The sequence below is a fragment of the Aulonocara sp. 'chitande type north' Nkhata Bay genome, linkage group LG6, assembly GCF_057382095.1.
Source record: "Aulonocara sp. 'chitande type north' Nkhata Bay isolate Kocher_YH1m ecotype deep benthic linkage group LG6, A_spYH_male_GT1.1, whole genome shotgun sequence".
Taxonomy (NCBI): Eukaryota; Metazoa; Chordata; class Actinopteri; order Cichliformes; family Cichlidae; genus Aulonocara; species Aulonocara sp. 'chitande type north' Nkhata Bay.
The window spans coordinates 14,859,487-15,105,054 of record NC_141349.1 but is presented as its reverse complement, the minus strand read 5'-3'; the positions used below and the strand labels follow the sequence as shown (position 1 = coordinate 15,105,054).

Below are 245,568 nucleotides of genomic sequence, written 5' to 3'. Positions count from 1 at the left end.
GTTAGCAGGCCGGGGCTCTACTAGGACTGGCTGTCATAAGCCTAGTTACCCTTTGAGGCAAGAAGCAGCGCAGCATAAGCAGATCAGAGGGCTTATTATTAAGGAACAGTTCACTACCCTTTTCTTCCTCCTCCACCTCCTCCGCTTATATCCCTAGCAGAACGAAAAAAGGAAAGAAAGGAAGAAAAATCTCCACCTGTTGAGGTCCTCTATCCTCCTCCGTCAGAGCTCGAGCCTCCCAGGCTTGGAATAAAAGAAATACATGATTGCATAACACGGGTATGGGGGGGAAAAGAAGGGAGAAGACCACACAAAAGTAGATAATGGTCTTACTTTTTTCTTTTTCTTTTGAGGAATAATAAATCCCGGTTTCGAATATAATAGGTCTGCTTTCAGACTCTCCTACCCACCACCAGCTCCCACTGCTATTTACCCATTAGAGGCATCCTGGTGGGACAGGCCAGACTCAGACACTGCCTTGGGAGATGTACGTTGTGTGATGCCATTAACAATGACTTTCATTCTTAGTATCTTAAACAAAATAAAAAAAGACAAAAAATAGCCCCAATGGAGTACGATTGTCTCATTCTATATTTAAACACCAGGCTGTTGCCAAGGAAATAAACTCATGCGTTTGTTATTTTTTCTCTCCTGACCACATAAATAAGCTTTTAAAAGCCGTATTTTCCTTAATCTCATTCAAGGGAATTTATGCCTGAAAGACCTCCCTGTTGTAATTTCGGGGACGCGACCATTCTTCATGCGCACAGGCTTGAGGATGGCTGTGATTTAGACTATGGACTGCACAGTGTCCTGTGTGCAGTCTGGGTATTTAAGCAGCTGATGGGAAACCAATAGAGTTACAACAGCGTGAACACGCACCCCTGCTGATGTAATAGATTTATAACTGCCGGTCTCAGTCATCATGCATCTTTCATTGGCCAGCAGCACGCTAAATAGAAGTTACCCAGGCATGTCGTGCCGCCCAGACAGTGCCGGACACACACACACACACACACACACACACACACACACACACACACACACACAGCTCAAGTTCAGATCTGGCTCCCAGCATTCAAACAATGAGCCGCCTTTTGCTTCTTCATCTGTGCCCTCTGATTAAATTTCACAGGGGTGTTGCTAATAGCTCATAGCACGAGTGCGATTATAAAATATTTGAAAAACAAGGAAGAACCCATTATCACTGTGCAGTGCGTCAACAGCGTGCTAACTCTTTTGTTATCACTGTGTATAATTATTCAAGACAAAAGCTCATTTCACTAATGTTGTTTGGCTAATAGTCAAAGCCCCGCACTCTAATATTCCTGGAATGAATCAGAGGAAACGGGAAAAGGAGTCCAATTAAAGCAGCTCCAGCTAAGAAACCAGCACGCGGGCACACAAACAAACAAATAAATACATTAAAAAATAAAATTAAAAAATAAATAAAATAAAATAAAATAAATTACAGGGAAAGGAAAGGGATTATACAAGGCCTCTGACAAAAAATGATGTGGGCAATTTTTGTATCCATGGTAACTGACTTTTTCAATGTCACCACTTTTGCTATGGCAGACACGCCCAACACAGATATATAAAGGTTTGTGCTTTGTCACTACGAAGTCCCCATTCACAAACACCTGTGCCTGGTGCAGGACACCAGGCAGCCGCTCATTCAGACCGACAGACGTCAGCACCACTGATCGCACCTACCCGGCACGCGCAGCCCCTCTGCAGCTGCGCACCGGTGACGCAATATGGAAACTTTTTGAAGCGCGTGCTGCTGATTAGCTGCACAGCTAGCTGGCTGGTCTATTATAACCTGTAACTGTCAACTGTAAACTTGAATTTTTTTGTGTGTTTTAAATTTTAAAAAAAAAACTGCATTGTTTCCATGACAACAAGTAATAATGGCACACTTTGGGTTGTAATTTTTATCTTTTTTTTTTTTTTACTGTTAATGTGTATGTGCTTTCAACAAAAGCATTATGAATTTGCTTTCTTGTCTTCTTTTCTGATTGTCACACATGGTCATCTACCATAGTTCCAGCAGCCACACATGCTTGCCCAGCTTTTTGTAAATTTAATTTAATTTAAATTTACTGGCAACTTCTTCCGAGCACAAACTAGACATTATCTGACACTCATCAACACTTTGATTGTCAGGCAAACAATATAGAAATTCCACAAAAGCATGATTCACGTGTACACTTGAAGACAAATGGATGTAAGCTGGTTGGTAAAGAAAGTAGGTGGGCTGCGTTCAGCTTAATTGGCTGCACGATGAGCTCAAGGGAGAGGCAAGCATACAGGACGAATTTGTCTTTTATACAATGACTGTTCATTTTCTTCTCAGACGAGGCGCTGCCACAGCAAAGACACTTCATTGTAGCTACAGTACATGGCTTTATATAGGCTCAGGAAATGAATCACTCTGTCAATAAATGGCAACAAAATAAACTGAAATGTATTCAAGGCTCTCTATCTGGAACACAGCGATGTGATATCTGGCACTTACTGAGCTATAGATATTCCCTTTCTCTCTGGTCTGCCTTTTTTTTTTAACTTTGTCTCCCTCCCTCTCTTGCACTCTCCACCCTCTCTCGCTCTCTCGCCCACAGAGAGTGGGTGACCTGGAATGAGCTCTCCCACAGACGGCTCTGCTTCCAGCCAGAGAGGGGCAGTATGTGGAGCTCGGTTATGCCCGATTCTCAGCATAATCAAGCATTCGGATTTCATAGACACCTTAGAGAACCGCTCATCTCAAAAACTGATGGGTGATTACTCGCTGTCACACTGCTGATGTCAGTGAAAAGTTCATGAGCGCAGCGGCCAAATCAATTAGCCAGGAGTGATGCACTGCTGTGTCTTCTCCACTTGGCTACATCAGCAATTATCCTCAACTTGAAAAGGTCAGTCAATAATTTAACAATTAATTGCAGGTAAGAAATTAGAAAGTGCTGGAGTGCTCCAGCTATACCTGTGTTCATGAAAATAGCCCATCTTCATTTTCGCAACAAAAACTCAACCACTTCAGAAACAGTCGAACCGAATAAGCATTAATCAGGCGAGCAATTTAGACTTTTTAAACTGAAGTAAGTTCAGCCAAAGTAATTGGCACAAGTTAAGCTTGGGGATTTGAATAATTCATATTGTGAATATCATTAGAAAAGAGTAAAATATACTGTAAATGAGAAACATCTGAGCTTCCTTAACAAGAGGTTCAAAATGTATAAATTCCATGCGAAAAATCTCTGCAAGTGAGGGTCTCAGCTCACTTGCAGGGAAAAAAAATACACTCACAGCGGGAAAATTAAATAATTATTTGATTCACTGCTGAATTTGCAGTTAGCAAGACATGAAAGGTCCATTCAAATGAAACTAATATAAAAATAAGATACTGTTCATTTCTTTGTAAGTGAGCAAACTTACAAATTCAGCAGGGGATCAAGATATGGTCTCCCCTCCCCACTGCTAAAGACACTAGTTTGGGAAATATGCGTATACGTTTTCTTTACTTAGTATCTATACTCGTGAATATGAAGCTACTTACTAAAAGTGCAGTGAAAAATGTGTCGCAGCATGCAGCATTATTATTAAGTCATTTTAAAAAGTTATTTACCTGCATCAACTTAGAAGCACCCTACAGTTTGCATTGAAATAATCCAATAAAAGGGTAATTACTGACCAACATCACTGCTTTAACGTTCCCCATAAATACTGAATTTGCCTGAGTGCTTTTGCCTAAGTTTCCATCAGTGGAGCTTCTGCTGCAATGCTACAATCAGGCAAAGCCATCCGTATACAGAAGGGTGTACACTGACTTAGGGCTTGTCTGTCCAGCCATACCTACACCAGTCAGCCACAATATTAAAATAACCAGCCTAAAAACAGCCTTGAGGTGTGAGGAATAGATTTATTTTAGTTGACAAAGGTCACATTTTCAGTGTGACGTTTGGGTCATAGTTCAAGAATTCACATGCTAATGATCACAGAAGTGAACACAAATTATTAATAAGAAAAAATGACAAAGTGATGACATTTTCCAAAAGGTCAAAGGCCAACATAATATATTAATGTTTTGCAAAAACACTTTTCTTGCCATTACTCAACCCTGTATCTCAGGAACAGAAGGGAATATTGTGATCACTGAACTGGTGAGACTAATCTTTAGTGCTGATCTATTAAATTGAAGTCTTCATGAAGTCTTCACCACATGCAGTACATTATATAAATCTGTTTCCAACATACATGCAACTGAACTGGTTCGCAGTGGTGTAAAAAGTAAAAAAGATATTCTAGTTCCTCAAAAGCCGGGCTAAGTGCTATAGATTTAGTGCTTAGTACCAAAATACCATAGAATGTAAATAAAGGATGGCTGTTAGGCGCATACAGTTTAGTTGCATTGACTTCAGTTGCTAGTTTGCAGTCACAAATACAACATGATGTTCATTTTGTAAATCCTTCTTACACGTCAATGAAAAACATTATCGGATTTCATGTATTTTGACTTCCAACATCTAAAAAAACAGAGTAGCTGGTAAAACGATTGTCATGACAAGAAGATGTATTTTTGCCATGAAGTTAGTCTTTAAATCAAAACACACCTCTTGCTCCCTCACATACTTGCTGTTTAGTTCAGTTCCAGCCAAGATTACTAAAAGAGAGACCTTGTTCAACAGGATCTATACACCCGATTCCAAAAAAGGTCAGTCACTGTGTAAAATGTAAATAGAAATAGAATGCAATGATCTCATCAACCTCACAAACCCATATTTTATAACATAGAAAATATATGAAATGTTTAAACTGAGACATGTCACTATTTCATTAAAATATAACTCAGAATTTAATATAAATGTAATGGGTTTTGTCTTGTATTAAACTATGAAGCTGTGGGAGCACTACTGGGAACTTTGCAGAAATTGTGCAGCACATTTAGTTAGCAGCCTTTGGGAATGCTGGTCATTAGGCTGAGAAAACCTTTGGATACAGTATCTGTCTGAAACTATCCCTAAAACTGTTATTTGAATACATAAAGAATAATTTCCAGGTTTCATAAAGCAACCAGCAAGTTGCATCTGACAGTCAGGGGAGTCGTATAGAGGTCACAGCCTTCCTGTTCTGCAGTGTTATGGCACACAAACAGAGGAGCAGGGAATACACCGACTCCTCAACATGGCCCACTCGAGTAACAGCCTTGAACACCTGCAAAAACATGCAGAAATTATGCAATCTAGTATATCTGGGGAAGTACATATTTAGACTGTGCTGGCTAATTTGCACTTAAAGCACCAGGGCACACTCTCTGGTACTCGGTTTGACAGCTTGGAAATCTACAAAGCTACAGGAAATCCCATTTGTATATTGCGTGTGTATCGAGCGTTCAATTCTCCGGGTGCTCGGAGTGTACGTTGGGTACTCAGGGCACTGCAGCCAAGAAGTTGGTGCAATAGAGCATTTCAATGTTGGAGACTGTAGCCAAATCAAACTAATTGGTCCAGTCCACAGAACAATTTAAAATAGCTCATCTTGAGGCTGTAACTTTTTATGACCTTTCTATTATCAGCGTAGCCAGAGGGTGCATTAAATCTCTTACTGGCAATAACAAAAGCCTGACCGTGAGATTGAAGCATTATTAATTTTCAGATTACCACAGATCTCCTGATGAGGACAGACAGTATGTCCTCTAAATACGAGATTTACTAAAATGCTAAAAGGTTTGTCAGAACTTATTAGCTTTTGGGAAAAAATGGAACTGGGCTGTTTTTCACTAAAGTGTTTGAGGGGCTGTTTGTGTTAGCACACGGGACTGCAAAGGACTCAGTGAGACGCTGGATAGAACTGATAATGAACATGTGAACCAGCAAATATTTACAGATGAACTATAGCACTCCAGTGATGTATTTTTAGATCCCCTTTGAACGCTTAAAAGCCACGAGAGTACTTGTTTCGCTTGTTTTCCATTAACTTTGACAAGTAAAAAAGATACATGCGATGATGTCAGTCAGGAGAGCAGCTTATCAGTTTAGTGTTGTTGATTAAGCTTCGACTAGATTGGCATAAGTTTATCTGGGGATAACTCTCTGATTATGGGGATGAATCCAATAACCAGATAATAACATAAAACCCTCAGCCCGGCCATCAGCCAACTGCTGATCCTGAGTTCTTGGTGGTGGTGGGGAATGTTAAGGTTGAATGCCGGCATCAGCAAATCGGGTTAATAGGGAGAAAATGATCGGTTACTGGCTTCTCTAGGGATAAGAAAAGATTGTGGGCTTATTTGTTTGGATGCTGTGAAGAAGAGCGAGTAAAATATTCAATTTTCAAAGTCTTAGAGGGAGCAATTATTGAAATATTAAAAAGGAAAGGATTCCTGAGGCACTGGCAGCGGGATAGACTGAACAATTACCTGAACTGCTGTCAGGAGATTTAACCACTGATCAAGTCACTTTGTGAAAGTTCAGCTTGGGCTGCATTCCCTCGTCGTGGGTTTACTGTTCCAATCGATATTCCTTGATCACAAGTGTGACAAATCACTGAGCAAGTGATTAAGTAATTTTCTGCCATTAATCGCTTGCATTAAATCTTGAACATGATGATTTAAAAGGTTTAAACAACCGAACTAATAAAGGGATACAAAAACGGTTTTATAAAGTTAGTGCTTATAATTTTTTGTTGAATTTTTAAGTTGATCAATCAATCAGTTTGTTCAGACAAGTGCCCACTCAGTGTGCTGGCAAATGACTGTTTTAATCCCCGTTTGTGTCTCAGCTTGGTTATTGTGTAATTTCATGCAGATTGGTTTTTGAGACATTTTTCTCCTGAATGAGAAACTGCGGCTCTGTGAGGATATCGTCCATCTGTTGCATCTCCTGAAGGACCACAGAGGGATTGTGGGGTGGCGACATTATGCAGTCACACTTGCACACACACACTCTTGCACACAGACACCTACCTCTTTGTAAGGTAATGCTGTAGCACTTTCTTGCACATATGGTGTGGTCGATGTGATCAGTGAAGGCCACATTATTATGGCTCCAGTGGGATCATTTGTCCCCCGTCGGTGTCGTCGGTGTTTTCCACCTACTGTGCAATCTTCTACGATGCTTTGTACTTGGGTACCAGATGGCCACTTTTATTTGTGATACCCTGCATCCATGAGAATGTCATAAACATGCTGTTATGGACTGACATACAGTTAGTGTCGCTATTACTTATTAACTGGCTGCTTCATTAACTTAACCTTGCTATTGGCGGGTTGGACCACCTGCCAGAACTGCAATAATTTTTCATGGCATAGATTCAACAAGTTGCTGGAAACACACCTCAGAGATTCATGATCCATGTTGATGACATGGTAGCGTCAAATAGGTGCTGCAGATTTGTCGGTGCCACATCCATGATGTGAAACTCCCGTTCCACCACATCCCAAAGGTCTTCTGCTCAATCGAGATCTCTTGACTGTGGAGACTTTTCACATTAGAGAGCTTTGTGACATGGTGTGGGTGTGTTATCCTGCTGGAAGCAGTCATCAGGCAGGTTGTGGTGCTTAAACAATGCTCAGTTAGTACTAAGGGGCTCAAAGTTAGTAAAGTCTGCACCACCATCCACCGCCACCACTAACTGTTGATGCAAGACCGGATGGAACCATGCTTTCATATCGTTTACACCACCTAACCCTGACGTTGAAATGTCACAGCAGAAATTGAGATTTGTCACAACAGGCAATGTTTTTCCAAGCTTCTGTTGTGCAATTGTTGGGAGTCCATGTGAAATCCTGCTTTTAGGGGACATGAGTAGCATCATGCTGGGGCCAAACCAGAGTTTAGAACTTGGTTAGGTGCAGAGATTTTTCTCTTAATGTACCATATTTTAAGTGCAGCACCTGGGCTCCAACAACCAGTAGAAAAGGATGGCCTACTAAAGACACCAGGTCTTAGAATTGCAAGCAAAAGCAGCAATAGTAAAAACTGTAAAGGAGAAACTGCAGGAGAAACAGTGTGTAAAGAAATATGGAAGAAGAGAGTTATGTGTTTAAAACAATTAAATACAATAACAACAACAAATACATCTTCACATTTAATCAAAAGCACAAGATGAACGGATGCTTACGCAGGGGCTCTGACCATATTGAGATGCTTGTCTGCGTACCTTGACAGCAACAAGTAGTATGTGAGTTACTGTTGGCTTGTTACAAGCTCAAAGCAGTCTGGCGATTCTCTTCTGACCCTTGACCTCAACACTCACTGGATATTTTCTCTCTTTCAGACCATTCTCTGTGAGCTCTGGCAATGGTTGTGTGGAGAAATCTCAGTAGATTATCAGTTACTGGAATACTCAGACCAGCCTGTCTGGCACCTGTCAGTAATTCAGGTGTACTTAATGAAATGACAGTAACGTCAGTGTCTGGTCACACCAGCAAATCATTAAATGTAACCGACTCCAGCTTGATGTGCCTTTTGAAATTTCATTGCAGCAGTTCACAGAGCAGTCAGTGGTATAAATCCTTTTTTTTTTTTGTAGAATTACATACTTTTGATTTATTTCCACAAATATTCAATGTCTCATCATATATTTCTTACTAAAAGTGTTAGCAGGTGCCCCTTCAGCACTTTTTAGAAATCCGTCCTCCTCAGAAGTGCCAGGCTTAAAAGCGGGCACTCCCCCAAACTGGAGAAAACTGGGACAGCTGTGATGTTACTCCGAAAAAATGTTTTGTGTGAGAAACCCCAAACTGTATCCATTACAATGAGATTATGTGGATTTTTTTTTCCCCCACTTTGGCAAGCTGTTTGGATTGTAAGCACATACACTACTGTGTGTAAAAGAAGAATGGATATCATTTGCTAGAATCAGCATCCTGTCAGTGGATTCCTGCTGGTATACTTCCCTGTTAAACATGCAGATATGTACACACAAACACGGCATATGTACCAATTAGGTAATTAGTTTGGTTGGATTCACGTGACACAGCAATGTATGCGGAGACGTCTGTATATGAGTCATAAGTAAACAAGTGAGTGTGTCATGCCTTAAATGAGGTGAACTTGCTCCAGCTGTTTCTTGACATTATCGCCGACTTTCTCCAGCTGCTACTGGAGGCTACGCCATGCATTTACTCTTCCCCACAGAGGGGGGTGCGACAGACAGAGACACAGAAAGCGTAAACAGCTTTGGCAAAATCTCGATGCTAATTAGTCACGTGTGAGAGGGTTTGTGTGAGTCTATGTGGAATGGAGAATTTGCTCAAGAAATACCTTTGATGGCTCTCCTCTCCCATGCATCCTGATTACAATTGTTGCTGCCTGTGCTTTTTCTGCAACTGGCAAAAACACTGTGGCGTAGGTGGACTGACCATCATGAGTGGCCAACTGGGACCAGCAGCGAGCTGAGAGAGCCCTGTGCCTTCCCCATGCACAGAGAGGGAGGGAGAGAGAGCACAGCGTGGGATGAGGGGGCTGGGGGGTTGTTGAGGGCATCACTTGATCACTTGTCCGTGGCTCTACTTTTAGGCTCTTGTTTAATTTCTGTAAATAGAAAAAGAGCATGCAACTAATGAACATAAAGATCTGGTGAACTATAAACATTTACAGGCATCCTGTAAAAATCAGAGGGGGAAGGGGTCATTTGAAAAGGATGCAATGTAAGGATAACTGCCTGCTAACCAGCCGCTGTTGTTCTACTGGGTGACTGCTTTTTCTAAGGAGTGGGGGTCCCTAAAGGCAATAGCAGGGGTTAATTTACAAATGGTTGGCAGGTGTGTTAACCTGCATATGCTTTTCTTTCATATTATTGGGTTTCAAATGTATCTTAACAAGTCATTTTGCCTTTTCACATTAGGACATGGTTACTAGTAAAATGAACAATGGTTCTCTCAGTGTGAGAAAGCGTGAATGACACCAGGACCCTGAAATCGAGGCAGCCAAACAGAATTCATCCACAAAGTGCAACTCAGCACACAAAAGGTCAGCCTTCTCTTAAATGTTTGACCTTCACTGTACTCCATGCAGGGCTTGACATGGGCTTTTGGGTTGTTTTTTTGTTTTTGCTTTTAGATTTCAACACTTTAAAAGTATTGAAATCCAGCTGACGGGTTACGTCGCCAGTGTTACCCCTCTGCCTCTTAGCAGATGCACTGATGATATAAACTTGAAAATTCTCTGTGATTTTCATAAAAAGTTGACTTTGACCTCGAGTTCAAAGTCACTGAGATTTGAACTTTTGTGAGATTTTTAGTAGCTGCACATATGGTATCAATTTCAAAATCCTGCATCGCCTCATTCTCGAGTTATTGCATTCAAAAACTTGGGTGTCCCACCTGCCCAACGGCATGATAACAATACCCCATCAGCCTTGTATGCATGATGGGGTAAAAAAAACAAACTATAAAGCTTATTTTTTCAAAGCTTTTTTACCTGTAACCACAATTTGTGAAATTGCAACTAGTTTGGGAGCCAAGCCTGGTCCAAAATAAGCCAAGTGCATTGTGGAAACTTGAAGCTTTTACTAGAGAAACTCTTCAAAATGTGTCTTTCTGTGATGCAGTCAGACACTATGAATCCAGATCCAGTGGTGGAACTTTGGAAATTAAAACTGTCGCTTCCTTAATGTAGTTTCAGTGATCTTTTATTTTATCCTATTAACTTTTTGTATTTATTTCTGCTGCTACTCACCAACCTGCCAGTTTCTCACATAGCCACTGCTTTTTCCAGTTAATGCCAGTGCACACTGCAAGACTTTTGCATGGATTTTCCACTCCTAAGCAAACCTGATTCTACACCTGCACAGCCAAACCTTATTACTCCAGCTGCACGGTATGTGTATATACCAGCCCACTAATATTGCAGGTTCAGTCTCATGCTTTCAATATTTACTTACATGTTCCCCCTCTCTCTCTCTCTGAATTCATCACATCTGCTTACTGAAAGCATTCTCCCCTCTGTTAAATCAATCGGATCTTGCCATGACCTATGAAACTGCTGCCGGGAGCTGTCATTTTAGTGTCAGATCAATCCTCATCCGCCAACATTCAGCTCCAGTTTCAGAACCAGCAGCCAACGCTCGCTGGATTGAGCTCATCAGCAGCCCCGCTCCATATCTTCAGATCATTCTTCACCTCTGCTCCACCACCACGGCCTAGACGCCATTCAAAGTGCAAACAGCTTGTCACAAACTAAGCTTGTATAATAACGACGCTTCTAATCAAATAAATGTAATTCGTTTGGAAGCTTTTCCCTCCCTCGGCTCCATTCTGTTTGTAAAAGCTAGTCACTTCTCTGTTTTCTGCAGAATCCTCCCACTACCGGCTCAGTAGACAGTTTGACTTGTCATGTTGTCTGCACAGGTTCAGTTAATACAATTAAAAATGGCTGCACTGTGCATGCTGGCCTCTTTGGGACACTTGATGGAACCAAACTTAATGAAATTAGTTTCACCTGTGCTTTTTCTCATTTGCCAAGTTAAAATGTGCAGCGTTGAAAAGGTCTGCTGCAGCCTGCTGTCTTCAGAGACAGAGACCATTACCCCAACTAGTTTTTCTTTGGACTTTTGCCTGACTGCCTGATCCCTCCTGGCCTTGTTTGCCTCTGATGGCCGGCTACCTGTTACTGACCTAAATGCTGTCTTTTTGACAAGTAAAAGCCTATTTTTGTCCCACTACCTGCTGTGTTTGCTTGCAGGTCTCATTTCAAGTCTGCTATAGATACAACCTAATTTTTGAGGCTCCACATTTAATATGTTTTTATGAGCAGAGCACAGAAACCCTGCTGACATTAGTAGGAGTAGCACAGTTAAGTATATGAATGCACTGTATTGATTTTTAGCCACTGCCTCTTAGGATATTTCCACCTTCACTACTTAACCGAACCTGTCGACAAACCTGGACCTCATTACCCCATTAGACCCACGCTATATGTAGCTTCCTAGTAGTTCAACTTTCTTCTCCAAATTGTCTATTGCAGCCTTTTTCTCTGCATCTACCCACCTGCCAGTGTGCCTGCTTGCATTGGTAACTTTGAACCCAGCTAGTTTTTGGACTTTTGGCTGCCTGCCCGAACGCTTCTGGTCCTGTTTGCCTCTGCTGACTGCCTACCTGTTTCTGACCTACATCTTGCCTTATGCCTAGTAAAGCTTCTTTTCTCATACTTACTCCTACCCGCTGATACTGCCTCTGAGTCTGACACCTGTTACAGTGCTAACCTAAATTTCGAGCATCCTAAATGTAGGGGCAGAGAACACGAAAACCATTCCAACAACGGCAAGAGCAATGGAGCACAGTCATAAAAACCAAACACAGTGAAAGGTTTTGTCTGAAGTATTTGTCCCAGCTAGTGAACCACGAGCTAATGAAGGGCACTGGAGGATGAAACTGTATTCTTCTTTTAATGCTCACCTGAATGTTTGATTTCACATTAAATTTCATTACATGTTATGAGTGTTTAAAATGCCAAGTCCATTTTAAAGGCTCTCTTGAAAAAAATGATTATACTGTCTCTTTGTAGGCCATGCAGTACTTTAATGTCTTCTCTGTGGGCTGTGGTGTTATTGCCGATCTGTTGAAGTTAGCCCTTCTGAATATAAATTTATGGAACCTGCCTGGTCCCGAACATCAGTACACAAAGGGGAAGAGAAAAAAATTTGATAAATCACAGCTGCACATCTTCCACATATTAGGCGTAATATGAATAAATGTCTCAGATTGCAGTACAATTAGTCAAAGCAAGCAGCAAGTCTGCCAAGTCTAAGGCCACAGCTATCCCTTCTGCTAGGTGTCTCTGCTCGATGTCTAAATAAAAAAGAAAATCAACTATGGGTGGACTGCCTACTTTCCTCTACTTAAAAAGATCAGAAATTGTAATTTGGCTTCATATAACAAGCTTACAAGATGCGTCAGCTTTCATATAAATTCCAATTCTGTGCTTCCGAGTGCCAACACAGGTGTTATCTCTGTTCCACAGTACCATCCCAACATGAAAACCGAATCTCAGAACCGAGTGGCTCCCGATGATCAAATAATCACCTGCTGTGCAGAAAACAACATGATAATTTTATCTCTGTTGCCCCTTTGCTCTCATGTTCTCAATAGTGGAGTAGATCTAAAGCTACACCAAGCGAACTTACAATGTTGTGTTTTCAAAACACCCAGAGGGGAGAGATGCTGAAGCTGAATCATGTTTTAATAGCCCTTTTCAAGAAATACAGCTAAGTGGGTTTGTTGTAATAAATGTTGTGAATGTAGATAAATACCAGAGATTTGTTCTAGTAAATGAAAGCTCATTCCCGGAAGCTGTAGAGGAGACAAATAACGTTACTTTCCATTATCTGTCAGAGATAACCAATCAGTCAGATATCACCCTGTGACGGGAGGTTGCTAGTCATTAAAATCAAAGCCAAGATTTCTCATAATAAAGCCTTAATTCATTAGGTCCACTTTCAGTAAATCCTGCTCTTTCCTCATTTATTACACTAAAACGTTCAAATAAAAACTCTAAAATGTTCAACTGTTTTGTTTTGTTTTCAAAATATTCTGAGCCGCAGAATTTATTTGTAAAATATTAACTTTTGGTGATAACAAACCATACAAAAAACAAAATAATAACAATAATCAGAGTACGACATGCAACTGAGAAAATCCACAGATGATGTGGTTACATGGAATCCGTCATGCACAATCATTTATCATGTCCCCATACAGGTATATTGTCACAAACTGATATTATCTGGGACATGATTGGCTGTTACTTTGAGTTTGTTTTGTTGTACATGTACAAAGACAACAAAGGGCGATAAATATACATATGCTTTAGGGATAATAAATGCATTTCTGAGTTTTCTTGATTGCTACTTGGCGTACATGCTATTCTGTGCTGTATCTATGACCTATTAGTCCATTTATAGTGGACATGCTTTTTACTAAACTAACTGATATATTCCCATGGGTCCACACCAGTCATTTGTTTCTTTTGTGATAATTTCATTCCTTGACTTTCTTTTGTTCATCTTTCACACACATTTGATTTTTTGTAATTTTTGTAAATCTTTCCCCACACACCACAAAACAAAACTACTGCAGTAACTGTGGAGGAATTAAATAGATTTTTATGTTTTCAGAGGCTTCAGACAGACAAGCAGTTTCATGGCCAGGTGAGAGCTGCTCCATTGTTATTTCATGACAAATTAAGTGGATAAAATATCTGGAATTGATTCCAGCTGTTGAAGTTGCATTGGGTAGTTTTTTGTTTGAAGTCTCAATAAATATGAGGTCCAAACAGATGTTGATGACACTAAACTTTGGGAATAGCAACATTTAAAATGTGGTACATTCTTAAAGAAAAAGGAATGCAGTTGCCCACTCACCAACACCAACAAAAAAGATAAATAAAGTGGGTGATCACAGAATTCTTTCCATGGTTAAGAAAAACAACTTCACATCACATTAAGACATTTTTCAGGAAGAAGGTGTTTTCCTGTCGCATCAATCAAGAAACATCCTTGTGGGAGGAAATGTAGGAAGTTTACAGCAAGATGCAAACCGCTGGTTACACTCAAAAACAGGAAAGCCACATAATACTTTACCAGAACACATCTGGTAAAACACCAGAATAATGGCAGGAGTAAAGTATGGATCCAAACCATACCACATCAGTGCTCACTGTATTACTGCCAGTGGAACTGGGTCACTGGTGTTTACTGATGATGAGTAAAAACAGCCAGGAGAGTCAATTCCCACCTTAATTCTTTGCACTATTTTCCCTCTCTCTTTGAGAAACCTAACATTGACCCTGAACACCATGTCTGCTCTGTACAAGTCCAACATGAAGTTTACCACTTTAGCCTGCATCACAGTATACCAACTGCAAACTAATTTCCAACCGAGCATGCTATTATTTTCTTATTATTGAGGAAGTATCTTGATGTTGTCACCAGAGGCAATACCAAGCTGCAGCACACAAAAAGATGAACTCATTCAGCAGCAATATGCAATAACCTGCCAATCAGATTTAATGGCTCATTAATTGAAGGTGCTAGGATGCTGTTCCGGCCTGTTCCAGCCCATTTAAACCCCCCCTGGTGACTGCTGACAGAAGTAGCAGAAAGAATTCTTAAGTGTGCAGGGTTATACTCTGTGCTCAGCCAAACATTGCAAAACTGACTAGAAAGCTCTTCTTTCAACCTAACTCTTCAGTGAGCAAGTCAGCCACCTCATCTCAACCCAATAAAGCATGTCTTTCAATTACTGAAGACAAAAATGAATACAGAGAGACCCACAAACAAGCGACAGCTGAAGGTGGCTGCTGAAGGCTTGGCAGAGCATCTCAAGGAGGAAGCACAGCATTTAGCGATTTCCACTGGGCCTCTAAAAATGTTGATGATATCTTGAATTAAAGCTTCAATCACATCTTGATTGTCTGATTTAAAATGCGCTATATAAAAATGTGCCATTGTTCAAATAGTCATGGACCTAACTATTATAACTTATATATAACTTAATGTCCTTCTTTTTTTTAATTTTGTTTTACAGAAAATCATGTTCTCCCTCATAAAAGATTTTCAAGTTTCTCCACAGCAGGTCTTCTTCATTATGTAAGTCAATAAGTAACTGTCATACGTCCTTTCTTAACCTCTCAGATGTTTTAAGACAATTTGTCATCATTAACTAACCCTCGCGTGCACACACACACACACACACACACACACACACACACACACACACACACACACACACACACACACACACACACACACACACAAACTCACACTTCATTGAAGAAGGCGTTTGATTGGATACATTGCCTGCGAGTCTCCAATCTGGCCTGTGGATGCACAAAAACAGCAGTTTTATGTGAGTGGCAGGAACAAATTCACTGCGGTTTGGAGTTCAACAGCAGGAAAGTGCGTCTCTGAACAGGAAGGGATTCAACATGTGACTCAAGGACACTTTAGCAGAAGCAGCAGGGTTTATTTGAAACTGATGGACACACAGCAGGGCCCTCGCTACTCCGACAGCCTCGCTGTCCTCCACGATCCAGCCTATCCAGGTGGAGCCTCTGTTAAGTGGATATGAACGTATGAGCCCTGCTGCTTTCCTCTCTTGCCAGCTCTCTGCTCCTCTCCGTCTCAGTCTATAGATTTGTCTCTCCTGCATGCACACACACACATACACAATCCTTCTGTCCCAGTGGGACTTCTCTACACTCATCCTCTGACCTGCTACAGAGACTGCTTGTCTCAGAACAGCTGTTCCAGCTCGAGACTCTGCCGACTCCTTCAGCAGGAAAACGAATGCTGGCGATCCACTCACTGCTCTTCTGCCTGTCTGCCGTTCACCCAGCAAAGCCTGGTAAGCAAGAATGGTCACGACCACATCCGTTTCAGACTCGAAAGGTAAGTAAGCAAGGGAGGGCTTTTTGTGGGGAGCTTTTGCTTTTCATTAAGAAGCCATGCATTTAGTTTCTTCCTTAAAAAAAAGTTTATCTCTTATATTCTTCTGCACTAATATTTCTCCACTCAAATAACAGTATATCTTTATCTTCTGATACCACTCCTGTAACTTGATGCATGACCTTCGAGTAACTGGGTTTTGCTCTATATGTTGTTCCGGAAAGGCAGCTCCAGCGTGTGGGGTGACACTGTAACTTTCCTTGACTGATTCACTCCGGAGGTGCCCAGGAACATGTCAAGCATGATTGATATTTACTGTTTTCGGGCCCAGAGCAAGCTGTTGTTGGGGAGCAACAATTTCTCGCAGCAACTTCTGGATGTAACAGCTCCAAAACAGCCAAATAATTCAAGCAAAGTTTTAATCCAAAGAGAAAAAAATAGCACAAATGCTCGAAGCTGTTGCCACCCTGTAGCTCTGTAAAAATCACTAAAGAAGCATGCAAAGAGAAAGAGACAGAGAGAGAGAGTCATACCCTCTGCTATCATTTACCAAATACAGTGGTTCCCAGTGTTTTTCTTTTTTCTTTTTTTATTCTAAAATGAGGCAACGTCTGCTTGAAATCAATCCTCACAGGTTACAGATCAAATTAACCTTTTTCAAATTAACCAAAATTTGAAATAGATTCCTTCCCATTTAATTCCCAAATAATTTTTGGAGTCCTGAAATTATCCACCACTTTAAAAATGCAATTTATTTGAGGAAAGCCTTAAGACATTAAAACTACCCATTTTTCTTTTTCTCCTGGCTGCTCCCTTCAGTGGTCAGCACAGTGGATCATCCGTCTCCATTTCATCCTATCCATTCATTCCCATCACCAGCATCCTCCTCTGTCACATCAACCCTCTGCATGTCCTCCTACATTATATTTATGAATCTTCTCAGTGGTCTTCCTACATGTTCAACATCCTTTGTCCAATATAGCCATTTCCAAGCCCACTCAGCCTGGTATCTCCACTTTTTCTCAGAAACACTCAACTTGGGCTGTCCCTCTGATGTACTCACATTCACCCTTTACACTCACCTCCAAATACTCCACCCTGCCTGCACTCTCCTCTTCACTTCTCTTGTGCACCACCTGTTGCTTTGGATGGTTAACCCCAGGTATTTAAACTATGTTCGCTACCTCTGCTCCTTACGCCTTTCCACACATACTTCTCTGCCACTCCTGACTTCCTTATGCAATACCAAAGTTCCACTTTTGGCACACTATCAAATTGTTCCTCTGAGCAAAACATTTTTCACTCTTTTTATATTTTACTGGTTATTTTACATCCATCATTCAGTTCAGTTCAATTTCATTTACATAGTGCCAAATCAACAAAACGGTTGCTTGAAGCGCCTTTATATTGTAAGGTAAAGACCCTACAAAAATGGAGAGAAAATCGAGAAAACCCAGCAATTACACGACCTGCTATGAGCAAGCGCTTTGGCCACAGTGGGAAGGAAAAACACCCTTTTAACAGGAAGAAAACCAGGCTCAGGGAGAAGCGGGCATCTGCCGTAACAAGTTGGAGGTAATTCAAGACAAAAGACGTGGAAGAGAGCCAGAGATGAATAATAACTAATGATTAAATGCATAGTGAGTGAGAAGGTGAGTGAAGAAGAAACAGGGTGCATCATGGGAGGACCCCAGCAGCCAAGACTTATTTCAGCGCAACTAAGGAAGGGTTCAGGGTCACCTGATTCAGCCCGTCATCTATGTAACACTAAATATGACATACGTCTACGAAGAGTTTAGTGCACATTAGCTGTTCACACTGAGAGCTCTGAATATGGTTTTTAAAAAACGAGCTGAGACAGCCGACTTCGCATTACCTGCGCTACCTGTTGTGTCTGGAAGCAACAACTATGAAAGATATCAACCAAAAACCGAACAAATCCGCTGACTGGCCGAACCCTATAGCATGTAAGTCACTGTTTCCTTAACAGTGCCAAAAATAGCTCCGATGTAGCCAAAGGCTTGTGTGTGTGTGTGTGTGTGTGTGTGTGTGTGTGTGTGTGTGTGTGTGTGTGTGTGTGTGTGTGTGTGTATTTTTTTCCTTAAACACCAGCGAGGTGTTCTTGCTACGCGTCTCGCCACAGTGGGTTTTATATCAAAGCCAAGACCTGTTTTGATACAGCCGGGCCAGCCGGTCATATGTGTGTGTGTGTGTGGGGGGGGGGGGGGGGGGGAGACGGCAAGGTCGTCTGGGTTATGGAGTGAATCCAGTGGAGATGCAGCAGTTTGTGGCTCTCTGCAGTTTGTTTGTTGTCAGGCGGGTCCATCTGGCGGGCAGCAGAAGGATTGCTCGTGTGGAGACGTTAATGGCACATTGTGTGTGTGTGTGTGTGTGTGTGTGTGTGTGTGTGTGTGTGTGTGTGTGTGTGTGTGTGTGTGTGTGTGTTGTTGTTGTTGTTGTTGTGGTAACTCTCACCTTCATCTGTTATGCTCCATTTCCCCCTTGAGCCATCTCATGACAGACTTTCCCACCGTTGCTGAGTCCGGATGAGAGGAAGTGTTTAATGCAACAATAAAAAAAAACCCGCGCACTGTAGCAAAGCTCCGACCAGCAGGCAGGTACACTGCAGAGGAAATGAACTTTTACCCACTTAATGGTGCTCCATCTTTTGAAATAAGCGGGGGAGTTTATTAATTAGGTTCACGTCTTATTCACGTTTTATTAAGAATGAATGTCACGTGCTTTCCTTGTTTATTTTTTACACTGCATACATCAGCGTGCATCGCCGTACATATGACTGCTGTTGCCCATCCGGGGGACCTTATCTCTTCACACCGGAGTGTGTGGAACTCAAGCCCCCGGCCGGCCGCTGAAGAATAGCGGTCGTTAAATATTCATCCTCCGTTCCCGGTGGCACACTTTTCTTCCCTGCAGACCGACCCTTACTGCTTCGAGACCCGCTAGAGCAGCAGCAAAGGCGTAAAGCTGTGTGAGTAATTAAGATTTTTTTTAATTAAAAAGGGGATTGTTTTTATTTTATTTTGATTTTAGTCTTTCGCTCTATTTTGACCCGTAGGAGGATGGTGAAACGTGAATATGGAGCTCCAGTAACGTGAGGATGCCCGTTCCCGAGGTCTGGTGTGTGCCAGGGAAAGGTTGGTTATAGGTGCATAAATCCACACCCATTCCCCCTCCCTCCATGCCTCCCACATACAGTGCACATCTATCTGTTTGCCTGCATGCTTTGGCTTTGGTGGGTCTTATTCTCTCCTGCAGTATAATGTTTTTCCTGGAGCTGGATTGCCCGGTGTTTCTCCCAGCCCGTTATTATAAGACTAAACTAAATCATGTAAGGAAATGCAGAATTGTTAGGTAACTGCTGTGTGTTGTGCAAGCTTTTTGCCACAGGCCTGTAAACTTACCTGATATCCGACCAACTCCTGACTACAAGAAGTGCTGCAGGTGTAATGCTGCTCCACTAGATAGCAGCAGATTACTGTGTGTGTATGTGTGTGTGCATGTGTGCGTGGATGTATGTGTGCAAAGTGACAAAGATGGTCTACAGCTTCCCCTTGGGACCTGAATGCGTTTGATGAGCCTCATCAAGTCCACCTCTGTCATAACTCTGCTTTTTTTATCCCAGTTTCTCTATGTTGTCTCTTCTCCGCAAATTCTATCAAAAGATGGAGGACCACCTGCCAGCAGCGATTGCTTTGGGAAAAGGGAGACTGGCTGCAGCTCAGAGCTTTTCACATTTGATAAGGGCTTTTCATTCTCCTTCAAAGGCGGATGTACAGTTTGAAACAAATTGTGGGAAAGCCAGGGGAAGAAAAAAAAACACTCTTTCATCACACTCTCCATCTATTTAATACACACGTGCACCCACTCAAAGGCATCTTTATGAGCAACCCTGTGCACACATGCACTGCTTGTGCCCGTTCCTGGTGTGTAATGATCAGATAGACTTACATCCAGAGACCAAAAGATCAGGATCTGGCAACCCAACACCTATACTCTGTAACAGGACTGATCCAGCAATCCGACCCCTTCCCTCTCGAAGAGGAATAATTTGGTTGATGGCACTAATAATCACAGCCCTGTTACTGATCCTTCACTGGTTCTCTGTGTATGTGTGCGTGTGTGTGTGAGAGTCATTCCTCTGTCATTGATACCTAGAGGGAAGACGTCATATCTCTAGCAAGTGGGTGCTTCTCCTGCCTCTGCTCCTTCTTCTGCTGTTACGTATGTGGAAGTAGGTTGGTGGTGGCTGCATTGCTCATTTTGAAGCTGTTTAAATTTAATATTTATTGAAAAGAAGCCTGTGTGAGCAGGACACACACACACATGCACACAGCTGACAGAGTTCAGGAAACAGAGTTAGAGAATATTTAAGGTTAGAGCATAAATGTGTGTCTGGGTGCTCAGGTCAGGGTTGTTATTACATCTTTGTGGGGATGATGACATTTTACTGCCAATCAGGCTTATCTTATGCATCCCATGTCTGTCTATCTCTCTTTATCCTTCTCTGTCTCTCTCTCTCTCTCTCACTATCTCAACCTTTTGTATTATTTATGCCCCGCCCCCTCAGCCGCCCAGAGATCTCAAGTTTCACCAGTAGAGCCAGATGACAAATTAAGACTCCTTCTACGAGCTGCCAAAAGGAACTCTTTAAACCTACACATATACACACATACACGCGCATTGGTTGTCACACACAGGAGGGCTTGGTGAACAGAGTGGCGTGTTGAGTGAGAGAATGTGTTGTAGTGAGCAACAGAGGACAGAGTAGGTCAGAGGAAGAAGCTCGGTGTGACCCAAAGACATTTGCCCAGAGTTTTTTGCTGAAGAAGAAACTTGCAAACAGGACGCGTCAGATTTGAAGACTGCAGACACCAGCCAAGAGCGCAGCACTTCCTCTTTTGTGACGTTATTTTTGTCAGTGAAGTAGAGGTGACTATGACCGGAAAGGTTTGGATGAATGATTGCGGCTTTAACTTCAAGTCTACAGATGAAGCACTGACTGGACCGTAGAGGGAGTAGAGCTGGAGCTGGTGTAACAGCTCCATATGTTGTTTGTGTGTTTTCAGTGCTTGCATTTGCACGAACGCAAACACCGTAGGGATCAAACTGTGTGGAAATGAGTAAAATCAACACAGTAACAATCTCCTTTCAAAGAGTTTGCAGTGAGGTTTACAGTCAACACCTTGCATACTAATGTAGAATTGCAATTTACAGAAGGCTTTTAGAGCTGACCTTAAAGCCTATAGTACAGCTGGACATTGATAGATGATGGCTCTTTTCACTGAGGTTGTGTATCGCTAAGAGATTTCTGTATGGAAACTGGACATTTCTAGATGATGTCTTCATATTGTAATATAGAGATAGGAGCTCTAATCACTTTGTAAAGGATATGATATTACGACAGTATTCGTGCTAAGACAAGAACACTGACTTATCTAACTAAATGCATTTTACTGCTGTTTCTGAATGTGATAGCAATATTAATGTTAGTCTTATTTGTATGTGTGAGATTGCAGACATTCATCTATCTATCTGTCTATCTATCTATCTACCTGCACAGAAGCCTTCATGGGGACCCGATCTGGGCAGTGTCAAACTGCTTTGGCCAGGTGGACCTGTCCTTACACAGATACAGAACCCGCATATAGCTCTGGCACAAAGTCAAACAGGCACATATAAGGCAAGGAGTCTTTTAAAGGTCAGACTTTTTGGAACACAACATGCCTTTTATTGAACTTGAGACATTCTCACAGTGGTGCCTTCCAAACTCTACACATGTCATGTCTTTCTATTTTTCTTTTGAAGGTCAGCTCCATTGCATCTCGTAGAGAGGGCATGGTGTGCCCTTAGCCAAAATGCCTGGCAAGAAAGACCCCAAAAAGGACGCAAAGAAGGGTGGAAAACCTGAACCAGAGAAAAAGAAGGAGGAGGAAAAGAAAGGCAAGGATGACAAAAAGGGAGGGAAGGACGACAAGAAAGCCAGCAAGGATGATAAGAAAGGTGGAAAGGATGATAAAAAGGGTGGTAAGAAGGGAAAAGAGGAACCGCCCAAGGGGAAAGATGATGGAAAGAAAGGAAAAGACAAAGGGAAAGGCAAGAAAGTGGAGTCTGAGGAGGAAGAGGAGGAGCTCCTGAGCGATGAAGAGGATGAAGAGTTCAGTGATGAAGAGGATGAGGAAGACTCAGAGGATGATAGGAGAGGGAAGGGGCGAGGAGGCAGGGGAGCTAAAGGAAAGACAGTGGGGAAGTCTAGACGGGGTGAAGACTCAGAGGAGGATGATGATGAGGATGAAGATGACGAGGAAGACGAGGATGATGAGGATTATGGGAAATCCCAAAAAAAATCCAAGGACGATCGCCACCATAAAGGAGGGAAATCCGATGCTGACGCAAAGAAGAAAAAGGGCAAAAAGAAAGAGGAAACGCCACAGATTCCAGTGAAAGAAATCCCGAGGAAAGGTCTGAAGAACATGTCCAGGATGTTCATGAAGTTTTCAGGCTTCAAGCGACGCAGGAACAGCAGGAAGAAGCTTAAAAGTACTTCACGTTTATTCCTGGGTTTGGGGAAGAGAAAGACGCGAATTGCTAAGAAGAAACGTCGCAAGTCCAAGCTGAAGAACACCTCTCGTTTCATGATGAGATTCAATGCCAGCAAAAAGAGGAAAAAGGAGAAAGAGGCCAAAGAGAAGGCAAATGGTGGGAAGAAGCCAACCTATATGCTGCTTCGCCTGGGAGGGAACAACTCCAATGAGAAGAAAGGGGGCTTCTTCAAAGGCTTATTTGGGAAAAAGGACGGTGATGGGGCTGTTGACGACTTCAAGAACAGAAGTCTACTGTTGGGGAAGGTTGCAGCGGCAACTAACTGGCTGACGAAACGCTTCCTGTCCACCAAAATGCGGGAAAATTCAGAACAGCATGGCTGGCAAGGGCATAGAGCTCACAGTCGGCAAGCCAGCTCCCGACGTTATCTCCAGGGTTACCAAAACAATGGTTATGAGCATGATGAAGATGTGTACGGATACCAGAAAGTATATGAAGGGTATGATGACGGTTATGGAGATGAGGCAGCATATGGAAATCATGGTCATTATGGTTACTATGACAATGACAATGGGGCAGGGGGAGCAGGATATCAAGACCTTGGTTACTATGAGGATGAAGGATTCAATGATCCAAATGCAGAATATTATCCTGGTGTTCTTTATGATGAGAGCACGGGGGAATATTATAACCCTTATTCCTCTGCTGATTACTATGCTTACGAGCAGCAGCAGGCAATGTATGGTGATGAGGATCTGGACTACTATGCAGTAATGGGTGATGACCATATGTATGGAGGAGAGGTGGATGGGTTCCTTGACCCTCAGACTCAGGGCTATTATGATGAAAATAATCAGGGAGTTTACTATGGTGGCGAACAAGTGGGCTATTATGACATTGGACAGGCAGGTTATTATGAGAACCCTTATGTATCATCTATGGGAATGCAAGGTGGATTTGCGCAGGACTATCAACTTAGCTATACTGATGTTGGCATGCCATACCAAGACTTCAGCTCCCAGCAGGCAATTGGATTCCCTCCAGGAGGCCAACAGGTGTTTGGGTTTGGAGACCAAGTTGTAGGTCAAGGACAGTACCTTTATGGAAACCAGAATGTTGGCCAGATGGATCAGTATGGAGATGATAGCAGTTTAGTTCAAGGGGGGGAGATGACGTTTAGAGTTCCCAGACCTCAAGTGCGCCTTTTTGGGAAAGAACGTCTAGATGTTACCTTGCCTCCTCCACCAACTTTGCCGCCTGATCCAGAATTTGAAGACATGTCAGAAATCCAGTACGAAGACCAGATTCCTCTCGTGCCAGGTCAGCCTGGTGGCATGATGTCATTACAGCAACAGATGGCAATGTCACCACAACAACAAATAATGATGTCTTCGCAGCAAAATCTGTTGCCCCCTCAAGAACCAATAATGATGTCCCCTCAAATGATATCACCTCAGCAGCAAGTCATGTCACCGCAGCAGCAGATGATGTTACAACAAGACCAGAGTATGTCCCCCCAAATGATGTCATCGCCAATTATGTCACCACAGCAACAAATGATGTTAACGCAGCAGCAGCCGATGTTGCCACAACAACAGATGATGTCCCAGCAAATGATGTTGCCACAGCAGCAGACGATGCCCCAGCAAATGATGTTGCCACAGCAGCAGATGTCACAAGAGATGATGTTCCCACAACAGCAAATGATGTCACAGCAAATCATGTCACCACAAGAGCAAATGATGCCACAGCAAATCATGTCACCACAAGAGCAAATGATGCCACAGCAAATGATGCTGCCACAACAACAGATGATTTCACCACAGGTAATTCAAGCTGTGCAGTGTCATTGAACCTGACAATGTTCTTAAAGCTAGAGAGTCACAGGAGGGTGACTTTGCTGACTTTCAGTGTGATTCATATTGCACTGTAAATATAAAAAAGAAAAAAATAGGAAATTCAAAAGAGTACACATGCACTGCCCTTTCAAGTTACACAGTTCTCTTGTTTTAAATAATCCCACCACACGGAGAAATGTGGCAGTAACATATTCAATAAATAAAGAAAATATTGCTCAACATTGTTCAATTCAGTTTTTCTATATAGTGCCTAATCACGATAACAATTGCCTCAAGGTGGTTTATATTGCAAGGTAAAGACCCTACAATTGTATAGGGAACAATCAGACCACCACGACAGCGGTAAGGAAAAACTCACTTTTAACAGGAAGATACCGACAGAAGCAGGTTCAGGGAGGGACGGCCATTGGTTGGGGGCGAGGGGAGGGAGACAAAATAAAAACACACTGTGCAGAGAGCCAGAGATTAGTAATAACTAAGAGAGTGAATAGCGCTGAGTGAAGAAGAAACATTCATCATCGGAAGCCTCCAGAAGCCTAAGCATTGTACAATTTAACTAAGGGAGGGTTTGGGGTCGTATGATCCAGTCTGATCCAATCTTAAAAGTAGAGCAGGTGTCTGTCTCCCAAGTTCAAACTGGGAGCTGGTTCCATAAAAGAGTGGCTTGAAAGTGTCTGCCTCCCATTCTACTTTTAAATACTCTGGGAGCCACAAGTAAACCAGCAGTATGAGAGAGAAGTTGGGGTAATATGGTAAATTTAATTCTAGATTTAATATGGAGCCAATAAAGTGAAGCCAGTATGGGAAAAATATGCTCTCTCTTTCCCTCCAGTCCCTGTCAGTACTCTTACCAACTGAAGGCTTTTCTTTTTTTTTTGGGGGGGGGGGGGGGGGGGGGGGGTTAGGACAGCCTGATAATAATGAATTACAATAGTCCAGTTTAGAAGTATGCATGAACTACTTTTTGAGATGAGATGGGATGTTTCTATTTTTAGATTCTCAGTACTAAGTACGATTAGTGATAGCAGCATTAATTTCATTTCATTTCATTTGAACTGGAAATAGCGATAGATAATCAATAAGCCAATGTTAGATAGGTGTAGCTGCTTTTTTTTGCTTATGACCAACAATGTGATAAATAGTTCTTTGAAATAATTAGTGTAACATTTTCTTGATGAAAAATAATATTCCAGGCAAAATCAGCTTGCAAATCTGATAACTGCTTTTCACAGCCTGTAAATTACTGGGCTAAAGTCCATGTTTCCATTTTGAACATAAAGCTTTGTGCTCTTTCAGCAGCAGATGATGACTGACCCAATGATGATGCCACAGCAGCAGGGTTATGGGCCACCATCCATCCCTACTCCAACTGCAATGATCATTAAGCAAGCAAACATGTCCCCTCTTCCGGGACGCCGTATTCAACCCTCTCCGACACCATCCCGCCGTTCTGTCATTATGCCCTCCCCACAAATGCAACGTCATCCTCCTGCTATGGCTTCCCCAGTACCCTCTCCTATGTTTGCACAAAGACGCAGTCCCTCTCCACAGCCATCCATGAGGAGTGGTTTAATTAATGCCCAAAGACCGCCCTCTATTATGTCTAGGCAACTCTCACCTCCTTCCTCGCCTATGGCCTCCCCGCTTGCTCGTCGTAGAATGCAACCTCAGAGATCACCCTCTCCCCTGGCTCGAGGTCCTTCAGCCCCCCACTCTCCCCGTGCCTCAATGATCCGGCATAGTCCCCCACCGTCACCAAGACCATCAATGAGGCGACGATCTCCACCTTCTTCACCTCGTGCTTCCATGAGAAGGCGAAGTCCTCCACCAGCACCCAGTCCTGCCCGCAGCCCATTTGAAGCTAGAAAGATTCATAGGTCACCATCTCCTACCCTCTCTCCTGCTCATGTATCTCCCCCCCTCTCTCCACAGCTCAGCAGAAGACCATCTCCTTCCCCATCTCATCGTAGCTTATCTCCTGCTGGGCCCCGGCCTCACCTATCATCCCCTACTCTTTCTCGCCGCTCAACTCGACTGCTTAGGGATCCAACACCAGTGGCCCGGCCTAGGATGGGTGGAAATGTTCCTTTAGGTACTGTCAGACCCTCCCCTATGGGTCTCCGAGGACGTCCAGTGCCCCCACCAACCCAGAATGTGCGTCCTTTTCGTGCCTCCTCTATAAGAAGCAATAGGTCTTCTGTTCTCACAGTGGACTCCTCGCTTCACTCCTCTCCTTTCCACTCCCCTCACATGGTCCACCGTGCTCCCTTGAGGAGAAGAGAATCTGGAAGATTACCTCCTCGTCCCATTGCTCGAGGACGTCCACTCATGGCCCCGCGGTCAGTAAGAAGTATGCCACCCCCTTCCCCACAGTTGTCCATTAAACACATACCGCACTCCGCGTCCCCGCACCTCTCTCCTCGAGTCTCCCGTCAGCCCTCCCCCCTCCTGCCCCCACGTGCTGTCCACTCGCCTACTTACACACCAGAAATGATGCCCTATGCTGATCCTTACACTCAACAGTCACATCAATTTGTAGCTCCATCTTCTCCCATGCTTTCTGGTGCTTTGCAGAACCAGTCTCTCCGACAAGCCTCCTTCTCATCCCCCCTTGGACCTCAGGTAGCCCAAATGGTAGTGATGGAGGATATGGTTCCTGAAGTAGACCCTTATGTTCCCTTGTCCCCTACTTTGTCTGGTGCAATGCAAAACCAGGCTATTCGTGATGCCTCCTATGTCCCCTCACTCCAGAGACCAGTGTCACCTTATGGTCAGCCTATGGCACCCTCATCTCCTATGCTGTATGGGGCTCTGCAAAATCAAGCTCTACGAGATGCATCTTATGTTTCCCCTTTACAAAGGCCAGTGTCACCTCTTGAACCTTCTCTGTCCCCTTCTTCTCCATTACTATCTGGAGCTCTGCAAAACCAGGCAGTGAGAGAAGCGTCCTATGTATCTCCTATTTATAGACCTCAATCCCCTTATCCCCCATCTGTACCTCCATCTCCAGTGCTCCCTGAAGCCATGAGACATGGACAGGCACTAAGAGGCGTAGCTTCCTATCAGACACAGTTCAGTTTGCCATATGGACCAACTGTTGTTACACCATATGATTATATCTCTGAGCCTGCCCCTGCACCGCTGCTCCATGATGCACTGCAAAACCGATCTGGTTTGCAGAGTGTCTCAACTATGAGATCCCCTATGATGCAGCGTCGTAACCCTTATGCACCAGCTGGGCCTCAGCTCCACAGTGCTCTTCAGCAGAACCCAAACCTTCGTCAAGCTTCTTATCACACTCCTGTGCAACTCAGACGATCTCCATATGGACCCAAACCACCCTCTTCCCCAGCATTAGGAAGTGCCCTGCAAAACCCACAGTTGATGCAAGCGTCTTACCGTCTGCCAGATGGAACTTTGGTTTCGCCATATGCAGATCCACGTTCCTCCCCATTGCTTGGCCATGCCCTGCAAAATCAGCAAGTTCGTGGAGCTTCGTATGTTTTGCCCGATGGATCGATCAGGGTACGTAAATGGAATATGTCAGTTATGTAGGCTACAACAACAGCTGCCTCATTACATTATACTCTTCTAATTCACACTCTGCCTCTACCCACATAGGACCCTCGTATGCCTCAGAAGCCAATGTCTCCTAACCTCTCGAGAGCTCTTCAGAATCAGAACCTTAAGACTGCTTCATATATTCTTCCGGATGGGACCATTATCGATCCTAGACAGCAAGTAATCCATGTCTTATGTTCCTTTCTTAACTCATTCTTTTCATCATCTGTTTGTTCAAAATAAGGAATCTTTTAATACATTTTTCTCTATTTGTTTTTGCTCATTCAGCAACCCATTTCCCCAAACTTGGCTAAGGCCCTAAGCAACCCAGTTTTGCGTGAGGCCTCCTACTCTCTCCCCGATGGGACCATTGTGATTGACCCCAAGAAACAAAAGTCCCCCAATCTCGCAGCAGCACTTCAGAACCCTTACCTCAAAAGTGCATCCTACACCTTGCCAGATGGCACCATCATCATTGATCCACGCAAACCTGTCTCTCCAAACCTTTCCGGTGCCCTCCAAAACAGCGCCTTGCAGAGTGCCTCATTCAAATTACCAGAAGGGTTTCAAGACCCCAATATACCCATATCACCAAACTTGACCAAGGTTAGTTATTGATATGTTATGTGCTATGAATTTCTCTTTCAACTCACCCTCTCTTCCCCACATAGCAGGACTTGTGTAAAAGTTAACAAGTATAAGTATCATGTCTTCAAAAGTTCTCGTGGCTCCAGTTTGTCTAATAATCACTGTTGACCTGAGGTGCCTCTTTAATTCACTGATGACTAAATCATTTGTCTCTGTTTTAAAACTTAGGCTCTCCAAAACCCAGCCTTGAAAGGAGCTTCATACACGCTCCCAGATGGAACTATTATCATTGACCCAAGAAAACCAAAGAGCCCCAACCTGGCAGCTGCCTTGCAGAATCCTTATTTAAAGGGTGTGTCCTACACCCTGCCCGATGGAACCATCATCATTGACCCACGGAAGCCAGTTGGCCCTGATCTCTCTAAAGTGCATACCTGTTAAAAATAGTATATCATTTAGCTTTGCTACAGTAATCTATTACTATTTATCACTATTTACTATTACTATTTATACTATTCAATAAAGTATAAAGTAAACATTATTTGTATTGCTTTTATTTATGTTTTTATTGCTGTTTTAGTTGCATTTTTTTTGCTTCTAAAGTTAAGCATAACATTCTAGCTATTACAGACTATTGAAATGAAGTGTAATATTGGGGACATTTTAGTGACCTAAACTGCACTCTTGAGTAACTTCTCTGCTTTTCCTCTGCCTCCTTCAGGCTCTCACGAATGCAAACCTTCGAAGTGCATCATATCGTCTTCCTGATGGGACCCTGGTAATCCCTGGTCAGCCTCCAAACCTTTCATCTGCTCTGAGGCAAAACCGGGCTCTTCGTTCTACAGGTCTCTATCATCTGTCAGAAAACTCTGTGCTGACAGGCGTGCCCAAACCTACACCTCCCAACCTATACACTGCGCTGCAGAAGGAAGATATGCGTGGCGCCAGTTTCAGGTAGGAAACTATTCTGTTACTGGAAACTATCACAAGTGACCTGATTAGGTTTTTCCAGGTAAATGACCTATTAGGAAATCAATCTGCAAGCTGGGGATTCATTTAAACTAACTAACAGACAAACCCAAATCATCTCCAGTTGACTTTATACAATCTGCATATGTTGATGGTTCTTTCATACTTTGATTCTGACCATTTTGCAGCATTTAGTCTTGTATACTCCACATACTAGAGAGTAAGCCCACTTAATGTTCGTGTTCACATTTTGCCAGTGTTCCACAGTTACATGCTATTCATCAATTTTCTTGTCCATTAGGCTTCCAGATAAATCACTTCTCACACGGCGGTTCCACAATCCAAGCCTGTCTGATGCCATTCAAAACCAGCAGCTTCGTTATGCTTCATACGCGGTGCCAACAGGACTGCAGGGTGAGGACAATCGCTATGCTGTGATTCCTCCGTATGGGCCACGCTCAGGCCACTGGGCCAGAAATGCCCAAGGAGGAGGGGATGGAGGTGAGGACGTTTGGGCAGCTGAGAGGGTTTTACCACATGGCACTGTGCAGAATTTATCTAAGTGGTCGATGTACAAAGAAGATGGGGTGTTAGAAGGATATTCACCCGCACCTCGATTTGTGGATGGAAAGGCTCAGGACCCAGACTGGGCTCCGGAGAGAGAGAGAGCCAGGCCGAAAGTACCAGGTCAAAGCTGGTATGACAAGGTACCTGAATGCAAGATCAACCCATTTTTAGGAGGATTTAAGTTTCTATAATTTTTTACAATTGGTGGAGAATAGATTGGCATAGGAACAAGCGTAATGTACAGATTATTCAAGCAATAACTGAGAAGCTTTAAAGCTAAATGGCCCTAGCAGCATTTCCTCATAGAGTTCACAAACATCTGAATTTCTGCATGTTTTGCATCAGCTATGCATTGAGCCGTGACTGTACACCCCAGGCTTTGTTATTTGTGAGTCCTTGACTAACTATGTACATTTCATGTGTGTGTCCAGATCTATTCTATCCTAAGCATGCCCACAACAAGCCACAGGGTTAAACGCTGGGCGGAGGGAATGGAGGACTTGACACAGCTCCCGTAAGCACAAACCATTATTAGCAGCCTCACTTCTTATTTACTTATATCACACTCTTACAAGCAGTTTATTCCCTGAGCACAGTGTAACACAGTTTATTCTATGACTTGTTTGTTCCCAGTGTCCCTGTAAGCTCTGAAAAGCTTTGAAACACTATAATTATGTAAATTATATGTTAAGTATGTGAGTGTTATTAAAAACACATCCAGAGCAAAAACCCCACATTAGATATTTGTTTTGTTTTTAACTACAAGTCTTCGGAAATCAGAGAGCTCTTGAGTGTCTTTGAAAACGAATTAATGCTGGATGTCAAAGTGAGAGTGGGAGTGCTGCTTCAGCAGGACAATATGTGCTCAGGACATGAATTTTAATTTTCTGTGTTTAATTTCAGTGAGCTGAATGAGACCATTGTTCTGATGAACCTGAAGAAACGCTACGACCAGGATCTTGTCTATGTATGCTAAATCACTCATTTGCAGATTAAATAACGTAATATCATAAAATGTCACGGACACTGCCAGCTGCCTCAGTTCGTTTACCCTCCCTTTTGTCCTTTTGTCCTTCTGTCATCTCTGTCTTCCACTCAGACCTACATAGGCAGCATCCTTGTGTCTGTGAATCCATACAAGTTGCTCAACATTTACGGGACAGACATGGTGCTCCTTTATGAAGGTCATGGACTGAGTGATAACCCCCCGTAAGATCTGTGTTTGTGTGTGTGTGTGTGTGTGTTTGGGCTTTTGCATGTGTTGGACCTGTTAGAGTTTCTGCAAAGAGGTAATGCAAGATAGGCCATTTTTGAGTATTTTACTATTAATAAACTGCACAAGATTATTAGGCTCGAAATGATTTAATTCTAACTTTGTCTCAGAAGTGTGACAAAGGTCAGGCATTTTCCTATGAATTTAGCAAGAAGTCACCTTTTCTAGACTATTTATTTATTTATTTATTTTTGTAGACTACCCGTTTTTGGATTTATCAGATGTGAAGATGTCTGCCTTGTTTAGAATATAATGAATTAGATGACACTAGCCCTGTAGTTCTAAACTGAAAAAGTCGACAGGAGCTTTTCTTTTTGTTTATAAAGCAAAAAAAGCAGGTAGCTAGCTAGCATTATAGTTCAGCTTAAAGGATGCTGTTATTTTTTACATTCGGTCAGGCTGCCACAAGCAAAGTGATACACTGAGCTGACATAGTTCAGAATAAAGAAAATAGTTCCTTCATGAAACGTTTTTGGGGGAATAAACGGGTTGTAATTCATTGCAAGAGACATTGCTAATGACTTTTTCAAATGCAGTTTTTGGCAGTTTAATACACTTTATTCTAGAGAAAGGCAGACGTCTACACAGCTAATTTCTCCTGGTGACCTTAACCCCAAAATCTAGATGCATAAATAAAACTAAAGGCCAGAGAATGGTTCATGGTTCAGAAAAAGTTGGAACCACAATTGTTTGAAAATGGAGTGCTTATTGAAACAATTTTTTGAAAAAACAAAAATATTAATTTGCATCTACATGAGTTTTAAAAAATGTATTGTGTAATTCATTTTGGTTTTTGTGGGTGAAAAAATTCACACTGATGACGCAAAAGTCTCAAAAACTCACAAAACACCACGTATCAAATGTGATACACTAGCCGTTAAAAGGTTAAACCTTTAAGTGAAACCTTTACAGCTGTGTTTGTGTGGGCATACGCTGTCCCACTACATCTGTCTACATGTGTCGTAAGCTGTGCTCTGAGATCCTGTACGGCGGTAAATAAAGGCGTTAAAGGCCAGCACTCTCAGGTGTTAGTAACAGGCTCGCCTTACACTGTTAATGGTCTGTTGCCAAGGGAGAGTTTGGTTATGGATTTCACTGCCACTTCTACACACACCAAGCTGACATGCACACAGCTGGTGTGTGTGTGTGTGATTTTATTCTAATTCGACATCTTTTGTTGTGTTGCAGTCATCTCTTTGCCATTGCTAATCTCTCATATACCACCATGATGGATGCCAAAAAAGATCAGTGTATAGTGATCAGGTATGAACTGCTGATTAAAGTCTGATTAAAGGCATCATAAAACGAGCGCTATAAATCATTCATATTGGTGGTTTTTGTTATTCCAGTGGAGAAAGTGGGTCAGGGAAGACTGAGGCCACTAAATTGATCCTGCGTTACCTGACAGCCATACACCACAAACGCAATGTCACACAGCAGGTATATGTCCAGTGTCCAATTCTTTTGTATGAGTGGACAGACACAGAATGAAGCTCATATTCAGTTTAAACTAACTTTTTTTTCTCTCACATCGTGGTCTTTAAATCTATCTTCTGCCTTCAGATAGAGGTAAAGTATTCTCATCGCTTCCCCCATATTTTGCTCTCTTTACCGTCATACTGAAAGTGCTCATAGTAATTTTCCCTCTGTGCTGACTGGGCAGATCCTTGAGGCCATGCCCCTGTTGGAGTCTTTTGGGAATGCCAAAACAGTGCGCAACGACAACTCTTCACGCTTTGGCAAATACACGCAGATCTACATGAACGAGTGAGTAGTAACAACATTCTTCTTCTTTCAGCTGCTTCCTTTTGGTGTTGGTGTTACGCCAAAAAGGGATTTCCGATGTTTCAGTGTGTTTTTTTATTTGTAATAATTTTGCTTTTATTGTTAGGTAGACTGTAATCTATAGCATTTATGAAGAGGCTATATATAAAATAAAGAAACGGCCTATTTTGTGACTCTACTCTGTGTTATACATTATCTCGCCCGTTTTGGTCACTTGAAATGTCTTTATAGATCTGTAATGTTATCCCTGTATCATAACACACACACAGAAACACACACACATGCACACACACAGAGAATTGGTGACACTGGGTTTACTGGGGAATATGCTAATATGCCCCACTGGCACAGTTAGATAAGGAGTTGATTTTCTGTTAGAACTGTGACAGAGAGCACATTACACATGCATGACTTGTTACTTAACTCAGCCTTACTCTGTGTTTGCATGTGTGTGTGTGTGTGTGTGTGTGTGTACCTGACTGTGTAATTTTACCAGGGGTGTAATCAGCGGTGCCATAACGTCTCAGTACCTGCTGGAGAAGTCACGCATTGTCTTTCAGGTGAAAAACTCTCAAACACACGTATTCACACAACAGCTCAGGTGGAGTCTTTTTACCACTGAGTCATGAGCCCCATTCAGACATGCACTCCTTTCCATTAATCTAATGCCATCTGAACCTAGCGCTACATATCCTAGTAGGCACCCTGTTCACTTTTCCTGTAAAACCTGCAACAGCAACCTTTCTTGGTACTAGGCCACTTACACGTCACCGAACGGCATTTGCGTTGAAGAACAGGCAAGCACAAAGTCGTAGCAGTGTCTTACCTGTGTAATTAAGTTCACTGTTAAGAAAAGTTCAAGTAAAATTTAAACATTGCTCTGTGATGTGCTTTTGCCATCCACAGTCCAGATATACCTCTAAGCCTGGTCTAAGGGAGAATTAAATATTCACATACTGTGGCTCTAATAACAGTGACGTATATCTGAATGGCTTTGAATGACAGACAGCTGTGTCTTACAGACAGATGTAGAGATGTAGCCCGAGACTTTCTTCGTGGTCGCTTTCATCTGGTCACACATCCTTTGAGTATCCCTCAAATATGTGTTTCTCTGTCAACGGCATTATGTGTGTCCGTTTCAGTCATAAGAGATTTAAACTGCTAAGCAGTCCTAGTGTGTGTGCGCATGTGTCAGGGTGACTTTTTTCTGTATGTGTGTCTATTCACAGGCCAAATCAGAGAGGAACTATCACATCTTCTATGAGATGTTGGCAGGCCTTCCTCCTCATGAGAAGCACTCGCTGTACCTGCAGGAAGCTGAGACTTACTACTATCTCAATCAGGTGCTCAGATTCAAACACGCAGACATCCATCAGATATCAAAGAAAATCACAAGGACATTAATCTCCTGTAGAGTTACCATTAGTATAACTGCTACTTCAGTAAGCCTTAAGCCATTAAGTCTTGGGACTAAAATTCAATAAGAACCATACTGCAAAAGCAGCCCAAGAGTTTCTTGAGGCAAAGAAATGGTATAATCTGTAATGACCAAGACAGTCACCCGATCTCAGCCCAATAGAGCATGCTTTTCAGTTACTGAAGCCTAAACTGGATGGAGAGAGACCCACAAACAAACAGCAACTGAAGGCAGCTACAGTAAAGCCCTGGAAGAGCATCTGTGTCACGTTATCTATAATATATATATTTGAATTCCTAAAAAGTTAATGGAATTTTTTTGTGAAACCCATTTAATTAAAGCTGAAAGTCTGCACTTGGATTACATGTTGATTGTTTTATTTAAAATCTACTGTGGTGGCGTGCAGTGTGATCCAAAATCAGCCATTGTTAAACCAGTCCTGAACAATGAAAGAGATCAGACTAATGTCACAGTATTAATACAGCACAGAAATGGCCATTTCATTGCTCACAGATTTAAAACCATGAAACCACAGCCTATCCTGGTGAATAGGATTAACATTATACTTGTTGAACGTCCACTTTTCAACATTTATATTGAAACACAGGTGTGCGTAACTGCAGCCTAGCAAAGCTGCAGGCACAGCTGTAGTCTTGTTTCTTCTTTGTCAGCTGTCCTGCCAACACCAGGTTTTTTTTTTTCCACACAAAAAGAATTAATTAGGGCCATTTGTTCATAATTATGACATTTTCTGTTTGTTTTTTCACCTCTGGGCTTTATTTCCAAGCTGATTTGCGCTGTTGTATTTCTTTATGAGGTAGTGTTCATCTTGGACTATTTCCCACCCAGTTAGCGGTGTGTTTGTGGTAATTACAACAACATTTTTTGAAGAGTAACTTAGCACCGAGCTGAGAGATAGCGTGTCATTGCTCTCCCTGACTGAAAGTGTGCTGACAAGTGAGCCCTTTTGCACTCGTAACTGCAATCGCCAGTGAGGTCACGGTGCTCTGATACACCCTGAAGTGGATCCTCCCCATCACTGCACCAAGAGACTCAAATCACTGATAAGTTGCTCTTAAATTAGACCTAAAGAGGGTAAAATGTCTTTTTCCTAACGGTGCACGTGTGTGTCCATGCATGCAGGGAGGGAACTGTACCATAAAGGGAAAGGATGACGGGGAGGACTTCAGGCGTTTGCTGAGTGCCATGGACATCCTGTGTTTCACCCCAGAGGAGCAAAATGGCATCTACAGACTTCTTTCCTCTGTCCTTCATCTGGGGAACATCTACTTCCAGCCACACCTGGTCTGTCTTTCAAACACAAACATGTATTTAGTTTCACGACCTAATGGTGAGGATGACGTTGGCAGTAATAATGACAGTGACTCCATATGTATGTGTCTGCGACTGTGTCCCGCAGGCTGAGGGTCAGGAGGTCGCGTCAGTGGTGAGCACGCAGGAGATAAGGGTGGTGGCTGAGCTGCTGCTGGTCTCACCCGAGGGCCTAGAGAAATCTGTCACCTTCAAGCTGACAGTAAGTGGTGCACACTTTTGCAGAAACAGCCCCGTGCACACACCACAGATATGATTATTTCTGTAACAAAATATAGATGTTAGATATCAGAGATGTGTTTGATCCCCCAGGATACGGTGCGGGAGAAGATCTATACTCCGCTGACAGTGGAGAGTGCTGTGGATGCCAGGTGAGTGAGTGACTGAAAGTCTCAATCTGTTAAATTAAACATGATGCACCTTGCTCTGCTTGGGGGAAAAAAACTGAAAATCTTAGGGCTTTTTAATGTCCTCATGTTTTTTTCACCCCCTGCTTTAAAATCATACCAGGAGACTGCTGAGAGGGAGCCAAGAGTCTGTGATATTCTCTTCCAATCTTTGGTAGAGGCATGTGAGGACAAAGGACGTCAGGGCTTGAAGTGGGGGGGGGTTCAGATGTCCTCTGTTTCCATAGGAACCGGGTTTTCTGTTTCCATAGAAACCTTATTGTGCGTTTTTCATAGAGATGCTGTTGCCAAGATCCTGTATTCGCTGCTGTTTAGTTGGCTGACGGAGCGCATCAACGGACGCGTCTACCCTCGCAACGAAGCCCTCTCCATCTCCGTGCTGGACATTTATGGATTTGAGGTCAAACTGAAGAGCACTCGCAGTAACGTCACATCTGTGTTTGTGTCTGAGCTGACCCGTGTGCTAAGTGTCACATAACCCCCGGTTGTCTCTTCTGTGTGTCCTCCAGGAGCTACAGGTGAACAGTTTTGAGCAGCTGTGCATCAACTACGCCAATGAAACTTTGCAGTTCTACTTTAACAGGGTCATTTTCCAGGAGGAGCAGGTCAGAGAACCACAAGTTAATGTGTTCATTTCCCATTTAGTTCACATCAGTGACATCACTGACCAGTTTGTTAGGTACACCTGTTCAACTTTTCATTAATGCAAGTATCTAATTGCCCAATCACATGTCAGCAACTCTATGCATTTAGACATGTAGATGTGGTCAAGACCACCTGCTGAAGTTCAAATTGATTTAAGTGATTCTGAACATGGCATAGTTGTTGGTATGAGATGTGTCCGAATGGTTTAGAAACTGCTGATCTGATGGGATTTTCCCAAACAACCATCTCAAGGATTTACAAAGAACAGTCTGAAAAAGAGAAAATATCAAATAACCGGCAGTTTCTCTGTGAAAATGTTGTTTTGATGTCAGAGTTCAGAGCAGAATGGCCAGACTTCTTTAAGCTGATAGGAAAGCAACAACCAATGTATCCAAAAGAATGAATGCACAATGCCTTGAAACCTGAAGCAGATGGGCCACAGCAGCAGAAGTCCACACTGGGTGCTGCTACTGTCAGCTAAACACTGAAACTGAGGCTATAATTGACACGGGCTCACCAAAACTGGACAAAAGATTAGAAAAATGTTGCCTGGTCCACTGAGTTTCAATTTCTGCTGCAACATTCAGATGGTAGAATCCAAATTTGGCATAAACATCATGAAAGAATGGATCCATCCTGCCTTGTATCAATGCTTCAGGGTGCTGTTGGTGTAATGGTGTAATGGTGTGGGGATATTTTCTCGGCACACATTGGGCCTCCTTAGTGCCAAATGAGCATTGTTTAAACACCACAGCCTACCTGAGTATTGCTGCTTACTATGTCCATCCCTTTATGACAACAATGTACCCATCGTCTGATGGTTGCTTCCAGCAGAATAATACACCATGTCACAAAGCTCAAACCCTCCCAGACTGGTTTCTTGAACATAATGGGTTTCACTGTACTGAATGGCTTTCACAGTCACCAGATCTCAATCCAGTACAGCACATTTGGGATGTTGTGGAACAGAAGGTTCACATCATTGATTTGCAGCCAACAAATCTGCAGTATCTGTGTGATGCTATCATGTCACAAAGGACAAAAATCTCTGAAGAATGTTTCTGAGCAGCTTGTTCAATCTATACCATAAAGAATTAAATCAGTTCTGAATGTCAAACATGAGCACAAACTAGCAAGGTGTTCCCAATAAAGTTTTCAGTGACTGTATGTATGCAAGGCTGCCTGCAAACTATCACAATAGTTTACAGGCAGTCACAAAGCAAAAAAAAACCCAACAACAGAAAAAACCCCCGCATAGTTCACCACTGAAGCCAACAAGATAATTTAATGTAGCAACAAAAAAAGTTAAAATGACACCAGAGAAGCTTAAAGAGTTTTGTGTTAATGATACAGAAGCACAACTATGAAACCTATATTCCCGTTTCACAGTTGTAGCTCCATGTCACCCGTCTAAAAAAGGAGGTATTTCCAGAGGCACATTTAAACTCAGGCTATCAAATCTTTCACAAATCATAGCAGAAAGCAAGAAACAATTAGCAGCGAGTTAGTCGAGTTTTACACACACCAGCCTGACGAATCTTGCGCTTGTTTTGTGCTGAATTATGCTGCGTAGGAGGAGTACATGCGGGAGCAGATCAAATGGCAGCAGCAGCCCTTCGGCCACAACGAGGCATGCCTCGACCTTATTGCTGCTAAGCCCCATGGGATACTGCGCATACTGGACGACCAGTGCGGTTTCCCTCAGGTAAGCCCATTACTGTTAAACTAATAACCGTTTTCTCCAGAGTTATTGGAATTCGCTTAAATTGAATCAAAAACACATACAATATGAAAGTGAATACAATAATGGTAAACACAAGCAGTTTTTAATTAAGACAAAGGTGTTTAATGACTTATAACTCCACGGAGAGAGAAGCCCCAAGTGCGCGAAGAACAAGTGATTGAGACAGACTCAGTATGTGGAAAGCGAGCGCACTTATAATAAGCTTATATTAGATTACAGGAAACTTTGGAAGAGTTGCACTCTTTAAGCGTGCTGTTAAAAAAACACAAGCCAACAACAGCTCTAACTTCATATTTCATATCTCAGTTTTAAAAAAAATTGAGTTAAAAAAGAAAAAAAAACCCTGCACTATTGGATTTCTCATTAACCAGGAGACTGTATTGTAGCCAGCTTCAATCAATACAAAACTATCCCACATGCTCACTTAATTGCCTACCTGCTGCTATCATTATTCCCGGGGCTCCCAGTGTAAGAAGCTGTCTGAGCTCATAGTGAGATAAATGTATTATGAGTCTCTGATGCTCGGAGTGAAATATGAACACGCCGTTACATGAAAAACCCACTGAGGCGATCTGCCAAACACTCACACGCAGACACGCACAGGAAACATGTGTTTGTGCTGTAGAGGTTTAGTTTCCATGGCTCAACAACCATTAACCATCTCCAATCATTGCTAGGCAACAGACCACACCTTCCTTCAGAAGTGCCACTATCACCATGGAAACAATCCGCTCTATGCCAGGCCAAAGATGCCACAGCCAGAGTTTACCCTGAAACACTATGCAGGGAAGGTCACCTACCAGGTACTTCCTGCCTTCCCTGTTTTCTTTCTTTCCTGCTTCTCTGTGTTTTGCTTTTTAACATTTTCAACTTTTCATTTCTCAACATTTCAATCTCTTTTATAGCCTTTTTTTTCCCAGTGTTCTTCCTCTGATCATTTCCTTTTTTCCCCTCTTTTTTTGCATTCTCATATAAAGTGCATCTGGAAAGTATTCACAGCTCTTTGCTTGTCCTACATTCTGTCATATTACAGCATTATTTCAAATCACTGATTAAATTCATTTTCCACTTTTTATTCTACAAACAGTACAAAAAAAGTTTGCTTGAAATTCTTGAAAATTTATTAAAATAAAAAGCTAAAATATAACATGCACATAAATAAGAATTCACACCCTTTGCCAGTGATCATCTGTCAGATGTCTGTACAACGTGATTGGAGTCCACATGTGGTAAATTCAGACATACAAGGGCCGCAGGTCGGCCTCAAACTGGGGCTTTTGCATTTCAGCCGTATAGCATATGTGCACCTGCTCAAACACTGAGTTAAACAGGTGCCCATCAGATCCAAAGTCCACATTGTTCTTGGATGTAAGGATTTTAAACAATTTAAAATGAATACACACCAAAATCCACACATCTGACAGACTAAGAGCCACAGGTGCTGTTGAAATGACATTTTTAATTGAAAATTTGAGTGAGTGATTTTTCTTTTAGTTGACTAATTGCTTAACAGCTCTAGAATTGTGTGTCCATCCATCTCTTTTTTTCCATCCATTCTTGTTCAGGTTCACATGGCTTCTATTGTGAATAAATCATTGTGAAGTAGTACACGGGAGTACTGAAAAACTGTGTTATAATATTGAATGAATGTGATATAGTATTGAAGGTTATTAGGTTTTTCATCAAAATGTCTTGCTTTGGACAGTATGATTGTGAAACAGGTAGTCGCTTGCATACTGTGTGGTATGTTTTAAACATATTCTAATGTAATCTGTCAAAACCAGACTCCAGAGATATTTCCGTTCCATAAAAATCTCCCTGTCGTTCATGCATGTGGCTGTAAATTTCTGGTTTGAATCAATTTGCAATAGTTTTGAATGATTTGTGATGCAGGTCTACAAATTCTTGGATAAGAACTTTGATATGGTGCGCCAGGATGTTTTGGACCTCTTCACCCAGAGCAAGAACAGAGTGAGAAGTCGAAATGTTAAAAAGAAAATTGATTCAGATACTAAAGTATGGTGAAGCATGATATTGTAACGTGGATATTATCTGTGTCTTTCTGTGTGTGCAGATGGTTTCGAGCCTCTTCTGGAAGCACTCAGAGTCTTTGTCTCAGCAGCGGTCTAACGTGCGGCGCAGCAGCGCGGCTCGCCGTTATCAGGCCAACACGGTCAGCGCAAAGTTTCAAAGCAGCCTGCAAGAGCTGCTGGAAAAGATGGAAAGGTTTTAGGCCCATTTATCTTTTTAAAACAAGAAGACTGCATCACAGCTTTCTTTGAAATCTCTCCCTCTTTGACACTCACTCGAGTTCCCACAATACACTGAGCCTGTCATCAGTTCAGGTGAACCACAAAGTCAAGCTCAGCTACAACTGCGATGAATCAGCTGAATGTTCAGCTGACAGTCTTCTATGCATCCAGCTGACAAATCGCATAATGGGTGGGCAGTTTAAGTAGCTTTATCCTAAAGTCACACAAGGAAAAACAGTGGACCACAGTGCAGCCGTGTGCAGTAAAATTAAATGCTTGCTTTGAAGATGAGAATCGGGTCAGCTACTGTCTTTAAAGCGGTTTTGGCGGATCAACATGCTGATAAAATAACAATACAACTGAGCCAGTGTGCAGCTGAATAGGGTCAATCTGGCAATTATGTGAAATCTGTTTGTGATAATCTGGTGTTTAACTGTGACTAATTAGATTAAATCACAAATCTGTTGGCATCAAATTCACATTAACGACTTTCATTCAGACTCCAGACACAACCTCTTAGATTTGAAACAAATATTCAGAAATTACTTGCAAACTGACCATATTACCAGCAAACCTGCTTTTATATAGACATGTAACCAGATTACAATCAAACTGAGAGATGAGTCCCCCGTTGCAAAAAGACACCTGCATACCTGTTAACCTTGACTCAGAATATAAATTAAAAAGTTACTTGCCAACTTTTACCAGTCTGTATGTGAGTGGTTGCAGAGAGTCAAGCCAGACTGCAGTTGTTTGGAGACAGGTTGCCAACCACCAGGCAACTGGTGCAGTCACCTTCCAATCAAAAGTGGTCACTCAGAGGTCCGGTTTTTCCTAGTTGCCATGAGGTTGCCATCCTGTTTTTGCTGTAGTGTGACTGAGCCATGACTCTGCTTGCAGTTAAGAATCATCTGCAAGTCCCTTTGTACCAAGCCCCCCCCCCCCATCTCCTCCTTTTATGGTGTGTCTGACTTAATCAGTATCATGTCTGCTGTCAGTTCTGTACAGACAGTCTCGTTGGTCCTCTCCCTGCTGCCTCTAGCTTTGCACGTGTGCACATGGAAGGACGGGGAGGTGAGCAGCGCCACACCACCAAATATGAATCGCAGTCGTGGGAAATATTAATCTCCTTTAGACTAAAGTGGTCCTGACTATCACTGGTGAAAAAAGATAATGATGCTTCATAAATGTATGAAATTGTCTGTGATGAGAGTGTCTGATGTGGGCAATGAGCAAAAGAAGGAGTGGTTTCTTTCACAGCTCTCATCAAACAACGCACACTCTATCATGGCCTTGTTCCTAAAGGCGGATTGAACAATTTGTTTTGCCGTGGTGTACCATTAGACTAAAGTGATTATCTCTGACAGCCTTATTAGCCTCAATCATGTCTCAAATAGATGAAAACTGAGGCCTCAGGAGGTCTGTCAGTCTGAAATTGTTAATAATGTAGCTCCAGCTATAAAAGTACATGCCATGCATTCTCATTTTCAGCTGGAAAGTAGACTTCCCCGCACAGTTTATCAGGTTTCATCAGCTCATGCATTTGTTTATTCACTCATCCATCCATTCATTCTCATCTATCTGTGACAGGTGTAACCCTTATTTTGTGCGATGCATCAAGCCAAACCATCTTAAGGTATATTTGCAAGTTGGATGATGTGTGCAGGCTTGCAGTGCTTTCTTGTTTAGATTTTTATTAATTTCTGTTTTTAAAAAAAAAAGCATATATATATATATATGTGTGTGTGTGTGTGTGTGTGCATGTACATTGTGTACTGTTATAGGAGCCAGGAATGTTTGACATGGAGCTGGTCAAAACTCAGCTGCATTACTCCGGCATCATGGAGACCATCCACATCAGGAAGGAGGGTTATCCAATCAGACTGCACTTTCACAGCTTCCTATCGAGGTTGGCCACCTACTTATCTCCAAGCTGATTGTGTTTGAATCATCATTCTCAGCTTCCTTTCCTCAAATAAATTGTTTCTGCTGCCCTCTCCACTCGCTGCTTTCAGTTTTCAAAAATTGCTCAGATGATTGGTCTTTTTTTTCTGGGTAGAATACGTTTCACACACAGATTTCTTCACGCTGAAGTAGCCATCTGGCTTTTGTCACCTCCTGCAGTAGGAGAGCAGCTGAAATCAATTGATCTCACAGCGCCGTTCACTGCCAAAGTAGTCTGAGAAAAGAAAACAATGTCAGCACAGTCCAGCGTTTACAATAAGATTCACAGATAGAAGTTACCGAAGCTGTGAATGCCCAGATTCCCAATAAGCTCTCAGATTCACCACAAGTAATAAGCAAAGATGCACAAGATTTAGGTGTTTTCACAGAATTCAGATTGAACTGTCACATGTCGATGCAGGTATAAAGCCCTGCTCTGCCTGAAGGATACTCCACCTGCAGACGGAGAAAACTGCGTTGCCATGCTCCAAAGACTCGGCCCAGTGAAGACCGACTCGTATCAGCTGGGTGTCAGTAAGGTGAGCGTTCTCAGAAATCTGCACACAAGTACAAATCATGAGGTCAGCTATGTCGTGCTGTAGATTTAAAAACAGATGAGTTTTTATTTGTGTGTGTGTGTTAGATTTTTCTGAAAGAGGAGTTGTATCAGCTGCTGGAGGGCAAGCGTGACCGTGTGCTGAACCTCGCTGCCATGACGCTGCAGAGATACACGCGCACGTGCTTCATCCGAAAGAACTTCATCAAATTCAAGCGCTTTCTGACTGTGTTTGAAGCTCGTAGCAGAGGCTACCTAGCCAGGTAACATGCCCATCGTGTTGCCTTCATCTAATGCTTCAAAGCATCATCACTTCACATTTCAAATGTCCTTTTATATATATATATATATATATATATATATATATATATATATATATATATATATATATATATATATATATATAGATATAGATATATATTTCCTCCTCAAAAAATACAGAAAACAGAGAAAAACTCCAAATAGTCACAATCTTATTTCTCTATTCTAAAAATCTTAAAGCCGAACACTATCAGTATCATCGGTCTTTTCCTGGAAGTCGACTGAGCCTCGGCTTTCTTCAGCAGCCAACATGTTGCCCTGTTTAGTCTGGAGTTTCAGTCCTGCACTTGGCAATTTAGGCTTTAGGGTTTGGTTTCACAGAGTCAAACAGGTCAAACCTTATCTCAGACAACCTGCTTCTCTGTCCTTGATGTGAGGAGACAAGGCCAGAGGATTCAGGCTGTACTTATCCATCAAAGGTGATAGATGTCTGATTCGCTGCCGGCCCACCAAAGTCCATAGATGTTCCAATTTACATTTTGTTCTACTGTGTAAAAAAATCAATAAAAAAGCACTAAAACTCAAGGTCAGACATTTCAAGACATTAATTATAGTTCAGCAGCGGCCGGTCTCCCTCTGATGAATTTGGGGAAATGATACATTAAATCTTGTTACACTGGTTGCAGCATTAATTCTTGTTAGAGTAAGATGTCAGACTTTTGAACAAAAACATGGCAATTTTATTCATTTCTTTATTTACATACAGTCATGATAAAAAGAAAGGACATAATAAAAATGATATCAACTACTTAGCAGGTTTTAAAATTAGGTAAATGCAACCTGACATCAACAAAAGTGGATTACATATTAAACTTTGTCATTGTTTTCCTTTTTTTTTTAACAAAAATTAAAGCAAAATGCAGAAGCAGTGTGTGAGAAACTAAGTGCAGCCCATGACTTAATAGTGTCTAAAACCACATTTAGACATTTACATACAGTAATCATTTTCTGTATGACTTTATCAATCTCTCACACCTGAGTGCATTCGCTGATGATCAATTTGATTAACAGCACCCAGCTGCTACTTACCCTCTCAATTCCTATGGAAGCAGTAAGGGTGATCTTAGTTTTACACACACTGCTGCTGCATTTTGCTTTAGTTTTTGTCAAATAAACGCACGACAGTGTAATATGTCACATTTGTTTGCTCATCTGAGATCATATTTTTGTCATTTTAACACCTGCTGATGACGTGATTGTTTTTATAACGTCCTAAAACATAAAACTTCCAAATTTTAAAATCTGATATGTCAGTGATTTTACCATGACTCTATGTACTGAACATTAAATCAGTGTTTTCTCTGCTCTCTGTTTGCTTCTTTTCAAATCCTTCATGGTTAATCCTTTCCCTGAACAGGAAAAACTTTGCTCTGAGGAGGAAGTACCTAATCAGGTTACGCTCCGTCCTGCTGCTCATCGTCAATCGCCAGCGTTACATGAGGGTAGGCGCACACGGTTTGAATAAACTGCTGGACACTTTTACATATTTCTAAAAACAAGCGAACAAATAAAAAATGAACCAGCGTGTCAAGTATGATGCTGTTGTGTTTCTGTCAGACAGTGGTGGAGCCTGCAAGGAAGGCGGAGGAGGTGAGACAGGGAGGACGTAGGGAGAATACGTCAAAGGGAGGAGGGCCACATTTTGAGTAAAAGAAGAAGATTTCGTGTACGTGTATAAATGTTTGAGTGTGTGTGTGTGTGTGTTTGCAACGTGTGCAGGATCGCATCAATCGAGAAGTGGTGAATGTGACAACATTGCCCATTCCCGCTGAGCTGGCCGCCCTGCTACAGGCTGCTTCAGGTACACACACACACACTCATATATAACACTTGCTGATATGAAGACAGTGCTATAAAAAACCTCCATCAGAAGATGTGTTCCATCTTGTTTGCAGGTGGCCTCGAGAATATTTGCTGTCGTATTTCTGTGCTCACACACGGCCTGCTGCTTTTGTTTGTATGCGTGTGTCGTGCAGGTGGTGAGGAGCTGCATTCTGACTGCTTGGCTGTCGTTCAGGCTCCAAAGGTTCAGGTTGACCCCCAGTTGACCCTGCCCCTGGACATCAACAACTACCTCATGACACACTACAGCCGGGCTATGTTTAGGGTAATAATGAAGATACACGCACAGTTATGTTCAGATCGTGTTAGAGGACATTACACTGACTTACATTTATCGCATGTAGACTTTCTGTAACCCTAAACATGCTACTGCTGCCACTTGCTGAACCATAAACCTTTTACTGTAACATTAAACCAAGTGGTTGTCATAAAATGTAATTATTTACATCAAGAGGACTTGCTTTTTGTCACCACAGAGGAAGCAGGTCTGCACAACATCACTGTCTAAACAGCTTCATGTCCCTTACAACAGGAAAAGTACAAGCACTCAGGAAATGCATGTAAATTTTTGTGACTGGTTTAAATAAATGGGAAGCGTCACAGGACTCATTTATATGAGGGTTGTAAATGGTAACTGGATATATTATTTCTCAGGCTGAGTGTGTGTGTGTTTATAGGAGCCGTTGTTTGGGATGGTGACTGCCCCGCTGGAGAATTCCCTGATTCGAATGGATGAGGAGCTAAAACACGGAGCCCTCAACGTTTTCCTTCTGGTATAGTTGCATTCAGTTGTTGCTGGGTAACTCTGGTATCTACAGTGTAAATGAAAACCTTGCGGTGCTGAAAGGTCAAATCTAATGTCAGGAAATGAAAAGCAATCAAATGAATGTGTCCTCCAGTTTTTGGCACTTTAAAAATCCCTCAGCTACAGTTAAGTCCACAGGTCTTTGGAAAATGATACTTTTTTTTTCTTGTAATGTCGCCTCTGCATGACACTTCGGTGGATTATAAATCAAACATTCAAACAAGCAGGTGACCAGGTGAAGCCGGGTCTCTTGTTATTTCATTAAAGCTTAGGCAGATAAAAGATCTGTGGCTGAAGGTGCATTTGCTGGCTCTTCAGCTCTCAATACGAGGTCCCAAGACATGCAAGGGAAGGAAGCTGTCAGAGAGGTAGCAAAAACTTTAGGAGTGGCCAAATCAACCCGCACCAGAGTGATGGGAAGAGAAAAGTATGGAGAAGGAGAGAGACAGCTCACCATCCAAAGCATATCACATTATCTGTCAAACATGGGGGGACAATGTTACAGCATGGGCATGTATGTATGGCTGCCAGCTGAACTGGGTCACTGGTATTTATTGATGTTGTGACTGCGGATAGAAGCAGCAGGATGAATATTGAAGTGTGCAGGGCTACACTCTCTGCTCAGACTCAGCCAAAAGCTGCAAAACTGATTGGACAGTGCTTCACAGTGAAAAAGGATAGTGACCTAAAGGAACCCAAGAGTTTGTCCAGGCGAAGAAAGTAGAAAATATTATTCAGTGACCAAAGTCAGTCACCCGATCTCAACCCAGCTGAGTATGCTTTGCAGTTAGTGAAGGCAAAACTGAATGCAAAGGGACGCACAAACAAGCAAGCATCAAGCAGCTGCTGAAGCTTTCCTTTTTTATGGAGCTTATAGTTGGGGCTGGATCAGGTGACCTTAAATCCGCCCTTAGTTATGCAGCAATAGGTCTAGGCTCCTTCATGGCTTCCCATCAAGTACTGACTGTTTCTTCTTCACTTACCTCTTTTCACTCACAGTGTGTTTTCACACCACTCTGTTATTATTAATTAGTTATTATTAATCTCTAGCTCTCTTCCAAAGTGTCTCTTTTGTCCTGTCTTCCTCCCCTCACCCCAAACCGGTCATGGTATTCTGCTGGAGGTTTCTTTCTGTTAAAAGCGAGTTTTTCCTTCCCGCTGTCACCAAGTGCTTGCTTATAGGGCGTCGTTTGATTGCAGGTGTTTTCTCTCTATTATTGTAGTGTCTTTACCTTACAATGTAAAGCACCTTGAGGTGCTTTACATTCAGTTTTTGGTGTTTTAAAAATAAAACTATATAAATTGAGGGAAATATGCATAAACATAGCTGTAGTTCCTAAATAGTTCATTTAATATTTATATGAAACCACTTAATTAAAGCTCAAAGTCTGCACTTCCATCACATCTTAGTTGCTTGATTTAGTATCTGTCCTGGTCCAAACACTTGTGGTTCTAACTGTATCTGTGTTGATTTAACCATCAGTTTAATTGGACATCAACTGTTCAAAATCAGTAAAACCTTTTTTGACCAAACCTATAAATTTGGGGGCTTGAGTTTTACTTATGCATGTCTTAACTACCAACTACCCGTGCCTTTAATAGATACTTAGGTTCATGGGTGACCCAAACTTGAACGGGGCTCAGGAGAATCTGTTTGGGAACTACATCATCCAAAGAGGACTGGCCAATCCCAGCCTCAGAGATGAGATTCTGGTTCAGGTGGCAAATCAAGTAAGAACCACTTTTTGTGTCTACTAATAAACTATATTACTAATTAAATATTTTCTTAATTTACTTCATTGCTGTCTTTTGTACCACTAGGTGTGGAGGAATCCTAACATCCTAAATTCAGAGCGCGGCTGGCTCCTGCTTTCTTCCTGCCTTTCTGCCTTCCTGCCCTCTCAGAGGCTTGCAAAGTACCTGCTGAAGTAAGACGTGAGCCTGCAACATATAAACCATCCATCACTATTAGCAACAGTTTATTGATCTTTATGCTCTAAATTAATATGTTCTTTTGAAGTATTTTGCTCCTTGGTATATTTTTGCTGTGGTTGTGCTGATACTTGTGTTTGTTCATGCTTGTTGTTGTTTTGCAGGTTTGTGTCTGACTATGGGCCGGAGGGCTATGACTGTGTGTGCCAGCACCGTCTGCTTCAGGCCCTGCAGAGGCTCAGTGTCGGGCCAGAGTATGTCAGGACGTACCCACCCTGCCTACTGGAGTGGACCGCCAATCGCAAGAAAGCTCACACGGTTCTGCACGTGCACTGTTTCGATGGTGAGAAAATGAACAACACACAATGAAAACCTTTATGAAAGAGAATGCAAGCATATATATATATATATATATATATATATATATATATATATATATATATATATATATAATTTTTTTTTTTTTTTTTTTTTTTGCTTTGTTTGTTTATATTTTTAGAGATGTGTCAAAGTGCCCCTGAGCCGGAGCCTGGGTCTACCAGCTATATTTGTAGTCAGCATATTCACTTTCTTTGAATTTAGTTAAGCTCAATCCTATTTTCAAATCATTTGTCGTTTTGTAAAACTTGCTAAGAAGCAAAAAGGGAGATGATAAAAAGGATGTTGAAAAAATTGCATTTATAAATTTTTTTAACTACCCTTTGCCTTTTTGACTGAATGCTCTTAATCTGGTGCAGCAACACTGTGCAACATGTACACACATAATAACTATGAGAGCCAATCAAAGGTTACCTTACCTGATATAAAGTTGGAGGATCTCCATTTTCAGGATCACCTCCTTGTGTACCTCTGGTTCACTTTCAGTGAGGATGCTGCTCTTCTATTGCTCTTTGGAAGCGGGTTTGTTTTTTTTACCTATTTGTAAAAGAAGATGGGAAAAGGGCAAAAACCAGGTTAAAATGACTCATGTCTCAGTCTTTACTGAGACTAGATGGTGTCAAGTATCATGTCAGGAGCATGATGTAGGAGAATGGTCCTATTTTTTTCCCACATTCAGCAGGCATTGCACTGTGAATTTATTACCCAGGATCGGTCTGTGAAAACTAAATCTTTCTGTAATGTCCTGAGATGTCCAAGGGAGATTATTCACTGCCATTATTCACACCGACACAATCATCGCTCACCACCCACAGTGTTTGACAAACGATTTTGTCCTTTTCTCCAAAGATAAATTAAAGTTGAAGCCTCGGAGTAATCTAAAATTAGCGGGAGACCATCTAAAATGTGAGATTGGCCACATTTATATCTGTATGGGAGGAGTTGTGGTCTTATTATTGAACCTATTGAACTGGTCATTTGGTACAATTTGACTCCCTGTAGCTCGACTGTCTTTATTTCCCCCTGAGCCCTGTCAATGTGTGCACTCTCCAGCATGACAGCGGTAGCTGTCTCTCTCTCTCATTTCCACCTGTCATTCAGCCAATCTGTCCTCGAGCCTCGTGGCAAGTCCGCTGAGGATTAGACAACACCTGATACTCGCTCTGGTTCACTGGTCTTGTTTGTGCCTGTTTGCTGTACTGGTGTCTGTGGGAATCTTCCCAAACACACCAGTGAGGGCGCTGAGAAGTTTGTTTAAGCAATACAGAAGGGAGAATGAAGACAAACACAGCATGTAGCAGTTCATTTTATTCACTCTGGGACATTTGTTCTTCAGGTGTGTCCTTTCTGTGTCCACTGCACTCATGGACAACAGGAGAAGAGATGGCCAAAGACATCTTACAACACAGGTAGCATCTTTGCACAAAATTCACTGGGTAATGTAGAAATGCTGAAAAGAGAAAAGCTGATGACAAGTGAACAGATTACAGTCTTGTATTGTGTGCCTCTGTGTGTGTATGTGTGTCTAGGGGTGTGGTGGAGGGCCGTCGAGGATGGTCGGTGCTGCTGAAAGAGCCAGCTCAGTGGGTGGAGCTAGAGGGCTCAGACTACGTTCTGGACCTGATGTCAGATCTGGAACTTCCTGCTGACTTCCCCAAACACAGCAGCTACTTCATCATCTCTGCACAGGAACCAGCCAGAGTGCGGGCCAATGCCAGCATGTAAGACACACACACACCCACACACACACACACACACACACACACACACACACATTGCATTTTCTCTGGTGCTGTACTTACTCATAACCTTGAGATACTTTTGAGATACAACTTCAGGCCTGCTGGAAATATTCAACTTTCCACTGGTAGCACAAATTCCATTTAAAAATGTACCAAGGCTCTTTGGATCCATTGTTGCAGGATTTTAAATAATTTCCCACTGGAATTTTCTTTAAATATTTCACAAAAGGCTAACATTAAGGGACACATCAACAAGGTTAATATAGATTTATTTACTGCAAATTTAGATTTTCTTCATTCTTGCCCTGTTATTGATGTCACAACCCCAGATATTTATCATTTAACAACCACTAAACCCAAATACCTAAGCATACATGATGATTTAAAAACAACTCCACCTTGACCTGATACATCTCTGAAATGTCAGTATGATGAAATAATATACAAAAAGTTTCCAGCCTCATAGGTATTTTAACTTAAGATGCTTAAGGTTAGTATAGTTATAAATTATGCTTTCCTTTGTCTGTACCTGCAAACTGAGTGATTCAGTTAGAAACAACAGTAAATATTGTTTGTAGCTGTTCTCAGCAAAAAAAAAAAGAAGTAAAAAAACAAACAAACAACAAACTCCTTAAGCTGCAGACTGTATATAAAAGATGGAAGTTGCCAGGATGAGGACATCAGGGATTCATTTGTGAAGCCACGTTTTAAAAGTTAGATTTTAGCATTTTGTCTGTCGCTGTCTTACTTTTATTTAAGCTGGAAGTGGGACACTTGAGTGATTAGAATGCTGCATAATCAGCTAATGTTTGCAAGCTTGGCTAGCAAAGTGCATCTGAAAAACACAGATATTTGCTAATTAATACTGTGTAGCATACAAATAAAATGCTAAATCTCACCCAGACTTCAAAGTGTATTCTTTGTCAGATCGTTGTCAGAGAAGCTTAGCAGGTAGCTATTGGTTATGGCTCTCTGGGTTGGTATCCACCTATCATTAATGCAATTAAATAGATGAATAAGAAGACTGAACATTTGTCACGAACTGAGAAATTTGCTATGGAGACCAGAACAGGTTTTTGTTCCAGGGTGAAACATGTCGATTTCTGCTGTGAATTTGGATATTCTGGCATGTGAGTCTCTGGGGACTGACTTTCACTTTTGAATCCAGCCTCAAACACCAATTCTTTGGCTTCATTTTCCAATCGCAGAGGTTGCCCCCTGCTTAAAAGCAACTGCACACTCCCTGCTCGGCACCAGATAAAAATGCAGTAGCACAAATAGTGACTCATTGGTTAACAAAGCTGAGCTTTTATTAGCTGAAGACAGTTGGTAAAGACCAAAAATGGAGCTTCCCAGAAAAACACAGACATGAAAGTTGCTTGGAACTGTTGGATGTGTACATAACTAATTGTTTGCATGTTAGTAAACCTTTAAACAACTTTAAAGGACATTTTAAAAGTCTGTAAAGGTGTCGCCACCAGTTTTAAACAGCCTTTTCTTTCTTATTGTGCCACAGAAGCCTGTTGGGGGGTGGCTTTAACACGAACGATGATGTCATATCTACAGCCATGTCTAGCTCGGATGCAATCAGCCAAGGTACGTCACTACACCAAACATATGTGTGCACATATTGATTGTGACTGGAGCAGACTTCAAAGTCCTCTCCCCTCTCTCAGACCTGGAGCCTCACAGAGGGATGGATCGTTATCTTGACAGCCTGTTTGACCCTGTGCTGTCTGACGGAGCTGGAGTAAGTTACATAATTCATTCACTCTGAAACACTTGCGCATGCGAGCAGACTCCTCCATCAACCACTTACTGTCAGTCACTGTAAATCTCTGTAGAGCTCTATTTTTAGAAAGTGGGCATGGAGTGTGCCTTCAAGGAATGAGCTGTATACTGGGTAAAAGTCAGTTAGATGTACAATGCATATAGAGAGCACTTTTGCCACTAGCATACAGACAGTTGTGAATATACCTCTGAGAGCAATTTCCAATAGAAGCACCCAATTTCAGGTCTGTCCTATGGACGTGCAGGTCTGAGATGTTCAGAAAGTCTAGTGTTTGATCCAATAAACCTTTTTGTAATTTTGCAGCCATTTTTTCCACAGTTTTTCCACCAATAATAGTAAAAATATAATACAAAACATAACTGGATGGTGCATAAAATGAGAGTAAGGACAAAAGTCATTAAAGAGAGCAAAGTCTAATTAAAGAAGAACAATAATTGTTTTACATCACCTTCTCAACAGGCGTCATCGAGAGACTGAGAACATTTAAAAGGACACGAGACTCAGTGGGAGTTTGGTAGAGAGTGAATATCATAATGTGAGGCCCTAATAGCAAAAGCCTGAGCGTCTTTGTCACAAACTGTGAGCTCCAAGTTAATTACAGCAAAACTGTGACTGGGAATTAGGGCATGTTTCTAGAAAGGAGGATATTTAGTAAAGTGTGTCTGGTGATTTATGTTTTTTAGCCTGGTTGTGCCAGATAAAAGCTTTTTTCACTTGAAAATTGTTTTCTTACAGCAGTAAAAACACTTATTCTTCATCTAAAATGTGTGATTGCAGAGAATATCTGAAGACTGAGTTAAAGCCTTTTGTCAGGGCAGTGTTGCAGTGAATGCGTGACTTTGTCGGCCGGCCAGTCCTCTGGACGCCGATGTGGTGAATGTTAGTCGTGCTATCGGATGTGGCTGACAGGAATTAGCATGTATCAGATGTGTTCTACAGACCTCTCCCGGCCAGCAACCTATTCCGTTACCCAGTTACCGTAACTGTCACAGCCACCAGATCGCCACGATGATTTCCCACCCAGGGGATCTGCTTACGAGGGACTGACACTCTGGCAAATGAAGGGCTTATTTTTTAATGAGACATGGCCTACAAACGCACACACTTTATGGGTCAGTGGCTGATTTCTGATGGAACGGTTGCACACTGAAGAGGGAGATTCCTCTGATCACACAGCAGACAGTCACTCGCTCTAAGATACTGTAAGCACAAATGCTGTTTCAACAAGCAGACACACAGATACATACATATATTGTATATATATTTAAATATATACACACATACAAATATACATAGAGAGTTCTGTGCAAAAGTTTTGAGCTATCCCTCTTTTCTCTACATTTGCTTACAAGCAGCCTGACCTTCTTGTGATTTTTAAAATGGACAGTTCTCCAGGCTTTCTGAAGGCCTTTCAGAGTTTTTCTTTGAAGATTGGCTGCTTTAAAAAAAGAAAAAAAAATCAGTTTCGACCTTGAACCTGACATTTTCAGAGGAATTATTTTTTTGTTAAGCTACTTTTAAATTGTACCTTTAGGCACTTGTTCCATTTTCTTATTTTGTATCTATGAAAAATGACAAATATAAGAGTTTGAATGGGATCAAATGGTATTTGTGCATCAGCTGTTAGCTGAAAATCTTTACCTCAGCACTGTGTGCAGTGTGTCCTTAAAAAATTTGAGGAAGCTGAACTTTGCTGAAACCTCATTAGAAATGGTCTGAGTGGAAGTATGGCTGTGGAAAAAGCCATGGAAGCAGAGAAAATGCCTTTGGTTTGCCAAATTATACAAATTACACAAGAGCTGGACCGAAAATCAGTGACAACAGGTGTGATTGAGCGATTAATCCAAATTCGAAGTATTTCAAGTGTTTCTTAATACATTTAGAGCAAAAATGACTTTGACTCTTTGGTGCTTGACCTCACGGTGATTATATTCATCTTTTATATACAGCCTGTGGTTTTAAAGTCTGCTTGTGTATCCTCACAGGAAGTAGAATCAGCTGGAGGACTATCCAGCCGGATGAAGGGAGCTGGGGGAGTTGGTGGTGGTTGGCATCAACAAGGAGCATCCACGGGCCCACCGCCTCCACCTGGAGGTCAGTCACAGACATGGACACACATGCTAAATATTTACTCCTTCGCACTCCACAGTCCTGACAGATGATTAGCGTGTGAAATAAAACAAACACACTTAACATCTGACAGAAACTGGATGGCTGTGTGTGTTTGTGTTCACAGCTGTGCGAGTACTTCCTGTGGGAGGTGTGATGTCGCCTCCTGTTGCTGCAGTGGCACCTGTAACACCTGGTTTGTATAACGAATGATGATGATGGGGGGGAATCATCAAACATGATTTTCCATCCTGTTTACTGTGTTTTTCCTCCAGATGCCCAGCAGGCTGTTTTGTCCCAGCAGCAGCAGGCGATTGTGAACCAGCAGGCCGTCATCATGGTGCGCCTCGGTTTTGGATCCGCGTCTGTTTATCTATCCCACTGCTCTCTGCTACCAATGTAATGTGTCATGTTCTTGTTTCTCAGGCCCAACAGATGACTATGCAAGCCATGGCTATGGTCGGCAGCCCGGTGTCGAGTCCGCCCACCTCCCCGATCACGAGCCCTCCCATGAGTCCTCTGTTCCATCACCCTCTGAGCCCTTATGCCCCCACGAGCCCGTATGCTGCCATACCGCCAAGCCCGTATGCAAACATGCCACCGAGCCCCTACGCCAACTTCACCCCAACTCCCTTTGCTGCAGCAGACATCCCGCCTCGCCCCCATCCTCTCTCTGCTCAGGCTCCGTCACAGCCTCAGGCTCGGCCTCCTGCCGGTCCCCAGACTCAGCCTCAGGCCTCCCCTGCCAACCCTAACCCTGAGCCAGCCTCCACAAAAACTGACAAAGCTAACCCAGCAGCACAGGTCAGTAACTCCGAGACATGTGAGGAAACAGTTCGCACTGACACGTTGCGTAATATTCCAGCACTGCGAGTGTATAAAAGAGGCTGCCGTGAACTTAAAGCAACAGGAGACATTATCCAGGAGAAGCAGTTTATTTGAAATACAAAGAAGATATGTGTTGTCAGGATAATAAGCAGCAGCTGGTTCAAAAAAAACAACAAATATAAAAACCAAAACACATAAATGCATCAACCAAAGATCTGCAATAGTAAACATACTAATTTCTATGCCTAATCAGCCAATCGAAATCAAGCGCATCTGAAAGTGACTCTCAAATGTTCAGACAAATGAGGGTGAAGCAGTTGTGCGACTACAGCTGCTGCGGAGGCGGCTGCAACTTTTCTTTGGTTCTGATATCTTAGTTTTACTCGTGGAGGTTACTCTGGGTCTGCAATCCTCCGTAACTCTCAGCTAAAAACTCACTAATTCATTAAAGAGATAAACAGATTCACAAACACAATGCACAGCACCCTGAAAACACAGATCTCTTTATAAGGTGAGAACAATCAGCTGTGACTGAACTTGGATGAGTGACGAAACGTTTCTTCCTTATTCGTTTCTTTATGCACAGACGCAGACGTATTATATGGTATAAAAGACAAAATAAGGTGAAATTCGGTGTCCGCCTTGGTTACTGTTTTGGTTTTGTTTTTTTGGTTGCAAATTACAAATTTAGTTGCCAGTCTCATCTTCCCTTTGATGTGATGCCCAGAATCCCTACCTCCAAACATTTACTCTCACAGTTTGCCCATCTTTATTTCCCTGGCACACGTTGCTGAGTAAAGTGGCGTGTATTAAGTATTCTGAGGAGAAAATTTCAGACAGGTTATGGGCGAAGCAGTTAAATTGGATTGAGGCACATTCCATCAGTGCGAAATTTCAGCTCACTAGTTAAGAGCCATCCATCAGCGGCATTCAAAGACCAAACTGAATAGAATATCTCCCTCTGTCTCCGCTACATTCGCTAAGTTCATGTCAAGTGATGAGATCCTCGGGTCATCCCTTTTTTTTTCCTCCGAGCTCATAAATTTCTGGGATGGCAGCTTTGATTTGTACAGTGAGATATGTAAAGTTGTTTCAGCGTCTATATGACTTTTCCTCTTACATTATTATAAATCCTCATGTTTGTAGTGGTCAAAGGGAAAATAGTTATCTGAGAGGGAAAAATGTCACCCTGTGCATTGACTGTATTGTCCTTTGATCCACCAGTTTTATACCTTTCATTTTAGACCTTCCTTCATGTCAGAACTCTGGCATGTCTATCTTTTAATGTTACAAATCAACAACAAAAACGTCCCCCAAAAACATTATGCACAGGTGCAGACTATCCACAGGTTTATCTGCACCAAAAACACTGTCAGCTTCTTTTTTCTTTGCTCCCAAACTGACTTCTCCGGCAAAATTGCAGATGACTACATTGAACATCTGCAGAATCTTGAGTGCAAACTCTCTGTTTTCTCTCTGTGTGTGTGTCTATGTGGCTTTTTCAGGCTCAGTCAGCCAAGGACAGCGTCCCTCTGAGAAAAGCTCCGGGCATCCCCGTGAACAAGGACAAACCAGTCAGGAAATTTGGTAAGAGAGTGAGAGAGAAGTTCGCTTCTCACAGAACTCTCATTTAAGAGAGCAGAGGAAATCTAATCTGTTTTTGCGGATGCCTCAGCCCCGGTTGTGACGTCTCCTCTGCCCCCTGCTGGAGAAGTGGTGAAGTATTCAGCTCAGACTTCAGATCATGTCGTCCCCAGCCAAGATATCCAAGGTAACTGCAATTTTTGACAGGTTCACACACACATGTGAATAAGCGAGTCTTTTTCTTGACATTCTTGAAATATTGTATAAAACTTTGAAACCACCCTTTGTTGACATGTTTTATTTCATTAAAAAGAAATCATTAAAAGATACAACTCTCCACCACCACCGCCGGACCCACTGCCACCTGGCAAGAGGTGAGGCTACACAAACATGCACACGCGCAAACACGTGTTCTGTGTTGAGGAATCAGCTCTCAGCTCGGTGATCAGATTTTCCTACAATAAACTTTGCTTGTAAATCCAGCACAGCAGTTGATGCTGTCTGCAGACACAGAAATAACTGCGCACGCTGTAAACAAAGCACCGACAGACACCGGCTCCGATGTTAACGCCTGCATTAAGCACGCAGCACCAGAACGATCGTGTTTACACTCAGTAAACATAAACGCAGATTATACAATTTGATGTATTTGTAGTAGAAAAACCCTGCGCACCGTAATGTGTGATGTTGACACTGTGTGGTTGTACTTAGGAGACCAGAAGGGAAGTTTAAGAAGGCGCAAACACCTCGCGATGAAGCTTTACAGATCCTCAAACCACAGATGGAGAACCCTCCTGCTCCACAGGTGAACACACACACACACACACACGTTAATGCAAGCAGCATATACAGTTGTGGTCAAAAGCTTAAATCCACTCGTCATGGTAATTCAAGGTTTTTAATTTTTTTAAATTTATTTTGTTCTTTTTACAAGGTGGAATGATTGTACAGATGCAGCTTTAATGACTTAAAAAACTACAACTGGTTTAATTTAGTTTGAATTTATTTTTTTATTTTCTATAATCCACACAAGGCAAACCAGTCCCACTGGCAACAAAACTGGTCCAGAGCGTGACGCTTCCACCACCGTACTTAACAGCTTTTGTTCTTAGGTCTGAGCATCACCTGCCCCTGTGTGGATGCAAACTTTTGACCACAGCTGTAAAAGGTCACATAACAAAATGTTTTTGTGTCTCTCCAGCCCAAACGTCCTGCTGCTGCTTCACCCTCTGCGTCTGCAGTGAAAGAGGCAGGGTTTAAACCCACCAAGAGCACAAAGACCAGAGCGCCTGCCCGTCCCCTCCCCATACCTCCTCCAGGTATACACTGATTTGTGTACAGATGAAGCTAAATCACTTTCCCTTGTTAGAAAAATCTCAGCTTTAACCAAACAACAGTAGTCATCTCAGGACCCTATAATCCTCAGGCTCAAAGAGGATCGACCATGACCAACTGGGATGAGAGGAAAGAGGAGAGGGAGCAGTTCTGTTTTGTTTAGATCAAATAGACCTTACAAGAAGAAATTACGTGCTGAAGATATTGTCTGGCTCACAGAAAACCTGCAGAACCTGATTTTAGTTCAAAACTGTGTTTCAAGGCTTATAAATGATGAATAAAAAAGAAAAACCCACATGAGCCCTGTTTTAGCTTCCCTTCACTTGGGAAATTAATTTTAAGATTTTATTATTCACATTTTAAGCGCTTTATTGCTTGGTTATGAGCATTATTACTGCTGCCCAACCAGCCAGATTCTCAGCAAGGACTCGGATGACTAGATCAAGTCTAAAGCTGAGTGTTTTTTATTTTCACCAGGGGACTCTAAGCTGTAAAACTGGTTCAGTCAGTGACAAATTTGCCTTTATAAAGTAACTCATAATGTATTTGGAAAAGTGCTTTATGAATAAAGTGGTTGAAATTCCCAAGCTTTTATTTCTCCTCCAAACCTCTATGCCACGTGTTTAGTTAATGTTTTAAAAAAATAACATATATGCTTATTGTTACATAAAGTTAAGGCCAAGCACCCAGAAAAGAGTCTCTTAACAGTTTTCAGGTACTACTGGGTCATTATGTTGCCTCCTTGCCTCTTTTTATCTACTTCTCTGTCCTCCTGACCTCATCTAGGAAATGTCACTTTAATGGTTCCAGGCTTCTCTGAGAATTTGAAATAGATTTCTAGTAATTTGATATCTGGTTATTATAAAGTTTTGGCCTACTCACTGGATAGTTAATGTCCTTGCATTTGGATTCATTTTGTTCTTTAAGTTGGTTATTTGTGTTCTTAGTTTCCTCAGTGTTTGCCAGTCTGCTCCTCCATCTTTCTTGTTTCTGTCTTAATGTCATGGTTCCACCTGAGTAATTTCTTTTGTTTAATGCAGAGTCTGCATTAATTCTCTTTCCACTTTTACTTAACACTTGGGTTTCTTTCCTGCCCTGCATTAGCGTTTTTCCTGCTTCCTGAATGTTTTCACCTGTGTCTAATTTCCCCTCCTGTTCCTTGTTCTCAGTTAACCCAGTGTGTATAAATAGTCTTGACTCCTCTTAATCCCTCTCAGATCATTGGTCTCCTCCCCCTGTTTTTCTGTGATCTGTATGTTCTTTTAGACTTTTAGTATTCTTCACTTTGCCATTTAACAGCTTGCTTTTGTATCTTGACTGTCAGTTGTAATTTTCCTGACATCCCACACTACCTGCTTGTAAACACTAAGTAATAGCTGAGACAACTGTAATAGCTCTCTAAAGGTCAGGATATTGACAGCTGTGAAATGGGACTGTCACAGCAAGCCAGCAGTGAGACCCCACATGACCCTGACGGCACATAGATTCTGAACTATTAGAAACGTTTGACTTTCTGTTAAAAAAAAAGGTTTACAAAATGTTGGAATGAGTTTTCCCTATTTTCTGTAGTGAACTAATAGCAGACATAAAGATTCACTTCAATGCCTTCACATTAGCCTCCCCTATACTGTGGAGTGCTAACTAGCACAGGTTAGGGTGCTAAACAGAAATGGGGAGCATAAACACCCTTGTCTGGTTTCCCCTCCTATTCCTTGTTCCCAGTTAGCCCAATGTGTATAAATAGTCCTGTCAGATCATTTGCTTGCCTCACTCTGTGTTTCTGTGATCCACACATGATCTTTTAGATTTTAAGGTGTCTTAACATTGCAAGCAGTTGTTAAACTGCTTTCTTTTGTGTCATGCTTGCATTTTGTAACGTCAAAATAGATAACTATAATAAATTACTCTGGACGTCAGGGAAAGGAGGGCAGTGAAATGCAAAGTTTCTTTGCGTAGCTTAAAGCACAGGTTTGCCTGAGCACAGTCTCATCTCTATCCTCATGTATAAATAAGAGTGTTGACTGGAGGTAACACAGACATAATCTGACCTGTTTTATGCAGTCTCTCGAGAACTTCCAGTAGAGACACAAACTATCCAGACGCAGCTTCATCAGAGGACCAATGAAGAGCACTACACCTACACCAATGTTCCCTGGAGGCTGTATCTGAGGAAGGAAGTGAGCACATATACAAATATAAATCCTAAAAATTCCACTTATTCTGACCTGTATCTCCTCACTATTAAACCACGTTTCCTACCGCATTTCCTTTCCTTCACAGGTATTTTATCCCAAAGACAGCTTCAACAGTCCCCTGGTGCTGGATCTAATTTTCAAACAGGTAACTTTTCTTTTCTTTTCTTTCTTTTTTAAATTTCCAACCCATTTGAGCTCAATAAGTTTAACTAATAACGCAAAGATCATAGAAAGATTCGTCTTAATAATTTCTAACAATTCCTCTTCTCTGCTCTCCTCTGTCCTCCAGATAGTAAATGACACCTTGTCAGAGGCGTGTGTTCGCGTCACCCGGGATGAAAGGCAGAAAATGAAAGCTCTTTTTGGTAGTCTGTGTTCTTCCGGGAGACATTTTTTAAGATCGTATGCTTGAATCTCTTTGACATTCATGAGTTTGTGTGTGTCTTTTTGTGCAAATGGCAGCTAAGCACGGCGTCAGACAGAATATGGATCCAGTGGAGGAGCACGTAAAGAAAACTGTTGTCACAGCAGCCAGGGAAACCTGGGAAATATACTTCTCCCGACTCTTCCCAGCCTCGGTGAGCCTGGCGGTGAATCCTTAGGGCAGTATGATTTCTGAGTCGGTGGGGAATTTTCATTTTTAATAACACTTTTTTATATTTTTTCTGTCTACATTTCTGCAGGGTAGTGTAGGAACGGGGGTGCAGGTATTGTCAGTGTCCCACAGTGGAATCAAACTGCTAAAGACTGTAAAAAGCAGTGCTACAGCTCCAGACTACTTCCGAGTCCTAAGACCGTACACGTATGTGCTTGTTTGTCTCTGTGTAGATTTATGTCACAGACAAATACACCAAACATACACGGAAATACAGCACATAATGCAACAAGCAACATTTGCACAATTCTAACAAACTTGACAGTCAGTATTTGGTGTGAACACCTTTAGTTGTTAACACAGCCTGAACTCTCTTAGGAAACCTTTCTCATCTTGTCTTTAAGAAGTATTCAGGAATAGTTCTCCAGGCTCCTTGAAGGACATTCAGAGCTCTTCTTAGGATGTTGGTTGCCTTCTGTTCTCTGCTGATATGATCCCACACTGCTTAAAAGAGGTCTGTTGAGGTCTGGGCCTTGGGGAAGCCAATCCGTGACTGATAGTTTTTCACTTTTCTGTCCAGTTATGCCTTTACTTTACAGATGGCTATAGGCACTCACTGTTGTACCTCTCATTTGATCTCCTCTATACATACTGATGACCAAAAACTTTCAAATTTGGTGCTAACCCATCTCAAACGAATTAGCACTGTTGCCTCACAGCAAGAGGGCTCTTTGTGGAGTTTGCATGTTCCCTCTGTGTTTGTGTGGGTTCTCCCAGAGTCCCGGTACTCTTGCTTCCTCCTGCAGTCCAAAGATATGCAGTTACTGGGGTTAGGTTAATTAGTAACTCTAAACTGCATAGTTGTGAATGTGAGTGTGAATGGTTGTCTGTCTCTGTGTGTTAGCACTGCGACAGACTGGTGACCTGTCCAGGGTGTATCCTGCCTCTTGCCCTAAGTTAGCTGGGATAGGCTCCAGCAGCCCTGCAACCCTAACAAGGGTAAGCGGAAGAGAATGGATGGACTCCATTAGACCTGTTGCTGCTGCTGCTGATTTTCAGTCCATGCCTCAGCCTTTTCTCCCTGTTTTCCTTCTTCTTTCCACTGTCACCATTTCCATTGTCAGTGAATAGTTTTTCCTATTTATTAGGACATGACTTTCTGCTATCGATAGTTTCTTACCTGACACTTCTTTTATTCTTTGGCTTCTTTTTTTGTATATGAAACTGAAGAAATCAATTATGTCTTTATATATCAGGCCGCAAAAAAACATTCCTCTGAAAAGGACTGAAAATGAGGGGAAAAACCAGCCAATGTTCAAAGGAAAACTTTGAATGGTCTTCAGAAAGCCTGGAGAACCAGACCACCTAAAAAAATTGAGAAGAAATGACGGTTGCCTCGAGACTTTTAGACAGTCCTGTATCTCCAAGCTCTCACCAATCTGTTGTCTGATAGTGTGTTTTATTTTGTTTTGTTTTTGTTGTTTGTTGTTAAAATATTTACTCCGCTTTTTTTCCAGCTATGCCGACATCCTGTTTGTGACCATCCCATCTGAGAACATGCTGGAGTTCAATCTGACCAATGAGAAGCTCATACTGTTCTCAACCAAGGCACCACAAGTCAAACACCTCATAGACATGTTCATCAATGAGATCAAAAAGGTACAAAGCACACACACACACACACAATTCACCTGAAACATTCAGCTTAAGTAGGTTATACCAACGTCCAGATACACAAAGATAAACAACAATTACACATATAAAACATACGCAGGTATTTGAGCTGTTTAAAAAAAAAGAAAGAAAAACCAAAAATAAGCTCTTTTTTCTGTGTTTTTCCCCTTTTCCCCCTCAAGGACTCAGACTACGTGATTGCAGAGCGTAACTTTGTTACAGATGAACGCTCGATGCTCAGTTTCCATAAAGGTGACATCATCAGGCTCCAGGTTATGGATGGGCTGGAGAAAGGTGAGGCACTGGTGTGGAAGTCACGCTGTATTCTGTGTGAATCTGCGGCAGACTCATGAGCTCATATTTGCCTTTGCTCATTCTCCAGGGTACAGCTATGGCTGCGTGGTGAGGAAGAAGGTTGTGTTTTTGGAGGAGCTCAAAAGAGACACTCAGGACTTTGGTATTTATGAAATCCTGTTATTTTAATAACAAAAAACAATCAGTTTTGCACAGAGTTCCCAGATGTTGGACGAGGCCCAAATATAAACAAAGCGACAATTCAAAATGACGGTTTTAAAGGATTTACTAACCTATGCTGCGCTGTGTACCCTGGGGATGTGAGGGTATTTTTAAAGCCAGGGAAGAATAGCTGCAGTCGTGTTGACGGCGCCTGCGGCACTCTTTAAATACAATATTGTATCAGAAAATTATTTTCCAGATGGATGACTGCAATGCAGTTCCAAAACTATTGATTTATGTGTTTTCTTGAGGACATAAAAGATGAAATGGGATCACAAATGTCACGTCAAGCAGTCAGTGGATAAGACAAACTACAGCAGAAGTTTGCGCACATATTTCTAAATTAATCTGATGTATTGGTTTTGTTTTTCGGGGTCTTAAATTCAGAACTTATAAATTGCTCATATAGCACTCCATGCTCATGTTTTATTCATGTGAATTCTGCCTGCGCCATTGAGACCGCTCTCATTCAACCACAGTCTTTAAATGGTAGCATAAAAAGCTATATTTTTACATAAATTAACCTTTAATGTTAAGTTGATTTATGGGCTGCATAAAACATTTTTCATCAACTACGTGCCTGAAATGTGTGTTTGTTTTTTCTTTTTTAAGATTCATTGCGTGTGTTCTTATGAAACACAAAAAGGGACTTACTGCTGACCTTGTGGCAAAGTGCTGGTCCCTATAAGCCGACGTTTCTTTTACTTCTGCCTGAAACAAGATGATCTCCAAAGTTGAGACACAACGGTTTTCTTATCCAGTTACTTCTGTCACTTCTCTTTGAGTTGGTCCCCGGCCCTGTTTACTGCTTGAGGATGTTAAACTTGACCTTATAGCCACATGAAAAGCTAAAACAGTTTTATTTATTTTTAGAAAGGAAAGCAACATTGTTTTTGAGCACTATATCAAAATTGGAAGATTAACAATTCAGGTTTTTTTCAGTCATATTGCCACAGGAGTATAAAATCATGCACCTAGCTATGCAGTCTGGCCATACAAAAATATGTGAAAGAATGGGTCAGTCTACAGAAGGGATATCCAACTCATTTTATGTAATAGGCCACATACTGCTTACTTTCATCTAAGAGTAAACCTCCCTTTTTGTCACTGTAAAGAAGTTTAACTGCACATTAAATCTGTCAAATATCGTAATATAAGCAAAAAAAGAAGGAAAGTTCAACAGTTCAACTCATTTCTTTCCTGCATGATAAAGAAATTAAGTAAATAAAAGACATCTGTCAGCACGATAATCCCCAGACTGACCTGTAATTACAAAAAAAATTTTTCATTAATTCACAGGAAATTCTGTTTCTTTTTATCTTACTGTTGGTCTATTGCAAAAATCAGACTGAGATTTCTATTGTAGATAGTGGAAAAAATGGGTTTTCTCTCATTTTTTTGTTTATCTTTTACATAATTACTTTGGTGTAGTAAGAATGGCCACAGGGAGGTCTTTATCAGTGGAATGCTGTATTTTAAAGTACACAATTTAAACCCTCCTTCACATTTCCAAAGCCATCAGGTGGGCGAGATTGGAGTCCTTGTTGATTTCTTCCTCCGGGTCTTAAGTTTGACACTCCTGTTCTAAAGGGTTTCCTAAATTTGGGTGTGGAGCTGTCATAGGATGGTAGCTTTGCTACAAGTCAGTTGGTGACATTTCTTCACTCATAGATATTTCCCAATCAACTGCAACATGTACTGTTGCAAAGTGGAAGCATTTAGGAACCACAGAAACTTGGTGTAAACTTACAGAGCAGGTTGATGGGTTGAGCTCCAAACCTCCTCTGGCATTATCATAAATACGAAATCTGTATTTATGGAGCCATGGAAACTGTGGCATAGGTTTCCATGGCTGTCCAGCTGCATGCAAGCTTTACATCACTGAGCAAAATGCCAGCTGTCAGATGAAGTGTCTCAGGACTCTAGAGCAGTCAAAACATATTCTGTGGATTGATTAATTTTATTTCTCTATCTGGTAGTCTGATGGATGAATCTTGGTTTGACAAATGACAACTGCATGCTTCTAACTTTGCTTCTTCTCCTCAGAAAACTGAACCAGTTTTCACATAAGTCTGAAAAAGAAAAAAACAAACGGCGTCTCTGGAAACTATGAGCCAGCTGACAGGTTAAACTATTGAATATTGCAGCATTAATTTCATCACTCGCTTAGCTTCGAGGATTGCTGCAGCACCATGTCATGTTTGGGATCAGGGTTGGAGGTTGCCCCATATCAGATAAGTTAGCCTTATGTCTCTACAATTATAGAGGAGACTGCCTTTTGTGCCAGGTTATCAGTGTGGCAGCAGAGAGGTGGGAGGGGGATCACATCTTGTAAATGAATGCAAAGCCTGCAGATAAAGATCCGACCACTTTAATTGAAAAGCTGACCTGCTGGTAGAGGAAAGGCCGATAGCGATCAGGATTTGCAGTAAAGCAAAAGCTTGTTTAGGCACAGTGAACAATCAGCTGTTTGCCCTGCATCACCTGCACCTTGTTACCCCTCTGCTCTGTCTGCGCATCAGGCTGGAAGTTTGGCGCCGTGTTCGGCCGCTCCGGCGCATTCCCCGCCGAGTGCGTCCATCCCGTCGCTCCTCCTGACTTCCTGTCACTTCCACTGGACCGAAAGTCGGAGCCTCGAGGTGGAGCAGGACAGTTCGCTGTGTCATCAGCTGTCGCTGTCGCCGTAGCATCCACCATGGCCGCGCATGAGATAGATCAAACAATTGAGGTTCACAGACACTCACACACGCATACAGATTGCTTGTTTTTCTGTCAAACTGAATTCAGGTTGTTTTTCACTGTCACTCTTTGCCTTTCAGAAGGTCTCTGTTGATGGCTTTGCTGATGGAGATCTGGATGAAAGCGCCCTGCAGGACACGAAATATGACATGCTGGAGTTTGCCAAGAAGTACTTCAGACAGGCGCCCAGCGGGAAAGGGTGAGGGAAAACACAGAATGAGTTTACCGTGCTCTAACAGCAGAACAGGAAAAAGATGTGTTAGTTATCTTTTGTTCTTAGTAATCAGCAGGGAATAGACAAAGCCACCAGACTTCCTAACAATAACACTGTATTTTCATGTAAAATTATCACTGAGTGAGAACATTAGAAGCAACAGAATGTCTCCTTAATTTTAGTGCACAGTCTTCAAGTGGATGCAGCTGCTGAGCAGCAGGAACAGCGAACCTGTTGCTGTTAGAAATTTCACTAGGCAAAGATAAAAGAGTGAAATGAGGAGGTACGGCCCGAGAAGGAGCATCAGAAAGGGGCATCGAAAGTAATCAAAAATACTTGAGTTACTTTGAAAATCATTTAGGAGCTAGGCGCTCCTGTGTTCACAAGTTCTGCATTGAAATACAATTTACGATGCTAAGTCCTGCTCCAATGATAGAATATTAAAATGATGTAACACTGAGAGGTACTAATCTGCATCATAGGTACACTGAAATCAGTTGTGTCGAAAGGGCTTGCGTACTCTTGTTTAGATACATATTTGAAGGTTGCTAATTTTCAGGCAATTCAAATAAATGCTGTTTTATTGGAACTAAAAGGCAACATGAGGCATGACTGACTGTGTTCACAGAGCTTCCCTGAAGAGCAAAAGCAAGAACAGAGACTCCCGGGAGCCCATTGAAATGATCAAGTTTTCCAAGGTGCCTTCTTCTTTGCTCTCAGTTTTGCTGTCGTAACACTACGGCCGCACCGCGTCGTTCGCGTAACTTTTCTTGTACTGTGTTCACCTTTGCAGACGCCTCTGACTGAATCTCTGATAGAGTTCACAGACCCGGCCATGAACAGAGTGGCAGCCGATCTCTTCCTGTGTAAGTTCTCACCTTCTGTCGTCTTCAGTTACATTAATAATTTTCTGATTTTTTTTACAACCCGGCTTCAAGTGATCTTCTGTTCAGAGGAGATGTTCTCATATCCTGTGCCATCTACTGCATATCTGTTCATCTCGGCAAAGCAAGAGCTGAGGTTCCTGCTTTTTCCCCGTAAAAAGGATTTGAGGGGAATTTTTCATTATGTGATTTGACCATCTGAAGTTCAGGTTTAAATGTTGGTGTGCGTGTGTGTGTGTGTCCTGGTTATGTATTTTATGTAGCCATGATGCGTTTCATGGGCGACTCTCCATTAAGGGGGCTAACAGAACAGGAAGTGGTCAGCACTTTCCTCAAGGTAAACATACAGATCATTTTTCGCCTTGTCTACTCTGCTGTTTTCTCTTTGACAGCTGGCTAATCTTTTTATGCTGTTCTATGTATTTTTGTGTGTATGTGTGTGCGTCCATCCACCGCTCAGCTCATAAGAGAGTTCTCCTTGATGAGGGATGAGGCTTACTGCCAGCTCCTCAAACAGCTTACCACTAACACCAGCTCCAAACCGTAAGTCCGCACACCGACACACACGGTACAAGCCTCTTTCATCACTGAGCCTGTGATTCCGAGCGTGCACTCCTGTGCTCCACAGCGACAGTTGCCAGCGAGGCTGGCGGCTGCTGTACATCCTGACTGCTTTCCACTGCTGCTCTGAAGTCCTCAAGCCCTTCCTCCTCAAATACCTGCAGCAGGCCTCTCGCAGCGCAGGAGTGCAGTATCAGGGTAACGAGCGCGCACAAACACACAGCTTTTACTGTCCCGTGAGTGTAAATGTGTAACGTTGCCTATAAAATTGGCAGGCATAGCTAAAGCGTGCGAGCAGAATCTGAAGAAGACGTTCCAGTTTGGCGGCCGCATTGTTCCACCCAACAGCATGGAGCTGAAGGCTATGATGGTCAGTGTCTCTCTTTAATTTATGTCCCAAAGTTTCCACTCACAGTTTATCACGTTTGCTGATTTGTGCATAAAATGAATAAAAAGCAAAACTATTTGCTGTAAATTGTACTAAAATAATGGTGTCAGGTTTAGGGAGCATTCAAAGCTGAAGCTACCCCAGCGCTTCAGTAGTGCTGTGCTCCTGTCTGCATTGTTTCGTTGCACCTCTGTGGGTGTGTACACTCTTTGTTCACTATATTTTTTTTGTTACAAACTGAATAAGGACAGACACAATTTCCAAACCCAGTCTGCCTTGAATTAGAATGAAGTTTACTCCTATTATGTTATGTTACAGTACTGTTATTGATGTAAGCAGTAAGTTAATGAGGTAGCTGGCTGAACTGAATTGGCTTTTGAAAGATGAAAAGTTATATTCTATTTTATTGTAATAGGCAACAAATTGAATGAAAGACCAAACCAAGCAATGGTCGGATCCCACCAGCAGGCATTGTCTGAATAATCAAAGCTTTTTTTTCTCCCCTCCCTCTTTGCCAGGGAACTCGATTGTTGTCCAAAATCTATTACACATCAGAAAGCCACAGTGTTGCAGTGGCTGACACGCTTCTGGGGATTCTAGTGTGAGACTAATTCCCAACAAATGCACAATTTTCTCCTGTTTCAGCAATACTTGGCAAAAAGTGCAGCGTCCAGCTTTTTTAGCAAATAACTAAAGGATGCAACTTGGAAGCCACTTTAAAAGATTTATTGAGGAACCAGCAGGCTTGGGGGGCTGAATGCTACAAACAGGAGAGCCTAATGAGAGAAAAACATGCTGTTAATTTAAAAAAAAAAACAGGTTTCATTGGGTGTAGGATCTTGTGAAGTAGCCCCACTTATACAGTGTGTGTAGTTTAATCTCTAGCAGTGTATTACATGTGTATGTGTTCGTGCCTCCTCAGGCGGGACGGAGTTCAAAACGTCAGCTGTTCCTCTTCCCCGGGGGTATCGAACGTCATGTGAAAATCAAAACTTGCTCTGTAAGTGCTCAGCTGCCACTTTCACCATCACTGGTGTGCATCATGAGAGCGAGTGCATCCATGTGTCTGCACTGACACTGTTGTGTTTGGGTTTTGGTTTTTTTAGGTTGCCCTGGAGGTGATCGAGGAGCTGTGTTATGAGATGGGTCTGCACAAGCTGGAGGCTATGGAAGAATATGCCATATTTTTAGTGACCAATAGAGGTATGCTCATGGGCAGCTTGTCTCAAACACATACAAACACATACATATTAAACTTTGTATTTATGCTCTTTGAGAATCTCTGTTAGTTGCTCTCTGAGGTTTAGCTGTAAGAGAAAGTCAGGGAATGGTAAAACTCATCATCTAATCCTTTGCAGGTCTTAAAATGAGGTAAATACAGCCCGCAGTGAACATAACACACGACGTATTGCATTTTTAATTTACCCAAAATTACACTAAAATGCAGAAGCAGCGTGCGGAAAAATTTATTACAACTGTCATGGTTTCTATCTGACTTAACAGGGTAAGAAGCAGCCAGCTGCTGCTAATCAGATCCACTCGATTAAAGCAGAAGTTTCGGCAGGTTGCTCATCTGCAGCATTTTGGTGTGAGTTAACTCTGGAAGGGCTTAAATTTCCAAACTATTTGACATCCACCATTCAACAGTGAGAAAGATTATTCACAAGTGGAAAACATTCAACGCAGTGCCATAGCCAATCAAGGAAACTCAGTTTCCTGGACTCAAACACAACCTGGAGACCGACAGCTTTGCAATTTCAAAAGGTTTATTAACGAGTATGCTCAGGATTTTAACTCAGGAAGACTGGTCTGCCAGAGAAGGCAGGTAAATTAGCCAAAGTGTAATATGTTATATTTTTTATTTTTATGTCGTGATCTGTAAAACCTTATCATTTGAGGAAGGGGCACCTTCTTTCACATGACTGTACCTCTAAAAGTAAACATTTTTTTGTGTGTATTTAAAAACACAAGTGATGAAGAACGGCCCTATGGCTCGTTTCCTTCTGCTTTATCAATAATTTAATGTTTAAGCCCCTTGAAATGCTCTCACAGTACATATACTTTATACACAAACACCATTGTTGTCTTTTTTCTTCCCTGAGCATTAAATATCTCCACATGATAACAGCTGGCAGCTGCTCTGACTCCTGCGCTTTTCCGAAGCACAGCAGGTCACGCAGCATGGGGCTGCACAGCACATTTCAGAACACGAGTATCAATAGTTTTAACTCCTTTTTGGGGGCTAAGCAGTGGCCAGTGTGAAAATATGCACGTCCACTGTGTAAAAACTTTGCATATTTGCATGTTCAGGTCAGAATGTGCGTCCTTTGATCAAGCATGAGTACATCCTGGATGTGGCGACAGAGGCCGAGTTAGTCGACACCGGCTACAGCTTCTGGTTCAGGCGAGTCGTCTGGACTCAGCCGCTCAAGTTTGACAATGAGCTCTGTGTGGCCATGCACTATAACCAGGTACAACATTTGCTGCACATACTCGGTAGCTGCTGTTTACCTGTGTGTATGCATGTGTGCATAACCCTGTTTTTGTGATTATTTAGATCCTTCCAGACTACTGTAAGGGTCTGCTGAATGTTCTTCCACATGGAAAAGTGAGCGATCAACAGTTTCACCAGATCTCCAAACTGGCAGCTTTGCAGCACCGAGCCAAAGACAACATCTTCATTCCCAGCATGTGAGGAAACAGCAGCACTGAGAAAGTGGTTATAGTTTAATTCTAATGAGCCCCAAAGAGGACTTTAAATTTAACCTGGAGTTCAATTTTACTTAATTTTACATACTTACTTTGTTCTGAACAATTTACTTTAGTGATAATCATTGTCCTGAAAACACAAACTTATTGTACTTTAACAATCCTGATGTCAAACAAATCCCAATTAAAAGAAAATATTAGCAACTAGCAATTAGCTCCAACTCTGTGCATTTAGGCAGATAAACATGGTTGAAGAAAGTTAATTTAAATGACTGAATGTGGCATGGTTGTTCATGCCCGATGAGCTAAACTGAGTATTTCAGAAACTGCTAATCTGCTGATCTCTAGCGTTTTCAGAGAATGGTCTACAGAAGAGAAAATATTCTGCGAGCAACAGTTCTGGTTCAGATTGGCCAGACTGTTCTGTTCTGAGAAGAGCATCTCTGAATGCATAGCACACTGAACCTTGAAACAGAGAAGCTCCAGGCAGCAGATGACAACACTGGGTGGCACTCTTGTTAGCTAAGAACAGGAAACTACATTTTTTTTTTGCACAATTTGCCCATTATCGGCAAAATCTGGTCTGGTAAAACCTGATTTCTGTTATAACATTCAGAATTTGGCATACACTTTGTACAAGTATGGATCCATCCTGTCAACAATTTATCCTGCAGGTGTAATGGCTTATTTTCTTCAAGCATCCCAGCCCACCTGAATGTTATTCCTGATCGCGTCTATCCCTTTATGGCCACAGTGTACCCATCTTCTGATGGCTGCTTCCAGCAGGATAACGCACCATGCCTAAAAGCTCAGAACATCGTAAACTGGTTTCATGAACATGACAATGAGTTCACTGTACACCTTTGGGATGTGGTAGATTGAGAAATTCTCATATTGTATTTGCAGCTGACAAATGTGCAGCACCTCTTTGATACTGTCATGTTAATATGAACCAAAATCTTTGTGGAATGGTTCCAGCAGCTTGTTGGATCTTTGCCACAAACAATGAAGGCAGTCCTGAAGGCAAAAGAGATCCAGCCTGGTATTAATAAGATGTACCTAATAAAGTGTTCAGTGACTGTAGATGGAAGTCATTCATGATGTAAAAACAGTGTCAGCATGTTTCTATACATTCTTTATGTTTGTCTAACTTCGGTTTTGTTTTTGCCTTTAAATATTATAACTTGTTAACTAAGTTATTCTTGATATTTGAACGTTGAATGAACACTTTCCCCAGGATTTCTGGATGGGTTAGACTTTAAAATGAAATAATTCTGTTCCCATCAAAAACTTTGGTAATACACCCTACAATGACCAAATTTGTTGTGGTCTTTTATATCTATAATGTAGTATTAATGCTCATTTTAGTGGTGAGAAATTACAGCAATTAAAGTGTGAAATAAAGGAACGAGAATTTAGTGTCAAGCTGAAAAATTAAGAGTAAAGACCTCATAAAATGGCCTGCATAAAAGAAAACAGAGTAAAATCTTGTATAATGTTAATGTTTAAGTGGAGGATTCTGACTCGACTTGCAGCAGTTTAGTAAATGCAGGCACAGACTGTGGTGCAGTCACCAGTTATTGTGTTTAAAAGGCATGACTGCTTTTCTACTTTCTCAACTGTAAAAACTCTTATATGACTTCTTGCTCTAACCGCTGTTATCCTCGATCCTTCCTCCCCCATACACAGACACACACACAGACACACACAGACACACACACACAGCCTAAAGCGGAGAAGAGCAGCTCACTGAGTTGTAAAACTCTTCTGGAGAAATGTGGGAAATCACAGAGTGAAACAGACTGCTGTTTATCTGATACTCTGTTTCTGTTCTCCCTCTCCTGCAGACACGAATTATCGGAGTACATCGCCACACCTCTCTTCAAAAAGCAGCCACCCCAGCAGTGGGTTACCATGGCGACACAGCATATGCAGCAAGTACAGGCACTGAACCCGCACCAGGCCCGAGCACAGTTTCTGGGTAAGATTGCTGTGGACATTAAGAAGCGCTGCAGGAACACCTGGTGGTCTACAGTAATGTGTTAAACTAAAACTCAACTGCTTCACCCCAAGATTGAAAATTTACTCAAATTTTTCTTGTGCGCTTTCAGGCCTGGTCAGTGCATTCCCCATGTTCGGCTCTTCGTTCTTCTACATCCACAGCAGCAGCTCCACCACCTTTTACGCTCCCAGTATCGTTGCTGTCAATCAACACGGTCTCCACTTCCTCCACAAAAATACCCATGTAAGGAGCGCGCACACACACACACCTTTGGTCGGCTTATGACTCAGCGCATCGTGACGAGAAGATGAACTCATATGCAGATCTGTAATTTCAGCAGACAGCTGTAAAAGTTTAGTCTCTGTCATGCAGGAGATGATGGCACTGGTCCCCCTGGCGGATATACAGTCCACCCGCACCCAGAGACCCACTGCTGGGACCAGTTACCCTTATGTAGACCTCACCTTAGGGGATATGAATGCACAACGTGTCATTCAGCTACAGCTGGAGCAGGTATTATGCAAACCACACATCTAAAGAATCTTGATCATCTTTAGCCAGTCAGCTTTCGGGCTCTGATCCACTCTTTCTTCATCCTCAGGGCCTGGAACTGTGTCGAGTCGTCGCCATGCAGGTGGAAAACATGATGTCAGTGCGGGAGAAGAGGCTCACTCTGCCACCCAGTGAAATCACCATGCTGTAACGCACAAACTTTCACGAGTGCACATGCTCTCGCTAATGTACATGAGACCTTCATAAATAGCCTACCTCTTCTCAGCTTAAGGTGTTTGCTATATGTATCTCGCACACACAAATGTGAGGTCACTTTCTATGAGTGCAGAACAAGAATGGATCTCAATACTGGACGAATTTCCTGTTTTTCTATCTGTGTGACTCATTAATAATTGCACTTAACTGTTTTATGTGTACAGAAGCTGTAAATGAAATGTGGGGAGGCTTTGCAGGGCCGGTGTCGTGTCTTCACAAAGTTTTATAACTGATAGGCTACATGTTTTATATTTTTTTATAAGTACAGTTGACTGTACTCTTTATTGTTATATTCAGCCCTTGATAATGCCCATTTTGTTAAAAAAAATCAAAACAAGAAACATTATATATAAATCACAATAAATCAGGGTTTTTAAAAACAATTGTGAACTTCTTCAGTGATTATTATATTACGTGCATAACTATACACTGCTGGGGAAAAAGTGAAATATTTAATCAGCAACCTTTCTCCTAATCAGGTATTTACTGACTTCATTGTTTACACACATAATATTAAAAATATACATTGTTTCAGTGTGCGAGAGTTAAGCCGAATACTGCTTGCTTCCAAACTCTATAGCGGCCGGTAAGTAGTTATTTTTACTGTATAACAACACTTTTTTTTATTCCACTATATTCACTCTTTTATTCTTCTTCGTGATATGTAATGAAATAAAAAGTTTGCATAAAACTTTAAAAACTATTTTTTAGTCGCACAGTTTTCTTTCTTTGTATATCTGCTATATAAACTGAGAACCAGCGGAATTAATAAAAAAAAAAAAACAGAGCTATCTGGATGTAAAGTGTGGACTCAGTGGAGGTAAATAAGAGGTAAGTGGGACAGAATTAGCAGCAGAGGACTAAAATGTGTCCTCGGGGTTCCCAAAATGGATTTAGCCCCGCCCCACACTGTCAAATCGTCACCGAGCATGCGCAGACTTCTGGCAGGTTACACGAGTTTATTTTCAGCCTTTTTCTTGGAGACGGTTTATGCTGGTGTAAACTAAGAGGAGGTCAAGATTCGTGCGCATATAGCAATGCGTTTCCCAGGCTATTGGAGTTAAAACCTGACTCGTCTGCGGAGCTCTGAGGTCTGGAGTTTAACGGCGACATGTGAAATGTTGCTGCGTGGTTTGTCTGTTTTTCCAGGCGGCGACGGACAGACCCAGCCAGGCTAGTGGAGCTAACTAACTTACTAGCTTGCTCGCTAGCTGGTAGCCAGGCCGCTCAGATAATATTTTTTCGCGTTTCTGCTGGCCGAGCGTGCTGCATTTGCCACGGCTCTGTTTTCCTGAGAGAGTCCGGTAAGGTAATCTCCAGACTGTCAACTGCCACACCACATCGTTACTTCAATGCAGACGCGGAGTGGCCCACCAGCTTAGCTAATGTTAGCTACTTTATGCGCTGCGAGAAAGTAACTGGACCCTTTAAAGCAAGTGATATTCATCTGTTAGACGTCTAGTCCGCTCACGCTAACAAGACCCCGAGTAATTGTTGCTGAAATGCAGCGCTGATGCGTGCTATCTGTTAGCTAGCAGCCCTCGTCGCAGCACGCCGGTCATCTTGTTTTGGCTGATATGGCAGCCAGTGGATACTCCGACCTGAGGGAGAAGCTCAAATCCATGACTCCGCACAGAGACGACTACGAAAACAAGTGCGTGGACGAAACGAGCAACGGGAAACACCGAAAACGCAAGCACCGGGAATCCGATGACGACGAGTACGAGCACAGCGATGACAGCACGGACCTCCGGGAGCAGGAGGCCCGCCGGGTGAGGAGCAGCATCCAGCAGAAGACCATCTTCACGCCGGAGGAGTGCGCCCTCATCGAGAAGAAGATCGACGAGGTGGTTGCACAGGCAGAGGCCGGACATTACCGCGAGCACACCGTGGATAGAGCGCCCCTTCGGAATAAGTACTTCTTCGGGGAGGGCTACACGTATGGAGCCCAGCTGGAGAAGCGTGGTCCGGGTCAGGAGCGGCTGTACCGCAAAGGAGAAGTGGACGAGATCCCGAGTTGGGTGCACGAGCTGGTGATCAATCGGCTGGTGACAAACGGAGTCGTCCCAGAGGGGTTTGTTAACAGTGCAGTCATCAATGACTATCAGCCAGGTGGCTGCATCGTGTCACACGTGGATCCTTTGCACATCTTTGACCGGCCCATCGTGTCCGTGTCCTTCTTCAGTGACAGCGCTCTCTGCTTCGGCTGCCGCTTCCAGTTCAAACCGATTCGGGTGTCTGAGCCCGTGTTTGTCTTGCCTGTGAGAAGAGGAAGTGTCACCGTGCTTAGGTGAGTATAGCTGTGTTTGCTGTCATGTTTTGTGTTTTTGTGTAGTTCCCACGGGCTGTAGAGAGCAGTCACTAAAAGCCTCTTTTCCCCTCTCTCAGTGGCTATGCAGCAGATGACATTACCCACTGCATCCGACCACAGGACATAAAAGAAAGGCGTGCAGTAATCATCCTCAGAAAGTGAGTCAACACACTGTGATTTTGAAAAATTGACAATCCTAATTTAAACCTCTCTCAACCCCAGTCTTTCTTATTCTGCTTCTTCTTCTTTTTGGCAGGACTAGACCTGACGCTCCTCGACTGGGCTCTGACAGCTCGTTAAGAGCTTCTTTGGCACAGAAACCAGGTCGCCTGAAAGCCAAACGTTCTCATCGCAAAGCAGACCCTGATGCTGCTCACAGGTATCCACCCGCACGTGCTAACACACCAGAGGTCTTCATGGTACAAACTAAACTGAGAAAAGTCAGACAGCGCACGAGTATTTCATCTGATGAGAAACTGGTCAAAATGTAATTGGAAAACATAGAGGCTGCAATCAGTGAGTGCTAGGAAGGGGTACCAGAGTTTGGCATTAAATTCATACTGATTCCAGTCTCCTCTAAACTGAAACATTGATAAGTGTCTGGACAAGTGGTGCCACTCTCAGTATTTATGTAACGTTAATTCATTCTAACAAAGCCGGTGTTTAGAAATTCACAGCTGCCCCCTGAAAATGAGGCTGCTAGTCTCAAGCAGATTGTCTGCCCCTCAAGTCACAGTAACTAGGGCTATTAATGAGTCTTTTATGAAATGCACAGTTGGCATCGGTGTGAGTACTTCTTTAAGTGGCTCTAATTAATTCTCAGGCAAACAGCACAACAAACACTTTCTCAATCAATAAATGAGGCAGAAAGCCTTGGCCAAAGATATTGTAAGGCTAAGTTTGTTGACATGACAGTACAAGCAATGCTTGTTTTTGCCAGCATAATTAGATGTGTGGAAAGTGTGATGTGTACAAACAAAAACATTTACCTATTTCTGCCAAAGAAAAAAAAAGATTCCTGTCAGGATGACAGGCTGCGGAGCGGAGTAGGTGATCCCATGTTGGGTCAAGATGATGTGTGTAAACACCAGTGAGTGGTATTCATCATACAGTCTGTTCAAGTTTAAACATGTAGAAAAGATATAGAGGGTGTCATATCTTGGTTTTTAAGTTGCTGTGACAGAAAAGCGTCTTCCACTGAGGTCAGGGACGATACTAGCCTCTGGTCTCGCTACTCACGTGGAAAACTGGGCAGCACTTAAGCAGAGCTCTAAGCTGTAATATTTTGTCATGGCTCAGAGGTGGTGAATCTGCAAGAATAAACGTGAGGTGTGTTAGTAAGATAACTCTGTGCGATGAAAGGGTTTGTGATGAATGACCCAAATGTGACTCCACCAGGCCGAGGGTTCTGGAGATGGATAAAGAGGAGAACAGACGTCCTTCACTGTCCCGTCATCGTCACAGCATCACCTCAGAGAACTACAGGAGACGCGGCCAAGACTACGACAAAGAGCAGGAGAGTTCAGGGCGCAAAGTCAAAATGAGGCGCCACTGAGGACTCCTTTCACATGTGAATATCTGGTTGTTGTTGTTTTTTTTTTTTAATGTAAGCCCATCAGCCACAACATGAAAACTACTGACAGGTGAACAGGATGATCTCATTACAGAACAGCGTCGTTTGAATCCTCGGGGCCCTGGCGTTCATGTCAAAGTTACTCTGGCCAGCTAAACACTGGAGCACAGCAGGACAAACAGCAATGAGGAAAACATCTTAGCAGGACACACAGGCAGCCAAAGAATCTGCTGCTAGCATCACAGCGCCATCAGAGACACCCCTACCCCTATGGCATGATAGGTCAAATCTGTTTTGGCAACACTGAGTGCGGCCTGCACCGTTTTGAGCAGGTGGTTTTAATGTTATGGCTGATTATTATATTTCAGTATTATATTATTTGTTCATTCAAACTTGCTCCTTTTGTTTCAGTTTGGCACAGGGAGGGCAGTTATCATACTGTTGCTTTTTGATTTGAGTGGATTAGTTTTTGGCAGACAAAGCTTACATCTCTGCTACTTATTACAGCACTTGGAGTTATTCACTACAGTTAGGCTCTGTTGATAAACTGTTCAGTTAAATGAAACTTTTTGTTTGTATGTTCATAGATACCTAAAACTGGCATGTTTTGTTTTTTTTTGTAACCAAGATGTACAGACCTTGAGAGCTGAAAGGAGTATGGACTTGTAAAAAGGAAACCCTGGGCTGTAATCTAACTTGTTATAATGTACAATATGTTTATATAGTGTTTGATTGGAGGACTTTTATGGAGCGTTTGAGTTTTAGCACCTACGTTTCTGACCTGTAACTTCACTCAGTTCACTTTAGCCTCCATTTTGCAGTTTTAAGTTGCAGCAGACGTGAAACCGGATTTCTGTTTTACGATTCAACTTGGCCGCATGGCTTCTGTTGCTGGTCTGTCAGCTGGAGTGATGCACCATTTCAGGAGCAATGGAAAAACTCAGGTCTTGTTTTACACTCCTGTTTCATTCTGACATTGTTGCTGTCCTGTGCTAGATCTAAATTTTTTTTCTTTTAAATAAGGTGAAATTGGGGTCAGTCAGAACTTTAATTTGAGCAGAATGACCTCCATTAAGTCCTGTTTAGTTTGGGTCTGAGCAGAAACAATTTCCTTGCGGTTTGCTGTGTAAACATAAATTTGTTGCTTGCTTCCAGTCAACCATGTTTGGCAGAGGTACTCATTAGATGACTGCTTAGTATGGAGTTACATATGAGCAAAAATAACCTTGGTTCAGAGGAGAAATTGCTTTCTAAAAACAGGACGTGGGGTGTTCATGGCTCTGTGTAGCTCGGCTAAAGTTGAAATGATTGTGTGGACAGTGAAGGAGCATAAAATGGTTTCATGGGTTTTTAGTTGTCATTTGTTTTGACTGACAAAGGTCCTCGCTAAATGAAATAAAGCTGAATTTGCCTCTCCCGAGTCTATTTATTCTGCCTGCCATACTGACAAATATGTATTTGTTACATTTTTAAGTGCAGAATTTGAGATTAAATGATCTATTGAGAAATCTTATTTTATATCTAATATCAGTAAGAATAGAATAGAATTCAACTTTATTGTCATTGCACAGGTACAGGGCAACGAAATGCAGTTTGCATCCATCCAGAAGTGCTTTAGCCATGATCGAGAAGCTGAAACATATAGCACTACAATTTACTGCAAACTTTCCAGCCACTGCAAACTGCTAAACAAATGCAGTTATGAACTTTTTTTTTTAATGGTCTGATTCTGTGGTATCAGAAATACAATTTCTTCTGGAAACTTCAATCTAGAGTACTCCCATTTTATCATTTCAAAGCAGAAAGCTGACGTAAGCAGTTTCCTCACAAGCTCCACCTCATGAACTAAGTCAGGGTATTCATCTAAAGTTTCCTCTACAAACTGCTGCTGAATTTAACATCTGATCCAAATGAGCTGTTTATGTTTTTACACTATGTTGAACTGATGAAATTTAACTTCAGTGAAGGCTTGCTGAAAAGCCTAAAAACCTTCTTTCTTGTCAGCCACTTTGAGTAGGAGAGAACTTTCATCTTCACTGAAATCTCATCTTATAGCTTTGGAATAGTTAATTATTAAGTGATGATTTAACTTAAAGGGAGAACCACAAAAAGGAAAAAAGCTGCCCACATATATATATATGTATGTGTGTATATATGTATTTGTTACATTATTTTTGGAAATTCAGATAAATGTATAGAAATAACCCGATTAGTTAGAACAACTGTACAGAAGAGAGCCGGACAGTTATTGAAGGTCTGTTGTGCCAGAGCGTCACCAGGGGGCGCTAATGCACCTTTAACGATGATTATCATCCGAAATTTAAAAAAAAGACGAAGAAGCCACCAGCTGTTAGCTACTGTTTATGGCATACTTATGGCAGCAAACGACAGTCGACAGGCTTTTTTTATTTGCCAAAAAAGCATCAAAAGACGTGTTCTGTCAAACTCCAATGGTTCTGAACCTGAATATCACATTTTCTTCGCACTGAGTGGTAAGCATATTTATCAGGAGGGTGGAGAGATAACTTATATAATGGACTGCTAACAAGGCTAACCAGCTGGCTAGCTGCTAACAATGAGAAACGCTTTGTTTTTGTCTGCGTTGTTATTCGGACAGCTGTGTAACTTTACTGTCTGTCAGTATGTTACTCGTTTCCGTCGACGTATTTTTCGACTGTTTTTGTAAGGCTAGAGATGAGAGGGGAGGTCGGCGCTAAAATACTGTCACAACTCGTTAGTAGTGAGACCTTCAAAAGTTTGAGTGATTCTAGATGTTTCACAGAAACACTTAATTGAAGTCTTCTCTCTTAAATTTCCAAGTCTCCCTTTGGAAAAATGCCTCAGCAATGTATTTGGAGGCTGTTAAAGGACCAGTTATGCAAGCAATTAGTTCGTTTGGATATAACCCAGAGCATGACTAAAGCAGTAACCGCAATAATATAATATTATTTGGAGGTAAAAACAGAAACAAGATAACAAAACAGATAAAACTAGGTGAGTGATTAGCAGACTCTAAAAGTTGTTTCTGAAGAGGAGAGTTAAAGAGGAGTAAGAAAAGTTGAAACAACACCATATGCTTCTGTCATGACCTGCTTTCCACACTCTTTCTCAAAAGCACCAAGAGACAGATAAAAGAAACGGACTAAACAGGGGGTTAATCAAACCTTAAGCATGGTTAAGGTTCCTCAAAGTCTGGAGCCACATTCTGCAAACTTGACTAATTTGGTCCAAACACATTGTCAGTGAAATGCTGAGAACGCATTGCACTGTTCTGCATCGTGATATCACATGAAAACAGGCAAAGAACTCTCTTTAGCAAGCAGCAGAATCAGAGCATCTTGGATTCATGTAAAGACAGTTGACTCTGAGAGAAATTAAACATTCAGAAGAATTCTCCAAAATGCCAAATATCTTGAAGGCTTGTTTTAAGGGCAAAAGATCAGCACACCAAGATTTTTTCTTTTCAGTTTACTACTCTTATTATGAAGTCAATTAACATTAGAAACTTTTCCACAGTACTCTTACGGTGAACATACTGGCAGTCCAGTCAGCAGGATAAACTGCAAATCCTTTAATCCTGTGGGAGAAGTCTAACTTTGCCCTTTCTACATTTGCCATGTGATATGTTTAGTATTTGGTCAGTAATCTATCACACAGATGGAAAAGAAGAAAATTGCATTTTATTTGTATAATGTCTTTGTTAGTGTCATATATAATGGCAATGGCAGGTTTATATATATATTAAGATAAAAACCTAAGAATCTGTGCAGGTTTGCAGTGCTTTAAAGTGAAAATGGCAAAAATAAAACTTTACAACCTCCCATTCACACACACTCACAGCTATTAAATGTAGAGTTTGTTTTTGTTTTTGAATGTCGGCAAAGACGGAGCGCTGCCTGTCCTCTGTCAGTTGAAGTCTAGTAGGATATCCTGCTGCTGCTGATGGTGGTGCTAATGTGTCTGTAATAAATATATATATATATATATATATATATATATATATATATATATATATATATAAAATAAATAAAAAAAAATTTTCACGCTTAAATTAGCAGTTTGAATGCGGTGGTATAATTAAGCACTATTGTGACAGCAATCAGGATATTGATGTAAGTATTGACCTGATGGTAACAGAACAGTGACCTCTGTTCTGATAGTCAAAGTGACACCTCCATGCTGTAACTAGATGACTCAGGGATGCACCGGGTCTATAAATAGAGCGCTCCTTTGGTTTTGGGACCCTGTGCCTCTTGCAGGAAGCGAGGACACAGAGTTGTTTGAAATGGTTTTGAGTAATATCTTATAGCTATTTGTGGATATCAGGCATCTGGAGCTAAACGCGATAAGCTCAACAAACTTTCGGCTTTGTACAAACTAAAAATACATTTCTATCACTGTCATGTTCAGTTATAGAAGCTTACAATCAGCTTAAACAAGCTCCTTAACTGAAGTTTTGCAGTGCACTGGATCATAGACCTCATAGTGGGAGGGATGTTTTACCAACAGACTGATGTGTCACAACAGGAAAATCCCAGGTGTCATCAGTAAGGGCTGGTGTACTGTAATGAGCTTAGGAGCGCAATTAATGGGATTGATTACACCTGTGGAAAAAGACCATGACACAAAAGTCTGCTTTAAATTAGCTTGCCTTTCTATAACACCTAGCTATGAAAGAAAAAAGAAAGGAATATCGTTGTATCAAGCCCAGTTAGGCGAATGCATGTCAGACATTGATCCTTACTTTTTTTTTTAAACAGAACCTTTATTGTGGCTGTTTCAGGTCTAAAATATGACCTTAGTTGCACCATATTCAAGGCAACCGTTGCAGACATATTTAGTTCCTGATACTAAAGCAGTGAGCAGAGCCCTGAATGGTGTAGTCAGCTACACCAGTCTGTGAAGCTCTCTTCATGTAACTACATCACTATTAACTCAGTGACAATTCTGAAGCATGTCAAAACTGAGCTGTCAGGATTCCCGCTAACAATAATAGCCATGTTTGTTTATGTAACACTGTTTCTGCCAGCACTTTCTGACATGTTTAGTTATTCTTTAACTGGGAAGGGATGCTGCTTTAAGAAAGATGAGAGCAGGTTTTGTCATTCTAAGAAATACTCTGTGGCTCGTAGAAGTATTGACATAAAGAGTGCTGAAAGATTAAGAACCAAGCCCTTCATTCAAGGTATAAAAGCTTCAGTTTATTTCTTTAATGTGTCCACACATCTTTGAAGAATACTCTGCTCGATGTGTGTGAAGTTATTCATCATATTAAATAGAAATGTTGCTGTGCACACTATTCCACTTTCATGAATTATTCAGACTTCAACACTTTAGAGTGCTGTTGCATACAATTATTTCTAAACGAAGAGAAACCCCCAAAATGTTGTTTTCCATCTGACAGTCAGTCATATCTTGTGTTGCCTTCTGCTCTTCCAAATGCATGCCGTCTCCTTTTCCAAAGGCTGACCACGAAAAAGGAGAAGATGAACTTCCAGAGCAGTCGGAGGCGAGGAGAGGAAGGCATCGCTGTAGTGATTGACTTTCTGCTGTCTAATGCCCGGCTGGTTCTGGGAGTTGGAGGTGCGGCTCTGCTGGGGATCGCTACACTGGCAGTGAAACGGGTGAGTGCTTTTTGAGTTTGTTAGTACCACATCACAACATCTTTCCCAAGCCCAGTGAGTATGGAAATATTGTGTATCTAAAGGGATGAATGACAGATTCCTCATCATTTGTTCATCATTTTTGCCTTTTCTCACCTTTATACATCACTCTTGTAGCTGCCAGTAACAATAATTTTAAATTCTGATCTAATAATATAATATAATGTATGTGATTCTGAAAAAGATCATTATGCACAATGAGTACTTTTACTTAATGTACTTTAACTGTGTTGCAAAAGGGATGAAACAAGTAAAAGTAATAGTGCAAAATCTGAATTTTGCACTATTACACATGGATCTAAAAATCATGCCTTATGGCATCTCTCCCCATTTTCTTTGCTGTTTTTACGTCAGTGTTAAATATTATAATCTCTTATGATTCTTTCGCCCTCATCTATGCTAAACCATTTAAAAAAAAAAAAAAAAATCTTACATGCACTTTGGACTGCACAGGTCCTGAGGATGGTTCTGTCTATCAACGTTTATTTGCCTGTGGGTTGTGATGGTGTATGTAATTGTATTTGTGGAGTGTACTCATGGCTGCACGTCTGTGACAATGAGTGTTTTCATTCAGCTGATAGAGCGCGCAGGCCGCGCAGCAGATGACGAAAAGGTGGAGCAGAAGATGGCTGAGAGCTGGGAGGAGTTGAGTTTGGTCTCTGCTTCCCCAACACTCATCAGGAAGGGCATAGAGGGTGTGGTGATGAAGCATGTCACCAAGGCAACCAAACAGCAGAAAGGTATTTGAGCGACTGAAAGTGGGCACACAAATACACAGAACGTATCCTGCGTGACACCTTCTGTTATTATATCACAGCTGTTCTCTTTTCACTCAGCTGATCTCTGCCAGCAGCCTCAGATGCTGGACGTGCAGACTAAACCGGAGTCAAAGTCCAAGAGGCTCCAGCTGTGCGCCCTGACTTTGCAGGTACACTCTGACACTTCACCTCTGAGCCCTTGAAGAGAGAGAATATGAAGTCTCAGCAACTGCTCTGTAGTTCCTCTGCTGCTGTTGGCTCATTTATGTATGCGCGTCCAGCATGTTTTGTTAAGTGCAGTGCTTAGGGGATACATATTTATTATGCACTATTAGGCTGACAGAGCCCCAAGAGCCCTGCCAATTCAAAAAACAGTGTGTGCTGGGCAAGCAGAAGATACAGAAGAAGTCAGACAAGCATGACATTGCTCTGAGGTATTGTGCATAACATCCACATAAGCAGAGAAATTAGTATAAGATAATAATTTCTTCAGTAAATGTTAGCAGTGCTTTTAAATGGTCAAATCAAGAGTTGCAGTATGAACTTTGGGAGTTTCCTTGCATGATGACTATAAATAGCAATAGATGTGTTAGAACAAAGTAGGGAGTATTAAAACTGATTTTAAATTATGTGAACTGTTCAGGAGCGTCTGCAGCAGTACTACCACACAAGGGCGGCGCTCTCTCCCCAGGAGGTGCAGAGGGCTCAGTCTGTGGCTCTGGACATCTGCACTGAGATCCAAGGTTTTCTGCACAGCCGTCACCCAGACATGCCTCTGGGTGATATGACACTCGGCGGTTCTCTGCTGGATGATTTGCAGGTATACACAACAGAAATATATTTCCCGCTGATGGGGAAACGAGCCTCTGATTTTGTCTAGCAACATCTTGGAATTGTTTTGTTATGTGCTGGTCTTTAGGTGGTCAGTGCAGACCATGCGTGCCTGCTGGTGCCTCTACAGCTGGAGTCTTCTCTGTGGCGTCTCATCCCAGGAGAGGAAACGTTGCTCACACATCCTCTGCACTGGATGGTCCGACGGATCAATCTAGAATATTTTCCCAAAGGACGCAGCTACTGGGACAGGTGATCACCACACATTTTTTTTATGTCTGTATTAAATCAAACACATGTCGAATTTCCCAGAGGAACCCACCCGAGGGATTAATAAAGTTCTATCTTATCTTATGTGTAGCATATTAATATAGTGTATTGGCCTCCACTTTCCATTTTAGAAGCAAAATTAATAGAATTTGGGGGTTTTTGAGACGCTGTTAAATGGATGAAACAAGGGTCTCTACTTGTGTCTTGCAGGTATTTGGTGGGCGGCTATCTGTCTGCAGAAGCTGTTGTGAACATGTTCAGTAAGGCTGTCATGGAAACTGTGAACTGGCCGTCAATCAGCAGCACTTTGGACTGTGTCGTCAGACCTGTACTAGGAGGACCTGACCTGAGATTGGAGATCCGGTGTGTGCCCATGCTTAACTGCTGATTTGTTGAAAATTGTGTTGTTGTTTTTTTAAATAGTAACATGTTGTATTTAATAGTTCACTGCTGACATTACTTAATTAATACAGTTTGATATTGTATGACGAAGCGCACACACCATTCTTGAAATGAGTCTCTGGATCTAGAAAGATGTATTAGTCCAGATTAGTTTGTGATATACGCTCAAAAGGTATAAATATTTATAAATATTTATATTTGATGCAAGATAGACCTAGCTTCACCCTCAGTATAATTTTCATTCAAACCTGAGTTTATGAGTAATCTAACCAACAAACATACTAACAAACTGAGTGATGGGTATAACTAAGAAAATAATAAACTCTACAGAAATGTCTGTTTGCATTGAACTGACACTCCTCTGTTGTCATGCTGCAGGCCTGGAAATGCAGTCGAAGGAGCAGAGAGCGACTATCAGCCCTTGTTTGTCTCTATGTTGCCTCTGTTGAGCGAGGGCGATGTGGTTTTGACCGCCCAGCCAGAGTTTACGTCTCCTTGGGTGAACGCCTGGCATCTCTCTCTCTACCCGTGGGAAACTCAACGTCTGGCTCAGCTTGATGCAGCCGACAACGGCTACCGCAAACACACCCTTAAAATACTCAAAGCGGTGTGCAGACAGAACCCTGCCCTGCGACCGCTCAAAGCCACCCCGCTGGCCAATCTCATCCTGCACCTTAGCGACTCCGAGAGCGACTGGTCCGAGACCAGCTTGGATGTAAGATTCCAACAATGTATCACAGAGCTAATTGGCTACCTCGAGCAAGGGGCGCTGCACAGTTACTTTAAACCAGCCGTCAATCTGCTGAGCGGCTTGTCAGAGGACCAGGTGGACCAGATGGGCTTCATGTTCTACTGTGCTGTGTCAGAGCCGGAAATACTGCTTATTTAACGCTGCACACCCACAGCATGTCAGTTCTCTCAAGCTCTGACATGCAGAGATCAAAGGAATAATCTTATCTGTGATGTCTGGTTCAAGGCTCCTTGTCTAGCGCCTCCATATTTGACACAAATGAAAAGGGCACAGTTGCTGTGGCATAATGGCAGGCACCATGGTTTGATGTCTACGCTGGTGGAGGAGACGTTACAAGGAGGCTGCAGATTTGCCAATCAGGCTAAACAAGGCACTCTGAGGAAAAGAGACAGGCAAAGAGTTGAAAAAATATTTGTCAGAATGTCTGAAATGGTGTGTCAGACCTTTAGATTTGTGTGGTATCTTTCCCAATTACACAGCTCAATATATCAACAGCAGAAGAGGAGAATGGCTTGTTCCTTTATCCTCTGATTAACGGTGTGTGCCCCGAATCATCTTCTTAGATCACTGAAATGTTTTCTATGCAGATCAATAATAACATGATGAAAACCACCAGCTGTTGCTGCACTATCCAGTGTATCTGAGTTGGGCTTATTTAACTCATTGTGAACATTTAAATATAATGATGGTTTGAAGTGCTGAGCATTTTTCTTTGTCTTGTTTAGTCATCTGTCTGTTGTGAGTCGTTTCTGGGTATAATAACCCTTTAAATTATGCTTTGAACCTTCCTAATGATTTTATGCAGTTTTTTTTTTTTTTTTAAATACAGAGTGAATGTGGTGGGAATATTTTAATTGTGTGCTTTGATGGTCGTAAGAGAAATAGTTTTTCTGTGAGTGAACAGCAAAACTGCAAATAAAAATGAAAAGCTTTTATTTAGATTCCTGTAACTTTGTTACATTAAAAAGTGTTTTACGTTTATGAACCTATAAGGTGGCATGTATTGTGAATTTCAAATGAGTCATGGGGGTACCTCAAACCATTGCTTGTTAGGCCTCTTACAATATATTCATTCAGCGAGCTGTGAGCACTGAAGCCCACTCACCTGTGGTTCAAACCCTATGTTTGTGAGGAGCAGCCTCAGAAGAAAGTTGGTTTAAGAGAAAGGTGGATTTAAAGGATAAGGGACTAAAGAGGGATGAACTTGGAGGCGGCACCAGTGCCCAGAAAAAATTAAATAAAGATAATTTTGACCTGTGTGTTATGCAAAGCTGCTCCAGTAAAACAATAAAAATATGGAGCTGGAAATAAACATAACAGGTGTCCTTTGAAATAATTTGACATGCTCTTATGTATTAACCTGTCTTTTATTTCATTCGTTTCTTTGTTAAATCCAGAAACGAATTGAACATCCTTTTCCACATATAAAATAATCAGGTCCCATCATGCCTTAAAGACCTCATAGTACCATATCACCCCAACACAGCACTTTGCTTTCAAACTACAGACTTATTTCAGGTTCATATGGTCTTTTTGATAAAATTGAGAAACAACTCTCCATTAGTTATGCAGCATAAAGCTATGCTGTGTTTTTAACTGCAACTTCCTTTTAAAAGGCAGGTTTTCTTTTCCACTGTTGCCAAGTACTTGTTCATAAGGGGTCATCTGATTGTTAGGGTTTTCCTGTGGTAGGAACTGTTTCTAAGATTTGGTGCCAAAAGAACCTGAACTTAATAGGATTAAAAAACAAATATATTCTAACAGGGTTTCTGTAGGCTGAACTACTTCAGTCAAATTAAGTGTCGATCCTCTGTTTTTAAGGTAGTATTTCTAATATGAGCAAGCTGACTTCTATTTTAATTTCTACGTATACTTTTCTAAACCTAATGCAATGTCTTAGTTTTATTGTTCAGATTCAGCCGTGTTTTGTGTTGGGTGTAGTGTGATGCAATTAACTAGAGTAATAATAGTGATAAACATTATTTATGTAAGACCTTTAAGTCCTTTGACAAATACACAAAATTAGAAAACAAAATTTGGCTAAAACCAGCCAAATATCAAAGACACACAAAAAACGCAGTAGACAGTACAACAAAAGACACTGCATTATTGTGTAGACATGTTAAGTAAAAAAAGTGTGCTTCCATTAAAATAAACTCAACAGATAAATAAAATGACTGGTTAGTATAATATAATTCAGGCTTTAAAACAATCAGAGCGTTAAATCAACACTGTACCACACACCGATAATGACAAGCTTCATGAACACGTGAGTTTATTTTGCAGCTTGTATTTGTCTGTAAGTGCCCTCTTGAGTTGAAACCAGTGACCGGAAGTGTTCATTATCGAGTCTTGCTGCAGTGCGGACCTCCCGCGGGGCTTCACATTAAAAGCACCCACTTTGACGTCTCAAGGAACGGGAGCGTCTCGGCGTCTCTCCCTGCGGCTGCCCGTCACAAGGTTAAATATTTGCAAAGAGGCACAGGTCAGATATGTGACAGCGAGGCACATGTTTTAGACTCAAAGTTAGCTTGCTAATTGCGAGAAAAAGAGGAACACGTATCCCGGGAGAAGGTCAGCAAACCGTGTGACTTGAGCCCGCAGGGAACTTTCGCTTCTCCGTCGACTTTTCTGTGCTGCGTGTTTGTGGAAACGCCGCTTGTTTGCGCTGAAACGCAGTGGTTAGGAGGACCCACATTGAAGTTTCAATCTGGTTAACTTTCAATAACATTATAGTTTTGTTGCAACAAAAAATTGCGCAACTGTTTTTATTCATTTTTTGCCTCCTTGGTAGCGGTTGTTGTTGTTGGGTCCCGTGTGAACAGCTGACTCACGGACTGTAGGCTGGGCGGCACCGCGACATGGCGGTGTTTGAGCCCGTAGCCTACTCTTCCTCCCCTGCGGAGTAGATCAAAGGTACTCGCTGATACCCTCCTGGGGGCTGACCCTTCACCGAGTCAAGATGATCGGGTCACCGGACCTGCTGGCCTTCACCAGCACGGAAGGCTTTGGGGGAGAGGAAGACGAGCAGGAGGCTCAGGGTCTACCTGAAGAGCTCTCTGTCCCTCGCTTCCCCTCTTCTCATCCCTGGAGCACAGCAGCACAGTTTCACAGAGACTTCATATTGGTGGCTGAGTTCTCAGAGCAGGTGTGTTTGCTTCATTCAAACAAAAACTGCTGGTTTCTTACTGTGATCGCACTTGTTTTAAACGGGATCCCATGTTTTTGGGGGGTTATTTTCTGTCTATATAGTTTTAACAGGGTGGATTCTCATAAACACAAAAAAAGCTTCGAATAATGGGGTCAGTACACCTGCAGGTAATCCCCGTGTGCTTGATATAAAGGTGTATGAGGCATTGGAGAAGGGGTAGCTTTAATATGGTCATCTTATGCACAATCAGTCAATCATGGTATGAGCTGAGGGACTACATCAAGTGTAGGATAATGAAAGATTATTTTGAACTGTTATGTGAAGCTATTTTACAGTTAAATAATACAAATATGGAGCTTGTAAAGTGTCAAATGGGATACGCCAAAGTTGGACCCCCATATTTACTGATTCTCCTTCAGAAACAATAGGTGTTGAAGTATTGCAAACCCATCTGCTAAAGATTATTTTGTAAAAAAAAAAAAAAAAGTTTAAGTAGGGGAGACCGGGGATAGTTGTAACATTTTTGACATTTCTGTCTGTAAATTGAAGCTCTTCTAAGGTAGTGGATTCAAAATGTAATGCAAAGTATTTACATGTCTCTGCTATTAAATAGTGCAGCTATTTTCTCTGCAGCACAATTACCCATTGCATGGTATGGTCTCAAACACAAAGAGTGAAATGTTACAATTAACCCCATAGTCTGGGTTAGTTGTAACACATCCTGGGGTAAAATGTAACACAATGAAATAAGGGTACTAACAAAACATTAACATGTAATCTTTGTTTATTCAACACATGAATGCACTTACATCCATTTATGTAGTTATGTGTGTGTGTGACAGAATGCAGAAATCTAGCTTTTGAACATATTCCAACCCCCCAAAAAAGACATAATATGGAATTTTCTGCAACTGAATATTTCATTAATTTTGGTTGGTCTTCCTTGAGTTTGGCCTCATTGGCTCAGTGGGCATTGTAACCTACAACTCTTGCACCAATTTTGAACATAACAATGAAGCTGAAAAAATGTAGTTGTTCACCAGCATCGCAATTCCATTACTTTTATCATGGCTTACCTTGGTGTGGTTTGCAAAGTGCTTCAGAAAGATGAGGAAATCTGTTTCGTGCACCCATCCTGATTTATTTCCACAACCAATACTTCCTACTGGCCCATCTCTGACACAGTGGCCTGCATAATGTATGTGTGGGAACACAAACAGTGGAGGAATTGTGTTGTCAATGGCATTAACCGCATATACAAATGCAACCAGTGAACCTCTCTCTGCTGATGTCGTTGCCCCAACTTGTTTAATATAAGTTAAAGTAATAGTGTGGTAAGTTGTAACATCTGCATTATTGTTACAACTAACCCAGACTGTTGCTGTTACAACTGACCCAGACTCCTATAGCCATGAACTAGCTAACATTACAGCCAACGGCTAAAACATTAGCACTAAAGACTTACACAGAATATATCCCCATAGACATACAAATAACATAATTTAAGTTTGATGAGTTTAACTGCAAAGCAGATAATGCTATCACAAATTGAAAAAGTAGAAAAACTTACTTTTTGACAAATTACTTTTTTTCATGTTAAATTGTCTGTGTTTGACAAAATGTGCTGATTTTTCACGTGTGATAGCAGAACTGAATTGGGCATGCACAGGATGAGTCACATCATTTGAAACTTAGCCCTGATTGGAGAAATTGGAAGTGTTACAACTAGAGATGGACCGATCCGATATTACGTATCGGTATCGGTCCGATACTGACCTAAATTACTGGATCGGATATCGGAGAAAAATAAAAAATGTAATCCGATCCATTAAATATCACGAAAGCACCTCGCAAAACTTGCAACACGCCGTAACTCACCTCAGAACGTTAGCAGTCGGAGCAGTATGCATCACGTGATAGAGCAGCTGTGGCATGCCGGACCTGTCGGTGGTCTGGATAGCATTTGGAGCTTCACTAGCAACCTGGCATTTCATCTCCGACAAAGTTATCCCCGAGAGAAGTAAAGCAAGTGTGTAAGTCCATCTCTGAATGTTTGTAAAGCATTCCCACGTTAAGCTTAACAAGCGACTGCCTCTCGCTCTCCGGCTGCTACTTCAATCGTGAAACTGCTTAAATGATCAGCTGATCTGCTTTTCTGTCGCGAGTCCGTGTCTCTTGTTTGTTTTTGGCCCACTTTGCACCAGAAAGAGGAAACCAGCGGCTGAACAACAGCAGCACGTTTAAGCTTGATCAGCTGTTGTTAGAATTTATTTATTATTACTTTCTACACCAGGATCTTTTTCTACGTAGCTGACGGCTGGTAACTGTGCAGGGGCGGATCTAGCAAAGTTTAGCCAGGGGGGTCGATAGGGCATGAACAGGGAAAAGGGGGCACAAAGACATACTTTTCTTTCTTATTCTCATTTAAAATGTCGAGCTTTTAATAAATAATTATCTGACACCCAAAGTTTTAATTTGATGTAAAATGAATAGAAGTCAATTACTGTATATAGTGACTATTAAGTCTACTATATACCCTAGTAAGCTATAGTACTTTTTACTTTGGGAAGGTACCATCTGTGCAGTCTGCAATTTTGTTGAAGAAAGATGTTGAATCTATTTAATATTTCTTGAAAAATAATTGATTTCTGTGCATTTTTTTTCACACTGCATCAAATTAAGGTTGATTACGTCGATTAAGCATCATGAGGTGGCGCGTGAGGGGTGGTTCCTTATTTTTTATTTATTTATTTTTGTTGTTGCTGGGAGTTGGAACCGTATTAGTTAGGTTGCTTAATATTTACGCTAAGTACTCTTTAAAATACCAGAATAGGGAGGATGGTGTAGGTCTAAGTTTATTAGATTGATCAGTATTGCTGAAATATGAAATATTTTTTTTGTATACAGGTATAACAGAATAGCTTTAGTGTAGTTGTTGTTTTAAACTTGAGTATGAACTTGCAGACTTGCAAAATGCAGCAAGATATTTTAAAAAACAGTTTTGTTGATTAAAAAACACTATATCGGATTCATATCGGTATCGGCAGATATCCAAATTTATGATATCGGTATCGGTATCGGACATAAAAAAGTGGTATCGTGCCATCTCTAGTTACAACTGACCCACGTTACAACTATCCCCGGTCTCCCCTACATTTATAAATTCCCAGAAGAAAGCTAAAGACAATCCAGGCCTAGGTTTATAACCCTGCTTTATCTGCATTAAGGTGCATAGGTATTATAATAGCACGGCATCACTTGTTACACACATATAATCAGGCTGCATTCTCTACAGTGCAACCATGTTTAATCCAATACAAACAATATATTTCCTGCTGTTTTCTAGATACTTATGCATCACTGTGTTGCAGCAGATAGTGAGTTGACGTTTATTCATTCAGGAAGTCTCTTTAAGATTAAGATCTTTTTGTCAAGACAGAACTACTGAATGATTAACAGGAAATACTCTCCAAGTCAATCACACAAACGAGCCACCTCTCACATAGAGGGACGCCGAATCAAAAAGTTACAAATAATAAATCAGCAAGTGCAACTTCCCACATTGTTACGTATCTGTAACCGGAAGGTCGCTGGTTCGATCCCCGGGCTCTCTGTCCTGGTCGTTGTGTCCTTGGGCAAGACACTTTACCCTACCGCCTACTGGTGTTGGCCAGAGGTTCTGTCAGTCTGCCCCAGGGCAGCTGTGGCTACAACCATAGCTTACCTCCACCAGTGTGTGAATGCACGAATGGATGAATAGTGGCATTGTAAAGCGCTTTGGGTGCCTTGAAAAGCACTATATAAATCCAATCCATTATTATTGCTGGGGTTCAGTGATGAAGGATGAATAAAACACATGGCATGACATGAATACACAAAGGCAAGTAAAGACATAATATTAAAACAAAAACAACAAATGAGAAACCAGGTTTAAGCATTTATGGTAATATTAGTCTTAATTTTGTCATCATTCTTTATTTCTGAAAAAGCATAAAAATCATCTGAAAACAGCTTTCTTCTGTTTATAAGGACGCCCCTTGTAAACAAGTACATTTTAGGATGTCTGCTCCCAGCGGTATCATACAGATACACGTTCGGCAGTTTGCACCTCAGGCATGTTAAAAGTTCACGACAGTAAAATTAGAAAAAGACTCAACAAGTATTGCTTGTTTGGAAGCTTTGCCAGGAGAAAGGCTATTCTCTCTAAAGAGAACATGGCAGCAGAGCTTGTTAAGTTTGTTAGCGTTAATCTGAACAAAACGCAAGACTTCTGGGACATTTGAACAGATGAGATCAGGATGGTGATGTTTGACCATAATGCACAGCGCCATCTTTGGAGAAAACCAAACACAGGGCACCTCATACTAACTGTTAAGCACGGTGGTAGAGGGGTGGTGATTTAGGTTTGTTTCACAGCCACAGGACCTGGACTCCTTACAGTCATTGAGATGCCCATGAACTCTTCTGTATATCAAGGAATTCTAGAGTCAAATGTGAGGCTGTGTGTCTAAAAGCTAAAGCTTTGTGCAAACTGGATCGTGCAACAGGCCGATAATCCCAAGCACAGCTGCAAATCTACAACAGAACGAATAAAAAACAGAAAAAAATCAAGCTGTTTCAATGGCTCAGTCAAAGTGTGCACATCAATCGAAATCTGTGATGGGACCTTACCATAGCTATGCAGAAACAAATGCCTGAAATTCTCAATGAACTGAAGTAATGCTGCTAAGAGTGGAACAAAATTCCTGCATAATGGTGTGAGGGACTGATAAAGTCATAGAGGAAATAATTACTTCATGTTATTGCTGCTAAAGACGGTTCTACAAGCTATTAAGTCATGGGGTGTGTTGAGTTTTTCTCATGACTGTGAATGGCTTTTCTGTAGACATTTTCTTCATCTTATTTAAGGCTCTAAGAACAGAGGGTGTGGTATGCTCCATATGTGGTAAAAAGCCCCTGAATCAAGTTTGTGATTTTTGGACTACCTAAATAAATCCACAAATCTAAAATTAAAGCCAGATGATTAGTGACTGATTTGATTACATCTCTACAAACCCCCTGCTCTGTGTCTCCAGGTGGGTCCATCTCCTGTGCTGACAATACCGGAGGACTCCAGAGTCCTCGGGTCATTTGACCTCAACCACTTCTCTGTTCGCATCATGTCTGTGGATTACCAAGCGTCTGGCCCCGGCCACACCCCTCCATCCTCTCCCGGCCCCCGACTCAACTTCAGCGAGGACTCCAAAGTAATCCTGGGAGATTCAGCAGAGAATGCGTTTGCATATGTTCATCACCTGACGCTGTACGACTTGGAGGCTCGGGGGATGGTGCGCCCTTTCTGCATGGCCTACGTGTGCTCGGACCAGGTGAAGCTGATGGACAACTTTTCTGAGCTATCGACACGCTTCGCTGAGGCAGCTGAAAGCCTCAAGACGGGAAACAGACAAGCATTTTCTATTGAGCTGCAGAGAAAACTACAGGAGCTCGAGTAAGAGCAGCACTTTTTACTTTGATTAAATTGGACGGTTCTGTGCAAAACTGTTTGTACTAAAATATCCAAGCCACTTACTTCTAAATATCTTTAATTTGAGCAGATTAAGAGCGTAAATTGGAAGGAATAATGAAGACGGCCTGAAGAGAGTGAAAATGCTTCAATTTCTATCTCAGTGGTGAAAAGGGGAAGCTGTTAAAGAGGAAGCAGTCACAAGCTCAAGCATCACTTCATTTATCAAAAAGGATGCTTCTTATTTTTCAGATCCTCCTGTGTGGCCTCTTGTTTATTTGGCACAGCTGCATTTAGTGATAATTTCACTGTAACTTTGAATTTCTAGCCTCAAGCCTAAGCCTAACCTGAAAGAGGAAGGAGCTGGATACCACCTTCCACTAGTAATGACTTGTAATGTGCAGGGTTGGTTAGCAGGTCTAACATTAGGCCCCGCCTTCCTTGATAACCTTTTGCTAACTTTAACCTTCTTTTTGTTAAAAGAACTGCATGCCCCAGCTAAAAATCAAATGGATTTTTAATGTAGGATCTTTTACTTTTACACAAATCCACTCACTTGCTTATAACACAGCTCTTCAGTCATCAAATCTCAGGGATGCTTTTATGTTTTAAAAAACATGTATAAACCCACATAAGTGTGTATTCAGAAATGTAGACTCAGAAGTATCTTGGGCATGGTTGTCATGGTAATTTTGAACTTTTAATGGTTTCTTTGAACTGTTCTTTTTTTCAGGGTGGACGATTGTACAGCAAAAATATCTAATGACTTTAAAAAACAAAATTCAGCTGCGCAAACTTGAATTTATTTTGGACTTTTGATAATCTCTGATACAAACAGATTCAAGCACCCCACTTGAAAGCCAGTGGGGTGCTTGAAACAGAAGATTATTTTGGCTAAGATTGTGGCTCGTCTTCTCAAGAAATTTAGCTTTTCCCAGAAGTTTGTAGTTCATGGCAGCCTTGAAACTGTGACACCACTGTTAGTTAATTAAGGGCTGCTCACCACATGTTACTGCCTGTGTTTCAGGTACAGACGGCTGACCCTTCGTAAGGACGCAGAACGTCAGACAACGGTAAATGTGTTGACAGAATCTGAAGGAGAAAGTGAAGAGCTCGAAGCTGTGGAGCGTTCAGTCTTAAATCACAGAGAGCTCCTTCGTCAGGTCGCATCTTACCCAAACAGGAAGCTCAAACAGCCTGACTTCTTGCCCTATGACCCAGCCACCTCTCTCACGGATCCATTGCTGTTGCCACCTTTTGAGCCATGCTTCTCGTTCTCCACCCCCTCCTGCAAGTCAGAGCACCACCTGAAGCCACTGGAGGAGCTTTGCAACGAATACTACCTGTCTCTTACGAAGGACCGGCTCAAAGACACAGAGCGACGTCTCCGTGGTGACAGAAGTGTCCTGCGAACTACTTATGCCACACAATCATTGTCCAGGAGACTAACACTCACCAACTTCCTGTTTGAGCTATGGAGCCCGGACGATGCTGATGAAGAGGGCACTGAGGTGGAGCTGCCGAAGGACATGGGGAGTAAGAGGACTGGCGGGGCGTTTCAGCCAGAACCACCAAGCATGGAGTCGTTCTTCTCCTGTGTGGAGGAGATCCCAATCAAACTGGAGGCAGCAGAAGCACATACACTGACCCCTGGTCCTGGTCCTGGCACAGAGATGACGGGGAGTGTAAGCAGCAGTGACAGCATCGAAGTGCTCGGAACTGAGAAGTCGTACATGACGCAGCATGTCGCCGACAGCAGAGGTACGGCAGTGCGGAAACATTTCTCAAATAAATGTTTGGCGGATTGGGTATTTTTGTTAGTCAATTCATATAAGAACAAAAATAACAAATAGTGTCTGGTTGTTGATCAAGAGTGCCAAATATATCAGAACCGGCCCACCCAAAGGTCTAATCGGGTCCACTGGGTGGCTTTCAATAAACTCTGACATGTTTGATTTTGTCTTATATTAATTAAATACCACAGGGACTCAGTTTGAACATTTGATCCTCTGCTCCTGTGTGGATGTCTGGGATTTAAGCAACAAATGATGGTTTAAAGAAATATCAATGAAAAAAAGTCTTTCGGCTTTTCATTACATATCTAGTGAGATTAAATGCTTATTTTAAAATAAAAAAATGAAACAAAAACCTTTCTCTTCCACAGACACACCAGTCGGAATGACAGAGAGTTGCAGCAGGCGTGCAGCAGTAGACACTGGCATCAGACACCCGCGAGCTTATGCAAAGCGTGCCAACAGCGAGGACAGCATTGAAGTGCTCAGCACCACAGAATCCATCCTTACCGAAGACCTCACCGCCATCACAGAGGAGGAAGCAGAGCTGCAGCCTCTTAGCAACGGCTTTGAGAATGAAGAAGAACTACAGATGGTGGATAAGTCTTACAAAGTCCTCCAAGAGGAAGAGACACTGAATGCACCTGCTGCAGTAGGCGAGGATGAAAATGATGGGCCTGATGAGGAAGATCAGTGTTGCGTTGAAAGTGAAGAGCCTTTGGAGCAAACAATGGTTACTGATGACATCATGATCAAAGAGCAGCCAGGCGCCATAAAGATGAATCAGTTTCGCAAAGACAACAGTGAAGAGAAGACCTCCAAACTACTGCAAGGTAACACGTTGTGCAACTATTCATTTCTCAAGCTCTCGTTATTACATCCATGCTATAAAACTATGAAAAACATATATTCACTTTGTCGGTATGGTTTTTATCCGTTTTAAATAAAATCTGCAGCAACACAGAAATTAATGAGAAGCTATTTTAAAAATGTGGAAAATATGCATTTGTAATCGTGGCTTAGTGCAAATTTAGTTGGGTTTTTTTTTTTCTTCTGACATAATTTAAAATTATAACAGCTGATCATTTAATAAAGCGCTTAACTGCTAGGGAAAGTAGCTGATTACTGTAGTTTTTTTAAAACATATAAAATATTGTTATTACTCCACAGCTGACGAAGCGATGAAGCCCTCACCTGAGGTTCACCAGAAGGTGCGGCTGATGCCCCAGGACAATGCGAACTTTGCACCTGGTTCCTACATGGCCGAGGTGGATCGTTGGTCTTCCCCCCGCCCTCCCCTGAGGCTGCTGAGTGTTGATGAGGAGTCAACACTCAGCAGCATCAGTTTCACTGAATCTTCAGAGCCCCCATCCCCCATTCAAAATATCCACAGCAACATCTGCTGGGATAAGAGGAGGAGGAGAAAGGCTGGACTCAGAGCCCTCAGGTTTATCAAGCACAACTCGTTCTCCCAGCATGCAGTGTTCTGTCTCCTGAGTGGCCGGCCACTGGTTGTCATCGGAGGAGATGAGAACCTAGTCAGGAAGACGGTGGATGCTCTGACCCTCTTCCTGCCTGCTCCGGGTCCTCATAGAAGTGCTGTGAAGATGTGTTTGACCACGCCCCTTCAGCTGACTGACCTGCTCACCTGGAGACTGATGGGAGTGTACAGGTGAGGGCTATCTGCCATCCTGCTGTTTTGTTTGTTTATTTTTATGCATTTATTTTTGAGTTGGCAGTAAATATTTCGGTAACAGGGTGGCTAGTGGCTAATGCTAGGTTACTGGTCAGCACTAACCAGATACCTGCTAACGTATAAATAAAATAATATTTCACTCGCCAAAACCAGAGTACAGACTTGTTAAAATACATTACAAGTCCTGCTTTTTTTGTTTCGTAACTTCATTAAGGTAATTAAAAGTCAGCAACCTCATACCGATGAGATGTCCAGTTCATTGAGCTAAGGTTAGAGCTAGCAGGCAGCTATGGCTTATATCCACTAGCCCTCAAATTGGCCAAACCATTAATAATGCATGACTTTAAACCAAATACAGTTTAACTGGAGATCTTATAGAGAAATTTAAAAAGTATGACCCTCCCTACAGTTGTAATGAGCGAGGAGGGGACATTAGCCAAAAAGTTTTTGTCCCAGACTGTAAACATGTTTGTCTGCTGTCAAGTTGGGTGCTTTAACTGTATATAAACGCTTTTAATCAGGTGGCCATTTAAGGCGAATGACTGCAGTTATTGGTCAGACCTGGAAACATTAAGTTCTGTCACCACCTTTACAAACTGAGCAGCTGAGGTTTATGCTTTTCATTGTTTACTTGCTAAGTTTATGGGTCTAGGTAGCTTCAAGTTGATCCGAAATGACAGTAAACTGACATGTGTAGAAGGCTACAGCTTATTTCTTTTTCTTTTTTTCTTCAGCTTCAGGTCATAAATGAAATTTATTAATGTCACATCCATGTCATGGTTTCTTGCACCAGATCATCCTCAGCTTCTTTTTCCACCATCCTTCCTTCTCTGAGTCGCTACAGTCGTTATGTGGCTCTGCTGGACCTCGACCAGAGGACGCTGCGGTGCCCGTCTTACTCTGGTTCTCTTCTCAGCAGACTGGCCAATCCTCACACTGGTATCACCCGGGGCATCACCTACCTGCAGCATCTGGAGAGCTGCCTTGCTGCGCTGGTCAATCACGTACTGGTGCACACTTTTATACCTCTTTTTAAAAATCTATGCGTTGCTAAAGAGAAGGGTAACACAGAAGAGGATTCCTGGTGTGAACGAGGTGTGAGCGAATGTGATTTGAGAGTGATGAGCTATCTGTCTCATCTCATTAAACAGCGGTATGCGGGACGTGGACCTCCAGTGTTAAGATTTGCTTACAGCTCAGTGCAAATGCACAGAAACACAATGACATCATAGGCATCCAGACGGAGAAAAAGAAACCCTGAATGTTTAGATGTTTCTCTAATTTTTAGGTTTGATCAACTGCTGCTGTGAACATTTCGGTACAAAAAAAATGTTTTTATGTGCAGTGTTAAATATAGATTTAGGTCACATCGTTGCACTAGTGCCTCACTTGGCACCAAAACCCTTCCACATGCTGGCAGCCTTATCACTTAATGACACATGAACTTGTAATTTAAGAAAACTGAGCCTTATCTGAACACTGTGCAATGTAAGCAAGCCTGTAACCTCTATAGAGTACTGTTTACTATAGAGTACAGCACGACATCCACATGACATGTAGGTCCATTACATCATTACTTTGTAAAAACCTGTCACCCTGCCTTTAGCATGTCTGATAGTCACAAATAACTGGCAGCCTATAATTATTCTACGACTATTAATGACAATGCGGCCCATGCAGTAAACCTGCAGGTCTGTTGGATGTCAATGGGTTCTTGCTAAAGGTTAAACAGAAAGATCAGTACCATTTTGTTTGAACAGACAGGTAGTGCATTACATTGAATCACCCATCACCAAAATCTCAAGTGAAGCATTGGTGGAGAAGTGTGCACTGTTTTGTAAAAGCTGTGTGTGGTGTAAAGGTATGTGTACTTTTAAAGCACTTTACAACTGAGTACTCGGGTGCTTTTTACTGCAAGCCTCATTCAAACAAGCGCATTTTTCTATACTGGAGCCTTGTCACACAATTGCACAAACACTGAGGGATGCAGCAGGGGCAAATGTTTAGTATCTTGCCCAAGGATATTTGATGTGCAGGCTGGAGAAGCCAGGGAGTGAACTGATCACTAATGTTTCTTGGCTGAATTGATAATGGATTTATAGTGTTGGCATTATTATGCCAAAATGGTTAGCTTGCATGAACACCAGATAATTACCTGTTTTTATCCCTCGATTATGAATTTGTAGGATTTTTTTTTTCCTTTTTCAAATTAAGCAGAAACAGTCCATAGCACTTACAAATTTGTTTTGGTTTTTTTGTTTGTTTTTTTTAAATTGATATGGTTCAGGTACCTCTTTTCCACTGTGGGCGCAGATTCAATTCTGCACCAGGAACCACGGATTTCCTTAGAATTAAAAAATTATAACGTTTTTGTAAAAAAATCCTTACTTTTGTCTATAAAAGTACACATTACATCATCAGTTACTGTGGTAACTAGAACTCCATAAAAGCCCGTTAATCCAACCGGGATTTTTTTTTTTTTTTTTTTTTTGTATACAGCACACGATTTGAAACAATAAAGTGCCTTTATAAAATGACAGAGCAACAACTGTTGTTTATCTTGCTGTGGAGACAATAAAATCATTTTGTATTCAAGCAGCGATTCAGCAATCTAATGCATAAAACTGTCTTTTTATTTATAACTGTAACATTAACATTTACGAACATTAAAAAGGTGAATCAATATCAAGTCTCTTGTCATCAGATGGTGAGAGTAGTAGTGCCAGTGTGGGCGCAGCTGCACCAGGAACCACGGATTTCCTTAGAATTAAAAAATTATAACGTTTTTGTAAAAAAAATCCTTACTTTTGTCTATAAAAGTACACATTACACCATCAGTTACTGTGGTAACTAGAACTCCATAAAAGCCCGTTAATCCAACAGTTTTTTTTTTTGTATACAGCACACGATTTGAAACAAAGTGCCGTTATAAAATGACAGAGCAACAACATCCTTCTCTCTGACACTTGTACTGTTGTTTATCTTGCTGTGGAGACAATAAAATCATTTTGTATTCAAGCAGCGATTCAGCAATCTAATGCATAAAACTGTCTTTTTATTTATAACTGTAACATTAACATTTATGAACATTAAAAAGGTGAATCAATATCAAGTCTCTTGTCATCAGATGGTGAATAACAGAAGTATGTGCATTGTACCAACATGAGCTGGTGTGAGGACGCAGGTACAGTCGGGCATCTGTAAGACGCTGGCGACTCTCCGCAGTATTTAAACCTTTGTGGAAGGCAACAGTGCTGTAAACAGTGTTTAAGACTTCTGTAGCTCTGCAGGGGGTAAGTATGTGCAATCAGGATGCACTGGAACAAGAAGAAAAGTAATGACAATGAGATTCAGTCAGACACACGTGCAGTGCTGAAATTATCACATGGCTGTTAGAATTTAAAAAAAAAAAAAAAAAAAAAATCCTTTATCAGACAATATTTCATAGTTAAAAAGTCCTTGCTTGTCCCACTTGTGCTGAGGTAATGTATGAGTCGGCATAAATATGTAGCTCTAACGCTTTTAGAGCCTCTCTTCCCTCCGTCGCAGACACTTAACGCACCTGCTGCATCCACAAAGCAACTTGCATTGTGGAGGAACCGCACACACACTCTTCACCCTGCTGCCTTCTGGCAAGAGGTACTGGAGTATTCAGGCCCTCACTGCCAGACTGTGAGACAGTTTCTTCCCAAGCTGTTAGACTCCTGAACACTCAGTAACTGGACTGACACACATGCATACCTTCATACACGTCAATACCAAGCACTTATCTGCAGAATCACACACATTCATACACCAAGTTACTTTTTGCACATTTCTATTGCACTGTTGTGTCTGTATCGTGCTGTCTCTTGTTGCACTGTCTTTGTTTTTGCACACTGCACTTTATGTAGTCCTGTGTTGATTATCTGTTCTATGTCATATGTAGCACCACGGTCTTGGAGGAACGTTGTCTCGTCTCATTGAGTACTGCACATGGTTGGAATGACAATAAAGCCACTTGACATCACACTCCATTTTTATATTTACATTTAACGCACACAAACTTTTTTGGGGAACTGGGATTGTATTAAATCAAAGCTTTTCTGTTTCTGGAAGTTAATTTGATTAGCTAAAGGATGCTGAGATTTGTAGTGGTTTATCTCAAGACTTGTTCACATACCTGCTGTTTTCCCTCTCCTGTGCAATCGCCTGAAAGAATCTTTTCAGATGTTCTTCACTGGAGGAAAAACTTTCACAAAGCCACCTAAAGGCCCATGAATTCTCCTGCAACACAAGAAAGCTGATTAAACAACAAACAACAGCACAACCCCCGAGAATTCAAAGTGTGAAATTATAGAATCTTTTCAGTCAATAGTGACCCCAAACAAACAGACAAAGCATACAATTTTAAAGTTGTGGTGTCATATGTTTAACTGCGAGTAACACTCTCACCTAAGAGAAAGCATCCTGCATCCTAAGTGTGAAAATGTCAGAAGAAAGACTTCTGTGAACAGCTGGAAACTACACACTAAACTCCAGCTGCTTTTATTAATTTGGAGAGTTATTTATCCATTACTGGTGTGTTAATCTGACCTGTCACAGGTGGTTTCCATCACAGATGAGACTTGAGTGAAGAGCTGGATCTTAAACATTTCTTTAGAGAGCAGCTACAAAATTGTAGATCAAAGTAAGAGTACTGACAGGGACTAGAAAGAGAGAGCATATTTCTCCTGTTTTGGCTTCCCTTCATTGGCTTCCTGTTAAATCCAGAATTGAATTCAAAATCCTGCTCCTCACATACAAGGTCTTAAATAATCAGGCCCCATCTTAACTTAATGACCTTGCAGTACCATATCACCCTATTAGAGCACTTCACTCTCGCTCTGCAGGCCTACTTGTTGTTCCTAGAGTATTTAAAAGTAGAATGGGAGGGAGAGCCTTCAGTTTTCAGGCCCCTCTTCTGTGGAACCAGCTTCCAGTTTGGATTCGGGAGACAGAATTAACTGAGGGAAAACAGTGTGTGGTTCCAATAGCCGAAGACGTGGATTTTATGACTCTTCCACAGTGTGTCTTTTGTTTTGTTCCCCCCCCCCCCCCCCCAAGTCTTAAAAGGTAGGTTTTCCTCCCCACTGTTACCAGTTGGTTGGGTCATCTGTATTACCTTCCAATAAATCATAGCAGGAGGTGACTATTCCTGTGATTTGGTGCTATATAAATAAAAAATGACCTGTAATCAATTTGAGAAGAGTGAGGCTGAGAGTGATTCTCTAAAACAAGCTTTTCCATGTTTCTTTATACTGTACTTGTCTTATTTGTTATGCACGTCTGTTGTTTTGTAATTTGAGGGAGGGGGGAAGGAAAAAAAGGAAGGCCATCCAGTGCCAAATGAAAAGATGCAGATCCATCCGCTGTGGCGACGCCTTGGGAAATAAGGGAGCCGCGAAAAGTACCTTTAATTATTTCTTTAGCGAGACAAAGATGCAAGAGACACTCAAACTGTCATAGTTACACAAAATTATAGCACCGTTATTGTTGCGTGTGCCAATAGAGCCCTTTACATGATATAGCTTAAGTATGTGAAAGCACAAACAGTGGCGTGGCGTCTATGGAAGGAAAGCAAGAGTTGGCTACCTGAAAGGTGTTGAGCACAGGTAGGATCGGATACAAAACGGAATCGAGGATTCTTTGGCTCAAAGCTTCCGTCACCAACAGGAGCAAGGCCTGATCTGGATACACCTGCGAACACATTGGACTGTTTAGTTCTCGCAAATTCTAAACACTGAAGTGTAAGTGTTAATGCACTGACCTCATGCAAGGATCGTGGGATCTGCATATTGGAGCCCTTCTGATCAAGCAATATCCCTTTCACAACATCCCGCGCTTCCTTCATCATTCAGACATCGAGGAGACAAAATACAGAATGAAACAAAGCAGAGAAACATGGAGAAAGCTGCAAGTCTAACTCTAACAATCAAGAAGTACACACCTGCAGAAACTGCATACTGGGCATGGGTAAAGCAGTGAGTGAACCGCAAGGCTTGTTGACAATCGAGAGCAAACTGGTCCAACACCGAGACTGGATCAGAGGAGTATTAGACATGCAGTCAGACATGGGACATACTAGTCAAGGTTTTAACAAGTATAAAATGTACCTAAACCAAGAAATAAAGATGGCAGATATCTAGAGACAAAAACATTTTTCAGACTTGAATGAGGAGCTTTTAACTTACATCAGCATATACAGCACTGCAGCATCCCTGAGCCCTGAGAGCAAACCTCACCAGCTCATGACGTTTCAGCGGCACAGCATCTACACACAGAGGAATCAGATTTATTATCAATCCTTGTTTTATACTAAATCTTATCCTGAAGCTACGTTTACACTGCAAACCTCATTGCTTCATTTGGATATTTTGCGTTGATTTTTTTTGTTGAACTGTTCATATTAATGATGCAATTGTGTGGCCAAAATCAGATTCCCATGTGACCTGATTCATATGCTCTTGTTACTGTTCTTACAGCAACAAAGACTTCTCACACAGGAGGCGGTCATACAGAAGCAAGCACAGAGGTCACAGTTAGTATAACTTTAAAGGGCTGTAGCTGCAATCACATGACATTATTGTGCATGTGACACCTCTATTGAGGTGTATGTGGATGCACAGTTGAAGCGGGAATGTGGTGGAGTGATGACATGAATGGCTTCAGTAATGCACTTTCAACTGAAAATTTCGTGATAATTACAGTAACACTAAGAAAAATCAGACACAAGCACAAACTGACTTGGGTCACTTCTGAACTTGGTACAAACCCCCCCCCCAAAAAAACAAAACAAAACATCTCTGCTGGACCTTCAATAGACTCCCACGCTGCACCAGCACAGCAGAGCTCTCCCGGTTTACTGACTGGTGTCAGCTTTGGTGCAGTCGCTGTTTCAAAGACTTTGAGATAAAAGAGGAAGAGGTCCGGAGTAAAGTGGGAAGCGGGAGCATTCACCGAGGGGAACAAACTTGTGAGAGCTGATGAAAAGTCTCCAGCCATGCACATGAAGTAGGGGATGAGGTCTTGTATCTGCTGAAACCTGACAGAGAAACAAATCCAATGCAGCAAGTCAGCAACATGTCACTGCTGGTGTCTAAATATTTAAACGTTTGATTTGAGATTTTAGTTTCTCTATAGATGGTAACTGCAGATTGACAGTCATTTCTGAACCTATATTTAACGAATTAATGAACTCCAGATGGGGTTTTAAACTATGAAATATGGAAGAGCTACAGTTTTCCCCTTTTTCAATTAAAAATGTATTATCCATCCTAGACTGGAAGAAGAAGATTGAAAATGTGAAGCAAGTGCAGAAGCGCCTCAAACCTCCCCTCTTCCTAATGGCCGTGGCGTGGGGGTGATCGGCTTATAGTTTTTACTTTGTAAATGTAGAACAAAACACGTTACACCTACGACACTGATATCCTGATCCAGGAAACTGTCTCACTCTCGCCTGCACCTGGATCAAGGATTTTCTTACAAAGTGCCGACAAATAGTCAAGCCTGGTCCTCACCTCACCCCCAAAACACCACTCAGTGCTGGTTATGTTTTTAAATCATGTACTGACATGACAATAACACAAAATGCACTTTGCTGGAAAGAAAAACAGAGGAACCTGTGCATGTACTCACTGTGCAGTGTTGTCTGTCTGGACGACTCGTAGATATCGACACAGCTCTCTGTACCTGCAGACAGAAACAACACAGTTAGACAGCTGTCTACACACAGCAAAGTGGATAAGTTCACGTATACAAACCTGCGCTGATGCTGCAGTAGCTCCGTCCTCAGCAGAATCACAGAAATCTGTTCAGCCAGGACGTCTTTCTTGCCTTTGTCCTTACGCACGCCTGACACGTTCTGTCCCTTCATCACAGACACGAGCAGGACGTCGTTCCAGGGGCGAACACACAGGCTGGAGCACACAAACATCAAGTTATAGCAACAACATATACATGTAACAGGTAACCCTGGAGGTTAAAGGGCGAGCATACCTGTTTCTCATGTTCCTCAGCTCAGCTGGGAAATGCAGTTTCTTGCAAAACTCCTGTAGTTTGTTAATGAAGTCTGGAGTAAAATTAGCCATCACCATCTGTCTCTGTACCAATGCTATTACCCTGGTAAGCACACACAAACACAAGTAGAAGATGAATATCCAGGTGAATGAGCTACAGGTATAACACAAGAAGTCAACGTGCATGCATTTACCTCTGCAGTAACATCGTTTTAGCTGTATCAACATTAGCCATTGGAGAAGCAAAGATGAAACCCCTGTAAATGGAATAAAAAAATATTGAAAAACATTTGAAAATTAAGAAAAAAAGGAATGTGTGTAGAAGCGGAAATGCTGCAGTGAGTACCCTGAGAAATGGAAATGTCTAATAAAGTCCTCAGCAGCCCCCAGACTCATGATGACTGCCGCTCTGCTGTCCTGTTGATCTGCCTGGTTCAGGAACGAGGACACAAACTCAAACACCGGTGAGTAACTGGAATAAACACAACAAAAAACAAAGGAAAGTTAAAGAGACGTCTTAATATACAAGTGTGTGGACTCGTTCCAGCACTGCACTCCTAAAATTAACAGCTGACCTCACTGAAACGTTACGTCAGACTTTTTCAACTCGGTTTTCCTGGGTCTTTTCACGTGTGTTATGAATAAATCTTCTTTTTTACAGTACCGGTACTAGTTTTATTTTGTTGCATTTATCCGCGACACCTTAAAGGCCGGTCCGTGAAAATATTGTTGGGCATGAACCGGTCCGTGGCGGAAAAAAGGTTGGGGACCGCTGGTTTAAAGGAGAAGTCAGTAATGCATCAACAGAACAAGCAATAAATAAAGAAATACTTTTAAAACAAATAATTAAATCAAAAATATAAAATCGCAGATTTACAACCAGGCAGTCCTATGAAAAAAAACTGAAGCTTTTATAACACTATCTCCAAATACGTCACTAAAAGCAAAGAAAAGTGTGCACCCTTTCTCCAAGAATGGCTGATGTTAAGGCATCAGCTGTGTTAAACAATATTGGTCACCAGGACTCAGGGAACCAAAATGACCTCAGATGGTCTAAAGGGACATGTTTTTGAGGTGAGCCTTGGTGATCTGTAGGATGAATAGCTGGTCTTTCCACAGGTTTAAGCTCATTACTGGGAATGTTCAAGACAAAAATTGTCACAGCAACTTCCATGGACCTGATCCGTAACAAGATATGGCAGACTTGCCCCCCCCAGACTTGCCCCCTTCCTGAGCTCTGTTTTGCTGCAGGTTTCTCCTGCAGTGTGAGTTTTTCCCTTCACACTGTCACCAAGTACTTGGCTCGAGAGGGGTCGGCTAACTGTAGGATCTTCACCTTACAATCCAAATCACTGTGAGGCACTTGTTGATGTAATTTCACACTATATAACTAAAGTTTATTGAATTGACCACAATTCAAGCCCAAGTGAATATAAAGACCACTGATGGCTACTTTCTTCTTCTTTTTTGTGTGGGTTTCACAAAAAACTGTACCAACCAGATTAGAAAGACCTCCTACACCTGATGGAGCTCATGACATGTGATGCTCTGACCAATGACCAGAAGGAAGTGCTGAACAAGGTGATCCACGACAGTGGTTCACACTTCAATGTTGGCCTTCTGTCAAATGTCTAAATAATTATACAAAGTTATTGTGAACTGGACTGTACATCAAAGCAGAGCATTAAGTGATTTACGAGCCAGCTGCTTGATGTATACCTGCAAGCTCAAGAAGCTTAAAAAGCCTTAAAAAGTCTGACTTGGGGAAAGTGATGAAGTTCCATGTTGAAGGTGGTGGCGGCAGTGCAGCAAAGGCAGAGGGTGGAGACAGCGGACAGCTATGACCGTGCCCATCCCGTAGACAGTGTAAAAACACTGACCTGAATAATCAATGTAAATGCTCCACATATTTATAGACATATTGGGAATCTCTTACAGCTATGGATTTATAATTGGTCCAGATGTGGCTCCTAATCATTGCAATATAGAAATCAAAATCTGAGTGTTATGAAACATACTTGTAGATGAAGCCTTGTTGGGTCTCTTGGCTCAGACCATAGTCCTTTAGTGCCTCGCCTTTCATGTAGGACGAGTAGAGCGCAGAGAGCTCTTGTCTGAACTGCTGCAGCAACGTCGCTGGACATGAAGTGAAAATAAATAAATACATTAGTAAGATATATTTAAGTACAAGAGGTTCATCTCGGGTGTCTCCTCGCATGAATTTGTTGTTTGCACCTGCTTGTCGGAGGTGCGAGTCCATTTCTGACAGGGTGAGGTTGAAAGCAGTCAGTCCTCCCAGCAGCTTATGGTTTCTGAGGTTGCTCCAGAAGGCGCTCCTCTTGTGGCTGTTGCAGTGACAAATGCCGCTCACGCACCACATTTCACACTGAAAAACCAGCGAGAAAAGCACATCAATCACTATTTTGTAAGAGACCTCCCCATGACTTCAAGGACCTGCTGGGGACATAGGGATGTAAAACTTCACTGACATAAGCTGGTGCTTGTTCATGAAGAGCTCTAAAAATCAAAACCTGAATTTTTTTAATCGACTCTGAATTTAATCTGGAGTCAGTGCAGCTGGGTCAGCAACAGCGTGCCATGAGAGCTCTTGGAAGACTTAGCACTCTGACCAACCTTCAGACATTCCAGGAAGTTGTGTTTACTTAGACAACAATGAATTACAGCAATCCAGGGGTAAAGAAATAAATGCATAAATAACAATCTCCAGGTCAGAGTGTGACACAATGGGACTTGACAATATGTCTTTAGTGATAAAAACAAGTGTGAACCACAGATCAGACATGAACACTCAAAGTGATGTTCATGTCAAATCCTGATAGAAATTTAGCAAACAAGGCAAGGCGACCAAGAGCTTCTATTTCCTTAGGCAAAAATAAGTCAGGGGCATAAACAAGGACTTCCTCATTAAATTGGAGAAAGCTGTTTGCCATCCAACTCTTCATAGACCTATTCAGGATCTGTAGCTTAAAAAGAGAGATGTATAACTGAAGGTCATCAGCATAGCAGATAGCAGCGATGACAGTCATGTTGTTAAAGGTCCCCAAAATGTGCTGAAGAGGGAGCAGATACAACGGAAACAATAAGAGCCCAGTACAGAACCTTATGGCACACCACAAGTAAGAGAAGTGGAAGAGGACCTGTATTCAAAATTAGCTTAAAATGAGCTGATAACACTACAAAAAAATCTTTAATTCTTTATTTCCCCCCATACTGTTTCTTGATACAGTGTTATTAAAAAACAAAACAAAAAACAAAGTATGCATTTATTTAATTTTTGAGTAGGCAAGAGCAAAAACAAGCAAAAAAAACAGATGAATACAGTTTAGTGAACCCTCCAAACTGCTGGTCAGAAACATTTTGTCCTGTTAACATTAACACCTACCAATGATGCCAGCTTATCGCAGATGTAGCAGAAGCACTGATCACAAATGAGCTGGTTACTGTCTACTGGCATGTTAGTCTCCAACTCTGTAGGCCTGAGCGTGCCAAAGAAAAGCAGTGTGAGCACCTGACACAGTAAGACGGGGGTAAAGAGCACTGATGGTCATTTCAAAGTGTATCTCACGTAAAAGGGTGTATGGGACAGTCGTAGCGAGCATGAGGTAGCACATCAGCGTGGCGGGAGAAGGTCACGACCAGGTCTTCCTCCAGAGTGCTGGGAGAGGACACGCAGTCTGGAACACAGAGGCTGTTAGTGATTAGTCATAAGATCATCCACAAACACATGGAGCAAACAAAATAAAACCGCTGTCACCTTTTTCCTTCACATCCACCACCTCCACGATGAGGCAGGACATGTCTCTGTCATCCTTATGATCATCGTCATCATCACTACTCAGGATGATTATATCTCCACTGTCTGCTGGCGTGCACATCAGAAATGCCTGGTTAAAAAAAGAAGAAGAAAGAAACAGAAAAAGGAAAACCAACCATCAGTTAGTTCACAGATGCAGACCTGCAGTATGAAATGCGTGCATGAATGTAGACTTAACCCTGCAGTCATGCACCAAGGCTGCTAGCCCACAGGCTCAGCTGTGTGCTTTGTTGTGAATTTCTAAACTTTAGAGGTCATACTTTCTCAACAACACTGTGTTATTCTGCAGCATGAACTGTTCCAGCCAGGCCTAACAAAGGGACAGTACGGTTTTCTTACTTTTAAGAGGACAGTTATTTATTTTTACAACTTTAGAAACGCGTAGAAAAAAAAGTCGACCTCGCGCTTTATTAGCTGCAGGCGAACGTGTAACGTAAACCACATAAATGACCGCGTCGGTACCGTAAACCATAGTTTTCTTACCTTGTTCTGTTTTACTGTTTGTGTCTAAACCGAAGTACGCGTTCCTTCGCGCCTGGCGACTGAAATTTCTGCGTCACCGGATGTGATGGCGTCGCTTCCTCTGCTGCTGTTTCTTTCTTCTGTTTTTTGCGGCTGTGTAACAGCTTCGAGTTGCATTACCGCCGCCTCCCGCATAGAAGAGAGAAAACAGTCTAATTAAGGTGAAAATCATCATCTTGTTAATACATTGCTCCTAAAAATGAAGGGAACACTTGGTCACTCGGTCGAGTCTCTTCAACTTTGTCAGTTAGGAAGTAGAAAGCATGTAAGCCACTTCTTCAGGTTAACATCAGTGTTAAGCCTGGGTTTGAGGTATGAGCTCACCACCTTCTGACCAATCAAATGTTCGTCTTCCCTCCTGTCCGACCTCCATGCTCGGACGGGACCATGTTTAGATCCAGTTTTTCTATGTATTCTTTACTTCCTCTCTGACAGTCAAACATCACTGAAGATAACATGTATTAAATTAAATACTCAATAATAATCTGTCAGATTTTTACCAGAATTGTGATATTGGTAAATCTGTTTACTAACACTTTCCTTCCTGGGATCAAATAGACCTTAATGATATATTCAAAACACATTCATTAAACACTTTTAATACACAGCTACTGCACTCTGTCCTCTCATGGCAGGTTACTTTCAGTATGCATAAATTATGTGATTTATCAGATGCTGCCAGCATCAATACAGGGAGTGCAGAATTATTAGGCAAGTTGTATTTTTGAGGAATAATGTTATTATTGAACAACAACCATGTTCTCAATGAACCCAAAAAACTCATTAATATCAAAGCTGAATGTTTTTGGAAGTAGTTTTTAGTTTGTTCTTAGTTTTAGCTATTTTAGGGGGATATCTGTGTGTGCAGGTGACTATTACTGTGCATAATTATTAGGCAACTCAACAAAAAACAAATATATACCCATTTCAATTATTTATTTTTACCAGTGAAACCAATATAACATCTCCACATTCACAAATATACATTTCTGACATTCAAAAACAAAACAAAAACAAATCAGCGACCAATATAGCCACCTTTCTTTGCAAGGACACTCAAAAGCCTGCCATCCATGGATTCTGTCAGTGTTTTGATCTGTTCACCATCAACATTGCGTGCAGCAATGTGTCTGGGGGTGGGCGTCCAGGTACACACCGGCTCACTCCTTGGCGGCCGCTTGTCGGGGCCTGGGGCCTGGGGCTCGCTCGGGCCCCTTTGGAGGTGGGGTGCCCCCGGCCTCTCGGCCTAGGGCTCGGTCACTCAGGCGCAGCTGGGGGCCGGCGGAGCTCACGGGCGCGTCACTGCAACTCCCCCTGACTTCTGCTCCGCGGCTGCTGGGCGAGCCCTCATCTGGGACTCTCCTCAGCTCTTACTGGGACAGTGGCGCGGCTGCCCCTCTGTTGGTCTTCCATGGTCTCTTGTGTTCTGGGGGCCTCTGGATGTCTGGAGTTTTGATCTCCTCCATACCCGCTTCACACCCTGGAGGACGGGGCTGTGGCCCCCCCACACTCCCTAGCAGATCATTACATGGAGAAACCTTTGGAATGCAAGCATGCTGATCCACACAGGTATGCACACATGGGTATTCACAGACGCGGACTAAAGCTTTCTTGGCTGCTGCCTCAAAGCACACTGTGCGCTGTCTATCTTGCGTGCTGCACAATATCGTTTATTACTTAGTAAATACTGATATCTATGACTAGCTAGTTTATTGTGATGGTGCTTTGTTTTCTCTATTATTATGTTGCTCTTTGTTGTTTGCTGTCTCCTCTGTTTGTTTTTTTTGTTTGTTTGTTTATTTTTCTCCATACAGGTGACCCAGGAGTTCTTTTTTTTCTCTCTCTCTTCCCCCCCCTTCTCACCATCTCTTCTCCCCTTTGGTTTTCTTTCTTTCTCTCCCCCTCTCTCTCTCATTCATTCCCCCTGTCCTATTTATTAAAAAAAAAAAAAAAAAATGACAAAGGATGAACTGAAGCTCTGCCATCACATAATGTCGCATACTGCTGTTTCTGATGTCATTTAGAAAAAAAAAAAAACAAAAAAAAAAACATTGCGTGCAGCAGCAACCACAGCCTCCCAGACACTGTTCAGAGAGGTGTACTGTTTTCCCTCCTTGTAAATCTCACATTTGATGATGGACCACAGGTTCTCAATGGGGTTCAGATCAGGTGAACAAGGTGGCCATGTCATTAGTTTTTCTTCTTTTATACCCTTTCTTGCCAGCCACGCTGTGGAGTACTTGGACGCGTGTGATGGAGCATTGTCCTGCATGAAAATCATGTTTTTCTTGAAGGATGCAGACTTCTTCCTGTACCACTGCTTGAAGAAGGTGTCTTCCAGAAACTGGCAGTAGGACTGGGAGTTGAGCTTGACTCCATCCTCAACCCGAAAAGGCCCCACAAGCTCATCTTTGATGATACCAGCCCAAACCAGTACTCCACCTCCACCTTGCTGGCGTCTGAGTCGGACTGGAGCTCTCTGCCCTTTACCAATCCAGCCACAGGCCCATCCATCTGGCCCATCAAGACTCACTCTCATTTCATCAGTCCATAAAACCTTAGAAAAACCAGTCTTGAGATATTTCTTGGCCCAGTCTTGACGTTTCAGCTTGTGTGTCTTGTTCAGTGGTGGTCGTCTTTCAGCCTTTCTTACCTTGGCCATGTCTCTGAGTATTGCACACCTTGTGCTTTTGGGCACTCCAGTGATGTTGCAGCTCTGAAATATGGCCAAACTGGTGGCAAGTGGCATCTTGGCAGCTGCACGCTTGACTTTTCTCAGTTCATGGGCAGTTATTTGGCACCTTGGTTTTTCCACACGCTTCTTGAGACCCTGTTGACTATTTTGAATGAAACGCTTGATTGTTCGATGATCACGCTTCAGAAGCTTTGCAATTTTGAGACTGCTGCATCCCTCTGCAAGATATCTCACTATTTTTGACTTTTCTGAGCCTGTCAAGTCCTTCTTTTGACCCATTTTGCCAAAGGAAAGGACGTTGCCTAATAATTATGCACACCTGATATAGGGTGTTGATGTCATTAGACCACAACCCTTCTCATTACAGAGATGCACATCACCTAATATGCTTAATTGGTAGTAGGCTTTCGAGCCTATACAGCTTGGAGTAAGACAACATGCATGAAGAGGATGATGTGGACAAAATACTCATTTGCCTAATAATTCTGCACTCCCCGTATACAGCCCACACACTGAGCCAGACACCTCTCCTCCTCTGTGCTTCGGTCTTGTCCAGCAGTCAGCACGGGAGGAAGGTTGAAACTGAACGGAAATATAAGCCATTTCTGCAGAATCAGTCTCAAGCAAATCCACAGGAGATCAAACTGAATCCATTAAAACACAAAGTAGTACAGTCCTGTACTGATTAAAGGTTTGAGTGGGCTGAAGCAGCGAGTCTGGGAACAGCTGCTTTAGAAATCAGAAATGCGTTTGCCTCTTATTGCAAGATGATTTATCTTCAGCTCTGGGTCATCAGGTTCACGCTTACTGTTCGTTTGGATAAAAGTTGACTTTGAAAATGAACTGAGCAAACCTGACATTTAACAAAGGCCCTCAACTTGCTTACAAATGCAGGTAATCCTCACACCAAACAACGTTATGAAACTGCTGTTTGTTTATTGAAACGCTGATCAATATTAATACTCAGTTAACCCGAAATCCACAAATTTTATGACCAGTGTGGGTCACTGAAAGCCAATGGGTTGGTTGGGTACCTTTAAAATGACAGTATAACTGAAAAGATGGAGATGAAGAAGTTTTATTTTTCAATAAACAAGCCCAAAAACTTGAAACTGGAACATAAATTACAATGACATCACTGTTTTTCAAGAATAACGCAACCACATGAGCCACTATTTTGATCCAAGTCCATCCAGGGTTATAAAGTTTATTACAGAACAAGCAGCAGGTAAAAGAGTGGTCGTGATGATCTCCTGGAGTTCAGTCATACAGTGGACGTGCTGCTGCTCTTCCTGTCCCTGTTGCGAGTATGACACCTCCTGGCTGCTGCTCTGTGGTTCCTCTGGGCCTCCGTCAGCCCATCTGCAGCCTCTGTTCTCAGCTCTGCAGCATCTGTCTGGGACTGCAGCGCTCCCTGCTCCTCCTCAGCGCTCTGAGCAGGCATGTGCTTGAGCCACTGCTGGTAGTAACCACGGAAACCGTCAATTTGGACCAGATAGTTGTTTCTGGATTTGTACTGGGATAGAGAGAGGGGAGAGGGTGCCAAAAAGTGAGGGGACCAGAGTGAAAGGAGAAATGTGAGTCATACAGTCACCTTCCAAGTTGGATCTTTGTTGTGCCACGAAATGAGAAGAAGTTGTCTGTTTACAGACTGCACTGAAGTCAGTAAACAGAGAGGCATTAAGATTGACAGCATACACACTTCAATTAGAGCCAAATAGTTTACAGTGTTTTTTATTCCCGTGTTTCCAATTTAGATTTTACTTGACTGGTCTGCCTGTGTATTTTAACATTGGCTGGACTTGCAACTTGCCTGCTTTGGACTGCAGCCAGTAATAATTGTTCTGCTCTGCAGCCTCAGTGAGCTTGGCACCAGCTGAAGTCTGTGATAAGAGACTCACTGGAGAGGCAGCTAATTATATCAAATCAAATCAAATCAAATCACTTTTATTGTCACATCACATGTGCAGGTACATTGGTACAGCACATGTGAGTGAAATTCTTGTGTGCGAGCTTCACAAGCAACAGAGTTGTGCACTCTGTGTTATATGGCACTTATTTGTGAATTAGAAAAAAAAAACTTATAAAGGAATATCCTAGCAATTATTTGAAAAGAGCATATGCCTTCTCTAAATATGTGGGAAACACTCATGTACCAATCATTACAGATGTGCTCAGTATAGATGGGTGCATGCTGACCTGGTTATAGTTGGGAGGATATTGTGCAGCAAACTCCAGCTGTCTGATGATGACCTCATTAGGCCAGACTTTCATGTCACTCATGGTTTTAAGGATTGTTCTTAGGTAGACGTAATCCAGTTTGCGACTCGCTCGGCCAATCAGAGCAGAGAACACGTGGACGTTAGGCCTCAGTCCTGCTTCCTGAGAAAAAACGCATAGAGCAAAGTTAACTAAGATGCACAAGCACCTAAACCCTGCATTCCTTCTACCGACCAGCAGGGGGCGAGTTCTGCACTAACAATGCCAGAGACAGAATTCAGGTCAATAAACAGCCAAATTTAGTGTAATAACATATGCTTTGTCACCTCTATGCCTTTCAGCAACTGAAGGCCGTCTTTCTGCTGGTCACAGGCTAATGCAAGGCACCCAAATGTCTGCAGATCCACATTTACATTGCGCTGTCTCATTACACTCAGCACAGCCTGAAAAGTGAAAGAAGTGTGTGAAAAACAGCACGCACAGTTTAAACATTTCTAACTCCAATTTTGTTAACGTTTACCCAAGTTTAAAATTTGTGTTCCTTCCTCCTCCAGATTTACAGATACCAGATAGACAACAGTTTTTCTGAGGACTATTTCTCCTAAGAAGTTGCTCCAGGATGGGCGTCACAAACAACACACACACACACACACACACACACACACACACACACACACACACACACACACACACACACACACACACACACACACACACACACACACACACACCCCTACCTTTGCCTCGTCCAAGTCCCCGGCTCGCGCTGATCTGTGAATCACAGAGTTGAAGAACGCGACATCAAGCTTCACTTGATGCCGTTTGGCGACCTTCAACAACACCTGCAGAGACTGGTAGCCTGGCTCCATCGTGTCGGCCAGTAGGGTCAGAGTCCTGAGGTTTGGACTGAGTCCGTTAGCTTCCATCCTCTCTAGAAAACCTTTAGCTCCACCGATGAGGGCGAGCCTGTCTGACATTTTATCTACAGTGCCAAGGGAGACCACAGCACCTCTTTTACCCTCAAAAAGTTCTAGTAGGTTAGGAGCAGAGGAGTTGGCGACTAACTCTCCGGGTAATCGGGCATTTACTGTTTGCCTGACCGGTATCAGATGGGCCGAGTCATGTCTGAGTCGCGTCTCACTGCTGTCTTCCTTCTGCTCAGGCTGGATAAATAACCGTCTCTCAAGTAGGTCGATGTCTATCACAGCCTTGCACCTGGACTCCGACACATCCTTGCTCCCTTTCTGACCCTCACAGTCAGTCCCCAGCAGAAGAGCAGTGGCCAAGGCAGGATCGCCAAGTCCACAATCTCTGGCAGTTCTCAGGAGCAGGGTATAGTTGTGCGAGTCAGGACGAATCCCTGACTGCAGCATCTGGCGCCACACCTGAAATGAACATTACGAAGGAGCTCATTTGTGTATCAAGTATCAATATTGTTTAATGACCACCTGATGTATCATTATCAGATTTTTAAGATCAACGAGAGCTGGCATTGGTTGGGCTATTTTAAAGTTTACTCCTAAAAACATCCCACACTTAAGTATTACGTACCTGTAACGCCAGCCTGAATCCTGCCTCTTTGTCCTTCAAGCAGCCCATCAGCAGGTAGTGAAATGTCTCCTGAGTTACAGCATGACCATTCTCCAGCATCTCCTACAAAATGCACACAAACCCAGAATAAGACACAATTTGGTGACAATGGATGAGCTTTCTCCCTTATAAACATGCAGCTGTGTGTCCTACCCTGAGCGTATAAATGCAGGCCTGAAGGTGGTTGGTGACGGCGTGCGCCTTCAGAAGAGCGTGGTACGTGATTGTGCTGAGAGGGTAGTTTTTGCGACGGAGCTCTTGCTCTAGCTTCAGCGCTTGCTGCAGGCCAGCTTGTTTTGAAGGCGACTCGGCGCAGGCGTTGAAGAGCGCCGTGTAGGTTGCATCGTTAGCAGTGAGACCACGCTTCTTCATCTAGGAGAGAAAATAAATAAACAAATAATTACAGAGAGGGTTTCTGACTGTGTATAACGATCTGTCAGAATAAAGGACAAGAATGAATAACACACTTAAATATTAAAAAAAACAAACATCTACAATGAAACTAAACTGATTGTGAAAGCTGGCTCTTCTATGGCATTAGTGGACTAAAGCAGTCCCCAAGCTTTTAACCCCTCTGAATTTGAAATAAGACTTATATTTATTTTAACACACAAACACATAGGAGTCTCGCATCAGTGTCTGAAGCTTTAAAAATACTAGAATCTGTTCTTTGATTATAGCCAATCTCCACAGTTTTCCTGACACAAATCTGGAGGGTGGAGGGATTGGCAGCCTGCAGCATTTAAAGTAATGTTTCTCATTAAATCTTGACTGCCATACAAATAAATTTATAGTAACTTTGATGGCTGTAGTAGCTGGTATGTGGGGCAGTTCAATTGTACAAATCATTTGTATTAATCTTAGTCTCTTCTTGTGGATATTAAAAGCGAGGTCCATATTCATGCATCTTCTCTGTGGTCTTCCTTGTTTCCCGCTGGCAGCTCCATCTTCAACATCCTTTGTTCACTACATCCACCATCTCTCCTCTGCACATGTCCAAACCATTTCAGCCTTGCCTCTCTAACTTTGTCTCCAAATTGCTTCACCTGAGCTGTCCCTGTGATAAACTACATTTAGAATTTTGTCCATCCTGGTCACTACTGATGAAAATCAGAGCATCTTCAACTCTGCCACCTTGAACTACTCCTATCTTTAGTCAGAGCCACCGTCTCCCAACCATACACCATCGAAGCTCTTCTAGACCTTCCCTTTAAATCTTTCACCCTGCCTGTTGCTTCGGATTGTTGACCCCAGGCATTCACCTTCTCTACTCCTTGCACATCTCCCGTCTTGCTTCCACCTGCTCCTTAGCCTCACTACATATCACAATGTCATCTGCAAACATCACAATTCAGCAACTGGAAACTGCAGCACCTGAATCAACACCACTCTAAAACTGTCAAACATGAATATTTTAACTTAGTTAGAGTGTACCTTGCACACTGACATCTCATTTCAATTGGTCAAATTAAATATGCTTACATCATTGTAGAGTTTGAAGGCTTTTTTCAGTTGTCCAGCTCGTCCACAGCCTCCTATCAGGACCGTGTAGTTGTACTCCTCCGGCTGCAGCCTCTCTCCCTGCAGCATGTCCCTGCTGAACACATCCAGAGCCTCCTGTAGCTGTGAGAGCACAGAGGAGGGTTATAAACACATCAGCAGGGAAGAGAAAGAACAGAATGCTCCTTTACGTTGGTTGCCAAGTTAAACACAAAGAAGAAGAAGAAGAAGAAAAAGAACAGCAGTTAACATAAAACTGCTCAGCCACACTAACCTTGTTCTCTTTGATGAGCTTTTTGCATTGTAAGAAGTACCAGTACGGTGTATTTCTCCTCACGGGCCTCCTCTGAGGTTTACCGGCGTCTTCTCGCTCTTCTTCGTTCCCGGTTCCGTCTTCCCGGTACTGCAGGTCCCAGAGGCCTGGGCTGCTTTTCCTGAACGTCCTCCTGGAGGCCATGTCGGTAGACAGAGAGCCGAAGTTTTCCCAGTCAAGTGGTTCAGAGGGGGAGTCCAGTGGGTCCGCGTCTCCTCGGGAGAGGGCTGACAGACACACGGGCCTAGGATGCCAGGGAGTGTGTGTGAGAAGCCTGGATAAAGGGTGCTGTGACACATCCCGTCTGCCTGTTAGAGTTAGCGGTTCTGGTGACTTCCTAAAGGTTGAAAATGTGCACAGCCTGGCAGCAGGAAGCGATATTTTCCTCCCGTTTCGCGCACACGAACGGACAACGGACGTCAGCATGTTTGTTAGTGTTAGCGAGCTGGTTAAAAGCTAACGGATCATGTCGGGTTTCTTCCTTTTGTCAGAAAACTACAAAATGTGTTACACTTACAAGGCTAGCTAAAGGTGCACTAACTAGCTGCTGACAAGCTGAGTACAACCACGATGTTTCAATGACACAAACTTGCCCAGACCTTAATAGTAGATATACAAATATAATTATGAGCGTCTTTTTGGGGGATTATTTTTTAGATCGTTGGAGTAAATTAACTAATTTAATTTAATTTAATTAAAAGTATATTTCTATTAACGGTTTACATAAATTGTTGAAAAATACCAGTCTAGTTAATTAAGGATGGCGTACTTCGATCGACTACATCGACAATATGTTAGTACGCCTGTGTGGTGTTTAGGCTTCACATAATCTTTAGATAGATTGATATCGCCCCCTGCTGGCTATGAAAGTACATTTTCCGTCTTTTGAATGGGGTGAAATGAGGTGAAGGCTAAAGCCACATCTTTCTATTTACTAAACATCCAGGAAAATGTTCTAGTTAATATCTAAGTGGCGGGTCAGGTGGGGTCAAGCAAGGCTTAAATGAAACAGGTAATAAACCCTCAAGTGAATAGGCAGGATAGTTTAGTCAGCATTATTACCCTTGCAAGGAAAGCTACAGCAGCATGTCACACTATGGTATTATTTCAGCAGAGGGCTCCAAGTTCAGTTCAATAGGCTAAAGCTTGTTAACGCATATACTTAACCAGCCAATCACATGACAGGAACTCAGTGCATTTAGGGATGTAGACGTGGTCAAGATGACCAGCTGATGGTCAAACCGAGCATTACATGACTTCCAGTGTGGCAGGTGGGATAGTTTGAGTGTTTCAGAAACTGTTGATTAACTTGGCTTTTCCCACACGATCATCTCTTTTTATTACACTGAATGGTCTGAAAAAGAGAAAATATTCTGTGAGCGGCAGAGGAGAATGAAGCTGATACAAAGGCAACAGTGATTCAAATAACCAGTCGTTACAACCAAGGTATGCAGAATCACACCAGGTGCTACTTCTGTGCGCTAAGAACAGGAAACCGAGGCTACAGTTCGCACAGGCTCACCAACACTGCACGAGAGAAGATTACAAAAACATTTTCCGAGCGGAGGAGTCTTGATTTCTGCTGTGACATTCAGATTGTAGGTTCACAATTTGGCATAAACAGATATGTTTAGTTATAACAGTTCGGACTGGTAGTGATGGTGTAAAAGTGTGGGTGAGTATTTTTTGGCAAACTTAGGGCCCCTTAGCATCAACTGAGCATCACTTTAACACAGCCTATCTGAGTATTGTGGCTGACATTGTTTTTCCCTTTGGGACTAGGCTTTACCCATCTTTTTATGGCTGCTTCCAGTAGGATAACACACCATGTAACAAAGCTCAGGTCATGAAAGTGATTTCTTGAAGATTTAGAGTTAAGTTAAAGGTGAGTTGGACTTAAAATGAGTCCACAGTCACCAGATAGCAATCAAGTACAGCACCTTTAGCATGGTGGTAAAACGGGAGAGTCACATCATGGATGTGCAGCTGAATAATCTGCAGCAACTGTATGATGCTGTCATGTCCACATGGACCAAAATCTCTGAGGAATGTTTCCATCACTGTGAACTCTTTATTGTCATTGCACAGTCATAGTTAGTACAATAGCACAACAAAGTTTGAAAAGTGTCCCACGTCGACACTAAGCACAGTAAACTTTAAAGTGGATAAAAAGTGCAAAAAATGTATGAATAATCAATGCTAGCTTTTATTTGAAATTAAGGAACTAAGTATTTTGGGTTTTTTTCTAAGTTCTGCATTTTGCTGTTATTTTGAGACAAAGCACTGAATTGTGATGTGGAAAGAAGTGCACCTGTTTCCTGTTACAATCCCTGTAGATACATATATTTGGATCTTAATTTTTAATCATGCAAATTACCCAAAACCAACAAAAGTCAAGTACTCTTGGTGAAAATAATCTGCCTTTATGGCACCCTGAAGCTGCCTTTGAAGAAAATAAAAATTCTCTCTCTTCTTCAAGTCTTTATCATTAAAAGGCCAGCATGGCACTCGCTGCTGTGGCTGATCAGAAAAATCAGAAATCTACAACCCCAGTGTACGAGAGACAGCTTCGGCAGTGTTCGGAGTGTTTTTGAGACTGCGACTGAAATCACAGACAGCAAGAAGTTTGGAAAGATTTTGCAGCTGCTGGAGTTTACAGATATGTAAATGTGGACAGATCTTCATTTTTTCAGTTGAATTCAGTTTTATTTCTATTTTGCCAAATTAGAACAACAGTCCCCTAAAGGTGCTGTATATCATGGTCCCATGTACCCTACAATAATACAGAGAAAACCCCAACAATCACAACCCTCCATGAGCAAGCATTTTTCAACAGTGAAAAGGAAAAACTCCCTTTTAACAGGAAGAAACCTGAAAACGTAACCGAGGAGAGGTGGCAACCGGTCTTTTCCTTCTCATCTAGCCTACCTACAGTACATTTTAGTGTGTCACAGTTCCTGACCAAGTCACACAGACTGATGGGTATCCATGGCTACTCACTCACTTCCTGTGTGCATTGTTTGAGTCAGACTGACGGTGAAGGACATGATTCATATTCATGCAGCTCAAACAGCTTGTCAGGGTGATGACATTATGTTCTCTGAGGTCATCACTGCTGTAGGCGAGCCCAATATCACACAGGAAGCTCCATCTTTAAGTGGCTTTAATAAAGGTCTGAGTAGAGCTCCTGCTGATGGCTCTGTAGGTCAAAGACTACAGGCAGTAATTAACTGTAAATGGGGTTCCATGAACATTAAATGATTCATTTTGACTTTCTGCTTCTTTCCAATTCATTTTGAACTTTGTACATTGTGTTAAAAGTCTGGATCCCAAATATACTTTATAAAAAGGTAATTGAGTATGAATATGATAACTTATCAAATAAATCAAATCTCCACCCAATTTTATGTTCTCAGAGAATATTGAAATGAAAGAGATGTCAATATATTATTTTGTCTCAAACTGAGTACACTGAAACACACACACAAAAAAAAAAAAGTTACCTCCAGTGCTATTCCACTATAGTTACTTCAAAAAATAAAATAAATAAATAAAAATAACAGCCTGCCATGAATGGAAGAGCAGCACACAAGGGAAGGATTAAAAATTATTTACACAGACTTTATTATGATATTTGGTACAAAGTTTAAAATACAAATGCATCCTAAAATCCATTTTGGCACTTCATTTTAAAGGAACTGTAATGATTTGTGATAGAGAAGCCACAACCGTCACAGAGCCGCAGTACATCTGAAACATCCTGGAACGAACCGTGAGCCTGAGTGAGTCTATTTCCCTTGGAAAGATGATCACCGGTGTAAATGTAAACAATCGTGGAGCACACAAACAGAAATGATGGTGCTGATGACATTCAGTCTCAGCATCATTTGTGGATTTTATTTCGTGCAAGAGGAGGGGGGAAAAAAAAAAAAAAAAAAAAAAAAAAAAAAAAAAAATGATGAGCACCTCAACTGCTGAGCACCAATCACACTAAAGCATCCTGATGAGGTCACAATGGTGATAAATGTGGTGGTTGAGCCACGTGGCTCTGAAACAAAGTGATCCGGTCCAGCAGTGTTAATGGGATATCTCTGATGACTGAGGGTAGGTCTTCGTGTTGTAACGGATAGATGACCACACTGAGTGCCGGGCGCTCTGCTGAGAACCTTAAGAAGGAAAAAAAAAGCCAGAAAATACACAAAACGAGTGAAAAGACCCCACAGGTAAAACTTTCGACAGAATATGCCCCCTAGCTTTAAATACATGAACACAGTCACCAACCTGTCCAGCAGAGCTTTCTGCAGCGTGCGACACATCACTAAGGTGCCACCCATGAACATGTGGCACATGACGACATGGCAGCACCGCTCCATGAAAGTTTCTGTGGCTGATGGGTCAAAAGTGCCACAGCGTGAAATAAGGCAGACGCGCTGCAGTCGGGAGCAGCAGGACAAAGCCTCGAAGAACGACGCATTCGCATTCAGGTAGGGCTGCTCCAACCTAAGAAACAGATGCACGTGGTTAGTTATGCATCCATCCATCTTCATCCGCTTTATCCGGGGCCGGGTCGCAGGGGAAGCAGCCTAAGCAAAGACAAAAATCTGAACAGACATGTCTTCAGTCAGAATTAAAAGTAGAAACAGTCTGAGATTTGTCCCAGTTCAGAGTAAAATAAAGAGCAGGAGTGGGGAACTCCAGGCCTTGAGGGCCAGTGTCCTGCAGATTTTAGATCTCACCCTGGGTCAACACACCTGAATCAAATGATTAGTTCATTACCAGACCTCTGGAGAAATTCAACACATGTTAAGGAGGCAAGTTAGCCATTTGAATCAGCTGTTTTGGATCAAGGACACATCTAAAACCTGCAGGACGCTGGCCCTTGAGGCCTGGAGTTGCCCACCCCTGATATAGACCAATTGGACAACTGGAAAGTGAAAATCCTATTTGTTTAAAAGCCTCTCAAAACCAAAACATAATTCACAAATTACACTTTACAGGTAATTAACATTAAATGCTTTGATTGAAGAGAGTCAAGGGCAGGTCAATTTGGTCAACTTTAAAATGTTGGGCAAATTTTATTTCCTTAATGTTTTTTTTCTCCAAATTAACAGAAAAAACTGAGCCAACTGTCTGCTGGACAGTCATACAGGCTAGTGCTTCTTAGATGAGATCCTCTCATTTGCATATATGAACCTAACAGTCTATAGGGGGCAAAAAGAAAGATAAATACGAATAATATTTAAGTGATGTTAATGTTCTTGCTTCAGGTGTATGAAATCAGACAGTTTTAAAGCACATTTTCATACTATGAGCATACTTCATACTATTATATAAACAAAGCGAACACAAAGTCATCTTCTTACCTGAGCTCCTGTAGCTGCGTGCACTGTTTAAGTGTGTCCAGCAAGGCAGCGGTGTAGTTCATGGTTTTCAGCGAACCCAGATTGGCGAGGGATAATACTCGCAGGTCTCTGCACTGCTTTGCCAGCTGTACCAGTCCCGTTCCCCTAAGAACTCCAGGAAGACCAGCCAGAGTCAGGCGACGCAATTGAGGCAAAGCCTCAAGCACCGCCAAATGTGCGTCTCCAATTCCTCGTGCCCAAGCGCACATGCCACGAGGCTCCACGCTTGCACGAGTGCACGGCTCAAGCCGAGGCAGTGTGGAAGCAAAGCCTGGACCGATAAGCTCAAAGGTCTCTAAAAAAAGGCAGCCAGCTAACAGCAAAGCGAGCCCCGATGTGCTGTCCCCTGACACAGAGGACTCTGAGGCAGGCTTGTAATTCTGGAGGCCCACACGAGGAACCTTCTTCAATCCCTGGAAAAGTGGAGAGAGATGAGTGTTCTGCATTTGCGTGTGATTTGTATTTAAACCGTCTGACAGGGCGCAGGCAGGGAGAGTGAGAGACAGCAGGTGTCTGAATTTGGCCAAGCTGGCACACAGGTGGGTTTCCCCTTCCAGCCCAGGTGAGTTTTCATGATGATAATGTGTGTGCATCAAGTTTAGGTATTTAATGTTGGAACAGCTGTCTGCCAGCTGGCTCATTGTCCCAGCAGCCAGCTGATCTTCCACAATCCTGCACTCCGAGTAAGGAACGTGGTTGATCCCGCTCAGATTCAGACTAACCAGCTGCGTGGCGTCTCTTACACCACTGTTCAACAGCGACTGGAACACCTGTGGCCACAATGCCGGGCATCGGCTGAAGCTAAGGTGTTTGGGGCTGTTTCCTTCCAGAGCTTGCTTGAGCGATGCAGAGTCCAGCCATGACCGAGGGAGCTGCAGGGCAACCAGGTCGCCCCGCTCACCCAAGCTCTGAGCCACTGAGGGAGCAGCAGGCCAGGGAGCCGGGTTTGGGCCGGGGATGGACACAAGGAAAACTCTGAGATGCTTCGGAACGTTAACGCTGAACACTGCCAGGTATAGGAGGAGCAGGGTCTGGTTTACCTAAGAACATGACAACACAAGCGCGTTAATTAAAGCCCATATAGGAACAGGTTTCATGGACATAAGCCCCAACACACTCACCTCTCCTGGAGCCAGCCTGGCAGTGAACTCCTCAAGCTGTTTGTAATGTGGCACGCTGCTCTGACCGACCATTAACTGACAGCAAACGCCGACACCCTCTTTGGTCACATCTGGGATGTCAAACTGCAACATCAGCCTACGGTGCAACGACAAGCAAATGCACACAACACTGTATCATTTAAATATCATACATTTTTGTTTTTTAAGCCAAAGACACAGCTGTCACATAATTTACAAATGACAGCCATTTTATAGGTTATTTATAGATTTTTTTAATTAGACATGTTCCCTCGTTATGTCATGAAAATTAAGCAAATCAAAGAAAAATCAAAGTAAACCTATCAGAGAGTGGCTGGATTAAAGGACTGGCAGAAAACCTCAAGGAAACGCAGTATGGTGGTCCAGAGAGCCAAAACCTATAAAAACTGACATTGTCCAAATATTTCTAGACTTTGAAGAGGGCCGCTCCTAAGCATTTGAAAGGGGTTTAGGGAGGGAAGGGATCAAAAAACACAGTTGGGTCAGGGCCAACATCCTTACTTGCGGAGTTGGGCACAGCATGGCACTACACCGTAGCTTGGTGTCAACAGCATCTGCCTAAGCTCTGACAGGCGGCTCAGTGCATCCACTGCCTCTGAGCTGAGCTGAGCAGAGTTGAAACCTGGTGCCACGTCAAAAGCGAGGGATTTGAGGAAAGCGAGGGAGGAGAGGAGACGGGACAGGCGAAGTGAAGTGATGCGACAACCGGTGACATCTAGGTGCGTCACTCCTCTGCAGCGTGCGATGTGCTCCATGGTGGAGCCAGATAGCCAGTAGCAGCCATTCAGGCTCAGAGACTGCACATGATTGGCCAGCTGCTTTAGTATGCGTCGAACCAATGCGTCATCAGCCTGGAGAGAAATAAAGAACAGAGTCTATTTAATGTTTCATTAGAATACAACTTGCTGTTACAGAGGCATTTTCTTTTTTTAAATACATGGAAAGTTGTACACATACATGAACTTGAATATTGCAGTAAGTTACCCAATAATCCTCAGACAGGCTGACATGTGTGAGCAGGGTCTTGTCATGGCACAGCGTGTTAAGCTTCTGGCAGACATTTGCCACATTCAGCAGCAGGTCACACACTGGAATATGGCGCAGGATGCATAGCAGGATTTCATCAGACAAATCTGACATCCCCACGGACGAAGAAGACAAGGTATCCTCATCGCACACAGCCTGAACCAGACAGCACACAGTGTCAGTGACAGGCGCTTTTAGGCCATTTGGAGAATATTAGAAAATTAGTCAATTAAATTCCTCTAGAAGAAATTTAATTGACAATATAATTTATACCATGACAGTATTATTTTATGTAGCTGTTGTACAGCTCTCCTTTTAATGTGTCCTGTTTTATTGTCATTTTTGTACGTTTTTTTTTTTTAAACATTAATATCAGGTATGTGTTAAGTATTCAATTTACTCGATCAGAAACAATCATTTCTCCATGGTTTATCTTTATTCATGAAGTATGACCCCCACTATAGCTGAAGCATTATTTAGCAGAAACAAAATAAAAATGAAACATTTTAATAGAAAATGGCAATAGTGGTCCCTGTGCTCCAGGTTATTTTTTTATTTGATAATACCACTTCGGGACAATACAACCTTTTAATGGTTTTAGTACCAGGGCGTTTGAGCTTAGCAGGTTTTCTCGATAAAACAAAACAAACAACCCCACACGCGCACACACCAAAACGCACTTATTTCCAACACACTGCCGACGCCGGTAAACCAAACTCGGGATTAAAAAAATAATTGTGTAAAGTGTTTGGAGCATAACCTTACCTGACCGGCGTTAACATTTTGTCGCTAACGTTACTTTGAGCTGACCTGCTCAGCAGCACCGCTAACTAACTGTGAATGCCGTCTTCACCAACCTGTAAAATCTGGTAATCCATGCCGTCTGAAACTCCGCACACATCCCCACTCATGTTTTTAAAAAAGGCTCATCCACCCAGCTGGAGCTTCATGTTCCGTGAATCTGCTGCGTGAAACCACAGGCGGCTGAACGTTTGTGTTACCGTTAGCTGCACGGACGATATATGCTGTCGCACGTGTCGGACATCTTTTTGCGACGGACACACTTCCTGCTGGTTCAATTTACACAATAAAATACAAATTATTTTGTAAAAGTTATTAAATAAAGTTTTGTATTTTTTTTATAGATGCTATTAGATAGATATAAAAAAAAATATACAGGGCGATAACAGAGCTGTCTTCTTTTGCTGGCTGCTCCCTTTAGGGGTCACTACAGTGAATCAGGGCCAGTGTCCTTCAGGTTTTAGATGTGTCCTTGATCCAACACAGCTGATTTAAATGGCTAAATGACCTCCTCAACATGTCATGAAGTTCTCCAGAGGCCTGGTAATGAACTAATCATTTGATTCAGGTGTGTTGACCCAGGGTGAGATCTAAAACCTGCAGGACACCGGACCTCAAGGCCTGGAGTTGCCCACCACTGCCCTAGAGGTAACATATACCAGACGAGACAGCAGGATCTTGCTGTCCACAGTATCAAAGGCAGCAAACAGGTTTAGAAGAACTAAAATGGCAGGGCTGCCAGAGTCAGCAGTTAAAAGCAGATCATTAAGAACTCTCAAAAAAGCCATCTCTGTAATGTGACCTGACACTGACTGAAACTTTCCCCACATACTCTGTTTGCTTAAAAACATTTTTTTCCAAGGACCTTAGACAGAAATGGTAATTTAGAAATAGGTCTGTAGTTAGAAAAAACAGCAGGGTCCAGGTTCTTCTTTTTAATAAGAGGCTGCACAACAGCATGTTTAAAGGCAGCTGGAATACAACCAGATGTAAGGGAACTGTTTATGAGAGGAATAGCTGGTTCCACTGAATCAAAAGCCTCTCGAGAAGACAGTCTGAGGGAGAATTCAAAAGTCTCATATGCTAAACCAGTCACAAATCACAAGTCACCAGTCCTGCTGTTTTCATACATGCCCCACCCTCACATATTACTTCTCCTGCACTCCTGACTTTGGCATGCAGACTGATAAGAGAGTTATGCAGGATTTATTGAATATTCACAAATCTAAAGTATTGGTAAGACAAATGTATGCCAGCTTTAGTGTTAAACAGAAAGATAGTAAAGTTTCAGTGCAGCAGTCTTTATATTTCCTAATGTATAGAACTATATAACATCTTATATATTTTCTAAAGTCATTAATGTAAAAAAAGCTGATTGTTTCCCATAATCAGTTATTCACATGATGGCACTATAAAGAAAATTTTTGTAGTAAAGTTATACTCCTCAAAATCCATCTTCAGTATTTAGCCTGCCATGAAGGCTGATGACTAAAATTTGCTGTTTAACTCTTGACAGCAGTCAGACTGAAATGTGTGTTAAATTCTTTTTTTTTTTTTTTTTTTAAACTGATTAAAGAAAAATCTTGAGAAAAGAATCTACAGAATTCACATAATACAGTGTTTGGATGGAGGCTTTGATGCATCAGTGTTTGTTGCATGTGCAGCACCTTATACTGACATGCAAACAGTAGCTAAATGGGCTCCAGCCATCAGTGCCATTCACGCCAAATGCTTATCCCATTTCTTAATTTAGACATCCTTGATTCCTTTCCTCACATGACCCCCCAAGTCCTTCCTACGAGCTGCAAGCTGAAGTGTTGTTAAGACAAAAGCAGGCTTTGGTTCTTGGATTTGTCATTTAAGACACTATTGTTTCAGTCATATTTTTGCCAAGATTAACATGAGACAGGTGTAGCTTATTGTTATAGCACACAACTACATTTATGACACTGAAGTCACAAGTGTTGCCCCTGAAATTAAGGGTGCAGAGTTCATCTTTTATTAAATTTTAATGTGCAAACTGAACCTACTATCCACTATGGTTTAACTTCCAGGTGTCACACTTCTTGACTTTTGCCATTTATACCAGCAAAGCCTCTGTCTCTTCCAGATGCATTTTACTAAGTCTTACATAAGCTGAAACAACTTTCCCAGAGTGCAGTTTGAGGCCAAATGATGAATAGGTTACTTTGATGCATTCAACATAAAGACAAAATCAGACTTGAGTCAGACATGTGCGCTTTATTGGGTTGTTGCGTACACCAGAGGCTTAAAGCCCTATGCACAAACCTTCATACACCTCAATACAAGGTACAAGCCTTGTCTTTTGCATGATGACAAAAACAAACTGGACCAAGTATCATTTAAGGCTGAAAGTACAAAAACAAAACAAGTTTCAGATTACATAATTTACATATTAAGCAATACTACAGTTCTGATGGGCAGCGAGCCCACCAGAGAATAAACCTTCATAGAGGCAAATAAGGTGGTGAACAAAGACAACTGGAATGACCTACACAAACACGACAATGGATATCATGTTTCTCACACATTCACACCGCCTGGGATGCTCCGTACTTCCTGCAGAGTTTCTCCCCATCAGGGGGCATGGTGCCGTAGCCAGAGTGATGAGGGAAAATGGAAGAGGTGTAGGCTCAGCATACACCAGTGTGGTGGTGTAGGCATGTATGCTGAGCTAGTTTGGGTTTGTAGCAGTGTGTTTTGGTGGGGGTGGGGACAGTCTGTTTAGAAGCACTTTCTGTGGACGATGCTGGGGCCGGACTCATCGTACTCCTGCTTGCTGATCCACATCTGCTGGAAGGTGGACAGAGAAGCCAGGATGGAGCCTCCAATCCATACAGAGTACTTCCTCTCTGGGGGAGCAATAATCTGCAAGGGCAGAAGTAGAGTTGTCAGCAATGAATACAGTCCATTTATTATAAACTTATAATAAAACAGACAGAACAAGAATTTTACCTTGATCTTCATGGTGGTGGGTGCCAGTGAAGTGATCTCCTTCTGCATGCGGTCAGCAATGCCAGGGTACATGGTGGTACCTCCAGACAGCACAGTGTTGGCGTACAGGTCCTTACGGATGTCAACGTCACACTTCATGATGCTGTTAAAGGTAGTTTCATGGATACCACAAGACTCCATACCTGTGGAGAGTTGGAAAATTAGGGGTTAAGGTTAGCCTTGCAAAGGACTACTTTTTACAAATCACAGAAGTCTGTCTTAAAGCTGATGCTGCTTACCAAGGAATGAGGGCTGGAAGAGAGCCTCTGGGCAACGGAACCTCTCATTCCCAATAGTGATGACCTGTCCATCAGGCAGCTCATAGCTCTTCTCCAGGGATGAAGAGGAGGCAGCAGTTCCCATCTCCTGCTCAAAGTCCAGGGCAACATAGCACAGCTTCTCCTTGATGTCACGCACAATCTCACGCTCAGCTGTGAGACAAGAAAACATTACAGTTAAGATAAGAAAACCCTGAAAGCCTCACATCATGTCTCAAAAACCATCCTCATGCTCACCTGTGGTAGTGAAGCTGTAGCCCCTCTCAGTCAGGATTTTCATGAGGTAGTCTGTGAGGTCCCTGCCAGCCAGGTCCAACCTGAGGATGGCATGGGGCAGAGCGTAGCCTTCATAGATGGGCACAGTGTGGGTCACACCATCACCGGAGTCCATGACAATACCAGTGGTACGACCAGAGGCGTACAGGGACAGCACTGCCTGGATGGCCACATACATGGCAGGAGTGTTGAAGGTCTCAAACATGATCTGCAAGAACAGCAGGAGAAAAGAGATGATCAGTGAAACTAAGAGTCAGAGTAATCTGAAATAAGTTTCTATGTGTTAGTTCAATTGTACAGAAAGAACAGCACACTGGGTTGAGTATTATGCCAACTACAATAGAAAACTGCTTTGTTACACTGACTCTAAAAGTTAAAGTGCAGAAAACTGCTCTATTATCATCCATTGCTTCATGCAGACACCCGTGTAGTTAAACACAAGTCTCAGTCTAATTTATAAACAGCAGTGCCCATGCTGCAGCTCATTCCTGATGCATCACAGTGCAGAGATAGAAACCTGAAGCATCTGCAGAGCTGAAAAGATCAGTCGAGGGCAGAGGAAACCTGGAGGGTTGAAGGAGGATGAGGAAAGACAGATTGAGCAGGGGAAGAAACACCCGAGTGGCAACATAGTTTCCTGTTGTTGGGCACTGCAGCTCAACAGTTTCCTGACTTAGGGGGAAGTTCGTCAAGGTGTCAGCTCTTGTTACCTGCGTCATCTTTTCCCTGTTGGCCTTGGGGTTCAGGGGGGCCTCTGTGAGCAAGACTGGATGCTCCTCAGGGGCAACTCTCAGCTCATTGTAGAAGGTGTGATGCCAGATCTTCTCCATGTCATCCCAGTTGGTGACAATTCCGTGCTCAATGGGGTACTTGAGGGTCAGGATTCCTCTTTTGCTCTGTGCCTCGTCACCAACATAGCTGTCTTTCTGGCCCATACCAACCATTACACCCTAGGAATGCAAAGAGCAGTGCGATTATGAAAAGGTCAGCAGTTATGAAAAGGTTACAAGGTATGTGAGGTTTATTAAGGAATATGTACCTGATGCCTGGGGCGTCCAACAATGGAGGGGAACACAGCACGTGGAGCATCATCTCCTGCAAAGCCAGCTTTGCACATTCCAGATCCGTTGTCAACAACGAGGGCGGCAATTTCGTCTTCCATTTTCTGTATGAAGTAGTAACAGGAGGAAAGGATTTTTAATCCTAATGTTCAGCAGCAGTGTGCGATACATCTGGCAGACAGCCTGGATGAAGTCTTGCAGTTATTGAGAACGGACGCTGGATGTCGCAGTGGCGCAAGGTTGAGTCCTAATCCAGAGCTGAGAAACAAAGGCAGTTTCTCACTCGGGCTGGCCATGGCCATATAAGGCAAAAGTGAATGCAGCTTAGAGACTGCTGTAGACCGGCCCGGAAGCCGCCCCGCGTGTCGCTAAACCTCAAATGACACCGACAGGCGACCACTCCCTTCACCGAGCTCACCACAACCGTTAACCACACAGAAAACCCTTTAGCAGCTGAACGAACTTCTACAAATCACAGTTAAATCTGATATATCTGAACGTCGTGACTGACGCATTTGCAAGGTTACACGAACAAAAAGCCAACTTCGCACATTTATTTGAAGCAGACGCACCAGGATTTGCACATTAACTGATAGCTGCAGTGACACAGCAAAAACCTTTAAGTTCAGAAGCTCTACTTACAAAATTAGTAAAGTCTCTATAAGCCTAATCCATCTAATCTGCATTTGCCTGGTCTGGTGTTTGAATGTTTGAAACCGGAGACACCAGAGCTGCAGACCTGCCACAGTGGATGCTTACATGTAAGCGAGAAGGTCAAGCTTTTTTCCTTTAACACGTAGTCTTGATTTGTCGGACTACAAAGTGATGACAGCATCGAGTGGCAAGGTTATTTCACACCCACTTAAACATAAGCGGCAACATGTCACCACATTTCTAAACCGAACCGTTACATGGTTAAGACTGTGGCGGTCAAAATAATAGGAACACTGTAAAGCCTAGCAAGTGGCTTCAGCTTGAAATGAGAAAACGACTTGGTTCGTAAGCTAAGGAGTGATATATATATAAAAAAGAAAACACTCGCTGTTCAAAATGTTACATTAAAGCGTTAAAATGTGAGGAAGAAACTTCCACCGACATTCCGCAGTTGTCTTACCTGTGTGAGGGAGGGTTTTCGGTGTATGAGAACTGTGACTGAGCGCTACACTCCGGTAGGATGTAGTGTCTGAACTTGACTGCAATGAAGGCCAATAAAGTGGAGGATTTTTATGAGGGCTCGTGCTGCAGCCCCTCTCCATAAAAGGAGAACTTTCCGCACGGCGCCCGCTGATTGGTTCGGCTCCATCCACTGGGTGTGGCGCATGCAGATCATGGTTTGTGCGCTCTGACATAGCAGTGGGGGGACAAGTTCCACTAAACTAACCCATATACCTCCCTAAAAGTTATCAATCCGGGGTCGTTCAGTGTTCAGTAAACCTGCTGATTTTTTAAAACTGTCTGCCATAATGTGATAATAATACATAAGTGGGATACAGACTAGTGGATGACAAATCCCACAACCCCTGCTGCAAAGCACTGAATGGTCCCTGAGCATGTATTAGTTATTACTTTAATAGACTGAATTAATCCAGCCTATAGTTACGTCGTTTTTACATCCTCTACATTGTGACGGTGCCAGGATCATCCTGATTATAGCCTCAGTGATATAATATACCCATGAATGAGTGCTCTTAATTTTATTCACGGGGTCAGGGAGTGCTTCAGAAGAGGATTTCACCATTCCATTTCCCATTTGTTTGCAGGATGCTTGTTTGTGGTGACAGGACTGGGGATGGTGTTTAATCTCAGGGTCACTGACAGCACGGTTAACCCTCTATCTGGCTCTTCTGCCCCGGCACACCAGCGTCACACAAACACAAACGCACACAGTGCAGACTGACAGTAATGCATGTATCCAGGCTGAATTGCGGTAATGTTTAGGGCATGACTGTAACGAGACTATATATATATATATATATATATATATATAGTCTGTTAACTGTTAAATCTTTTTTCTTTTACTATATTTTATTAATATTTTGCTCTTTACTATTTTTTACTGTACCAGTCTGCTGAGTGACTGTCTTCTGCTCGTCAAATACATTTCATTGCAATGTTGACCCTGTGCTAACTTGCATATGACAAATAAAACTGAAAACTGAGACTGTAAATGTCTTACCTTTTCATCACCTCGCAGGAATTGTGCAATTGAGTTTACGGGGCTAATCTTGTGAATGACGTGTGATAAACAGGCGTGTTATTTTCAGAACATACTTATATTAGGTGTCAAAATAAAAACAATTAGGCCTGGATTGATTACTCAGGAACATGATTCACTTCTGGTATGCATACAGCCTACACACAGGCAGGTATTTCACACACCATTGTTTGCCTCTGGCCTGAAACTATTTCAATTCTTTGTTGATTTTTTTTTTTAAATTTTTATAATGAAAATCCTCCTCCAAGGCTCATTTTATAAGTTGACCAGAGATTAGGTGGCTGGATGGGCTTTAACTCAATAAGGGCACCGGACAAAGCCTCATAAACTTACACTCGGAATTCTCACAGGCCCTGTGTGTTCCTAATAAGGATATATGGGAGCTGGATCACCAAAAGGCACAGGAAGCAAGCTTTTAAAGTGCCTCACTTCTACAGATGGAGGAAGTGACCACACACACACACACACACACACACACACACACACACACACACACACACACACACACACACCTAGGTGTAGGTAGGCAATCAGGTGATCAGAGAACTGGCTTTTCCGCTCAGCATTATCCTGCTTTGAATTGACGCTAAACACACACACACACACACACACACACACACACACACACACACACACACACACACACACACACACACACACACACCAAGTATAGACCCAGGGCACCACCATCCCTTTAAGAGTTCCTTTGGATGACGTCCATATAAGGAGATATTGGAGAGAGTCACATGGGGGGAAGAATGCGCTGCTCCGGTCATGTGACCACTCTGAGGAAATGAATGAATCTCCCTTTTTAAGGCCATGTTTGTCTGTTACCGCTCACATTTTCTTCTGTATTCTTTATCCGATTTATGTTTCAATCACAGTTTTAAATGATTAAATGTATCTTACAAAATAATCTTTTAAACTTTGTTCTCTATCCAGACAGTAGTTTCTCAATCTCACGCCTTTGCTTGAGCAATTTCAAAACTAGGCAGCGTGCATGACTCATGCACGCATTACAACACACAAATGTAGGCACTCCCTCCCTGCATTGCTCACTCACACAGTCAGAGAAACTCACAGTCCTGGGTAAGGCCAGCTCTGACTAAGACCGTATATGGAAGAAGCTGGCAGGTAGCTTCTGTCCACTTCTCACTCATCCCCTTCTCTCCCCACCCTCTTCCTTTAAACTCCCATTAAGTCTCCAATTCAGCCACTCTCTTTTTCTGTATGTGAGCACCATGTGTGCTCAGTATGCATACTATACCTGTTTCAATCTTCACCGTGTTTCCAGTCGTTTAATGGTCACATTTCAGCAGAGTTTCATACACAGCATTGAGGGGGCAGGGCTCGTGTATGTGTGGTATGAGAGAAACCGCATTTAGTAAATAATAGCACATTTATTACTGTGAAACAACAATGCATCTCATGTGTATAATGTAAGGCATTAGCACGAAGTCTTCTGTCAACCTTTAAGCTTACTGAATTTTTAATTCTAAAATATTATGTCCTATCTTAGAGTCACAGGGACACACAACCTTTCTTTTAGGCCCCTAACAGATGAGATACAGGGCTACAAGATTAGGAACAATAATGATATGCAGTATTATGCTTGCGTCACCTCATTTCTTTATATTTTGTTTAGGCAAAAACAGAGTTTGTACAATTCTAAGGAACTCGAAAGTCAATACTTTGTATGACAATCCTTACTCTCCAACATAGTCTGAACTCTTAGGCAAGCTTTCTCATACTTTAAGTAGTCTTCAGGAATAGTTCTGGAGGCTTTCTAAAGGACATTCAAAGCTTTCTTGTTTCTCTGTTATACTGCTTTTTGTTCTGTTCTCTGTAAAGATGATCCCACACTGCTTCAGTAATGTTGAGGTCCAGCCTCTGGGGAGGCCGATTCATAATCTTTCATTGTGTGTTTTTCTACCCAGGTATGCATTTACTGTATTAGGTGTGTTTGGATCACTGTCATGCTGAAAAATAAACTTGTTGCCAATTAGATGCTTTTCAGATGGTATTGCATGGTGGATCTAAATTTGACAGCACTTCTTCTGTGTTCATAATTCCATCAATTCTGACAAGATCTCCAACACCACTGGCTGACAGAGCCTCCAATGTGTTTTACAGATTAATGTAGACACTCACTGTGGTAGCGCTCTCCCTACCTCCTTCATAAAAAGACAATGATGTGAACCAAAAAAAATACATAAATTCCAGTTTGGATTTACCCCTTCATCAGACCTTCTGCCACTGATTTTCAGTACACTTCTTATGAAATTAGGCACACTTCACCCTTTTCTCCCAGTTTCCTTTCCTTAACTATGACTTCTTGACCTTTCCACTGATGGATCAACTGGATCAGGTGAAGATCCTGATGAATCTCTCCTGTCAGGAAGCAGCCAGTGTCCAAATAGGAACTTTGAAGAAAGCCTGGAGCACTATTGTTCAGGACCACTTGGAAAAATTACAAAAAAAAGTCCTGCTCCTTGGAAGCAGGGGTGGTAACTAAAAATATTTCAGCTAGTACTTAAATCAATTAGCCTGTACTAAAATGTGAGAACATCTTTGTGTTTTTATCTTATTATTGTATTCGTAAGTGTAAAGTCTTCAGTTGTTATTGAAAGTAAGTAGAGTATAAATATCCTTTGATGGCTTTAATTCCAAAAGTAAATACAATATATTGATGCCCTGAGTAACAGTAGAACATTTTCCAAGACCTTGTACCACACATGACAGACATGCAGTTAACATCTCAGCATCAGAAACAGATTTAATCTTTCAAAGAAAGGTGTACACATTTATACATTTACTGCCTTACTTTTTTATTATTATTATCAAAACACAAATATTTTAACTTTACAATGCATTAATAAACTGTAAAAACCAGTGTCAGAACAGATTGAATCCTCCATATGCAAGTCAAGCAGTCCAGCTCTTCCCCATGTCTACAAGCTCCATGCCTTCACAGTAGGACCGTGGTCGTGACACCCTGACCTGGTTTCATAGAGAAACATCGCATCATTCAAACTGTGAAACCACGCAGACATTTGTATCTTACCGAAACTCTCATGGAAACCACATGTACAGTCACACACTCACTGTGGGTGTCCTGTGAGAAGCCAGTTGCTGCAGAAGTGGAAATGGAGTCCAGTGAATGGGTTCCACTGGCCAGCTACACACTGAAAGGTCACTGGCCTTACCCGAGTCCAGCACACCATCCCCCATGCTCATCTCACTCCCCCTCCATCCATACTGGGAACTACAGGATGCAAAAGGATTATTTACATTATTTAATCACTTCAAGCTCAAATTAGTAGCTATTTTAAGCAACAGTTAGGGAAGTGAGTAGTGAAATCTTTGAATGAGTGGGTTTTTAGAGAGATTACTTATTAACATTTAAACTAGACTCAAGTGTATTTTGCATTTATGTACAAATTATTATGTTGTGTTAAGTCCTGCAGTTAATTATGGATAGTTCATTTCATTTCCTATCCAGTTCAACTTATTCCAAACTATATGAAGTGAGTTTAGTTTGGATTATTTTGGAGGCCCAGTCCACTGATGCCCTAACATCCTACTTCTTGGAGAAACCTCTGCTGCACATGATACATTCATTAGCGTTAGCTGCTGTGGGCACTGGCAATTAAAAGCACCTCACACACATTTAGAGCTCACGCTAATGCCTCAGAGTTTAATTAGAAACTCCATTTCAACATTAACTCTCCAGGAACTGACTAGAAATTTGGACTCTGTGCTTATGAATCAAAATCTGACATTTTATTGAAACTACCATGTATTAGTGAGATGCAGAGGTGGCGAACAGAAGGTATTTGCGACTTCTGCTGAAGTGCCAAATACTGCATGCTCTCTAATGGCAACTTGAGGCTGGCTCCAAAAGCGAGTCAATGTCCACAGACTCCCATCCATGTTAAAATGGCCAGCTTTACAGCCTTAAAAAACAACAACATGTCCACTACAAAAATAGATTGTCCCCTCTCCAAAACATCTATACGGTGGGTGATTTATTAGTTTCAATTTCTTCTTCTTATTTTAATAATTGATTTATCGGGCTACTAGAGTCTGATATTCCCCACCTGACCTGGATATATGCTGTTGATGCCATTCTGGAGCATTTGGAGAGTGACTGGGACATGAATAACTTGAGCCGATTATATAATATTTTATTACAGTGCATTTCTTACTAGGCAGCTCATTCTCTTGACAACGATTTCTTTAAAGCTATAACACATTTTGGGGTAAGACTGAAAGAAAGGCAGATTTGAAATGTAAAAGGGAAGTCAGAGGTCAAATGTTACATGATATTTGGATGCAAGCTATGATGTGAGATTTACAATCCCCATGTACCAGGACCATTTCCTAAATGCTGCCAATGCAAACACCGGCAGAAGAATTTTAAGCAGTTTTAAGATAAAATACATTTTATGAAAGTTTGACCTTAGGGTCCAAAGTAACATGGGATTTAGAATCCGAATATAGAATTCCTTATATTCCATATGCTGTCAATACAAAAAAAAAAAAAAAATGTCAGTAAGAAACAGTTTTAGCTTTACTGGCTTTAAAACATGTAAATATTCCAAGGTGACCACAGTGACCATCACTGATAACTGTGAACCAAGCTTGTTTTTAAGCTTCAAGAGTGGCATTGGTGAGAACAGAGAAGCTTTTCACTGAAAACTCTCCCACATTTTGGAACACACAACTCACTGTCAGACAATGAACACTGTGTGTGTGTGTGTGTGTGTGTGTGTGTGTGTGTGTGTGTGTGTGTGTGTGTGTGTGTGTGTGTGTGTGTGTGTGTGTGTGTGTGTGTGTGTTGTATATACCTGTGGGGGTAGATTGTGTTGATTCGTGTTCCGTGGCTGGGGCAGGTGGAAGCCAGTGACAGCGTGTCGTCGTGGTAACAGCAGGGGCGGTCAAGCGCTCGCAGATGCAGCAACTCATCGGAGCGTGTGAAGGCAGGATTGTCCAATGAGTCTGCTGATCCCGCCCACGAGCGCAACCAGAAGCGACCTGACAGCTCATCAAAGTGGTTGAATCTGCGATAGCTGCGCAAACAAAATCGTGAGAGGTCACAGGGTACAATGCTTGTTGTTGTTGCTTCTCTTTGCAATCTGGGTTTTCCTCTTTTTTTTTTTTTTTTTTTAACAATTGTGTGCCAGCTTTAAACGTTTCACATGAACAAAATTTCAAGAAGGAAAAAAAAAAAAAAAAAAAAAAAAAAAAAAAAAAAAAAAAAAATCAACCTAGTCGATGGGAGACAGCCCTTTTACAATGTGGGGTCATAACTTGAACCTTATCTCTGTGGCATTCATAGAAGCTCTCATTTTACCCCTAAAAAGAGTTTCTTCTTAAAAGCTCTTCACAAAGCTGCTCAGTTTCACCAAGGAACAAAGAACTCCTATGACAACAGAAAGGTCGGAGATGACCCCGCTCATACAGATGATGTTATGTTTCATGAATGAACTGATGTGTCACAGTGACACATGACTGCCCCTTGCCAGTGAATAACTTTCCATTTACCAGAAATAGATCAACAGGTAAGAAGAAACATTAACAGATTTGTTTAAAACATTGCAGATCAAGAACAATATAAAACTATACCGCTTAATCCCCATTTAATGGGCACAGGTGATTTTTCCAAGTTATTTTAATAGCATAAGTTCCACTTATAAACACCTTTAAAACCCAGCCATTGCCCTGAAACCAGTAGTTGTCAGCAGTTTTGTAATGAACTCTAGTTTACAACCAGGGTTTGTGTATACTGGCAGGAGATTACTGCTCTAAGATGTATAAAGTTATAAAAGGTAAATCCTCCCCATTATTTGTATAAAAATCCTCTGGAATAACTTATTTTAGGCTAATTTTAAAATATTTTCCTGTGCTAAATTATATGCTTTGCAAAGTTTCTCTAAACTCGGGCAATCATCAGCTACTTGGGATGTTTAAAAAGATGACTCCAAAGAGGCCCCAATTTCCTGGAAAACACACATTTCCTACTCTAGACATACTGGACTTAAGGCTTAGCTTCAGACTTATTACTTCCTGTCTGATCTTTGTCTTTGTACATGCTCAATATTCAGTCAAACAAACAGTATCTTGATTAAGATCAATATGCTTTTGCCTCTTGCAGTCTCAGTTTGTTATTAAGGTTCAAATGAAAAGTGCTTCGACACAAGAATCCTTGTAGGTAGACTTTCATGAAGCTGAATCCAAGTCTCTGCACGCCATCATATTAGAACCATCCAAAACCACAAGGTCATTTTTTCCAGACTACACTTGGAGGAACACCCGAGGTTTAAAAACAAACATTAATATGAAAAGAAAGTACACAGAATTGAGATTGCATTTATGCTGGATTTACTAATATTACCATGCATACACCTCTAATATTAGTTGTGTAGGAGGCATTTCCATTCAGGAACAACTAATAGGTTTCCTCATCTCCTGGCCCAGCACCCTAATGAAACATGTCACAGTATCAATGACTGTGTCTGTGTGCTCAGCTGTCAGCATATGTGGAGGTTAGACATTCAGATTGAGCCAGCAATCCAGTTCCACCTTCATCCTTAGTATGTGCGTTGTCAGCTAGACTGTGCCACCTAGTGGCAATGAGTGTTTACAGTTACTGAAGAGCATGTGCGTTTATGTCAGTCTCTGGTTTTTCTCTCATGGATCACAACAGAATACTTTCACCTATTGTGACTACTGCGATTTACTGTACGTCACAAATATGCACGTTTTTACTATAAATTTTAAGGTTTATGGAAGTACTTATCGTCCAAAAAAAATGTAACCTTTGCAGTAAAAACCACAATGGATCTAAAAGCAAACAAGATGTGACTGAAGAGCAATCTTTCAGTTTTAATTAATATATAATATATAAATATAATAATAAAAAAAATCCACTGTTGTGGTGCAGAAAGGCAAAATTAGAAAAATTGTATAATTAACAAAATATGCATACGCCTGAACTATAGGTGCGTCTTAATAAAAGCCTTTTCCTACCTGCTGCGAGTCTGGTCTACTTTGGCCTGAATCAGAATTGCTCGATAGCGTCGCACTGCCACAAACGCCAAAATGATGATCACTGTCACTATGATGAGTAAGATGGCAAGGCACGCACCAATGAGACGTGCGCGGGTCATCCTGACATCGCACCTCTCACCCATGAACCAGAAATCGTCACCTGCAAGGCAGCTAATGCCCAAATACAAGTCATTTACACATGCAAACAAAATATGCCTGGGTGAACAAAAAGATTTGCTTTTCCTTTTAACGTTCTTACCGGCAAACTGGAAGCTGGTGTGGATGGTGTGTGCAGATGCCGTGATGGTGGCAGTAGTCAAAGTGGCAGACTGAGGAACAGCTGTAGTTGGCAGTGCCAGGCTGGGAAACACACTTATATCCTGCAGAGCACTGCAGCAACCAGTCACAGATGTCGCCCTGCAGACCTGAGGGGAAGGCATGTTTAAAAAGAATTAAAGAAAATAATAAAGGTGGTGCCATTTTTTTTAAATTTTCTTATCATAAAGTGATCTCATTGTAATGATATATGCATCCAAAAATCAGACAGGCACTGAAGTTTTTAGTAGTCACGTGAATATCATGCAATTACACATTAAGCTAATGTGTCACAAGGCTGAATTTTCAGTTGTACTTGAGATACTTGAGACTTAACTTAACAATTGTTGATTAGGTTCTCCATTAACCAGCTGATAATGTTTCTTATTTGGTCTAAACAGTAATCCGTATTTCAAAAATTGTTACAAGTATGTGCACTGTATGGACAAAAGGTTACATCGCTTGATCTTTGAGCTCAGGTGTTTTCAGTCCTGTGACCACAGGTGTGGCCCTGGACTGAGTTGTGAAAAAAAATGTGTCTTTCTAAAGAGTTAACTGAATTCAAGTGTTGGACTGTTATTGCAAGGATGGTTTCATTGCAATAATTCAATTTGTCAAATCTCTTCCTTCCAAGATTTCCACCATTTAAAAGGGATCTCCACACCAGGTAGTTGTAACAGTCACCAAAGTAACCGATCACATAAAGTCACAAAGTGGTGAGGTACATAGTGTGTAAAAGTCACCAACACTCCGACTCCAAACTTCCTCTGGCATTAACATCAGCACAAGAAATGCGCATCAAGTGCTTCATGACATGAGTTTCGATGGCTGAGCATCCCCTGAAAATGGAAATGAACCGGCCACATTTTCAGTATCTTAAAGGTTTTACTTTATCACCTGGAGAAATATAAAAAATTTATTAGAAAGTTTCCCCATTTTTAGAATAATTCTCATCTTAAAGCTACATGACATCACTCTTGCTTTTCTGGTGAAGATGTCTGTAGCATGTGCTCTCCTCACATGTTATGCCTCTAACAAGCTTGCAGTACAAAAATGAATCACTGAACCTACTGCGTTTTTTACCAAATGACTATTTAAACTACACTGCAGCACTTCTGCATTTTAGATTTTTTCTGATGCCAAACATTAAAATGGAAACAAATAAAATGACTCCACGCTATAGTAAAGAAGAAAAAGTTTGTTAGACCAAGCCAGGTAGAATAATTAGATTTTTCATAATTAGATTTTGAGCTTAACTGAGTCAGGCTAACTGAGTTACGATGTTTACATCAGTTTTCCTGTATCTGGGTTAATTGAATTAAGACGTTAAAAAAAAAAAAAAAAAAAAAAAGGAACTTTCTCTCAGGTTAATGAAGAAACTCAGGACATCTTGGTGTCAATTTTTGACATTGATGACAAACACAAACACCCAGTCTTCTGCAGAAAGATGACAGGAAATGAACGGAAAGATATTAAGAACAATGTGCATGAAAAGGCAACCAGACTCCTCCCAAACTGCTCAGCCACCAGGGCTTCAGTCAGCTGCCTGCAGACCGGCACCTGAACACGGGCTTACCTCCGACTGTGATGTTGGTGATCCTGGAAGTCCTGAATGTCCTCTTGTTGCGAACAGCCTGGGCTAGTCCAGTACGCTCCAGCAGTGATGTGGGTTCTGTTATGCTGAGCCACTCCAAAGCTCTGCTGGTTTTGAACTCCAGCAGGCTCTGCACTGCACGGCCACTGGAACAAAAACAGAACTGGAGATTTACCTCCTTTTACGCAACTTTCTGTGACCGATCCCAAAGCATAACCCAATTACAATTTCCACTGTGCTTTAGTTAGATCAAAACATTCCAGTTGGGAAATTATCTGAGCCCTGTTGACAAACTGAGGGATGGCTAATAAAATTAATGTCGGGAAAGCAACATAGAGGTTAGAGACCATTACATAATTTAATGGACACTGACTTTAGTTTCCAAAGTCCCATTAGCTGCATGGGTAAAAAAAAAAAAAAAAAAAAAAAAAAAAAAGTTAATACTTAAGAAAGGGGAGAAAAATGCAGAAGGATGATGAAGAATTTATTATGTTTTTTTCACATTTTTTCCCCTAATGATGTTTAACTCTGGTGGATTTTTGTGGTGTTTTAATTGTGTTTACTTATGTCTGAGAGTTTATATCTTCCCCTAGCAGAAATGATGTATTTAACGTCCCATAACCTGGGATAGGAAACACACACAACTGAGAAATGGACAGTGCATATTGAGAGACAAGGTGGAGCTAATTGAAATCTAGAAAGAGCCTGGAGGTGCCTTTCATTTTCAGCTTGTCTGCACCACCTCACCTGCTCCAGACTCCCAGCAGCCGGCTGAACCCCGGGGCTTTCTGTAGGTATGGCTTCATCTGAAAGAAACCTTAATTGAGAACTCTGTAAAAACTACTCAGCTGAAGTCAAAAATACTTAATTATTTGATTATTTCTGCTTTTTTGTGCCAGTGTGTGTTACTGTACAATCCCTCACCCAGGTAGTAGTGTCGTTCTCCAAATTGACATTTGAAGCCAACATGGGCTCTTCTACAACTATCTGCAGCAGCAGCTCAACTGACTCCACTGGACAGAACAAGTAAATAAACTAATTTCAGGACTTCTGGATATATAATCAGGATATTTACCTAAACGTAAAACACTTCAGTGGTGTTTGGGAAGTACCTCTGATGGCAGCAGGCTGATCTGGCACGATGTAGAACTTGGGACTGTTTGTGGAGCTTCGAGCAGGTGTGGAGGTTAAAGCAGAAGAGGGCTCCTGGCTGGGATGCATGGTTGTCTGCTGTGGAGGTTGCTGTGGTAGTCCAGATGTGGGAGTGCGTGTGGTCGTGCTGCTGGAAGACCACTGCCAGAACTTATACTTTTCTACTTGTTCTTCTCCAGCTCCATGTCCATAATCTAATGTTACAGTAGAAAGGAGAGGAGTATGTGCAGTAGTAGTAATAATTAGGGGTTGGGATTGGTTACGTGTTGGTGACATATTAGTAGAAGTCTGAGGAGGCGGGTGATTGTGTGTAGGAGGTGACATTTGTGGAGGTGAAGGCGTGGCTTTGCTGACTGTGTGGTCCGTGGTCTGAGACACAGACGAGGTTAAAGCAGGGTGTGAACTATCAGGAAATGTACTGTGTGTGTGGAGTGTGTACAAAGCTGTAGAGGACTCTGTGGATGTGGTGGAAGATGAAACAGCAACAGCAGTAGAATCTGTGGGCGAGTCATCACGTAGGAGTGTGTGAGCAGGATGCAGAGTGTATGTCACTCCAGTGGTTCCTGTGATGGCTGAGTTTTGGGTTACACCTCCCACGGTCAGCGCTGCCCCGGGTGTAGAAGAAGAATCGGTGAACCCTGAAGTCCAACTGTAAGCCTTGGTAATACCAGGTGGGGAAGGGATAGTGTTTCTAGTCGGGTGCGCATCAATGATATTTCCGCGTGCACTTTCTACTGCCGTTTGTGTCTCTTTGTCTGTCTGTGTAAATAAAGATGACGTGTAAGCAGAATGTGTGGGGCTCTCTGTGCTTTGAGGAGAGTCTGTTAGACTCCTTGAGGAAGATGGGAGCGTCATCTCAGTTTGTTCAAACTTATCAGGCAACTCAGATGTGTCAGTCTGAGCAGCAGCAACAGATACAAATGAGTTAATTTGACTTATGTTTGGATGAACTGGATCAGCCTCCACAGTGCTAACAACGTTGTTGAGCTCTGTGAAGTGGGTGTTGAATGAATGAGTGCCGCTGTAAACTTCTGAAGATGATGATGATGCAGTGGGTTCAGTGTGGGTTTGTGCACTGAAGTCATCCTGCAGTGTTTTGATGGAGGATTTTAAAGGGTCAGAAGTGACAGCAAAGGTCAGGTCAGAATTATGTCTGTCTGTGCTTCTCTGGCTCCTCCAGGAATGAGGCTGTTCATCTCCAGATGTCCCACTAACACCCACACCATGTGCGGTTATGCCTGTATGACCTGTCCTGGAGGAAGATAGCTCAGCTGGAGCAGAAGTACGGAGAGGAACGCTGGCGCTGGACACTCTTTGATCCATTTGTGTGGCAACATCTTTGCCTGTGTTTTTAGATGTCTGAACGGATGTATCTTGTATAGCTTTGTCAAGCATGAGAGCTGAACTACTGGCTGTTTCCTCTGTCAATGCCATCAGAGTTTGAAGGCTTTTTTCAGTCGGGTTTGAGGGTGTGCTTGTATTGGGGCCTGCACTGAGTCCATGCTGAAAATATGGGTGTGTTGTATTTCTGGCAGCCATGGGCCCATTGGTGAGGTGAGCAGCTCCAGATGTTTCCGCTCCATTGTTTGGTTTTTCCTCAGGAAAAGGGAGAGTTTCCCTATCACTTCTCCCAGCGACAGGGAGTCCCTGCTGGGGTGAGGTGGGGTTCAGCAGTCCTTGATCCAGAGAGGAGGCACTAGACACAGACAGAGGTGCAAAACTCCTCTCCAGACCATCGTAGGTGTGATCTCTGCCCTCCTTCATGCCTCTCGTCACTTCTTGATCAACAGGAGGACTATTTGTAAAGCTGGTTCCTGTTGGAAACCATTGAGTGGGGTCTAGGTCTGGATGTTGGGTTGAGTGGTCCTCCGAGGAATTCCTCTCATCTTCCTGGACTGGAAAACCAGGAACAAACACAATAACAGAGAGAGAGAGACAGGGTGAGAAGAGACAGAGTGGAAATCACAACAACATAACATTGCTCTGTGTAACACCACAGAGGGAGATAAGATCTTTCCGACAGATTCCCAGCTCACGGCACAGTTGGAACAACACATTTTCACAGCATGTTAAGTTATATACTGCTCAACCTGACTCCTACTGTAAATCATGAATATATTTCATGTATTCACTGAGAACATCAGGAGGCAGAAACAGCTCTAAAAATACCAGAAATAAATGTCATTATGATTCTCGTGATAGGACTAAGCAGTGGCTGGTTATTGTAGGAATGTTTTCTCACCATAATAAGCCAGCTGAACTGCATTTAAAGAACGTCCTGCTCCTGTCCAAGTGAGGGCGGCTTTGTTCTTGTCACAACCAGACAGCAGAGCCTCGCCCCCGCTGACCAAGGCTCGATCTTCTTCCTTCCAGACACAGCGCACCGATATACTTGAACCATTTTCCAACCATACTAACTTTAAGAGTACCTGCCTTCCCAAAGGGATATCTATCACCCAAGTGCAAACTGAAACCTGTGAGGTTTTGTTAGACTGCAGAATCATGAGGTCGAGACTGCTGCTGTTAGTAAACAGTCCAGCCAAAGTGAGATTGATGTGACCAGAAGACTTTTGGTCCAAGCTGACATTTCCACCACAGTGATGATATGAAGAGGCCAGCGCTTTATCTGAGAAGAGAAAGAGAAAAACCTTGTTAGACTTTTACATCTCAAACTGCATTTGTGGGAATAAGCTGAGGGAAGTACAACCAAAAGGATAATTTAAACAGAGAATTTCAGAGCTTACAGAACATCTTATTTCCATTGACTAACCCCAATAATATTGAGGTTGATCCGAGAACAAAACGCTATTCCATACCGACAGTGTGCATATCACTTTGATTTAGCCTAATTTAAAGACAAAAGAATAGCAAATAGCACAATAACATCTAACATGTCAGCGGCGGGCGGGCGTTCTTACCTGTTGTGACGATAAAAAGCAACAGACAGGCGTGGAGCTGCATTTCCAATGGTGAGACATTTCAGTGTAGGACACCCTTTTAATCCAAAACACATGCAGTTTTTTTTACACTGACAACATGTACATGTTACGAGGAGGACGAGCAAACTGCGCAAATGATTAATGAGCTCCAGTCTTTCCTGTGGACTGTCCCTGAGAGAGAGAGAGAGAGAGAGCAGAGAGGCGTCAGAAACTTTCCTCCTCCATCATTTCCTTGTAACGGAAACCGCTGCGCTGTCAGGGGCACAGCGCCGTACACTCACCTAAATTAAACACACGTGTGTGTGAGAGGCAGCCTGTCCTGTACTGCAGAATGGACAGAGGCTTGCGGATGGGAAGGTTTTACGCCGCCTCCAGGCTGTTCCACACGACATTTCAGAGATGAGAGGAAGGAATCCAGTGCGTAAAGTCTACACAGGAAAATTACCGCAGGCGGCATGGAGGCATGAGAGGGAGCAGTTCATTAGAGCTTTTATACTTACGCCCCACTAGGAGTGCTCGAAAGACTAAAAATGAATGCTACGAACACGTAAACAGGTTTTAAGTCTATAGGTTCAAAAAAAGTTTAGGAAATGCAGAACAAATGAAAATATACCGGGAAAGCGGATGACATCATTTCTTAAACATGTGGGAGAAAATGAACTTTGGAGGTGTCTTTGTAATCAGAACGTGTAAGATCTGTAAACACATTAGCTTCCTCCCCTATTTTATAACACCATGACACCCCCATGGACTGACTTGTGAAGAAACGGTTGCTTTCTACAAGATGGTGACCCGAAAATCAGAACCACATTGTACAGGAGAAATTTCCACACATTTAAAAACAAACAATCAAAAACAATAACAATCACACAGGACACAGTTTTGTTTTATTCATATAATGCCAACAACAATAACCACGTCAAAGCACTTTAAAGTGTAAGGTAAAGAAATACAGTTTCATAGAGAGAATCCCAGTAAGCACGTGATGTCACTGGAGAGAAATAATAAAAACAAACAAAAAAGAGAAACATCTCGTTTAAATCAGTCAGACCATCTGAATGAAAGTCTGCAAGGCTGTGATTGCTGCCAATAAAGGATTGTTTGATGAAGCAAATTTCAAATTAATATGAAAATACATTTTCAATCTTGGTACTATCATTATCCTTCTTTCATATTCACACATTTTATAAATGACAGTATATGTTTTCCAGGGAGACCTTAAACAAGCAAATATATATCCTGGGAGCTTGAGGGTCCTGCGCAGTATCTTTGCTGTTCCTAGGACTGCATTCTTCTGGACAGAGAACTCGGATGTTGTTCCTGGGATCTGCTGGAGCCACTCGCCTAGCTTGGGAGTCACTGCAGCTAGTGTTCCGATTACCACGGGGACCACCGTTACCTTCACCCTGCACATCTTCTCAAGCTTCTTCTCTGAGCCCTTGGTACTTCTCTAACTTCTTGTGTTCCTTATTCCTGATATTACTTTCATTCGGTATCGCTACATCTATCACTACGGCCGTCTTCTTCTGTTTGTCTACCACTATGTCCAGTTGGTTAGCCACCACTATTTTGTCTGTATCTGGAAATCCCAGAGGATCTTAGCTCGGCCATTCTTAACCACCCTAGGAGGAGTCTCCTATTTTGACCTTGGGACTTCAGGTCCATACTCGGCACAGATGTTTGTGTATACTATGCCAGCTACTTAGTTGTTGCGTTCCATGTATGCATGCGTGATAGACCCCAGCCTCGATTAATCTTGTGCTCAGAGCTTGTTCCTGTGCTGCTATGATTAGTGCCTCTGTGCTGTCTTTCAGTCCAGCTTTGTCCAGCCACTGGTAGGACTTCTGGATGTCAGACACTTCCTCTATCTGCCGGTGGTACCATGCCTGTCCTTCCATGATGGTTCCTCCTCTTCCTCCTCTTTCTTGGGTTTCTGCCGGCTGAGGTAATCACTGAGCACGCGGTCGGTTGGGGCCATCTTCCTGATGTATTCGTGGATTTTCGTTGTCTCACCCTGGACTGTGGTACTGAGACTCACCAGTCCCCGGCCTCCCTCCTTCTGCTTAGCATACAGCCTCAGGTTGCCCGACTTGGGGGGAAACCCTCTATGCGTGGTAAGGAACTTCCTTGGCTTAAGTGGCTTCTATCTGCTCCTTTGACCAGCTTATTATCCCAGCACGGTACCTGATCACAGGCAGGGTGTAGATATTCATAGCCTGGATCTTGTTCTTACCGTTCAACTGACTCCTCAGGACTTGCCTAATCCTCTGCAGGTACTTGGTGGTTGCAGCCTTTCTAGCGGCCTCTTCATGGTTCCCATTTGCCTGTGGGATCCCCAGGTACTTGTAACTGTGCTCTATGTCTTAAATGTTGCCTTCTGGTAATTATATCCCCTCAGTTCTGACTACCTTCCTTCACTTGGTTACCCGACTACACTTCTCCAGTCCGAACGACATTCCAGTGTCATTGCTGTATATCCTGGTGGTGTGGATCAGTGAATCGATGTCTCGTTCACTCTTGGCATACAGCTTGATGTCATCCATGTACAGGAGGTGGCTATGGACCGCTCATGTTTCCCACTTTGAGAGCAAAGGAGGCATCTTCAAAAGCCTTCTGCATCTGAGTTAAAGCAGAAACATACTCTAAGCCATTATCCAAATAAAACTCATACATCATCAGCACATGTGACATGCATCTACAGAAAGTGAAATCAAAAATATTTAATTAATTCCATTTTTTAGAAAGCTTGTTAGTGCTTAGTTATAGCTTGGCTGTATGTGCATATTTTCTGCTGCAGATTTAAACACACCAGTTTAGGGAGACATGGGTGCATAGAATCGGGTCGGGTGCACAGGAGAGGTGAAGAGGAGAGTGTCAGGGGAGATGTGCAACAGAACGAGAGAAAACATTTTTATAAGATGGTAAATTGGGACACTGGAAAGTTAATTACAATGACCATTGTGGCCTCTGGCAGCGGACTCTGTGCTTGTGCTGCTAGACCTCAGTGCAGCAGTCGATGCTGTTGACCATAATATTTTATTACAGTTATTAATATTTATTAAATGGAGAGTTATCTTTACACACTGAGTTTAATTATGGAGTTCCACAGGGTTCTGTGCTAGGACCAGTTCTATTTACCTCATACATGCTTCCTTTATCATTAGAAAGGATAGAAAATATGGACCAAATATGGTTGTTTCATGGGTACCTGCTCTATCATGCTGTGTTTTTTGAACACTGTGACACAAATGTGAGATCAAATTTTTTTTATGTGAGTACACAATCCCATTGCATAACAGCAGCATTTTTTATATACACTATCAGTTAAATGTTTGAACATACCTTCTCATTTAATAGTTTCTTTTTTTCATGACTATTTACATTGTAGATTCTCACCAAAGCTTCAGAACTATGAATGAACACATTGGAATTGAATGTAGTAAACAAAAAATATATATTTTAGAATCTACAGAATACACACTGTCAGGGCTCTGTGTGCAGGCAGGTGGAGAGGAGGATCCAAGCGCAGGACTCAGACACTGAACTGTAACTCAAACCTCAGCTTTATTGCTGGCATAAAACAAAACATAAACTGAGCAATGGCAATGACCGTGAACCACTGCCACAAAAACCACACAGGCATAATCTGAGAATCTGAGAAAACACAGGGCTTATATACACAGGGTAGTAACGAGGGAATCGGCAACAGGAGGGCGACACAGCTGGGAGAGATCAGGGCTAATGAGACAGGGGGAACAAAGCTGCACACACTAACATAAGACAAAGACTTTCACAATAAAACAGGAAACATGAATCACAACTCAGAGACACGGACTCAACACAGAGAGACAGACAGAAAATGACACATGGAACTGAACTGTAAGTGAAACCACAATTCCTAAAACATGGATAACAGAAACATGAAACTCTAATAATCATCATCATCATCATCATCATCATCATCATCATCATCATCATCATAACAAGAGAATGAGAAAACAATCCAAAACACCAAGATAACTGAAACACAAAGTACCAGAGAAACATAAAGAATAATCCATGATGCAAAATTAAACCAAAACATAATAAACTCAAAATACTGGGTCCAATGGACCCAGAACCGTGACACACACACTTTGCTTTGATCACTGCTTTGGACACTGTTGACATTCTCTTTTTTGGAGAGAGGTAGTCAGTCTGTAGATGAGGTAGGCACCAGAAATGGTTTTCCAACAAGTTCCCACTCCATCAGTCCTTCTTGGTCAAACAGCCCTTACACAGTCTGGAGGTGTATTTGGGTGTTGAAAAATAAATGATGGTTCAACTAAACGTAAACCGAATGGGATGGTATGTCACTGCAGGATGCTGTGGTACCCATGCTGGTTCAGTGTGCTACTGTTCAACTCCCCAACAGTGTCACCAGGAAAGCACACAAAGACAAGGGGTGGAACCAAAGATCTCAGATTTGGACTCAGAAGAACAAAGCACAGTTTTCCAGTGGTTTTAATGTCCATTCCTTGTATTTCTTGGCCCAAACAAATCTCTTCTACTTGTTGCTTTTCCTTAGTAGTAGTTTCTTAGCAACTATTTGACCATAACACCTGATTCGTGCAGTCTCCTCTGAACAGTTGATGTAGAGATGTGTCTGTTACTGGAACCCTGTGTGGCATTTATCTGGGCCCTAATCTGAGGTGTTACTAACTACAATCTCTGAGACTCACATGAATTTATCCTGTGCAGCAGAGGTGACTCTTGGTCATCCTTTCCTTGGGTGGTACTTATGTGACCCAGTTTTGTCATAGCACTTGATGGGTTTTGCGACTGCACTTGGGGACACACTGAAAATTTTACCAATTCTCCAGATTGACTGACCTTTAGTTCTTCAAGAAATGATGGACTGTCACTTTTATTCACTTAGCTGATTGGTTCTTGCCATAATATTAAGTCTAACACTTTTCATAGGGCTGTCAGCTGTATACTGCCAGGCACACCTGTGAAAGTGAAAACCAGTTCAGGTGGCTACATCATAATGCTCATTGACAAAAGACCAAGGGTTTGCAGCGCTGTCAACAAAGCAAAGTGTGGCTACTTTGAGGAATCTAAAATATAAGACATATTTAGAGTTATTTATCTTTTTTCTCTTTGCTACATAATTCCTCATATCTTGCTTAACATATTTGATGTTTTTAGTATAATGTAGAAAGCAGTTAAAAAAAAGAAAAATAATTCAATTCGAGTCTAAAAAGAAAAATGTTTTTACTTACCTGAGAGAGCAGAGTCAGGTGGAAAGCTAAGGAGTCTCGAAAACACTGGTGCCAAACTGAAATCCTTGTGTGCTTTGAATAAAGCACTCAAAAAATAAAATTGGGTGGTTGTTACATTTATAACTTGTAATTTAAACAAAACAACTGTTTATATGGTGAACATCATTATATTGTGTAGGATCTGCATGAAATTCAGCCACTTTAATATGAGATGATATAATCTAGAAAGAGTGGTTAGTAGCCTGGACTTGCAAAATTCACGAGATCACACAAGATTTCAAACCACAGGAAAATCACTCGTGTTATAAGAGGCAGAAAAAGAAAAAAAGTATTGCTATTTATATTAGTTTAACATGTCAAGGACAAAAATATAAATAAAAATCTGTATCAAGCCTTGTAATCAGTTATTATGTTAACCAGACTAGACTTTGTTTACTGACTCCAAAAAATATCATTTTAAACTTATTTTAAAAAAATCACGGAAAGGATTTCCATGTTAATAAATGCCTTTCTAGGATTAAATATTTTTGTTGGACTAAAATAATTTGAATGGGTTGGATCAACTCAATTAAATACAGTTGGACTTAACTGCAAAAAATAGGGTTATTCATCATTAAATAATTAACTTGGTGCATAATGCTAAAACAAAGCAATGTAATCATGCTGGAATTCTATAAACTCTACAAAAGAAACCAAATTCCAAGAAATCCAAACACAGAAATGTTTGCACAAATATGTGATTATGCAAAGAGGTCCCTACCAACCAACCTCAGATCTCCACGCATGCAAACATGAATACACATGACTTTGCACACAACCAGAAATGAACTCCACCAAAGGAACCAAAATTACGAAATCCAAACACAAAAATGTTTGCACACACATGTGATTATGCACAGAGGTCCACTCTACTGACCAACCTCAGATCTCCACACATGCACACATGAACGAAAATACATTTGAACACAAACAGAGACAAAACTCAACCAAAGGAATCAAATTCCAAGAAATCGAAACAGACAAATGTTTGCACAAATATGTGATTATGCACAGAGGTCCAACCCGACCAACCAACGTCAGATCTCCACGCATGCAGACATGAATGTTCTAACATTTGCACACAACCAGAAATGAAGTCCACCAAAGGAACCAAATCCTAAGAAATCCAAACACAGAAATGTTTGCACACACATGCGATTATGTGCAGAGGTCCACCCTACCAACCAACCTCAGATCTCCACGCATGCACACATAAATGAAAATACATTTGCACACAACCAGAAATGAACTCCACTAAAAAAACAAATTCGAAGAAATCCAAAGCCCCAAATCTGTTTCAAGATGTCGCCACGGGAGAGGCTGCCAGTTACAGGAGCTCTGACCAACTTCCATTCTTTTAAATTATTTAATAATAAAAAGTAGACAACAACATACAGAGCAAGAAAAGAGCGTATGGAAAAGGATGTAACTATTGCAGTGTTTACATTGTATTAGATGGAGGAGTTGTACAGGGAGATGGCCACAGGCAGGAATGATTTCCTGTGTCGTTCAGTGGTGCTTTTTGGTAATCTCAGTCTCTCACTGAACGTGTTCCTGTGACTGACCAACATGTCATGGAGTGGGTGGGAGGTATTGTCCAACATTGTCTTTATCTTGGACAGCATTCGCCTCTCCGGCACCACCTTGAGGGAGTCCAGCTCCATACTCACAACACTACTGGCCTTGCGGATCAGTTTATTGAGTCTGTTGGCATCAGCAACCCTCAACCTGCTGCCCCAGCATGCAACAGCATAGAGGATAGCACTGACCACAACAGACTCACAGAAAATCCTGAGCATTGTCTGACAGATGTTGAAGGACCTCAGCCGCCTCAGAAAATACAGATGACTCTGGCCCTTCCTGTAAAGTGCAGTAGTGTTTTTTAACCAGTTCAGTTTATCGTCTATGTATACTCCAAGGTATTTATAGTCCTCCACAAAGTCCACGTTGACCCCGTGGATTGAAACAGGGGTCAAGGGTTTCCTGGGTCCTAAACTCCACAATCAATTCCTTGGTTTTTTCCACGTTGAGCTGTGGATGATTGTGCTCGCACCACGTGACAAAGGAGTCGACCACAGCCCAGTACTCTGACTCGTCACCCCTGCTGATGCATCCAACCACCACAGAGTCATCAGAAAACTTCTAAAGACGGCAGGTCTCTGTGCAGTGGCTAAAGTCTGTGGCGTAGAGGGTGAAGGGCTACATATCTCAGACCATGAAGATTTATACCAGGGTGACATGAGCTACCTATGTGAACTATGCGGGGAACCATCAACTGGAACTAGGTGGAAAAACTCAGGGAGAGGGTCATGACTCAGCAGGGAAGATCAGTGGTACTGGAATACAGAGAGAAGAGTGTCAGTCATGGCGGCGGTTGGTCTGGTAAGAGGAGTAATTAAACTGAGAGTGTCTTGCAGGTTTTGCAGGTGGAGGCTGGCGTGAGGGAAAGGCAGTCAAAGTGGTCTGGGTGAGTGTACAGAAGTCTAATTTAACAAATTTGCACTCAGCTTTGCAGTCTCAGATTTTGTAGCTGTCCTACGTATTTGTTTAATATGCACTTTGAAGCTCATAGATGACTTCAATGACTTCAAGATTACAGGAGCTATAATTAGCTCTATGCACTGACCTCTTTCTCTCTTTTATATATACATGCTTGATTATTTGGCTCACTGCTGCTGCAAGACCGGGGGTGGTCTGCTTGTCTCCACCCCAGAGCAAAGGGAAACATCTACTGGGTCCGGGGGCAGATTGCCCCTCTGATACCTGGACCAGGGGGTATAGAGTATGTTTGGGGAGTGTGAGTGTGTGTACAGTGTTCATTTCTGTTTGTCTCCATGTTGGGCGAGTGCTGAATATTTTTATATGTGTGCATGATGGTGGGAATGCATGTTTGTGTCTCTGTGTGCCTGTTTGTCTGTTATGTGTCAAGTCGCGTCTTAGACTCCACCGCTCTGGAAACATCTTAGGCCCCCCCATGATGTGGGGGCCAATCTTCCCTTACCACACGCCCTGCCAGTGGCTGATGCCCTCACCTGTTAGTAAAAAACGAGTAGATCTTGCTTGCTTTATTGTCTTTGTTTTTGCCTGTCCCGTTCGGCACTGTAGCAATCACAATTATTGTCTGAGGGCCAAGAAAAATGCCCAAAAGATTTATTTTCCCAAATGCCCAAATGGATCATTACATCTTTGCCATACTGGTCCACTTGATTGATCTTTATAATGTGTGTGTGTGTGTGTGTGTGCTCTATGTGTGTGTGTGTGTGTGTGTGTGTGTGTGTGTGTGTGTGTGTGTGTGTATTTATGTATGTATTTATTTATAACTTTTAAGTTATTACAATCAGACATGACCGGGGATAGGAACGGGAAAGACATAGACAAGAGAAGTTCAAGAAAAGGAGAGGGAAAGAAAAACAGGGGGAGAGGGACAGTGAGAAAAGACACAAAAAATCTGCTACATCACTTGCCATGCAACACTCTGCAGCATGGCGCTGCAGCAACATGCCAGCTACGCCAGAGTGGACCGCCCCTGGGCCCAGAGCCCCGAGGTCCTAAGCTGGGTGCTTCTGCCGGCTGCTTGGTAGGGCCTGGCGCCCGTGGCTCTGTCAGGCCCTGCCACGCAGCCTCAGGGAGTCAGCCAGTACACATCCGAGCACCCAGCCTCAGACACTGAGTGGAAGATCTACTTGATTTTTTACTGTGAGCCGAATGGTGAATTTTACTGTTAGAAGCAGCTTTGATGGATTTGTGTTTAACTTGGTAAATAAAACAAACAAAAAACATGGAAACCCCGGGGCCCGCTGGGGAACTGGGAGAGTACTATTGCCATTAGCACCAATGTACATCTACCTCTGCATGTCATGACTACTCTATTACTTTGCAAGCTTCTATCGATAGTGTCAGCTTTGACTGGAGGCTTTAGCTGAACTAAAAGCTACTTTGCTGCTATTTTGAATGATTTTTTTTTTTTTTTTTTTTTTGCCTGTCCCGTTTGGCTCTTTTGCCATCAGAATTGTTGTCTAAAGGCAAAGAAAGATGCCCAACGGATTTACTTTACCAAATTGACCATCCCAGCCTTGCCGTAATGGTCCATTTGATTCACCTTTTATTGTTTATTTTATTTTCACTTACTGAATACGGGACAGACTTGACTGGGGGAAAGAAGGGGAGAAAGAAAGAGGGAAAGAGAAACAGCTGAGAAGAGGGACGGGGGAGAAGGGCAAAAGACAAAAACCAACAGAACGGGCAGAGAAAAAAAAATGCATATATCAATCACCTGGATCACCTGCTGAGAAAGAAAAAAGAAAGCAAGCAGAAGAGAACAAGAGTAATAGAATAAACAACATCACAATGATATATGGGAATATGACAGTAAATACTAAATGTTAAACATTATTGTGCAGCACATAAGATCAACAGAACACAGTGTGCTTTGAGGTAGGAGCCAAAAAGGGTGTAGTTTGTGGGTGTGATCACCCGTGTGTACACCTGTGAGCATGGACGCGCTTGTTTTTTGTTTTTTTAAAAGGTTCCTTCATGTAATAATCTGCTAGAGGGTGTGGGGGGGGGGCCACAGCCCCGTCCTCCAGGGCATGAAGCAGGTGTGGAGGAGATCAAAACTCCAGACATCCAGAGGCCCCCAGAACACAAGAGACCAAGGAAGACCAACAGAGGGGCAGCTGCGCCACTGTCCCGGAAAGAGCTGAGGAGAGTCCCAGATGAGGGCTCACTCAGCAGCCGCGGAGCAGAAGCCAGGGGGAGTTGCAGTGACGCGCCCGTGAGCTCCGCCGGCAGCCAGCTGCGCCTGAGTGACCGAGCCCCAGGCCGAGAGGCCGGGGGCACCCTGCCTCCGAAGTGGCCCGAGCGAGCCCCAGGCTCCAGGCCCCGATAAGCGGCCGCCAAGGAGTGAGTCGGTGTGTACCTGGACGCCCATCCCCGGACACAAAGAACCACCAACGCACCGATGTCTGAGGGGGTCCGCCACTGGCAGGGGAAGTGGTGGTAGGGGGAGATAGGCCTCCAAACCTTGGAGGGCCTGAGATGTCCCCAGATACTTCCTTCTCATCAATGTGCCTCACCAGCAGTGTTGTAGAGCTACATATGCTTCTTCAAATTGTAACTTGGAGACAATTATTGTCAGTCACTATAATATATATATATTTTTATAGTAAAAAAATAATGCAGCTGGGATGCAGATACACACACATACACTCACACAACATGGATTCCCTTATAATTAGGTTTATCTGAAAATTAGTTACAGTAAAACAGCAACAGTACACGTATCTTTTATTTATTTATTTTTAGTTTGTGGCAATGATTTTTTTAAACATTTTAAGAGTAATAAAAATCAAAAACATTATCAAATCCTTTTCTTGATTTGCAAATGAATTAAGCTATTTTAAGCTGTATAAAAAAGGTAGTGGGTTCATAGTGTAATATTTTACAGTTTGAGAATGGGAGGAGACACAAATTCCTCAGGGGTGCATCAGCTCTTTGTGAGTAAGGGAGCAGCCACAAGAAGCTACTAGGTGTAAAAACGTATTCTGAGTACTTCTTGTAAGAAATTACCATCAAAACCTGTCGTTACTCACCACGTTATAATTTTGAGGGTATATAACTTCATTCATACACATTTTAAAATCACCAGATGCTGAATTTAAAAATAATTTCCCCAGAAATTCCTACTTTTTAAAATCTGTATATCCAGACAAATGCACTTGTGTTTGACCTGCCCACACTGTGACATGAAGTATAATAGTCTTTTGTTTAACAAATATTATGTGATATTTTCTTGTTGTGTTATCACGTTTCTTTCTTTCTTTTTTTAATTTAACATTACCGTGCTTTTTTCATTTGTTTGAGAAGGTAAAAAAAAGGGTTACATGTATTTGACAAACTGAAATCAAGTATAATCTGAAAAAAATGAAACTACATATGTATATAAAATATAAAAAATAACTGAATGACAAATGAAAAGAAGATCAAATTTAAAAAAATGGATATGTACGATATATATATGAGGAAAATGAAAGAAAAAACCCATCAGTCATGTGACTCTTATGTGATCAACAGATTTATCCCAATTGATTATAGGAGAAAGACATGCAGCCCCAAAATGCATTTCTCATTATGGAGATGGTGTATACTGGTGACACCAGGCTCCTGTGAGATGTGAGTCGCAGGTCAGAGTGGTCTTGAACTCATAGCCGCCACTGTCAGCTGAACAGGAAAATATACGTGTCCCCTGAGTTGGATGCCGGGAACATGATCCCAGAAGATCATCATAGAACAGATCCTTATCCCATAATTCAACATACACATCACTGTGTGTGTCCACCTTCATGAGAAAAAAAGCATTAAAAATAGGATTTAATATACTGTTGTCCTACAAATAATATGCTTGAGATTTTGTACCATATACAATAGTGACAATGGTAATTCACATCTAATTCATAGAATGTAAATTCTGGTAGCACTGTTGTGTTTTTGATATATATGTCATATTGTTACATATTTTAAATAAGGAGGAAAATGTGCAGTAGCAAGATTTGCATTCAGTACTTTATGACACATGGTTGACATTGTTAAAGCATTCATATTAACCGAAATCATTACCTTAAATTGTTTAAATATACCTGATGAAAGAATTAGTTCTGCTTAAACTTAACCAAATGGAAATAAATAACCTCAGTTAAAGAACAGCTAAAGTTAACTGTATATAAAAGATGTAAGTAGCCCAAGTTCTAAAAATTGTCAGTACATCAAACCTGCAGTATTAAAATTCCTTTAATATGATCCTTGATCTTATATGTAGTCAGGGTTCACTGACCTGTCCAAGATCAAAATAAGCATTCCATCGGGGATAACTTGATTCGATCATGCGAGTCTGATGATTGATGGAACCAAACCTCAGTTTAACATAGCTGTGAGTAGGAGAAAGACACAAAGATGAATAATATTGCAGATTTCTAAATCTCTAAATCCTAGAGATTCGGAAATCTTTAGAAAACTCTAAATCCTAATCCCTAACCATGCTGGTCTCACCTGTCAGTTGGGCCAAGATGATCTCCTTTCAGATTCCAGGCCTGGATGATTTCCACAGTTAGCTTCCCCCTCCAGGCTTGTCGAGGACAACAGTTGAAATCTAGGTTAGAATTGCCCCGCCAGCAATTTCGTTGGCTGTGTGATTGACTCACATCATTGTCTGTTATGTACTGCTCTATGGCAGCCTTCATCCCTGACTTCTTTGTGCCTTTCGGTATCAGCTGATACATTGGGCGAATGAAGTAGGAAGCAACATCTGCATGATCCTTCAGACTGTTCAGCCAGTTTTTAAAACCCAGGGAGTCATCATAGGCAAGTGAAAACTCTCCCAACCACCCATCACCTCCCACCACATCCGTATAGTGTTGGTGGAGACCAGAGCTATACCTAGTGGCAACATCCCGGTTTTCCAGGAGGTTTTTGCAAGAACCTTGGACAGCAGATGGATTCAGCTTTCCCAAGCCAATGGAGACACCCATCGACAGGCAGGAGTGTAACTAGAAGGCAGGAGAAGACATAAGATGCAGGACTTCCATTAAATAGGAACACATGCCAAAGAGAAGCGCTTGTGATGTTAGGCCTACATGTCATGGAACTTGTGAACTAAGTGTGTCACTCAAGGGTTATTGAAAATGTCCTAAAAATATCCTGGTGTAGAGCCAATTTAAAATGTAATAAGAAAGCTTTGTTTAAACAAAGAAAGGTATTCATGTCTCATTGTTCTGGTTCTCTCTGTATTATTGAAGGTTCTTTACCTTACAATAAACACAGTTCCTTGAGACAACTTTTGCTGTGCTATATAAATCAAACTGAACTGAGCTTCTGTCACTGGACCTTTGTGCAGTATTGGCCAGTTGTGGCTTTCCTCCCAGAGGGTACACAGTGTGGTCAATTTCCCTGTGCCTGGTATGGTAACTTATTTTTCTTTGTCTTTGTCTTTGTCTTTTTGTATTTTCTGTTTGTTAATGCACTTTATTGATATTTGTTAAAATGCAGATGTTACAAATTACTTATACATGCATTCAGTGTTGAAAATTTTGGCAATGCTAACCATCACATGATTTCTTGTAAATTATGTGTACAGATCCAGATCCATACTGTTCATATTATTCCTAAAAAAGTAAAGTGGAAACAATTTGTAGTTGATCGTTAATTCGTTAAGTCTTTAAAATGTCCGCAGGTGTTTCTCTCTCTCTCTCTCTTTTTACCAAGTCCTGATGCCTGTTTCGGCTAGGAGGAGGCAAGAGTGAAATCACCATTCACCTGATTTACGCTATTCATGCCCACTGGCAGTTGAGAAATTTGAAAAACAGATAAAGAAAAATGGAGAAAAGGAGAGATAACAATGAAGAAAATGTCAAATATAAGTAAGTAAGTAAGTAAATGTAAGTAATCAGCAATTTTCAAACAGCAGTCGGTTGGATGTGTCTTTGTCACAGGTGGAACTAGTCAGGCAAGTTCTTGTCACAGACAGTGGGGAGCTGACGGTGTGTAGAGAGAACACTGGATCCAAATGCAGACTAAAACGGAGCGTGAAACGTGACTTGGACAAAAAGTGAGCCGTTTCTTGTGGCTGATAAGAACAGTACACAAACAAAACAAAGGCGAGTGGGGCGAAAACTAAACTAGAACCTAAACTGGAGAAATTAAACTTTGATTACTATGACAAAAACATGAATCAGAACAGGTGCATGTAGGAAAATATGAATATAAACATGAATCATGAACTACCTGAAACTTGACATGACATGAAAGAAAGAACACAGAACAACAGGACAAAGACTGAAGGAAACACACAGACTAAATACACACAGGAGGTGATCAGGGGAAGTGGAAACACATGGGGAAACAGCTGACACAAATGAACATAACAACGTCACAGGGGAAGAGTAAAACTAAGCACATTGAACAAAGAAACACGAAACTTTCAAAATAAAACAGGAAACATAGCGAGACGTAGACATGACAACCCAGAGTTTACAATATGAAACACGTGGACAAGAAATACAAAACAACTAGCACAGAAGGCCTGGGTAAAACAGACTAAACTAAAATTCACAGCCAATTAATAATAATCCCAACCTCCACATTATCTTCAAAATATAACAAAAGAGATGAAAACCAACTGAAACTGCTGGGTCACAGAACCAGCTGCTGACAGTTCTCATACAGAAGTGGCTAAAATACACTACATTTCCAAAAGTATTCACTAATCCATCCAAATCATTGAATTCAGGTGTTCCAATAACTTCCGTGATCACAGGTGTATAAAATCAAGCACCTAGGCATGCTACAAACATTTGTGAAATACATGAAAGTTTGGTGGAGGGAGGATTGTGGTGTGGGGTTGTTTTTCAGGAGTTGGGCTCGGCCCCTTAGTCCCAGTGAAAGGAACGCTTGATGCTTCAATACACTAAGGTATTTTGGACATGCTCCCAACTTTGTGGGAACAGTTTGGGAATGACCCCTTCCTGTTTCAACATAACTGAGTACCAGTGCAGACAGCAAGATCCATAAAGAAATGGATGAGTGAGTTTGGTGTGGAGGAACTTGACAGGCTCACACAGAGTCCTGACCTCAACCTGACAGAACCTTTGCAATGAATTAAAGCAGAGTTCTCATCTAATACCAGTGTCTGACCTCACAAATGTGCTTCTTGAAGAATGATCAAAAATTCCCATGAACACACTCCTAAAACTTATGGAAAGCCTTACCTGGAGAGTTCAAGCTATTATAGCTGAGGTCATAATGAACCCTATGGATTAAGTATGGGGTGTTACTCGGGTTGATATGCATGTAAAGGCAGACAAGCAAACACTTTTGGCAAAATAAGTGTTAAAAGGTGCCGTGTTTATGGTTGTTGTTGATGTTGAAAATGGCAGCGACAGAAGCTAGAGGTTTTTCAGCACAGCAGAGAGAGCTCCTGATGGACTGTGAGACAATTATAGAGATAAGGTACAATGGTTTCTTTCACTTTGGTCAGTAGAACAACTGAGAGAATATCTTTTGGAAGGGAATAAGCTCCTTGCATTCATATACAAATGCAATAAGAATGATGTCACTATTCAGTTGTTGCCAAAAAACCAAACAAAAACACAACTATTTAGCATCCCTTATGTTCTTATTCATATGGAGTAGAAATATGCAGTCTGGTGACTGTGTGCAGGCAAATGTTTTTCATGTACCTCATTTGAGGAGAATCCGTTTAGTCTGGACAAACAGGTTCGTACAGCTGTGACTCGTCTAAGACGGCCACCAAGACGAACCTGTAATGTAGCACAAAGTTTTAATAAAAAAGTGTTTTTACTCCTGAAATAATCTAATTAACAGTGTTTCTGTGTTTTAACCTTGCGAATGTAATGTGTGCCGTAGGTATCTATGACCTCGTTGTACTGATCTCTGGTGGAGGAGTTATAGCGACTTGGCAAACTGGCCACATCCCTGCTGAACTCAGAGCTAAGAGTCGGTCTGCTTGATACCCGGTAACTAGATAGAATGAAACTGATTAGTAAATTATTAAAAACTGAAATTATATATTGTTAATCTAAACTTGTGGTATATGTGGTAATGCCAGGATTTTCACAGCTAACCGATAGTGAGTACAGGTGACCGTGTGTGTGCTGAAGGAGTAGTGGTCCTCTTTGGTCTTTTTTGTAGCAAATGCATATGCCATGGAGTGTGTTCCTCCAATCCCCACGCTGGTAGATATGGGATTTATATTTAGTCCAGCCTGATAAATAGAAATGTAATTTCATTACCATTTTTGTTTTTAATAATAGTCAATGTAATGTAAAAGTAATAGATAAAAGTATTAGATATAATAAATACTGTCTTATTATTCATTCACTCAATTACTTTGAATATAATACTTTTTTTCTCGGGATCAAAAATATTAAATTGGAAATATTAAATGAAATAATGAGACAAGGAATTCATATTTGTATCACATTTACACAGCCCAGTGAGCCAAAATTTAATCAAATCAGCCCTTTTGATGAGAACTTGCACACTAAGGTTTTTATGTTATTACAGTCTGTTTGATTCAGTGCACATTTCACTTGTAAAAGAAAAAAAAAAGAAACGAATCAGCATGCAATGTTGCTTACAAATTTTGCATTTCTATTAGTTTTAATAACAAGTAATTACAGTAACAGTATTTTGTAGTTTCAAACAGTAATTTTGAAACAAACAGTAAGTGCAAGATGCTTCCTACCTTCCAGTCGTGGATGTCCTGATCAGTGTTAGAGGTAAGTAGTGAACTGTGAACACAATTTGAAGGAGAAGAATTACTTTTTATTTACTTGTTTCATTTCTTTAAATTTTTTTTACAGTCAAGCATGGAGGGGAACCATTATGTTTTGGTGATGTTTTGTTGCTAAATGCTGACTTCACCAAATTTAGGGGCCAATGGATTTTATTTACCATAAAATCTCGGTCGAGAACCCTTTTCTGTCAGCCACAACACTTAAGGCTCGTCATGGATGGGTCTTCCAACATGCAAAAGAAGCATTAAGGTGATGGCCAAGCCAATCTCCAGACCTCAGTCCTATAGAAAATGTGGAGAGAGCTGAATCTTGGAGTTGCCAAATGACGGCCAAGAAATCTAAAGGATTTAGAGAGTTTCTGTAGTGTGCCCCAGCAAATAAATATAAATTCAGTGTATGTAGTGAGATGCTGTTTCTATTCTATCAGACTGTTGTTGCCAGTATCCCCTATTTTACTGCCCTCCCCTTTTTACACTGTGATGGGAATGCAGTATGGTGAGTAAGAATAGTATGTGGCTGCACATATTACTGAAGAAGGCTGGCTTATTAATGGGCAGGACTGTGGATTCACTGGGAATTATTGTGGAAAGGTGTATGGAGAAAAAATACTAGTCACCCTCTCCATAATATTTTGAAGGGTCAGAGATGTAAACAGCAGGCTTCTTCTCCTAAGCAGTGTAGGACAGAACACATTAGAAGTTCTTTTGTTCCTACTGCTATGAGATTTCAAAATGCTGATAATCAACACAAGAAATTTGTGACCTGGTCATCACTTTACCTTCCAGTATTGTAAAAATTCACCCATCTTTGTTGTTTTATTCTACAGTTGAGGAAATATCATTTGATCCTTTTTTGAATATTAAAAAGTTTACTCACAAAGAAGTTAATAGTCTTTCATTTTGTTGGTGTTTCCTTTTAATGGAGAGAGACAAAGTGCCAACCAGACATCTAAGAAAAATATGTGTCTGTCATGGCTAACTGGTATTGTGACAGACTAGGTGAAGTAATGAGATGACAATGATCTCTGGGATGAAGTCCTTTCAGCAACAAATATACTACACTATACTGTACCTAACAGTGGTGTGTGCACTGCTGGAGATATCGGTTTTGCATTGGCTGATTGCACGCCAGTCGACAACAGAGGCCGGCAGCTGAAGATAAAAAAAACAGAACACCATGATTAAGATGTGCACATAACCTATCTACTATAGTTTGCTGGTAATCACAGTTTATCCATTTACTTTTTGTAGAGTTTTGTTTTGATTGCGGTTGGTGCAGAGAGTACAGGTGCCATCTGGTTTGCGGTAAGTAGCTATATCAATCAGGTAGGCTCCTTTTCGGTGCAGGGTGATGACATCAAATCCCTCCCCAATCAGGTTGTGGCCTGGTACAAATGGAGCAGACTCACACTTGCTGTTGTTCACTGTCATACAGGAAAGAACCGGGGAGTTCCATGACAGAAAGAGAAGGAGGCTCAGGTAAAGAGGAGGTGGGGTTGGACTGGAGCGCATGGCTGAAGTCAAAGACAAAACAGACAAAATGACAAAAGTTTTGCAAACAGGTTTTGTCTGGGTATCACAACAGGGGTTATCAATTCTCTTTATTTTAACTGTCACTGTTCTGACTGAGGTATGCAAGACTCAGTCTCAAAAGGAACAAAATGAAGCCATGAAAAATCCATTAAAAATTATTGGTAGCACTTTCTGTTACAGCTTGGAAATAATGTGGTATTGGTGAGGTCCTTTGTCAGTGACCAAGCACTCTGTGCTTACTGTGCTAGACCTCAGTCCAGTGTTGAACACTGCTGAGCTTAATATTTTATTACAGAGACTGAACACTTAATTACAAAAAATATTCAATAATATCAAAGTAGTTCTTCTACATCAACAGAGGTTATAGCTAATAGCTAAGAAATATTACACGGAACTTTATGTAGCTGACCAGAAACTGGTGTTACGACCCGTCTAGGGCCAGGCCATAACATGAGCGAGGCACTCGCTTCCCCCCCAAGACCCAAGCAGTCACACGAAACCAATCCGTTAGATATGAGGTGATTTATTTACAATGTGAATAAAGAGAACCAAAACGGGAGTGTCAACACTTCAGGGTGAGCCAAGGCCAAAACAATAAACAAAACAAACCTACACAAATCCCGCACCCCTGACCTTACCAAAACAAAGTCAAAAATAAAGACAGAGTCTGACCTCCTTAACTAACTCAAAACAGGAGAAAACGGGTGATCAAAAGAAATGGCAGCTCACCCCTACCCACTCCACTTCCACAACTTTCAAGCGTATACTGCAGCCAGCGGCTACCACAGGACTACTGCTGGGTGATGAGGAGAAACGCGAGGGCCTCTCCCGCTGTAGCACTCCAGCCTCCTTTTAATGGGCGGGTCCTCCAGCTGGATCCAATCACGCCGGGGCAGTATATCCACGCACCAATCGGAACAGGGCCCTGGCACAGCTAAATTAACATAGAAAAAACACAACACCTGCACAAACAAACACATGGACATACAAGTTCGTAACACTGGAGACAATAATGTGGAAACAAAATCTTGCCTATGAGGCAAAACCCATTACTAATAGTTTAGCAATATATAGGCAACAATATGACAACCAGATTTTACCAAAATGGTCAAATCTGTGCATTAGAACTTTTGTATAATGACTTATGGTAGTAGCCCACAATAATAAGGCAATATTGGTTTATACTTACATTAGGATACTATTAACATATTATTAACATATTATAATGCCGGCCGGCATTCTTTTTTGTTTGAAGCTAGCAATGTAAATATTATGTTTAATGTTGTGGCTAATTGTCTAAATATGTGTGTGTGGTTATTCTGTGCAATAACCAGCAAACAGGGCTAAAAATTGCACAAACCTTTATTTGTGTAATGAAACAAAAATGATATATTGCAGTATTAAAGGGTTTGGCTCTGGGACATCACATGTGGTGACTAATTTTCAATATTATATCTGTCTCCATTCATTTTAATGAATAAAATTTAAACTTTTTATCCTCAAATTTGATAAATGCTCATTGTTGTTCATTTCTTACTGGGGTAAATTGACATGGTAATTTACGCTATGGACCTAACCTGATCTGGAGCAGGTTAGGCTCCAGGTTAAAGACAGTAGGTCATACCTACTGACCACTCAATTCTTCAGAAATAAACATTCTTAAAGATCTACTGAACCACTGCATGGAGAGTAGGAGTAGGACAAAAAAAGATAATCACAACCAAACCATTTTTTTCCAATGGTATGTATGGTATTATATATTTCAATGGTATACTTATAATGGTAAGTTCCACTCACTTAAATTCAACAACTCACAGACACCTAAGTCAGCAGCCTCATACACAAAGAAGCCATCACACATGCAACGAAGTCTGTTTTGCAGACAGTGCAGCAGTCTCACGCTCTTACAAGTAACTCATAGATCAGTTCTTGAAACAAATACCTTTTGACGGTCTGGAGGGCAGAGCCCAAAAGAAGAGGCCTGGTCTGTTCCACAGTAGTGATGGACATGTTCAGTTTTCTGTGTTAAACTGAGTTTAACATATGAATTGCTTCTTTGTGTGAGTGGCTGCTGCTGTGTTCCTCAATAAATCAGAAGTCAGAATTTCTAGAATACCCTCTCAACTCATATTTCCCTCACTGAAAGTCAGAGCAGCACCAGCATTACTAAAATTGTTAACTTTTAATCTGTACTGCCACTGTTGTGCATTTTTGACTCACTAAATAAGACATATGCAGAGGACCATATCTATGAATGCACTTTTAAAGTGCAAAAAAAAATGATACCTGAATGGTTCTGCCAAGAATCAAAACAAATGTTGTTTTTCTACAGTTCTACGTCCACAGGTTGTTGATTTTGCAAAACTGAAATTGTTCTGTTCAGTAGGGGTGGGTGGATCAACCCAAATATCGATAGTATCGACTTAATGCTGGTACTGACATTGAATTGTTACTATTGTGATCAGCTCAATGCGTTAGTTTTTTTCTCTTATGTAAGTTCAGTATGTTGCTACTGATCATCAAAAAGGAGACATGTCTGTGCAAACTGCTTCCCTCTCATGCAAGCACACTCTTGTCCGCTCCCTCCTCCCTGCTCAGTTGTGTTTAGTTGTCCTACAGTCATATGACTCAGATGCACTAAGCAAAACCATGCAAGCTGCAGTAAGTGAGAAATTGGAACAATATATAGAGCTACTTTACAGCTGTAAATCGAAACACTGCAAACAACGATGCCTGCTAGAAGGATGTTTTCTACTTTGGCAATCCTATGAACTTATATAAAGATATGAAAGACTATGAACAGCACAACTTTGTCTTAGAAAAGCAGCAAAAGAAATGAAGAGAGGATGAAGGAAATCGTTCAGACAGACCCAGATCCCTCGCACAGAGACAGAGCCCACTGTCACAGAGGGAAATTATAACCAGGTAGTTCATATATTGGCAGTGGCAGTGGGGGGTACAGTTGGTTAAGGGGCAGTGCTGGGGGGAGGCTGGTTAACGCAGCTGTGGTTATTTGGCTAATCTTACTTGCCTCCCCTGTCATTTAAAACATTAGAATGTCAGGACCAAGATGATGTGTGTGTGTGTGTGTGTGTGTGTGTGTGTGTGTGTGTGTGTGTGTGTGTGTGTGTGTGTGTGTGTGTGTGTGTGTGTGTGTGGAGAGTGAAGTGAAGTGATGGCTGAAATTTGAAGGAATATTAAAATGGATTTGCTACAAACTGAACACCTCTGTGCTGTGTTGGGTGAACCAGCAACATAAAGCCTGCTACAGTAATGTTTCAGCCATGACTGATGCTGGATCTACAGTAAAAAGGATTAAATTGTTATCCGTTATCATAGCTGTTACTTTAGCAGTCCAATGCCTGCTAAAGTAATATGATTACTTATAGACTATATTCAGATAATATATTCAGCCCAACATTATTTTATTGGAAATGAAATAATATACCTTTAACATGAACTATGAAAAATGTTAATGCGAATATACTCACCTTTTTGTGTTGACTGTCAGGTTATTTTATCATGGAACACATTTAAACAACATAAACTGACCCAAAGTGCTTTAAAGCCAGACACATTTGTCTTCCAGGTCTCCAATAAAACCCAAGAACAACAAAGTGTTTCAAAATACATGAAAAAGCTGAAAGGTGTGTCTTGTTGTGTTCACGGATTATTGCGGAAAGTAAAAATCACAGATTCAGTGTTCATTAAAATTTGTTCAGAATTTAGCAAATTGATGAACTCTCTCTACACTCTGCCTTTATAAGTTAAACGTATCGGTAGTACTGGCAATACTTGTATTTACTTGGTATTGGATAGATTGTAGTATCGCAGAACAATATGAGAGTTTCGCTTTTAAATCGGTTGGAAGAGCCACGTTTTCACTGAGTCTTCACTTCGTGCGGCACTCTGCAAGGAGAATGTGTTGTGCAGCTTGTTAAGCCGTACCATACTCAAACCACCAAATGAGGCGCAAACTGCGTGTCGAATTATCACGGGAATGTGCATGTATTCATTTGGTGATTAAGAAAATACATAAAATGCGGATATACTTGATTATAATCTGCTGTTTTTCTTTCTTTCTTTCTTTTATTCTACTGGGATTGCTCAACAGCACTAAGAACACCTGACCAATCAATAAAATATATTTCCATTTGGTCTGCGACAAATTAAAGCGTTTTGCGTTATTAGACTTTGGCACAGTCCATTTAAACATTTAAGTAGAGTAGGCTTAAATGTTTAAATGCCAGTTTAAAGTTTCAGAGCTCTAATGTGCAGACATCGCCTTAGGGGAAAAAGCAGCACTGAGCACGCACTCAGTGACAATATTAACTGCATTAAAATGTTTATTTTTGTGCCCTAAATCACCAGATTAACAGTTTGACCCAGAATTCATCTTTTGTCCTTTTTACAGCGTGATATTTTACTAAACATTTATTATTTATTTATTATTTTCTTAAATTTTAATCACCATTTAATTGTTGGTGGCACTCACAGAAATTGTTTACTGTGGGCGAAAAATACATATGATCTGTGAAACAGCCATTTTAGATTAGTCAGATACTGCCAACAGCACCATTTCATGTGAACGCGCAGGAGACACTCTGGGTTAATTTGGCGAACTGATAACCAGCTTCGTGTAACTGCTCATCCCAATTTCCAATGTCAGGGAAAGTCAATCCAGGTAATGGAAAACTATCCTGTATGTTGAACTGGCATTATAGTATCGGGTTCAGTGAAACCTTAGAGCATGAAACAAAATTATGTACCGTCTCTGCTCCAGGGACAAAAGAGATTTCAAACAGCTGCAACAAACTACCACAACTACACAGCCCGTCTTTAGATCTGTGCGCAGGTGTGCAGAGATATACGCTGAGAGCATGCACAAGAACCTTGCAAGTCTATTGTGTTGTGGAAGAACGTGGCCCCAAAACAGACTAAAAAAAACCCAGTAAAATAGTGAAACAGAGTAAAATAAGCAAAAAACGAACCTTTATTTAGGAGAGCAGATAATCCAAAGAACAGCCGGTAACAAAAGTCTGTCTAAACCGCAAAAAACAAACAAACAAAAAATTCACAAGGTACAACAAGTGCGGACAAACGCCGCAGAGAACTGAGCAGAGACAGAGGCTACAGCCAAAATACACACATGGCAATCAGGAAAAGACCAGGCAACGCCAGGGGACACAGATGAAACCAATAAGGTAAGACAAGACAGTGGAAGGAAAACGAAATATAGCGCACATGAGACAAGATGCTGTCAAAATAAAACGGGGAGTTACAAAACGTAGACTTCACGACACAGAACAGCAGGCCCTATTCCAGCATGCATACATTTGCACCTAAGAGAGTCAGATGAGCTGTTCAGCTTGTGTTAAGCACGTTCGTTATCAAACGACCTCCAGCACCAACATCGCAAAGGAAAATAAAGAACATAGATTTAATTTTAATGCAGCAGATCAGGAACTAGGAACAGCTGTCAGTGCTGACCATGATATTTAACTAAAAAAACAGGAGGGGAGAAATGACTCATTTTAATCTGCTTGGTCCACTGGAAACTGGAATTTTATTTTTGTATTTGGCTTTTAAATGTAATTATTCAGCTTTAACACACACACACACACACACACACACACACACACACACACACACACTGTATCATCTATCATCTATTTTGAATCCGGTGTCTTATTTTGAACACGATCTGTATTCTGTATTTATAAAGCGAAACATACTTACAAAATACTAATGAACTACCTAAACACTTCTATTCGTTCTGTCTCCGTGACAGAGTAACCCATGTGACTAATTTCTTCCTTCTTAAAAATGTTTTCTTTCTTTCTTTCTTTCTTTCTTTCTTTCTTTCTTTCTTTCTTTCTTTCTTTCTTTCTTTCTTTCTTTCTACAGCACGATCAGTGACATATGTGAGACGTGTTCATATTTCTCGGTCCACGTGGTTAAAATGCAGGCTCTGCTCTGTAATGAAAAAAATCTGGCAAACTGAAATGCCAGTGGAATGCTCCACAGTTTAATGTTTTGTCTCCATATAACCTTTTAATATAAAATCTCAGCTGTATAAGTTATCTTTTGCAGGAAATGTTCTGACTGTATTCTGTAAATATAGCTGCACAGGTGTGGCTCTGTTAGGTGTAGTTCTAATAGGTATTAGGCCAAAGCAGTACCTCTGACAATAATTGTATCCCAGTCCCCTAAAGCGCGCTCACGAGGAACCGCAACTTTGTTGTGTTCTGCAAAGGACCGCGCGACTCCAAAGCAGATAGTTTCTTTTCATTCGTCGGTGTGCTGCTCATTACTGATCTATGTTCGTGGCATAAACCTAGAATGTTGGAAAACCCCGCTATTGTATCGTTTTGAAAGTAAAGTGAATACATTTTAATATCAATTTCAAGCAAAATCAGTAAAATATCTTTTATTTATGTAGTTCAAGTTACTAATGCAAATGATTGTCTGCTAGATAAATAATTCCGATCTTCCTTTAATAAAATGGAAATTGGTAAACAAAATTATAACACTATAGAGAAAAATACGTTTTAGTTATATAACTGTAACTGTTTTGCTCACCTTCGTTATCTTCTGGAGGTTTGTGGTTGGACCTATAGTGTACCAAAATCCATCTCCTCTTTGTAACCACTCTCTGTCTTACTTCAGTGTTACACATTTTATCAGGCTGTGACAGCCAAAAAATATGTCCCCCTCTTCTATGATCCTCAGTCCTTCTATAGCCAAGTGTCTTATTTTGCAAAGATTTCAAGGGACTTCTTGGTAACTTTATAAGCTTTAACAACACCATATGTTTAACTGATTGAGCTGAAGTCTTTAACATGCTCTTCTAGTAAAAAGTGACAACAAGTGAGGTTTATCAGAGCATCTGTTTAAAAGAGAAAAACCACACACACATACAGTACACTGCCTACTGCACTTGTTACATCACTCAGACAACTGCATAGTTCATTTCAACAATAATTATAAGGGTAACATTTCTGTTGTTAAAACATCAAATAGTGGCAAATGAGTTACCTGTCTCCATGATCCAAACAAAGACTTCAATCTGGCCCAAACGGCTTCCTTCAATTCCCATAGTGGCCACCTGAGGGCAGACAATCCCCACAGACAAACAGGTGAAACTGTCCAACTCAACAGTATTTTAAAGCATATTTATATGCTTTCACATACATTTACATGGCACAAAAAAGTTTTTGGCCTGTATGGATAGTTTCTGCCTTTAAAACATCTATACCATGGCTTATTTATCTTTTCTTCTTTACAACTAATCTATCTGAAGACTGGAGACTGTCTGACACAAGAAGCTTGAGCCAATTAGAGCATGCCACGTCTAATTTCTGTTAATAATCCCAATGCTGACGATGCCTTTTGGAACATTTGATACAAACAAAAAACATTACCTGAAAAAAAACAACCCGGTGTGAGGCTGGGACGTGGCCCCAGAGTAGACCCGGGACTGGAGAGGTTACAGATCTGCTTGGGAATGTCTCAGTGATCAGCAGGAGGAGGTGGCTGAGAGGTAGGAGGCATGAATATCTCTTCTTAGGCTGCTGAAGCCCAGCTCCAGATGAGCAGTATAAAAAGAATAGATAAATGGTGTATCTGTATTCTGCATAGCTTAATTAGTATAAATGCTTAAGGGAGACATTAAATTTTTTTAAAGACAGATATAGAATCACCAATCTTCTGGTTAGTAGGTGACCTGCTCTACCACCTGAGCTACAGCCACTCAAAATAGCAATTATACATTTATCTGTAGTGTCACGGCGGGGTGCTCCGATTGTGTTGATTTCACAACTCAGATGCAGATGCGGAGAGTAGAGTTGTGTTTGAACGAAAAGCGAGCTTTATTTAGCTGGTCACCTATATTTCTACATGCTGAGCACCTCTGATGCTTGCACTTGATTACCAAAATGGCAATCGTGAATATTTTGTCCAACACTGAGCTCACGATTATTTACCACAGTTATTCACTGATTTTATTGACAAAGATGTTTTTATTACAGAAATGTAAACAGACACCGAAAAAAGACAAAATGATCGTCATTTACAAATATTTGCATTAATTATTTGCATTAAAATAAAAGAAACCCTCATTAATCACCTAAATACAGTGCATCTCTAAGAAAAAGAAAAGTCTGCTGATAAAAAAATACTAATACAGAAAACAAAATTAAGTCATTAGAGCACGGCTTTTACCTTAACATTGTGCTATTAATTCATCTTTATAAATCAATATTTGCAGAAAAATAAGATAAAGTCTTTCCCTTCATTCATTGTAGCAGATGGCTATGAATAAAACTAGCAAAGTACTCAGAGGAAATGCCTCTCTACTTTCAATCAGTGTTCAGTGTTGTGTTTTACACCCCAAAATTTGTCAAATACATCTTCACGAAGCTTAACCCAATCTCTGCATTTCACTATATTATAAAATTGCTCAATCTGTAAGATGTAGATTTTCCAGATTTCACTGGGAAGAACACTTATAGTTAATAAGAGCATTAGTGTGAAAGCATATGTGTAATAATAAAGTAATAGTGAAGCAAAAAACAGAAGTTGTGCAAATTAGGCAGAACAAAAAAGTAATAGAATTTTGCTTGATTTATGAATTTATTAATGTACTGAGTGTTATCATACAAACTTTTCCAATATCAATGGGCTTAATTTTGGAAATAAATTCAGGCGGAAGAATTTCTCCCCATCAGGGTGCATGGTACCATACCCAGAGTGATGAATTAAAAATGGAAGAGGTGTAGGCTCGGCATACATCATTCTGGTGATGTAGACATGCATGCAGAGCCAGTCACTATGGGGTTTGTAGCAGTGTGTGCTTTGGTAGGTTGAGGGCAGTCTATCTAGAAGCACTTTCTGTGGACGATGCTGGCGCCAGACTCATCGTACTCCTGCTTGCTGATCCACATGTCCTGGAAGGTGGACAGAGAAGCCAGGATGGAGCCTCCAATCCATACAGAGTACTTCCTCTCTGGGGGAGCAATAATCTGCAAGGGCAGAGATGAAGAGGGTTCAGCAATGAAGACTTTTAGGAAGTGCACTTACATTCTGCCAGACATACAAATTCAGCACAGTGTTAAATACCTTGTTCGTGTGAAAGTGAAGGACCTTTAAAAAAAGAGTGAGTATGAAAGAGTACATAAGAAGCAATAACTTTACCTTGATTTTTAGGTTTTTGGGTGCCAGTGAAGTGATCTCCTTCTGCATGCGGTCAGCAATGCCAGGGTACATGGTGGTACCTCCAGACAGCACAGTGTTGGCGTACAGGTCCTTACGGATGTCAACGTCACACTTCATGATGCTGTTAAAGGTAGTTTCATGGATACCACAAGACTCCATACCTGTGGAGAGTTGGAAAATTAGGGGTTAAGGTTAGCCTTGCTAAGGACTACTTTTTACAAATCACAGAAATCTGTCTTAAAACTGATGCTGCTTACCAAGGAATGAGGGCTGGAAGAGAGCCTCTGGGCAACGGAACCTCTCATTCCCAATAGTGATGACCTGTCCATCAGGCAGCTCATACTTCTTATCCAATGATGAAGAGCAGGCAGCTCTTTCAATCTCTCTCTCAAAGTCCAGGGCAACATAGCACAGATTCTCCTTAATGTCACGCACAATCTCACGCTCAGCTGTGAGACAAGAAAACCCCCAACTTTTTATTGTGAGTTTTAAATTTTTTCCTAGTTTTACACATCTTCTCTTGACTGTGTCCATGTGCTCACCTGTGGTGGTAAAGTTGTGGCCCCTCTCAGTGAGGATTTTACCAAGGTAGTCTGTGAGGTCCCTGCCAGCCAGGTCCAATCTGAGGATGGCATGGGGCAGAGCGTAGCCTTCATAGATGGGCACAGTGTGGGAGACACCGTCACCGGAGTCCATGACAATACCAGTGGTACGACCAGAGGCATACAGGGACAGCACTGCCTGGATGGCCACATACATGGCAGGAGTGTTGAAGGTCTCAAACATGGCCTGCAGGAGAGCAGGAGAAAAGAGATGATCAGTGAAACTAAAAGCCAAAGTACTCTGAAATAAACTCATATTGGTCATTCTGTCTCCAACCAAACAATTATTGTCCTCAACTATCTCCAATTTGCATATATTGTATGGTGGAAAATGTTAACGTTTATATGTAAGGGTAAGAAAGGCATTACTGACAAAAAAAAGACCCCCCTTCCCCAAAATCTTTTATTTACAATGTTTGGTTAAAATGTTCCGATTGTTCAAATATGTTATTTTCTTTATTTGTTGTAAAATAATGTGTGCCCCAGTCTCTAATGAGACATAGTGCTGGAAGGGTAGTTATTCCTCCGTTACACCACAAGAGGCAGTATCTCCTGAAATGAGCACCTCTAGCAGGCGTAAATATGCCAGGCCACTCACCATAATGCAGTGTGCCCAACAAGAGCTGTGTGAGACTATGTGCAAACGTGTAACCATGAACCATGTCTATATATGTACAGAAGATAAAGGCGGACTCACGAAGCTACACTGGTTTCAATTCCTTTTAACCCAAGTGTGCAACATATAATAATTCATAATAATTGTTCTGAAATTTTAGCTTCACATATCTAATAAGTTTAATATATATATATATATATATATATATATATATATATATATATATATATATATATATATATAAAAACACCCAGCACGCCCCTGCGGGCGGTTTATCCTTCAAGCTCGGGTCCTCTACCAGAGGCCTGGGAGCTTGAGGGTCCTGCGCAGTATCTTAGCTGTTCCCAGGACTGCGCTCTTCTGGACAGAGATCTCCGATGTTGTTCCCGGGATCTGCTGGAGCCACTCGCCTAGCTTGGGAGTCACCGCACCTAGTGCTCCGATTACCACGGGGACCACCGTTACCTTCACCCTCCACATCCTCTCGAGCTCTTCTCTGAGCCCTTGGTATTTCTCCAGCTTCTCGTGTTCCTTCTTCCTGATATTGCTGTCATTCGGAACCGCTACATCGATCACTACGGCCGTCTTCTTCTGTTTGTCTACCACCACTATGTCCGGTTGGTTAGCCACCACTATTTTGTCCGTCTGTATCTGGAAGTCCCACAGGATCTTAGCTCGGTCATTCTCCACCACCCTTGGGGGCATCTCCCATTTTGACCTCGGGACTTCCAGGTTATACTCGGCACAGATGTTCCTGTACACTATGCCGGCCACATGGTTATGGCGTTCCATGTATGCCTTGCCTGCTAGCATCTTGCACCCTGCTGTTATGTGCTGGATTGTCTCTGGGGCATCTTTACACAGCCTGCACCTGGGGTCTTGCCTGGTGTGATAGACCCCAGCCTCTATGGATCTTGTGCTCAGAGCTTGTTCTTGTGCTGCCATGATTAGTGCCTCTGTGCTGTCTTTCAGTCCAGCTTTGTCCAGCCACTGGTAGGATTTCTGGATATCAGCCACCTCCTCTATCTGCCGGTGGTACATACCGTGCAGGGGCCTGTCCTTCCATGATGGTTCCTCGTCTCCCTCCTCTTTCTTGGGTTTCTGCTGCCTGAGGTATTCACTGAGCACTCGGTCAGTTGGGGCCATCTTCCCAATGTATTCTTGGATGTTCCTTGTCTCATCCTGGACTGTGGTGCTGACACTCACCAGTCCCCGGCCCCCTTCTTTCCGCTTAGCGTACAGCCTCAGGGTGCTGGATTTGGGGTGAAACCCTCCATGCATGGTAAGGAGCTTTCTTGTCTTTATGTCAGTGGCTTCTATCTCCTCCTTTGGCCAGCCTATTACCCCAGCAGGGTACCTGATCACGGGCAGGGCGTACGTGTTGATGGCCCGGATCTTGTTCTTACCATTCAGCTGACTCCTCAGGACTTGCCTGACCCTCTGCAGGTACTTGGTGGTTGCAGCTTTTCTAGCGGCCTCTTCATGGTTCCCATTCGCCTGCGGGATCCCCAGGTACTTGTAACTGTCCTCTATGTCTGCAATGTTGCCTTCTGGTAGTTCAATCCCCTCAGTTCTGACTACCTTCCCTCTTTTTGTTACCATCCGACTACACTTCTCCAGTCCGAACGACATTCCAATGTCATTGCTGTATAGCCTGGTAGTGTGGATCAGTGAATCGATGTCTCGTTCACTCTTGGCATACAGCTTGATGTCATCCATGTACAGGAGGTGGCTGACAACTGCTCCGTTCCGTAGTCGGTATCCGTAGCCAGTCTTGTTAATGATCTCACTGAGGGGGTTCAGGCCTATGCAGAACAGCAGTGGGGACAGAGCATCTCCTTGGTAGATCCCGCACTTGATGGTGACTTGTGCTATGGGCTTGGAGTTGGCCTCTAGTGTTGTACGCCACATCCCCATTGAGTTCCTGATGAAGGCTCTTAGGGTCCCATTGATCTTGTACAATTCTAGGCATTCCAGTATCCAGCTGTGGGGCATTGAGTCATAGGCCTTCTTGTAATCAATCCAGGCAGTGCACAGGTTGGTCAGTCTGGTCTTGCAGTCTCGGCTGATTGTTCTGTCTACCAGTAGCTGGTGTTTTGCGCCTCTGGTATTCTTGCCAATTCCTTTCTGTGTCCCGCTCATGTATTGACCCATGTGCCTGTTCATCTTAGCCGATATGATGCCTGACAGGAGCTTCCATGTAGTACTGAGGCAGGTTATTGGTCGGTAGTTGGAGGGGACCGGTCCCTTCTTGGGGTCCTTGGGGATCAGGACCGTCCGGCCTTCGGTTAGCCATTCCGGGTGTCTCTCGTTAACTAGCAGCTGGTTCATTTGTGCTGCCAGACGCTCGTGGAGTGCAGTCAGCTTCTTCAGCCAGTAGGCGTGAACCATGTCGGGCCCTGGTGCTGTCCAACTCTTCATACTGGAGACCCTTTCTTGGATATCTGCTACTGTGATGGTTACTGGACCCTGTTCAGGGAGGTCGCTGTGGTCAGCCCTCAGATCCTCTAGCCACTGAGCATTGCCGTTATGGGTTGCATCCTTCTCCCATATGCTCTTCCAGTATTGCTCCGTCTCCAGCCTTGGTGGTGCTGTTCTCTTATTGTTCCCTTGCCACTGAGAGTACACCTTTGCTGGTTCTGTGGAGAACAGCTGGTTTATTCTCCTGCCTTCTATCTCTCTGGTGTACCTCCTCAGGCGGCTGGCCAAGGTTGTGAGTCTTTGCTTGGCAGTTTCCAAGGCCTCAGGTATGGACAGCTTGCTGTATTTCTTAGGCACCTAATTTGTTGCACCTTTCTGCAACTCCGTTAGTTGGCTAACCTCCCCTTGTTGGCTACTGCCCCTTGTCGCTGTTCAACTTGTAGCCAAGCATCTCACTGATCACTGTTGCCGTATTGTAGATCAGCTTGTTAGTGTCGGTAATCGTGGTTGTAGGTATTGCCCGTAGTGCTGCATTAACATCATCTAGCAGACCTTCTGAGGGTACTTCACGTAATCTTGGTAACCGGCTACGGGGGATCCAGGTTTCAAGCTTGGCCATGATCCTATTTTTTCCTATTTTTCCTCTCGCACTCAACGATCCTTCTCCTATCGCACTTGGGGCTATGTACCCAATCTCGGGTGGGGGTGATGATATCGCCCCCTGACCTGGCGTCCTTGGTATTTCTCCAGCTTCTCGTGTTCCTTCTTCCTGATATTGCTGTCATTCGGAACCGCTACATCGATCACTACGGCCGTCTTCTTCTGTTTGTCTACCACCACTATGTCCGGTTGGTTAGCCACCACCAACCAGCCACCATTTTGTCCGTCTGTATCTGGATATATATGGATATATATATATATATATATATATATATACGCTGGATAGCGTAGTGGTTAAACTACACGCCTTTGGAACAGAGGATCGCAAGTTCGATTCCTGCCTGGGGCGTCTGTATCCAGTAAGGGTCCTAAGGCTAGACCCCCTATGCTAAGCAAGCCTACCGCAGACATGAGCGAGACAGATAAATATGAAGGCATGCCGGCTCGGACGTCGCCCGGATCAACAAGGTCCGCGTCAGGTGTTGAGGAACCAGGGCACCCTGACGAAAAGTGGGCTACTGGAACAAGAAGGCATCGGTGGGCAAGGGACGAAAACAGGGCGTTGTTGGAATGCTACTACGCAAGTAACCCCGGCGGAAGGGGCTACATGAATAGGATGAGGGACCTATGGATTCTTCGATACCCAACATCCACAATGACGGCGAAACAACTAGTAGCTCAGTGTTCCAACATTCGAAAGAAGGGACTGCTCTCACAGCTAGAGATTGACGAGGTACAACACAAATGCTACGGCAAGGAGGAGTCAGGACGCCAGGTCAGGGGGGAGATATCATCACCCCCACCCGAGATTGGGTACATAGCCCCAAGTGCGATAGGAGAAGGATCGTTGAGTGCGAGAGGAACTGACCTGAAAAATAGGATCATGGCCAAGCTTGAAACCTGGATCCCCCGTAGCCGGTTACCAAGATTACGTGAAGTACCCTCAGAAGGTCTGCTAGATGATGTTAATGCAGCACTACGGGCAATACCTACAACCACGATTACCGACACTAACAAGCTGATCTACAATACGGCAGCAGTGATCAGTGAGATGCTTGGCTACAAGTTGAACAGCCACAAGGGGCAGTACCCTCCATGGAGAAGGAGGCTAGAGGGCAAGATCAAAGTAGCACGGAGGGAGGTTAGCCAACTAACGGAGTTGCAGAAAGGTGCGACAAATAAGGTGCCTAAGAAATACAGCAAGCTGTCCATACCTGAGGCCTTGGAAACTGCCAAGCAAAGACTCACAGCCTTGGCCAGCCGCTTGAGGAGGTACACCAGAGAGATAGAAGGCAGGAGAATAAACCAGCTGTTCTCCACAGAACCAGCAAAGGTGTACTCTCAGTGGCAAGGGAACAATAAGAGAACAGCACCACCAAGGCTGGAGACGGAGCAATACTGGAAGAGCATATGGGAGAAGGATGCAACCCATAACGGCAATGCTCAGTGGCTAGTGGATCTGAGGGCAGACCACAGCGACCTCCCTGAACAGGGTCCAGTAACCATCACAGTGGCAGATATCCAAGAAAGGGTCTCCAGTATGAAGAGTTGGACAGCACCAGGGCCCGACATGGTTCACGCCTACTGGCTGAAGAAGCTGACTGCACTCCACGAGCGTCTGGCAGCACAAATGAACCAGCTGCTAGTTAACGAGAGACACCCGGAATGGCTAACTGAAGGCCGGACGGTCCTGATCCCCAAGGACCCCAAGAAGGGACCGGTCCCCTCCAACTACCGACCAATAACCTGCCTCAGTACTACATGGAAGCTCCTGTCAGGCATCATATCGGCTAAGATGAACAGGCACATGGGTCAATACATGAGCGGGACACAGAAAGGAATTGGCAAGAATACCAGAGGTGCAAAACACCAGCTACTGGTAGACAGAACAATCAGCCGAGACTGCAAGACCAGACTGACCAACCTGTGCACTGCCTGGATTGATTACAAGAAGGCCTATGACTCAATGCCCCACAGCTGGATACTGGAATGCCTAGAATTGTACAAGATCAATGGGACCCTAAGAGCCTTCATCAGGAACTCAATGGGGATGTGGCGTACAACACTAGAGGCCAACTCCAAGCCCATAGCACAAGTTACCATCAAGTGCGGGATCTACCAAGGAGATGCTCTGTCCCCACTGCTGTTCTGCATAGGCCTGAACCCCCTCAGTGAGATCATTAACAAGACTGGCTACGGATACCGACTACGGAACGGAGCAGTTGTCAGCCACCTCCTGTACATGGATGACATCAAGCTGTATGCCAAGAGTGAACGAGACATCGATTCACTGATCCACACTACCAGGCTATACAGCAATGACATTGGAATGTCGTTCGGACTGGAGAAGTGTAGTCGGATGGTAACAAAGAGAGGGAAGGTAGTCAGAACTGAGGGGATTGAACTACCAGAAGGCAACATTGCAGACATAGAGGACAGTTACAAGTACCTGGGGATCCCGCAGGCAAATGGGAACCATGAAGAGGCCGCTAGAAAGGCTGCAACCACCAAGTACCTGCAGAGGGTCAGGCAAGTCCTGAGGAGTCAGCTGAATGGTAAGAACAAGATCCGGGCCATCAACACATACGCCCTGCCCGTGATCAGGTACCCTGCTGGGATAATAGGCTGGCCAAAGGAGGAGATAGAAGCCACTGACATAAAGACAAGAAAGCTCCTGACCATGCATGGAGGGTTTCACCCCAAGTCCAGCACCCTGAGGCTGTACGCTAAGCGGAAGGAAGGGGGCCGGGGACTGGTGAGTGTCAGCACCACAGTCCAGGATGAGACAACGAACATCCAAGAATACATTGGGAAGATGGCCCCAACTGACCGAGTGCTCAGTGAATACCTCAGGCAGCAGAAACCCAAGAAAGAGGAGGGAGACGAGGAACCATCATGGAAGGACAGGCCCCTGCACGGTATGTACCACCGGCAGATAGAGGAGGTGGCTGATATCCAGAAATCCTACCAGTGGCTGGACAAAGCTGGACTGAAAGACAGCACAGAGGCACTAATCATGGCAGCACAAGAACAAGCTCTGAGTACAAGATCCATAGAGGCTGGGGTCTATCACACCAGGCAAGACCCCAGGTGCAGGCTGTGTAAAGATGCCCCAGAGACAATCCAGCACATAACAGCAGGGTGCAAGATGCTAGCAGGCAAGGCATACATGGAACGCCATAACCAAGTGGCCGGCATAGTGTACAGGAACATCTGTGCCGAGTATAACCTAGAAGTCCCGAGGTCAAAATGGGAGATGCCCCCAAGGGTGGTGGAGAATGACCGAGCTAAGATCCTGTGGGACTTCCAGATACAGACGGACAAAATGGTGGTGGCTAACCAACCGGACATAGTGGTGGTAGACAAACAGAAGAAGACGGCCGTAGTGATCGATGTAGCGGTTCCGAATGACAGCAATATCAGGAAGAAGGAACACGAGAAGCTGGAGAAATACCAAGGGCTCAGAGAAGAGCTCGAGAGGATGTGGAGGGTGAAGGTAACGGTGGTCCCCGTGGTAATCGGAGCACTAGGTGCGGTGACTCCCAAGCTAGGCGAGTGGCTCCAGCAGATCCCGGGAACAACATCGGAGATCTCTGTCCAGAAGAGCGCAGTCCTGGGAACAGCTAAGATACTGCGCAGGACCCTCAAGCTCCCAGGCCTCTGGTAGAGGACCCGAGCTTGAAGGATAAACCGCCCGCAGGGGCGTGCTGGGTGTTTAGTTATATATATATATATATATATACACACACACAGTGGGGCAAAAAAGTATTTAGTCAGCCACCGATTATGGAAGTTCCCCCACTTAAAATGATGACAGAGGTCAGTAATTTGGACCAGAGGTACACTTCAACTGTGAGAGACAGAATGTGAAAAAAAAATCCATGAATTCACATGGTAGGATTTGTAAAGAATTTATTCGTAAATTAGGGTGGAAAATAAGTATTTGGTCACCTCAAACAAGGAAAATCTCTGGCTCTCACAGACCTGTAACGTCTTCTGGAAGAAGCTTTTCTGTCCCCCACTCGTTACCTGTATGAATGGCACCTGTTTGAACTCATCATCTGTATAAAAGACACCTGTCCATAGCCTCAAACAGTCAGACTCCAAACTCCGCCATGGCCAAGACCAAAGAGCTTTCGAAGGACACCAGGAAAAGTATTGTAGACCTGCACCAGACTGGGAAGAGTGAATCTACAATAGGCAAGCAGCTTGGTGTGAAAAAATCCACTGTGGGAGCAATCATCAGAAAATGGAAGACATACAAGACCACTGATAATCTCCCTCGATCTGGGGCTCCACGCAAGATCTCATCCCGTGGGGTCAAAATGATCATGAGAACGGTGAGCAAAGATCCCAGAACCACACGGGGGGACCTGGTGAATGACCTGCAGAGAGCTGGGACCAAAGTAACAAAGGTCACCATCAGTAACACACTACAACGGCAGGGAATCAAATCCCGCAGTGCCAGACGTGTTCCGCTGCTGAAGCCAGTGCATGTCCAGGCCCGTCTGAAGTTTGCCAGAGAGCACATGGATGATACAGCAGAGGATTGGGAGAATGTCATGTGGTCAGATGAAACCAAAGTAGAACTTTTTGGTATAAACTCAACTCGTGGTGTTTGGAGGAAGAAGAATACTGAGTTGCATCCCAAGAACACCATACCTACTGTGAAGCATGGGGGTGGAAACATCATGCTATGGGGCTGTTTTTCTGCCAAGGGGACAGGACGACTGATCCGTGTTAAGGACAGAATGAATGGGGCCATGTATCGTGAGAGTTTGAGCCAAAACCTCCTTCCATCAGTGAGAACTTTGAAGATGAAACGAGGCTGGGTCTTTCAACATGACAATGATCCAAAACACACCGCCCGGGCAACAAAGGAGTGGCTCCGTAAGAAGCATTTGAAAGTCCTGGAGTGGCCTAGCCAGTCTCCAGACCTCAACCCCATAGAAAATCTGTGGTGGGAGTTGAAAGTCCGTGTTGCTCGGCGACAGCCCCAAAACATCACTGCTCTCGAGAAGATCTGCATGGAGGAATGGGCCAAAATACCAGCTACTGTGTGTGCAAACCTGGTAAAGACCTATAGTAAACGTTTGACCTCTGTTATTGCCAACAAAGGTTATGTTACAAAGTATTGAGTTGTATTTTTGTTATTGACCAAATACTTATTTTCCACCCTGATTTACGAATAAATTCTTTACAAATCCTACCATGTGGATTCATGGATTTTTTTTTTCACATTCTGTCTCTCACAGTTGAAGTGTACCTCTGGTGCAAATTACTGACCTCTGTCATCATTTTAAGTGGGGGAACTTGCACAATTGGTGGCTGACTAAATACTTTTTTGCCCCACTGTATATATATATATATATATATATATATATATATATATATATATATATATATATATATATATATATATATATATATATATATATATATATATTTTTTTTTTTTTTTTTTTTTTTTTTTTTTTTTTCTTATATTTCGGGTCGATGACTTGTATAGACTAAGAGGCATCCTAACCAAAATGACTACCACAGCATTCTGTAGCACTATGCAATACCTTCTGCTATGCACCTAGTTGGTCATGGGTTCATCCTACAGTAAGCATAAGTAAGCTACAGTAAGCTTAAGTCCAAGCTATGCCAGAACTCCCTCAGGAAAAAAGAACAAGATGCTGAGCTTGAAAACATGGTCTCCAGCACAGTCTCCAGACTTAAACCCTCTTGAGCTGGTTTGAGATAAACTGGACCGAAGAGTGAAAGCAAAGCCACCTACAAGTGCCACACATTTATCGGTACTTTTGCAAAAGATATGGGAAGAACTTTCTGAACATTATTTGATTTCTGTTTCGAAAGAATGCCACATGTTCAGCTGCTATATCTGCTAAAGGTGGCTACTTTGATAAGTCAAAAGTTAAGAATACATTTTGGTCTATATATTGATTCCGTGATTTATTTTTTAACTGCAATTGCTTATTTGTAGCTGTCATTTCAGAGTGCAATGAGACATTAAACTACATAATTTTCAATAAAAAACTGGAAAAATTGGCGCGTTCTTTTGACGGGTAGTGCAACTTGAAAAGTAGTTGATATATGAAGATAAATTTTCACAACAATCATATAAATAAATCTAATTTTTGAACCATAAAATCTAAAATCATAAAATTCATCATAGGAGATGGTTGAATAGAAAATGTGGTCTGAGATGAAATGTACCATATGTGTTTAGTCATACAGAAACAACAGCATGAATACTGTAATAAAATGACTCTTTTGCTATACTGACTGTATAAGTCTGAGTGCAGTAATTTGCACTGCTATTAACAGTTACTTCACGCAGACACCAGTGTAGTTCAACATTTGTTTTCTACTTCAGCTTAAGTCTGATGAGTCTAATTTATAAACAGCAGCGCCCATGCTGCAGCTCATCATTTCTGATGCATCACAGTGCAAAGATAGAAACCCAAAGCATCTGCAAAGGCAAAAAAAAAAAAAAAAGTTTAAGGTAGGTTGAAGGAGTAGGAGGAAACTGGTGTCAGCCCTCATTACCTGTGCCATCCTTTCCCTGTTTATCTTGGGGTTCAGGGGGGCCTCTGTGAGGAGGACTGGGTGGTCCTCAGGGGAAACTCTCAGCTCATTGTAAAACATGTGATGCCAGAACATCTCCATGTCATCCCAGTTGGTAACAATACCGTGCTCAATGGGGTACTTGAGAGTCAGGATTCTTCTTTTGTTCTGTGCCTCGTCACCCACAAAGCTGTCTTTGTGGCTCATACCAATCATTACACCCTGGGCAACAAAGAAAAAAACAATTGTTACAAAATTTACAGGGTATTTGAGGTTTATAAAGTACTCTTGAGGAATATGTAATGGAATACCTGATGTCTGGGGCGTCCAGCAATGGAGGGGAACACAGCATGTGGAGCATTATTTCCTGCAAAGCCAACTTTGCACATACCGGACCCATTATCTATGACAACGGCAACAATTTCGTCTTCCATTTTCTGAACGAAAAAAAAAGGTAATAGAGGTTTTTTAGACTTGATGTTAAGCAGTAATCTGGGTTAAATCTAGCAGATAGCCTGGATAAAAAGTCTTGTTGTTAAAGAGAACGAATGCTGGATGTCGCAGTGGCGCAGTGTTCAGTGTTAAGTGACCTTAAATGACAATTTTCTTCATAGGTCCAACGACAGCAAAAATGTTAATTTTACTTGTTCCTTCTACAAAATTAGTTGGACCTGCAGTCATCAGCCAGCACTGCAGGCCTTGCCAAAGCAGATGCTAACTGTAAGGAGTTAGCATCTGCTTTGTAGTCTAACAAATACTGATTTGTTAGACTACAAAACTGAAAACATCGATGACCATAGTTATTACATACCATCAAAAATCCACTCATCAGCTACTTTGTTAGGTATAAGTGTTTAAGTGCTTGTTAACACTAGAACCCCTCGCACAAAGGTAACATGATCCTCTGATTAACAGAGGCCATACCAGATAGGCTTGAACAGAATTTGGATTGAAAGTGATAATTTAAGTAAAAATTAAAAAACTCTAAAGATTTTACTTTCCAGAAATTGTCCTGATCTCCACCAAAATTTGGCAGGTCTACCAAATATGAATGACCTAAACCTTGGTTCAAGATAAGTTACATTTTCAGTTCTACAGTATGTTGTGTTAAAATTATTGTATAGTTTCTTGTCAAAATCTGGAAATACTGATACGACTCATCTGATTTTAATTTATACTATAATCAAAGTTATTTACAGTTAAAGTTACCTATAACTGTAAGTGTAATAGAGGGTAGGGGAGAATAGGTGCTGAGTGTATATATATATATATATATATATATATATATATATATATATATATATATATATATATATATATATATATATATATACAGGGTGGGCCATTTATATGGATACACCATAATAAAATGGGAATAGTTGGCGATATTAAAGTCCTGTTTGTGGCACATTAGTATATGTGAGGGGGCAAAACCCTCAAGATGGGTGGTGACCATGGTGGCCATTTAGAAGACCACCCATCTCCCATGCTATAGTTAGCAAACTGCTTGCTAAGTTTCGTGAAACTGGTTCAGTGTTGGATTTGCCAAAATGTGGATGCAAGAAAACTGTCACTAATGAAGAAACATCAGTGGCTGTCCTAGCTTCATTCAGCAAGAGCCCACAGCGTAGCACTCGCCTCATGTCACTGGAGAGTGGCATTAGTCGAACATCCCTTCGGCAGATATTAGCTACTCACAAATGGCACCCTTACAAACTCCAGCTACTGCAGCATCTCAACGAGGATGACCCAGATCAGCGCACAGAATTTGCAGAATGGGCAAAACAAAAATTGGAACAGGACCCTCAGTTCACGCAGAAGATTTTGTTCAGTGATGAGGCAAACTTTTATGTGAATGGTGAAGTTAACAAACAAAACCACCGCTATTGGTCTGACACTAACCCACATTGGATGGATCCCTCCAAGACTGTTGGAACAACAAAAGTGATGGTTTGGTGTGGTATATGGGGTACAACGATAGTGGGTCCATTCTTCATCAATGGAAACCTCAAGGCCACTGGATATTTGAAATTGCTACATGATGATGTGTTTCCCTCTTTATGCACTGAAGCTGGCACGTTCCCTGAGTTTTTCCAGCAAGATGGTGCACCACCACATTATGGGTGCCAGGTCCGAGCATTCCTAGATGAACAGTTTCCTGGAAAGTGGATTGGTCGTCGTGGGCCAGTTGAATGGCCCCCAAGGTCTCCCGATCTGACCCCCTTAGACTTTTATCTTTGGGGTCACCTGAAGGCAATTGTCTATGGTGTGAAGATACGAGATGTGCAGCACCTGAAACTACAGATACTGGATGCCTGTGCTGGCATTTCTCCTGCGGTGTTGCTATCAGTGTGTGAAGAGTGGGAGAAGAGGATTGCATTGACAATCCAACACAATGGGCAGCACATTGAACACATTTTATAAGTGGTCAGAAACTTGTAAATAACTCATGAAAGAATAAAGTTACGTTGAAACCAAGCACACCATTGTTTTTCTTGTGACATTACCAATAAGTTTGATGTGTCACATGGCCCTATTCCTATTGAAAAAACAAAAGTTGTTTCCAAGATGGCCGACTTCTAAATGGCCACCATGGTCACCACCCATCTTGAGGAGTTTCCCCCGTCACATATAATAATGGATTGCATTTCTATAGCGTTCAAAGCACTTTACACTATTCATTCACTCTCACATTCATACACTGGTGGAGGCAAGCTACAGTTGTAGCCACAGCTGCCCTGAGGCAGACTGACAGAGGCGAGGCTGCCATATTGCGCCATCGGCCCCTCTGGCCAACACCAGTAGGGGGTAGGTGTCTTGCCCAAGGACACAACGACCGAGACTGTCCGAGCCGGGGCTCGAACCGGCAACCTTCCGATTACAAGACGAGCACCCAACTCTTGAGCCACGATCACATATACTAATGTGCCACAAACAGGACTTTAATATCACCAACCATTCCCATTTTATTACGGTGTATCCATATAAATGGCCCACCCTGTATACAATATACTCAAATTTTCAATTGAATCTGCAACTGAAGCAGTTGGTTAGTATGATTTTGACTTTTTGAATTCCAGATGTTCCACTCTTGTCTAATTTAAAATAATGACAAAAGTAAGGAATAAATATTGAGTTTGGCTCAATGACTCCACTGTGCTTGTTCCTTAGTTATGTTATGTCTATATGATGGAAAGCTTTAAGTATCCGTTACTGAATATTTTTTAATTTAACTTTTAAACATGTTAGTTTTATTGTTGTTAAAATGTACAAGTACATAAATGTCATTAACTTAAAAAAAATAAAAATAAATTTGCCTTAATTTTTGTTCTGCTGACATCCTTGGGTTTACAGTGTGTGTATGGAGGTGTTTTCATTATATTCTTTTGCTTCTTTTTCTAAAAGATAAAATATTTCATCACTTGTCTTTGTCAGCTATTAGAAAATCGTTTTTGGTAATCTAGTAGATATTTATTTAACTATTAAAACAATATTTTTTTTACAATTCTTAAGTCAAAGTCATGTCTATTCAGAGTTCAGACAGGCATTACAAATGGTATGATTTAATGGGATTTATTTGCTTAGTCAAAAGTTTCTGTTTTTGTCTTTCTAAAAAAGTCATCACATACCAATGTGTTGATGTCAAAGGAGAATAGCTGGACTGCTTTGATGTGACAGCAAGGCAACATTAACTAAAATAATCACTTTTTAGAACCAAAGAATGCAGAAGAGCATTTCTGAACATGCAAGACTTTGAAGCAGGTGGGCTAGAGCAGCAGAAGAACATGCCAGGTGCCACGCCTATCAGCTAAGAACAAAAAAAGTCTCCAAAACTGCAAAATAAAATTGGAAAAAGATTGTCTCATTGTCTCATCTGATGAGTCTCAATTTCTGGTGTGACATTTCACTGGTAGTGGTGTGTTTGCATGAAAGTACAGATGCAACCTTTCTTGTTTCAGTGGTTCAGGCTGGTAGTGGTGTAATGGTCCTGGGGATATTTTCTTGGTACACTGGGTATCAGCCGAGCATCATCTAAACACCAAAGTCTGCTTGAGAGTTTTTGTTAAACCGTGTCCCTTTATAGCCACTGTATACTCATCTTCTTATGGCTGCTTCCAGCAGGATCCCTCACCATGTCACGAAGCTCAAAACATCTCAAACTGTTACTGGTACTCAAATGACCTTCACAGTTCCAGATCTGAATCCAAGACTGCACCTTTGAGATGTTTTGGAATAGGAGACTTGCATCATGATGACCTGTTGCTTCACAGTAAGAAGGTCCTGGGCCTTTCTTTGTGGAGACTGAAAGTTCTCCTTGTGCAATCGTGGGTTCTCTGCGGGTACTCTGGCCTCCTCCCACAGTCCAATAACAGATGAGGCTTCATCATTAGGTTATTCTTAATTGGCTGTAGATGTGAATGTGATGTGGATGTCTGTCTGTCTCTCTTTGCCAACCCTGTGAGAGACAGCTGACCTCTCTAGGGTGTATCCTGCCTCCGGTAAAGTCTGGAGCTTGAATCATGTAGGAAGAATTAAGGCAGTTCCGAAGGCAAGAGGTGGTCTACGCATAGCTACCAACACATTTCTACGAAAGCTGTCAATGTATAACAAGTATAATTTAAGTGGTTATTTCAACTAAAATGAGGACTTATAGAAAACCTGATCTTTTAACTTAAATGGTGAAAAAAAACCACTTCCTGGTGTTTAAAATACAAAGCTTAAAATGTCAAATGAAAACGTTTTATACATGAGAAAAACTTCCATTGGCATTTAGCACTTGTCTTACCTGTGTGAGGGAGCGTATTCAGTGTAGGAGGACTGGCAGTAAGCACTATACACTCCAGTGGGATTTAGTATCTGAATTTGACTGCAAATGAAGGCCAATAAATTGGAGGATTTTATCAGAGGTCGTGCTGCAGCCCCTCTCCATAAGAGCAGAACTTTTCACATGAGTTACTCTGATTGGCTCAGACACATCCACTGGGTATGGCATATACAGTCACTGGTTCTGCACTTTGGCAACACGGGGGGAGAAGTTCCAGTAAACTAACCTATGTACTGTCAGTGTTAACTATCTGGGGTCGGGCAGTGTTCAATAAATCCTATTTTTATCATCTGTCCAAATTATCGCAGTGTGCACAACTTTGATAGGCATTATAAGTATTGTGAATGGGGCCAATAAATCCTGATTATGTCCATTATTCATATAACGTACTCATATAACATACCCTTCCATATTTGTGCACTGGAAACCTAACAGAATAATTAATTTATATAATTTAATTAATGGGATAAATGTGATTTCACCAGAGCATTTACGTGTTGCTCATTTGCAGATACCAGGACACTGGGTCTTGAGGCCACATGCACTGGAGGCACAGACCACATGGCACTCTGTGCCAGAGATGCATGTGGTCTGACTTAGGGGGGCTAATGTTTACAGCATGATTGTGATGAGACTATAAATTTCTTATCTCCCATCACCTCTCTTCACCTAACCTATGGTGCATGTGATTTTCAAGGACTCATTAATCTTGTAGGCCTGAATGAGATATGATTAACAGTTGTGGAATTTCCCATACATACCTATGTTTGGTATCAAAATAAAGCTATTACCCCTGTTATCAATTTATTACACATGAACACATGAACATTGTAGTGGAAAACTTGTATTTCAACACACTTAACCTTTTGTATACTAATGGTATATGATTGTAGCCTTCTTGTAACCTGACTGTGTGTACAGTGACAAACAAATTACTGTAAGCTGCAAGGTCATGAGACGTTTTATGTCTTTGTTATCAAGCAGGTGCCTATAAGACCGTGATAATAAAGTTCCCTAGAGCTGATGAGACAAAGTTTATATGCACACAATAAGTATAAAAAAGCAGTTTTCTTTCTGTATTAATACTGGTGTTACGACTGTCCGTGCTATATTGGTACATTTATAAAAGAAAGTAGGGACATGCAGCGCCAAAAGATTGTTACTAATCAAGTGTCTCAGTGTTTAAGTGTCAAAAGCAAGATAGAAACCAGATTAACCTCCTGTCACAGCAGTCACTGCACAGCAGCTTACAACATCTCAGACTGCAGGATGGATAGATGCCCCTTAAATCAAAAACTGGTTAGTTCTGCAAGATCACTTTATGAAAATACTAAGATGTCATGGTCTTGGGTCTGTGACACAGTTTTTATGTGTTTGGACTTTTGATTCTGTTTATTTAATATTGTGAAGTTAAGATTCTGTTCCAAGTTCTGGTTATTATGATTGAGATCCCTCTGTTTAATATTTGTTTTCTCAGGTCTTCTTAGTTTTGTTATCTAGTCTTTAGGTTTTGTTATCAAGCCTCTATGCCCCATACTCTTGTCTCTGCAGTCTCAGTGTCAAGCTTGAATGTCTTTTTCTGAGTTTCTGAGGCAGAGAACATAGAGGGAGAAATAATGAAAGGTGTTTTCAGTGTGGAGCCACAGTACATTGGTTTAATGATTGATCTGAAAAGGCAGGAACTGAAACTGTTTGACTCGGGTCGGAGGGTGAGAAGGGGAAGGTGTCAAAGCCCAAAGTATTTCCATATTAACCATTCACCCAGACAGTAGATGAAAAGAGGGGGGGGGGGGGGGGGGGGTTACATGACATCCGTTTTGTCCCTGGAGGATGGGAAATGACCACGTCCAGTGGCATATATCTCTGTCTAACTGAACTCAGAGGCTGGAGGCCTTAGTTTGTTTGTGTGCAGTAGGTGTAGCGAAAAGAACAGTTCTAACTTTGTCTGACTTTGTAGGCTACTCAGATTTAATCCTTTTGCTCCATGTTCCTGCCACAATGGCTTCTCCAACACACATACATAGTCACCAGATGCTGGAAATTATCAAGTAAACATACTTTTTAACTTTACTGGAAAAAATATTTATTTCATTTAATAATTTAAGGCACTACACTAAGGCGCTAAAATGGCCCCTAACAATCGGGAATAGCGTTTTGTTCAAAAGCTGTGTTCCCAGTACTTTAGCATCAAGGTAGGGACTGGTGCACAGTGGCTCTGTAACTGGTCACAGTTAGGTTACATCAAGTGCAGAGCAGCAGAGATTAATTGTTAATTTAAACTGATGAGACACTTAGATTCATTCACTAAATTGAACATTAATACTATAATAATATGAAGACCTTTTGGCTCTCGGAGGAGGCGGACGCACTTTTTCTCCTCTCCTCTCCCTTATCTTCCCTGGTTAGTTCTTATGTCCTTGTCTAGTCTTGTGGGTTTTTTTTGTATTACTTTCCCTGGAACACTCTCTCACAGTCTGTTTCTAAAACCTAAAGAGAATTATGGATTTGATCAACTGGTCTCTGAATGCTATTGACACCCTTTTCTCAACGAGAAGTCTGGGCTAGGGAGAGCCCGAGTGCCCTGGAGGGACTTTCCCTGCCGGATACACGATGGATGGGTGGCAGACATGGAGGATCGTGTGCCTGGCGGGAATGTCAATCGAGGACGCTGAAGATATCTACCTATTCGGAACCATGATAACAGAGTTCTTGCTGATCGGAGCTGGCTTGGCCCAGGCTTAACGGAGAATTAAAAAAAGCGGAACCAGCTGTTCAAACCCCCCCAAGGCTGCCCACTGGGATTGAAACGATTGGACGAGGTGCGACTTCTCAGAACGGGCTCATTGAAAGCAGCATGGTTAAGACCTTGGAGACGCTTACAGCTGCCGTGAATACTCAGAATAACACCTCTGAGCATATATTGGGTTACATCAAGGAGAGGCCTGCTCAAAATAACACCTTTGAGCGAAAGTTGGATTACATCGTGGAACAGCTCACTGCAGTCGTGAGGTCTCAGAATCGGCTCTCTGAGCAAAAGAATGACAAGACCACGGAGCGCAAGTTTGATACCATCATCGGGAAGCTCGCGGTTCTCCAACGAGAGATTGAGAGACCAGTGTTGGAGTGTTAAAGAACAGCTTTGAAATTCTCATGAGTTGTTGCAAAAGAAAAATTACCATCATAATCCGGCTACCCCTTCGGCGCCAGCTGTGGGCTCAAGGCTGGAGCCGAACAAAAACTCCCTGATAACGACTGTGTTGAGTCTGTTCCTTCCCATTCCCTACAAGGCCACCTGGGTTGGCTGGTAGACTGTTTACTTAGCCTGGCGGGGCGAAGGACACTGTCTCAGCTGAACTATGGACACGCACACACATACATATACTGATACTGATAAGCACTCACTGACGCATCACCCTCCCTACCCCGGATCCAACGCCACCTCCAACGCTTACCTCCCCTCTGATGTGGACATCGGGTCAGCTGGAGGCGCAGTCGACGATTGCAGCGGTCCCAGATCAGATGTACACACTGGAACACTTTCCCATGTTGCTTGTCTGTGTTTATTGTGCTATGGTGTGTTGATATCTGTGCATTCCTGTATTATCCTTTTGTGTTACACATTTCGATGTTTTTTTACTCGCTACCTAGCCTGACCTGTCTCCCCAATGTGATGTTTGTGTATTGTTTGTACGGTTGGCAAGGTCTGTCATCTCGGTTGTGGGCAAAAGACCTGCAACGGACAAATAAAGGCTATCTCATCTCATCATAAGCAGTATACTGTCAGTGTAGGGAACGAAAATCAGGGAAAACATTTTGTGAAATATTGTGTTGCATCTCATTGAATTCAGTTGTGTAAATCCATAAAGAGCAGTAAACCTATTCGCAGCAGCAGCTGATCACAGCTCGAACACTAAGGAAATCTGCTGGAGCCCTCAGTGTAAAGTATTGTGAGTTGTGATTCTTTTCCCCACAATGAGCCAATAAAACCGATTTTAGGGTTCCCACTCAAACCCTAAAATCGGTTTTAGGGTTTAAATTGAATACCCCTTTAACCCCGGACTCATCCGATTTTTCTGTTTAGCTGTGGAGGCAAAGTAAAAGGAAAATTTTCATTCCCATGTACTAATATTATTGGTATTTTTATATTAATAGCTATACTAAAGGCTATCTCTTCACCAAAAGAGCTTCTTCTAACAGCTGCTTTTTACTTTCTTATTCTGAGTTCATTTTAGAGCCTGGACTTTATCACTTTTACTTGAGTAAAGAAGTACAAGAAGTTCGTTAGCTATTAGTAGCTTCAGTATTTTTTTTTTTCATCTAGCAGCTTATATATATATATATATATATATATATATATATATATATATATATATATATATATATATATATATATATATATAGCTGCCTGTACTTTTGCCTCCCTTGACAGTTGGACACATTTCTCTTGTTTTGCTTCCTTTCTTTATTTCTCTGTTTCAGTTAGAGTTGACTGTGCATTCATCTTTTCGGACAAATGCTCAGTCAACTCAGTTCATCAAGTGCTGCAGCCTCCCTGGCTACCAGTCCAAGTATACCACCGACGGTCGTGCTGTGAGAAAACAGTGCAGTTGGCAATGACCAAGAAGTAAAATATCTGTAGATATAAAAATAAATAATAAACACATTCAATAAGTAAAGCAAGTGAGACCAAAAACAAAAAAAGCTAACAAAAAACTAAAGAAAAATATCACAAAACTGATAATCTTTTCTGTCAATTTTGCTAAACCATTTTAATACAAAAATCTTGGCAGATACATCTTCATGAAGCTGAAATTGCTGCATTTCAATGTTTTAGAAGAAGAAGAAGCCATAATATTTCATGTTGGATTTATAGGTTTACTAATTTACTGATATTTATCAACACATTTCCAGTATTTTTTTGGAAACATTTCTTATTTTTGAAATACATTCAAGTGAAAAAGAGTTTGTTACAGAAAAACTAAGTACAAATTCACACTGAATGGGATGCTCTATGCTTCCTGCAGAGTTTCTCCCCATGAGAAAGCATGGTGCCATAGCCAAAGTGATGGAAAAATGGAAAAGGTGTCGGCTAGGCATGCACCAGTTTGGTGCTATAGGCATGTATGCAGAGCCAGTCATTTCTTTTTCTTGCAGTGTGTGTTTTGGTGGTGGTGGGGTGGGGGCAGTCTGTCTAGAAGCACTTTCTGTGGACGATGCTGGGGCCGGACTCATCGTACTCCTGCTTGCTGATCCACATCTGCTGGAAGGTGGACAGAGAAGCCAGGATGGAGCCTCCAATCCATACAGAGTACTTCCTCTCTGGGGGAGCAATAATCTGCAATGGCAGAAGTAGAGTTGTCAGCAATGAAAACACGCCACATTTAAACATCACAGACTGAGGATTGAGCAACAAGAATTTTACCTTGATCTTCATGGTGCTGGGTGCCAGTGAAGTGATCTCCTTCTGCATGCGGTCAGCAATGCCAGGATACATGGTGGTACCTCCAGACAGCACAGTGTTGGCGTACAGGTCCTTACGGATGTCCACATCGCACTTCATGATGCTGTTATAGGTAGTTTCATGGATACCACAGGCCTCCATACCTGTGGAGAGTTGGAACGTTAGTGATCACTCAGCTACAACTGCTTAACAATTCACAGAAATCTATCTTAAAGCTGACGCTGCTTACCAAGGAATGTGGGCTGGAAGAGAGCCTCTGGGCAACGGAACCTCTCATTCCCAATAGTGATGACCTGTCCATCAGGCAGCTCATAGCTCTTCTCCAGGGATGAAGAAGAGGCAGCAGTTCCCATCTCCTGCTCAAAGTCCAGGGCAACATAGCACAGCTTCTCCTTGATGTCACGCACAATCTCACGCTCAGCTGTGAGACAAGAAAACGCATTACATTTAGGCTTTTCTGGGGGTTTTCCTGGTGTAAACCATCTTTCCTTGACTGTGTCCATTTTCTCACCTGTGGTGGTAAAGCTGTGGCCTCTCTCAGTCAGGATTTTCATGAGGTAGTCTGTGAGGTCCCTGCCAGCCAGGTCCAACCTGACAATGGCATGGGGCAGAGCGTAGCCTTCATAGATGGGCACAGTGTGGGAGACACCATCACCGGAGTCCATGACAATACCAGTGGTACGACCAGAGGCATACAGGGACAGCACTGCCTGGATGGCCACATACATGGCAGGAGTGTTGAAGGTCTCAAACATGATCTGCAAGGAGAGCAGGAGAAAAGAGATGATCAGTGAAACTAAAAGCCAAAGTACTCTGAAATAAGTTTCTATGTGTTAGTTCAATTGTACGGAAAGAACAGCACACTGGGTTGAATTTTAATAGTAAAACTACTTTATAGAAAAGCAATTTATTACAAAACTCCTTTGTTACACTGACTCTACAAGTTAAAGTGCCGCAACCTGCTCCATTCTTCTTTTTTTTACATGCAGACACCTGGAGAAAAAACCTGGAGGGTTGAAGGAGGATGAGGAAAGACAGATTGAGCAGGGGAAGAAACACCCGAGTGGCAACATAGTTTCCTGTTGTTGGGCACTGCAGCTCAACAGTTTCCTGACTTAGGGGGAAGTTCGTCAAGGTGTCAGCTCTTGTTACCTGAGTCATCTTTTCCCTGTTTGACTTGGGGTTCAGGGGGGCCTCTGTGAGCAAGACTGGATGCTCCTCAGGGGCAACTCTCAGCTCATTGTAGAAGGTGTGATGCCAGATCTTCTCCATGTCATCCCAGTTGTTGACAATTCCGTGCTCAATGGGGTACTTGAGGGTCAGGATTCCTCTTTTGCTTTGTGCCTCGTCACCAACATAGCTGTCTTTCTGGCCCATACCAACCATTACACCCTAGGAATGCAAAGATCAGTGTGATTATGAAAAGGTCAGCAGTTATGAAAAGATTACAAGGTATGTGAGGTTTATTAAGGAATATGTACCTGATGCCTGGGGCGTCCAACAATGGAGGGGAACACAGCACGTGGAGCATCATCTCCTGCAAAGCCAGCTTTGCACATTCCAGATCCGTTGTCAACAACGAGGGCGGCAATTTCGTCTTCCATTTTCTGTATGAAGGGAATAAAAAGGGAGGAAAGGATTTTTAGATCAGCTGTTAAGCTGTAGTGTTTTCCATGTGGTATGTTTTATCATCTGACATCGCTGGCACAGGGTTCAGTCGAAACCCAGTGCTCAGTCTGCCCATTGCTATAGAAGGCTGTTAAGAATACTTTTCACACAATCATCTCTAGGATTTACAGTAAGTGATCTGAAAAAGAGAAAATATAATGTGAGCTGCAGTTCTTTGGGTGAAAATGCCTTGTTGATGCCTAATGTTTGAGGCACATAGTCAAAATCCTTCAAGTTGATATGATGGCAACAAAGACAACGACCACACTAGCTGCAACTCCTATTAGTTGGACAATAGAAGATCGGAAAGCCAGTGGCCGCTGTGATGAGTCTCAATTTTGTGCTGTGGCATTTAATGTAGCATAAACAACACAAAGCACTGGCATTTCACAGTGAAGATCTTTCTTCCAAACCAGCCTTTCCGTGGGGACTTTACATATTCTTCCTGTGCCTGTGTGGCTTCCCTTCAAGTTCTTCTTTGGCTTCCTCCAATCCAAAGACAGATGTGGACATGTTCAGTGTTTTTTTCCAAGATATTTTAAATAGGGTCTAGGTGTGAACTGTATAATCCTGTTAAGTCAGTATCCCCCAGAATCTCTCTGAAGAGTACGTTGTTGAATCTATTTCACAAAAAAAAAAAAAAAAAAAACTAAGGCAATTCTTAGTGGAAAAGTTGGACTGGCAAGGGGATAGGTAAGTTTTAGAACCGAAGAAGCCTCTTGGATCAAAGGTAGAATGTCTTCTAGAAACTTGAAGAAGTCTGGACGCTTTCTTTCCAACTCCTTAGTCAATACATTTCTACAAACTACAGATGGCATCCTCTTGGAATGACTGAAACCAGCCCATTGAAGTCATTATGCAAATGTACTGTTTATAAGATTGGGGAAACCTGCAGTCAGCTGAGACTGAAGAAATCACTTGGATGAGTGACGAAACGTTTCTCCCACAAAACGCTACGTCCAGATGAACAGAATCAACTTTTGGAGATTTACTTACCTGGATGATTGAGCACACATCAAGACGCCATAACAAGAACATTATACATAACAAGTGGTTTCTAATGATCGGTTCAACTTAAGTAAGAAATTTAAGTAATGGGATTAAAAGATACCACTTGTTTGAAATGTGAAGTTTACAATTTGAGAGTATTTAAAATATAAGTAAAAGACATTCAGTGGGATCTGCTGTTGTCTTACCTGTGTGAGGAAAGGTTTTCAGTGTAGGAGAACTCTGACTCAGGGCTGCACTCCCATAGGATTTAGTACCTGAACTTGACTGCAATAAAGGGCAGTAAATTGCAGGATTTTATCAGGGTCCGTTCTGCAGTCTCTCTCCATAAAAGGAGAACTTTGTGCACAGCTCCCGCTGATTGGTTCAGTTTCATCCACTGGGTGTGGTCCATGCAGAAAATTGTTCTGGGCTCTGACATAACGGGGTGGACAAGTTCCACTAAACTAACCTATGCACAGTCAGTGTTATCAAACTGAGGATAGTTCAATGTTCAATAAGCCTTTTACTTTATCTGTCAGAATTATTGCAATAGTGCTGATACACAAGGCCAGTATGAGTATGAAACCAGCTGAAATATTTCCTTTTATGTATTTGTTATTTGTCCACTAGGAAGCACATTTAATAAATCCATTCAGTCTACAGTAGAATTGCTTTGCCATGAGGTTTCCTGAGAATTGGTCCATGTATCCCAATCACAACATGTGTAAAATACCCATGTATGTTTGTACACTGGAAAATTAACAAAATAATTAATTGAGCTAATTTATTTCATGACACACAGGAATATTGTAGAAGTGGATTTCACTATTGCATTTTACCAGTTATTTGCACATATTTGGTAGTGATTTCAGTATATAGGGTTGGGCATTTACAAGGGATTGGGAGATTATAATCTTAGGGTCATTGACAGCACAGTTAACACCCTATCTGACTCATTTGCTCAGGCATACCAATGTCCCTCACACATCACCAATGTTCCCTCTAATTTTTCACGTGTCTGAGCAAACTCCCTGAGCGGTCCCTTGGACTACTGTGAGCGACATCAGACGTGTGCACTGTGGTCATGCCAGCATCGAATCCATCCAAGTTACATGGTTTATTCAAATAATCAAATTACAGCATTTATGTTAGACTACTTTTAATTAACTGCTTTAGCCCATTTACAATGAAAATGTAAAAAAAATCTAGCCATTGACCTGTGTAGTATGTTAACACTATTGGAAGTAAAAAAAAAAAACTTGAACTCCAATTTTGAAAACACAACTTTCTTTCATTCCCCCCCCCCCCCCCCCCCCCCCCCGCCTTTTTTTTTTTTTTTTTTTTTTATAAAGCTCTGACTTGTATTATGAGTCTGTGGTCTGGGAGAGAGTCCTGTAACTCTCTGTCTGCAAAATATAGTATATAATGACCAATGCTGGGCAATTAATTATATAGTTACTTCTTTAAAAAAGTAACTCAGTTTGGCAAACAGATTTTTTGCCAAACTGAGTGGAGATCACAAGTTTTTTTGCAGCTATTTTTTTTAAATACAGCCAAGGCATTTTTAAATAAACATTTCAAACTATTTACAGAACAATCAGCTGATCTGCATCAAATTTGATGCCACACAAATTATTTGTGCCACTCCAAAAAATACTTTCTGTCCACTATGAGATAAAGGAGAACAACAGCCTGATACCTGCAGGCCTGACAGCAGGAGATGTATCACTCCTGTAACACCTGTAACATTCAGCAGTCGCCTCATTGTTCTGACACACACAACAAAACTATTGACTACACGACACACTAACTACACAAGATTTGCGCTAAACGTCTCAAATCTCTCACATCTCAAAGCACCGCCGTCACTCCTAAAACTTCCCCCCGTTTTTTAACAACTAGATGCCTCGTTGCCATATCATTTTTTGATTGGTCGACATGGTAGTTTTTTGGACGAATAGGAAAGGGAGAGGGGGTGGAGTTTGTTTTTGCTCACAGGTGAGCGCTTTCGAGCCTTTTTTCTTATAAAACGCCGTTTTTACCGTTTATTCCCGCAGTAAATATAAACAACGACAGTATTCAGGAAGAAAACCAAACATTGCATTTTTTTTTATCATAACTCTGGTTTTACGTGGCCTATCAACACAATTTAAAAACTGGTATAAAGTCCACACTTTTTCCGTTAATTGTTCCGTCTGCTCACATCTCCAATGGTTTTACACATTGTCATCAACGTGGCTTCACTCCACATCGGCCACGCCGCTTTGCTAGCTAAAACACCGGTGTCGGCACATAAGGACGCTGTCAAAGCCTGTCGACGACGGTGATTAGCTGCGTATATACGAATGAATCGCATCATTGGCTGGACTATGGGATAAGGTGGCATCGTGACTAACACTGCAAAACAGAATTGTTAAAGTATTAATTTTAATTTCAATTCAGGTTAGGTTTTTTTGTGCGCAACACAGATTTTCTGTGCGCAGAGACCGTGCCAGCAGTGCGCAATTGCGCACGTTCGCAGCTTAGAGGGAACATTGCACATCACACGTGCATAAATAGAGTGACAGCGTGACAGTGATAGATTTGGTCTGGCGGAGATGGGTTAATGTTTACAGTATAACTCAGGAGACTGTAAATTTCTAATCTTCCCTCACTTCATCTCTCCGAACCTATGGTGCATGAGACTTTCAAGGATTAACCTTTTACACCTGAAGAGATACGATAAGCACTTGCGCAGTTTTCAGAACTTACCTATACATGGTTAGGTCACAAATATTTGGACAGAGACAACTTTTTTCTAATTTTGGTTCTGTATATTAGCACAATGAATTTTAAATGAAACAACTCAGATCCAGTTTAAGTACAGAGCTTTAATTTCATATATGGAACAAAGAGACTGCATAAAAATGTGAGGAACTGAAGCCTTTTTTTAGCGCAATCTCTTCATTTCAGGGGCTCAGAAGTAATTGGACAAATTAAATAACTGAAAATAAAATCTTCATTTCTAATACTTGGTTGAAAACCCTTTGCTGGCAATGACAACCTGAAGTCTTGAACTCACGGACATCACCAGATGCTGGGTTTCCTGTTTTTTAATGCTCTGCAAGGCCTTTACTGTAGCGGCTTTCAGTTGTCATTTGTTTGTAGGCTTTTCTGTCTGAAATTTAGTCTTCAACAAGTGAAATGCATGCTCAATTGGATTAAAACAGTGGTTCCCAAAGTAGGGGGCGTGCCCCTTGGTGCAGAGCCTAGCATAACGGACATAATGGACAGGTTTGGACAGAAGATTTTCTTGTAAAACAAAGGGGGCCTAGCAAAAAAAGTTTGGGAACCACTGAATTAAGATCAGTTGACTGACTTGGCAATTCAAAAATATTGCACTTCTTGGCTTTAATAAACTCCTATAGGAGTTTATTAAAGCCAAGAAGTGCAATTTAGCTGCATTTAGCTGCTTCTGTCCCGTGTAACATCATCAATAAACACTAGTGTCCCAGTGCCAGTGGCAGCTTTGCACGTCCAAGGCATCACACTGCCTCTGCCTTTTTTTTACCGATGATATGGAGTGCTTTGGATCATGAGCTGTTCCACGTCTTCTCCATACTTTTTTCTTGCCATCATTCTGGTGAAGGTTGATCTTGGTATCATTTGTCCAAACAATGTTTTTCCAGAAGTGTGCTGACTTTTTTTACATTTTTTTTTTTTAGCAAAGTCCAATCTAGCCTTTATATTTGTAGCATTTCATGTTCCTTTTAAGCCTTAAGAGTATAAAGGAAATGTACACCATTAAGTCCTGCTCTCAAAATCTGATATAGATGTAACACTGTCTGTGAAACTGGATTTAAGTGCTTAAAATTAAAATTTAAAAACATATTTAGCACCATCTTTTGTCAGTACGGAACTGGACGTTATCTGGTTGGTTGGCTGGTTGGTTGTGGCAAATAGACTTACATTAATTTTAGCTAACTAGTGACAGAATCAATAACTCAGAGGAAAGTGCAGTGCAATTTGCTGAGATGTCCAATGAAAATTACATAGTTTGTCTTCAGATAAAAAAAAATAACATCTAATCTTTACGTAGATGCCAGTTGTCATCGTGAGACACTAAGTGATCTCCAAGATGTTCTCTGAGACCTTACAAAAACCCTTGGATGCTATAACTTTTTCAATAGTTATAATATCATATAGTGGTATATCTCACAGAGGTCTGGGCACTGCTGTAAATATAAGTCTTGCATCGGCTGAATCCACGCCAGTCCACTAGAGACACAGGCAGCTAAAAATGAAGTTCACATAAAGTATGTGCTACAGTTTAAGTTGCTGCTAACTAACTCTCCATCTCTACCCTCAGGGCTCTTTTCACCCACTGCAGCGACCCAGACAAACAGGTCTTCAACATACCTGGCTTGTCTTCTGAGATGATGGCACTCATCATTAATTTTGCTTACACCGGCTCAGTTTCCATAGCAGGGGAAAATGTAGTGGAACTTCTCATGGCAGCTGATCAATTCAAAGCAATGGACATTGTGAAACTCTGCTCTGACTTCCTCGGGGAGCAACTGTGCCCAGAGAACTGCGTTGGCATTTGGCAGTTCACAAAAGTATGCTTATCACCCGAACTACGCGCCAAGGCCTACCACTACATCATCAGTAACTTTGAGCAGGTTGTTCTTGAGGAGGAGTTCCTGCAGCTAACTGTGGAGGAACTTACTGACATCCTTGATAGAGAGGACCTCAATGTGCAGTTGGAGACCACTGTGTATGAAGCGCTTACAAAGTGGATTAGCCATGTACCTGTACAACGGAAACAACACCTCACCGCTCTGTTGTCCAAGGTCTATAAACTTTCATTACTACATTTAGTTTGGACTTAAATCTTCAGTATTTAAGTCATAGATTGAGTCGATCCATCTGGGTATAAGGATGCTTTAATATCTTGAGATGTTGCTCTTTTCAGGTGTAGCCAAACCACATTTAAGAAATTCTCTTCAAGAGCATTAAAACCGTATCAGATCTCTACATACATACTATAGAATAAATTATATTTATTAAGTATAGTTGCTAGGGCTATGACTAAAAACTGTCCCTGTTGACGAAAAGGCTAATGGTGTCTGACTTTGGTCTCTCTCTTGCTAGCAATAAGAAAATTAAACAACATTAGGAGCATTATCCTAAAGAAGCTTGAGTTTACTAAAACTGATGTAGTTGAAATTCATAGTCACATTCTCTTCTGTCATCTCTCTATAGGTCCGACTGGGATTGATGACGTCAGACTACCTGAAGGACCATGTGCTGTCTAGTGAGCTGGTGGAGGCCAATTCTGAGTGCCTGTCCATGATAAGTAATGCCATCTTAGACATACATGATCTAGGAAGCAGACCCTTCATATCTGCCTTGTATCACCCTCTTGCTCGTCCGCGCCTGCCTCATTCCATCCTGCTGGCCATTGGGGGGTGGAGTGGTGGTGAGCCAACTAACGACATCGAAGCCTACGATTGCCGGGCTAACCGCTGGGTCAACGTAACGAACAACCTCGAGTGTCCTCGTGCTTATTATGGAGCCGCATTCCTCAACGGGTACGTCTACTCCGTTGGTGGCTTCGACGGGGTGGAGCATTTCAACAGCGTCCGTAGGTTTGACCTGACCACTCGCGCCTGGAATGAGGTGGCGCCCATGCACTCCCGCCGCAGCTATGTGAGCGTGACTGTGTTGAACGGGTTCATCTATGCCCTGGGAGGCTACGACGGGCATGTACGACTCAGCAGTGCAGAGCGCTATCAACCTGAACTCAACCAGTGGAGTCTTATTGCACCGATGCACGAACAGAGGAGCGACGCCAGCTGCACAACACTTAACAACCGGGTGGGTGACGTAAAAGAGTAGCAGAGAAATAGAGTAGGGTCTCAGGCACACAGGCCTAGAGACCTGTCAGCAACCTTTGGTAACAACCAGTTGCTAGGGAAAAATGTGTACTCCTCAGCTGGTTAGGCAGTGATTGTATGAAAGACTACAGATTTCTACAGCAAATAGTTTGAGTATTTGCAGACAAGTCAGAATACTCCATGCAAACCTCAACAGTCTGCTTACGACCAAAGGAAACACAAGGAGGCTTGTGGTGCAACACCTTCCTGGTTACAATTTCACAGTAGTGACAGCCATCAACCTCCAGCAACCACTTGCCAACCAGTCAGGGAATACACATTTTTACAGTGAAGCGAGGTGCAAGATAGGTCACAAACTGGTTTCTATGTTCATGTTTTCAAATTTAAAAGTATAGTTTAAAGTTGAACAATATACTAATATATATCTATTTTGTTTCTAACTGATCACAAGTGCATCTTTGCATTTATGTACAGTACTTTAGTTGAGTTGACTTGTCAACTAAAATATAACAGATATTACAAAAAATTGTAAAACACATCATTCTTTTATTATATTAAGATCCCATATTACAGTTATTTATCTGCATTCCTGAACAGAAAAATTAGCCTTATTGATTGCATGTTATGTTTGATTCATTTCTGGCTTTCTGACTCAAAGAAGTCCCACAAAAATTTTTAATGTCCCTTTTTTGTTTTCAGATTTACATTTGTGGTGGACTCAATGGCAACGAGTGTCTGCAGACAGCTGAATATTACAACCCAGAGAGCAACCAGTGGACGATGATCAGTCCCATGAACAGCCGCCGCAGCGGGATAGGTGTCATTGCATATGCGGATCATGTCTTTGCAGTAAGACAAAGTAGTGCTGACACTCACGTAACATACAAATCAAATCTGTAATGTGCTTTGATCAGTAAGGTTTAACACAGATTTGGCTGACACAGAATTTGGCTAACTTTGTTTTGTATTTATCAATGATCAGATTCCTATCCTGACCACAGGTTCAGAGAAGGCATTCTTACTCATTCTATGTATTAATTTAACTGATTAGTGATGTTTCTGCCTCTCTCTTTTTTTTTTTCATGTGCCTCATTCCCAAAATGTTGTGTCTTTGATGATTTCACATTTCACTCAGTACAACAGAAATACTTATTCAAAACCAACATTGTCATCCTCATCGTTCCATAAAGGACATATGTTAGAGACAATTTCAAACTTATCCTGCAATACCTTTAGAAAAATGAGGGAATAAGCCAAGTGATTAGAACTCATCCTCTGGGGACGGTAGGCATTTTAGCTGTAAATTTATCTTGCTATTTGCCTTAAAACCACTTATTTAGTTGTTTTGCAGCTGCACCCTTTGGTAAAAAGCAAAGATTTTAGTCTCACCTTCTGAGACACACTTCTTTATTTAGCTAGCTACCGTTTAGTATTTATTTTAGTCTCTATTCAAAAAAAGGAAAAGTTATCATCAGCAGAATGCAGTGACCTTACCCTGGTGCTGACCTCAGGGTCTTTGATCAGGCTTTTAGGCCCCAAGGCCTATCAGGGCTACTTTAATCTGTTATAGGAAGAAAGGACTGGAACTCAATGTTCCTTTTTGGACTAAAGGCAAAAGAGCTTTGAAGACATTTATACTGAAAACACAAATACTTTGTCGAGGGCTATTCATCTTTGTTGATAATAGCGTGGTGTAATAGACAACAGTGCTTTAATAGCTGTAGTTGAGGCTTGAGTGAAAAAAGGTCTCATACAGACTTCCACAACAGCTGGCTTCTACTTTATTTTACTTTTTCCTTTTAATTCAGAAGTCATTTTCACACACCACTGCACCCTGATCTTTTCTAGACATTCCCAACAAATGTGGGCCTGTGAGAATGCAAATACTGGGACGTTAATGAGCCTTTTTTAAACAACTTTTATGTGTAAACTCCATATAACAGCATGAGAATATGTCAGGTAGGTGTTCGCTTTATCCAGGTAAAACCCTAAACCAATCAGAGTATTTCCAGTAGTCAGATCACACCTAAGGTAAACAATCTCCTTGTATCTGCTACATATTAAGGGCAACTTGGGACAATATTGCAACTTAACTCTTCTGTCACTTTCTGGAGTATCTGTGCAAAAGCAGCTAAAGACATATAGCAGGTGCATTTTCTTACAGGGGTACGGTGAAGCTGGTTACACTTACATTCAATCATTTGAGCCACGTATTTACTTTTAGGTTGGTGGCTTCGATGGAAACAACCGTCTGCGCACCGCTGAGGCTTACAACCTGCATACCAACACGTGGAACCTCGTGTTCTCTATGCTGACCCCGCGCAGCAACTTTGGCATTGAGGTAATTGATGATCGCCTCTTTGTCGTCGGGGGTTTCAACGGCTTCACCACCACTTCGGACGTCGAGTACTACACCGCTTTAACCAATGAGTGGTATGAGGCGTGCGGCATGGATATTTTCCGCACAGCCTTGAGCTGCTGTGTGGTGTCCGGACTTTCCAACCTGACTGAGTACACCTTTCCTCGTGACTTCCTGCCACTTGAAAATGTTCTAGAATTAGCAATGGAGTCAGCAGAGTCCACGTAACATCTTTAAAGTGCAGTACTGCCATGTGTCAACATCTGAGTCTCCAACATGAAGGACTGAAATAAATCTTTAGAGCATTAAACTGCTGGTGAACTGGACATTTTTTGTATGTATCTCAAAAACTTTCAGTAGGAGAGCCTGCACTGTAGATACTGGGTTTTATTAAGAGAATGCAATTGCAACAATAACAAATTGAAAAGATTTTTTCATTCCCTGTAATGTATGGCTGCTGAGTAGCCATACCAGACATGCACACAGGGTGACCAGATCACAATAAGCCGCATGTCGGACTTATCAACTCTTGCTAGGTAAACACCATAAGAATAAAGGGAAGTTTTCACTCTCCCTTGTTATTTCAGCTGCGGTTCTGTCTGGTAACAGTCTATAGGTTTGAGTAAGGATGTATCCAATATTTTACAGTTGTACTAGCCAATACCCAATAAAGCAATTCTTACTTTTATACCAAACTAGTCAGTCTCAGCTTAGTCAATTTACTCTTTCACAGTAGAGCCTATTTTCTGAATAGTCTTCTGTCTAAACTCAACATATAAAAAAAAAAAATCTTAAAATTAACTAAAAGCGAGGCTGTCTCTGCACTGCACAGACCAAACACAAAATATCGGCATGTTAGCCAATATTATCGTGCACCCTTAATTATAACACTGGGCTAACCTGGCCAAATTACAAACAAAAATCAATCACAACCAACATGGACTGTAGTAGCCGTGGAAGGAGAGAGGAAGTGCTTTCCTATAGTCCATCTGACCATATTGGCTTTACTGGCCAATAAAAGCAGTCCACTCAGCCATGCCAGAGGGGCCGATGGCGCGATATGGCCACCTTGCTTCTGTCAGTCTGCCCCAGGGCAGCTGTGGCTACAACCGTAGCTTGCCTCCACCAGTGTGTGAATGCGAGAGTGAATGAATAGTGGAATTGTAATTAAGCAAACTTCCTGTCCCCCACACCATTTCCTGTCACACACACAGCACGCAGCTTCTCAGAGCAGCTCAAGCTGCTTTTCTGTTTCTGCAGGCTAATCAAACTTATTTTGTATTTACAATCTACAAACCCTCTGTAATTCTACTAACTTTTGATCCAAAATGTAGCATCATTCACACAATGATTTCATAATCCTCTCACACCTTTATTTATCATTCAAAACCTTCTACTCACCACATTCACACACTTAAACTGTGACCAGAGTTGAGGAATATAACTCAAAACAAGCTTTCCTAAAAGTATTTTAGACATGCTTGTCATAATCAGAAAGAGCAAGTCAACAAAAACAAAGAAAAAAACGATTGAAACCTCTATTAATTCTCACAGCACACACAAGAAATTGAAAAAATAAAACACACCAGCAACTATTGCTGGAGAGAAGTTACTACTGAAAGTAATATGTTAATCTTAAGTATATACAATGCACTCACTATATTTATATATCTACATCCAAACTCAGTCAATTACTATACATCCACTACAGCAACTCAAAACTTTATTTATAGCCCTCTAATGAACATAAATGGTGTCTTAAACACACATTCAACAATGTTTGCAGCAGTATTTGTAAAACCAGCTGTGGCTTAAACAGTTCACTGCTTACTAATTTGCATTTTCATACTCACACACACACAGTCTAAAAATAGCTCCAGCATTGCCTCAGACTCCTTTCACACAGAGATCTCTTATTTTATATTACAAAGATGTCTTATATTTACAACCACTGTCAGATCTGTCAGCTTCAGCGCCTAAACAATTTTGACAAATTTAAGTTAACGGTCCAACCGGTAAAGTCCAACTTTTTTGTGATCAATTAACCAGTATCAGACTAACTGTTTCTGGCCTCATCTCTAAAATCCCTAAGTTAATTTAAAAGCGTCAACCAACCCAAACTTTGCCTGAAGCTCTATTTTTTGGCGTTTCACAGCCAAGGCTTACCCAGAAGTTTTAAGTTAAAGTTACACGCCCGAAGTCCAACTTCTGCTGGCCAAAAAAGCGCAGACTACCGTTCCAAACGGTAAGGAGACTAACTCCTAGTTTAATTCCAGGATGCCCTGTACCCCACAGTCAAGCCAAACTGAACTAACCCTGTTCGCCGACAGGTCAATGTCGCGCGTCCACGACAAGGAGGGAGCGTAACCTCCGGGCTCTGCGCTTCCTAGCAGACTCTAACTGCCGTCCTATAAAAAATTTATAACACTTTAAAACAACAATCAACACCCAAAACAAGTGTATGACTGAGGCAGATCTACCCTGATGGACAATGGGGACTCCAACCCACAAAATGACCAACAAAGGTCTGACCTAATGACCAACCAGGACTTTAACCCACAAAATGACCAAATTCCCTAAATCCTACGTGAGCCTCGAACTCACTTTCACTGTTTTCTTTTTCCTTGGGACTCCAACCCAATTTCTTAGCAGACTCTAACTGCTTTAACTTCTTCGTAGCAGACTCTAACTGCTTCAACTCATGAGATTTTTCATCAAAATCAAAACAGACATCTACCAGTAATTTCAGTGAGTAGACTTAAATTTTATCATGTCCAATTTGGCACACTTTGGAAATAATTCAACAGGTAGTGTCTTACCTTTGGATAAGCCGGCTTATGCCCACTCACTTCGACCACTGGCACTCATGTCTGCCCGTCCGACCACCTCAGACCACCGAATTTCTCCGTCTACACCTCCAATTCTCTCCCTCCTCAACCACCGGACGAAGCCCCCAAATCTTAAGGTTCACATAATTGAGGAAGGAGCGTACAAACAACCATTGGTCAAACAATTGATTTTAATGAATACACGCGTGGGAAGACCACTCTGTACGCAGACAGGGATTGATCTTCGACTTAATCAAAGCATACACAGATTTTTATAGCATCAGGGTTTGAATTAAAGACGCCCCTTCATACGTCACAGACAGAATATATATACCGGTATACGTCAAATCAAAACCACAATGACTTTTAACACGGTTTAAAAGAACATTGTCTTCTATCTCGTCTGAAACACGAGCCCCACATCCTGCCAGACGCTGTTCCTCTTTCCAGAGACAAACATGACCAACTTCTCACCTATACATGAGTCTCTCTGAGTGTGTGTGTGTGTGTGTCTATGTCGTCCTCAAATGCTCTCTCAATTCACCCGTTGCACTTCTGACCTTTTACCAGACCAGAGGCTCATCCTTATGTGTAATAACCTAACTGAAACTACATGTACTATGTTGAATAAATGTTTTAATCAAGAACCTCTACTAAGAGCTTAATAAAAGAATATAAAAGTATAACAGACAATTTGAATAACCTAGTAATTCAAATAGCCTCGTCTAGCCTGCTCCTCAGAATAACTTAGACTCTGCTTTCACTTCTGCAAACTCTCTGCAACTTCCTGTCAACTCCTGCAACTTAGTCTTTCTGAAAGACACACACACTGTTTAAACCTCTGAATACAATATCAATGCTGCAGATTATATTATTAATGCAATGGTAATGATGATGATTATTTAACAATAGCAGTAAAATAATTTCCCTGCTCCACAGCGCTTTGGGTGCCTTGAAAAGCGCTATATAAATCCAATCCATTATTATTATCATTATGCTCTTCTTGTAAGATGATGTGAGATCTTTCTCATGGATTTTGTCCAAGAGAACCTCCGTCTGTATGACGGAAAGCAGAGTGGCTACACATTTTGGGTATGTAAGGTGAAGGGTGTAATAGTAGGCCATAAGGTATAAAGCACCCTCGGTAACCAAGTCTTTTGGAAACGTGGTTATTGGCACATCTCCTACCGCTAGGATGCAGTTGGATGGACTCACAATCAGGACTGGGCATGAGAGAGGACATTTCATCAGATAGGTATTAGGGTCTTCTTGGTCCTTTAACAGATAACACAGACATACTTTTGTAAGGATGATGCACTTTTGTTTCAAACACATAACTAAAGCTAAATTACAACAAAAGTTGAGGTTCTGAGAAAACACATCTGAAATTGCTACTTTTAATTATTCTCGATGGAATTACTGTTCACATCTGTCTAGCCTTCCTGAAAAACAGAAAACCAAGGCTACATTTAGTTAGGTATCATTGAGGTGATAAAAATGTGCTACCATGTAATGCATCCATGTTTGTATTTACTGGTCACAGAGATCTAACATGTGAGAACCCTCATTCCAAAAATGTGTTTTAGGTGCCTTTTGAAGGCTTAGAACATATAATATGTGAATATAAAATACTTTGGCACTCATCAGAAGCATTTTTTTAATACTGTTGTCCCAAAAAGAACAAAAACAAAAAACAACTACTACATTTTACACAACTCACCTCAAGGACATGCACCAGAGCCTCACTCGCATCCCGTGCCCTCTTTGGAGGAGCAGAGGTGGATGGGAACAGTGATGGCAGCACATGTAGCATCTCAAGAGCCTGTTCAGCTATACAGAAAAAAGAATCATCATCTCATTACCAAACTTAAACAAAATCCTCAAGATCAAAAAAACAAACAACAACAAATATTTGGCCAGTGACAACCATCGTGGATTGAAAAGGTGAACAACAAGACACTAGCACATGAAAGTTAAAGCTGTAATCCATAGTTTAAGCTTGTCACAGTAACCTAAAAAAATGCTAAATGGTGTAGATAATTGTAGTATACTGTGTTTACAGTAGGCTAATATGACTTATGCTTGAATGCTAACTACACCTACATTGGCCAACATTGCATTAATGTCAGTCTGTAAAACTTAATGCTCAAGAGGGGAGGGAGGGGGAACAAAAAGGGATTTATCTTACATTGTATGTTGTGTAGTGTGCCTACACAACAACCTTTTCCTAAACTGGCCTGTTGGTTTGTATTTTTAGCCTTTTGTAGTGTTGAGTCTGTTTTCCCTGCGCGTAACTAGCATCCAGAAATGCATATACTATTATATATTGTACATATATTTATTAGTTTCAGATGTAGCCATTCTTGTATTTTGCTTGTTTACATTATTGTATTTTGCACAACTCTGTTGCTTGTGAAGCTCGCACACAAGAATTTCACTCACATGTGCTGTACCAATGTACCTGCACATGTGATGTGACAATAAAAGTGATTTGATTTGATTTGATTTGATAAAGGTGCGGCTTTCAGCTCCTTCAAGAAGGAGAGGGGGAGTGGGGGATTAGGCCTTTAAAATTTCAAATTCTCCTCCTCCTGTCCTCAGTGACATTACTTTACGGACTACTGCTTTAACATGCTTAAAGATCCAAACTATACTCTGATGACCAATAACACCAAAACATCATTGCTTACCTTTATCCATTCCCATTGGGGGCTTCAGCGTCTTTTTCCATACACCAAAAAACTGCACCTTCTAGTCAAAAAAAAAAGAAAGCTTGCCATCTTCCCTTCAGTTCATTGATGAAGTTGGCATTTTCTTTATCCAAAATGTGATGAAGCTCCTCCATCACCTATAAAATATTCAGCATACCAATACAAACATGTCAATGCATCACTGAGGAGCAAGAAGTCGGTATGATAAACATTGTTTGGCTTGAATCACGTGGATTCAACAATGACTTACATGTCCAATGTCCTTGAAGCAAGGATATGCTTCTAGAAGCTTTTTGTGTCTGTCCTCCTCGCGAATAGTATTTGAATCAATGAATGCTCTTCTGGCTGAGAGACATCCTGGTGGTTTGTGTTTTTTCTTTTAAACAAAGTTTGTAGGGTCTTGTAGTGTTTGGCCAATGTTGCTGGACAGTGGGTGTCTGGACTGTTGATATCTGCAGGCTTGTTTGCTGCAAGACACAAAATTATAATGTCTCTCACTTTAAAAAAAAAATCTCATGTCATTAAAATGACAAGTGTCAGAAATCTGCCATAAAAAAATATAGACTATACTTTAATGGAGTTAAATCTTAAAACCCCCCAAAAAACTACAGCTCTGAACTTAACTATTAAATACTTATTCATTTTTCAAAATATTTACCATGTAAATGCCAATTTACATATGGTCATGCAATCATATACAATTATATGTAGGCACACAAGTGCACCACTATAAAGATGTGCCCACACACACACACAGCCATGAGGCAGTTGGATGGACTCACTATTAGGACTTGGCAGGGTAGAGGGTTCTTCTTCAAGTAGGTTTTGTGCTTTCCTTTTTCCTTAAAGACATAGCAAAGAGATATTTTGTGTCAGGGTAATACATTTTAAAAAATTAGTTTGGAACCTAAATTAAAAAAACAGTTAAAAAGAGAAAAAAAAAGCCTCTAGTGAGGCACATTGTTTTTAAAAACATTACTTTACATGATATACTGAGTGGTTATAGACAGTGATGTTGCACAGACTTATACTATAAACACACCACAGTACCCAGCTCTTTAAATTTATAATATACTGGCTTTTATTAATACCAATACTTTATTAACATTCATTTCCACAGAAATGTTAACAAACTGATGATAAAACAGGAAAAATGTGATGTAGTTATCATTTTCTGATGCCCATTTTAAAGCCTTTTACTTCTGTCATGTCAGGACTGCCATCTTGACTCAACATGCAGGTATATTTGTTTTATTTTTTTATGATGACCACACAGTGACCGGTTTGTAAATGTAAAGTTGAAACTCACCTTCTAACTCACTTGTTTTACTGGCCGACTCTGGGCTGCTCCTCCCTTCTGTGGACAGATCCAGAATGATTGTTGAGTCACTTGAATCCATTTCTTCTACGTCACTTGGCTGATCAAGACGTCGCCTCTTGGCAGAGCTGCAAAGATTAGTCAGTTAATCAATTAGTTATCAACTATAAACTCAATCAATTCATATCTTTATTGTATAGCCATTTTCATATATACAAAGTGCTTCTTCCTTTCATGCTAAAACAGGTGAGGAAACTAAAGGCAGGTCACCAAATACTTGATTGATCATTTTGGATCACTTCTTTCTTTCCTTAATAAAATGCCCAAACATGATTTTAGCTTTTTTGTTTGTCCTCTATCGTGGAAATTAAAATTGTCAGGTTGTGGACAAAAGAAGACTTTTGGGGAAAAACTTTCACAACTTTCAGACATCGTACTGACTAAACATCTTATCAATTAATGAGGAAAATGAATAACAGAATTATCATTGCTAAAATTAAAATTAATTAGTTGCAGCCTTACCTCTTTGAATGTCTCCCATCTGGAGTGGCTTTTTGGGGGGATCTCACATTTTGCAGTCTTTTGTTTAGCTGTGTGTACACAGTAACCTGTATAGGACATTTAATACATTTTTCGAACCACTACTAAAATGTCCAACATGAAACACTTTGGTATTGAAGTGGATGCATTTCACTTACCCATGTATTCTTGATGCCTTGGTCCTGTAGCATAGGGTAGTACTGCACTATTCTCTTTGCCATTGCTGTAATTTCTGGTTTTGACGGGTATCTATCAATCAATCAAAATCAATCAAAATTTATTTATATAGCACATTTTTAAAGACCGAAGTACACCAAAGTGTTTTCCAGTAAAATCATGATACAGATAAAAATCACAATATAAAATATAAATTACAGATATAAATAAAATATAAAATAATTACATAATCCAAATGCAAAGCCAGATGTAAATTACCCTAAATCGCCTTGAATGCCAGGTTAAACAAATACGTTTTTAAACGTGATTTAAAAGACTGAATGGAATCTGATGCGCGAATATGAAGAGGAAGAGTATTCCATAACCTGGGTGCAGCAACGGCAAAGGCACGGTCTCCTCTGGTCTTCAGCCGAGACCTAGGTTGCACTAAGAGCAGTTGGCCCGATGATCTTAGTGCTCTCTGAGGGCTATACAGACAGAGGAGATCAGCTAGGTAGTCAGGTGCCATATTGTTTAGAATTTTACAAGTAAACAATAAAATTTTAAAATCAATTCGGTATTTAATAGGAAGCCAGTGTAAATTTTCCAGAACAGGGGTGATAGAATCGTACTTTCTAGTGCCGGTCAAGAGACGTGCTGCGGCATTTTGGACCAGCTGCAAACGCTGAAGAAGAGAAGATTGTAGTCCCAAGTAGAGAGAATTACAATAATCCAGTCTTGAAGTGATGAAAGCATGAATGAGTTTCTCCAGATCTTTGTGTGGTATGTAAGGTTTAGCCTTAGAAATTAGGCGTAGTTGGTGAAAGCTGGTTTTTACCACAGTAGAGACCTGTTTATCTAGTTTGAAGGAACTATCCATGAAAACTCCAAGATTCCTAGCAGCATCAGTAAGGTGGTTAGCAACAGGCCCGAATGTGCCAGTCAGTTGTCCCAGAGGCATATTTCTATCAAAAACAATAATTTCTGTCTTCTTTTCATTTAAAGTAAGAAAGTTACGTCATAACCAGTTTTTGACATCGCTCAGACAATCAAACAGAGGATGTAGTGAAGATGAAACATCCCCAGTCAGGTGGAGGTAGATTTGAATATCATCAGCATAGCAGTGAAAAGAGACATTATGTTTTTCAAAAGTGGAGCCCAAGGGCAGCATATACAGAGAAAACAACACAGGACCCAATACCGAGCCCTGGGGCACACCACAACGAAAATGGGCAGAAGAAGAGGAATATTTTCCCATCATGACAGAGAACGACCTCTCAGAGAAATATGATTTAAACCAAGATAGAACATTTCCTTTAAGGCCTACTACTTGTTCCAATCTTGCCAAAAGGATATCATGGTCAACCGTGTCAAAGGCTGAAGTCAAATCCAATAGAACTAAGACCACATAGTATGGAAGAAATATAGTATCATCAGAATTCAAGTATTTTTAGACATTGAATTTATGACACTGAATTTTTATCCTCCAAATTTCCCTGCAAAAATATTCACCTGCAAAAATTCACCTGAAAAAAATTCACCTGCAAAAATTCACCTGCAAAAATTCAACTGCAAAAGTGATGAACTTTAATGACCCAAGCCAGAGCAATCAGCACCAGATCGAGTCGAGTGGCTCTCAGCCAATTAAATTACGCTGTTTGATCACATGACACCGTTAGCCAGCAGTGTGTCTCCTAAAAGAGAGCTGTTTAAAGGTGAGTGATTAAGTTTTTCTCCTAAATAGAGATCATTACAGAACGCCTAGTCCTACTTAAAATCCCATTTATTATTATTATTTTTTTTTATCATCTACTCGAACTAAGGAAAACGTTTGACTAACTCAAAGACAATTTCCACGCCTCCCCTGCCTGACTGCAGAGGCAGTTTTGAATTTAGGAGCGCCAAGATGGCAGCGGCAAACCCTGGCGGCTCTCCGGTGAGTATATATATATTTTTTTATCTTCAAGTTTGTCTTTTGAAACCTTAATTTTATTTAAATCCGTTGCTCACGTATAAAGTACACAGACGGGGTCTTTGCTCAACTCGTCTGAGGCGTGTCTCACTAAGCGCTACATGCTAGCATCCTGCTAACCGAGCTACCCTTTACATGCTGTGCTTTAGAAAATAGGATACTCGTTAAAAAAAATACTCCGCAGATATTGATAGATAGACGAACACTGCAAATATAATGTTGGAAACGAGAACGGCCTTTGGTGAAGGGGTAAAATACACCATGAATAAAGCCATAGAGTGAATGGCTGCCATGGTTGCAGAACAGCCTGATTTAATGACAAGAATGGGGAAGAGTGAGGTGAAGTGAACCACAGCCACAAAACACGGTCAGACAAGGCGGCAAAAGGGCAGTGATCTGTCCGTCAGTATGAAGTTGGTGTGTGCTTTGGTGAACAAAAACTCCAGACTGGTAGCAGGAAGATGGGAGACTCGTGTTTCACTGGAATAGTGGTGAATTAAAACATCCTTTGTTGGGGACATTTCGGTGTAAATGCATCCATACAGGCAAGACAGAGGCAGACTAGACAGTGAAGAAAACAAGGCAAACATTAGAAATATAAAAACGGAAATATAGGATGAGTCGGGGATGAGTTCCTGCCCCAAGTGGAGGAGTTCAAGTATCTCGGGGTCTTGTTCGCGAGTGATGGGAGAAGGGAGCCGGAGATCGACAGACGGATTGGGGCTGCAGCTGCAGTAATGCGGACGCTGCACCGGTCCGTCGTGGTGAAGAGGGAGCTGAGTGTAAAAGCGAAGCCCTCAATTTACCGGTCGATCTACGTCCCTACCCTCACCTATGGCCTTTACATGACTAACCTCCCCTCTTCTCCCCACCTCACATTAGCCCCCATCTTTCTTCCAGGTGGAAAAGACCCGTCACCTTCTGGGAGAGGCGGCTCCCGTGGGAACAGCTCCCACCACCAAGTCCCTGAGTGAGTCTCTGTCCCCCAGCGTGAGCTCCAGCACTCTGTCCACGTCCACCTCCGCCTCCTCGCAGATCTCCAGCACCACCTTTGAAAGCGTGAGAAGGAGCTGGCCACCAAGGTGAGAAAAACGTGGGCTTAGTGGGCGTTCTTGTTGCTGCCTTCTTCCTTCTCTGCTCGGAGCTGATCGGTCTTGTTCCTGTTGTGTTGTAGTGCCTGCGCCTTCTGACACACACCTTCAATACTGAATACAACCAGCTGGTGAACAGCATCAGTGACTGCAAGGTGAGAAATAATACAAAGAAATAAAAAAATAGCCTTTCTGTGTCACATCAGGGAGTTCCTATATTGACGTCTACCTCATCCTGCTGTTGTTTCACTTCAGCTTTCTCTCATCTCACCGATCGGACGTGATCCATCCGTGACGAGCTTCAGCAGTGCCACCCTCACCCCTTCCTCTACCTGCCCCTCTCTGTCGGACTCGCGCTGTGGCTCCATGGGCCAGAAGTAAACATATTTTTAGGAACATTGACCTCGATCTGCAAACGGTTATTGACAGGTTATCCATTTGATTCTAACTTGGTGTGATTTGTGTTAAAGGACCCCTGAGAACAGCTCACGTGCCTCCAGTCCCTCCTGCTCAGACTGTGAAAACTTCCCGATGGTTCCCACTCTGGAGACCTCCTACCTTGCGCGGGCTGCAAAAGAACGAGTTCCTGAACTTGGTGCCTGATATTGAAGAAATGCGACCAGGGTGAGTAATGCCATATTAACCCAAATACTGTCACTATGACATGTGTCTCACAGACCAAATGTAAGTCGACACTCATGTTCTCTAGGTCAAGCAGAAATGATGTGGATCGATTCAAATTCCTGAGCCTGGATGATTTCAGCTGGAAACAAACCAACTCTGCTTCTTCCTCAGATAATTCAATTCAATTCAATTTTATTTATATAGCGCCAAATCACAACAAAAGTCTCCTCAAGGCGCTTCATAGATACAGAGAAAAACCCAACAATCATATGACCCCCTATGAGCAAGCACTTTGGCGACAGTGGGAAGGAAAAACTCCCTTTTAACAGGAAGAAACCTCCAGCAGAACCAGGCTCAGGGAGGGGCGGGGCCATCTTCTGCGACCGGTTGGGGTGAGAGAAGGAAGACAGGATAAAAGACATGCTGTGGAAGAGAGACAGAGGTTAATAACAGATATGATTCAATGCAGAGAGGTCTATTAACTCATACTGAGTGAGAAAGGAGACTGGAAAGGAAAAACTCAATGCATCATGGGAATCCCCGGCAGCCTACGTCTATTGCAGCATAACTAAGGGAGGATTCAGGGTCACCTGGTCCAGCCCTAACTATATGCTTTAGCAAAAAGGAAAGTTTTAAGCCTAATCTTAAAAGTAGAGATAGTGTCTGTCTCCTGAATCCAAACTGGAAGCTGGTTCCACAGAAGAGGGGCCTGAAAACTGAAGGCTCTCCCTCCCATTCTACTTTTAAATACTCTAGGAACAACAAGTAGGCCTGCAGAGCGAGAGCGAAGTGCTCTAATAGGGTGATACGGTACTACAAGGTCATTAAGATAAGATGGGGCCTGATTATTTAAGACCTTGTATGTGAGGAGCAGGATTTTGAATTCAATTCTGGATTTAACAGGAGAAATCTGCTCTCTCTTTCTAGTCCCTGTCAGGACTCTTGCTGCAGCATTTTGGATTAGCTGAAGGCTTTTCAGTGAGTTTTTTGGACATCCTGATAATAATGAATTACAGTCGTCCAGCCTGGAAGTAATAAATGGTAAATGCCCTGTATTTATATAGTGCTTTACTAGTCCCTAAGGACCCCAAAGCGCTTTACATATCCAGTCATCCACCCATTCACACACACATTCACACAATAAATGCATGAACTAGTTTTTCAGCGTCACTCTGAGACAGGATATTTCTAATTTTAGAGATGTTGCGCAAATGGAAGAACGCAGTCTTACATATTTGTTTAATATGTGCGTCCAAGGTTCCTCACAGCGTTACTGGAGGCCAAGGTAATGCCATCCAGAGTAAGAATCTGGTTAGATACCATATTTCTAAACTTTTCAGGGCTGAGTACAATAACCTCAGTTTGATCTGAATTAAGAAGCAGAAAGTTAGCGGCCATCCAGGTCTTTAAGTCTTTAAGACATTCCTGCAGTGTAACTCATTGGTGTGTGTTATCTGGCTTCATGGACAGATAGAGCTGGGTGTCATCTGCATAGCAGTGAAAATTTATGCTATGTCTTCTAATGATGCTGCCTAAGGGAAGCATGTATAATGTAAACAGAATTGGTCCTAGCACTGAACCCTGTGGAACTCCATAATTAACCTCAGTGTGTGAAGAGGACTCTCCATTTACATGCACAAATTGGAGTCTATTAGATAGATATGTCACAAACCAAACTGTACACTGGTAAACTGTTACAATAAAAAAGACCGTAATTTTCTTTACTCTTCTTTATTTATGTAACTTTTGTTTTCACTGGCAATTTAGTGTTAGGTTAGGACAAAAAACAAATTAGGAAGGTTAAAGACAGAACATTACTAGATTGTGGTTTTAATTAAAATGTAGCCTTTGACAATGCTGAACACATGAGAAGCTACTTTAAGGCATATCACCCAATTTGTAATATTGCTAAACATTTCTTAAGGCAGACAAGTTATGCTGGCTGGGTCAGTGTCATTTTTGTTGTAATTGATGTCTGGTTTGTTCTGTTCCCTAGTGATGGGTAGGGATGGGTACCAGTATCCGGTGTTCTGACATAATCCTTGAAATAGTAATAACACAGTATCCTCAGCAAAGATGAATTAAACAAGTTTTATTTTAATGGAAGTTTACTTCAAGTCTTCAGATTTTTACTGTCTTTTATTTGATTACTTTAAAGTATATGATTACATTAGAGTAATTAAATAAAGACAGTTTTGATGGAGCTCCTGAGCCAGCCCAAGCTCTCTATGAAGACGAGGAAAAACTCCCCTGGGGGGGCCAGACTGACGGGAAGAAACCTCGGGAAAGCCCATTCAAAGAGAGATCCCCTTTCCTGGGATGGCTGGGGGGGGTTACAGGAATTCCAAAACACTGAAATTTAAAGTGGGCCAATTAAAAAAAATTATTTCCTGAAAAAAAGAAAGGTAATTCATACATCACACATAAATGATAACGTCTGAATTGTGTGTGTTTGTGTGTGTGTGTGATAGGCTTATCTCAGCCAAGTGTGATGCTGTAGCTCCTCCAGCGTCGGCCGCGTCTCCGGGACTTTGGTTAAACAGGCGTCCAAGAAATCCCGGCAGTCTGGAAAGAAAGGAAAGAGAAAAAACATGAAGATGATAGTTCCAGTGGTCCAAGCCATCAGTCAGTCTTGAAGTGTGACGTTTTCTTACTTTTGGACAGATGTCTTTTGAATTTCAGGCGCTTTTTGAGGAAGCTCGTGGTGTTAAAGTCCCCGGCATGAAGCGCTTCGTACAGAACCACTCCCATTTGCCATACCGTGGTGGGTCCACACCTGTAGCAACTGCGCCCGTACCACTCGGGAGGGGAGTAAATTTCTGTACCTAATAAACAGACACAATTGCAATTTCTTCTAAAACAAAAGGCGAAAATTGTGACATCTGTGAAGAGCAAGAGCAGAATATGTTACCATAGAAGACGCGGTACTGCGACTGCTCCTTAACAAAGCAGCTCAGTCCAAAGTCGATGATACGAACACGCGGTACATCTGAGCCGGTCTCAATTAGAATGTTCTCACTCTTGATGTCCCGGTGAAAGATGTGTTTATCCTCCAGGTGCTTCGCAGCATCAACCAGCTGCTTCAGAATGACCTGGAAATAGAGCAGGGCGATATGACCAAAAATATTTATCACGATATACATTTGAAAAGTTGCGATAACGATATAACTGACGATATAACTGACACTAGACAAAATACTTTACAACTCCACCACTTTATTAGTGCAAAAAACCCCATAAATGTATTTTCACTTAAACAAGCAGCTGTTTTTTTTATGTGCATTAAAGTTATATAAAAATGTAACAGTGCAAATGCAAATTCCTTGCTGACAGTTTAACCAAAAGGCATTTCCAGTGGAAATTGGCCGACATATCCTCAGCATAACCATGTAAAATATCCACAAAGCTTAAAAAGAGGTTATTCACACACAATACGGTAATATCACGTTGAGGTGCAGTACGTATCACTCCGCGAGGCGCCTGCCTACGATAGCCGTAATGCTCCGACAATCCATCGAGCGGTGCGGCTTTGTAGCTTAGCAAAGTCGCCGTGTACATAAAATCGTTTTGAGGTCAGTAAACACAACCAGAATTCATACATAAGGCACACGGGATTATAAGGGGCACTGTCGAGTTTCAGAAAAATCAAAGGATTGATTTTAAGTGTGCCGTATTTTCCAAACAACACGGTAATAACGGCGGCCCGCTAGCATGCGCTACCAAAAATCGTGCTTTGTTGTGTATCTGACGGACGAAAGCTAAACCAGTTCCACACCACTAAAGTTGCAGCATTTTTACAAACCAGTTCTGGTTCATCCGTTTCATTCAACGATCCACTTTTGCTCTTCTCTTTCTGCGTCACCGCCATCTGCGTATGTAAACATAGGCACTGCGCATGCGCGTTTTACCTATTCTAGCGCGATATTTCATTTTCCTATCGTTGCCCAAAATTACACCGGTATTACCGTGAATGGTATGATATAGCCCAGCCCTACCTGGAAACGATGAAAAAGACAATAATCAATCAATGGGTTAATGTTTCTCTAATACTCTGTGCTTTGATTGAATGATGTACAGTCTAAGACTCTTCTAAGGCAAGTCAACTTGCCTTGGCCTTGTCCTCTGGCAAAAATCCTCCATTTTCTTCTATGTATTTATCCAGGTCCACAGCGGGGACAGGTCTCTCCATCACCAGGATCAGCTCTCTGCCAAAGTCAAACCACTCCAACAGAGACACTGGGGCTGATGTTTCCACTGATCCATCTGCTTCAGCTGCAAGCTTCAGCATGATGGCAACTTCCACTGACACATTCTTCCCGTTATCATCCTGAAATATTTCAACAAAGTGGATGATGAGGCACAGACGTTCCACAGGTGAACGCTGCATGCAATCCACTAATGTAAAAACAATTCAAGTCTTGCACATTTACCTTCACTTTGCAGTACACTTTCCCCTTTGGGATGTGTTTGATGGCCACCTAAAAGACACAGGGCATTGATGAGCATTTCCTCAGTATGACATCATTAAAGGTGTAAAACAGCATACATCTCAGCTTACGATATTATCCCTTATCTGCATTACTGCCTGTCTTACTACCACCATCTGAACACTTACTGGTAAATGATCCTTTATGCGGTAGCCAGCAAACACTGCTCCACATCCTCCTGCTCCAAGCCGGTGCTCCTCCACGTATCTCGCTTGGAAGTCACCTAAACAGACAAACACAAATTGGGTTTTACTACAGCTGTCACACAAATTACTCTCTGCTGTACCCTAAATGTTCATTTTGCTCTTCACCTGAATATAAAAGCTAAGCTGCTTGCTACTTACGTTTCTGTTCAGCCACTGACTTTTTGGCAACGGTTTTGGTTTTGTCCTGGTCCACGTTCTTTTTCTTAGGTGGGTCCCTGGTGTCTCCCGCAGCTTTCCTTTTGCCAGCCTTTTTGTTTTTACTGCAGCTCTCTGAAATCTCTATGCTGCAGTCTGCAGATGTGGAAAACACCAAAAGCACGTCAGCTTATTAGATAATAGACACAAATATCTCCCAAACACTAATATCTTCAAACTAGCAACCAGATGTACACTTAATCTACCCCTCACTCAACTAATTAGCCTACCTTTACCAGTGTCCAACCAGGAAGATGCCTGCCCCTTGTCACCGCTCACATGCTCAAGAAGTTTACGCTTCTTTGCTGTATTGGTTGTCCCCGCTTCATCTTGTTGGACCTTTCGCTTAACTCCCCCGACCACATGAGCATCTGAGCTGGTGGAAGGACCAGCCTGCTCAGTGACCCTCCTTCTTTTTATGGGGGTCGTTTTTTCAGGACTGGCCTTTCTTTTAGCCATCCTGCTCTTACAATCTATAAACAACAACAACAACAACAACACATTAGTGAAAAAGAGCGCTCGACATCAGGACTAGAAGGATTTTGATGTCATTGAATTTTAAATTAGTATTGCTTACAATATAACAACAAGTTTATCCTTTTGATAAAAAAACACCAACACGAGTCCATACTAGGTCTACTAAGTCTAGATACTGATGACACTTGTTGCTCTGTTTTCACTGCTCAGTCCAAGAATAAACTTGTCACATTATTTTACCAAAAGACAAAGTGCCCCAGTAACCTTTCTTTGATTAGACATGTTGCACTCAGGTTAGTTTCAATCAAAACCAGGATTTAAATCCTCTAAAAATGAATCATTTTATACACAGAGCCTCAACATTGTTAGAAATGTACATTCTGTTATTTGGGGGATTTTTTTTTTTTTTTTTTTTTACTTACTTTGATCTGGATCTTTCTTATCTGCCTCAGTCGTAACTTTTCTTGTTTCCTTTTTCATCTTAATTTTTTGAGAACTTTTAAAATAGAAAATGTCACCTTAATGAGTGAATAGTCCTTCAAATGTCTGGATGCTTGACTTTTCTAACTAAGCTGTATAAGTCAGTTCTGTAAGTGAGCTTTAAAAGTAAACTCCGGAGTCTATGGCAACACAACATTAGAACCTTGCCTTTTAGTGACATCACTAAAAGGCAGTGTCCCAAGTAGTTTAAAGAAAAACACTCTGGCATTTCATATAATTCAGTAATTTCACATTAAACTTTCTTTCATTATCCTTTCATTATTTGTTTAAAGACTTGATGTGTGGATGCTACTATGAAGACTTCTAGTTGAGCAAACACTAATAAACACTGACTAGTTTATCTGAGATAAAATATAACACTTTTTTATTAAGTCAGTGTTAACTCTGTTTTTTTCTGTTAGGATCATTCAATAGTATCAGAAGAGAAAAGAAAAGTATGTTTTGTTTTGTTTTTTTTTCTTCAAGATCTGTTCACATGTACTTAGCAAGAGTGAGTACACAGCGTTAAAAAATGGTACTTAGTGTAGTGAGGAAGGCGAAAAGCAAAGAGAGCATATGAAGGTAATATTGAAGAAGGCGCAGTTTTGAAGTGGTGAAAGGCAAAGGCATGAGTGCAAGCGTAATAAAAGGTAATAGGAGAGATGTAGAGCAGGCGGAGGACTTGGCTGGAGCAGGAAAAGGCAAAAGGGGAAACGCGAGTGCACGTCTGAAACTTCTTCACTGTCAGTGAATCCTAATTCTTAAGACTAACTAAGAAGAATAAATCTATGTATGAATGTCGTTTTGAGCACATCTCCTCTTTCTACTGATCAATTCTTCCACCTAGTGGATAGATGATAGTATTGCAGCTTGTCTCATCACCTGTTGTGTGTTTTGTGTGCTCCAGAACCTGCGTCCTGTTGGAGTACTGTACGTAAAACACACAAACACTGGAGTGAACACAGCTGCTGAACATCTCTATATTCATAACTTCTTCCTGTTATCTCATATCTGTCTCCCTTCATCTGTGTAGGAACGGTGTACAGATGTATGATTATGTCACTCCTGCTCCTCCACCTAACACCTCCACTCCAAACTAAGTTTGCTCTGCTGCTTTGGTTCACTGATCTGCAAGTATCTGTCATTTGTTTGCAGATGTCTGCAGGAATTATTGTAATGATCCATTAATGGTGCCTGATTTCATTCAGTTTTACAGCTTGTCTCGTGTTTTTGAACTGCTTCCCTCACAGTTGTACACAGTGCTAACATGTGCTCTTACTCTGTGTTTTATTCCTGAAGAAAAAGAAAGTGCCCAGCCCAGCAGGATGAAGATGGGCCATACGTCAAGAAGCTGCCAAATGCCTTCATGCTCTATCTCAAAGAGCAGAGGCCAAAGGTCATTGCTGAACTCAACATCCCTGGAAGTGCAGCCGTAAATGCAGTGGTGGGACAGAGAGTAAGTGTGTAACTCTGCATACATTTATGCATCTGTTAATGTTGTCTGCTCATGTTTTTGCATGTGTCCCAGCTGTCCTGTAGTTATGTGTAGTAGCAGTGCTCACAGTGTGTTCTTATGATCTTCTGTCCACAGTGGAAGTCGCTTTCAAACGACCAGAAAGCCAGATATTTCAAGCAGGACTCATTGGACTCCCCTGTTGCAGCCCTTCAGTTCCAGACAGAGGAAGCCTTTGTCGCAGACAGTGAGGAAGAACTGCTGTCAGTGCTGGAAGAGCTTGACCCCCTCCCCATCACTGCGCAGTCTCAGCAGCCCTCACCCACCCCTGCCTCTCCTGTAGATGCCTCTCAAACTGCATCAGTTCAACCCCGAGTTGAATTATTTCAAGACCGAGATGAGCCCATCTGTTTTGCTGAAATCCAAGAAGACATGTGGTCAGTGCTTGACTACCTCCCCGTCTCTCAGCAGTCTAATGTGCTCTCCTCTCCTCATTCACACAACTACTCGACTCCTAAACAAAATCTCATCTGTCCTGCTGATTCCCCTCCATCCAAACTGGCGTCCTCCCCTGTTGCATTCACTGAATTGCCGTCAACAACCCCCATCTTTTGCCAACTAATGAAAAACAATAATTTCATTATAGACGATTGGACTGATTTCAATTGAATTAAACTGTTACTCCTGTTATTTCAACATCTGTCTTTGTGTAAATAAATAAAAAAAATAAACAAAAGATGCTTCTGTCATAAGTTACAGCAGGATGAAACAACCTTCATGTAGTTCTTGTTTTTAACACTGCAAACCTTCTTTAGTTCTTTTGTGTCCTTTCATATTCAGCACACATCTGTCAGTGTCCACTAACTGTCAGGGAAAAGCCAGATAAAAACACTGTGGGGTCTTTTGGGACACGTGCTGGTTGGGTTTACTCATAGATATCAGAAATGATCTGTTCTGTATTCAAAGGATACACGAAGGACGTTTGTATTAAATGCAATATAGCGACTGATCATATGCTGGTTTCTTTGGGGGCTTTTCACCACCATGTTACACAAATCCAGTTTCTAACTGAAAAAATCCTTCACCATTTTCTAATCAAATTCCCTGGTTTCCCATGTCAGAGATGTCATGGCTGAAAGGATCATCGCATATTGAGCTCAAAGCTAAACTCTTGTGTAGGGCCTCTTTCCATGTTGCACCATTCATTTTAAAAAAAGTCCTGGTAACAAGAGACAGAGGTGACTTGATGTATTACAGTTACTTCCCAATTTACAGAAATGATGTGACTTCTGACATTTTCCTAGCAGGAAATGTGCTACTGTGGGACACTGAAAGAATAAACAGCAAGGCACGTTTTGTTTTAATAACTTTTCTTTACTTCATTTGTATGAACTAGGTTTACCTTACAAAATCTTATACTGTATATAATGTTTTATGTTTAATTCATGTCAATGTCAGCTCGTGTTTACTCGGGTGAGCAGTACCGGCCCACAAAGAGAATGCTCTTGGTGGGTTTATGTCGGATGAAGAAGATGAAGGGATGGTCGGCAACAAACTCAGCGGGAATCGTTATAGAGCGGACTTCCATGTCAACCCCAGTGGCAGCAGCAGCCTCAGTTCCTTCTTCATTTACATCCACGAAAGCCTTGTGGACAACTTTGGACACTATCAGGTCATTTGCTTGAGACATTCCTAGTAGATGAAGAGCCCAGAAATCAGTTGTGTTTTATTCTTTAACAGATGATGTTTTGCAGTTTTTGTGCTCTCAATATAACTGTATAATTGATTCAGTGTGTCTCATTGGTGCAATATTTCTCACCAGAGAAGTCTCTCTTGTAGATGTCAAAAGCGTTCTCCATTCCCATGTTGGTCAGGATTTTCTCCAAGTCATACTTCTCCTCCATCTTAAATCGAGGGAGCTTGACATCAACCTCGTTGGGGCTCATCATGTCTGGGCGAGTCCAGTCCACAAAGTTCTGATAGGTCAGCTCCTTCTCCAGCTGTGTGGATACAGTGTCACTAGCTTGTCTGATTGAAACTGGACATTAAAGTACTGGTAAGTGCATCTTACCTTTTCCAAGCCTGTGGTATCATCTTCTATGTCATTAGGCAGGAATATGAGCATGCTGAGGTCATTTCCTTTATACGGCATCTCAAGAATCTGTCCAGAAACATTGTTTTTATTTATTACTCCATCAAAGATGATCTGACTTCCTAATCTAGAAATTTAGGCTGATATTTGTAAAAGACAAGTTTTAGATCATGCTGGTGAAATCCTGTAATAAGCTGAAAGTGATGGATGTTACCTTGCAGTTGGCCTCAGGAATGGTCGCAAAAGGAAATTTACTTTTCTGCTGCATCATCTTCACCGGCTTAGTGTCGTTCTGAAAAATAGGGGAGACAAGAGAAATGTTTTTTGTGTTTAGTCTCAAAATGATCTCAAAAAGTTCTGTCATGGTTTTATTCCAGCCATTGAGTGGATTTGGATGTAGAGCACACGTCACAACACAATTTGTTCTTGTTAGCCGAAGTTTGTGATGTGCTGTTGTTTGAGATTTATTTGAGAACTTATTGGATATTACATGAATAATAAACTGCATTGCATAACTGCATAAAGTTGGAAAGTGATCGTCCTAAAAGCACGATTTTATCCCCTCAGAGCTCCAGGCTTTATGTTCTCATTCAGCAAAATCCACAGCTCGTTTGTAGTATGACAGATCAAAGTATAACTGCACCATCCTATGCTGCCTTTCTGCACTGTTACCTTGTTCAGTCGAAACTGCACATCAGCAGTCTTCTCCTCCTTAAACTGCGTGTTCCAGCTGCCCTTGAAGTAAATGGCATTCATGAGAACCAGCTTCGTCAGGCTACCCACTGCATCCTGGCTTAGCAAGTCCTTGATTTTATCTGGTAAAAAGAATTTATGAAAACTATTAACTATTACCAAAGATGCACTAGTTACTGTACAACATCTTCAGCTATAAAATCAGAAAACAGGGCAACAGCAAGATGGTTTTTATTTTAAAAAAAGGGGGAAAAAGCTTTATGATCAGTATAACAGGGAACAAAAAACAAAAATTCAAGCGTAGGCTTGAAGCCACTGAGGTGGTTGTTAGCGGGGGTGACGCGATGCTTCTGGTATGCATGAATTAATTAAACAGTCCAATAACTCCAGCAGTACTTATCTTGTCCTTTTTGGTCTTTGTTCCAAACATTTTAAGATAAAAGCGCAGCGGTCACAAACGTTTTGCCTTCTTATGATTAACAACACACCTGACGCTGATTACGTGCGTCCACCTTAAATACCTTACATAAACCTACCATACAGAAACTTAAAAAGGTGGAATCCTCAGGGGTGCTTGGTGCCATACCCTCAGGGACTTTAATGTTATATAAAAACACTGACAGCTCAATATCTGCCTCAGTCACTCTCCCTGATCCAGCTGAGTCACCAATAGGAAAAATCTGCTTTTCACAGGAACTTGGTAACAGCAATAAGAGAATACGTAGTTTATTCCAAGAAGATATCGTCTCTCTCCCATATATAACATCTTATTGGAACCGATATGTTCCAGATATCAAGTGGAAGACAGTCTGGATGGTCCCCTATAAATATTTGATTGTAAATAAGGTGAAAGAAGTCTCATTTAAAATTCTACATAAATGTTATCCAGCCAGTCACTACATGGTAAAATTTAAAAGGGACATAAATACTAATTGTACTTTCTGTGGGGATCATCCAGAAACTGTGACGCATCTTTTTTGGTACTGTTCTTTTACACAGAGATTCTGGAAGGAATTTAGCAGGTTTGTTATTGTCCATATTTTAAGGGAGTTTTCTTTACGATGGGAAAATGTTTTATTCTGTTTGTTTAAGTTCCCCAAGAAGTATGAGAAATGTTTTTTATGATGAATTTGTTCATACTTTTAGCTACATTTTTTATCCATAAATGTAAGTTTACTAACAAAACACCATATTTCTGTCATTATTTTAAGGATGTGGAAATGTACATACAATCAATATCAGACTCCACCAACACAAAGGCTCTCAAAACAATACATGTATGTGAATTCTTATAATTGTTACCTTTTTCTTTTACTCTTGGCTTTTTGTGTTCATGTTCTGTTGTTTTGTATACTTCATCTGTTCGTATGTTGTATACTCATTGTTTGTTAAATAAAGTAAAAAAAAAAAAAAGAAAGAAAAAGAAACTTAAAAAGGTTACCTCTAGCGGCAACATGAGGTATCAACCCAAAAATGGCTCCTACAAAAATAATGGGATTAAGATTGTCTCATTTCCAGCAGGTGGCACCACAGTCCTATAACCCTCATGGAAAGTCCTTGTATCCTATTATTATAGATGGTAGATTTATAAATGGCCTGTATTTGTATCGCGCTTTTATAAACAATGAATGAATTTCCTGCTGCACTTAAGATAATATAAAGATATAGAATCAATAGCAGCCAATCCTAAATGGGCCTGAAAAATAAAAATATGTTAAAGACACAAGTGATCAAAGTAGAAGTACCCATCACATAATATAATAAGAATAGAAGAATTGGCCTGCTATTTACAGCAACATACTGCTGTGATGGTTTTATTAATAGCATGAAACCAAACAGTAAAACCCAGAGATAGTGCTGCTTAATACTGAATAGAAATTAGACTGGAAGAACTGGAAACAGAAAATAATGTGGACGGTGGACAATCCGGTAATAATGTCTCAACTGAACACAACACAACTGATCCTCAAGGATTTACAGTGGAGATCATTTAAAGTTACATTATGCTTACCTTGTGTCTGCTTCTCCACCCAGCTGTTGATGTGGACCCTGGCCTCCTCTGCATTTCCTTTGAAGTCCACAGACTCGAGCTCAGCGTTGTAATGCTTTTTGGTGCCTTTTAAAAATTCCTGGAATTGTGAAAATAAGTCACTCGAAACAGATTCAACAAACTACGGAGACTTCAATCAAGTTCAGTCACTGTGTTAAAACATTTTCAGTCCTTTGGATGCAGTTGAAGCTTGAACTAACCAGTCAGCCTTTGTCTAATAAAAGATTAAAGCAAATAGCTTGTTGGATGCCAATTTAAGTAGCCAGCATAGAAAAATACACAGATTGTGGGTAAGCTGGTTTGTAACGTTTCGGTTCAGATGGCAGCAGTTTTTGCTGACAAATGTAAGTTTTAGTATTTCTAAGTATTAATAAATTACTGTTTTACTTCTTTATATATTTCTTTATACTATTTGCAAATATTTTAAAAGTTTAATCTGCTGTGATGACTGGAACACAAAGGAGAGAAATGGTGCCTTGTCTCTTGTTATGAACTGTAAATAGCTAAGTGCTTAGAGCAGCTGGTCCTAGCACACTTCAAATCCTGTCTCCCCCCCACCCTGGACCCCCACCAATTTGCATACCGCCAGAAGAGGAGCACAGAGGATGCAGTCTCCATCGCACTGCACTCTGTCCTCTCACACCTGGACAACAACAACACCTACGCCAGAATGCTGTTTATAGACTTCAGTTCAGCATTCAATACAATCCACCCCTCACAACTCATCAGGAAACTGACAGACCTGGGCATCAGTTCCCTCATCTGCAAATGGTTACTGGACTTCCTGACCAACCGCCCCCAACATGTCCGGCTGGATAACCACTGCTCATCTACCATCACAATGAACACCGGTGTACCACAAGGCTGTGTGATGAGCCCTTTCCTCTACTCCCTCTTCACCCACGACTGCAGACCTGCTGATGGTTCCAACACCATCATTAAGTTTGCAGATGACACCACGGTGATTGGCCTCATCAGTGACAACGATGAGGCCGCCTACAGGGAGGAGGTGGATCGTCTGGCTGAGTGGTGCGACAGAAACAACCTGCTGCTTAACACCGAGAAGACCAAGGAGCTCATCGTGGACTACAGGAGGAATGCTGACCCACATCCACCCATCCACATTAAGGGGACGGCTGTGGAGCGTGTGAGCAGCTTCAAGTTCCTGGGAGTCCACATCTCCGAGGATCTCACCTGGACGACCAACTGCTCCAAGCTGGTCAAGAAGGCTCACCAGCGCCTCTTCTTCTTGAGGACTCTGAGGAAGAACCACCTGTCCTCAGACATCCTGGTGAACTTCTATCGCTGCACCATCGAGAGCATCCTGACCAACTGTATAACAGTCTGGTACGGGAACTGCTCTGCCTCGGACCGGAAGGCGTTGCAGAGGGTCGTGAAAACTGCCCAGCGCATCGCCGGAGCACCACTTCCTGCCATAAAGGACATCTACAGGAAGCGGTGTCTGAAAAGGGCTGGGAAAATCATCAAAGACCCCAGTCACCCATCACATGGACTCTTCACCCTCCTGCCCTCTGGGAGGCGCCACAGGAGCCTCCGGACTAAGACCACCAGGTACCGGAACAGCTACTTCCCCACAGCTGTCAGACTCCTGAACTCTGCCTCCTGACATCTGACCCACGTTAAACTCATGCACTGAACATACACACCCCCACAATGGACAACTGTACCCTCAAACACACAATAATAACATGGAGTGAACCACCACTCACAACCACCAGCACTTTATATAGCCTCTGTAGAAACTATCTACACCCTCACTTATCTTAACTGCACTACTGTATAGCTCTGTGTAAATAATCATTCTGTACATTCAATAATCTTTAATCCTACAACTGTTTACAACTTGCATAGTTGCCGGGGATTCCCATGATGCATTGAGTTTTTCCTTTCCAGTCACCTTTCTCACTCACTATGCATTAATAGACCTCTCTGCATTGAATCATATCTGTTATTAACCTCTGTCTCTCTTCCACAGCATGTCTTTATCCTGTTTTCCTTCTCTCACCCCAACTGGTCGCAGCAGATGGTCCTGCCCCTCCCTGAGCCTGGTTCTGCTGGAGGTTTCTTCCTGTTAAAGGGGAGTTTTTACTTCCCACTGTCGCCCAAGTGCTTGCTCATAGGGGGTCATATGATTGTTGGGTTTTTCTCTGTATCTGTAACCGGAAGGTCGCCGGTTCGATCCCCGGGCTCTCTGTCCTGGTCGTTGTGTCCTTGGGCAAGACACTTTACCCTACGGCCTACTGGTGTTAGCCAGAGGGGCCGATGGCGCGATATGCCAGCCTCGCTTCTGTCAGTCTGCCCCAGGGCAGCTGTGGCTACAACCGTAGCTTGCCTCCACCAGTGTGTGTGTGAATGTGAGAGTGAATGAATAATGGCTTGTAAATGTAAAGTGCTTTGGGTGCCTTGAAAAGCGCTATATAAATCCAATCCATTATTATTATCTATGAAGCGCCTTGAGGCGACTTTTGTTGTGATTTGGCGCTATATAAATAAAATTGAATTGAATTGAATTGAATTATCTGAGGAAGAAGCAGAGTTGGTTTGTTTCCAGCTGAAATCATCCAGGCTCAGGAATTTGAATCGATCCACATCATTTCTGCTTGAACTAGAGAACATGAGTGTCGACTTACATTTGGTCTGTGAGACACATGTCATAGTGACAGTATTTGGGTTAATATGGCATTACTCACCCTGGTCGCATTTCTTCAATATCAGGCACCAAGTTCAGGAACTCGTTCTTTGCAGCCCGCGCAAGGTAGGAGGTCTCCAGAGTGGGAACCATCGGGAAGTTTTCACAGTCTGAGCAGGAGGGACTGGAGGCACGTGAGCTGTTCTCAGGGGTCCTTTAACACAAATCACACCAAGTTAGAATCAAATGGATAACCTGTCAATAACCGTTTGCAGATCGAGGTCAATGTTCCTAAAAATATGTTTACTTCTGGCCCATGGAGCCACAGCGCGAGTCCGACAGAGAGGGGCAGGTAGAGGAAGGGGTGAGGGTGGCACTGCTGAAGCTCGTCACGGATGGATCACGTCCGATCGGTGAGATGAGAGAAAGCTGAAGTGAAACAACAGCAGGATGAGGTAGACGTCAATATAGGAACTCCCTGATGTGACACAGAAAGGCTATTTTTTAATTTCTTTGTATTATTTCTCACCTTGCAGTCACTGATGCTGTTCACCAGCTGGTTGTATTCAGTATTGAAGGTGTGTGTCAGAAGGCGCAGGCACTACAACACAACAGGAACAAGACCGATCAGCTCCGAGCAGAGAAGGAAGAAGGCAGCAACAAGAACGCCCACTAAGCCCACGTTTTTCTCACCTTGGTGGCCAGCTCCTTCTCACGCTTTCAAAGGTGGTGCTGGAGATCTGCGAGGAGGCGGAGGTGGATGTGGACAGAGTGCTGGAGCTCACGCTGGGGGACAGAGACTCACTCAGGGACTTGGTGGTGGGAGCTGTTCCCACGGGAGCCGCCTCTCCCAGAAGGTGACGGGTCTTTTCCACCTGGACGAAAGATGGGGGCGAATGTGAGGTGGGGAGAAGAGGGGAGGTTAGTCATGTAACGTCTGTACTCTAAGAAAAAACTTTTTAGAATAGCACTTTGTTCTTTGAGTTGAAAAGTCATTTTTCCCTCTACGATATTAAACAGATTTATTTCTTTATGAATCTTTTAAGGCCCCACCTCCTGCAGCTGCTCCATCTTCTCCAGCTCCCACTGGTGCTCTAGGATGAGGCTATCTCCTCTGGGCCTCCAGCCGGCCAGGTTCTCCTCTCCACGCACATAAGCCACTGATGTGTCCAGGACCTTCCTCCTCCTCCGCATCCCTGCTCAGGACATGAGCCCTCATTAGGATGAAGCTCTCCACAGAATTATGATAAAACAGCTGCCGTTCTTTAAACATGTTTCATGGCCGCTCACCTGGGCTTCCAGTGTCAGACATCTTACACAAGCTCAGCTCGTAGATCCCAGTCACTCGGTTGTTATAATGAAGCAGAAGTTTTGAACAAGGAAACTTTGTAACAGGGCAGATATCTTTGATTGTGAAACAGAGATGGCCACAGTGCAGCAGCCCAGATTTACCAGTCAGCAGTTTTGGAGTATCCAGTCCCAAAGAGGTTCTTGAGAGAACGGGGTGGGGAAATCTTGGCGTCTCGGGAGTAAAAGACCGTGCAGATGTCTTTGGTGATAATGGCAGGCTGGATGCAATGGTCCAGCTGCAGAGAGGAGATAAAGGGTGTGTGTTAGACACGATGACATCAAGAGACTTAAAAACACGTACAAACAGGTACAACACGGCGGAGCAGCGGCTGACCTCCAGATACGCAGATAAGGTCATGTAGATCTTCTCTCCGTAGGGAGTGACGCGGTTGAGCAGGAGGGAACCTTTTAAGGGTGTTTTTATTTGTGCTCCCTGGCCTGGAAATAAACGGTTTCCGATCAGACCTGCTTCATCTTCGTGCCCTTGGTATCTGACTCGCTTGCTCCCCCATGCATTTTAAAAGAATCCTTCTCTTCAGCATGAAGTTCTGGCTCAGCTTTAGTGTCTGCGTTACGTGTACACAAAGACAGAAACATTCAATGATAAAAACACACAGTGGAATAAAATTGTGAGAAGTCATCAGTTGATGCAGTTTAAGGACACTTGTTGTTCTGTGCAGTCTCACCTGGAGCTCACGCTTCTAGTTCATGCCATCATCACCAAAGATTCTTCAAATAATAGTTTAGAGATGTCCATGAATGCACTGCTAACTGCTCTTCACCCTGATAAAAATCAACATGCATTTAGAATAAGAAACACTTTTACAAAACCAAAAGCTTCACTGTACTTAGTGATTTATATGTCTAAAAAAACAGGTTCAGTTTGTAACTGAGAGAGCGGCTCAGTGGTGCTGAATTATATTTCCAATAGAAACACAATGTCATATGTTGTAGTAACAACACACTGCCACAAGATGGCAACCTAGGCCTACTTTACCATGCTGTTCCAGTAAAAAAGAAAAAGTGACAGAGCCTTGAAAGAGTGACAGAGACACTTTTTATGAACTCATCTGTAATGTGTCACCTTTTCTGTAGGATGAAGAAGTGCTTCCCTTCTTTTAAAGTAAATACAGGCTTACAAAGATCCTCTAAACATGTTTCTGAAATAATCCTAAACACAATCACTAAATCAAAAATGCAAGAAACTATTTATTTAATCACTCTTCTTAACTTAATTCCTTAACTTAGTAAAAAAAAAAAAAAATAGACAAGAACTTTTCTGCTGTCTCACCTCTGTCAGTTTTCATGCTGTTGCAAGAACAGGTGGAGGTGCAGGTGGAACTTTGACTTCAGTGTGGTTTGTATGTGCAGGCAGGAGTCTGACATCTCAGAACAGCAGAGGATTGTCGAGCACGGTGACTCCTGCTGCGACGCCCCCGTCTGACTGTCCTGAGCTCTTGGTCCTCAGCAGACAGCCCACACACTCATTCATCACCATGTCTTTACCCTGCCTGTAAGAAAGCAAAGAAAAGGCTAACATTAGAAACAGCCACCAACCAATCCCTTTTACTCCACCGCCCAAAAACCAGTGAGAAACACTAGCTAGTATTAACTTGGAATCAAAGTGCACTAATCCCCAGGCTCCCAGCATAACATACAGTCCAACACAAACTCCACAAACTGTCTTGCTTCAGCTGACTTTCCTTCACCTTCTCTCCAGACAATCTGTTGTGCTCTTTTCAGCACAAAGCCACACTCCTGCTCACTGATCCTCACCTCTTTTTAACCTAGTCTCGGCAACTTTGTCCCATAGCTTGCACATCCTTTCCACCTCCATCTTTCTTCCCAGCCAACTGATACATACCTTTTCTCCTTCCTTAAAAGCCAGCCTAAGAAATACGAGTTCATAAACGCCACAGAGAAATAAATCAGAGGAATAAAATGCAAATGATATTGCTTACACTGAACAGCAACACCCAGGTGAGGATTATCTAATGCCAAATTTTCCAAACAATGAAAAAACCGTGCCCTTTTTCTCACCATGTCTAGAGTGTAGAGGTCAGCCAATGTCGCTCGGATCTGCTGCACAGCTTGAGGCTGGTCTGGGAAGAATCTGTCCAGGACTCCAGGTCTGGGGAGCACTTGCTGAACCTTCTTGGTACCAGCCAGGTGAGCGCTGATATCTGGACACAAAACCATAGAAAAAAAAAAGAAAAAAAATGCATCTATTAATCACCTGGATCACCTGTTGAGAAAGAAAAAAGAAAACAAGCAGAAGAGAACAAGAGTAATAGAATAAACAACATCACAATGATATATGGGAATATGACAGTAAATACTAAATATTAAACATTATTGTGCAGCACATAAGATCAACAGAACACAGTGTGCTTTGAGGTAGGAGCCAAAAAGGGTGTAGTTTGTGTGTGTGAGCACCTGTGAGCATGGACGCGCTTGTTTTTTAAAAAGGTTCCTTCATGTAATGATCTGCTAGAGGGTGTGGGGGGGCCACAGCCCCGTCCTCCAGGGCATGAAGCAGGTATGGAGGAGATCAAAACTCAAGACATCCAGAGGCGCCCAGAACACAAGAGACCAAGGAAGACCAACAGAGGGGCAGCCGCGCCACTGTCCCAGAAAGAGCTGAGGAGAGTCCCAGATGAGGGCTCACTCAGCAGCCGCGGAGCAGAAGCCAGGGGGAGTTGCAGTGACGCGCCCGTGAGCTCCGCCGGCAGCCAGCCAGGCCGAGAGGCCGGGGGCACCCCACCTCCGAAGTGGCCCGAGCGAGCCCCAGGCTCCAGGCCCCGATAAGCGGCCGCCAAGGAGTGAGCCGGTGTGTACCTGGATGCCCATCCCCGGACACAAAGAACCACCAACGCACCGACACCTGAGGGAGTCCGCCACTGGCAGGGGAAGTGGTGGTAGGGGGAGATAGGCCTCCAAACCTTGGAGGGCCTGAGATGTCCCCAGAGAGGTGGCGTCTGATACCCAACCTGATATATAGACACAGACATACAGGCACACACATATACAAACATCCATTCCCACCCTCATGCTCTCATATGTACTTACTCCACACTCAACCAACGTGGAGACAGACATAAAGAGACGCTGTACACACAATCACACTCCCCAAGCGTACTCTACGAACCGGGTCTAGGTACCGTTGCCCCTGGAGGGGGGAACTGCACCCAGACCCAGGTAGTGTTACCCTTTTCCCTGCGGTGGGGAGAGGCAGACCACCCCAACTCCGCAGCAGCAGGGAGGCCCCACACTCCAGACCGCAGTCGGACGGCCAACTCCTCCTACTAGCCCCCCTGCTCCAGCAGGCCGCAGAGAATGGGGGTGTGAGAAGACTCCAAACCTCCCTCCACCCGCTCATTGTAGTGTTGATGCATGTGTGTTCTAAGGTGCATTTAAAACCCAGGAGGGCATGGAGCTACCTGCCAGAGAGCAGCAGGTAAGCGCATAGTCCCTCCTGATAGCCCTCAATGTCTACGTGTATTTAAAATTGAGAGGTGGGCAACGACACCAGGGGTGGGGTGTACATGTATCGTGTATCCATGTATTGTGCCCACCCCCAAGATCCTATATGTATGTGTAATGAGAGTGTGAGTAATGTGAATGTCTAAGTTGTGGGATAAAATTGAGGCAGAGGCAGCCAGAAGGGGACAGAGGGGGGGTAGCCTCCTCTGCACCCTGGTGACACCCCCATACTCCGCGCCCCGCCAGGGAAAGGGGGCCCAGGCCCATCCAGACCGGGGCCCAGTGCAGCAGCGCCTCCCGGCCCCACAGAGCCCGGGACAGTCCACCCAACCCCACCACAGAGAAAACTGCACCCACCCCACCATCCACTCATCTTCCAGACTACATAAGACAATAGACGCCCAGGCTGAGATCTTCCTCCACCTCTCCTGTATCTCCCCCTCCTGCAGAGAGAGTTCCTGAAGAGCGGAAAGCTCCAGAGAGTTGCAGCATGGCCTGGAGGTGTCACTATCACAATCTGAGGGGAGTATGATCATTTGTTATGAAAAAAGAAGACCCAAATGCAGACTCACAGGCTGGCAAGGATAAACTAAAGGCAGCCTGTTTATTTTGGACGGAGAGAATGATATGAAATATCTGACAGGGAACTGAGAAACTCAGAAACCTATACTGGGGGATAACACTAGGAAACATGACCAGTGAAGCTGGGTGACGAAAGGAGAAGATTAAACAATAAACACACAGGACGGTTATTAGGGAAGAGGAGACGGCAGGGACAAATCAGGAGTAACGAGACAGTTACAGCAAAACTCAACATAACCAACAAAATAAAATAGGAAGCACGTGTTTTGATCGCTGGCTCCAGTCTGCATGCTGAAGCTTCCTTTGGTTACAAGATACAGAACCAACGTTAGTGTGAATGAGACTATGAGAATGTTATATAGCATTTGCTCCACTTTGAATTCAGTTTGAAGAAGTAAAGAGACAAACAAACTTAAAAGAGACCATAGGATTAAAAAAACACAGACACCGCAAAAGGACGAAACACGGGCAAGAAGCAAAGTAAACAGAAAAGGAAGCAAGGAAATAGAAAGATAAGATCCACATGAATAGAATAGACAAAATATGAGTGCTTCAAGCAAACTGTGCAGGAATAAAATATAAATAGCAAACAGCAGAAATAAATAACAAATGGGGGAAAATATGTAGGATGAACAGGAACAAAGACACTGGAGAACAAAGTGGTGAGGGTTACTCAGACCACCATTAACTGACTAAATACATGGGAACTGGCAAAGTGAGACGCGGTCACAGAGAGTGACAAGGTACAAGGCGCACAAAAAGAGGGACTGGCAAAATTAGACGTCTATCAGAAGTACAGAATACAGAGACAGACAGGCAGACAGTGAAACAAACATGGAGACAAAACCTGCTACACACAGAGACAACACTAACACGGCCTGAACATGAAAGGAAACAAATTTAGACCAGCAACTAAGAGGAAGCACTAATTTGGAAGGGAAATAATACCAGACATATGGTGCACTCTGAATATCACCAGTCTGTTGCAAAGCTAACAGAGAGACAGACAAGCATTCACACCTACAGCTAATTTAAAGATACCACTTCAGCGTCACAGCTGGGTCCTTCTCTGTGTTATAAACGACACAGAGAAGGCCCCAGCTGTGACGCCACAGTAGTTCATTTGTTGACTGATACATCGATGTAGTCTCTCAGGAACGAGGGCGAAATGCCAACGACCGCCTGTCTGTTTTCAGGGCTGTATTTGAAGCCATGCTCCAATCAGGCAAAGTTTTAAGTGTTGCACATTTCGATGGGTTTCTTTCAGCTGACATAGTTTCCATTTGGGTCATGTGGTGTTAGATACCCCAGCGTGTGGTCATAGGGTGAAGAGCCCGGACGATTAGTGGGATTTTAGGTGTGGTGTAAAAATGACGCTGCAACTTTAAAAACGTTGTTGCTTTAAGGATTAACGTACAACCATACTTGGGCTGAGTTTGACACTGGTTCTCTTCAGTAATTAAAATAGCTTTAACACATGATAAGATCAAATGTCAGCTACACTGTGACAGTCGAGGGGCCACACTCAGATATATTTATTCGCTTGTTCTCTTTGTGTGATAAGAGTTTCCATCTGAATTTAACCCTTGTGTGGGGCTGATCTTTCATTTCATTTTATTTCAAGCTCAGATTCTTTGCCTTTGGCACATTTTCTGTGACGAGACTTCAAACCATTCCCACCGTCCTTATTAATCAACATGGTGAAGTGATTCTTCGCAAGGTGATGGGATAGGAAGAGTTTCAGAAAATGAGGCCTTTTGTCTTTATTGGAGAGGTCAGTGCAGACAGGACGGATGGGGGGAAGGCGAGGGGGGAATGACACACAGGAAACGGTGTTGGTCAGACCCAAAGACAGGCGTGGGCAGTGAGGACTCTCACCTTCAGACTCACTGTCTAATCAGTCTGACAGTGAGTCTGAAGACAGAGCAACCCAACACACGTTACTATGTTCATCATCATCATCATTGTTTATTTATATAGCACTTTAAAAACACACAAGGCTGACCAAACTGCTGAACAATAGAAACATAATAGATACCATAAGAATAATAAATACGATACAATAATAAACATAGCGAAAAACAATAAAATACAAGTCAGTCAACCACTGAGTCAAAAGCCAGTGAATAAAAATGCTTTTTCAATCTGGATTTAAAAACCAGCACTGATGTCGATTGCCTAATGTGAAGAGGAAGATTATTCCAAAGCTTAGGAGCCACGATAGAGATCGCTCGGTCTCCTCTCAGTTTCAGCCGTGATTTGGGGACTGAGAGCAACAGCTGCTCAGCTGACCGGAGCGAACGAGTGGGGACATAGGGCTTCAGCAGGTGCCAGACCATTTAAAGATTTAAAAACCAATAAAAGAACTTGAAAATGAATCCTAAATTCAATTGGAAGCCAGTGCAGGGAGGCCAAGAGTGATGTTATCACTAAGCAGGACATTAAATCAAATTAATGAGACACCAAAACAAGAGCTGGAGCCCAAGACAGCCATGAAGTCACAGTGTACACAAATACACAAGAAACACAGAAACCAGCTGGGTGGATGTGGCTCGGGAACCTTCTGTTACCTTGAACGTCGGTGTTTTGAACGCTGGCTGCTCCAGTCTGCTTGTATTTGTCCAAGATTTCCCCTCATATCTTGGTTATGGTTATTTTTTCTTTTATTAAACTGATCACACTCCTGTTCATGAATAGAAAAAAACCCCATCAGTGTATTTTCACTTAAACAAGCAGCTGTTTTTTTTTGCATTAAAGTTATATAAAAATGTAACAGTGCAAATTCCTCGCTGACTGTTTAACCAAAAGGCATTTCCAGTGGAAAGTAGCCGACATATCCTCAGCATAACCATGTATAATATCCACAAAACCTGAGAAGGTTGGAGAGAAGGTAGGTGAACTCTGCTGGGATCTGCGTTTAACAAAGTGTCTAAAGACGAAACAAAGAAATCTTTCTGTAAATGTTCAGATGCACAGACTGGACTGAAAAAGAGTGAAAAAGCAGCTAACGTCCAAAAATAAGAAAACTTTGAAAGAACTCCAAAAAAACCTGGAGAACTTTTGCTCAAAAAACAGTTTTGTTTTTTTTAAATTACAAGGCAATCTGACAAAATGTCATCAAATGAGACTCAAGACTTCTGCAGGTCTCTGCCATGACTCAATTTTTTTTTCTTAACGGCAGAAACAATTGTTCCTTTTTTACTTTGTTTCTATTTTCTCTTCTCGTTTTTATCTGTTGAACAACAAACAACATTCATGCTGATTCACATAATATCCTGTCTCTAATCTCTGGGATTTCCTCGTAGCTCTTTGATGCAAAGAACATCCATCAAACGCTCCAGCTTGTGCTCAACATCATCGTGAATGGTGATGGTACTCTGACGAGAAAATACTCAGTCGACCTTTTGGTTGATTTGTTAAAGAACCCCAAAATAGCTGATTACCTAACAAGGTATGCAGATAATTCACAGCTCTTTTCCTGAATAGCTGCTTTAAAACTCTGCTGAAAGCCTTTGTCCATTTCCAGGTATCCCCACTTCTCGGCATGTGTGTCTCAAGTGTTAGGACTGCTGCATTGGAAAGACCCAGACCCTGCAGCCAAGGTGAGAGACGACAAATATGATAACCCACACCAGCTGTGCTTAACTCTGTAAGTTCCCAGTATTCCCTGAAACCATCACGTGTGACACAGTTTACATCAGACGTGATGCAGCTGACGTCAACACTGACCTTCTTGTGGTAACAGAGACTTAAAAAAATAATAATAAAGCAACAAAGTGGGTCGCTCTTTGACAGTAAATTCCAGTGCGGTCCGCTCCAATCTCCTCAGGCTGACTCTCTTCTAGGCTCTCCTGACTGTTCCCTTTACATGTTGATAATGTGTCTTGTAAATCTGGATCCCTTTCCAGCAGGACGCTCCTCTTTTTCAGACAGTACCTCAGCTGCTCTCTCTCCTGACAGTCAGCTGTCCACCTCTGCATGGCCAGTCGAGCCAGCGCCGGCATTTGAGGCAGAGCTCGGAGCAGAGCGGGCAGCCAGGCTGAGCACGGAGCAGAGGTTGAAGGTCGCAAACTGACATCCACGTCTTCCAGAGAGCCCAGACCTCCTGCTGCAAACAGACTGCACCAACCGTTGTCTCCCACCAAGCTGTTGTAGGACAGATCCAGTGCACGGAGTGAGGAGAGACAGCCCCGTCTGCACACGGCAGCTGCACAGAGGAAGAGGACCCATTGATAACTGATCACTTTATGCCTGTTCACTTTACTGTTTTGTTCACAATGTTTCTGATGGAGACAAAAATAACACCGAATAGTTTCATTGTTTTGTTTTATACGACAGCTACAGATGCTGGCAGCATGAAATAAATGAAAGAAATATCAATTTCCTTCAGGCTTTACTTGTCTTAATATACATTTATGCAGCCTAATGATCCACTACAGACCAAAAAAGAAAAAGTATAATGTCATTGTGTGTTAGTTACCCAGATGTTGCATGTCATCAGTGGTGAGCTCGCAGCTGCAAAGACGGAGCTCGCTGACGACTGATGGCTGCAGAGCATCCAGCAGGAGCGCCAAGTGACCGCCAACCACTTTACACCAGGAAATATCCACCGTGCGCAGATAGGACACCGCCAGGGCTGATGCATAAACACAAAGTTTTCACCATTTCAGGCTAGAGGGTGGAAGAGGTATTCAGGGAGAATGACTTGAAGGAAAACTTCTATAAATAAACAAGTGTGTGTGTGTGTGTGTGTGTGTTACCCAGAGCAGTGAAGGACTCGTTGCTCATGTAGCAGCTGTTGAATGGCAGCCGCCTCATTTGTGTCGCAGGGAGGGCGGAGACCAGCAGGTGGACCACACCTCCCACTTCCTTATTGGATGACACATCAAGCTCGGTCAGTGCAGTGAGAGAGGGCAGCACCTGGACTGAAAAACAACGAGTCACATGACTGCTGCAGCGAGCATGCGATTAGTGTCCAGCGTGTGAGATTGGTAGCAACTGACTCAGAGCCTCTAGATCATCTCGCGTGAGGCAACACAGGTGGAGGTCGAGTCTCTCCAGGTGTGTGACGTGAGCCAGGTGAAAGGTGAGGCGGCTCAGTCCACCAGCTAGAAGCAGCTTTACAGTATATTAATCAGAACAATGCTGCTCTCTAATGTATCTTGGTAAAGCGCAGAAAAATCTAATGTTTTATATGATACAGTGTGATTTCAGTAACATATCATAATGGAGGCTTCAGCAAGTACTTACGAAGGACATCTTTCCTCTGCTCTTCAGTTAGTTCATCAAATACCTCCCAAAACATCTGTATGGTGGGGTGGCGGTCATGATATCTCCAACCATAACTTGTGTTCTGAAAACAGTGAAAATGACTGTTATAATCATAGAGTTTGTAAGGTCAGGCACATATACACTATGTTGCCAAAAGTATTCCCTAACACATCCAAATCATTCAATTAATGTGTTCCAATCACTTCCATGGACACAGGTGTATTAGATCAAGCACCTAGGCATGCAGACTACTTCTACAAACATGTGTGAAAGGACGAGTCGCTCTCAGGAACTGAATGAATTCCAGCATGGTAATGTGATAGGATGCACCAGTGCAACAAGTCCAGTCATGAAATTTCCTCGCTATTAAATATTCCATAGTCAGCTGTTAGTGATATTATAACAAAGTGGAATTAATTGGAAATGACAGCGAGTCAGCTGATGCTAAGGCTCATAGTGCACTTAAGTCACCAATATCTGCAGTCTGCTGTTGTTACAGATGTCCAAACTTCATTGGTTTCCATGGCTGAGCAGCTGCATCCCAGCCTTACACTGACAAACACAATGCAAAGCGTCAGATGGAGTGATTTAAGCATCTCAACACTGGACTCTAAAGCAGTGGAGATGTGTTTACTGGAGTGACGAATCACACTTCTCTGACTGGCAATCCGATGGATGTGTCAGGGTTTGGTGGTTGCCAGAAGTACTTGTCTGACTGCACTGTGCCAAGTGTAAAGTGTGGTGGAGGGGCGGTTATGGCGTGGGGCTGTTTATCGGGAGTTGGGTCGCCCCCTTAGTGCAGATGAAAGGAACTCTTAATGCTTCAGCATATCAAGACAATTTCATGCTTCCAGTTTGGGGATGGCCACTTTCTGTTCCAACATGGCTGGGCACCAGTGCACAATACAAGGCCCATAAAGACATGGATGAGTGAGTTTGGTGTAGAAGAACTGGACTAGCCTGCACAGAGTCCTGACCTCAACCTGATAGAACATCTTTGGGATGAATTAGAGCAGCAACTGTGAGCCAGGCCTTCTCCTCCAACGTCAGTGTCTGACACCACAAATGCACCTCTGGAAGAATAGTCAAAAAATTCCCATAAACACACCTAAACCTTGTGGAAAGCTTTTCCAGAAGAGTGGAAGCAGTTATAGCTGCGAAGGGTGGGCTGACTATTATATTATACTATCATACAAAAGTCTGGATTAAGACTGAGATGTGACTCAAGTTCATATTTGTGTTAAAGCAGCCGACTGAATGCTTTTGACAGTATGCAGTACACAGTTATTGTGCTACAGGACAGCTGTGAAACTACAGCCTGTGTCTGTTTGGCTGACTGTACCTGTTTGAACTTTTCCCAGTCATGCACGTCCTGGCCGACCAGCACTCCCTGCAGCTCCTCTGGTCGAAACAGCCTCACCAAATCCTGCTCACACACCAGGAAGAAGCCTCGCTTGAACTCCTGGAACAGACTCTCCACTGATGTGTTGAAGGCATGATTCACATAGGCCTCCAGAAACTCCTTCCTGTTTAGGAGGGAAAATTTTGAATCAGCAAACATTTCACAAAGACAAAGGTGCTGCAGATGAACCTCACAAACACTTCATGTTTTATATGCTTACTTATTTTGACCTGTCACACAAACACTATAAAACATTGTTTCTGTGCTTTGGGGTTTTTCTTTTCTACACAGAGGTATAGCACGACTAGACCCTAAAGGCAGGCTGCTCACCTACAACCAGCTCATAAACATCTTTCCAATGGAGCTCGCTGCCCTTCTCGTGGATGAGGGTCACTGTGATCCTCCGCTGGATCCCCTGCAGCAAACATAACAGGAGCTCAGGATCACAGTGAGCACAGCTAGAGCAACATTACGCTTTAAAAAAAGATATAGCCGCTCACAAGCTAGCGGATCAACTCCATCTTACGGGTATAGTCTGGATGTGCGATATTGATGAACGGTGAGAGAGATTGAAGGAGAAAAGAA

General features: G+C 42.1%; 19 protein-coding genes, 1 long non-coding RNA gene and 3 pseudogenes across 26 annotated transcripts; 9 read left to right on the top strand and 14 right to left on the bottom strand.

Moving 5' to 3' along the window:
• Positions 1-19,207: 19,207 nt before the first annotated feature.
• On the top strand, positions 19,208-22,093 carry LOC147327505 (uncharacterized). Its single transcript, XR_015130024.1, has 3 exons — positions 19,208-19,375; positions 19,463-19,541; positions 21,968-22,093. It is a non-coding gene; the product is annotated as an uncharacterized LOC147327505 (long non-coding RNA).
• A 169-nt stretch (positions 22,094-22,262) lies between these two features.
• On the top strand, positions 22,263-24,973 carry LOC147327504 (uncharacterized). Its single transcript, XM_086295165.1, has one exon. The coding sequence runs from the start codon at positions 22,263-22,265 to the stop codon at positions 24,798-24,800; it is 2,538 nt and encodes an 845-aa protein (XP_086151291.1). The 3' UTR covers positions 24,801-24,973.
• Positions 24,974-28,041: 3,068 nt separating this feature from the next.
• On the top strand, positions 28,042-74,336 carry LOC147327503 (unconventional myosin-XV-like). Its single transcript, XM_086295166.1, has 72 exons — positions 28,042-28,331; positions 28,428-28,547; positions 28,656-28,973; positions 29,184-29,381; positions 29,677-29,909; positions 30,226-30,631; positions 30,923-31,005; positions 31,395-31,458; positions 31,591-31,700; positions 32,953-33,027; positions 33,114-33,204; positions 33,428-33,531; positions 34,046-34,109; positions 34,779-34,892; positions 36,110-36,271; positions 36,387-36,500; positions 36,611-36,669; positions 36,982-37,105; positions 37,215-37,310; positions 38,924-39,055; positions 39,772-39,897; positions 40,988-41,065; positions 41,169-41,320; positions 42,937-42,982; positions 43,131-43,255; positions 43,712-43,829; positions 43,934-44,109; positions 45,525-45,609; positions 45,725-45,757; positions 45,887-45,968; positions 46,144-46,274; positions 46,687-46,782; positions 48,417-48,545; positions 48,636-48,742; positions 48,911-49,089; positions 50,461-50,533; positions 50,654-50,845; positions 52,383-52,462; positions 52,543-52,616; positions 54,644-54,752; positions 54,895-54,963; positions 55,043-55,107; positions 55,194-55,571; positions 57,101-57,182; positions 57,271-57,366; positions 57,493-57,553; positions 57,891-57,984; positions 58,381-58,498; positions 60,576-60,691; positions 60,795-60,854; positions 60,999-61,074; positions 61,172-61,287; positions 61,393-61,511; positions 62,822-62,963; positions 63,161-63,272; positions 63,361-63,435; positions 66,017-66,222; positions 66,314-66,432; positions 67,076-67,145; positions 67,241-67,313; positions 67,595-67,668; positions 67,792-67,874; positions 67,960-68,090; positions 68,168-68,262; positions 69,203-69,280; positions 69,387-69,483; positions 70,591-70,751; positions 70,838-70,971; positions 72,837-72,970; positions 73,101-73,234; positions 73,364-73,504; positions 73,593-74,336. Exons 1-72 carry the CDS (start codon positions 28,191-28,193, stop codon positions 73,692-73,694), a joined length of 8,610 nt encoding a protein of 2,869 aa, XP_086151292.1. The 5' UTR covers positions 28,042-28,190; the 3' UTR covers positions 73,695-74,336.
• A 342-nt stretch (positions 74,337-74,678) lies between these two features.
• On the top strand, positions 74,679-79,057 carry alkbh5 (alkB homolog 5, RNA demethylase). Its single transcript, XM_086295164.1, has 4 exons — positions 74,679-76,049; positions 76,148-76,228; positions 76,327-76,449; positions 77,469-79,057. The coding sequence occupies exons 1-4, from the start codon at positions 75,337-75,339 to the stop codon at positions 77,623-77,625; spliced, it is 1,074 nt and encodes a 357-aa protein (XP_086151290.1). The 5' UTR covers positions 74,679-75,336; the 3' UTR covers positions 77,626-79,057.
• Positions 79,058-79,981: 924 nt separating this feature from the next.
• Positions 79,982-87,253, top strand: mief2 (mitochondrial elongation factor 2). The gene is made up of 8 exons (XM_086295162.1): positions 79,982-80,135; positions 83,108-83,267; positions 83,881-84,046; positions 84,143-84,234; positions 84,708-84,884; positions 84,984-85,147; positions 85,376-85,528; positions 85,946-87,253. The coding sequence occupies exons 2-8, from the start codon at positions 83,130-83,132 to the stop codon at positions 86,454-86,456; spliced, it is 1,401 nt and encodes a 466-aa protein (XP_086151288.1). The 5' UTR covers positions 79,982-80,135; positions 83,108-83,129; the 3' UTR covers positions 86,457-87,253.
• A 1,466-nt stretch (positions 87,254-88,719) lies between these two features.
• On the top strand, positions 88,720-102,008 carry smcr8b (Smith-Magenis syndrome chromosome region, candidate 8b). Its single transcript, XM_086295158.1, has 6 exons — positions 88,720-89,466; positions 94,545-94,957; positions 96,000-96,733; positions 97,137-97,598; positions 97,936-98,437; positions 99,255-102,008. The coding sequence occupies exons 1-6, from the start codon at positions 89,281-89,283 to the stop codon at positions 99,691-99,693; spliced, it is 2,736 nt and encodes a 911-aa protein (XP_086151284.1). The 5' UTR covers positions 88,720-89,280; the 3' UTR covers positions 99,694-102,008.
• Positions 101,098-111,023, bottom strand: LOC147327498 (uncharacterized). Of its 3 annotated transcripts, none has more exons than XM_086295160.1 (18): positions 110,816-111,020; positions 110,273-110,402; positions 110,084-110,192; positions 109,901-109,994; positions 108,733-108,883; positions 108,516-108,633; positions 106,844-106,969; positions 106,692-106,754; positions 106,478-106,600; positions 106,243-106,398; positions 106,118-106,171; positions 105,295-105,524; positions 104,674-104,753; positions 104,430-104,519; positions 104,250-104,327; positions 104,075-104,179; positions 102,624-102,727; positions 101,098-101,778 (listed from the first exon to the last, which is right to left on the bottom strand). In XM_086295160.1, exons 2-18 carry the CDS (start codon positions 110,391-110,393, stop codon positions 101,769-101,771), a joined length of 1,812 nt encoding a protein of 603 aa, XP_086151286.1. In that variant the 5' UTR covers positions 110,394-110,402; positions 110,816-111,020; the 3' UTR covers positions 101,098-101,768. The 3 variants fall into 3 exon arrangements, with proteins under 3 accessions (XP_086151286.1, XP_086151285.1, XP_086151287.1); XM_086295161.1 differs by lacking the exon at positions 101,098-101,778 and adding an exon at positions 103,037-103,110 and having other exon boundaries at positions 102,667-102,727; positions 110,816-111,023; XM_086295159.1 differs by lacking the exon at positions 101,098-101,778 and having other exon boundaries at positions 101,798-102,727; positions 110,816-111,022.
• On the top strand, positions 107,509-108,341 carry LOC147327499 (small ribosomal subunit protein eS1 pseudogene; annotated as a pseudogene).
• Positions 111,024-114,609: 3,586 nt separating the features above from the next.
• On the bottom strand, positions 114,610-119,839 carry ptcd1 (pentatricopeptide repeat domain 1). The gene is made up of 8 exons (XM_086295157.1): positions 119,134-119,839; positions 118,842-118,982; positions 117,513-117,731; positions 117,321-117,422; positions 116,507-117,154; positions 116,096-116,212; positions 115,749-115,931; positions 114,610-115,065 (listed from the first exon to the last, which is right to left on the bottom strand). Exons 1-8 carry the CDS (start codon positions 119,596-119,598, stop codon positions 114,814-114,816), a joined length of 2,127 nt encoding a protein of 708 aa, XP_086151283.1. The 5' UTR covers positions 119,599-119,839; the 3' UTR covers positions 114,610-114,813.
• Positions 119,840-122,772: 2,933 nt separating this feature from the next.
• fbxl18 (F-box and leucine-rich repeat protein 18) lies at positions 122,773-127,849 on the bottom strand. 4 transcript variants are annotated; one of them, XM_086295156.1, is made up of 8 exons: positions 127,618-127,849; positions 126,692-126,916; positions 126,236-126,585; positions 125,696-125,831; positions 125,297-125,614; positions 124,536-124,987; positions 123,454-123,672; positions 122,773-123,338 (listed from the first exon to the last, which is right to left on the bottom strand). In XM_086295156.1, exons 1-8 carry the CDS (start codon positions 127,669-127,671, stop codon positions 123,182-123,184), a joined length of 1,911 nt encoding a protein of 636 aa, XP_086151282.1. In that variant the 5' UTR covers positions 127,672-127,849; the 3' UTR covers positions 122,773-123,181. The 4 variants fall into 4 exon arrangements, with proteins under 4 accessions (XP_086151282.1, XP_086151278.1, XP_086151279.1 ...); XM_086295152.1 differs by having other exon boundaries at positions 124,536-125,614; positions 127,618-127,843; XM_086295153.1 differs by having other exon boundaries at positions 124,536-125,614; positions 126,719-126,916; positions 127,618-127,837.
• A 1,933-nt stretch (positions 127,850-129,782) lies between these two features.
• On the bottom strand, positions 129,783-133,434 carry LOC147327495 (actin, cytoplasmic 2). Its single transcript, XM_086295151.1, has 7 exons — positions 133,306-133,434; positions 132,170-132,295; positions 131,841-132,080; positions 131,092-131,338; positions 130,816-131,007; positions 130,538-130,719; positions 129,783-130,450 (listed from the first exon to the last, which is right to left on the bottom strand). The coding sequence occupies exons 2-7, from the start codon at positions 132,290-132,292 to the stop codon at positions 130,307-130,309; spliced, it is 1,128 nt and encodes a 375-aa protein (XP_086151277.1). The 5' UTR covers positions 132,293-132,295; positions 133,306-133,434; the 3' UTR covers positions 129,783-130,306.
• A 3,775-nt stretch (positions 133,435-137,209) lies between these two features.
• vap (vascular associated protein) lies at positions 137,210-147,888 on the bottom strand. 2 transcript variants are annotated; one of them, XM_086295149.1, is made up of 12 exons: positions 147,741-147,888; positions 147,439-147,630; positions 146,763-147,146; positions 144,481-146,415; positions 144,293-144,381; positions 144,116-144,174; positions 143,351-143,514; positions 141,719-141,884; positions 141,439-141,630; positions 139,257-139,478; positions 137,512-137,671; positions 137,210-137,406 (listed from the first exon to the last, which is right to left on the bottom strand). In XM_086295149.1, the coding sequence occupies exons 2-12, from the start codon at positions 147,479-147,481 to the stop codon at positions 137,332-137,334; spliced, it is 3,489 nt and encodes a 1,162-aa protein (XP_086151275.1). In that variant the 5' UTR covers positions 147,482-147,630; positions 147,741-147,888; the 3' UTR covers positions 137,210-137,331. The 2 variants fall into 2 exon arrangements, with proteins under 2 accessions (XP_086151275.1, XP_086151276.1); XM_086295150.1 differs by lacking the exon at positions 146,763-147,146.
• A 1,226-nt stretch (positions 147,889-149,114) lies between these two features.
• LOC147327493 (uncharacterized) lies at positions 149,115-150,002 on the bottom strand (annotated as a pseudogene).
• An 8,167-nt stretch (positions 150,003-158,169) lies between these two features.
• Positions 158,170-165,591, bottom strand: LOC147327492 (perforin-1-like). Its single transcript, XM_086297552.1, has 9 exons — positions 165,313-165,591; positions 165,143-165,222; positions 164,020-164,065; positions 163,397-163,536; positions 163,154-163,292; positions 162,992-163,072; positions 159,807-160,303; positions 159,592-159,685; positions 158,170-159,099 (listed from the first exon to the last, which is right to left on the bottom strand). The coding sequence occupies exons 1-9, from the start codon at positions 165,580-165,582 to the stop codon at positions 158,890-158,892; spliced, it is 1,557 nt and encodes a 518-aa protein (XP_086153678.1). The 5' UTR covers positions 165,583-165,591; the 3' UTR covers positions 158,170-158,889.
• An 8,876-nt stretch (positions 165,592-174,467) lies between these two features.
• LOC147327491 (actin, cytoplasmic 2-like) lies at positions 174,468-186,124 on the bottom strand. The gene is made up of 6 exons (XM_086295148.1): positions 186,002-186,124; positions 185,673-185,912; positions 175,362-175,608; positions 175,077-175,268; positions 174,799-174,980; positions 174,468-174,626 (listed from the first exon to the last, which is right to left on the bottom strand). The coding sequence occupies exons 1-6, from the start codon at positions 186,122-186,124 to the stop codon at positions 174,483-174,485; spliced, it is 1,128 nt and encodes a 375-aa protein (XP_086151274.1). The 3' UTR covers positions 174,468-174,482.
• Positions 186,125-195,369: 9,245 nt separating this feature from the next.
• LOC147327490 (actin, cytoplasmic 1-like) lies at positions 195,370-198,920 on the bottom strand. Its single transcript, XM_086295147.1, has 7 exons — positions 198,841-198,920; positions 197,458-197,583; positions 197,129-197,368; positions 196,488-196,734; positions 196,206-196,397; positions 195,938-196,119; positions 195,370-195,850 (listed from the first exon to the last, which is right to left on the bottom strand). The coding sequence occupies exons 2-7, from the start codon at positions 197,578-197,580 to the stop codon at positions 195,707-195,709; spliced, it is 1,128 nt and encodes a 375-aa protein (XP_086151273.1). The 5' UTR covers positions 197,581-197,583; positions 198,841-198,920; the 3' UTR covers positions 195,370-195,706.
• A 4,114-nt stretch (positions 198,921-203,034) lies between these two features.
• LOC147327489 (kelch-like protein 10) lies at positions 203,035-207,100 on the top strand. Its single transcript, XM_086297551.1, has 4 exons — positions 203,035-203,466; positions 203,879-204,493; positions 205,213-205,362; positions 206,738-207,100. Exons 1-4 carry the CDS (start codon positions 203,050-203,052, stop codon positions 207,098-207,100), a joined length of 1,545 nt encoding a protein of 514 aa, XP_086153677.1. The 5' UTR covers positions 203,035-203,049.
• Positions 207,101-212,693: 5,593 nt separating this feature from the next.
• Positions 212,694-214,490, bottom strand: LOC147327488 (uncharacterized). The gene is made up of 5 exons (XM_086297400.1): positions 214,428-214,490; positions 214,252-214,337; positions 213,721-213,857; positions 213,194-213,253; positions 212,694-212,878 (listed from the first exon to the last, which is right to left on the bottom strand). Exons 1-5 carry the CDS (start codon positions 214,488-214,490, stop codon positions 212,694-212,696), a joined length of 531 nt encoding a protein of 176 aa, XP_086153526.1.
• A 5,569-nt stretch (positions 214,491-220,059) lies between these two features.
• On the bottom strand, positions 220,060-224,604 carry LOC147327487 (serine/threonine-protein kinase pim-1-like). The gene is made up of 9 exons (XM_086295141.1): positions 223,900-224,604; positions 223,231-223,473; positions 222,944-223,096; positions 222,728-222,822; positions 222,543-222,590; positions 222,221-222,439; positions 221,024-221,204; positions 220,767-220,937; positions 220,060-220,677 (listed from the first exon to the last, which is right to left on the bottom strand). The coding sequence occupies exons 1-9, from the start codon at positions 223,955-223,957 to the stop codon at positions 220,586-220,588; spliced, it is 1,260 nt and encodes a 419-aa protein (XP_086151267.1). The 5' UTR covers positions 223,958-224,604; the 3' UTR covers positions 220,060-220,585.
• On the top strand, positions 220,744-226,346 carry LOC147327486 (uncharacterized). Its single transcript, XM_086295145.1, has 4 exons — positions 220,744-222,486; positions 224,991-225,087; positions 225,257-225,413; positions 225,549-226,346. Exons 1-4 carry the CDS (start codon positions 222,462-222,464, stop codon positions 226,077-226,079), a joined length of 810 nt encoding a protein of 269 aa, XP_086151271.1. The 5' UTR covers positions 220,744-222,461; the 3' UTR covers positions 226,080-226,346.
• Positions 226,347-226,763: 417 nt separating this feature from the next.
• Positions 226,764-230,339, bottom strand: LOC147327485 (leukocyte elastase inhibitor-like). Its single transcript, XM_086295143.1, has 6 exons — positions 230,207-230,339; positions 228,175-228,317; positions 227,717-227,794; positions 227,482-227,571; positions 227,230-227,410; positions 226,764-227,102 (listed from the first exon to the last, which is right to left on the bottom strand). The coding sequence occupies exons 2-6, from the start codon at positions 228,256-228,258 to the stop codon at positions 226,876-226,878; spliced, it is 660 nt and encodes a 219-aa protein (XP_086151269.1). The 5' UTR covers positions 228,259-228,317; positions 230,207-230,339; the 3' UTR covers positions 226,764-226,875.
• LOC147327484 (kinesin-like protein KIF1B) lies at positions 230,209-240,624 on the bottom strand (annotated as a pseudogene).
• LOC147327483 (leucine-rich repeat-containing protein 31-like) lies at positions 240,259-245,142 on the bottom strand. Its single transcript, XM_086295144.1, has 5 exons — positions 244,924-245,142; positions 243,561-243,663; positions 243,071-243,235; positions 242,791-242,946; positions 240,259-242,517 (listed from the first exon to the last, which is right to left on the bottom strand). Exons 1-5 carry the CDS (start codon positions 245,140-245,142, stop codon positions 242,060-242,062), a joined length of 1,101 nt encoding a protein of 366 aa, XP_086151270.1. The 3' UTR covers positions 240,259-242,059.
• Between the last annotated feature and the right edge of the window lie 426 nt (positions 245,143-245,568).

Bases quoted from the DNA above. Each gene is read 5' to 3' on its own strand.
- LOC147327483 (XM_086295144.1), bottom strand. From the start codon at position 245,142: ATGTTTGCTGATTCAAAATTTTCCCTCCTAAACAGGAAGGAGTTTCTG. The intron at 242,947-243,070 runs GTAACACACACA...TTTATGCATCAG, and splicing joins CGAGTCCTTCACTGCTCTGG to CCCTGGCGGTGTCCTATCTG. The intron at 242,518-242,790 runs GTAACTAACACA...TCCTCTGTGCAG, and splicing joins TGATGACATGCAACATCTGG to CTGCCGTGTGCAGACGGGGC.
- LOC147327492 (XM_086297552.1), bottom strand. From the start codon at position 165,582: ATGCGCTCCAGTCCAACCCCACCTCCTCTTTACCTGAGCCTCCTTCTC. The intron at 163,293-163,396 runs GTTAGCTGTGAA...CATTCTATCTAG, and splicing joins GTCACCTGTACTCACTATCG to TTACCGGGTATCAAGCAGAC. The intron at 160,304-162,991 runs GTACATGAAAAA...CCTGCCTTCTAG, and splicing joins ACGGATTCTCCTCAAATGAG to TTACACTCCTGCCTGTCGAT.
- LOC147327504 (XM_086295165.1), top strand. From the start codon at position 22,263: ATGCCTGGCAAGAAAGACCCCAAAAAGGACGCAAAGAAGGGTGGAAAA.
- LOC147327487 (XM_086295141.1), bottom strand. From the start codon at position 223,957: ATGAAAAAGGAAACAAGAAAAGTTACGACTGAGGCAGATAAGAAAGAT. The intron at 222,823-222,943 runs GTAAGTAGCAAG...TTGTCTGTTTAG, and splicing joins GTCAGTGGCTGAACAGAAAC to GTGACTTCCAAGCGAGATAC. The intron at 222,591-222,727 runs GTAAGTGTTCAG...TGTGTCTTTTAG, and splicing joins GCATAAAGGATCATTTACCA to GTGGCCATCAAACACATCCC.
- fbxl18 (XM_086295152.1), bottom strand. From the start codon at position 127,671: ATGAGTGGGGATGTGTGCGGAGTTTCAGACGGCATGGATTACCAGATT. The intron at 126,917-127,617 runs GTTGGTGAAGAC...TGTCTGGTTCAG, and splicing joins TGGATTACCAGATTTTACAG to GCTGTGTGCGATGAGGATAC. The intron at 123,673-124,535 runs GTAAGAAGATGA...TCTGTTTCTTAG, and splicing joins ACGCAGCTACAGGAGCTCAG to GTTGGAGCAGCCCTACCTGA.
- LOC147327490 (XM_086295147.1), bottom strand. From the start codon at position 197,580: ATGGAAGACGAAATTGCCGCCCTCGTTGTTGACAACGGATCTGGAATG. The intron at 196,735-197,128 runs GTAACAAGAGCT...CTCTCCTTGCAG, and splicing joins ACAGGGAAAAGATGACTCAG to ATCATGTTTGAGACCTTCAA. The intron at 195,851-195,937 runs GTAAAATTCTTG...CTGCCATTGCAG, and splicing joins CCAGCACCATGAAGATCAAG to ATTATTGCTCCCCCAGAGAG.
- LOC147327486 (XM_086295145.1), top strand. From the start codon at position 222,462: ATGATGAGGCACAGACGTTCCACAG. The intron at 222,487-224,990 runs GTGAACGCTGCA...TCATCTGTGTAG, and splicing joins GAGGCACAGACGTTCCACAG to GAACGGTGTACAGATGTATG. The intron at 225,088-225,256 runs GCAAGTATCTGT...TTATTCCTGAAG, and splicing joins CTGCTTTGGTTCACTGATCT to AAAAAGAAAGTGCCCAGCCC.
- vap (XM_086295149.1), bottom strand. From the start codon at position 147,481: ATGCAGCTCCACGCCTGTCTGTTGCTTTTTATCGTCACAACAG. The intron at 143,515-144,115 runs GTGAGGTGGTGC...TTTTTGTTCCAG, and splicing joins CTGCTGGGAGTCTGGAGCAG to TGGCCGTGCAGTGCAGAGCC. The intron at 137,672-139,256 runs GTATATACAACA...TGCATCCTGTAG, and splicing joins AACACAATCTACCCCCACAG to TTCCCAGTATGGATGGAGGG.
- LOC147327489 (XM_086297551.1), top strand. From the start codon at position 203,050: ATGATGGCACTCATCATTAATTTTGCTTACACCGGCTCAGTTTCCATA. The intron at 204,494-205,212 runs GTGGGTGACGTA...TTTTGTTTTCAG, and splicing joins GCACAACACTTAACAACCGG to ATTTACATTTGTGGTGGACT. The intron at 205,363-206,737 runs GTAAGACAAAGT...ATTTACTTTTAG, and splicing joins ATGCGGATCATGTCTTTGCA to GTTGGTGGCTTCGATGGAAA.
- LOC147327491 (XM_086295148.1), bottom strand. From the start codon at position 186,124: ATGGAAGACGAAATTGTTGCCGTTGTCATAGATAATGGGTCCGGTATG. The intron at 175,269-175,361 runs GTGAGCACATGG...CTTGTCTCACAG, and splicing joins CCACAACTTTACCACCACAG to CTGAGCGTGAGATTGTGCGT. The intron at 174,981-175,076 runs GTAAGCAGCATC...AACTCTCCACAG, and splicing joins CTTCCAGCCCTCATTCCTTG to GTATGGAGTCTTGTGGTATC.
- LOC147327485 (XM_086295143.1), bottom strand. From the start codon at position 228,258: ATGAATGCCATTTACTTCAAGGGCAGCTGGAACACGCAGTTTAAGGAG. The intron at 227,795-228,174 runs GTAACAGTGCAG...CCTATTTTTCAG, and splicing joins TGCAGTTTCGACTGAACAAG to AACGACACTAAGCCGGTGAA. The intron at 227,103-227,229 runs GTGAGAAATATT...TTCATCTACTAG, and splicing joins CTACAAGAGAGACTTCTCTG to GAATGTCTCAAGCAAATGAC.
- smcr8b (XM_086295158.1), top strand. From the start codon at position 89,281: ATGATCGGGTCACCGGACCTGCTGGCCTTCACCAGCACGGAAGGCTTT. The intron at 94,958-95,999 runs GTAAGAGCAGCA...CCTGTGTTTCAG, and splicing joins AGAAAACTACAGGAGCTCGA to GTACAGACGGCTGACCCTTC. The intron at 96,734-97,136 runs GTACGGCAGTGC...TCTCTTCCACAG, and splicing joins GCATGTCGCCGACAGCAGAG to ACACACCAGTCGGAATGACA.
- alkbh5 (XM_086295164.1), top strand. From the start codon at position 75,337: ATGGCAGCCAGTGGATACTCCGACCTGAGGGAGAAGCTCAAATCCATG. The intron at 76,050-76,147 runs GTGAGTATAGCT...CCCCTCTCTCAG, and splicing joins GGAAGTGTCACCGTGCTTAG to TGGCTATGCAGCAGATGACA. The intron at 76,450-77,468 runs GTATCCACCCGC...TGACTCCACCAG, and splicing joins GACCCTGATGCTGCTCACAG to GCCGAGGGTTCTGGAGATGG.
- LOC147327488 (XM_086297400.1), bottom strand. From the start codon at position 214,490: ATGGCAAAGAGAATAGTGCAGTACTACCCTATGCTACAGGACCAAGGC. The intron at 213,858-214,251 runs GTAAGGCTGCAA...TAATCTTTGCAG, and splicing joins GATGGGAGACATTCAAAGAG to CTCTGCCAAGAGGCGACGTC. The intron at 212,879-213,193 runs GTGAGTCCATCC...TGTGTCTTGCAG, and splicing joins TACCCTGCCAAGTCCTAATA to CAAACAAGCCTGCAGATATC.
- mief2 (XM_086295162.1), top strand. From the start codon at position 83,130: ATGAACTTCCAGAGCAGTCGGAGGCGAGGAGAGGAAGGCATCGCTGTA. The intron at 83,268-83,880 runs GTGAGTGCTTTT...GTTTTCATTCAG, and splicing joins CTACACTGGCAGTGAAACGG to CTGATAGAGCGCGCAGGCCG. The intron at 84,885-84,983 runs GTATACACAACA...GCTGGTCTTTAG, and splicing joins CTCTGCTGGATGATTTGCAG to GTGGTCAGTGCAGACCATGC.
- ptcd1 (XM_086295157.1), bottom strand. From the start codon at position 119,598: ATGCTGACGTCCGTTGTCCGTTCGTGTGCGCGAAACGGGAGGAAAATA. The intron at 118,983-119,133 runs GTTAGTGTGGCT...GTGCTCTCACAG, and splicing joins AGCTCATCAAAGAGAACAAG to CTACAGGAGGCTCTGGATGT. The intron at 117,732-118,841 runs GTAAGCATATTT...TTTCTCTCCTAG, and splicing joins CCTTCAAACTCTACAATGAT to ATGAAGAAGCGTGGTCTCAC.
- LOC147327495 (XM_086295151.1), bottom strand. From the start codon at position 132,292: ATGGAAGACGAAATTGCCGCCCTCGTTGTTGACAACGGATCTGGAATG. The intron at 131,008-131,091 runs GTGAGCATGAGG...CTTGTCTCACAG, and splicing joins CTACAGCTTCACTACCACAG to CTGAGCGTGAGATTGTGCGT. The intron at 130,720-130,815 runs GTAAGCAGCATC...AACTCTCCACAG, and splicing joins CTTCCAGCCCTCATTCCTTG to GTATGGAGTCTTGTGGTATC.
- LOC147327498 (XM_086295161.1), bottom strand. From the start codon at position 110,393: ATGTGCACGCCAGCAGACAGTGGAGATATAATCATCCTGAGTAGTGAT. The intron at 108,884-109,900 runs GTAGGTGTTAAT...CTGGTTTTTCAG, and splicing joins GCGATAAGCTGGCATCATTG to TGTGAAATGTGGTGCGTGAG. The intron at 106,755-106,843 runs GTACTCACTGCA...TTCCATTTACAG, and splicing joins AGACATTTCCATTTCTCAGG to GGGTTTCATCTTTGCTTCTC.
- LOC147327503 (XM_086295166.1), top strand. From the start codon at position 28,191: ATGCAAGCGTCTTACCGTCTGCCAGATGGAACTTTGGTTTCGCCATAT. The intron at 29,382-29,676 runs GTGCATACCTGT...TGCCTCCTTCAG, and splicing joins TTGGCCCTGATCTCTCTAAA to GCTCTCACGAATGCAAACCT. The intron at 60,692-60,794 runs GTGAGCACATAT...TTTCCTTCACAG, and splicing joins GGCTGTATCTGAGGAAGGAA to GTATTTTATCCCAAAGACAG.